We start from the raw sequence: 237,689 nt of genomic DNA, 5'->3' as shown, positions 1-237,689 counted from the left end.
GGTCGGTAAAATGAGGACCCAGCTTGCTGATGGGGGGTAAAATGGTAATGACTGGGGAAGGCACTGGCAAACCACTCCGTATTGAGTCTGCCATGAAAACGCTGGAGGGTGTCACTCCAAGGGTCAGACATGACCCGGTGCTTGCCCAGGGGATACCTTTAAAGGGGTCACTTCTGCAGTTGTACCCAGGGGGGAGGGCTGGAGGGGAACGTACCTGGAGCACGGGAGCTCATGGCCGGTCAGACGGGGGTGCGGTGGGCCTGGACCCTGGACAGGCAGCCATAGCAGTGAGATTCAAGGGGGGGGGGTTGAGTGCCTTGAGAACCCCAAGCAAAGGGGTAGGGAGGAGCGAGGCGCAATCCGCAAGCCCACCTCCCTTGCCCCCTCCAAGGGCCAGCAAGGGAGTTCGCTCCATGAACAGCAGCCTCAGCAGGCACCTCACAGCACCCGGAAGAAGGAAGAGGAAAGAAGCCCTGCTGAGGCACGGGGCTTCCTTCAATGGAGGCTGCACAGCCAGGGGGGAGGAGACTCTAGTTTAAGGAGTGGGAGAGGAGCAAACGGGGGGGAGATAAAGGGACACTGAGGAAGCAGCGGGGTGGGGTCGCGTTGTAAGGGAACGGGGGTCTTCCAGACAAGTGTTACAGGAGAGGGAAACACAAATAACAGAATTGAATGACGAAGTGTGAAGACTTCTTGATAGGCAACCAAGATGGCAGAAGGTGGCAGAGTTTTGGTGTCACCACAGTCTGGGGGAGACCACAGAGCCAAAACCTCCGGTGTGAAAAGGGGAGGGCAGCTAGGAGTCCTGGGTGTAAACTGCACGGAGCTTTTATTCCCATCCCAGGTCGATTCAGTCCCTGCCCTCTACACAGAATGTGATTTCCGTTTTGATTTTGGGGGATTTAAATTTTCCTTCTGCAGCAAGAAGGATTGATAGGGAATGACCCTACCTTTATTGTGCAATATCTCAGAGTGCTTTTAATGCTCAATATCTCAAGATTCGGATTAGAGAAAGCAGGCTGTTTTGAATCAGGGCTCTCTTCCGTGGTAGAGAGGCTCTGATTGGCCAAAACTGCTCATGTGACAAGCTTGCCTTAAAGGAAAAGCCCCTAATTTCTCTCAATTTCCGTCGGTCTTGGATTTTTTCTCCCTTCTCTGCCTTCTTCGATCCTCTCTCCCCCCCTTCCAAGAAAAAAAAGAAAGAGGCTTGGCTCCACCCCCTTCTGAACTACCCTAATCACATGCAGAACACTTTCCTGTTTCAATGTGGGGGGCGGGGGGGGAGAGGAAGACCCAAGTTCAAATTGATCTAAATTCAACAGGATTGACATTGGAATAAACAAGCTTGCAACCTTCATTTTAACCAGGTGGTGGCAGTGAAGTTACCTAGACAGTCCCATTTGCCACCCACCTGGAGTCACTGCTGTAGAGGAATTACACATTGTGATGTTCATATTAGTAGACCCCTACAAATTTGGATATTAGGCGACCATTTTGGGATTGAACTACAGAAACCAAGGCATTGGTGAAGTTATTTTCTGTAATTTCATCACCCATAAGAACACAATTAGAGAAGATCATTAACAATCTTGAGCATATCACTGATGAAGATATCGAAAATGGAATCCGTTCTGAAATTGTTTTGAATATTGGAATGAATCATTCGCCATCGCCAGCGTGAGACTTTTTTCTTCTGCTTAATTACGGCTGATGGGACTTCACCTGTTACCCACCTGGAGTTGGGAGCCCGCCAGAACGGGGTGGGTGGCCAAGGCAGACCTGGGCCCTGCAAGGTGAACATGGGGCAGTTTGGTCACACCAAACAATTTTTTTCTTCCCACCAGGAGTCAGAATCTTGCAATGCTCTGATACATCGCTATACATCACCATGATGAAGGGGAGAGAACCTCCTTCTAATTTGGCTAAAGGTAAAGGTATCCCCTGTGCAAGCACCGAGTCATGTCTGACCCTTGGGGTGACGCCCTCTAGCGCTTTCATGGCAGACTCAATACGGGGTGGATTGCCAGTGCCTTCACCAGTCATTACCGTTTACCCCCCAGCAGCAAGCTGGGGACTCATTTTACCGACCTCGGAAGGATGGAAAGCTGAGTCAACCTCGAGCCGGCTGCTGGGATCGAGCTCCCAGCCTCATGGGCAGAGCTTTCAGACTGCATGTCTGCTGCCTTACCACTCTGCGCCACAAGAGGCTCTCTAATTTGGCTACTGGATAGTAAATGCAGCAGAAAGAATCTCATCTAACAATCTGAAAAAACACACCCAGCCCAAAACTGATTCCTAGGGAGAGACCAACCATGCCAACTCTCCCCCCCTCCAATAAAGCCCTTAATGTTGCAAGAATATCTGCTTTTTTCCATTGGTATGCAGAACACAGACTCTGCGATTCCAAAAGAGAAAGCCCACATGTTAACAAAGGTACAGAGTACAAGCACAGGGTTCAAATTAAACGCATACCAACACCAAGCCAGTGAAAATCAAAAGTAAACTGTGTGTGCAGAAAGGGCCAAAGTCTTCAACAGATGGCAACAGAAAGGGACACGCAAATTTCCCAGGGGAAAGAGCTCCAGAGCTTTGGTGCCACAACCAAGAAGACCCTCTCCCAGTTGACGACTCAGAGGGTGGGGGCATCCAAAGCAGACCAGAGTGGCCATAGGTTTCCATCTGCGCATTAGAACACACCATGGAACTTAGCACGTTTTTTTCTGCCTGCCCTGAATCTGCCACTAATAAAGCTCAATCGACCGTTCAGTGCAGAATCAGGAGGCTACTTAGCAGCTCTTGGAAGGATCCTGTTGGCTCCTCTTACAGACACACACCCCTTAAAATGTGGGTGAAAAGGGAAGTAGGGCCAAGGCTCCAAAGGGCAAGGTACTGTCATGTCTTGCTTGCTGGGTGAATTATTAGAGGACACCGGCGTGCCATGGATGGCCCTTCTTTATGCATACTTTCAGCTGAGGGCCTCACTCTACCAGGGCAGGAGAGCGGGTGCAGAAAGTCCAGCATTTCCTGAACCGCAGCAGCAAGCCGCTTTCTCGGGAAGCCGGAATAATCCTTGGAGAGGATTGGGGCCAACAGGTCAGTAACGCCATGCCCTCTAGGACCTCACGGAAGAAAAGAGGGGCAGAGGGCACCCCCAGTCTTGGTGGGTTACTAATATGTAGACAGCTAGCGTCGTCTCTTAAGATTAGAACAGCAGGGATCATGGGTTCTTCTTGCCTGTCGTTGATTGACATTCCCTGTGAAGTGAGGTCACCATGAGGGTGCATTTCACACTCCCCGTGCAAGGCCCTTCCCATAAAACTGGGGCATTTACCAAGCAGGCACATGCATTCACTCTAGATGTGCTGAGTTTGAGAAGCTGCATGTGCAGCTCTTAAGCTGGCCTGTAGATTGCTCCTTATAAAACAGAAAGATGATGGAGTTCTGTGTGCAGTTCTGGAGGCCTCACTTCAAGAAGGACGTGGATAAAATTGAAAGGGTACAGAGGAGAGCGACAAAGATGATCTGGGGCCAAGGGACCAAGCCCTATGAAGATCGGTTGAGGGACTTGGGAATGTTCAGCCTGGAGAAAAGGAGGTTGAGAGGGGACATGATAGCCCTCTTTAAGTATTTGAAAGGTTGTCACTTGGAGGAGGGCAGGAGGCTGTTTCTGCTGGCTGCAGAGGAGAGGACACGCAGTAATGGGTTTAAACTTCAAGTACTACGATATAGGCTAGATATCAGGAAAAAGTTTTTCACAGTCAGATTAGTTCAGCAGTGGAATAGGCTGCCTAAGGAGGTGGTGAGCTCCCCCTCACTGGCAGTCTTCAAGCAAAGGTTGGATGCACACTTTTCTTGGATGCTTTAGGATGCTTAGGGCTGATCCTGCGTTGAGCAGGGGGTTGGACTAGATGGCCTCTATAGACCCTTCCAACTCTATGATTCTATGGAATACAGAATGAGGCTACTTTAAGATGAATCAGATCACTGGCCCATCGAAGTCGATACTGCCAACTCTGCCCAGCATGAACTCCACAGTATCGCAAGATTCATTCTAAATAAAGATTCATTCGTTCCACAGTATCTCAGGTCACTTACGACCAGATCTTTTAACTGGAGACTGAAGGGCCTGAAACAGGGACCTTCTGTAGGCAAAGCAGAGGCTCGACCACTGGGCCAAAGACGGACAGAATGCCTGCAACTCTGCTGTCACAACAATGTTGGCGGGTGGGATGCTGGAAGAAAGTGTGGGAAAGAAGCCATTTTAAAAAGAAACCGCTAAATATTGCCTAAAAGCAAAACAGGGACATGGGTTTAAACAAATAAATTCTCGTGGGGTCTACTGGTCTCCTGGCAGACGTAGGACAAAACAATTTCTGCTTCCTTTCATCGTGTTTTCCTAGACTGTTTTCTAACTTTGCTGCCCAGGTCTAATTTTTTGGCCATGAAGACTTTACTGAGATCGCAGATCCTCACCTCCTTCTGGAGGCTTCAGTCACCTCCCGGGTCCTTCTGCAGACATAACCGGCTGCTTATCGTGCCGCTTTCTGCAAAATATGGAGTCCTGAGCCACGAGGATCAGCAGCTGCCAGAGTACTTTAACTACGCAAGTGATGTGCTGGACAAATGGTCCCAAATGGAAAAGGTAGACGTGCTCTTCTTCTACAGCTTAGCCAGGCAGTGGGGAGCTCCCCCTCACTGGTGGTCTTCAAGCAGCAGCCGGACAGATCCTTATCCTGGATGCTTGGGGATGATCCTGCACTGAGCAGGGGGTGGGAACTAGATGACCTGTATGGCCCTTTCCCACTTTATGGTTTTATGATTCTATGAATGAATACCTGGTCACCCACTCACACCTGGAGTCCATTTAGGTTTGCACCGACTGCTTCAGTGACCCCATCCAGCCACCTCGTTTTCTGTCGTCCCCTTCTTCTTTTGCCCTCGATCGCTCCCAGCATCAGGCTCTTCTCCAGGGAGTCCTTCCTTCTCATGAGGTGGCCAAAGTCTTTGAGTTTCACCTTCAGGATCTGGCCTTCTGAGAAGCAGTCAGGGCTGATCTCCTCTAGGACTGACCGGTTTGTTCGCCCTGCGGTCCAAGGGACTCGCAAGAGTCTTCTCCAGCAAGAGTCTTCTCCTAAAGAGGAGTCCCCCTCTGAATGGGTTCTGGAGGCTGGGTGCATGACAGGGCACATTATATGGACACACAGAAATGTTCATCTGCAAAGGGGCTCCATTAAGAAGCAAGTGAACCATTTCCCACCCGCATTTGTGTCCATTGCACAGGATGGAAAGAGACCTTCCAACCCAGCGTTCTGGTGGATCGACGGCAGAGGAGGGGAAGTAAGGTGGAGTTTCGAGGAGCTGGGAGCCCTGTCCCGGAAAGCGGCCCGTGTCCTCTCAGACCACTGTGGGCTGCAGAGAGGAGACAGGATCATCATCCTTCTTCCCCGGATCCCAGAATGGTGGTTGGTGAATGTGGCTTGCATAAGGACAGGTCAATAAACAAACAAAAAAAAAGATTGCAGAATCTAGGAGGACATAATAGAACATCAGTTTGCTGGACAGCTTGGCGGGGGCGGTTCTAGAAGTCACATGTAAATTCTGACCACCAACGAGGACGTTGAGTGCTGCTCAATATGTACATGAGTGGCTTCAAACCACAAATATGGCAACCCCAATGGCAACATTGCCGTCCTCTGCACAGTCTTCCTTGGTGGCCTCTCATCCAGCAAGCTGTCCAGCAGGAAACAGAGGGAGCTTGCTGTTGAGTCCCACTGCACAGTCTTCCTTGGTGGTCACTCATTCTGACCTGGCTGTGCTTTCGAGATCTGATAAAAAGGGGATGTACCATTATTGCCTTCTCACTCAGCTGCTCGGTAGGGGTGTACAAATTGTGGTGTGTGTGTGTGTGTTTGTGTGTGATTTTCATGCACAGCAATTTCCTTTTTTGAATCTGTTTTTGGCAAACACACGCATCGATTTAAATTATATTTGTGTCAAACAATACAATTGAGTGGGTTGGGGCAGGGGTAGTCAACCTGATGTTCATGGACTACAATTCCCATGAGCCCCTGCCAGCAACCCCCTGGGGTTGGGGGACAGAAGGATGAGAGCCATTTTGTCCTGAGCCATAAAGGGAAGGTGAGCTTTCACACTGATCTGGGGATCTCCCGAAATTAACCTGCATTCCATTCTGCTCAGTGGCCAATGGTTCCCCCACAAGGAATCGGGCAAACTGAGAGGCCCACGGAGCAAGCTGTCTTCTGCCTTTCTCTCTTGCTCTGGTAGGAATCGTGGCCATCCCCGGGATTTCCAAATTAACCGCCAAAGACATCCAGTACAGGCTCCAGGCTTCCAAGGCCCGAGGCATCATCACCACGGAAGCTGTCGCTCCGGCCGTGGATTCTGTGGCGGCCGAGTGCCCTCTCCTAAAAACCAAACTGATGGTATCTGAAGGCAAGAGAGAGGGCTGGTGGAACTTCAGGGACCTCTGCACGTAAGTAGCCCTCACTGACCACGTGGGAGACGCTGCACCATGCCACATCAAGTTTTGGGCTACGGGCACGTTGCCCCGCCTCTTCCCGATACCTCTTCCAAGCACAGATTTGGTTCGTTCTCCGCCGTCCGCCCTGGGTGTGTTATTCTGTCATAATGCCATAGTATGTTCTTTCAAATAAAAATAAATGCCCCGGGTGACTCTGTCATAATGCACAGCACAGTGGAGCTATCTAGAGCAGGGGTAGTCAACCTGTGGTCCTCCAGATGTCCATGGACTACCATCCCCATGAGCCCCTGACAGCGTTTGCTGGAGAGCAGGGCTAGTCAACCTGTGGTCCTCCAGATGTCCATGGACTACCATTCCCATGAGCCCCTGACAGCGTTTGCTGGAGAGCAGGGGTAGTCAACCTGTGGTCCTCCAGATGTCCATGGACTACCATTCCCATGAGCCCCTGACAGCGTTTGCTGGAGAGCAGGGGTAGTCAACCTGTGGTCCTCCAGATGTCCATGGACTACCATTCCCATGAGCCCCTGACAGCGTTTGCTGGAGAGCAGGGGTAGTCAACCTGTGGTCCTCCAGATGTCCATGGACTACCATTCCCATGAGCCCCTGACAGCGTTTGCTGGAGAGCAGGGGTAGTCAACCTGTGGTCCTCCAGATGTCCATGGACTACCATTCCCATGAGCCCCTGACAGCGTTTGCTGGAGAGTAGGGGTAGTCAACCTGTGGTCCTCCAGATGTCCATGGACTACCATTCCCATGAGCCCCTGCCAGCAAAAGCTGGCAGGGGCTCATGGGAATGGTAGTCCATGGACATCTGGAGGACCACAGGTTGACTACCCCTGATCTAGAGCATTTGTTTCTATTTTAAAGAATGCAGTATTACGGCAAAAGGTGGGGAGAAGCTGGGCCAGGATGGCCCAACCTTTCCCCTTCCAGGCAGGCCTGGCCCAACACAGGCTCACAGCAAGAAAGGCCAACCAAGTCACACCAGGCCTGGGACCACCCCGGACCAGCGCCAAAGTACAACGATATAGGCTAGATATCAGGGGGGAAAAATTCGCAGTCAGAGTAGTTCAGCAGTGGAATAGGCTGCCTAAGGAGGTGGTGAGCTCCCCCTCACTGGCCGTCTTGAAGCAAAGGTTGGATACACACTTTTCTTGGATGCTTTAGGATGCTTAGGGCTGATCCTGCGTTGAGCAGGGGGTTGGACTAGATGGCCTGTATGGCCCTTCCAACTCTATGATTCTATGATTCATCAGGGAGCAGGAATTTGGCCTGATCCGAGACAAGCGGGTGGGTCAGGCCTAATTCCTGGTGTGGAAAAAGCCACTGTGTATCTGCTGAAGTCACAGCTTCGTGATACATGGCGGTCCATGTACTCTCATGGGACCTACCAGGGATCTATTTTTGCCCTTTTCCCAAGGAGGCCACGGCAGCATCAGCAGTTCTCCACTCCTCTGCTTTATCCTCACAACACACCAGTGGGGTTGTTTAAGTGAGGAAAGACTGACTGGTTAAAGGTTGCCCTACAAGGCCAGTGGCTGAGCGGGATCTCCCTCTCACAGACACCCCCCCCAACTTTGTGCCAGAATTTGCCCATTACATGAACTGTCCCCAAATAGAAAAACAGCATCACTTGACGGGCTTTTTAGGCCAGCAAAACAGCATGGAGGGTCAGAGGGCGAACTCTCCCCCACCCCGTAGATGTGGTCCCGATTCCTGTGCACTTGAACAAAGAATTCCCTCACACCCTCTGTGCCAAAGCTCAATTTGGGGAGCCAGGACACTGCATGGTCAAAACTGCAAAGTCCACTTGGTGTCATGGTTAAGGGTGCTGGCTTCTAATCCAGCGAGCTGGGTCTGGTTCTACATGCAGCCAGCAAGGTGATCTTGGGCTAGTCACAGTCCACATAAAGCTGTTCTCACAGAGCGATTCTGTCAGAGCTCTCTCAGCCCCGCCTCCCTCACAGGGTGCCTGTTGTGGGGAGAGGAAAGGGAAGGCGACTGGAAGTCGCTTTGAGACTCCTTCGGGTAGAGAAAAGCGGCATATAAGAACCAACTCTTCTTCTTCTCCTTCTTCAGTAATCTCAGGGCTCTCTCAGCCTCACCCACCTCGCAGGGTGCCTGTTGTTGGGAGAGGAAAGGGAAGGCAACTGTAAGCCCCTTTGAGCCTCCTTCGGGTAGAGAAAAGCGGCATATAAGAACCAACTCTTCTTCTCCTTCTTCAGTAATCTCAGGGCTCTCTCAGCCTCACCCACCTCACAGGGTGTCTGTTGTGGGGAGAGGAAAGGGAAGGCGACTGTAAGCCCCTTTGAGCCTCCTTCGGGTAGGGAAAAGTGGCATATAAGAACCAACTCTTCTTCTTCAGTAATCTCAGGGCTCTCTCAGCCCCACCTCCCTCACAGGGTGTCTGTTGTGGGGAGAGGAAGGGGAAGGCGACTGTAAGCCCCTTTGAGCCTCCTTCGGGTAGGGAAAAGCAGCATATAAGAACCAACTCTTCTTCTTCAGTAATCTCAGGGCTCTCTCAGCCCCACCTCCCTCACAGGGTGTCTGTTGTGGGGAGAGGAAAGGGAAGGCGACTGTAAGCCCCTTTGAGCCTCCTTCGGGTAGGGAAAAGCAGCATATAAGAACCAACTCTTCTTCTTCAGTAATCTCAGGGCTCTCTCAGCCTCCCCTCCCTCACAGGGTGTCTGTTGTGGGGAGAGGAAAGGGAAGGCGACTGGAAGTCGCTTTGAGACTCCTTCGGGTAGAGAAAAGTGGGGGTATATAAACATAAACTCTCCTCCTTCTTCTAAGTGTGGCTTGGAGTTCAGTCTTGAAGCTGGCCCAGGACATTTTCCCTCACTCTGGAGGGCAAAATGAAAGAGGGGAAACGATGCACACCCCTCTCATCTCTGTCCAAAGACAGGTACTTTAAGCTCCCCGATGCCGTTTCTTCCACAGAGAGGCGTCTGCTGACCACACCTGTGTGAAAACGAAACTGCGAGACCCTATGATGACTTTTTTCACCAGTGGAACGACCGGCCCGCCCAAGATGGCAGAACATTCTCAAGGAAGCCTGGGCTTCAGGCCAGTCTGGAAGGACAGGTAAGGACCGCAAGCCTTCCTGGACACGTGCTCAGGACTCAAAGGTCCTTCCACACTAATGCTCTTTCCCTCTGCCCTTCCAGATACTGGCTGGACTTAACGCCTTCAGATACATTATGGTGCACATCAGATACCGGCTGGGTGGTAGCTCTGATAGGGTCCCTTTTCGACCCCTGGGCCCATGGGTCTTGTGTCTTTGCCCACCACTTGCCAGAAGTGGAACCAACCACCATCCTGAACGTAAGATGTCTGCCTGTATCCCTATATTTCTGTCAGTGGCCTGTCAGGATCAGTCCCTGCTCTCTTTTGTTCTATGAACCTGTCTGACTCCATATTGAATACTGTCCTTCTGAAATGTTCCCATGTAACCATGCTGCTTGCTTGTAGCCTCCTTTGATTCCCCCCCCTTCTTTGATCCTTGCATTTTCACACTGCATAGTCTCCCCGCTGTGAAACAATGTTGCCTAGTTCCTGTAAACATCTTATCAGCTAGCCCGAGGCGCCGGCCTGACCAAGGCCGTGCTAACTTCAACACCTTGGCAGGAAGCCTGGGATGGCACCTGGGTGAGGGGCTCCTCCCCCTCCCTTGGGAACTCTCAGGTTTTGGGTGGGAGAATTGTATTGATAAGTGCTGACTGTTCCTGTATTGAACAGTCTTGACTTCAAATGCTTTAGCGACCCGAGCTACTTCCAATTAAAGCTTTCTTATTATAGAGCCTCTTGTGGCGCAGAGTGGTAAGGCAGCCGTCTGAAAGCTTTGCCCATGAGGCTGGGAGTTCAATCCCAGCAGCCGGCTCAAGGTTGACTCAGCCTTCCATCCTTCCGAGGTAAAATGAGTACCCAGCTTGCTGGGGGGTAAACGGTAATGACTGGGGAAGGCACTGGCAAACCACCCCGTATTGAGTCTGCCATGAAAACGCTGGAGGGCGTCACCCCAAGGGTCAGACATGACCCGGTGCTTGCACAGGGGACACCTTGACCTTTCACCTTATTATAGAAGTTTGTTTGTGAGTTTTGTCGGTGCTTGACATGGCCTGGATTAAATGGGGAAAGGGATGCTAATACTGTGGATTGAGGGGAATTGTAAAGGGGCGGGTAGACGGACATCATCTGAGCATGGAACTGGGGTCACTGTGGGGGAGCATGTAGTTGTGAATTCCTGCATTGTGCAGGGGGTTGGACTAGATGACCCTGGAGGTCCCTTATAACTCTAGATTCTATGATTCTAACTATGTTGTATTTTAATGTCCGTTTGTAAGTCTCTCTGAGCCTCCAAAGAGTCTCCTAGACTGCAGACCCATCTTTCAAACCCATTTTCTTCCTTTACCTGTTTTTATGCCCTGGTTTGTTATTTTGATTCACTAAGCTTATTTTTATTGTCTTCGTTGGGTTTGCTCCACTTTTTCAGCTGTCCGCGGACTCAAGCAAGTCTGGAGAGGCTGTATACAGGTCTTTTTTTAACCCAGCGATAAACCAACTAGTATAAAACACTGGCCATCTAGGTCAGAAAACTGGGATGTCAAAATATTTAATGATAACTCACCAGAATCATAGAATCATAGCGTTGGAAGGGACCTCCTGGGTCATCTAGTCCAACCCCCTGCACTATGCAGGACACTCACAGCCAAATCGCTCATCCACTGTCACCTGCCACCCCCTTGAGCCTTCCCAGAATCAGCCTCTCCGTCAGATGGCTCTCCAGCCTCTGTTTAAAAATCCCCAAAGATAGAGAACCCACCACCTCCCGAGGAAGCCTGTTCCACTGACGGATCTTTCTCCCTAGATCCAACACCTGTATGCATCATTTTGTAACTTTAACGTCCTTAGCATGATTCTCTGTTGATTCAGCCTCTGGGTTAGATCTCCGCACGTAGCTCATGTGCCAAATTTGCTTCTCTTTCTAGACTCTCTCTCGATTTCCCGTTACTACCTTGTTGAGTGTTCCAACCTTGTTCCGCATGTTGGTGCAACAGGATCTTACCAGGTACCTTAAGGGAACAAGCCCATCCCACACCCCATGGCTGCACACCCCAAACAGGCCCACAGACTCACTCACCCTTTCTCTCAGGCTGGCATACCCAGTTCACCTCTATGTTGTGCTCACTACGAAGGAGGATTGGCTGAACAACAGTGACTGGTGCACAATCACCCTCTGAAATTTGGGGCTGGCTGAATGGGGGAATTGAAACTGGGTTTTCCTACCCCTAGTAGGAAAACTAGTAGCCACTACACCATACTAGCTTGCTCTTTCAAAATGATAGCTAGGCATTTCTGTGTCAATGAAGAGGATCTCCCTTAAATTGCCCAGAAACTGCAAAGATCTAGAAATGTCAGAAGCAGGCTACCCAGCCTGATTTTGCCTTGCAGGCCAGTTCCGTCCTTGCCCATCCCCTGTTCTGGTTGGGTGCCAACTCCAGGTGGGTGGCAAAAGGAACTCTCTGAGTAACCACCACCTGGCTACAGTATAGGGCTGCAGCTGAGAGAGCCAAGACCTATCACACCTGTGAGGCCTTGCCTCTGTGGTCTCCCACAGACCTAGCCCCTGGCCATGTGGGGGATGAGATACTGCAAGGACACACCCTGCTCTTTGCCTTCCCTTTACACTGGGCTAACATTTCTGAGACGGGAGAGTGCTACGTAGATCAGAGAACCATAACTCGCTTCCAATTTATAAAAGATTTACTAGAATTAAAGCCCGTTGTAGCTGATACAACGGGAGCTAGCAGGGGTGGGGGGGGGATAGCAAAGAGAGAGGGAGGTAGAAAGGAAGAGATGGATTAAGATAGAGAGAGCTTGACATTGGGAAGAGGAAGGAGTTGTCCAGTCTGTAAGGGCATGAGGCTGAATATGTGCGTTGTGTGAGGGGTTGTGGTAGTGTGGTGACAAATGAGGGCGTAGGTGTGGAGAGATGGGTGTCAAGAACCTGTGGTGTGGAATGTTCGTTGAGTGTGGGAGAGGACCGACCTTTGGGAATTGTGGCCTAGTGGTTACAGATGAGCTTTCCAGAGCCATGTCCTCAGATATGTGGAGGGAAAATCAGACTGGAGACTCTTCTTAGGGGGAGATTACATGGCAACCAATTCCTCCGAGTACTGTTGATATAATGTTAGGTGCCCACATGCTTCTTTCACTGTTGCCCCTTAGAAGATGGATTTTTGTACACTGCTGTTTACTACTGTTACTACCCAAAGGAATCACAAAGCAGTTTACAAAAACATTTTCCCTTCATCTCCCCGCAATAGACAACCTGTGAGGGATGTGAGAGAACTGGGCAGGGCCCTGAGTCTTCAGACGTTTCTAAATGGTTTAAGAGCTCTGTGAGAACTGGGAGGGCCCACAGTCACCCAGTCGCTAGCCAATTAGGAGGGATGTATGAAATAGGGAGGAATTTTGTCACACCCTGCAACTCTCCCCTACTAGAGATCATGCAGCCAGATGTCAACCAAAAGAGTGGTTTTAGCATATGTCAAGATTGCAGCTTCAAGATTACTGGGGGGATTTCCGCACCCTTTAAACGTAGTGAAATGCTAACCTTACGTAGGCATTATATTCCGGCCCCTCCATACGACATCACCAGCATGCAGCATCTAGGCAGCAAACTGCTTGCTACATCCTCCATTTTAAAGCGCTAGTTGGGGAATCGCATAAAGTGGAAGCAAGCTAAGGGAGAGCAACCAGCAGAGGGAAAATATGGAGGCTCAAACGCGCTGCCTTGTCCTGCCCTTGCACCCGCCTCCCTCTCCCTTGTTCCTGGGGACAGGAATGTCTTTTTTAAAATGGCTAAAATGGCTAACATCCTGGAGCAACAGATAGGCAGACAAGTGTGCGGGCGATGCCAGAAATAATTTTTTTCCAGAGTTGTAACACAAAGCATGCCTCTCTAATGTTCACCCCCCCCCCCAAAAAAAATCAGGAATGAATTTAATTTTAAAAAATATCAAGACGCATAATTCCATAAGGGGTAGCATTCAAAAATCACTATGTGTCTATAATTAGATGCCTAGTCGTTTAAATGGTGAAGTATGAATTTTAAAAAAATTAGAGGGCATAGCGGGAGCTTTAAAGTATGGAGAAAAGGGATTGGTTGCCTGGATTGATTGACAGGCGGAAGACAGTCACATATAAAGCGCACTGCTCTCTTCCGCCATTTCCAGCAACCCTGGTGGAGGGTGAAAAGTGCAAAAAAGCATCAGATAAGAGTGAGACAGCAAAAAGGTGAGGAGGGGCCAGGAGGCGCAATATTGAGTGCTACGCCATTCAGCTGGCGTAACGCTATTTTTACCAATGTGCGGAAATGCGCTGGCTCTTTCCTGACTAAGCACAGTCTTTCCGTCTTGAGGGCACTGTTGGAAAACTCCTAGATTGTCTTAAACTCACTATTTCTCCACACAATACATGACTATCCTCTTTTACCTTCACAACAACCCTATCAGGTATGTGAAATGAACCCAGAGAGCAATTATTGCAGGGTCACCTGGGAAGCTTTGTGGCCAAGCAGAGATTTAAAAGTCTGGTCCCAGTCACTGTTATTTGCTGCTCCAGCCGCTGCGCCGATGCTGTGGTTCCTACAAACCCCGAGAATTAGCCTTAAGTGGCCTACGCATCCTCTTTCAGTTACAAGTTCATGAGTCTGAAGTACTGCGTAAGTGGAGGGGAGCCGCTGAACCCTGAAGTGATGGAGAAGTGGAAAAGCCAGACAGGACTGGACATCTACGAAATGTACGGACAGACAGAAACAGTAGGTGCCCAGATATTAAAAGTCTTATTTGTATCCCTTGGGTGGGGGGCATTTTAAACCATCAGATGCACCTGATTCTAGCACAGGGGTAGCCATCCTGGATCTCCAGATGACCATGAACAGGGGCTCATGGGAACTGTAGTTCGTGGTCCTCTGGAGAGCCCCTGTTTGGCCACCCCTTTATGACAGCCCACTGCTGCCTACCATTGAAACTGGAGATGTCCAGGACTGAATAGGGGACTTTGTGCATACCAGGCAGGTGCAATTGTGCAATGGCTCTTCAATCTTGTACACACAATTGCAACCTTCACAGGAATACAGGGTCCTTGCTTCCTCCACGTCCACCTATCTGTGACTGTTGGCTGTAGACCCCATTCTCTTGGCTACTCCTCCGTCAACGTTGCTTCCAGGAGGAGAACCCCTCCTTGGTGAACATCTGGATCCAAGATAAGAACTTCCAGTTGAGTCACAGCCAGTTCAATTGCTGTCAATTTGGAGGAGCTCCGTGAATATGAGAAAAAACTAAATTTCTCAGGTTGGCCAAACATCTGACAGCTATGGGCCCTTGCTCCAGACTCAGGGGTGAGCCCTGTTGAAATAAGAATAAATGTGCGTTGAGTTTCTCTTGTCCTCAGGGCCACTGAGAGAAACACGCTCCTCTCCGACAGGGTATGATCTGCGCGACTGTCAGAGGGATGAAGATCAATCCTGGTTCAATGGGGAAACCATGCGCACCGTATGATGTCCAGGTTGGTCAGACACGTTTACTTCTTTTAAGTGTTCACTTAGAGCTGTTCTTCTTTTTCTTTTTCAGAAAAACAGGCTGGATTAACCACTGATTTGGCTCAGTGATGTATTTCTCTTCTTCTAGATCGTAGATGAAAACACAAACATTCTGCCCCCGGGAGCGGAAGGGAATATCGCCATCAACGTGCAGCCTCAGAGGCCCCTTGGCCTTTTCTCTCAATACATTGTAAGGAATCCAGCTACGCCCTGGAGAATGGCAGAGGCCTCGTGTGTGTATTTGTGTGTTTGTGTGTGCGTGCGTGCGCATACACTTTTGGAAACTTAAGTCATAGCATCTCTGGACGGGCCAAGAGGAAGAATATGATTGTATGATTGTTACGGTTACATATATGTTATGGATTGTTTCATGTATTGTTTATACGTTTCATGTAAATTACCCTGAGCCTCCTGGGAGGGCGGTACACGAATGAATGAATGAATGAATGAATGAATGAATGAATGAATGAATGAAGCAAGCATCCATGGCTAATTTTGTTTCTGAAATGTCTCACTAGGATAACCCAGCGAAGACGGCTGCAACAGAACGGGGTTCTTTTTACATTACAGGAGACAGAGGAAAGAAGGACGATGATGGGTATATTTGGTTTGTTGGACGAGACGATGATATCATCAACACTGCAGGGTTGGTTTTATTTGTTTGGAAGGATGGGTTTCCTTTGGAGGGTTTGCATACCCAGCCTAACGGTACTTTCATTTAAAACATTTCCATACCACATTTCTTCACCTAGAATGAATGAAGGCAGGATAAGAAGGAAACGGCATGTCCTTAAGTACCATACCAATAATACAACCCCAAATAAATTTCAAGATAATGAAACCTATTGAAAACAAGCAATACTGCCATTATTTTTAAAACGCATGCATATCCTTATCCATCCATGTTTCCTCTATATAGAGCCAGTTTGGTGTTGTGGTTAGGAGTGAGGGCTTCTAATCTGGCATACCGGGTTCGATTCTGCACTCCCCCACATGCAGCCAGCTGGGTGACCTTGGGCTAGTCACAGCACTGATAAAGCTGTTCTGACCGGGCAGTGATATCAGGGCTCTCTCAGCCTCACCCACCTCACAGGGTGTCTGTTGTGGGGAGAGGAATGGGAAGGAGACTGTAAGCCGCTTTGAGACTCCTTCGGGTAGGGAAAAGCAGCATATAAGAACCAACTCTTCTTCTTCTATATTTGTGAAACGCCCCTGTGGGAGGAGCGTGTCCAGGGTGTCCGAGCTTGAATCCGAGCCAAAGGTCAGTCCTCTCCCACACTCAGCTAACATTCCAAACCACAGGTTCTTGACACCCATCTCTCCACACCCACACCCTAATTTGTCACTACACCACCACAACCTGCCACACAACACACATATTCAACCCCATGCCCCTACAGACTGGACAACCTCTCCCCTTCCTCTTCCCACTGCGAAGCGCTCTCTATCTTAATCACTCTCTTCCTTTCTACCTCTTTCTTTGCTATTTCCCCCCCCGCTAGCGCCCGTTGTATCAGCTACAACGGGCTTTAATTCTAGTTATAATGATAATATATTAGCTGTAGCTATTTCCTTAATGACTAGTTGATATTGTTATTTATTATTATTATTATTCGCTATCTTTATGCCCTATTTTTCCCCCAAAGGGGATTCAAAAGTGGCTTACTTTGTTTCCCTCCTCCACTTCATCCTTACAATTCCCCTACGAGGGAGGACACATGACACCCCTCAAGATGTCCATGGTAGAGTAGGGATTTGAGCCTCAGTCCTCGATATCTTAATCCAGGGGTGGCCAGACTGTGGCTCTCCAGATGTTCATGGACTACAGTTCTCATGAGCCCCTGACAATTGGCCATGCTGGCAGGGGCTCATGGGCATTGTAGTCCACGGACATTTGGAGAGCTACAGTTTGGCCACCCCTGTATCTTGTCTGACACTCTAGCTCAGGAGTAGTCAAACTGCGGCCCTCCAGATGTCCATGGACTACAATTCCCAGGAGCCCCCTGCCAGCGAATGCTGGCAGGGGGCTCCTGGGAATTGTAGTCCATGGACATCTGGAGGGCCGCAGTTTGACTACCCCTGCTCTAGCTGCTACACACTGGAATGGGTTCAAGTGAATCATTGGTTTTTCACTCCCCATAGGTACCCTGGGAGTAATGTGGATGGATCTCCTACCTCTCACTTCAAAAAAGTGTGTAAAACTCTATTCAGCAAGGAGAGAACAGACATTTCCTTGAATTACAGAAATGTACTTGCAAATAGACTGCAAATAGAACCCAACTGGCTCATCTCCTAATTATTTCCCTGGGGAAATATTATTGGGGAAATCTTGGGTCTTCCCCAGATTTCCTCAAGGCTTTTCCTTGCCCCTCCACCTCACCTGACCCCTCCCTTTTTGCCATCAAACATTCTTGTGAGGAAGAAGAGGAGCAAAAGCAACAGAGAAAAGTCACTGCAAATCCACGTAGGCCAACCTAGAAGCATCCAGTCCGGCGAACCCCAAAATTGTCCTCTGCTACACTGGTCTGCAAATTCAGCCACAATTCCCTTCAGACATAATTCTGTGGGACAAATGTAACCAATACATTCTTCCCTTTTCGTCTTCCTCTGATTTCCCCCTCTCCTTCCTTAGGTATCGCATTGGACCGTTTGAGGTCGAAAGCGCTCTCCTAGAGCACCCAGCAGTCGCGGAAGCTGCCGCCGTCAGCAGCCCGGACCCAATCCGAGGAGAGGTAATGAGAACGCGCAGGGGCCCCTGTCTCTTTCCGCTCCGTCCTTTAGCACTGGGCTCAGAAATGCGGGAAGATCCAGGGTGACAATTGTACTTGGTCCAAGCTGACCCATGAGAGATGAGTTTCTGAAGGGCCACGGTCGGAGGTATGTCTGACACACCCCTGACGGATGCTGTGTAGCTGCCCGGGGCCCACGAGGTGAATCTGGGAGAGAGGGCATCATGCGCCAGTCACGACATCCATTCAGGAGTGCTCAGTAGGAGGAGCTGGAATCCCCCCTGCAATCCGACACATGTACGGCCCCTTCCAACTCTATGATTCTATGATTCTATGATCCTGCGTTGAGCAGGGGGTTGGACTAGATGGCCTGTGTGGCCCCTTCCAACTCTATGATTCTATGATTCTATGATCCTGCGTTGAGCAGGGGGTTGGACTAGATGGCCTGTGTGGCCCCTTCCAACTCTATGATTCTATGATTCTATGATCCTGCGTTGAGCAGGGGGTTGGACTAGATGGCCTGTGTGGCCCCTTCCAACTCTATGATTCTATGATTCTATGATCCTGCGTTGAGCAGGGGGTTGGACTAGATGGCCTGTGTGGCCCCTTCCAACTCTATGATTCTATGATTCTATGATCCTGCGTTGAGCAGGGGGTTGGACTAGATGGCCTCTATGGCCCCTTCCGACTCTATGATTCTATGATTCTATGATCCTGCGTTGAGCAGGGGGTTGGACTAGATGGCCTGTGTGGCCCCTTCCAACTCTATGATTCTATGATCTATGATCCTGCGTTGAGCAGGGGGTTGGACTAGATGGCCTGTGTGGCCCCTTCCAACTCTATGATTCTATGATTCTATGATCCTGCGTTGAGCAGGGGGTTGGACTAGATGGCCTGTGTGGCCCCTTCCAACTCTATGATTCTATGATTCTATGATCCTGCGTTGAGCAGGGGGTTGGACTAGATGGCCTCTATGGCCCCTTCCGACTCTATGATTCTATGATCTATGATCCTGCGTTGAGCAGGGGGTTGGACTAGATGGCCTGTGTGGCCCCTTCCAACTCTATGATTCTATGATTCTATGATCCTGCGTTGAGCAGGGGGTTGGACTAGATGGCCTGTGTGGCCCCTTCCAACTCTATGATTCTATGATCCTGCGTTGAGCAGGGGGTTGGACTAGATGGCCTGTGTGGCGCCTTCCAACTCTATGATTCTATGATCCTGCGTTGAGCAGGGGGTTGGACTAGATGGCCTGTATGGCCCCTTCCAACTCTATGATTCTATGATTCTATGATCCTGCGTTGAGCAGGGGGTTGGACTAGATGGCCTGTGTGGCCCTTTCCAACTCTATGATTCTATGATCCTGCGTTGAGCAGGGGGTTGGACTAGATGGCCTGTGTGGCCCCTTCCAACTCTATGATTCCATGACTCTATGATTCTATGAGCCGCTGTAGCTCTATAACATGCGTTGATTTGCTGATGTCCTAACGTATTTACAAAACCACCTTTCTCAGAGGACACTCAAGGAGGCCTACAAAACCCAATGCCAGGAACACAGTCAGTGCTGCCTGACCTATGCTGAAATATTCCAGGAACCTGAAAACAGAGTCTATTTGCAATCCCTACCCACCCCGAAAAAGAAACCCAGACTGGCAGAGGGGAAATCCATGCCTCCAATGAAATGCTCTGGGATCACCCTCACTGTACTGGGTGAAATTGTCCGAAGGGACCTTGAGCCCTTCCCAGGAGACCCCACATTCCAAGCCCTGAACTGAACCAGGTCTTTTAGGCTTCTGCCCATCCCTTAATCTTAAGATTAGAGAAGTAATCGGCTGATTGGTTCTCTCTCACCCTCCGTTACCCTGAGCTTTTAGTGTTCCCTCCCACCTTTCCCTCTTGCAGAATTCAATGGCTCCCACCGAATTCTATGGCAGACCTTGAGAAGAAAGAGGAAACACTTTCCTGATGTCTCTGACCCAGAGCCAACACCACTCAGGGCCGGCCACTCCACTGGGGCACCCTGGATCGCCTGTCATTCATAATTCATTTAATTCATTTAAAGTCACACAATGCAAAGTCTCCGGAAATTACACAGTGCTTGCTGTTGAAACTCATCTGTTAATGGATGGGCGGAGGTTGGGAAACCACATTTCGGCTGCAACGGCATTTGAAAGGCCAGCACTAGGACATGGCGATATTCCTTCCCTCCAAAGAAAGGGGTCTGGATCCCCAGCCAAACTGGCTCTCCAGATGTCCATGGGCTGGCAGGGGCTCATGGGGATTGTAGTCCATGGACATCTGGAGAGCCAGTTTGGCCACTTCCTGGGATGGAAAGTGGTCATTCCAATGGCGGTTGGATTATTCAGAGTCAAATACCTTTATTGGCATAATAACATGTATATAAAAGACAGGGCAATTCAGATCCCCGATCACTTGCAGAAAACCCCATGGAGGAATGATTAAAACCCTCAGGAGGCAAGTCTCCTGTTGTGAATGGCCTCCTACAGAGACAAATTCAAGCAATTTAAATTTTAAAGATTTCTGGAATGTTTCAGAACTATACAAGGGCCTCAGTAGGAAACAAAGCTCACCGCCTTCCGTTCTGAGTAGCCTTCTTGTGCCAACTTTGTCTTGCAGGTGGTGAAGGCTTTTGTGGTCTTGTCCCTGAACTCTACAGCCCAAGATAAGGAAAAATTAACCCGCGAGCTTCAAGAACATGTCAAGAAGGTTACTGCTCCATACAAATATCCAAGGAAAGTAAGTAAGCTCAAGGAATGGAGGCCTATCCAGGGTGAAAACCCTGGAAAACGTCCGTCAGAACTGCCTTATCAAATCTCAGTGGCGTTCCTTTCACCCTGGAGGCAGGCATCCCTTTCATGAAGTGCCGAAAACAAAAAAGGATTCTTAGTTTCAGCAGTAGAAACTCCTGTTGACCTGGGCCCATTCCGCACACATAGGATAATGCACTTTCAATGTGCTTTGGCAGCTGGATTTTCCTGTGCGGAACAGGAAAATCTACTTCTAAAGTGCGTTGAATGTGCATTATCTTTTGTGTGCAGACTAGGTCCTACGCTAAAAGAACACAGTCGCACCTTAAAGACCAACAAGATTTCCAGGGGGTTAGCGCCCTTCGTCGAAAATCTGATCAAGGGGACTTTGAGTCTCTAGGCCAGGAAATCTTCTTGGCCTTTAAGGTGCGACTACACTCAGATCTCGCCCCCACAGGAATCTTGTGATATTTCAACAATGCCCAGATTTATTGCCGCATTAGCTTTCGTGCGCCAGCTTCATCTTGGACCCTAAGAGGACATCTGAGAGCCAGCGTGGTGTAGTAGATAGGAGCGGCAGCTTCTAATCTGGTGACCCGGATTTGATTCCCTGCTCTTCCACATGTAGTCAGCTGGGTGACCGCAGACAAGTCACAGTGCTGATAGTGATGTTCTCCCTGAGCAGTAATATCAGGGCTCTATCAGCCCTACCTGCCTCACTGGGTGTCTGTTGTGTGGGGAGGAAGGTGGATTGTTAGCCGCTTTGAGACTCCTTAGGACAGTGAAAAGTGGGGTATAAAACCCAAGTTTTCTTCTTCTTCTTCTTCTTCTTCTTCTTCTTCTTCTTCTTCTTCTTCTTCTTCTTCTTCTTCTTCTTGATTATGCAATAAAGCATTGCAAACTGGCATCCCTGCTTCACACACACTCACACCTTGAAGTTAGCTCCATCCATCTTCTCTATTAAAAATACTTGTAACCTGCTTTTGTCAAAGCAGCTCTACCACTCTGCTCCCTCAGGATCTGACCACCTAATGTGAAACTGGGACCACTCTGGACAGGCATTATGAAGCATAAGTTGCTCAACAGAAATAGTCCATGGTTGTTTTGGATGCGATGAAAAGTCATAATGTCTTGCTCCTTTGTCTTCCTAGATGGAATTTGTCCAGGAGTTGCCAAAGACAACCACAGGGAAAATCAGAAGAAACGAGTTAAGGAAGAAAGAATGGGGAGACCATTGAAGTTTGGGCAACCCTGTATAGCCAAGAAAATTATCCGCATCGTGATGATACCAGGAGCACCTGTTTCTTTCTCTGCTGGGTCGAGTCTGCATGTTGCTTCTTATCCTCTCCCAGCCCAAATAATTCCCTCCCCTCTGTACTGTTAATTCGATTTCCATTTTGATTTGGGGCGCTTTCAATTTTCCCTCTGCAACAAGCATGATTGATCAGTGGTGACCCTACCTTTCCCCCACAATATCCAGGAGTGGATATAAGTCGGCATATTTGAAAAAGCATCTTTGAAATCCCCCCAGTATAATGTAGATGTTCTGCGTTTTGCGGATTAACTTCCTGCAAAGCAGTCTGTCCCTGATTGGCTGGGCGTCAGTTCAAAGACTTCCTGGTTCCTGTTTGCAAGACTTCCCTCCCAAGACTTATTTTTGCCCTATTGGAAATGTGGTAAGGAATGCCACGTACGAAAAGAAGAATAATTATTATATCTTCTATCTCCCCTCCTAAGGGACTTGGCATCACATTCCTCTTGTCCTTTGTCTCTACCAGGATTTTGGCTGCAGTGCCAGTGCCCTGGAATTAAATATTGCTGAAAATGAAGAGGCTTTGGCTGAAAATGGTTCCATCTCAAATGTCTTTTTCAGGGCAAATTCAGTTTTTTTGTCCATGGGATCCTTCACAGTCCCCTGCCCCTCTTCTGAAAGTAAACCAAATGTTTGCAAATCAATCACAGGGCAGTCAACAATTGGCACTCTGAATAATTGTTCAGCGTGATTAATCATGTCATAGTCCCATTGTATGCGGCACTGGTCAGACCACCCCTGGAGTACTGTGTGCAGTTCTGGAGGCCTCACTTCAACAAGGACGTAGATAAAATTGAAAGGGTACAGAGGAAAGCGACGAGGATGATCTGGGGCCAAGAGACCAAGCCCTATGAAGATAGGTTGAGGGACTTGGGAATGTTCAGCCTGGAGAAAAGGAGGTTGAGAGGGGACATGATAGCCCTCTTTAAGTATTTGAAAGGCTGTCACTTGGAGGAGGGCAGGAGGCTGTTCCCATTGGCTGCAGAGGAGAGGACACGCAGTAATGGGTTTAAATTTCAAGTACAACGATATAGGCTAGATATCAGGAAAAAATGTTCACAGTCAGTGTAGTTCAGCAGTGGAATAGGCTGCCTAAGGAGGTGGTGAGCTCCCCCTCACTGGCAGTCTTCAAGCAAAGGTTGGATGCACACTTTTCTTGGATGCTTTAGGATGCTTAGGGCTGATCCTGCGTTGAGCAGGGGGTTGGAATAGATGGTCTCTATGGCCCCTTCCAACTCTATGATTCTATGATTCTATGATCATAGAATATATTTTCTTGGCCAAGGCTGGGAGCTGTTTATTAGACATAGGTTTGCTCCATTCAGCCCTATACTGCTTTTCCAAATATGGGGGCAAGGAGAACTTTTTAGGAAGATCATCCTCTGGGTAGAAAAATTCTTGAAGATGGGTCTGGCTCAGAGGACCCTGCTCCTGGTTTGGGCCTCAAATCCAACGCAGGTAGACAAGTCCCCAGCAGGTACTGATAATCATCAGGATTAAAACATCTTTTAGATGCTTCCGGGAGTTGCATTTCGTCACCCCTTTCTTCGTCTGAAAGAAATTCCACCTTGCCCTTTGAGGACTCATCCCCTGAATGTACCGAAGAGCTGCAATAATGTTTCTTTTGGGCAGTCTTTGTTCTCCAGGAGCTCCTAGGCTCCCTATCGGATTCCCCTTGGCTTCTCCCCCACTTCACCTTTCATCCCTTTCATTAAGCATTTGCCAAAATGTCTCTTGCATACAGTTCTCAAGTTGAGGGGATATAGCAGAATGCCCAGAGGCTCTCACCGTGCTGGAACCTTGGCTGGTCTCCTCGTGTGCAAGCAGCTCCCATGTCGGGGCATCTTGTTTGGCAATATGCTTTTTGCTCTGAAAATGGCCGCCCCCAAACTGGAGCCTGCGGCCTCCCCCTTTCTTCTTCTGTGCTTTCCAGGGGGGCCCACCTCGTTGGTCGGGTTAGGGACGGTCCCCAAGAACGCGCCTACCGACTTCGTTGGTGCCTGGTCCTCCGGCACAATCAGAGCCTCCAGCTCACTTTCCGAAAGGAAAACGTCGTCCTCTCGATCCCTTGTGCCGATTGAAACAAAAGGAGCCGAAAAGCAACCCTTAAAATGGCCGCCGCGGGTGAAACAAAGCATGCACGCTTTTAGCAGCTGCGCTGGTCGGCCCACACTGGCAAGCAGCAAAGACACAACAGCCACACTCTCCACAAACATGGCCAGACACCAAACAAACACAATCATGCCACAAAATGCCAAATTCAAAGCTCAGGTCTGCAGCGCTGCTACTCCATAACCTCCCTGGCCAAAGGAAGGAAATCTAGGGTGACTCCCATCTGATGATGTCAGGAAGGTCTTTTGACTAAGCCCCGCCTCCCTGGCGGATTGGTGGTAATCACCCAGAGGATGCCTCGCCCCCTAGAGGGAGACAAACTTATTTACAATATATTACAAAGAGTCATTCAGCCAAGAGGCTGACCTGCCCGTCCTCCTCGTCAGCCACCTCTGGATGCTACAGAAGCCCCGCTGCAGCCTGGCCCTCACCCCTGCCCAGCATCCTCGGGCTGGTGGAGGTTCCTGCCGGGAGACCCTCACGTTGGGAGGGGGAGGGCTGGCTGCAGGGGGCTCCGCTGGGCTGTTCTGCTCCCTGTTGACGTTGTATTCCCTATAGAAATTCATTCACAATGTTGCTTGCTGGCTGCACCTGAGCTCAAGAGAGGCCCCCAAATCAGCTTGGGCTAACTCTCATGGTTTTGCAGCAAGGAATTAGAGGAAGGGGACTTCTCTGCAGAAAAGGGGGATCTTTCGGGCTCCAGCCAGGCCTCTCTGAAGGTGGGAGGGGGCTAGGGGGTCCCTGGTAGGGCCAGCCAATCAACGCTCTGGAGAGCTGAGGGGGCGTGGCCTGATGAGGTTTCCTCAAGCCAGCCAATCAGCATTTGCACAGCCTGCTGGGAAAGGGGGTGGGATTCCCTCATGGGCCAACGAATCCGCTCCTTGCAGCAGTAGGTCCTTTGGGAAGGGAGGGGAGCGCTTGCTGCAGGTCTTGGATCCCTTTGGATCCTGTTTCCAAAGCAGGGGGATCCCTGGGAGACTGCCCCCCTCAAAAGAAGCCCCAGGGGCTTGGCAAGCCGGCTTCAGTTGCATCTGGAGTCCTCTTTTCACTCCTCAGAAAGTCCCAAATGCTTTCGCCTTCTCCTGTCTGGAAGGAGTTCCAGCATTCGGAATTGTTGGGGGTCCCTTCTGATCGTTCCCCTTCTCTAAGGGCTCCTTTGGGGAGTGGGGAGGCCAGAATTAGGGGCAGGGTCCTTAAGGAAGCGGACCAGCTCTCCATATCTCCAAGCCTATTCCAACATAGGTGGACACGATTCACCCAGCCAGGGCCCAAGGAACGTGCCCTGCTGTTTGTGCACAGACTACATGGGTCACTTTGGCCCTGAGGAGGAGGGACTCACTGGGTGACATATTTTGTCCGTCCCACCCAGGACAAAGGCCCTCTGGCAGCAATGTCAAGAAAGGAAGCCACTTGGAGACTCCCTAGAGGCCTTGATTTTGGCTGGAGACCAAACGGGTGGCCCTTCTGGGCCTGGGTGAAGGGAGTCTGCCACCCTTAGTCATGACGTGGCTTAGGGATTCAAGGGCTTTGTGGAAGGCTGAGCTCTCTGGAGGGCTAAAGGGAGGAAAGGAATCTGGGGGCAAACAACCAAGGAGGGGAGATTCCCAGCCTCTAGGCCTCCTTGCCCTCACTGGCAGGACGGGTGTCTGGGGGCTGGGCAAGACATTCAGCCCCCACCCCACGGACACTCATGTCTCCTTCGGCCGCTGGACCCTGGGGTCTCCTGGGAACACTGAGGGCTGCTGCACGACCCCAAGAACATGTGCAGAAGGTCCGTGATTTAGTCCCCGGCCTCTCTGCCTTCCAGGATCTCTGTTCATGGGAGAAACGTTTCATCTCCAGTGACCCAGGAGAACCAATGGCAGAAACTGGCATGACTGTGCAGAAGCCAATCCCAGAGGCTAATCGGGTTCTGCAGTGGATATTTGGGGGCCAGTCGGGTGCAATAGTTAGAGCCCCCCATTTGCATGCTGAAGGGCCCAGCTGAGCCTCACTTCAAGAAATCCCAGGCAGGGGCCAGCTAAAGCGAAGAGTCAGGCCAAGTGTGTGACTCTAAAAGACACATTTCAGGAAGGTCCCCTCAGTCACTGGTGGGACACAGGAGGTTCTGTTCAGGTGGCCACCCCAAAAAGACCCTCTGCCCCAGACTCCAGAGAGCTGCTCCCAGTCAGAGGAGACGAGACTATGGGATCGCGGAGGGGCAGAGGTCTAGGGGGTCTCTTCCCAGCAGCCAGTTTGTCCTCTCGGTCGTCTTGCGCTTGGGATGATGTGCCCCCTGCTTTTCTACAAGGGTTCTCTGTAACTCTTGAGCTCTGCAGCTTGTTCTGAGGACCCCAATTTTCTGGGAGAAGAAAGGCCCCCAAAGGAGTCTTTCCGCTGGCCTCCCAGTCATTCTTCTGCATTCTCCTAGATCTCTCCTGTTTCGTCGGGTTTCTCAGTGGCCCCTCCCCAGGCCCCCTTTCCAGGTTCTGGCTGCCCGCCTGGGGGCCTGTTCCTTGGATTCTCCTCTCCATCCCTCCAACCCATAACCCTAACTGTGCCCCTGGGTCTCTGCCCAAAGTACTCCCGTGGAAATCTGACTTCGCTCCAGAGTGATGACTTGATGGAACGGCTGTCCCCATCTAGAACAGGAGGGTAGTCGGAAATCTGCAGGAGGAGATGGGAGCCGGTATTGGGAGCCCTCTTTAAGCCCTCTTTAAGTATTTGAAAGGTTGTCCCTTGGAGGAGGGCAGGAGGCTGTTCCGGTTGGCTGCAGAGGAGAGGACATGCAGTAATGGGTTTAAACTTCAAGTACAACGATATAAGCTAGATATCAGGGGGGGAAATTTCACAGTCAGAGTAGTTCAGCAGTGGAATAGGCTGCCTAAGGAGGTGGTGAGCTCCCCCTCACTGGCAGTCTTCAAGCAAAGGTTGGAGACACACTTTTCTTGGATGCTTTAGGATGCTTAGGGCTGATCCTGCGTTGAGCAGGGGGTTGGACTAGATGGCCTCTATGGCCCCTTCCAACTCTATGATTCTGTGATTCTATGAATATTCTGTCATTCCTCTCCCCTTCTTTCTGTGCAATGGTTTTTACACACAGACACACACGCACACACACACACACCCAGGTCTCCCCAATGCTAGAAAGATCAACGAAGTCCTTCTTACCAGTTTCCTCTCCAGTTCCAGCACTTGGATCCAGATATAGGTCCTTTTGCAAGAAGGCTCTGGCATCAAATGACCATTTGGCCCTGGGCTCTCAGCGGAAAAGCCCGGTTCTGACCCGCATCACAATGGGTTCCGGAGCTTTCCTCTGGCGGAGAATCTGTCCCTCGGGGGGGGGGGGGGGTTGCTCTGGTGACCTGTCCAGCCACTGATTCTGGAAAGGATGCAAACCGGCCGTTCTGTGGTTTCATGTTGACCAGAAATCACTTCCCAATAGTCAAATAACGTACTCCCGTATTCCTTGGACCTAGACCCTGCCCAGGATTCAGCCCTTCCCCTGCCCCCAGCCACAGATGGGAACCCCAGAGGTGCTGTAGAGGCCCCTCCTCTCTGCCGGTTCGAGCTGAGCCCAGGACCCCTCCGAAGAACAGTGGACCTCCTGGGGAACCGACCGGCCTCTGCAGATGGAGGGGAGACAGAGAGAGGTCTCCATTTCTCCTCCTGGCTGCAAACTGGGAGGAATCGTGTCCATCACTCCCTCATTCACAGATGTGCTTAGCCAATGGCAGATGGGAGGGCCTGTTTCATTTGTTCTCAATGGGCAAGCCCCATAACAGTAGCATGTTTATTTGAATAAATGATACATCTGCAGAAAGCTATATTAATAGTAGAAGTTAATAAACGTGTGTGTCATGAAAAAACACAAAGATCTTGCGGCATGAAAATATTAAGATAGCAAAACAATGTCAAAGCATCGGATTGTCGGGAACAAAAATAACGTTATTATGAGCAGGGGGGAAAAGGGGTTTATAACATGTAAAGAAGAAGGGGGAAGAAATCTCAGAGGAAGTAACTACAGGGAGAAGGAATCAAGGAGTCTTCTTGAACTGCCCCTTGGCCCAAGTGACATGATGGCATTGACCTATCCATTACTGGAGCAACCCGAGATTTTTAAGCAAGTTGGAATTGCTGGCAGGGGCTCATGGGAATTGTAGTCCATGGGCATCTGGAGGGCCGCAGGTTGACTACCCCTGTTCTAAATGAATTTGTGTGGGGGGGAGTTGTGTTGTGTAGCCGGACTTGTGGCAGGGAGGAGAAACAGCAAGTCTCAGACTGAGGACAGTTTCCCTTGTGCCAAATACTTCATTGGAGGTCCGGGAAGCCCCACACTGTCCCTGGGGGTCCCATGAAGATGCCAAGGCCTTTCCTGTTGGCCAGTCTCTTTGCTGTCCACAAGCCTCCAAAACGAACTGCTCCTCTTGGGTTTCCTCCACTTCACCCATGGAGGGAGTGCTGCAGAAGACCCCAGAATAGCCTTTTCCAACCTTCTGTCCATGGAGGAAACAAATGTTCGGGCTTTGAGGAGAAGTGATGTCAGCTGACCACGCCCTTGGAAGTGCCATGTCACAGGAAGTGACATCACCACCCAACACCCATAGCCTTCCCTTTGCACCCTCTCCCTCTAGGGCAGCTTCGCCTCATGGAGGCCAGAAAGAAGGGGGGAAGCTGAGAAGACGGTCCAGACCCCTCATACTGCAGCACAACCCACTCTCCCCCCCCCCTTGATTTTTACACCCATAACCTACCCACCTAGCCCTCTAGACCAGGGGTAGTCAAACTGCGGTCCTCCAGATGTCCATGGACTACAGTTGTAGTTTGACTACCCCTGCTCTAGACAGAGGCATCCAGTCCCCCAGCTTGTGGCCAAGGCAGGAGGAGAAAGGCTGTGGACCGCCCCCTTGGGGCTCCCACAGATTCCTGGGGGTCTGTGGACCCCTGGTTGGGAATCCCTCTCCAGAAGGTCCAACGGGAAGATGCTTGGGTTCTGCCATGATGTTTCAAAGTGCTTTAGCCTGTCTGTAACCATTTTGGAATTGTAACCATTTGCTTGTGCGCTCATTCTGTCTAGCCTTCTTCAAGGTCAGTCTGTACTGGCTGAATGCCCAGACTCTGCCCCTGGGTCTCATAGTATTACATCTCGCTGCTGTGTATCTAACGGCCGCTGGGGGACGGGAAACTGAGGGTCTTTCTGAGCTTCCTTGATCTGAATTTGCCAGAACTGAGTCCTAAGTGAAAGAGCTTGAATAAACTTCCATCTTGGAACACCGTGGAGTCTTACTTACAAGTCTGAGGTCTTGACTCGGCCCTCCCAGCACTCATTTTTGGTGGTGCCCCCTCCCCGTCCTCCGAATTCCCAACGTGTCCACAGGCTCAATACGGCTTCTGACCCCTAGGATGTAGGTCATCATGTCGAACCAACTCAAAGAGACCCCAAAGAAGTCAAAACACAATCAGGTGGCCAGTTCTGCACTGGGAAAGTCCTGGAAATTCGGGAGGGGAGCCCGGGGGGGGCAGAGTGTGGGGAGAGGACAGAGCTCTGCCAGGTATGAGGCTAACGCGTGCTGTGTGGGGCTACCCTTGACCCTGTCCCAGAAACTGCGACTGGCACAAAATGTGACTACTTGAGTCGTCATGAGGATCCCTTGGGTGGCACACAAGTGACCTGCCCTTCAGTAGCTCTGTTGGTTGCTGGTTGAATTCTGGATCAGTTCAAGGTTTGGGTGTTGACCTTCAAAGCCCTATGTGGTCTGGGGCCTGAATATCTCTCTGAGAGTGCTGCATTCCTCAAGTGCAAATCGGTTGGTACTCCCTGGCCCCAAAGAGATCCACTTGATCCTGGCCCCGGCCTGGTGGAATGAGTTGCCCTCCAAGATCAGGGCCCTGATGGAACTACCACAAGGCCTGTACTATGGTGGAGGCCTCCTTTCATGTGGGTCCAGGTCTACCGCCTGCTTTTTCTTCTGGGCTGGACAGCTGGCCAATAGCCAGTCTGTAGGCCAGATGGACCATGGGTCCATGGTCCATCTGGCCATGCACAGGGAGTCTGGGATTAGGAGCTTCAATTGTAGGATGTTTCAAATGAAGAAGAAGAAGAGTTGGTTCTTATATGCCGCTTTTCCCTACCCGAAGGAGGCTCAAAGTGGCTTACATTCGCCTTCCCATTCCTCCCCCCACAACAGACACCCTGTGAGGTGGGTGAGGCTGAGAGAGCCCTGATATCACTGCCTGGTCAGAACAGTTTTATCAGTGCCGTGATGAGCCCAAGGTCACCCAGCTGGTTGCATGTGGGGGAGCGCAGAATCGAACCTGGCATGCCAGATTAGAAGTCCGCACTCCTAACCACTACACCAAACTGGCTCTATGAATGTTTACGCTATTTCTGTAATCTGCCTCGAGCCCATTTGTGGAGAGCGGCACTCTATAAATGAATGTAAATGAATATAAATAAATGAAAGAGTATACCCTCCTAAGACACCATTTTCAGCATGAAGGTCATCATGAAATCACCTGTGATGCCAACAGACCTTCAGGTGTTTGCTTCCGCCATTTTGAATGACTCTATCAGGCCAAAGACGTTCTCCTCTTCCTCCTTCACGCCATACAGACTAAAAATGTCATGAGATCATTACGTGCGCCACTGTTTAATAACATAACGCGTAATCAAAACAGTAACCCGTTGGGCCCACGGAAACAGATAACTCCCAGCATATTTAGATCATCCCCACGGCAGAGAGAAAAATCTTTCAAGGACCGTTGGAAGAAAACACATTATCCCTTTGGTGAGAGGAATTAGAGTCAGAAATAAGATGGAGACTTCCTCTACGGATCAGTCAGTAGCAAAAATATATATATTCCAAGCAGCAAGAGGCTGCAGTTCTTTTGAGGTTTCACAGCTTTGATGGACGTCCCCTGGCCTGGGACCGCTTCCGATGCTGGGTCACGAGATCTAACTAACCTTCCCCTCAGCTCAGCTTCAGATCCAATGAGCAGGCATAAGCAAGTTTTCAGGGATGTGGAAAACTTCGTGATTCGGCTGGACAGTCAGCCAGAAGTCAACAAAAGACAACCAACAATCACGACGCTTGCAGATTAATCTGGCAATTGTACCAGGGTGTCAATATTTTGTGAGCATGAGATGATATCCATCTCTTTGAGGGGATGGGTGGGAAATGGTGTCCACAGAGAAAAAAAGATCATTTGAACCAGGGTTCCTTACTGGGGCGGCCACGGAAGAGGCCCTGCTCCTGATCTATTCGTCTGCTGTACATTGGTGGTCGTATTCGGAGCATGGCCGCATCCTCACTGGCTTCTGGGAACAGATATGGCCCAAGTCCAGGAGAAACGTCCACGCAAGCCCTCTTGAAACAAACTGGAGTTGAGCGACATTCAGGTCCACGAGGGAGATGGGAGGAAAGGTCGAAAGCTCGTGAAAGAAACTACAAGCTTAAAGGAATGATCACAGGTATGCTCAAGAGTCATGAAGCATTATTCACTTCTGCCTCTAAGCGGAGACCGAATCAGAAGGGTTGCTGGCAGGTTCTGCAGGTCACCTGCTCCATCACCGACTCATTTTAGGGTTTGGAAGAGGTGCAGGAAGGACAGGGCACGGGACGTCCAACAGGTATCCGTGAAAGCAATTAGCAAGGGAGAAGAGGCCAGGAAGAAAGTGGGTTCTGATTCTACCTGCTTAACTTTATTTGGAATAGACCTCTCTGTCCATACCTTCAAGAGGCAGGTCAGCCAATGATGCCAGCTCCTTTTTAAAATATAAAGAACCAAGGAGTAACACTTGGGATTCAATGTGTATAATTAACATGGGGAATTCCCTGCTGGCAGAAGTGGGCGTGGCTACAAGCACAGGCAGCGTCAAGAGGTGGGTAGAGAAACAGAGCCCCGTCAATGGCTCTTAGCCAGAAGGTAGAGCTGGAGAACTCTGTCTGGTTCAGTGATACGCTGTATTCGATCTTAGAATCATAGAATCATAGAATCATAGAGTTGGAAGGGGCCATAGAGGCCATCTAGTCCAACCCCCTGCTCAACGCAGGATCAGCCCACAGCATCCTAAAGCATCCAAGAAAGTGTGTATCCAAAGACTGCCAGTGAGGGGGAGCTCACCACCTCCTTAGGCAGCCTATTCCACTGCTGAACTACTCTGACTGTGAAAAGCTTTTTCCTGATATCTAGCCTATATCCTTGTACTTGAAGTTTAAACCCATTACTGTGCGTCCTTTCCTCTGCAGCCAATGGGAACAGCATCCTGCCCTCCTCCAAGTGACAACCTTTCAAATACTTAAAGAGGGCTATCATGTCCCCTCTCAACCTCCTTTTCTCCAGGCTGAACATTCCCAAGTCCCTCAACCTATCTTCATAGGGCTTGGTCCTCTAAATCTTCTCTAAATTTACTTGGCAACCATATTTGAAAGGTAACTAAATCCTTTACTTTCAGCAGAGGCTTCTTTTTATTATTATTATTATTATATATTTTTTTATTTTCAGAATAAACATACATTTTTGTATTTCACATTTACATTACATTATAAGCGAGGTTCGTCCCTGGCAGTCATTGATTCGGTCCAATATAGTTCGCGTACGTTCATTTATTTTATCCAGCTAGGTTCGTGTCTAATAAAGATTGCTCTAGACTTTTCTGGTATGTTTGTCTGAGTCCCCTTCTTCTTTTCCCCTTGTTTCTTTAAAGAAAGTTGTCCGGATGCTCGTGTTGCCATTGGCCGTATTAGAAATTTACCACTCGTGCGAAACCCCAACGATCTAGAAGAGAGAACGAGAGATGACAAGCCAGATTTTGTTCGTATTAATCGTTATAGCCCCCCCTGTTTGTAGGGAGGCCCATAATTCAGAGTTTAGACAGTGAATTACAACTGCCTCGTTGTGGGATAACAAGTTTTATTGGGTTTTTTAATTGTTTTAATTAATGTTCTATATTAGTTATTAATGCCATAATAGATGCGCAAACAGTTAAGAGGACATAGAGAAAGTGTGTGTTATTAGAAAGATTCGCTTTAACATTAACACCTCCTTCTTGCAGTTTGTTTCTTATTCTGCTACAACCCTCAGACGTTATGATTTTCCTTTGTAAGTGCTGAGGCATTCCCGCCATTGCCAAAAGTCTTTGGGTGATTCCCTGTGGAGGAAGCTTGATAATTTGGCCATCAATTTGGCATGTAGTGGGAATTTATAGTTCACTATATCCTGTATCTCAGAGTGCACTTTGACCCAATTTTTTTGTATGATTCCGCAGGTTTTTGGCATCTCCAACATTTGCCATCCGTTTTTAGAGAGATTTTCCTTATATTTTTTGGAGTGATGTACCGTCTGCAGAATACTTTGTACCATCCTTCTTTTAATTGCTGAGATTTGGTTAGTTTTAGGGGGTTTGACCACAATTGTTGCCACTCTTCATATTGAATTGTGCCCAAAGTTCTGCATCCATTTGATCATGCATTTCTTCACTTGTTCTTCTTCCGTATCCATCCATAAAAGGCATTAGAAGATGTGGCTTGTTTGTTTTGGTTTGAATTTCAAAATCAGTATTAGCTCGTAATTGTTTGCCTCGTTGAACTGTTCTTCCATCATTCTTGAGACTAGTTGTCTATGCATTTGCCAGTCTAAGGGCCGTTCCGCATTCATCCAAAATAGCACAATGGTTACTAATTGAAATCGCTACAGTTTTGCCGTTATGCACAACGTCGTTGACAATCTGCAACACTCCTGAAACCGATCCGCAAAAAGCACTTCGTTGTAGCGCTTTCAGGGAAATCCCAAAAAGTGGATTCACCCTCCGGAAAGCGCTACACTCCTGCAACCAATCTGCAACACTAGCGGGAAAGTTTTGTGCGTTACCATTCTTGCGGTTTCTGCAAAGTCCCTCCCCCTGGCTCTCTCCTCTGATCTTGCTGGTTTATTTTCACTTTATTTTTCACACTGTTTTTGGCTGAAAATCGCGCCCGTGAGGGGGGGGGGACTTTTTTTTTCACTCGGGGGGGGAGCGTGGTAATGATGAAACGGCAGCTCAAACATCACCTGCTAGCTGGATGGGTCTCTCCGTTGCAACGAATCAATGCATATTCCTTACAACAGGTGTTTTTTTTTTTTAAACCTTCCTTAAAGGGAAAGGGGCTGTTTGGGAGCATGATAACGGCTGCCCATTGGCTGGTTGACGGCCAGGGGCGGGACACAGCTCAGCAATAGCGCTTCCTTTCTAGCGATTTTTGCCGAAACCGGAAGCCTGTGGGAAACGATAGAACTGGATTCCACTACAAAGGCAGGTATGCATAACGACGAATTCCACTATTTAAAATGGCGATTTTTCGTTCAGCAAACAATTTGCTACATGGATCCTGGTGCAGAATGGCCCTATGTTTTTGTTTTCTTTGGCTAGTAGATTGTAGTCTTTGAGATCTCCTTTTGAGATTATCAGGTCTTGATAACTCAGCAAGCCAATTCTGAGCATTTGTGCCTGATCCATAAATGCTTCGACAGGTGATTTCCATAGGGCTTGTAAAACAGAGGTTTTCCGCCAGGTCTACAGTCGGGGCCAGGGCTACAGTAAATGGTATGGGTCCCCTTTGGTACTTTGAGCCAGGCAGCTTAGCACAGCTTGGTTTTCCTCCATGCCGCCCACATAAGGGCCTTCCTGTTAGGAGGGTTGTTTTTGCCATCTTTGTGTTGTTGTAATTGTAATTATTGGGGTTTTAATAGGTATTTTATGGGGTTTTATTGTCTGGATTGTTTTTTTGCAACCCACCGTGAGCTGGTCTCCAAGAACGGCAGGATATAAACCCATTGAATGAATGAATGAATGAATGAATGAATGAATGAATGAATGAATGAATGAATGAATGAATGAATGAATGAATGAATGAATGAATGAGTGGGGCTGTTTCCAGGCTGATTCTTTCTCGGTATTTTCTTCAGATTTTGATCAGTGGACCCCTTACAAGGTGAGCATCTTTTGTTAGTCTTCCTTTACCTTGAGGCCAGAGTATGTTATGCAGACCCTAAGTCCAGCTTTTTCGATCTCTCTCTTTATCGGGTTGTTGATCCAATCTGCCACCCAGGTGAGTGCTGCTGCATGATAGTATAATATCAAATTTGGGACTCCCAGGCCCCCTCTTGTTTTCTTATCTTGCAAGGCCTTAAATGCAATTCTTGGTCTTTTGTAATTCCTAATGAATTGTGATTCCTAATGATCCCACTTTGCCACTTCTGTATTGTTTGTTCTTTGATGTCAAAATCTGGAAAATGAAATTATTTTTGGGAGGACCGTCATTTTTATTACCCTCATCGTGGCAGTCCACGAAAATTGCTGCCTACTCCATCTTTCAAAGCCAGATTTTACCTGAGACCAAATATTATTGTAGTTATTTAACATTAGCTTATCTAAGTTTTTGTCCAGAGAGATGCCTAGGTATTTCATTTTTACCGTATAGCCTGTTGAGGATTTTATTTCTTTTATTTTTGTACCGTCATTTGAATAGAGAAAAATCTACATTTTGGTTCTGCTGATTATGTAACCAGAAACCCTTCCATAAGCTAAAATGCTGTCCATAATTTTTCAACAGTTAATGCCACGTCATCAGCATAACACTTTGTTTTATATTCCTAGTTCTTCCACCCACACCCCAAGAGAGGATGAAGGAGAACAAAGGAGTTGTAAGGCGGAGTGAGTTCCTTCCTATGTTAACAATGATGGTCAGCAGTCGTCCGGGTTCACGGCGTTGGTGGGTGGAGGGTTGGTTGCCGCCATCTTTGTTTGAGTTGCTCTGAATTGTTATGTTTTAATGGGGTTTTTAGGGGATTATTTTATTCATTCATTTGTAACCAGCTCTGCTGGGAGTGGTGGGCAATAAATCCAAATAGTAGTAGTAGTAGTAGTAGTAGTAGTAGTAGTAGTAGTAGTAGTAGTAATGGCAGTAGTAGTAGTAGTAGTAGTAGTAGTAGTAGTAGTAGTAGTAATGGCAGTAGTAGTAGTAGTAGTAATGGCAGCAGCAGCAGCAGTAGTAGTAATGCTAGTAGTAGTAGTAATGGTAGTAGTAAAGGTAATAGTAGTAGAAATAATGGTAATGGTGGTAGTAGTAGTAGTAGAGGTAGAAGTAATGGTAATGGTGGTAGTAGTAGTAGTAGAAGTAATGGTAATGGTAATAGTAGTAGTAGTAGTAATGGTAATGGTGGTAGTAGTAGTAGAAGTAATGGTAATAGTAGTAGTAGTAGTAGTAGTAGAAGAAGTAATGGTAATAGTAGTAGTAGTAGTAGAAGTCATAGTAGTAGTAATGGTAATGGTGGTAGTAGTAGTAGAAGTAATGGTAATGGTAATAGTAGTAGTAGTAATGGTAATGGTGGTGGTAGTAGTAATGATAATGACAATAGTAATAGTAATAATAATTCTCAACTTTTATGCCTGCAGAGATTTCTTTTTATCCTACCTTTAGGCTGCTGAATTAGGAGGACTGCTCCTTCTGATCTAAATTCTTTCTTTCCAACAGCGATCTAATGGGAGGGGAGAGGGAGACACAGCAATTATATGAATATTATTACTATTCTTCTCTGGCGTCAACACGAGTAGTTCATATCAGCCGTGGGATTTCATCAGATTCTGAAAGCACGCTAGTGTTCAACAGCAAGACTCTCCCCCTCTAGTTGGTTTTATCGCTTTATGTGAATGAACCAGGCAAATGTTGTAGCTTGCGATGCAAACTGAATGATTCCCCCAGTATACTTTTGTCAACATGGTCCCTCCTTCCTGGTCGTTCCTCCAGAAAGAAGGCAAACAAAACCCCCCACTGGGTTGGATCCCGCAGGCCTATTCTGCTGGGAGTGATGTTTCATTTCAGCAGAGGCAAGAGCTACCCCAAGGGAAAGAGATCCTGAGAACCAACCCTCTCTCCAAATATCAACATGGCCTTTCTCATCCTTCTTACCCTTGAGAACCCCCTGAAACATTCTTCGGGCTTCGAGAAACCCCAGAATCAGGTTGGGAAGCAGAACTTCACCTCTGTTCCCCATCATTGGCCCTATAGCCAATTGGGGGCGGGAGGCGAGAAACCCCGCCAAGGCCGTCAAGAAACCCCAGCGTTTCACAAAACCCCGGTTGAGAGAGCCTGCTCCAAGCAAAGAGCAAAACAGCACCAAAACTGTGAGTAATGGCAACACAGCCCCACCAAACACAGACGCCAGCCCCACTGGCTAGCTGTCCAACCATTCAGCTATCTAAGACACCCACCTTAAATGCCTGGCCTGGGCTAAGTAGCTCCTGGCTTTGGCTACTTCCTCAGCAAGCGCCTTTAAATCGTCTCCTTCAAACGCAGGGAAAACCGGATCCTAAAAGAAAACACGTCCGTGAATCTGCACGCGTTGACCTCAAAAGAGCAGGGGCGGCCAAATTGTGGCTCTCCAGAGAGCCACGGACTACAATCCCCATGAGCCCCTGCCACAGAGAAACAAACCAAACCGCCGCTGACCCAAATCTCGTGATCTCGTCATATTTGCCAGTGTCAGAATGTTGCAGACGTACATTTCTCTCCAAATAGATCTTTGTCAAGACTTCCCCCCCCCAAAAAAAATTCTCTTTTTTTTCCTAGCACCTATTTCTGTGCGCCTCAACAAACGGAAGCGTGGGGGACAGATCAGAACCGATTCTAAACAAGGGATGGGATTTTCAGCGTCATTATTGTCATCTTTAATTAAAAAACCAGAACGCGGTTGTGATTTAAAGGGGAAGAAGGGGTTTTTTTTCAAAAAAACGGCTTTAAAAAGAAACGCAGCGGGCAGGAACGTGACGACTGAGCATACGTCTTCGTCCTTGAAGCCTCCCGTCAGCATCCGATGGGCTGCCAGCTGTCCGTCCGCGTCCGCGTGGCAGCGATGGTAGCGTCCCCCCGTCTGGCATGCCAGCTTCTTGAGAAAGTCGTTTGCTCCTCTGTGGAAGGCCAAAAGAGAGCAAGGAAGGGCTGGGAACGGTCTCCCCAAAGGCATTCTAAGGCTATGTCGAGCCAGCAGCTCTGACGGAGTTCTCTGCCTGGTCAGCTCTTGTCTTAAGTCATTTTGGGCCCCCGGGGGCACAGAAAGGAGAGAGATTATCCACTAAATTTTTCTCCTGCCCTTTTCTCCAAGGAGCTCACCCTCGTATCTTCACAACCGCCCTGTGAGGTAGGCTCATAGTCATAGGAGAGTGTGGCTGAGCAGGAATTTGAATTCAGGTGTATGTTATGCTGTTCTACTGTTACCCGGTAATATATCAGTTAATAATATGAATGTTATAGTCATTAAATGTATGGTTCCATGTATAGTATCAGCTATATGTAAACCGCCCGGAGCCTTTGGGGAGGGTGGTATATAAATATGAATGAATTAATGAATGAATGAATGAATGAATGAATGAATGAATGAATGAATGAATGAATGGAGGGATGGGATGGGATGGGATGGGATGGGATGGGATGGGATGGGATGGATGGATGGGTGGGTGGGTGGGTGGGTGGAAGGATGGATGGGATGGATGGATGGGATGGATGGATGGGATGGATGGATGGGATGGATGGATGGATAGATGGATGGATGGATGGATGGATGGGATGGGATGGGATGGGATGGATGGATGGATGGATGGATGGATGAATGAATGAATGAATGAATGAATGAATGAATGAATGAATGAATGAAATCGTACTCTGCCCTCTCAAGCCATTGCACCAAACTAGTTTTTCTGTTGTTGTTTTTTCGCCATCATGTCACAGTTGACTTACAGCAACCCTGTAGGGTAGGGGTGGCCAAATGGTCATTCTCCAGATGTCCACGGACTACAGTTCCCATAAGCCCCTGCCAGCTTATGGGGACTGAAGTCCAGGGACATCTGGAGAGCCACCATTTAGCCATCCCTGCTGTAGGATTTTGAAACTGAGAGATGTTCAGAGGTGGCTTGCCACTCCATGCCTTTGGGCAGGAACCCTGGGCTTCCCATCTAAGTACCAACAAGGGCCAACCTGGATCACCTTCCTAGCTCTGAGGAGTTCAGGCTAGCCTTAGCCATCCAGGTCAGGGACACGAAACGGACCAAGCTGAATGGCCGATTTAACATAAATCAATCCTGGATTAATATTTATTGTTCAATTTTTTATTTAATCTCTGACTCTGCCTTCTCTCAGCTCACAACACTATTAAAATCCCATTAAATCCTAAGTCACAATATAAAATCAAATTGGAATTAAAATTTCAAGGTAAATTAAATTCTTATATTGACCATCAGGAGTATATTTCGGCAAATGCAGGCAGAGAGATCTGTGAGTTCAGAGGTCTAAGCAAACATCAGGAGTGTCATGTTTTATTTCCCTATATCAAAAAAAATCTATTTATAACAAGAAGTTTGACTTATTGTCATGTTTTATTATGTCTAGCTCTGTAGTCTAGTCTTGGACTAAGCTAAACAGAGTGCTGTTGTTTTTCTGGGGAGGGGGTGGTTTGGTCATCAGTAGCAATAAGGCCAGGTAATATTTCAATTTACAAGAGAGTTCTTGAAAAATAGCCCTTTAGAAACCTTTCAGAGCCCTTTGAGGATCTTGTGTGCAGAGGGGTGGGTGGCAGGAGGGAAAGAGGCCCTGACAACCAAGCCCCCCCCCATTCTCTATCGCCTGGGTAGGTGGGAGTAGATTGTGATTGGCTGCCGCCATGTTATGTTACGATTTTTAATGTCTTTTAATGGGGTTTTCATTGGGGTTTTTAAGACAACTGAGACCCGCCACGAGCCTACCCAGGGAGTGGCGGGAAATAAATCTAAAAATAAAAATAAAAATAAAAATAAAAATAAAAATAAAAATAAAAATAAAAATAAAAATAAAAATAAAAATAAAAATAAAAATAAAAATAAAAATAAAAATAAAAATTAAAATTAAAATTAAAATTAAAATTAAAATTAAAATTAAAATTAAAATTAAAATTATAAAAGCCTCATTTGTTAAACGGGAAGGAAGGAAGCGCACACCTTGCCCTGAACCCCCAGAGGAAGGAGAAGAGGAAACTGTGAGTGAGAAATACAGAAGTATTTTTACAGATATTCCTACCGCCCCCAGCCCGGTCAAGCGTGATTTCTTCACTTTAAGTGTCACTTTTCTCAGCGAAGCAAATATTCACCTGTCGGAGCAGTTCAAGGAGATGGTGTGGATGGGGACTGCGTGGTGCTTCCTCAGCATTTTGATTTCTTGTAGAATCAGAGCGCAGCTGCTGTCCGGTTTCCCATCCGTCAGCACGTACAGAGCTTCGACGCCCTGAAGATGGAGAGCTCTCTGGAAAAGCAGAATGACAGGGCCTCAGCATCCGTCGATGAAACAGAGCGTGCTCAGCACCAACTGGCCCATGGTTGAGACGCCAATCGGGGAAGGAAAAAAGAAAAACACCTCCCCCCCCAAATGCCTTTACCTTTGGCAGGGTCGGCGTGCTACACTCCCAGAACAATTGTTTTATGCCAATAAAGGGTTCAGGGATTCTAATTCCCTGAACAATTGTTTGCCATCGAACATTCGGTTCAGCCCTGCTACAAACTAACTATCCCAATCCGTTATCTTCTGCACCGTCTTGGCAGGCATACATGAAGGAAACACTTATCTCTCCCCTCCACCCCACTAACATAATGCAGGAGGGGAGTTGCAGCAAAACCATGCAGAGATTGCAGAGCTAAACACCTTTCCCACTCAAAACAGGACCTCCTACGAGCCTATGTTTCTAGCCGTTACCCCGCAAATCCTTACGAAGGCAGAGAGAATGAGAGAGAAAGGTAGTGCCAAGAGAATACAGAATCTGCAAGACCTGCCTCTCCCAGTTCATTTCTTACGTCCTCTTAGAATCATAGAAACATAGAATCATAGAAACATAGAATCATAGAATCAGAATCATAGAATCAGAATCATAGAATCATAGAATCATAGAATCAGAATCATAGAAACATAGAAACATAGAAACAGAATCAGAATCAGAATCATAGAATCATAGAATCAGAATCATAGAAACATAGAATCATAGAATCAGAATCATAGAATCAGAATCATAGAATCATAGAATCATAGAAACAGAATCAGAATCATAGAATCAGAATCATAGAAACATAGAATCATAGAATCAGAATCATAGAAACATAGAATCATAGAATCAGAATCATAGAAACATAGAAACATAGAAACATAGAAACAGAATCAGAATCATAGAATCATAGAATCAGAATCATAGAAACATAGAATCATAGAATCAGAATCATAGAATCAGAATCATAGAATCAGAATCATAGAATCATAGAATCATAGAATCAGAATCATAGAATCATAGAATCAGAATCATAGAAACATAGAATCATAGAATCAGAATCATAGAATCAGAATCATAGAAACAGAATCATAGAATCAGAATCATAGAAACATAGAATCATAGAATCAGAATCATAGAAACATAGAAACATAGAAACAGAATCAGAATCAGAATCATAGAATCATAGAATCAGAATCATAGAAACATAGAATCATAGAATCAGAATCATAGAATCAGAATCATAGAATCATAGAATCATAGAAACAGAATCAGAATCATAGAATCAGAATAATAGAAACATAGAATCATAGAATCAGAATCATAGAAACATAGAATCATAGAATCAGAATCATAGAAACATAGAAACATAGAAACAGAATCAGAATCATAGAATCATAGAATCAGAATCATAGAAACATAGAATCATAGAATCAGAATCATAGAATCAGAATCATAGAATCAGAATCATAGAATCAGAATCATAGAATCATAGAATCATAGAATCAGAATCATAGAATCATAGAATCAGAATCATAGAAACATAGAATCATAGAATCAGAATCATAGAATCAGAATAATAGAATCATAGAATCAGAATCATAGAATCATAGAATCACAGAGTTGGAAGGGGCCATACAGGCCATCTAGTCCAACCCCCTGCTCAACGCAGGATCTTCCTGTGGTCTGTAGCTTAACCATGTGAGAAAAGCCCTCTGGATGAGTGTAATGGTGTATATACAATCCTGCATCCTGTTTCTCGCAGTGGCCAGTTGGAAGGTCAACAGACAGGGTGTGGATGCCACCCCTTCCCCACAGCAAATGTGATTCAAAGACACACTGCCCCTGAACATGGAGGCTCCACATTGCCACCCCAGGCGTCATCATGCCAATCTATGAAACAGGTCCGGAAGCGAGAGGGTTGTCTGCCACACGGATGCCCCTGCCAGCTCTGAGGCAATACCTTTGCCCAGCCTCACCCACCTGCAAGGCCCTGAGGATGGATGTATTCCCGTGTGCCCGAAACGTGGAGACCCACTGCACGGCATCGTGGCACGCTTCATCCGTGGCCTCCGCCAGGCACTCTTGCCATGCGACCACCTCTTCCGCAAAGCTGATCAAATTGAACCTGGAAAGGGAGACGCGTTTCTTCCAGCCAGCCAAGTCCGGTTCTCAGGTTGCCCCGAAGCAGGAAGCGTCTCACCTACGGCCTCGTTTCCAGCATCACGTTTCTGAGACTGCTGGTTTCCAGTGGGTAGGTGGGGGAGTCACTTGGGCATGAAATTGGGGTCACTGGGTGTGGGCAGGTAGTTGTGGATTCCTGCATAGTGCAGGGGGTTGGACTAGATGACCTTGGAGGTCCCTTCCAACTCTAGGATTCTAGGATTCTTTCACCCACAGGGGTCCACAGAGCTCTGGTTGGGGATCCCTGATTTATTTGCTCGGGAGACTTGCCTGGCTGGTCTCAGCACAGCTAGACACACTGGCACCTCAACACAGAATGAAGTGCAGGCTGTAGAATGGCCAGCCCTGGAGATTTGGGGGCTGGAGCCTGAGGGGTGTGGGGTTTGGGGAGGGGAAGGACTTCAAGGAGGCAGAATGCCACTTTGTCCACCTTCCCAAGCAGCCATTTTCTCCTGGTGAAATAATCTTGGTCACATGGGGACCATTTGCAATCCCAGGAGATCTCCTGCTACCGCCTGGAGGTTGGCAACCCTAGCAGGCAGCATTCATTTCCCCCCCCACCCGCCCCCGTCCCTCTTTGTTTCAGAGCTCTGCCATTCGCCACCCCCTTTTCCTCAGCTGCCTCCTGCACCCAGCCAGCCAAAAGGAAGCCAAAATTTGAAACAAGTGGGTTTCTTTCCCCATTGCAGCCTCCTTACTTGGCCTGGTTCTGTCTCAGCTGTTCCCAGATCAGGGAGGCCAGCTCTCGGGTGACTTGCTCCAAAGACGGCTCCATGGATCCCGAGGTATCGATCAGGATGCAGACGCTGGCTTCCAAGATCACCCCGAACAATCTGCGGCTTCCTGTTCGTGTCGTCCCCCCCCAAAAAAAATAAAGATCAAACACATCATGTTCCAACATGGCTTGACTTTAACAAGCGTTCAGGACCAAGCCTGTCCGAAAAGTCAGCATGCAGGAAAGAGAAGAAAGAATCAGCAGAAGGCAGGAATGGATCCGGAAGTTCTCCCTTGGAGGTAGCCCTTTACAAGGAGAGGTTTTTACACCCTGGAGTGCCTTGCAGAGGTTCACACCTGCAGAGCGATGGGGCAGTGACAAGGAAGGCCCTCTTTTTGATTGTCAGCGGCACCAAGCCAGCAGAGCTTTTCCCCTGCTCTTCCGGCCGCCAGGAATAGGCTCGGGGCTGGCCAGTAGCTCCTAGCCCAAAGCTCTTGGGTTGCCAGGCTCCAGACGGCGGCTGGAGGAATCCTGGAATTAAGACTAGACTCATAGAATCACAGAGTTGGAAGGGACCTCCTGGGTCATCTAGTCCAACCCCCTGCACTATGCAGGACACTCACATCCCTCTCGCTCCTCCACTGTCACCTGCCACCCCCTTGAGCCTTCCCAGAATCAGCCTCTCCGTCAGATGGCTCTCCAGCCTCTGGTTAAAAATCTCCAAAGATGGAGAACCCTCCACCTCCCGAGGAAGCCTGGCAGTTCACCTGGAGAACGTGGTTGCTTCGGAGGGCGGACTCCATAGCGTTATACTCCGCTGAGGTCCCTCCCCGCCCCCCTGGACTCCCAGACAGCCCACCCATCTCGTCAGATCATGGAAGCTCAGCAGGGTCAGCCCTGGATTGTATTTGCATGGGAGACCTCGAAAGACCATGGAGGGCATGATGTGCAGGCAGGCGATGGCAAACCCACTTCCAGCATCTCTTGCCTGGCTGCCCGACCATCCCACGATCTTCTGGCTAAACCACACTGATCCATTCGGTGAATAATAATCCACCCTAAAAATCTCCAGGCATTTCTCAACCCAGAACCTCCAACCCCATGTCCTCTGGAGTTTGTATGGTTTCAATCACATTTTTTTCCTGTTCTGTTTTCGCTGCATTTATCGATGTGGTCAGCCCCTTTGGGGAGAAAAGCAGAGTATAAATCCATTCGGCAAGCGAGACCAGCAGAACGTTTCACGTTGGTTTAAGCAGAGTCGCCATCCTCCGAGTGGGATCCCGCGACTGGGGCCAAACGTACCTGACAAAAGCCACTGCATCCTTTTAACGTAGCACTGCAAGACTTTCTCCATTTGCTCAATATACTCCTCGAGATCTCTGGGCTGAACGTGCAGGTGCTTCACCCTGCCCTGCGAACACAATTTGTGAAAAATCGCTCTATCACAGGGGTGGCTAGGGACTACAATTCCCAAGGACTGGACTACAATTCCCACAAGCCCCTGCCAGCACAGATCATGGGGTGGCCCAACTTGATAATGACCATCAAGTAATAGAGCAGAGGTGGCCCGGCTGTGGTTCTCCAGATGTCTGTGGACTACAGTTCCCATGAGCCCCTGCAGGGGGGCAGGGTTATACGATCTGTCTATCTATCTATCTATCTATCTATCTATCTATCTATCTATCTATCTATCTATCTATCTATCTATCTGATGCAAAATAGAAACCTATCTAATACAAAATAGAAATCTATCTCTATCTAATACAAAATAGAAATCTATCTCTCTAATGCAAAACAGAAATCTATCTAATGCAAAACAGAAATCTATCTATCTAATGCAAAATAGAAATCTATCTCTATCTAATGCAAAATAGAAATCTATCTAACTATCTATCTAATGCAAAATAGAAATCTATCTATCTAATGCAAAATAGAAATCTATCTATCTAATGCAAAATAGAATCTAATGCAAAATAGAAATCTATCTATCTAACTCTAATGCAAAATAGAAATCTATCTATCCATCCATCCATCCATCCATCCATCCATCCATCCATCCATCCATCCATTCAGAAAATTCTACACATCAAACAAAACATAACCTATCCAGGGGCCTGGAAAAGTTTCCAGAATGGGCAGAAGTTAATTAATTTTTCATATATTCCTTAAATTGGTTAAACCTTTATCAGGTGATATAACCAAGTATGGTCATGTTGACCTGCCCTCCCTTCCCAAAATGGCCAATGATGCACCTGGAGGGGAAGTGGGCGTGTCCACAGCTCTGCTTCCCAACCATATTTTGTATGATTGCGCCACTTCTGGGCTTTCTCAAAGCCTGAAGAATGATTCAGGCATTTCTCAACAGTAAGAATGTTGAGGAAAGCTACATTAACGTCAGTATTTTGGCCTATTTTGGTTACAACTACTGGGTTATTGTTTGTAGAACTCAACTTACGGGTGTCCTACCTCGCAGGGTTGACTTCTTGATCAACACCCATAGGTGCTGGAGATTCGACTCCTCAGTCTCTCGGCTTACAGGGGCTGGAGGTTTCATTTCCATGGGTAGTGAGGAACATTCCCCAGTATTGGGCATCGTGCCCTTGACCTTCAGCCCAAAGCCGTCTGGCCGGACCAAGGGGCTTGGACAGGCACCATGTTCTCATACCATGTCATTGGGAGGAGATGGCTGGGCAAGTCACTCACCTGCATTTTGACACTGGGGAAGATGTCACAGTATTTTGCCGACACTTTCTTGCGCAGAGATCCCACCATCTGCTTCTGATGCAAGCACCCGGGCCCGAAAACGATTCTAGGCAAGTCTAACTTTAGTTTCTGGATGCTGTATTTCCTGAGCCACTTTGGGGGAGAGAAGGAGGGAGGGGGGGAAGAGTCGTGCATGGGCGGGCGCATTCCGGCTGCGCAACGTCTGAAGGAGCATCAGCGCTTTGGCGGACGTGTGCAGAAGGAGTCGTTTCCTACCTCTTTGCTGGAGCACCTTTCTTCTTCCTGGGGCAGGACCACAACAGGAATCGCCTTCCTCGTGCCTTTGGGTGGGGGATATCTTTTGCAAACACCGCCTAGGGAAAAGAAGCAGCCATGTTGCCCCTGTGGCAAAAAAACCTACTGCGCATTCAGTGGGATGCCCATTAGGAAAGTTGTAGCACAGTTGCCTTGTTATTTCTCCCCCGCCCTCTCTCTTGTGATCCCCTGCTGTTACAAATGCAAAACATTGTCAGAACAAGGAGAGGTGGCTTGGTGATTTATTATTTATTTATATTATCTATGATTTGGATTTCTTACTCTCCCCAAAGGGTCGAGGCGAGTTACAGCACATTAAAACCACAGTGAAACCACAGAATGAAACCCATCAAAGCGGAATATATGCAATTAGCGAGCACAATAAAACAAGCACAATAACAAAACAAAAAGCTAGCCTATCTATAAAACCCCTCAGTAACCCCTCCTAGGCCCATTCTGCACATGATGGTTAATGCATTCGCAATGCACTTTCAAAGTAGATTTTCCTTTTCTGCACAGGAAAATCCCGCTGCGCTGGCAGGGGCTCATGGGAATTGTAGTCCATGGACATCTGGAGGGCCGCAGTTTGACTACCCCTGGTATATACAATGCAGCACAATAGATCTTCCCGCCAGTGCACGCTCTCTGTCCGTTTGGGTCAAGCTGTGCGTTGGCTGATTGCAGTGCAGGGTTCAGATCCTGCCCCAACTTCAAGCTTGGTGCTCAGCAGAACCACAGACCCTTCCTGAAGATGCCAGAGGTTGAAGCTGGGGTCTTTCTGCATCCTAAGCAGGTGCTCTACGCCTGGGCAACATCGCCACCCCAGGAATAATTTTCAAACTTGAAAAACGGGCAAAGGATTTGAAGGGGAATAATACAGCGGTTCAAAGTATGACGGAGAAAATTAACCTCTAGAATTGGAGGGGTGCTCTGGGTAGGCACATGCCCATCCCCTTCAGGTTGTTTTGGTAAGAAATGCCAGCCTCCAGGTGGGACATGGGGATCCCCTGGAATTACAGCTCATCTCCACACTACAGAGATCACTTCCACCAGGGAAAAGGGACTCTGTGGCATTGGATCCCACTGAGATCCCTGCCCTCCTCGGGCTCCAACGCCCAAGCTGGATCTGCCATCCCTTGACACTGGCTGGGGGGACAGGGACCCGGCAGCCCTCAATGAAGAGAGAAGGGGACTGCCCCGCATTGCCCAGCCTATCCACCCCTAAATCGCCCACAAGATAAATTTCTGCATAGTCTGATTCTCACCATGGGGGACCAACCCACCTTCTTTCTTCCCTTTGTCCGTGTAAAACGACGAAAGTGAACCCTCGGGGCGTTTCTTCCACCTGCCTTTCTTTCTCCCGCCCGTCTGCAAAAACTCCTTTATTGGCTGTGCTGCAGCAGAGAGCAAGGTTTTAGATTTCTCACACTTCGGACGGCAACGAACCTCAGAATTGGAAGGGGCCACACAGGGACCATCTAGTCCCACCCCTGCTCGATGCCGATCTGAAATTTCATTTTGAGGGATCCTGATGTTACAGTGGGGGAGCATCTACGCTGGGGAGTTCATTAAGTTGCACCCACCTGGTGGGATCTCGGCTTTGGTGCTTGGCGGGCGCCATGCAAATATTCTTGCGGAGTGGCTCCTGTCCCCATCCTGCCCGTCTCTTCCACTCTAGAATCATAGAATCACAGAATCACAGAATCACAGAATCACAGGATCACAGGATCACAGGATCACAGAATCACAGAATCACAGGATCATAGAATCATAGGATCATAGAATCACAGAATCACAGAATCACAGAATCATAGAATCACAGAATCACAGGATCATAGAATCACAGAATCACAGAATCACAGAATCACAGAATCAAGAGTTTCTTGGAGATACCACAAAACTGCCTGCTCTCTGGGAATGTCTCATACCATTGCCACTTGTAATTCCAAGAAATTTCCAGACACCACCTGACGTCATCTCCTCTCCAGGCTAAACAGACCAAGCTCCCCCAACCTTTCCTCATACGTCTTGGTCTCCAAACCCCTCACCATCTTTGTTGCCCTCCTCTGGACACGCTCCAGTTTGTCAACATCCCTGTTCAACTGGGGTGCCCAAAACTGAACACAGGACTCCAAGTGAAGAATAAAGTTGTCTCAAGCCTGTGATGGGGACAAAGATGCTGATTCAACCCGATTTCATCTTAAAAGTGGAGCCATCCAATGCAATCCTACCATTCTGGCCAGAGTGAGGGCGGTCGGTTTGGGAAGGAGCCACTTCTGTGGGCTGCTTTTCTCCCTTCTCTCGGATATTCGATCTTCCTCAGCAGTCGACTGAGTTCCTGATCGCTGCTTTAAGGATTCCACTAACAAGGCACCCTGGAATGAAAATGCTGTGCTTGGATGTCTAGTTGCAAGCAAATTCAGTGATGGTTTTATCGTGCTCTTATCCATTCTTGCCACCAGAAGCTACTGAGTAGATCATGAGCATCCAACCGTTTTGAAATTTTGACATCTTGGGAACAGAGTGTGAATGAGCCACTACAAAATGGCTGCTCTGGGAGTTAGGGCTAATCACAAAATGGCCGCCATAAGAGCTAGGTCCCATCACCATGAGCCTGCCATTGGCTGCCATTGGGGGACAGATGGGCTGTTTGTTTTGGGGTTGTTTGGTTTCAGTGTCTAAAATTTGCTTCCTATATGGCCAGAGATTGAAGCTGCTAAAATTTATTTGTTTCATTTCTATACCAGCCTTCCCTGAGGGCTCAGGGGGGGTTACAACATTAAACTCTTCAGAACATTAAAGGAAGAAGAAGAAGAAGAAGAAGAAGAAGAAGAAGAAGAAGAGGAAGAGGAAGAGGAAGAGGAAGAGGAAGAGGAAGAGGAAGAATATTTCAGGGGGTTCTCAGTGGGAAAAAAGTCCAGAAAGGCTGGCCTGTGAGCCTCCACCCTTTCTCAAAAGGAGGGCGGGAATAAATTGCTATACTCTATGGCAGCTGGATGTTATTTATATCTGCTTGTGTGTTTATAAGGGCATCGGGGAGCCAGAACAGCTCTGTCTTTCGGTCTCACTCGGAAGAATGTTCCACCACAGAGATCCCTGGCTCTGTCTGAGGCCAGCTTCACCTCTTTGGCCCGAGGACCTTCAGCAGATTTTGTGTGCTGGAGAGGCACAGGGGAGGCCGAAGAAAGAAATGCATATTTCTAAACACTCGGAAGTAGGAGGTGGAAGAATGCCAGTTCAGAAACACACATTTCTGGTTCACATTTCATGTGTTTATCTCAACGAAACGCTTCTGGAACACTCTTTCCCCCTCTTTCCAAAAAAACAAATTGGGGAGGGGGGGAGAACAATGCCTACCTGATGGGAGTAGCTGACCGCTTTCTCCATTTCAGTCAGGATGCTCCCGATGTCATCGCTTTCGTAGATGCCTGTCCGCCCGAGATATAAGGGGTAGAACGCAATATGAAAGGGGGAAGCTGCCAGCGGATGAATTGGGTTTTTAAAGTCTTTTAATGGGAGTGTTTTAATTGGGGTTTTAAGCCCATGTTACCCGCTACGAGCCCATCGGGGAGTGGTGGGATACAAATCGAAGAAATTAATTGATTGATTGATTGATTAAACTCAGAAACAGATTGATAATCAACCTCCCACAAGAAAACAGCTTGCAGGTTTTTGGTTCATGGCAAACTCTGAGATATTCCCGTCTCAGCACTTCGAGGAACATTCTGGGAATGTTCATCTCTCTTTCGCAAATGCCCAGCTAGGCCTAACAGTGGCGAGTCAAACAGAGAAATTGCTACGAGGAATGGGATTTAAAGGTGGTCGACAGAAGTTTAAAATCCTGCTACCCCACAGAATGAGTAGCCAGAACAAGCAGGGCCTCCCTCGTGCATTAAGAATCTATTTTTATCTACCTCAAGACCTATTAAATTGGGCAAAATCTATTTTTAAATATGTTCCAGGTCAGTTGAGATTTCAATTTTAACTCGCTTTCTTAAATTTCTATTCATAAACCATCAATCAATTTTTGACCAATTTATTTTTCTTTCATATAAGGTGGTGGAGAAGAAGAAGAAGAAGAGTTGGTTCTTATATGCCGCTTTTCTCTACCCAAAGGAGTCTCAAAGTAGCTTCCAGTCACCTTCCCTTCCTCTCCCCACAACAGACACCCTGAGAGGGAGGGGAGGCTGACAGCCCTGAGATTATTGCTTGGTCAGACCAGCTTTATCAGTGCTGTGGCGAGCCCAAGGTCACCCAGCTGGCTGCATGTCGAGGATGAGCAGGATATCAAACGCGGCTCACCAGATTAGAAGCTGGCCTTCCTAACCACCATGGTATTTGTTGTATCCTACTCATGCAAACAGGTATATTTTGCATTTTATATTTATTGCTGTGGTGTAATTCCGTAATAACCTTACTGCTACTACTATTACCACTCTTTGGAGAAAGGACCGGATAAAAGCCAATCAATAGGAAATCGGTTTTTAGAACCGGAGAAACACACTTTAAAAAATGGACAAAAATCTGTTCAGTCATAGAATCATAGAATCAAAGAGTTGGGAGGGGCCATAGAGGCCATCTAGTCCAACCCCCTGCTCAACGCAGGATCAGCCCTAAGCATCCTAAAGCATCCAAGAAAAGTGTGCATCCAACCTTTGCTTGAAGACTGCCAGTGAGGGGGAGCTCACCACCTCCTTAGGCAGCCTAAGGAGGCTGTTCATTCAAGGAATAAAGAGATTCCTCTTTGTGGCTCACTTCTCTGTAGCCCCTCGGTCCAAGAGGCTTCTTCGGGGAGAGGGGTGCTATTTAGATGAGGGGGAAAGGCAAACCTTCCTTCTCCATCAGCAAATCAGCTGTCGTGGGGGCCCATGGGCCAAAAGAGGGATCCGCCACAGGAGCAAACTCCGAGCAAGGTAAGAACTCCCCCTCCCAAAGCTAAGATCACCACCGCACCTGTTTCCTCAAACCAGTGAAACCGGCCGCCGGCAGCCCGCACAATGGTCTTAAAGGCAAGGGCTGTTTCCTCTGGGCTTGCATAGCGTGGTGGGATCTCACCCTCCAGGGGAGAATCGTTGGTGCTGAACAGAGAGACATGAAGCTGCAAGTCGCACCCTATGCAGGCCTCGGCCATATAAGAACTAATCACGTGCTGAAAGGCAGAAAGGAACGGTTAGGGCCAAAATGACGGGTGGGGGACGAATTCCATGACTGGATTATAGGACCTGAAAACTAATTCACTGAGGTTCAGTGACAAGCTGGAGGTGATTTGATGTTCCCTGGCACGGACGGACCTCCATGTCAAGCTCTCCTGCAGTTGCCAAACTAGCCTAGATCAGTTCTGGACCTACGACAAGTAGCTGTCGCTATATCGAAATAGATCCTGGCAGTTGTGCTTACCGTCTCTTGATCAGGGATGCCTGTGGTGAGCAGGTATATCCCCTGGGACTCCTGCTTGTCCTTATCTCTGAAATCCGCCTCCATGACTCTTCGAAAAGCACCCATGACGTTCCGAGTGCCCTCACACCGCAGGGCCAGTACCCATCTAGTGGAAGAATTTCGCAGAAAAAATATGAAAAACAAAACACTGAAGCTTTGCTAGCCTCAGGCACCAGCGATCAGCTGGAAGCAGAGGTTCCAGATCCTGAAAGTAGTTTTCGGTGTTTCTCAAAAGCTGGGAGAAAGGAAGAGCAAGCAAGCTGTACTTCCCATTATCGAGTGGCTGGGTTAAAGGGGAAGAGAGTTTTGCTGGCTCCCTGATGCCAGTGCTTTATCTTCAGCCTTCCCTCCTGCACTGATTTCTCAACATGAAACGACCCCTGAGGCCCGTTCAGGCCAGGAAAATAGCCCAGGCTACAGGGGATACAGGATACATCCCTTTTCCTCCATCACTACAGTCCTGACCCAAACTGGGAGCCAGCCAAGGAACTCAAAGCTACCATGGGGCAAAAGTTGTGATGTGGTGTTTGGGTGTCTATACAGCAGGCTCCTCAAGGCAGTGGCTGTGATGTGCTTTCCTTAAAGGGCCCGGAAATCGTTTCTGCCCAAGCACAGCTGGGAAGAACCAAACCTTCTCTTGGAATAATGGAACCAGCCAAATAAACCAGTCCACTGAGATTCAATGCTCTCTTAGATGGCTCTATAACGCCCTTGAATCAGCCGGTTATGAGTTCAGGACATCGCCCCAAGTGGTTCTCTGAAAATGGTTGCAAGTCATTCTACCCAGGTTCCTTTGGGCAAATCTGGATTTTTCAGCTGGGAAACTCCTATAAAGGTGGAGCTCCTTTCTTGGTCACAAGGGTGGACGTGCCCAGGAAAACCAAAGCATTGAAACTATCCTACACTCCTTGCCTCATCTACCTGGGATCCTTTCCCCTAATCTCCCCCTTTCATTGTTCCTATATTTCGGATGCCAGGCATAGATTCAGGTGGGCAGCTGTGATAGTCTGAAAAAAACAGAACAAAGCGGGGCACCTTTAAGACCAACAAAGTTCAATTCCGGGCAGAAGCTGTCATGCACATTCAGATGACCAGAATTAAACCCTGCTGGTCTTAAAGCTGGACTCACACGTTGTCCTGATGTCAAGCAAGGGTGGCACCCGAGCCTACTGTGCCCGCTGAAGCAGGATACTTCCTTTGTGGTCCCGTTGACCCAAAACCTGGGGCCACCCAAAGATGCTGAATCCTAAGTAAGTAGAAGAGACCAACCCTGGTTTTTTTGCTCCTGAGACTTTGCTTGGGGGGGGGGGGGGGGGAGAGAGGATTAAAATTTATTTTTACTTACCTCCAGGCACGCTCTAAGTTGTCCAGGTGTGAAGGAACCATTTCGGGTTGCCAAGGCTTAACATCTTTCCCAACACTGCAAGGAACAAAGAAAAAAGGAACCAAAGCAAAAAGGAACACGGCATGCAGAGTCTGCCATCTGAGGCTTCTTGGCGATGTTAACATCTATGACCTTCCCCTACAAAACACCCCCCACACAGATAGATCTCATCTGGAGATTTATGGGCAGTGAATATCACAGGAGTGGCCAAACTGTGGCTTTTCAGATGTCCGTGGACTACAATCCCCATGAGCCTCTGTGATGTTGGCATGGGGCTCATGGGAATTGTAGTCCACAGACATCTGGAGAGCCACTCCTGCGAGGCTGCTCTTATTAAATGCTGTTAAATTGTTACTTGTGTTTTTATGATGTTTTTACTGTTAAAGTTGATGTTTATGATGTTGGTTTTAATGCACTGTTAACTGAGCCATTTGGGGAGGGCCGTAGAGAAATTAAACACAATAATAATAATAAAATGGCCGACCCAGATCTAAAGCACTCTAAAGGTAAAGGTATCCCCTGTGCAAGCACCAAGTCATGTCTGACCCTTGGGGTGATGCCCTCCAGCGTTTTCATGGCAGGCTCAGTACGGGGTGGTTTGCCAGTGCCTTCCCCAGTCATGACCGTTTACCCCCCAGCAAGCTGGGGACTCCGTTTACCGAACTCGGAAGAATGGAAGGCTGAGTGTACCTTGAGCCGGCTGCTGGGATCGAACTCCCAGCCTCACGGGCAGAGCTTTCAGACGGCATGTCTGCTGCCTGACCACCCTGTGCTCCAAGAGACTTTTATACTCTACTTCAGCATAAACGATGCCCAGTTTTACTTACGCTATAATATTGAAGCAGTCCTTGCCTGAAATTTGCTCTTCCAGCACAAGCCGCAGGGCATGCTGGAGATGGATGAGGTACAGGGAATTGGTGACGGAGACGTCGATAAGGAGAACGACCCTACAGGGAAAAGGCCAGCACTGAAAAGTCATCCGTTTCCTCCTTCATTTGCCACATTTTTACTGTCTGTTTCTTCATTTGTTTGCTGCGTGCGCAGGGGCCATGCTAATCTCCTCTGTATCTTTCCAGTTTTAGTATATTCCAGAGAGCCAGTTTGGTGTAGTGGTTAGGAGAGCGGACTTCTAATCTGGCATGCCAGGTTCGATTCTGCACTCCCCCACATGCAGCCAGCTGGGTGGCCTTGGGCTCGCCATGGCACTGATAAAACTGTTCTGACCGAGCAGTGATATCAGGGCTCTCTCAGCCTCACCCACCTCACAGGGTGTCTGTTGTGGGGAGAGGAAAGGGAAGGCGACTGTAAGCCGCTTTGAGCCTCCTTCGGGTAGGGAAAAGCGGCATATAAGAACCAACTCTTCTTCTTCTTCTTCTTCTATATGTACTGCCGAAGCAAGAGTCAGACGCACATGTGCTTCTGTTCCGCCCCATTTATGATGCCGTCAGATGTCACTTTATTCAGCCCATTTTGAACGCCTACCCAAGATCTTCCCTAAAGGAGAAAGCCAAGGTGCTGCTTCAAGGCGAAGACAGGCAAATAACTCTCTGCACAGCTAAATTTTGCACTGCCGCCATGAAATTGCGGACTAGGTATGTGGCTCAGAACATTTATCTCTGGTCCAATTTCAGAAGTACAAAGAGCCATTTCTCACTGGCAACTTAAACTATGTTTGAAATATCGAATGTAACATCTTAAAGTTCGTCTCTTGTCAGATCTTTTAAAATTTTTATAGTACTATTACTGGTTTTTCTTAGTTCGTAGTTCTTAATTGCTTGCATTTTAATTTTGGCCTGAATGACCGTAAATAAACATTGATTGATTGTTTGCTGCATGCTTTATTTGCTTTGTTTCTCTTTTTATTTGGTTTTAATTTTCCATTATTATCCTTCTGCTCTGTTTTTTTTTTTTGGCTTTGGTGGACTCTGCGTTATTGACTTTGCTGTTTTTATTTGTTGACTTTGGGGCTTTGAAGGCAGACGGTGGATCAGGGGTAGTCAAACTGCGGCCCTCCAGATGTCCATGGACTACAATTCCCAGGAGCCCCCTGCCAGCATTCGCTGGCAGGGGGCTCCTGGGAATTGTAGTCCATGGACATCTGGAGGGCCGCAGTTTGACTACCCCTGCGGTAGATGCTTACAAATCTAGATCTGGAACACGGTGGGCGGCTTGGCGTCTTGATTAAGAGAAGCGGCCTCTAATCTGGAGAACCGGGTTTGATTCCCCGCTCCTCCTCCACCTGCAGCCAGCTGGGTGACCTCGGGCCAATCGACAGTTCTCTCAGAGCTCTCTCAGCCTCACCCGCCTCACAGGGTGCCAGTTGTGGGGAGAGGAAGGGGAGGCGACTGGAAGCCGCTTTGAGACTCCTCTGGGTAGTGAAAAGCGGGGTAAAAAAACCTACTCTTCTTCTTTGGGGGCTTCCCCCCCTCCCTGCTTCCTCCCCATCCTGGCAGCGAACTCTGCCCATTTCGTTTTGATGGACAGGCTTTGGCAGCCCCACAGCAAACAGTGCTGGGCTCAGCAGCGGGTGGCTGGAAACCAGCATGTCTCTAACCCAGCTCCTCCTGGAAGCCAGTTTGGAATACTCTTCAACGGAGAAGAGCTCGTTTTACCTCCTTTCGCAAACTGTTCCCCAGATCCTCCGGCTGCCGACGGAGAGCCATTCGATACGTCTCTCGTATCGCCGCACCACCCTGGTCAGCTGCTTCTGCAAGCAAAACCCAAGCACAGCTGAGACGGCACGCGGAGGAGCATACACTGGCAGCTAGGTGTACTCGGGGAGTGGGCCCTTCCCCCTGGCCGCTCCTCTGCCCCTCCCGAGATTGGCTTTGGGGGAGCCTGACAGAGAACGGCAACTTCCGCCCTGGACGAGAAGCCGCAGTTTCCTCTCCCTGCTGCATCCTTCCGTAAGGACCAAGATGATCTGGGGCCAAGGGACCAAGCCCTGTGAAGATAGGTTGAGGGACTTGGGAAGGTTCAGCCTGGAGAAAAGGAGGTTGAGAGGGGACATGATAGCCCTCTTTAAGTATTTGAAAGGTTGTCACTTGGAGGAGGGCAGGAGGCTGTTTCTGTTGGCTGCAGAGGAGAGGACACGCAGTAATGGGTTTCAACTTCAAGTACAACGATATAGGCTAGAGATCAGGAAAAAAATGTTCACAGTCAGAGTAGTTCAGCAGTGGAATAGGCTGCCTGAGGAGGTGGTGAGCGCCCCCTCACTGGCAGTCTTCAAGCAAAGGCTGGATGCACACTTTTCTTGGATGCTTTAGGATGCTTAGGGCTGATCCTGCGTTGAGCAGGGGGTTGGACTAGATGGCCTCTAGGGCCCCTTCCAACTCTATGATTCTGTGATTCTATAACTTCCACTTCTGCCGCTGGGACCTTGAGGGGTGAACTTGGGGAGTGATACGGCAGCTGTTCACCTTTGCAGTTTTGAATCAAACCCCTCTTTTTGGCCCAGCGTTTCGTTCAAACGAAGCTGCCACCCAACAAAAAAGCAGACAAGTCAAGTCCTTTTGGGGCCTTGCTATCTGGATCCTAAAACTCTGGCTGCTTGAATGCCAAGACAGTAATAACCAGAGCCAGTAATAACCAGTAACAACCAGAGCCAGCAGAGGGGGTCCCTGCCTTCTTGACTGCTGTCTTTGAAAGAACAAGCTGTGGGAGATTATGTGGCCCTTACTGGTCACCCCACTCTCTCTCGTGGGTTGGAAGCATGGATCAGGCACGGAAGGAGTCAACCGATGAGCAGCCGAAAGACGGGGGGAGGTTGAGCCCCCTGAGAGCATTTCACCCCAGGCCCCCCCCCCTGTCGTCGAGCTCACCTGGTAGTCATACAAAATCGGTGGATCTACGTGGACATTTTTAATGGTTCCATCATGCCATTCGAACTGCAGCATGGCTTTCTGGAAGGAGGGAGGAGAAAGTGTCAGAGCTGATGCTCTCTTGAGCGTGGGAGAAGTCAAGCAGAGGAGGGCAGCTTGGACATTTCTTTTCTTTATATATATATTTTTTATTTCTGACTATTGGTAGAAGACGGAAGAGGAAAGAGCATTTTGAAGATGCATGGGATGTTTCTCCCCAGCAACCTCCTCTGTTATAAATATCCACAGAAGGACGTAGATAAAATAGATAAAATAAGTAGATAAAATAGATAAAATTGAAAGGGTACAGAGGAGAGCGACGAGGATGATCTGGGGCCAAGGGACCAACCCCTATGAAGATAGGTTGAGGGACTTGGGAATGTCCAGCCTGGAGAAAAGGAGGTTGAGAAGGGACATGATAGCCCTCTTTAAGTATTTGAAAGGTTGTCACTTGGAGGAGGGCAGGAGGCTGTTCCCATTGGCTGCAGAGGAGAGGACACGCAGTAATGGGTTTAAACTTCAAGTACAACGATATAGGCTAGATATCAGGAAAAAGTTTTTCACAGTCAGAGTAGTTCAGCAGTGGAATAGGCTGCCTAAGGAGGTGGTGAGCTCCCCCTCACTGGCAGTCTTCAAGCAAAGGTTGGATGCACACTTTTCTTGGGTGCTTTAGGATGCCTAGGGCTGATCCTGTGTTGAGCAGGGGGTTGGACTAGATGGCCTCTATGGCCCCTTCCAACTCTATGATTCTGTGATTCTATGATCATCGCAGTCCCTGTAATGTGGCAAGTGGGAAAAAAGCGTCTATTTACCAACAAATTATTTTAAAAGATCCGGTGCTCATTAAATTCCTCCAACAGCCTTCTGTTTACCAAGTTAATCCGTTTAGAATCAGGGGATCATAGAGTCGGAAGGGACCTCCAGGGTCATCTAGTCCAACCCCCTGCTCAATGCAGGACACAACTACCTGCCCGCCCACCCACAGGGACCCCCATTTCAGCCCCAATTGATTCGCCCACCAAAAAGAAAGCTTTTAAGCCAGATTCTCCCACTCACTTCATGCAGAGTGGATGACACGGTTTTCTGAAGAATTGGGACAAATTCTTCCACTGGGGAATAGGCGTTTGGCGCCAGGACTTGGTACAAGCTTAGCTTCTTGGCTGCAGCAAAAAAGAAAGAGAGTAGAAATCGCCCTTGTTAGATCCCAGCCAGCCCCTTAATGGTGCCCAAAGCTGACGTGCTGGTTGGTCCTTGGATGGAAGACACCTCTCCGCCCACTTATGTCACCTTCATTTCCACGGGGAGAAGAAAAGTGAGATACAAATAGAAATCAACAAGCAATAAAAGCATTGAGGAAAGTCGGTTTCATTCCCCACCAGCCCCCTCTAGCTTACCTTACCTTTCAGCCCATTGGTTTTTAACCATTCTGCTGAAGATTTGGCCAGGAAATCCGGGATTTGCATCACAAGAGGCCCTTCGTGGTTCGGTGGTTTTGGCAGGGAGGTGGCTGGGGTAAATGGCACCACCTCCGTGGAGATCTAGACAGAGATCATCGAAATTGAGGCCACCTGAGCCAGCGGGGTTTTAAAAAAACCCACACAGCCAACCAGTCCCTGTCAACCCCCCTGGCCCACAAAAAGATAGCATGGCGCTAGGAAAGGTGTAGAGAAGAAGAAGAGTTGGTTTTTATACTTAGCTTAGGGCTGATCCTGCGTTGAGCAGGGGGTTGGACTAGATGGCCTGTATGGCCCCTTCCAACTCTATGATTCTATGATTCTATACCCTGTTTTTCATTACCGGGCGTCTCAAAGCCTTCTCTTCCTCTATCTACAACAGACACTTCGTGAGGTAGGCGGGGGCGAGAGAGCTCTGTGAGAACAGAGCTATCAGGACTGCGACTAGCCCAAGGTCGCCTCGTTGGCTGCGTGCGGAAGAGCAGGGAATCAAATCTGGCCAGCCAGGTCAGATGCCGTCGCTCCTAAACGAATCATCTGTCTACGGAGGTGGGGAGCTCTCCCTCACTGGTGGTCTTGAAGCAGCGGCTGGACAAATCCTTATCCTGGATGGTTGGAGGCTGATCCTGCACTGAGCAGGGGGTGGGACTAGGCGGCCTGTCTGGCCCCTTCCAACGCTATGATTCTTTGAGTCTGACATAGAAATCAAAATGGCCTAGGGGTTGAAAAGCCTTTGTTTAGAGCAGGGGTAGTCAAACTGCGGCCCTCCAGATGTCCATGGACTACAATTCCCAGGAGCCCCCTGCCAGCGTTCGCTGGCAGGGGGCTCCTGGGAATTGTAGTCCATGGACATCTGGAGGGCCGCAGTTTGACTACCCCTGGTTTAGAGGAAAGGCTGTAGGATATGGACCTTTTCAATTCACAAAGAGACATCTTGGATGAAATGCGATAACGTTTTTAAAAGCATTAATGGGGTAGGAAAAGCAGACAGGAAACTTTCCTTCTCCAAACAACAGCAACGGCAGCAAGAATCCAGTCACCTAAATCGAGCTGTTGGAAGTTCAGGCAAAAATTAAGCATTTCTTCACTATGCATAATTAACCTGCTCCCCAAACTTAGGTGGTCTTAACAGGATCGATTAGCCCAGCTTTACTCAACTTTTTTACCATGAAGAAATCTCTGAAACGTTCTACAGGCTTCATGAAACCCCCATATATGGTCATATCAGCCAATAAATGTTTAACAAAAATTAATTAACTCCCACTCATGGAGGAAACCCTTCCATGGTCATCAAGAAACCCCAGGGGTTCAAGCCTGGATTAGACACACACACAGAGAATAGTAGCTATTCCCCATGAAGGATAAAGAGAACTTCCCTCTACAGGAGCAGTATACCTTTGAATATCAGCTGCTGTTGAAGGGTAGCAACAGGGGTAGGCTTCAACCAGGCACTTACCTCTGGCAAAAGAGTAAAACACGCATGTCCCGCCCTTGCCTTGTAGATTTTATTTATGACTTTGAGCAAGTCCTCGGCTCTTCTGCGCTCACAAAGGATCATGTCCAGATCACTGCTGTCGTAAGTCTGAGTGTCACCGGAACCAGAAAAGGGAACCAAAAAGCCAATCAGATTTATTTTTGACGGCTTCCTACCCTTGTCACATCAACACAGGGGAATCATGGGGAGAGGGTCAAGCCCGCCCAGAGCACAAACGGACATGTTTCAGACCATGACTTTTTTTATTCTGGAAATTAAATGGATTTTATTTTGTGACTCATGAGAATGCCCGTAGGAATCGGCAGTGTCACGACCCACAGATGCACTCCCAAGAGTTTATTCGGTCCAGAGAGCAAAAGTGGACTTCCAGCCCTGACAAGGAAACATGACTTGGTGGCAAAGTCAGGCTACATATAGGTATGATCTCACACCTCCCTTCACTTAGGTTTTTGAGAGCCAAAAACCATTCTCAGGGGAAAGCCTCCGTAGCACCAAAGCGAAAGCAAAGCGAAAGAAATTCAGACGCTTAGCACCTTCAGTGGGCATAGCCCAGGCATAAAGATAATCTAAATCATAGAATCATAGAATCCTAGAGTTGGAAGGGGCCATAGAGGCCATCTAGTCCAACCCCCTGCTCAACGCAGGATCAGCCCTAAGCATCCTGTCCAAGTGGTCACCCTAAATAAAACTGCCAAGGGATCAGAGAACCCAGGATGCAGGGAGAGGTGGAGGGAGACAATGGGCTATAGGGGAAAGGATCCGAAAAGCCGTCCTCATCCGACTCCCTGAGGGATGGCATAGATCCAGGGAAGGTGACAGGTGAAGGTGATGTACTGCAAGCTTGCCTAAGGTCCAGAGAAAATTATGCTAAACCTTGTATCTCAGATGACATGTGATTCGAAGAATCCATTCCCAAGACCCCCACCCGGTTTGCTAACTCCTCAAGGGATGGCATCCCAGGAACTATTCCAAAAAGGGCAGCGTCGTGGATGGGGCAGAATCGGGACCCCCCCCCCCCATGTCAGACCGGCCTACCTCGCTTTTTGTAGAGCAGGAGTGGTAATGGCCGCCCACAGCTTCCGCAACGCTTTTTAAAACGGCCTGTGGGTTAATGGGAAGAAACTCAGTTACTGGACTCAGATGCGGGAAGGCAGACAGATGGGGCTGCCCATCTCCAGGTAGTAAGCAGACGGGCTGCACAAGTAAAGCCAATAAACGGAGGCCTCTTGTATTCCAGAAATAAAGTACCATATGCCAGCATGCAGGCCGGTTAGTAAGCGTTTTCAAACCTATTTTCTTCAGTGGGAAAGCAACTATAAAGATTAGAAGTTATCCAGATTTCATACAAGACTGGGACGGTTTTAAAGTCTTTTAATGGGTATTTTAATGGGGACAAGAGTACCGTGACCCGCCACGAGCCTATGGGGAGTGGCGGGAAATAAATCTAACTAATAATAATAATAATAATAATAATAATAATAATAAGTAGTAGTAGTAGTAGTAGTAGTAGTGGTGGTGGTGGTGGTGGTGGTGGTGGTGGTGGTGGTGGTGGTAGTAGTAGTGGTAGTGGTAGTGGTAGTGGTGGTGGTGGTGGTGGTGGTAGTAGTGGTAGTGATGGTAGTAGTGGTAGTAGTGGTACTGGTGGTAGTAGTGGTGGTAGTGGTACTGGTGGTAGTAGTGGTGGTAGTGGTAGTGGTGGTGGTGGTGGTGGTGGTGGTAGTAGTAGTAGTAGCAAGAACTGCTCCCTCCCTGAGCAGGCCTGTAAAAGCCAGCCAGGGCACACTCTCTGAAGCTGCCCCCTGGAGAATTGGCTGCTATTGGATATGGGTCGGGGTGGGGTGGGTGTAGGGGGTTATCCTGTAGCGGTGATTTTACTGCCGTCTTGCTTTTGAATGGGTATTGTTGTATTGTTTTATGGGATTTTAGATTTCATGTCAACCGCCATGAGCCGGTTGGCGCTGGGAGTGGCAGCCTAAAAATTTAAATATAAATAAGGGAGAAGAAGAAGAAGAAGAAGAAGAAGGGAGAAGGGAGAAGGGAGAAGGAGAGAAGAAGAAGAAGAAGAAGAAGAAGAAGAAGAAGAAGAAGAAGAAGAAGAAGAAGAAGAAGAAGAAGAAGAAGAAGAAGAAGAAGAAGAGTTGGTTCTTATATGCCGCTTTTCCCTACCCGAAGGAGTCTCAAAGCGGCTTCCAGTCGCCTTCCCTTTCCTCTCCCCACAACAGACACCCTGTGGGGTGGGTGAGGCTGAGAGAGCCCTGAGATTACTGAAGAAGAAGAAGAGTTGGTCCTTATATGCTGCGTTTCCCTACCCGAAGGAGGCTCAAAGCGGCTTACAGTCGCCTTCCCTTTCCCTGGAAATAAGATCCTATCATATTTTTTTGAAAAATTGTTTTTTGAACTATGGCGTTAAGAGCCAGTTTGGTGTAGTGGTTAGGAGTGCGGACTTCTAATCTGGCATGCCGGGTTCGATTCTGCACTCCCTCCTCTACATGCAGCCAGCTGGGTGACCTTGGGCTAGTCACAGCACTGATAAAACTGTCCTGGCAGTGATATCAGGGCTCTCTCAGCCTCACCCACCCCACAGGGTGTCTGTTGTGGAGAGAGGAATGGGAAGGCGACTGGAAGCCGCTTTGAGCCTCCTTCGGGTAGGGAAAAGCGGCATATAAGAACTATTCTTCTTCTTCTTCTCCTCTCCCCACAACAGACACCCTGATATCACTGCCTGGTCAGAGCAGTTTTATCAGTGCCGTGGCGAGCCCAAGGTCACCCAGCTGGCTGCATGTGGGGGAGAGCAGAATCGAACCTGGCATGCCAGATTAGAAGTCAGCTCTCCTAAACTCTACACCAAAATTGCTCTTAACGCCATAGTTCAAGAAATAATTTTTCCAAAAAATATGGTAGAATCTTATTTCCAGTAGTTTGGGGGACAAGCAGGTGTGGCAACAGCCTGCTAAAGGGCGGAGAAACCCAAGAAGCAGGGGCTCATGGGAAGTGTAGTCCATGGACACCTGGAGAGCCACCCTTTGGCCACCTCTGCTATACAGAAACACGGTAAACACGCTCTGAGCCGCAGTCTAGATCTGCTTCCATAAGAATCTAGTGGGAGGGAGTATAAAAGGCCAACTTACGGGGGCCACCTGGCTGCTGCATTCGTAGGCCACGGTCTGGACCAGCAGATCTCTCCCCAGCGTACATTGTTGGATGTAATCCGACAAGATCTCCGAGGACTGATCTGGGCTGGTTGAAAACACACACACGTTGACACCAGTTTAAGGAAAAGAAAGGCAGAAATGGATAGAGAGAAGGCCAAATTCGTCCCTCCAAGCCGAAGGTTCGAAACCGGAACACTCTCCTGTGCTGATCTCAAAGAGCAGTCAGGCTCTTGTCCGGTGACTGACGGAGAGACTGTCTCCCAGAAATGAGTGTGGGACATTGTCTGCATATCCCTTAAGAATAACAGCTCTCTGCTGTCAAGGGGCAGCCAGGACACGGCAAGCCTCTCCGGAGGTTTTCAAGGCAGGAGATGAGCAAAGGGGCTTCACCTCCAGGCAGGAAGACTCTCTCTCTTTTTAAGCTTATAGGCCATCCCTGTCTTGAAGTGCTCTTGAAGTGGCTTACAACATTTTGACAACTGAAAGGTAAAGGTATCCCCTGTGCAAGCACCGAGTCATGTCTGACCCTTGGGGTGACGCCCTCCAGCATTTTCATGGCAGACTCAATACGGGGTGGTTTGCCAGTGCCTTCCCCAGTCATTCCCGTTTACCCCCCAGCAAGCTGGGGACTCATTTTACCGACCTCGGAAGGAGGGAAGGCTGAGTCCACCTTGAGCCAGCTGCTGGGATTGAACCCCCAGCCTCATGGGCAGAGCTTTCAGACAGCATGTCTGCTGCCTTACCACCCTGCGCCACAAGAGGCTCTTAATGGAAATTAAAACAGCAAGGTTTGGGAACCTGTGAACCTGTCAACTACCTGTAGAGTTGGAAGAATGGAGCCAGGTTTGCTGCCGTGTGGACACGTCTGGAGACTCCTTGTGCTTGGACCCCCCCCCCCTCAATGACCAAATGAAATCCTGACTTCATCATTGCAAACCTCCTCTTTGCATTTTCCTCTTCAAACCAGGATTAAACCACAGTTTGGAATCCGGACTGAGCGCAAACCAGAGTTTGTGATTCTGAGCGGAGCGCCAAACCAGGGTTCGTGCTTTTGTGTGCAATAGCGAACTGCGGTTTTTCCTGGAGAGTGGATGTCTTAGCATTCCTAATGAGCCAGGGCTAGCAGGGCTATTCAAACTTCTACAAACTGTGGACATTTATTTATTGCTTTAGGATGCTCTGGGCTGATCCTGCGTTGAGCAGAGGGCTGGACTAGATGGCCTGTATGGCCCCTCCAACTCTATGATTCTATGATTTTCCTTGGGTCAAGCATGTCTATATCTATATCCATCCCCTGACATCTTTTGGGGCTGGTTGTGGGTTAATTAAAAGGCCATAGGCGGCCTGGGCCCAGTGTACCCCACTATCTATTCCCCTTCACCCTTGCGAGATGCTCCGTCTTGCCTTCAGCTCTCGTAGAGGGCCGCTACAAGAACATTCCCCTCACATTGAGACAATGTTTTTGCGGGAGTGTTGAAACTGATACAAGAGAGCATATCTTGTTCCACTTTATGGAGCTAGATGAGAAATCAATAAATACATTTCCGCTCCTCTGCCGTTCCCGGATAAACCTGTGGCCTGATCCTGCTTGTTCTTAAGCTGAAGAATTTTTACAATAAAATCAGAGTCCAGGAGCACTCGAAAGCTCCCGTCTTGAATCAGCCTTGGTTGGTCTTAAAGGTGCTCCTGGACTCTGGTTTTATTGTGCTCCTTCAGGCCAACACGGCGACCCATTTGAATCTATCCTTGCAGAAATGTTAAAACTCTTACACGGATGCCCTCTCAAGCGTGTCCGTTTCTCTCTTCTAAAAGTCACCTGTGATTTCCCAGACACACCTGATGCTGAACAACTGATCTCAGTGTTATTTCTCCCCGTCCCCAATGAAACCGGAGCCGTTCCTTCCGCCGGGCACCTACCAGCTCCCTGCGATGATGAGCAGGGCATCTAGTTCCTTCAGCAAGAGGGCCTTTTTCAAAGCTTTCAGGAGGTTGCAACCCCCACTGGGCCTCAGCTCCTTCACCCACTCCTTTGCTTCACATAAACTAGGAGGAGGGAAAGAGAGGACAAAGTTATCGGAAGGGGATAGAGAGGCCATCTAGTCCAGCCCCCTGCTCAGTGCAGGATCAGCCTGAAGCAGGGGCGGCCAAACTGTGGTTCTTCAGATGTCCTAACCTCTGTTCCCAACCGGAACTGCCCCCTACCCTCCTCCAATTTATTTATTTATACCCCGCCTTTCTCCCCAGTGGGGATTCAAAAGTCGCCTGCGTCATTTTCCCCACCTCCGGCTCATCCTCACAACAGCCCTGTGAGGTAGGCTCAGTCAAGAGGATAAGACCGGCCCAAGGCCACCCAGGAAGCTGGCCCCAGCGGGGATTTGAACGGTGGCCTCCAAGACTTTAGGTGAACATCTCGGGTTTCTGGATGGGTGGGAGTTAATTAATTTTAAATGTTTATCAGGTGATATGACCATGTATGGTCATGTTGAAGCCTTCCCCCCCACCACCATGGCCAATCATAGGCCTGGAGGAGGAAGGAAGGGGAGGGGCCCCAGGTGGGCGTGTCCACAGCTCTGCTTCCCAACCAAATTCTGCCCAATCGCACCTCTTCTTGGGTTTCTCCAAGCCTGAAGGATGTTTCAGGGGGTTCTCAGTGGGAAAAAAAGTGGGAGAAGGCTGGGACCAAAACCCTGAGACAAAATAACGTGGCAAGATTAGCAATTAATGGAATGTTGAAAGGAATACTTTACCAATTGTTATAACTGAGATAATGGATTTTGGGGGCATAATGGTAATAGGGTTGACCATCTGTTATTTTCTGCTAATAAAGGCTACGGACTGACCGACCATTACCTCTTGCTGGATTCATGTACTGCGCAGTCAGAACAAAATGCCAACGAGGACCCGGTGGACAGAGCCCCAAAATTGGGGGGTCGGGGTGACTAAGATGAGTTAGACTTCTCCTTCAAAACAGCCAATCTTCCAGATCAGGGGTAGTCAACCTGTGGTCCTCCAGATGTCAATGGACTACAATTCCCATGAGCCCCTGCCAGCGTTCGCTGGCAGGGGCTCATGGGAATTGTAGCCCATGGACATCTGGAGGACCACAGGTTGACTACCCTGATCTAGACCCATTTCCCAGTCCTCCCCACCGCCACTTGACACCCTGGTTACAGAGGTTTCATGGAAGATTATTTGGGGTCCTCAGACTACCCCTTTGGGTTTTGTTGTTCTCCGATAAACCAGGCCCGCCTTTTTCCAACCTTTGGCCCACGGAGGAGCTCCTGGGATGTCTTTTTCAGGCTCGAGGAGACCCAGAAGTGACGTCAGGTGGCTACGCCTCCCTGCCACGCCCCCGGAAGTGCCACGTGGAGGAAATGACATCACGATCTGTGTTAACGGGCAGGCTTGAGGAGGACTGAGGAGGGGAGAGGCAGAAGGCAGCTTAAGGTGGGAGGCAGGCAGGTAGGCTCGCCCCCTCCCAGGTGCAGAGACCACGAGAGAACTCACTCATGCTCGAGGGAGTGAGGATGCAATGCGAGTGGCCGTTTTCATAGCTTGGGCCGAGTCCATTAAGGCAGGAAGTGAAAGGCTACAGACCCCCCTCCAGGGCCTATTCCGCACACAATAGATAATGCACTTTCAATGCACTTTAGAAGTAGATTTTCCTGTTCCGCACAGCAAGAAACAGCTGCCAAAGCACACTGAAAGCGCATTATCCTATTGTGCGGAATAGGCCCAGAGCTCTCAAGGATCCCCAGGGTGGAACGAGGTGGAAGCTGTGACCCCATTAAGCGTCCAGTGGCCTAACGCTTACGCCTCCGCATTGATGTGTCTGGAGTCCTCCCAAAGACACGAGACCTCGGTGCCGAAGGAAAGTAAATACAGGCGCTTCATGTAGCACAGCTGCTCATCCACTAAATACTGGGAGGGAAAAAAATTAAGACTTTGGGTCAATAAATAAAGCAGGGTCTAATTAGAAGCAATGACATGCACCAAGCCGTGTCCTCTGCAGGCAGAACCTCAGGGAGATGTCCCAAGCAGGCCCAAATTGAGTTCTGCAAAGAAAGAGCCGCATCCCCCCCACACGTGGACCCCCTGCACCATCTATTGGTGCTCACTAAGCACCAGAACTTCCGTGCACTCCGGGGGTCTTACCAGGAGGTCTTTTTGGAAATCAAGGAGTCTCGGGCCACAGGCGATATCAGAGCTGTCAACCAGAATTCCAATTCTGCTCCCTTGTACGATGCCGAACATCTAAAGGGAGGGTCAAGGAAGAGAAAACCACATCTTGGAACAATCACATTCTGAGCCCTGGGAAATACCAGGCTGGCAGACTCAACCGTAGCTACAAGCAAGTTGGCATCCAGTGGCACCTTCAAAACCAACCGAGTTTAATTCTGGGGATGATCTTTCATGTCCACATCAACTCCTGCCCGGTCCGAGATGCCGGGGATTGAACCGGGAACCTTCTGCATGCCAAGCAGATTCCTACAGAAACTTACATCCAGAATCCGTTCTTCCTAAAAGTGCCGCCAGACTAAAAACTTGCCCTATTGCTTCAGATCCGCACAGCCTGTTCCCAACCAGGTTTACAGAGGTTGCTGCATCCAGGAGAATAGCGGGGAAATTTCAGATCAGGAGGACAGCATCAGTGGGGAGACATTCCCTGGCCCCACTGCAAATCGGGTCTCCTGGGAATTAAGTCCCAACCCAAGAGAGCCAGTTTGGTGTAGTGGTTAGGAGTGCCGACTTCTAATCTGGCATGCCAGGTTCGATTCTGCGCTCCCCCACATGCAGCCGGCTGGGTGACCTTGGGCTCGCCACGGCTCTGATAAAACTGTTCTGACTGGGCAGTGATATCAGGGCTCTCCCAGCCTCACCCACCCCACAGGGTGTCTGTTGTGGGGAGAGGAATGGGAAGGCGACTGTAAGCCGCTTTGAGCCTCCTTCGGGTAGGGAAAAGCAGCATATAAGAACCAACTCATCTTCTTCTTCTTCTTCAACCCCAGAACTATCCCAGCCCCTTTTGTTGCAGGGATTTCGTAGCGCTCAGACACCTGCAGAGTGTCTTTCGATCAACCCCCCTGTGAACACGCGTAAAGTTGCCTTTCAGTGAATCAGGCCCTTCATCCATCAAGGTCGGTACACTATCAAGCATGGTGCGATGTTTAAGGTTAAGGCTTTTTAATCTGGCGATCCGAGGTTGGTTCCCCGCTCTTCCACGGGCAGGCAGCTGGGTGACTGTGGACTAGTCGCAGTCCTGATAGTTCTGTTCTCACAGAGCTGTAATATCAGGGGTTTCTCAGCGCTAAACCATTTTGAGACTCCTTCGGGTAGAGAAAAGCAGCCTATAAGGACCATCTCTTCTTCTTCTTCTTCTTCTTCTTCTTCTTCTTCTTCTTCTTCTTCTTCTTCTTCTTCTTCTTCTTCTTCTTCTTCAGTAATCTCAGGGCTCTCTCAACCTCACCTCCCTCACAGGGTGTCTGTTGTGGGGAGAGGAAAGGGAAGGCGACTCTAAGCCACTTTGAGACTCCTTCGGGTAGAGAAAAGCGGCATATAAGAACCAACTCTTCTTCTTCAGTAATCTCAGGGCTCTCTCAGCCTCCCTCCCTCACAGGGTGTCTGTTGTGGGGAGAGGAAAGGGAAGGCGACTGGAAGCCGCTTTGAGACTCCTTCGGGTAGGGAAAAGCGGCATATAAGAACCAACTCTTCTTCTTCTTCAGTAATCTCAGGGCTCTCTCAGCCTCCTCTCCCTCACAGGGTGTCTGTTGTGGGGAGAGGAAGGGAAGGTGAATGTAAGCCGCTTGGAGACTCCGTCTGGCAGATAAAAGCAGGGCAGTCTTCTTCTTCATGTGGCAGGGCATGAATTTTAGTGAGTTCCTACTCACTTCTTATCTGAAGTGAGGGGCTCACAAAGGCTCGTGCCCTGACACCAATTTTGCTTCTGTTGGGAACCCTGTTCCCACCCTCCCCTGGAGAAAAGCTGGCCGTCAGGAGGAGAGACAGGCAGAGGGAGGCAGGGCTGGGAGAGGGCTATGAAGGGGGAAGGCTAAAGCTTAAACGGAAGGTTGTACAAAGGCCAGGGAGGAATTTGGTGTGGGGCTCATGACTGTAAACAAGGCCTCACCGCCGATGATGCTCAGCCCATGGGCAAGTTACCTATTTGGAGGCCTTGGGAATATCCCTGCAGTGAGCAGCAAGATGGCGGAAGATGTCATCAAGACAGGGGTGGCTGAAGATCCTGACATAGTCTCAGGTGCTTCGGGACAATTGCTCTTTTCTCCCCAGGGGTGGCCAAACTGTAGCTCCCCAGAGGTCCAGCATGCATCTTTAAATGGAGAGGCTGGGGATTGAACCTGGAATCTTCTGCGTGCCTAGCAGATGCTCTGTCACTGAGCCATGGTCCCTCCTGTCATCCCAGCAAGCAGGATGCAACACTGGCACATGCCTACGCCACCCCAAGCTTCAAGTCTTCAAGTCTTCAAGCAAAGGTTGGATACACACTTTTCTTGGATGCTTTAGGATGCTTAGGGCTGATCCTGCGTTGAGCAGGGGGTGGGACTAGATGGCCTCTATGGACCCTTCCAACTCTATGATTCTATGATTCTATGATCCTGCGTAGAGCAGGGGGTTGGACTAGATGGCCTGTATGGCCCCATCCAACTCTATGATTCTATGATTCTATGATTCTATGATTCTATGATTCTATGATTCTAAGCTGGCAGCAGGACTGTGAAAGAGGAGCTGCACTCTCTAACCGCCAACAGGCGTCACATATATCGGTCAGAATGACACGGCATAATCTTGTGGCAGTGAGTCCCACAGGTTAATGATGGGCTACCCAGAGCAGCACATCTGAAAGCAGTTTCTACTCTGGTTCAAGTGCACAGCCCCCCGGCAATGGAGGTTCTTAATGTTATGAAAAGACCTCATTTTTCGGTTTCCTTTTTTTGCGATTTTGACGTTTTTCTTTTCTTTTTCAGTCCGGACAGACTGAGCCGTGTTACCTTTCTGTTGCCTTGTAAGAGCCACTGGATCCGTTTGTCGTAAAGATCGATCGCTCTGGAAGAGGCAAACAGGGAGCAGCTCAGATTAAGTGGCTTGTTGTGGCACAGGGAGAGGAGGGTGAACAGCGATTTATTCTGCATCACAATTCAGCTGGGAAATATCCTGTCCAGGGCAGAGTCTGCACTTATTTTGTTTATTCCATTGTCAATCCTGTTGAATTCAGATTGATTTGAACTCAGATCTTCCTCTCCCCCCTCCCCATTGAAACAGGAAAGTGTTCTGCATGTGGTTAGGGTACTTCAGAAGGGGGGGGAACCCTCTTTCTATCTTTTCTTGAAGAGGGGGGGGTCAAGCAGGGAGCCTCTTTCTTTTCTTGGAGGATGGGGAGAGGATCAAAGAAGGCAGAGGAGGGAGAAAAAAATCCAAGACCAACATAAGTTGAGAGAAATTAGTGGCTTCTCCTTTAAGGCAAGCTTGTCACAGGGCCACCTTTGGCCAATCAGGGCGTCTCGACCACGGAGGTTCAAAACAGCCTGCTTTCTCAATCCGAACCTTTAAATATTGAGCATTAAAAGCACTCTAAGATACCGCACAATAAAGGTAGGGTCACTCCGGATCAATCCTTCTTGCTGCAGAAGGAAAATTTAAATCGCCCCAAATCCAAACGGAAATCGCATTCTGTGTAGAGGGCAGGGACTGAATCGACCTGGGATTGGAATAAAAGCTCCGTGCAGTTTACACCCAGGTCTGTCTCATTCTGACAGTGAGGGAAAGATGACCTGAGATTTTGTAAGTTTTAGATATTATAGATATTTCTATAAAGAATACTTTTGGACCTTTTTTTGCACTTTTTCGACTTGTAAACTTTTACTGTACTGGCTATGATAAATTTTGTAAGCGTATATGAGCCATTCATTAGTTGAAGGACTGGAGCTTAGGGGTAGTCAAACTGCGGCCCTCCAGATGTCCATGGACTACAATTCCCATGAGCCCCTGCCAGCGAACGCCAGTTGATGCTCCCATGGCTGCTGGATACTCACGCCTGCAGTTGTGATTCAAAGTCGCCAACAGCCTCCGCGGTAAACTCCATCTGCTCTGCATCGTTCGCATCCCTAAAAGCAGAGCATTGGAAAGATGAAGAGGGAAGCCAAGGCAGCCAGCCAGCCGGAAAGGGAGCGGACCCCAGACGTACAGTTTGACGGTGCCCCTCCTCATCAGATCGTCCAGGGTAAGGTTCAGGCTTTCTAAGCAGTAACTCTGAATCCAGTCATTGGTAGCCTTCAATCCACAACAGATGATTGCTGCACTGTTCACTCTCTGGAGGCCACGAGGAGACAAAAGAAAGTAAAAAAGAGTTATATGAAAAAATACTTCCTTCCTCCCTCCCTCCCCCCTTCCTCCCTCCCTATCCTCCCTCCCTCCTTCCTTCCTTCCTTCCTCCCTCCCTCCCTCCCCCCTCCCTCCCTCCTCCCTCCCTCCCTCCCTTCCTTCCTTCCTTCCTTCCTGTGTTTATTTCTCCCTCCTCCCTCCCTCCCTTTCTGCATATCTTTCTCCTTCCCTCCCTCCCTCCCTCCATCTCTCCCTCCCCTTCCTTCTATACCTCAATCCCTCCCTCCCTTCCTTCCTTTCTTCCTTCCTTCCTCCCTCCCTCCCCCCTCCCTCCCTCCCTCCCTTCCTTCCTTCCTTCCTTCCTGTGTTTATTTCTCCCTCCTCCCTCCCTCCCTTTCTGCATATCTTTCTCCCTCCCTCCCTCCCTCCCTCCATCTCTCCCTCCCCTTCCTTCTATACCTCAATCCCTCCCTCCCTCCCTCCCTCCCTCCCTTCCTTCCTCCCTTCCTCCCTCCCTCCCTCCCTCCCTCCCTCCTTCCCTCCCTCCCTCCTTCCCTTCCTTCCTTCCTTCCTGTGTTTATTTCTCCCTCCTCCCTCCCTCCCTTTCTGCATATCTTTCTCCCTCCCTCCCTCCCTCCCTCCATCTCTCCCTCCCCTTCCTTCTATACCTCAATCCCTTCCTCCCTCCCTCCCTTCCTCCTTCCCTCCCTCCCTCCCTCCCTCCTTCTTCCCTCCCTCCCTCCTTCCTCCCTCCCTCCCTCCCTTCCTTCCTTCCTTCCTTCCTTCCTTCCTTCCTGTGTTTATTTCTCCCTCCTCCCTCCCTCCCTTTCTGCATGTCTTTCTACCTCCCTCCGTCCCTGCTCTCTACCCCACAGATCTTGAGTACTGATCTATTCCTGCTAAGAATACAAGGAAGGAAGAAGCAAGAGGAGCGAGAGATTCATGGGATTGACTTACTGGACAATTGGTCCCTGTGTTGTAGTTAATTAATTTTCTAAAGCCTGGACTTTTCCCATTCAATGTGTGATCTACGTCTCAGGGTCTGTTTTGTGTGCCCCCATTTTCAAGTGAGTGACCCACAGGAAGCAGGGCCTTTTGTCTTGTGGCCCCTCAACTGCAGAATTCCCCCCACAGGGAGATTTAAAGTCCTTGCTTTAGGATGCTTTGGCCTGATCCTGCGTAGAGCAGGGGGTTGGACTAGATGGCCTCTATGGCCCCTTCCAACTCTATGATTCTGTGATTCTATGATTTCACTGGGCATGACGTTCCTTGAGTTTTAGGCCACAGGCCAAAGCATTTTTATATCCCTGTCTTTTTTCTTATTTCTGCTGGGATTCTGGTTAATCTTACAAAACTGGGATTATTGAAATTAGAACTGAATGGAGCTGGGTGGTATTATTGATCTTAGCACTGGCTGGTTTTGCTACTTTGTCTTTGTGGGTTGACTGCTGAAAATCAAATAAATACGTTTCTTCCACTGAAACGCATTGCCTTACCAAAAGATCGTGTGTCTGGTTGATATGAGTAACCAATAAACTGTAGTCAGATTCACAAGTGGTTTGGGAAACCTTTTGAGATGCTTTCCGGCCTTCTGGCAAAGCGAGCTTTGAGCCTGCATTTACCCTGCAAAAAAAGAAAAGGGGGGGGGGAGAAAAAAATTCATAATGCATCATTATAAAAGTCCAGATCAGATTTGCTAGCTGGAGGCTGGGAGATACCTGGATATTTAGAAGAAGAAGAAGAAGAAGAGTTGGTTCTTATATGCCGCTTTTCCCTACCCGAAGGAGGCTCAAAGCGGCTTACAGTCGCCTTCCCATTCCTCTCCCCACAACAGACACCCTGTGGGGTGGGTGAGGCTGAGAGAGCCCTGATATCACTGCTCGGTCAGAACAATTTTATCAATGCCATGGCGAGCCCAAGGTCACCCAGCTGGTTGCATGTGGAGGAGTGCAGAATCGAACCTGGATTGCCAGATTAGAAGTCCGCACTCCTAACCACTACACCAAACTGGCTCTCAGGAGTTTAGGAGTGGAGCCTGCGGGGTTTGGGAAAGGGAGGACTTCAGTAGCAGTTATAATACTTTACAGCTTCCAAAGTGGCCATTTTCTTCAGATGTCCTTATCTCTGTTGCCTGGAGATCTATTGCAATCCCAGGAGATCCCCAGCCGCTACCTTGGTGTAGTGGTTCAGAGCGGCTGCTTCTTCTAATCTGGCAAGCCGAGTTTGATTCCCTGTTCCTCCACTTGCAGGCCAGCTGGGCGACCTGGGGCTTGTTACAGCCCTGATAGTGCTGTTCTCACAGAGCTTGCTGTCTCATGGCTCTTTCAGCCTCACCTACCTCACAGGGTGTCTGTTGTGGGGAGAGGAAAGGAAGGTCAGCTGCTTTGAGACTCCTTTGGGCAGTGAAAAGTAGGGTATAGAATCATCTTTAAATAGGACAGGGTCCTATTAAATAAAAGAGTAAGGCCACCTGGGGAGGAGTTAGGGCGGGCCCTGTCCAGGATAAAAACTCAGAGGGCCCAATCAGGAGCCGCTTTCCGGCTCCTGATTGGACCCTCTGAGTGTCCATCCAGGGCCAAGCAGCCAATGGGGAGGCGCACAAAGTGCCTTCCTATTGGCCCCTCACCAGGACAGACCAAAATTCCATTCACCCAGCCCAGTCTGGCTGCCAGTCTGCTCCTGACCACCAAAGTGAGAGGAGGTCAGTAGGGCTGCCAAGGGGGATGAGAACAGAGGCTTGGATAGGCTGCGCCAGCCCTTTTCGCCCCAAGGCTGTCCTAACTGCCAACTGCAAATTGCCTCAGAACCCTGGCAGAGCTGGCAGGAGGCTGCAGAGTGCTCCCCCTCCCCCCCTTCAGGCCTGCTGTGAAGGAGCCTCTGACAGGCCCTGACTGAGGGGAGGGAGGCCTTTCCAAGAGCAACGCAGGGGAGCCTGAGGGCCTTCCTTTTGAGGGGGGGGGGACTTTCCCCTTCTGCCAAACAGTTGCCTGACAGGGAGGCCACAGAAAAGCCCCTTCTCACTTAAAATACTGCTCTGGCCGGGGGTTAGACACAGCCAAGCCATGCGTCTTTCTTCTTTGCAACTCTCTGCAAATTTGAGGCCACTGCACAGCGTTATTCTGCAGAGGAAGCTGGCTCTTTTGTCTCCTGTTTCATCTGCACAACAACCCTGTGCAGTAGGCCTCAAGTCTTTCAATTCAACAACAACCTGTGTGGGAAGCCTTAAATGTTTCTTCTCTACCACAACCCTGTCCAAAGAGGAATGGGAAGGCGACTGTAAGCCGCTTTGAGCCTCCTTCGGGTAGGGAAAAGCGGAATATAAGAACCAACTCTTCTTCTTCTTCTTCAAAGTAGCCCTTTCTGCCTGGGGAGCTGATCTTTATACTCTGCAGGTGAGCTGTAATTCCAGGAGCTCTCCAGGCCACACCTGTAGGTTGCCTCATTTGGCCTCATTTGCCACCAGGCCACCACAACCTCCCACACAACACACATGACAACCCCATGCCCTTACAGACTGGACAACTCCTCCCCTTCCTCTTCCCACTGCCAAGCTCTAGCGCCCGTTGTATTCTTGGAGACAACGGGCTTTGCCCCTAGTAGAATCATAGAGTTGGAAGGGGCCACACAGGCCATCTAGTCCAACCCCCTGCTCAACGCAGGATTAGCCCTAAGCATCCTAAAGCAATATAACAACCAACTCTTCTTCTTCTTCTAGCTGAAGGCTGGCAACCCCATTCCAGAGGTCTTATGTGGATGCATCAGATTCCCTTTCCCTTTCCCCTCAGACCCTATCTGCATTGTCAAGGGTTTACCGCCATTCTCCCAGATCTCCCAGAATTACCACAGATCTCCAGAGAACAGAGATGAGTTCCCCTGGATAAAATGACTGCTTTGGACGACTGAAACTGTGGTTGCATCCCCAGCTGAAGACCCCCCCTTCCCTAAACCCCACCCTCTCTAGGCTGCACCCCAAACTTCCAGGCATGTCCCAAACTAGACCCAGCAATTCTCAAGGGAAGGCCAAGGGAACTTGAGGCCGGCCCCCAAAGGACTGCTACTTTTTCAGCCAGTTGAGGCAGGAATCCTGCCCGCCGTGTCACAAGGAGGGAGGGAGCGTTATCATGGAAAGATGCCCTCTGCAAGCGACGGTGAGGCCTTCTGAGGGTCCGCCTGGCTGGTTTGAACGCCAAAGTGCCCCTGAGGCTCCAGGGGGCAGAGACCCTTTGGGCAGGAGCTCCAGCTGGAGAGAGACCCCCCCCTTCCAGTCCCCGTCTCCTGGGGGGACTCTTACCCCATTTTCTTCAGGAACTGCTTGTCGTCCAGTAATCTGCTGCTCATGTCTGTGCGGACAAAAGAGAAGGGGGGGAAAGAAGCAACTTGGAAAAACAAGTTCCCTGAGCAAACGACCCCCACAAATCCTCTTGTCAAAACCCTCTGCACTTAGAATCATAGAATCATAGAATTGGAAGGGGGTCCACACAGGCCATCTAGTCCAACCCCCTGCTCAACGCAGGATGAGCCCTAAGCATCCTAAAGTACTTCCATGTCCATATTGGAGAGTGGCCTCCTGGGTAAAACTGCCTGCTGGATGATTCCCCCCCACACACACACTTTTAATTTTCTTTTAGGTACCCTACGAAAGAGGACATCTTGGGTTTTAGGGGGGAAGGGTGGAATAGATTCCAACCCCCTTTCCCTTCCCATCTTGCTTTTTAAAAAATCCGCTTAAGGCTTTGCTAATGTTCATTTTACATTATTATTATTATTATTATTATTATTATTATTATTATTATTATTATTATTATTATTATTATTATTATTATCATTATCATTATCATTATCATTATCATTATCATTATCATTATCATCATTATCATTATTATCATTATCATTATTATTATTATCATCATCATCATCATCATCATTATCATTATCATCATTATCATTATCATTATTATTATTATCATCATCATCATCATCATTATCATTATCATTATCATTATCATTATCATTATCATTATCATTATATTTATTTCCCGCCACTCCGTGACCGGCTCGTGGAGGGTTACAGTGTCTTATAAAAACTCCCCATTAAAACCCCATTAAAAGACATCACAAAAAGCTCAACATGGCGGAAAACCCACCCCCACCCAACCCCCACTACTAGAGGGGTGAAGAAGGATGTCTGATGATGTACTACTCAACCCCAGGGGGGGGTGGCGTTGATCTACCTTGCTGACCTCAGCCTCAACCATAGACCTGACGGAAGAGCTCCGTTTTACAGGCCCTGCGGAACGCTGAAAGATCCCGCAGGGCCCGCAGCTCTCCCGGGAGCTCACTCCACCAGGTAGGGGCCAGGACCGAAAAGGCCCTGGCCCTGGTCGAGGCCAGGCGTGCTTCCCTAGGGCCGGGAACATGCTAAACTCTCCGGTCTATTTGTTTACCCGTATTAATCATTACGGTTTTTAGGGTGGCAGAAAGGCTTGGGAAAAAATAAATAAATAAATAAATCCTGAAGTTTTCTTGCAAACTATCGGTGCTCGATTGGACATTTTAACTGCTCTATTTTAAAACTGCACAAATTTTAAAGTTTTATCGTAATCACTGTTTTTATCTGTCCCGAGATGGTCTTCCAAGAGGGGCGGTATAAAAATCTAAGTATGAAATCAATAAATGTAAGCAAGGCTCAAAACAAACGTATGGATTTAGCTACGTATTGTTAACTACCGAAAACAAAATGATCTTTGCGTGCTGTTTAAATGTTAGCTGGTCATATCTTGGTCACTGGCTCTTCCATGTAGTTCCACGTAATTCAGGGGAGGCCAATGTGGCTCTCCAGATGTCCATGGACTACGTTTCCCATGGGCCCCTGCCAGCCTGTTTGCAGGGGCTCATGGGAATTGTAGTCCATGGTCATCTGAAGAGCCCCAGTCGGGCCACCCCAATTAATAAAATGGTACAGACTGGGAGGGACTCGACAGTACAAGATTCTGGGCCCAAGATCAAGATCGACACTCTCTCGTTTAGTGAAGCCACTGCTGTCTGTTGGGAAAAAGGGATAATTCCACATGTATCTTCCTTCCCTCCAAAGTGAAATTTCAACCACCAGAATCTCCACTTTGGCTTTCCCTTGCCTAAATCGATGATGCAATTCTCTATTTTTTGATTCCCGTGCACTCGAGTTCCCTCTGCAAACACAGGATATACCTCCCAAGGTTTTCTGCCTCTCCCCGAATCGGCTGGGATCGCTGCCTATAATAAACGTATGATCTATGACATTTTAATGTCTAAATTCCACAGGAAAACGGTACGACACGAATAGGCTGCTCCAAAAACCTACAAACGAAAAGCAAAAGTCAGAGAACTAGAAACCACTGGGGATGGTGGGGGGTGAATAAAGCAATATACAAAAAGCAAACAAAACTGGAGATCTAAGGCAGAGCTGAGCCTACCGGCTTTTTCTTGATCCTCCCAGGCAGGGAGATCCCATGGCCCTAAATCCAGAGGAATCTTGGGCAAAAGGACTCACCAGTTCTTTTCGAGGCAGCTCCCGGCGCTGTAGGGCTGGCCCTTTCTCCGGAGCACACTGCATTTCTGTTGCCAATAGCAACGGAAGCAACCAACCATCCTGCCCAGGGGAGGGATGGAGCTCAGCCTTGGCTCCGGGATGGAGATGCACGAGGAGCATTTCCCACTGGGGAGCCCTGAGCAGGATGCTGAGAAGATCTCAGTTTTGGGGTGTGGGGAGGGGAAGGTGTGCTGCGGAAGAAGGAACACCTCTGCACAAACCTGTGCCAGGCAGCCTTGGAGGAAGGTGGCCGAATCTGGATTAATTCCAAGGAGTAGCCGTGTTGGTCTGAAGTAGCAGAATAAAATCGGAGTCCAGTTGCGCCTTTAAGACCAACCAAGATTCATTCAAGGCGTGAGCTTTCGAGTGCGAGCACTCGAAAGCTCACGCCTTGAATGAATCTTGGTTGGTCTTAAAGGTGCGGCTGGACTCTGATTTTATTAAATCTGGATTAAGGAATGCCTGGACATTTGGAGATCGACCCGAAGGAGGCTAGGGAAAGAGAGGCAGCTCAGTGGGGTATAATGTCATTTCCGTAGTCCGGAAATCAGTTTTGATTCCGGGAGATCTCCAGCCCCGACCAACCCCACAGCTGGGCCTGCAAGTTTCAGGAACCGCCTTCTTTGTCCAGCTGGTTAAGGAAGACATGAAGTATGAAGAGTATTTGAGTTTTCAAAAGCCTCTTGCTGAATTCATGGTGGAATCAAGTCCCATTGGATTATTTGGAATTAAAATTAGTATTTTATTTTAAATCAAAGGGAAGGGGCTCGATACGGGGCTTCAGCAGCAGCAGGGCAGGCACAGCACGACGATAATGAGGCTGATTCTGTGAAGGCAAAGAGGTGGCAGGTGACAGTGGATGAGCGATTGGGATGGGAGTGTCCTGCATGGTGCGGTGCAGGGGGTTGGACTAGATGACCCAGGAGGTCCCTTCCAACTCTAGGATTCTATGATTCTATGATAATCTTTGTGGGATGTCAACTGCCCCAGCCCTTATGCTGGGGTCTGGCAATGAAATCCCCTCTCCCCATTCCCAACCCCGCTGCCTCCGTGAGCTGCTGGAGGGGAGGAAAACAAAATGGCTGACCCAGGCAAGAACCGGCCTTCCCGCTCAGATGTGCTGGCCCGACTGCAGTCAAACAGTCCTCTCCCCCCTGCCAGTTGTCTCTTTTCTTCTGGAGCAGCAACGCCTCAGAGAAAAAGTCTCTTTTTGTGGCTTTGAGGGATGGGGGAAGAAAGCTCTCCCCCAATCTATAAAAGCAACCTTGTGGTTGGCGCCATTCCTTCTGGCAGCCATTTTATGGTCGGCCCCGCCTCTTCTGGCAGCCATTTTGTTTTCACGCCCACCATTCCTTGTCAAAAACCCAAAGGTGCTCACAGGCTCAAAAAGGTTGGGGACCTGTCCTATGATCTCACCCGCTGAGGTGTCATCCCAGTTCAAAGGTCGGCACCTGACTCTTCTCTTTCGTCATCACTTCCTGTCAGCAAAATTCAAATTCCCCACCTCTCCTCTTGTGTAGACTTTTGCAGGTAAGTGTTCTGAATGTCCTACTAACCCTTCAATTCTAAAGTCTGCTGCTGTGATAACTGCTACAGATCTTCCACTCACCCAAAAACTGTTCTTCAGGGTTTTCTCCCCAGAATTAAGGAGAAAAATTCACTCTGAAGGCCCCCACAAATGGCACCTGTTGACAACCGTCCCCTCCTACTCTCAAGTCACTTCTGGCATCGTGGGTCTCTCCAGGTGCCAGTTCATCAGCTCCTCTTTGCCTCCGTTCTCTTCCAGAAGAAAATCACTCCAGATGTTCAAGAGGTGATCAATGGGCAACCCCAGCCCTGCGAGGTTTCTCCCATCAGCCTTCAGGACCTGTTCGAAGGCAGCCTGTGAGGAGAAACAAGCCCCCTGGCAAACATGATCCAGGATCCGGGAATAATTTCCTGAAAGGGAGGCGACATTGTGATCCATTCAAGCAGTTTCGCTCTCATTACAACTCTCTTATTCCCACAGTACTAAAGAGGAAGACCGAGGGCATTTCCGCACCCTTCAAACGTAGTGAAATGCTTACCTGAAGTAGTCGCTATATTCCAGCCCCTCCATATGACGTCGCCAACATCCAGCGTCTGGGCAGGAACCACCCGGCTACATCCTCCATTTTAAAGCGCGAGTTGGGGAATCGCATAAAGTGGGTTCCCCAACCTATTTAGCGCTAGCTAAGGGAGAGCAAAGAGCCTCTTGTGGCACAGAGTGGTAAGGCAGCCGCCTGAAAGCTTTGCCCATGAGGCTGGGAGTTCAATCCCAGCAGCCGGCTTAAGGTTGACTCAGCCTTCCCTCCTTCTGAGGTCGGTAAAATGAGTACCCAGCTTCCTGGGGGGCAAACGGTAATGACTGGGGAAGGCACTGGCAAACCACCCCGTATTGAGTCTGCCATGAAAACGCTGGAGGGCGTCACCCCAAGGGTCAGACATGACTCGGTGCTTGCACAGGGGATACCTTTACCTTTAAGGGAGAGCAACCAGCAGAGGGAAGGTATGGAGGCTCAAATGCGCTAAAAGCGCCTTCCTTGTCTTGCCCTCACACCCGCCTCCCTCTCCCTTGTTCCTGGGGAAGAGAATGTAATTTTTTAAAGGTCCTGGAGCAACAAATAGGTGGACAAGGGTGCGGGCAATGCCAGAAATAAACCCCCTACACACATTGTAACACAAGGCATACCTCTTTAAAGTCCCCCACATCCCCAAAAATATCAGGAACGAGATTAATGTTTAAAAGTTATATGCATGTAGGTGTTTAAATGGAGAACTATTAATTAAAAAAAAATAGCAGGCATTACAGGACCTTTAAATCATGGAGAAAGGGGATTGGTTGCCTGGCTTGATTGACAGGCAGAAGAGTTGCGTGTAAAGTGCATTGCTCTCTTCCGCCATTTCCAGCAGCACTTGTGGAGGGTGGGAAGCGCCAAAAGGCAGCAGACGAAAGTGACACGGCAAAAAGGTGAGGCGGGGCTTGGCAGCGCGATGTTTAGCATTATGCCGTTCGGCTGGCGTAATGCTACATTCCCTGATGTGCGGAAATGCCCTAAAACATCAAAAAAGCCCTTAAATCTAGCAAGTTGTGGCTTTTGCCTGGAATTGGAACCGACAGACTCCCAGACCCGACTCTTTCCCTGCCTTATTCCTTCCTCTGCTTAGAGCAAAGGTGGCCAAACTGTGGCTCTCCAGCTGTCCGTGAACTACCATTCCCATGATTCAGTCATGCTGGCGGGGGCTCATGGGAATTGTAGTCGACGAACATCTGGAGAGTCACAGTTTGTTCACCGTGGTTTAGAGGGAGAGGCAACCCTTGAGCATCTATGTTTCTATGCCCAGGGTGATGTCGATCCCCACTTTGGAGTCAGGAAGGAAATTTCCTCCAGGGCAGATTGGAGATTGTTTGCCTTCCTGTGGGCGTAGAGCAAGGGGGTGCAGGGATTGGGGGTTGTGCAGGAGACAGAGATGTTCGACGAGATCTGGAAAAGTGGGCAAATGAGCAGAGGATGCAGTTCAACAAGATGTGCAGAGTTCTACCTCTGGGTCAGACAAACAAGAAGCCTGCATACTCGATGGGAGATACGCTTCTGGGTAGCCATTGGTGTGAATGAGATCTTGGGGTACTCGTGGACTGTAAGCTGAATATGAGCCGACAGCGTGATGTGGTGGTAAAGAAGGCAAGTGCAGTCAGGCATTACAGGACCTTTAAATCATGGAGAAAGGGGATTGGTTGCCTGGCTTGATTGACAGCCTGGCTTGATTGACAGGCATCATGTCCTAGTCCCCCTGCATTGCTCAGACAGCACCCAGAATAAAGTGTGCAGTTCTTGGAGGCCTCACTTCAAAAAGGGCAGGGACAAAATTCAGAGGGGAGCGAAGATCCGGGGCCTTGGGACCAAGCCCTACGAGGAAAGGCTGCGGGACTTGGGAGTGTTCAGCCTGGGAAAGAAGAGGTGGAAAGGGGACATTTGCAGTCCTTTAAGTATTTGGAAGGTGGTCCCTTGGAGGAGGGCAGGGAAAGGTTCCTGTTGGGAGCAGAGGAAGGGACCCACAGTCAGAACAGTTCAGCAGTGGGATGGGCTGCCTAAGGAGGTGGTGAGCTCCCCCTCACAGAGAGTCTTCAAGCAAAGGTTGGGCAGATCCTTCTCCTGGATGCTTGAGGCTGATCCTGCATTGCGCAGGGGGTTGGACTAGATGGCCTGTCTGGCCCCTTCCAACTCTAGGATTCTAGGTTAGACTAGATCAGGGGTAGTCAACCTGTGGTCCTCCAGATGTCCATGGGCTACAATTCCCATGAGCCCCTGCCAGCGAACGCTGGCAGGGGCTCATGGGAATTGTAGTCCATGGACATCTGGAGGACCACAGGTTGACTACCCCTGGACTAGATGACCACTGAAGCCACCCTCAGCTGTTTCTGTCTCTGCCCTTGCCCTCCACAGTGGACTCTGTCTTTATGACAGAGGTGCAGACCTTCAATGGCCTCTTCTTTCACTGACATAACCCGCCCCCCCCAAGCGGGCAGTTCGAACCCAGCTGCACCTCTGACCCTGTGTCTTTGCGTCTTGCTGTTAACACCAAGCCATTGTTTTAAGTAGACAATTTATTTTATTACTTTTTTTGATAAACTTGCTCAATAACAAAAATACAATTGAAGAAAATTATGTCTGATTTATACAGTTTGTATTAACAATTTTTTTTTTTTGGAAATTAATTGGACATGAGTGGGGGGGGAGTCCTAACCAATTAGAACAGAAATTCTCATAACAATCGCTGGCAGGGGCGGGGGAGCATAGAAAGAAAGAAAAAACCCACATACACACAATATTTTTGAGCACAGACCGCAGGTCTCTCGAGCAGGGATACAAGTAGCAACCCCCGGAGAAGGGGAATCTTTTGTTTGTTTTTAAAAAAGGTATTTTCCTTCATCTTCTGTATTCCTTCCTTCACACGTTTTTAATTGTTAAGAAAAAAAGACAATTTAAAGGCATTCTTGCAGGGTGGGGGCAGAGCTCGACCGTGGACTTGCAAAGAATGAATGCAAAATTATTCTGGTACTTACATCTTACGAAGACACTTACATGATCTCTACGTCTGACTTTCATGGGAGTTAACGGGCACAATTAGGCCTAACCCCGACCTGCTTGCACCAAAAAGGGAGGCTTGCACGACAAGAGGCGAGTGAAAATACAAAGTCGATTTGCACTCAGAGAGAAGTCCCAATGCCAACTCCTTTGACGGGGAAAGGGAGCTGATGCTGCCGCTCAAAATTAAAAATGCTCCCGGAGGGAAGGAGCATTCGCCGTTTGCCAAAATCATGGGCGAGAACAAAAAGGAGGAGAACATTACACAGTCGGGCACCCACGATCTCCAAAACGTCCGGGTGTGACCGAAATAGCAGCAGAGTAGAAATTTTGCCCACAAGACAATAACACTGGCAAGATTTCCAGAGGCCTCCTGTGAATTTCCTCGGGCAAACAATTCCGCACACGGACACGCAGAAACAAATGCCGGCAAGTGAAGAATCGCGCCGTAAAAAGAAAACGGCCTTTATATACAGTTTGCAAGATATGCTCTTTCCGCTTACGAATTAATACTGCACTTTTGGGGGCCTTGTTTCCAAAGCAAACCGTTCACCTTCCCTTCTGCCTCGTTTGACTGGGAGGGATTTGTCTCCCCACGCCGAGGTTCTCGTTTGGAGAACATACAATGTTGAAAGCACCAAATGTCGACGTGTTTTGCGAGCTGCAGAGACGCATCCCCCACAAAAAAAAAAAAGTTTTGTGGACAGGTTAAACTTTTATTAATAGATTGGCTGTACCCAGAACTACTTCTTTCACATGTCCCAACTTAGCTTTAGGGGATCACTGGGAAAAGGTCACCATACGGTGCCCCCCCTTTTCTCACCCGCTTGTGGGGAAGTTTCGGGGTCCCCATCCCTGGTAATACAATGTCCACATGACATGGAAGCCTCTTATTCCTTGGCTGACTTGGGTTTCTTGGTGGCTCTTCCTGTAAACAATTCTACAAGCCATTGGGGTGGGTCTCCAGCCCTGCTCCTTCTCCATTTCTTTGGGCTCCTTGCTCAGCAAATCCAGGAATTGCTCGGTTTTGTTCTCTAGGGCAGGGGCAGTCAACCTGTGGTCCTCCAGATGTTCATGGACTACAATTCCCATGAGCCCCTGCCAGCAAACGCTGGCAGGGGCTCATGGGAATTGTAGTCCATGAACATCTGGAGGACCACAGGTTGACTACCCCTGCCCTAGAGACTTTCCATGTTGCTATTTAAAAAATTTGGCCCATCATTTGCAAGTCAGCCCCAGTGGCTCTTCAGATGCCTGTGGACTACAATGGCCATGAGCCACTGCCAGCACAAGCTGACAGGGGCTTGTGTTATTTGACGTCCGTGGACACCTGGAGAGCCATGACTTGGCCACCCCTGGTCGAAAAGTTGGGAAGCATTATATGCCCAAACCGGTGGGTATTTATCGAGGCTCCGCAGGTAGCCCAGGATCCCTCTTCCATTTCTAAAAAAAATCTCACTTTGTAGTTCAAACACGCAAGAGTGTCTGTGCACTTTCAGATCTGTCCTTTGGGTAAGGGGGTCATCAGCTATGTCAAGAGAAGCCCCGCCGTCCCTCAACTCTCAAGGGAGCTGGCCTCTGCAGGCCTCCCACCCCAGGGGACGGACTGGGAGCGTCTACTTATTTAGTGTTTTCGAAAGCTACAAACAATTATACTCTGGCGATGAGGTCCAGGAAAGTATCATGGACTCCTCTATACCAGGGGTAGTCAACCTGTGGTCCTCCAGATGTTCATGGACTACAATTCCCATGTGCCCCTGCCAGCAAACGCTGGCAGGAGCTCATGGGAATTGCAGTCCATGAACATCTGGAGGACCACAGGTTGACTACCCCTGCTCTATGCCATTCCCCCATAAATCTGAACAATAATAAGGTAGTGTTTGGATTTTTTTAATGGTGATTTAATGCAGCAGGAGAGATCTTCTGTGTCATCTGAAGGGGGAAAGAAAGAGAATCGGCACCCCTAACGCATTTGAGGACCGGGAGGCAACCCCTCTGCTACCGTCCCCATTGGAGCCAGCAACTACTTGGCCCCTGGCAGCCCCACACAATCTGAGTGGGTGAACTTCAGCAGGGAGCACAAGACACAACCCCTTTGCAGCAATGAAATGTGCTTGTAACCAGATGCAGGCAGGGCATGTAGGGGGAGGAAGGAAGGAAGGAAGGAAGGGAGGGAGGGAGGGAGGGAGGGAGGGAGGGAGGAAGGAAGGAAGGAAGGAAGGAAGGAAGGAAGGAAAGCAAGGGAGAGCGGAGAACAAGGGAGGGAGGAAGGGAGGGAGGGAGGGAAGGAAGGAAGGAGGGAGGGAGGGAGGGAGGGAGGGAAGGAAGGAGGGAGGGAGGGAGGAAAGGAAGGATAGGGAGGGAAGGAAGGGTAGGGAGGGAGGGATTGAGGTATAGAAGGAAGGGGAGGAAGGGAGGGAGGTAGAAAGACACGCAGAAAGGGAGGGAGGAGGGATAAATTAACACAGGAAGGGAGGGAGGGAGGAAGGGAGGCAGGGAGGGAGAGATTGAGGTATAGAAGGAAGGGGATGGAGAGATGGAGGGAGGGAGGGGCTAGAAAGATACGCAGAAAGGGAGGGAGGGAAGAGGGAGAAGGAAGGAGAGGGTTGGGGCAAAAAGAGACAGACTTGAGCTTTAGGGCGATCAGCCAAAACTCGTAAATGTTCTGAATCCTAACTGCCAAGAGCACCTGGGCTATATCAGAAATTGGGGCAAAAGGCCTGGAGTTGCCAAATTCTCTTGCCAGGCCCTTCTCCTCCGCTTTCCGCAGCAGGCCGGCCGGCAAAAATCAAGGGAGCCATGCGGGCGAAGTGATTATGCTTCATCAGCCTCGTTTCTGCAGGCCGAGCAGCTGGAAGCAACGCACACCCTGGCAACCACTGAGCCAGGCTGGCCAGCAGAACCAGAAGGGAAGCTTCCTTGCGACAGCCCCAGCTCCAGAATCACCCCACAGAACTATTTACAAGGAGACTTTTGAAAGAGGAGTCGTCTTTCCCGATCCCAGTCGGTTAAAGCTACGGTCCATTCGCAGAGAGCACCCAAACTGAGAACTGAGTCACGTTGATCAGCGTGAAGCGTCACTCAACCCCAAGGACCTTCTGCAGAGCAGCGGGAGGAAATCCCATCCAAGGCCCAATCTCCCCACCCTGGCAGGACACCAATTTGGAAACCACTCGGGCCTAAATCAGAAAGTCCAGAGGACGAGATTTTCAGAAAGCTAGGAGGATACGTACGTTTGTGGCTTCTTGCTCGGACAAAGAGAAAACAAAAAGAAAATGACGACCGTCAGTTTGAGAGAAGAAAAAATGTGATCGCCTTGTCAAGGTAGCCCCCTCGCAATAATACTGTGGTGGGGAAATTAGGGTGATTTGCAGAATACTCTCAAACGGGACCCTGTTCGTCCACGCCGAGAATCCCAAACCTCAGAACCAAGGGAGAGGGGTGGAGCGAGGAAAACCCACACCAGTGGCCTGTGGGGTCAAGAACCCCTCTGCTTTGTGCTGACCGCGGCGTTGGCCATGGGCAGCTGGTAGCCCGCCTCACACGACTCCTATGACACCTGAAAATCGGTGGCCTTGGTGCTGCAGGTGGCCGGATTGCCTCTGTTATGTCGAAACGCACCCAGTAGTGACCCTCAACCCGTGTTCAATTAATTCTCAAAAGAATTCCAGCCCCTGCTCCTCATGGCCTCAAGCTTCTAACTACCCCACTGAGATTCTTTGTTTCGTAGTAGCATCAAAGTCCAGGCCACCACCATTCAGCCACGTCAAACTCAGTAATACTGGGCTCCAGGTGAAAGCAAGAGGGGCATTTGGTGCTGCAAACCACAAATACCCCCTTGATAGCTCTATCTGCTGGGGCAAGACATGGGGAGGGGGGGCCCCGGATGACCACGTTGGCCCCCCTTTTAATACCAGTGAAGGATTTCACTTAACACTTTCCCACCTCCCCAAGCTCAAGTTAACAGTTGCGTAGAGTTCTCTCTCCATGGTACAAACTCACAGTAATGTAAAGCAGCCAAGACAAAAGCAGGCCAAGGGAGTGCGTCAAGGGGGCGTGACCTTCGAGGACGATGACACAAAGTCGCCTTCTGTCCCGCCCCCCCCTGCAATGTACAAATAAATTACCATACACAGAAAAAGTCGAGCTTAACTTAACATTGCACCGAGAAAGGCATGGGTTTGTACCTTAGCACGAGGGAGGAAAAGAAACGAAACAAAACAGATCCGTTAAAATCAAGGTGTGCTACAAAGATTGAGGTAAACCGAAGACCTGTCAGACCGGCAGCCTTCAGAAGAAATGGCTTTGTGTGTTTGTGTGTGTGTGTTTTCCTTTCCTTCTCTTTTTTTTCCTATTGAGTTTTGCACACCACAGGGTTTGGCTAGCAAAGCGCATGGGGTTCTCGTCCAGAAGCTGTCCGAGGGTGCGTGTTCGTATATATATACATATATGTGTACACATTTGGTATACCACATCAGCAAAATATGTATATATATATATATATATTTATATTTATATAAATATAAAGGAAGGACCCCCTTTTTCCACCCACCTCCAATGTGTTTTCCTACAGCCCATGGGGTGAGCAGAGGGAAGAACCATCGGCATACATTTTGACGTAACAGATATCCAAGAATCTCTTTTGATCGCTTGGCTTTGGGGTTTCATTCCGTTGAAAATGACCCTTTTCTTTCTTTCTTTCTTTCTTTCTTTCTTTCTTTCTTTCTTTCTTTCTTTCTTTCTTTCTTTCTTTCTTTCTTTCTTTTCTTTCTGGTTTTTCCGCTGGCAAACCCTCCTTTTACGCCTGTCGCGGAAGGAAGCTGCTAATCTACTAAGCCGTGGGGCCAGCCCCACTTCAACGCCCTTGGCAAACCTCTGGTCGGCCAAAGTTCATAAATACTTTTGTTTTTTTTTTGTGTGTGTGTGTTTCTTTTTTCTTTTGAGACTTTCAAAACTGTCCAAACCTTTAAAAACCGGCACGCAGTACAGTGGTGGCGGTGGCGGTGGGGGGGGGGGCAAGGGAGACGTGGCCCGGCGGTCGAGAATCCTCCTCGGCTCGGCGGTTGAGAAGACTTCTCCGCTTGCTCCGTATCCCAGTTCGCGCCTGACGTCTTCCAGGTGCCCAGGAGATTGGGCGAAAGTTGGCTGTGTTTGGTTTATGGGGAAGGCTCTCTGCATCTCTCTCTCCCTCTCCCTCTCTCTCTCTCTCTGTGTCTCTTTAAATAAAAAAATATTCAAAGTGCATCGCGAGACCAACATCAGAGACCTCCTCGCGGACGCTAAGCCCGCGACAGCCCGACGTAGGGACCCTCCCTGGGCACGTGCCGGGCGCTCTGCTCTCCTTCATGACCGAGTGAAGCTGCCGTGGGCCGTCGTCAGCCGGGTAAGCAGACTTTTCCCGCAAATAGAAGTCCGACTATCGTGAAGAAGATGGATAAAACGAAGAGCACGTAAGACGAGCCGACCACGGTGTTGTTCGGCAGCTTGTACGGCTGGCCGCCCACTTCGCTGATGTAAAAGCCTATGGGGAAGATGAGGGCCGCCATGCAGAAAAGGATCACTAGAAGGAAAGAGAAGTCTGGTTAGTGACGTGACATGGGCAGATAGACCCGGCTGGGTCCCTCTAGCACAGGGGGAGTCGACCTGCGGTCCTCCAGATGTCCGTGGACTACCATCCCCTAGTTTTGATGGCAGATGATCCACCACTAGATTTCGTGCAGGTTTTTCATGTTCTTCCAGGGTCGTTGGCTAGCTAGGTAGGAGGAGGGGGACATCTAGATCAGGGGTAGTCAACCTGTGGTCCTCCAGATGTCCATGGACTACCATTCCCATGAGCGTTGCTGGCAGGGGCTCATGGGAATGGTAGTCCATGGACATCTGGAGGACCACAGGTTGACTACTCCTGCTCTAGCAGATAGGCCTGGACTGTCCCGTTGACTGAAAAGGAAGTTCAAGCCACCAGGGGGCGCTTACGGATTCCCAGTAAATATTCCAGAATTTCTATCAATTCCAGGATCAGCTGTGACTGAAGAGGCATGCACCGTTAAAATTGCAAGGGCTGCCTTCCTATTTCCCCTCACCAGGTCAATGTTTAGCTACGGTTGACCCCACAGGTAGGGTTTTCGAGAGGGGAGACAAAGAGAAGTGCTTGCGTCCTGGGAAGGCTTGCGGCCTCGGAAGTTTTTTACTGCGGGGGGGTGGGGGTGGGGAGAGGGTTGGGGACCACTGATCTACATCATCACTCCTAGCACCAAATCGCCTTACCCCCTGGAAAGTACAATTCAGGCGGGGAAAAGTAGGCACCCCTTTGCTCCAGCCCCCAGGGCAGCCTCAGGGTCCCACCCCCACAGCTGGCATCCCCCTCCAAACTGGTGATGGGCCCCCAAGTGAATGAATAGGAACTCAGAGTGACTTTCTGGAGGAAGACAACATTCACACCGTCACGGTGCTTCGGGCAATTGGCAGAAACCGGACCTGGTTTTGGATTCGCCGCGACAGGGAATCACCAGCGAGGTCCGTGCTTTTGCCGGGGTGAGTTTCTTTCTCCTCTCCTGCGCCAGGGACGGGGGAGAGCAGGCAGGCTTCCCGTGGGCAGAGGAAAACCTCCTCCCCGCAGGAGATGCTCGGAGGCCAGGCCAGGCCAACAGGAGAAGATACAGGAGGATCGTTCTCACAGGTCCACCTGGTCCAGCACCTTGTTCCCCCCAAGAGCCCCGCAGGGCACACGGGAAAGGCCCGCCAGAAGCATGCAAGCTCTGGACACAGCTCTACTTAGCCGTCAGGACGACGAGCTGCCGACAGAGCCAAGGAGTCCACGAATCCAACTAAGCCCCTTTTAAAGATCTCCATGGTAATGGCCACTGATGTATCTGGCAGCAGGTTGCATAAAAGCAGTGATCGAAAAGCACTGTCACGTCACAGCTGATTTATGGCAACCCAATGAGGGGCCTGCGGATCCCCAGGGATCCTCAGACACCCCAAAGGGGGTCCACAGCCTTTCCCCTCCTGCCTTAATGGGCTCAGCCACAAGCTAGGGAAGCAACCACTTTCATTGGTCTCCCCTCGGCTCCATCCTCCTCGAGCCTGCCTGTTAACATGCGTGGTGAGGTCACTTTCGATGACATCACTTCCGAGAGAGTGGCGGGGAGGCGTGGCCGGCTGAGATCACTTCCAGGGCTCCTTGAAGTCTGAAAATTTATTCCAGGAGCTCCTCCGTGGCCAAAAGTTTGAACGAGGCTGCTGCAGGAATTCAAGGCGAGACGTTCAAAGGTGCTTGGCCAATGCTTGCCGCTGTTTTCCCGGGTGGTCTCCGATCGAAGCGCTAGCCATGGCTGATCCTGCTTGGCTTCTGAGAGCTGACCAGATCAGACTAGCCTGGGCTACCCAGATCAGGGCCAAGGGAGTATAAAAAGTGGACTCCTCCTTTTGCCTCAACTGCACCGAGATGTAGAATTACGGGATCAAGAGTCTCTCTCTCTCTCCATAACGGGCATAATTCTACCAACCTCCCTTGTCCTTTTGGGGGGAGCCCCTGTGGTACTGTGGTTGCAAGAGAAGCCGGGAGGCCTGGGTTCAGACCTCTACTGTGCCACGAAGTCAGCTGGGTCTGCCTCACCCTCGGGCTAAACTCCCTCGCAGGGCTGCTGGGGAGACAAGGTGGAGAAGGTCTAATCGGTGAGACGGAAGGGAAACAAACCGTGACCGACACTGCCACCAGCCCCTGTTGGGCATGGCCCACCGACACATTAATAGCCACTGCAGGCTTCTCAGCCTCCTCAAAAGGACCCAAGAGAGATGGCTTAGGGTCATGGTTCAGAGCGGCAGCTTCTAATCTGGCGAGAGAGGTTGGATTCCTTGCTCCTCCACATGCAGCCAGATCTTCTGGGGTTCTCTGAAAGCCCTGGAAGGGTTTCCTGCATGGGGGGGGGGGGAAGTAAATCAACTTATATATATTTTTAAAACTTGTTAAACATTTGTTGGGTGATATGACAAGCCATGGGCGTGGCAACCCACCCTCCCTTCCAAAATGGCCAATGAAGGGCCTGGAGGAGGTAGGAAGGGGAGGGGCCGGGGGGGGGGTCAATGACGCAGCTATACTTTCCCAAACATATTTTTTTGCACAATCGCGCCAATTCTGGGGTTTCTCACAGCCTGAAGCATGTTTCCAGGGTTTCTCAACAGCAAAAAACGTTGAGAAAGGCTGGGTTAGTCACAGTCCTGATAATACCTGAGAGCCAGCTTGGTGGTTAGGGGCACGGACTTCTAATCTGGCGAGCCAGGTTTGATTCCCGGCTCCTTTCCCACAGGCTAGCTGGGTGACCTAGTCACAGCACTGATAACACTGTTCTGACCGAGCAGTGATATCAAGGCTCTCTCAGCCTCATCGACCCCACAGGGTGTCTGTTGTGGGGAGAGGAAAGGGAAGGCGACTGTAAGCCGCTTTGAGGCTCCTTTGGGTAGAGAAAAGCGGCATATAAGAACCAACTCTTCTTCTTCTTCAGTAATCTCAGGGCTCTCTCAGCCTCCCCTCCCTCACAGGGTGTCTGTTGTGGGGAGAGGAAAGGGAAGGTGATTGTAAGCTGCTTTGAGCCTCCTTTGGGTAGAGAAAAGCGGCATATAAGAACCAACTCTTCTTCTTCTTCTCCAGTAATCTCAGGGCTCTCTCAGCCTCACCCACCTCACAGGGTGTCTGTTGTGGGGAGAGGAATGGGAAGGCGAATGTAAGCCGCTTCGAGCCTCCTTTGGGTAGGGAAAAGTGGCATATAAGAACCAACTCTTCTTCTTCTTCAGTAATCTCAGGGCTCTCTCAGCTTCCCCTCCCTCACAGGGTGTCTGTTGTGGGGAGAGGAAAGGGAAGGAGACTGTAAGCCACTTTGAGACTCCGAGTAGAGAAAAGCGGCCTATAAGGACCAACTCTTCTCCTTCTTCAGTAATCTCAGGGCTCTCTCAGCCTCCCCTCCCTCCCAGGGTGTCTGTTGTGGGGAGAGGAAGGGAAGGCGACTGGAAGCCGCTTTGAGACCCCTTCGGGTAGGGAAAAGCGACATATAAGACCCAACTCTTCTTCTTCTCCTTCAGTAATCTCAGGGCTCTCTCAGCCTCCCCTCCCTCACAAGGTGTCTGTTGTGGGGAGAGGAAAGGGAAGGTGATTGTAAGCCGCTTCGAGCCTCCTTTGGGTAGAGAAAAGTGGCATATAAGAACCAACTCTTCTTCTTCTTCAGTAATCTCAGGGCTCTCTCAGCCTCCCCTCCCTCTCAGGGTGTCTGTTGTGAGGAGAGGAAAGGGAAGGTGATTGTAAGCCGCTTTGAGACTCTTTCAAGTAGTGAAAAGCGAAGAATAAAAGCCAACTCTTCTTCTTCCATTAACTGCAAGGCTGCAGAGGCAGGTGCGCAGTGGAAGGGTCCGGTACTCAACAGAAAACTGTAAACAAAGTCGCCCAGGCTCTCGAACGCTCGTACCCGGAAAATCTTGCTAGTCTCGAAGGGGCTACTGGACGCAAATCAAAAAGCCTCGCCTCTCCTCTGTTTGGGAAACAAGAAAAGAAGATGGGAAGGGAGAACGACACATTCCAGCCCGAACTCCTTGAAGGAGCACCAGGGATCATTTGTTTCTTTGCTAAAACAGACAAAACCTAAACGTTTCCTTGTAGGGAAGGAGCTCCAAGCCCTTGAGATCATCCTGGCTGCTCCCAAGGAGGCTGCCCACCTGCCGGCCCACCCAGCGGCCCCGCCTGCACGCGGCCAGGAAGGCACACTTACTTCCAGTAAACGCGATCCATCGGGCGTACTTGGTCGCCTCTCTTCGCCAGTGGGAAGCCACCAACAAGCCGCAAGTGACCGTCAGGGAAATGATGCCCATGATGATGAAAAACAAGGTGGTGATCCACTCCGGGGGCAAGCGGGGAGGGATGCAGGTCCTGTCACGTCCGTGGATGGTTTGACACTGCCGCACAAGGCCGACGGTGAGGGCACCTGCAATTAACCACGCAACACAACCGTCAGCGAGCGGGGCCGCGTCCTCGCCCCCCGCTGAGAAAGGAGAAGGACGCAGCTGGTGGCCACAAGATCGGAAGCCGGGACCTCACAAAGAGAGAACGTTAAGAGGCCTGCACCAGGTTCCCCTGCAGCTACTGGCCTCCAGGGAGTGCCTCAGAGCCAGAGATGGCATTAATGGGGATGCTGAAAGTGATCTGTCGCCCGTGCCAACTTACCTGGGCCTGCCTTGCGACGGGGGCCTGCCTTGCTGGGAATCTAAGGCAAAGCAATGCTTCTTTTGCTGCCTTGAGGCTGCCTGCAGGAAATCTGGCCAGGCAAAGCAAGAGGGAAGGCTAGGATTTTTGCTGCGGACGTCCCTAAGAGCGGGAGGGGAAACCTCGTGCACGGTTTGAAAGGAAGCATGCCCGAGTTAACTTCAGACTCCGTCCACGGCACAAGACCTGCAGCGGAGTGCTACAGAAAAACGGACAAACGGGGGAAAAGGCTGGGAACGCCAAAAATGCGGGGGCAGATGCTAAGGCATCCTGGCCATTTGCCTTTGTTTCCCAGAAAATTGGGATCAAGTTATTGATTACATGTTGATTCTCTGACTTATCTTGAAGGGAGAGGCACGGGAAGAGCACTGTGCAGGGGGGGGGGGGGAGAGCCAACCTCCAACGTGCGGGCAGCGCAAGGGGAGACCGAAAAAAGGAAGTTTCAGACGTCTCTTGTGAGCTAAGCAAAGCGTCCTAGCGCCGAAGGGACTCCGGTCAGGCCTTCCAAGCAGCAAACGGTTCTATAACTCGTCACCGATTTCAGGAGAAGACCAGCTTCCCTCCTAAACGTGAACCAACAAATATTAACACACGGCTGCTATTCCTGTGGTTGGAAAACTCCTACCGCCTTCCCTCTAAAGCTGTTTTGTTCCGATCCATGACCCAAGGAGGCTTTGCCCAGGAAGAGAGGCATCAACAACTAAAATACAAGTGACCTGGAGGCGAACAAAATATTGGGGGGGGGGGGGGAGAGCTGGGATAAGCATAAATAGATGAGAAAATGACCTTCGGAGTGAGCGGCCATTTTATCTGGGTAGAGACACGGCTGGCTTTGAAGAGACAGGCTGGATGTTCATAGAATTATAGAGTTGGAAGGGGCCACACAGGCCATCTAGTCCAACCCCCTGCTCAACGCAGGATCAGCCCAGAGCATCCTAAAGCATCCAAGAAAAGTGCGTATCCAACCTTTGCTTGAAGACTGCCAGTGAGGGGGAGCTCCCCACCTCCTTAGGCAGCCTATTCCACTGCTGAACTACTCTGACTGTGAAAAACTTCTTCCTGATATCTAGCCTATATCGTTGTACTTGAAGTTTAAACCCATTAGTGCGTGTCCTCTCCTCTGCAGCCAGCAGAAACAGCATCCTGCCCTCCTCCACGTGACAACCTTTCAAATACTTAAAGAGGGCTATCATGTCCCCTCTCAACCTCCTTTTCTCCAGGCTGAGCCTTCCCAAGTCCCTCAACCTATCTTCATAGGGCTTGGTCCCTTGGCCCCAGATCATCTTCCTCGCTCTCCTCTGTACCCTTTCAATTTTATCTACATCCTTCTTGAAGTGAGGCCTCCAGAACTGCACACAGTACTCCAAGTGTGGTCTGACCAGTGCCGTATACAATGGGACTATGACATCTTGTGATTTTGATGTTGGCCTCACTTTTCACACTGCAACTTAATGTCTGCAAGTTCACGGGGGGATCCAGGTTGGAACACAGGACTGCTTCATTTCAGACTGCAGCGTTCCCCCCCCCTCCCGGAAATATCGTGCATTTAATACAGCGGGGAGAAGGAGAGGCTAGAACAGAGGTCCCTGAAGGCACCTTTGGAATTCTGACAGAGAGCAGTAGGCGTGGCCACAAAATGGCGGCCACAAGAGGCGGAGCCACTCCCATGATGGTGGCTGCAGCTTACTTTCGAATCAAATTAATTTTAACACAGCACTGCGGCCAGATAAAACAGATAGCAGGAAAAAAACCATTTCATAGCGGAAAATTGCATAATCAGGGAGCCAATGCAACATTTAAAATATATAAAATCGTATAATTGAAAGGTACACAGCTTACTTTCAGTCACACTGTGAAGGCTCAAGGGGGTGGCAGGGGACAGTGGGTGAGCGAGAGGGATGCGAGTGTCCTGCATAGTGCAGGGGGTTGGACTAGATGACCCAGGAGGTCCCTTCCGACTCTAGGATTCCGTGATTCTATGAAGCTCCTTGTGACGTGGCAGCGAGTGGCTGTCGAAGCAACGCTTTTAAAAAATCTGCACAGTCGACTGGAGCCCCAATTCCCAAACAGAAGCCTTGATAGGCAAAAGCCCATGGTCTAAATCAGGGGTAGTCAACCTGTGGTCCTCCAGATGTTCATGGACTACAATTCCCATGAGCCCCTGCCAGCGAACGCTGGCGGGGGCTCATGGGAATTGTAGTCCATGAATATCTGGAGGACCACAGGTTGACTACCCCTGGTCTAAATCACCAGGAGGGCGCCAGAAAAGGGGTCCCTGTGGGCTAGAACATTTGCCCTGACAGAACTTGAAGGTATTTTTTAATGGGTGGGTTTTTTAACAGGCGAATCTTTGCCGTTTCAGATGAAATAAGATGCCTAGCTTGGAGGGAAGGCCTAGGTCTGCCAGTTATTGTCTTAACCACTCTGTCTGCTTGATACAGCTCCTTCTGCCCTGCCTTGCTCCAGAACCCCCTCCCTCTTTCCTCCCCAAGCGTATGTGCTGCCATCACAGAAGTGCTCTCCACAATCAGCGCATGGCGGTGCATTTCACCAAAGCGCCTCCAACGGTGACCAAAAGTGCCACGTTTTTCACGTCAATAAACAGAGTTGAGCAGCAGCCGAGATCCACCGGGCGGCATGCAGAGGGGCTGTTGTTGGATCTGGGCCTTCTTACCTCCCACGAACAGTTCCTGCACTCCTTCTGCCCTCGGAATATTTTTGAGGATCTGTAAGAGGGCCGGCCGCGGAAGCGTGCAGACCAGCCCTGACGTCAATGGCAAGGACCGAGGAGGGAGATAAATGAAACCTTTCTCCCCCAAAGCTTGGAGAGGTTATAACACTCGGGCTGTCCGGAAATGAGATATAAACGACGTCACTGGATCAGCTGGGGGGGGGGGGAGACACCCCAAACGGAGTGAATTCCTCTATCTGAAGTCCTCCCATTAGATTTCCAAATTGTTAGGGCTGGTGGCGACCTTATTAACCCCTTAAAACGCACAATCGCGTTTGTCAGCCTGTAGAGTCCTCAATGCAACTGGGAGAGGTTTGCACCGTTTAAAAATGCATGAAAGGAAAAAGGCGGCCATGAAGGTGTGGCTTCCAGGAGCTGCCAAGGAGGGAAACACAGTCCAGCTTTATCCTGCGTGGTTTTCCTGGGAGGAAACTGTGCCCCGTCCCCAGAGCCAAGCCGCTGACCAAAGGGATGCTGGCTGTTGACACTGCTGCGGCCAGGAAGAGAATCCTCCCCCCCCCCACTCCCCAGTGCAATCATGGAGGTCTATCTTGCCCAAGCTACACTCCGCTGCTCACCTCTCCCCATTTTATCCTTACGACAGCCCTGTGGGGGGCAGCGTGTCTGGTTGCACAGCTAGCCTGGGCTAATCAAACATGGTCTCGGCCTTGACTCTGCAAGCTTTGGAAAGTTCATCGGGCGCAGAAATAGGTCATGGATTCCCACCTTGCCCAAAAACGGGACCCGGATTCCGACCTTGCCTGGCTTCGCTTTGATATGTAGATTTAACTGAACAGTTCAAATCAAAGGGGGTGAAAAGGGAAACACGCTTGGGCAATGTGCCGATTTGGCCCAAATGGTGGGAGATCCTGAGTGGTCTAAAGCAGGGGTAGTCAACCTGTGGTCCTCCAGATGTCCATGGACTACAATTCCCATGAGCCCCTGCCAGCGTTGGCTGGCAGGGGCTCATGGGAATTGTAGTCCATGGACATCTGGAGGACCACAGGTTGACTAACCCTGGTCTAAAGCAACAGGACAGCCCCCTGCCCTAGTCGAAGCCCAGTCAAATTTCTCACAAGCAGACTCTTTGGTGCAAAGGAAATCTCTTTATTGACGAAATATACGTTCAGGAGCAAAGAACCTCCTTGCTGAAACTGAATTGCAAAATTCTTGCTGAAACTGAATCGCAATTGCCATCTAGCATACCTAGATGTGCACCCATGATCCTTCTCCCCATTTCAAATCCTGGAGTGCAAAGGCGAGGTGCAAAAAACATCCAACAGCATTCCCACATTAAAAGCCCACAGAAGATCACTACTAGGGTTGAGTGCTCCGCCGTGCTCCAGCTGCATCAGTGAGCACTCAAGTGAGCCCTCGGCAAGTGCCGCAGCATGGAGGGGTGGCAGCAGCACCCCAGCCGGTGCCCGCACGCAGGTGCCCGCACGCAGGCAAAGGCTAGCATGCTGCTGCTGGCGCTACCCCTCCCTCCCGCTGGCTGCCTTGGGTGTCGGTGCTTGCTGAAGCATGCTGGAACGCTCAATCCTAGTCAGTACTGTCTATGGAGATTGGCAGTAGTTCTTCAGGATCTTAGCAGGAGGTCTTTCACATAGAATAATAGAGTTGGAAGGGACCTCCTGGGTCATCTAGTCCAACCCCCTGCACTATGCAGGACACTCACAACCCTCTCGCTCATCCACTGTCACCTGCCACCCCCTTGAGCCTTCACAGAATCAGCCTCTCCGTCAGATGGCTCTCCAGCATCTGTTTAAACATATCCAAAGATGGAGAACCCACCACCTCGTGAGGAAGTGAGAGGGTTGTGAGTGTCTAATGCGGAGCAGGGGGTTGGACTAGATGACCCAGGAGGTCATTTCCAACCCTATCATTGTTATTCTATGATTCCTTTCCGCTACATCAGGGGTAGTCAAACTGCGGCCCTCCAGATGTCCATGGACTACAATTCCCAGGAGCCCCTGCCAGCATTCGCTGGCAGGGGGCTTCTGGGAATTGTAGTCCATGGACATCTGGAGGGCCGCAGTTTGACTACCCCTGCGCTACATGGAAGAGCTTCACCAGCGAACTTCTTCTGCTCTGTTACCCGGCCGTCTCCTTTTTCCTACCCAACCTAAACATCCCCAGCAGCAGTGCCAGGGAACCAAAGACGCCGGCCCAGATGCTGACCGAACCAGCGAGGACTCTACACTTTCAACGCCGGCGAGACGAATGAATGCCCGTAAAGAGGGACACGCCACGCAAGCGGGCTGGCGACAAAAGCATTTCCCTGCTGCCTGCAGATAAAGGAGCTCATTCACCACCCTGCCCCAATTCGATGTACGGGAAACCCTATCCGGCTTGCCCTTGTAAGGTGGGGGAACTGACAATTGGGTCTCTGTTTGGGCATGGCCGCTCGCAAAAAAGCCAACATTGTTCTGGCGAGGGTGGCAGGGAGCGCCTGGGCGAGGGAGCGGCTCCTTCTCCCTAGGAGAGGCTGTTTTCTTTGGGTGCCGGATGAATTCGCAGGGGAGGGGGGACGGGAGGGGGCTGCTCTCCATTTCCCATTCAACCAGCGAAGAACGGAGACTCTGAGGGAATCTCTTGTGTCACGGGTATCGAAAGGGAGGGCTGGTCTGTTTCCACCCAGTTAACCACGCAGAGACCCCTCACAGGGAACGGGGGTCCCAAAGGACCTCCGAGGGCAGGCCGAGCAGGTGCTACTCACGGGGAGGGACCCGGAGAAAAGGCTCCAGCGTGACTTTCAGGACTCGGGCCTGTGAAATCCACACAAAATTGGCCCGAGATTCCCCATGCTGAGCCAGGAGGTCCACTGGGACCCAATCAGGCCCCACCCACTGGACACCTTGGTCAGCTACCTGTGAAGGTGCACTGGGACCCAATCAAGCCCCACCCACTGAACACCTTGGTTAGCTACCTGTGAAGGTGCACTGGGACCCAATCAAGCCCCACCCACTGAACACCTGGTCAGCTACCTGTGAAGGTGCACTGGGACCCAATCAAGCCCCACCCACTGAACACCTGGTCAGCTACCTGTGAAGGTGCACTGGGACCCAATCAAGCCCCACCCACTGAACACCTGGTCAGCTACCTGTGAAGGTGCACTGGGACCCAATCAAGCCCCACCCACTGAACACCTGGTCAGCTACCTGTGAAGGTGCACTGGGACCCAATCAAGCCCCACCCACTGAACACCTGGTCAGCTACCTGTGAAGGTGCACTGGGACCCAATCAAGCCCCACCCACTGAACACCTGGTCAGCTACCTGTGAAGGTGCACTGGGACCCAATCAAGCCCCACCCACTGGACACCTTGGTCAGCTACCTGTGAAGGTGCACTGGGACCCAATCAAGTCCCACCCACTGAACACCTGGTCAGCTACCTGTGAAGGTGCACTGGGACCCAATCAAGTCCCACCCACTGAACACCTGGTCAGCTACCTGTGAAGGTGCCACCAACCCTTTACAGAGGGCAAAGCTCCGACTTGTTGGATTATAGCAGCCCTTCTCAACCTTTTTGCCACTGAGAGGCCCCTGAGACATTCTCCAGGCTTCGAGAAACCCCGGAAGTGATGTCAGCAGGCCACACCTCCCGGAAGTCACGTTCCCACCTTGCTCCATCACCCCTGGCCATCCCCCGTCAACGTAGTTAAGCTCCATCTCTGGACTCCAGTTGCTCCCATGAGCCTCAGTTCACAGGTATTCTTCCCATCCCACCCACCCCAGACTCATCTTTGGCCATTTGGGGAGGGGGTGGGTGGGTAGATGTTACCATATATGGTCATACCACCCAATAATTTTAATTTGCAGGGGGCCTGCTGCTGAAAAGGCCTCTCCCTGGTTGCCACCCATGGAAGGGGTGCCTGCAGCAGACCTTGGGAGGAAGATCTTAGGTGGTGGGGCAGGACGGTGGGGGAGAAGACGGCCCTTCAAGCCCCCTCAGCCTTTGGAAAGAACCAGCATTTTGAACTGGGAACACGCAGGCAGCTGAAGAAATTCTTTCAATGGAAGGGGATTTGCGCAGGGTTAAGTGCTAAGAAAAGGCCTTTGTCTTGGAAGCACAGAAGCTTCAGGCCGTATCCCTGACCTTCCACGTTTCCTGGCTTAGAGAAAGATGCTATTCAAATGACAAAGATGATCTGACAGCAACGGTCACAAGGAAAGAAATTTTACTTACAAAAGCAGAAGCACGTCTTGCAGCAGGCTTTCTCAGCAGGGATTACATAAAACCCTAGGGTTTCTCGACAGCCTTGGAAGGGTTTCACTGATTGGGTGGGAGCTAATTTTAAAATATATTTTAATTATATACAGAGAGAGGGTGATCATGACCATAGATGGTTGTCAACCTGCCCTCCCAGTGGCTAAGAATGGTCCTGGAGGGGGTGGAAAGGCCCAGCCATAAAATTCCTTGCTGGCTGAGGCTCATCGTACATGGTAGCAACTGGAGAAGTCTGCTGGGTTGTTTCTGGCAGGGGGTCAGCTGACCGGGCATTATGTCACATCCGGGGAGAGTGTCTGGGTGATGTCACATCTGGTGACATGTGACTTCCTGGGGCGTGGCAGGGAGGCGTGGCTCGATGACATCACTTCCGGGGTTTCTAGAAGCCAGTAGACAGTTTTAGCGGTTTCTCGACGGTAAAAAGACTGAGAAAGCCTGTCTTACAAGCCAAATCCATGCAGAGACAATGAACTTATTGTGAACAGATTAACTTTAAAAAAAAGGTTAACTTGCTACAGCTCCAAACCCGGAAAAAAGATTTAAAAAAAAGAAACGCCCTATATAAGAGAAAGCAGAAGGCAAGCATTTTAAAATCTTAATGTCAATTTCCAAATTTATTTGTTTTTGATGATATTTTCACTTTAATGTTAATCGGTTTTAATGTTTTACCTCACCACAAGTCCCTTTGGGTGAGTGGCAACCCAACCATCCAACCATAGATCCCCTAAATCAGGAGGGGCCAAACTGTGGCTCTCCAGATGTCAATGGACTACAATTCCCATGAGCCCCTGCCAGCATGCGCTGGCAGGGGCTCATGGGAATTGTAGTCCATGGACATCTGGAGAGTCGCGGTTTGGCCACCCCTGCTTAAATCGAAGTCTGAGTCATAACCTGAATGCAGCATTTTGTACTAGCTGTAGCTTCTGCCGGTTTTCAAAAGGCGACAGAATGCAGTGGGTTACAGAGGTTTATTTGATTGTGATCAGAGCCTGGATTACTGTGGACGGATCTCATTTCTTGAGGAATGATCTCATCTAGTGAACAAACGAAAGCCGATAAAAGAGGCCCAGAGCCACCGAGGAAAACCAGAGCTTCCACCCTGATGCCCTTTTGAGGGAAGCATAACCCACCCACCCCTCAGCAGACCAACCTCTTGTTTCATGATGGGCTTTATCTCTGACCAGCAGCTCTTCAAGTCCTACCGAGGCTGAGATTCCTTTTATTGGGCTCATCATTCCCATGATTTCCTCCGAGAGTCGGTCTAGGTCAGTCTTTCTCAACTTTTTTTACTGTCAAGAAACATTCTTCAGACTTTGAGAAATCACAGAATCACAGAGTTGGAAGGGGCCACACAGGCCATCTAGTCCAACCCCCTGCTCAACGCAGGATCAGCCCTAAGCAAACTAAAGCATCCAAGAAAAGTGTGTCTCCAACCTTTGCTTGAAGACTTCCAGTGAGGGGGAGCTCACCACCTCCTTAGGCAGCCTATTCCACTGCTGAACTACTCTGACTGTGAAAGTTTTTTCCTGATATCTAGCCTATATCGTTGTACTTGAAGTTTAAACCCATTACTGCGTGTCCTCTCCTCTGCAGCCAACAGAAATGGCATCCTGCCCTCCTCCAAGTGACAACCTTTCAAATACTTAAAGAGGGCTATTATGTCCCCTCTCAACCTCCTTTTCTCCAGGCTGAACCTTCCCAAGTCCCTCAACCTATCTTCATAGGGCTTGGTCCCTTGGCCCCAGATCATCCTTGTCGCTCTCCTCTGTACCCTTTCAATTTTATCCACGTCCTTCTTGAAGCCCCAAAGGTGGAACGATCCTGCCGAATATGGTAGGGAAGCATAGCTGTGTACAAGCCTACCCAGGGCCCCTCCCCTTCCCATCCCCTCCAGGCCCATTATTAGCCATTTGGGGAGGGGGGGGAGTGAGGTCAGGTCAACATGATCACATATGACTTCCATCCATATGGGAAACCCTTCCAGGGCAAGCAAGAAACTCCGGGGTATTTGACAGACCCTCCTGAACCAAAACACACCTTGGTGTTACCGGCATACCCACAGCACCCTGCTCCAAATTCCCACTTCAGTCTCTCCCAGTGGTTTCATGCAGATGCTCAGGGGAACAGGGAACTGAAAAGAACCATGCGGGATGGAATCAGCTCCATGGGACCTAGAAATGGTCTCCCAACAGTGAGAGAGGCTCCACTGGAGTGCAGTGCCCCCCAAATGCCCCCCAACTCCCTAGTTCCTGCCAAGTTTGGGGCCTGCTTCAGAGGAAAGTCTGTAGGTGAAAACATGGGCAACCTTGGCCATTCTGCTGTTCTGCAAATCCAGGAAGAAGAGGTCCTTCTCGGCGGTTAACTAAGGACTGGACCACGTGTGCACTCTGAAGCATGATCTTGCATGTTCCAGAAAGACGCACTAGCGACTGGGTGGTTCTCTGAAGCGCCGCATGGCCAAAACGCTTTGCCAATCTCCCCCCTGAGAGCTCTGCCATTTCCAAGCCCTGCAGGTTGTGTGAAAAGGTCCAGCGTTATTTTTGTGCCAGACAAGCAACATCCGAGCCTGGAACTGGGATAAGGAGGAGTCGACGCCCGCGGGTTTCGTATAGGCGGAAAGACTTTGACGGCCAAACTACTTCGGACTCCACCCGGTCCTCAAAACGCCCGCAAACTCTGGTGTCCCAGGCAACAAAAGTGTGAACTGGCATCCGATGGAGGGGCGAAAGAGACCTGCTCTGTAAGGCCCCCTCCCCTTCCTAACACCTGTGAATTATTTAAAAGTCTCGCAGGGATGAAGGCGGCATTAAGTGCGTCACTCCCTCCCCTCCCTCAAGACGAGCCTGATAAATAATTGGTAAGGCACCTAGAGGGCCACAGCTGTCCTCCACAGGAGATATAACAGGGGGAAAGGCAAGCCCCACGGGAGCGTGAGGAGGCTCCCAGGCAAAAGCTAATTGCCTCACACAGGTTCCCCTGAGCTCAGGGAGGACAGAAAGCAGACTGCCAGACCTGTTCTCTGCGGTAGGCCACAGGTGCCAGCAAATAAGGGCTTCCCAATTAAAATACAATAAGAAAGGTGTTTGAAATCAACCGGTTGCACCTGGGAAATTAACCTCAAGTCAGTCCAAAGGGGTTCATTTAGTTTCTAGATGGGATGCATGAAGAAATGCATTTTTGTGAGTATGTGGTTTGAAGGAGCATGACAACCACCCCCCCACACAGCCATGGGGGGGGGCGAGGAAGAGTCAATTGCTCAGCTTTATACAAATGCAAATGGACTCAGCTGAAGGCAATGAAATGGTCAAGCCCCCTCTCCAAGCAGGGATCAGAGATTGAGAGGTTTGAAATGCTAGGCAAACTTCAGGAAGGAGATTTCTAGAGCCTCTCCAGGGTCTGCTTCTTTGACCCAGCATGACCAGGTGAGTGGGTGGGGAAAAGACAGGTGATAAAACTCAGGGGAAGAAGGAAGAAGATTTCTTTGGTGTGGCGTCCATGAGAGCAGCAAGATCTCTCATCTGATGCAGACAACCATGGACCATTTGCTTGCCAAGATAACTCCATCAACCTTCAAGAGAAGGCCTGTAACTTCTTAAGTTAAAGGCGCCTGTCCTATTTTGTAATGTCTAGTAGGGTATGAGAGCAAGAGTTCTATTGGATTCTTGCTCAATCACGTGCTGTGCTAAACCTACGCTTGTAAACATTTTCTTTTTTCAAAACCTGAGCCTCTGGGGAGGGCGGCATATAAATATCATTAATAAATAAAAAAGTTTGTAACTTTGGGGACTGGTAGTGGCTCTCTGTACCAAGACCCACACCACCTCATAAAACCTTGAGAAAAGAACAAGACATATGAAGAAAGGTTGGGGGAGCTTGATTTGTTTAGCTTAGCGAGGAGACAACTGAGAGAGGATCTGATAACCATCTTCAAGGATTTAAAAAGCTGCCATATGGAGGATGGAGCAGAATTGTTCTCTCTTGCCCCAGAGGGACAGACCAATATGAATGGGATGAAATTAATTCAAAAGAAATTCCGTCTAAACATCCGGAAGTAGTTCCTGACAGTTAGAGGAGTTCCTCAGGGGAACAGGCTTCCTCGGGAGGTGGTGGGTTCCCCATATTCGGAAATTTTTAAACAGAGGCTGGAGAGCCATCTGACGGAGAGGCTAATTCTGTGAAGGCAAAGGGGTGGCAGGTTACTGTAGATGAGCGATTGGGATGTGAGTGTCCTGCATAGGGCAGGGGGTTGGACTAGATGACCCAAGAGGTCCCTTCCAACTCTATGATTCTATGATTCTATGAAAGGAGAGTCCTAGGAAGGGAAGGGGGCTGGCAATCACCACACCACTATTCCTCAAGGGGTGCAAATGAAGGTCCCTGTAGTAGCCAGTTGCTGGGTACCGGGAGATGCTGAGGACTCAGAATTGGGAAAGGGATGCCGTCACTTCTGACCTTCTCAAAGGAAACCGCTTTGTTCGGACAGGGAGGAATAGGGGTTCCCCTACAGTATTTACCAATATCGTGGAAGGTGTATGTTTTGTAGTCCTGCCATCGGCAAATTTCACAAGTACTTATTTTATGCTTAAGAAATACAGTTCTTAAGAAGCCTGGGTAGATTTTAAAGGGGAAAAATAGATCAGTCAGCCAAAGGGTTTCTGAAAACAGTTTCAGTTTTGAAGGGAGGAGCAAACTGTCGGTGAAACCTCCAACCTGTCAGGTGATGACAGTGTCCCTCCGCCGCTGCCCAGTTCTGGGACTGGTTTTTGCTGGGAATCCTTTGATTCAATGCTCTTTTGTGTATGGATGATCGATGGTGTTTGTGCACCTGGGCCTGAGCTTCCCCGGGGAAGCTCCCACCTGGACTACTGTTTTGTTAAGCTATTATCAGTATGCGGTATGTGCAAGGCCATCTTGCACTGTGGGAACCTTGGCAATGTTCTGGCATGCGCTCCTGATGTGTTTCCACTGCCATATGGATCTCCAGATTTCCCCTGGAGATCTCTAGGACTGGACATTGTCTTTTATCTCTCAAGGGTGGGCATTTCCGCACCCTTTAAATGTAGTGAAACATTTCCCTTACATAGTCGTTATATTCTGGCCCCTCCATATAACGTCGCCAACATCCAGCGTCTGGCCAGTAACCAGCCGGCTACATTCTCTATTTTAAAGCGTGAGTTGGAGAACTGCATAAAGTGGATTCCCCAACCTATTTAGCACAAGCTAAGGGAGAGCAACCAACAGGCAACTAGCAGAGGGAAGGGATGGAGGCGCAAACGTGCTAAAGTCCTGCCTCGCCCCACCCTCGCACCCATCTCTCTTGTTCCCAGGGATGGGAATTTCTTTTTTAAAGGATCTAACATCCTGGAGCAACAAATAGGCAGACAAGCGTGCAGGCGATACCAGAAATAATTTCGTGGAACCTTTAAAGCAAGGAGAAAGGCTGTCTGGCTTGACTGACAGGCGGAAGAGAGTTGCGTGTAAAACGCATTGCTCTCTTCCGCCATTTCCAGCAGCACTTGTGGAGGGTGAGAAGCGCCAAAAGGCGGCAGCCGAAAGCGACACAGCAAAAAGGTGAGGCGGGGCTTGGAGGCGCGATAATGTTTAGCGCTACGCCATTCAGCTGGCGTAACGCTATTTTTAACGATGTGCGGAAATGCCGTTTTTCAAATTGGGAGAATGCTTTGATGCCAGGATGCTCTGGCCATATACATCTGCATAATTGGCGGGAAAGTCTTTTGCTCCCCTCCATCCCTGACATACCTCTGACATGTTCTCTGGCCAATTGACCCTGATCCTGGGCGGAGCTTCCGATGGTATAAAAAACAGTGTAACAGCTTTGCTCTTTGTTTTTGACATAATATCTGCTCCTGTTTAACCCTTCTAAAGCACTCGTATGGATTTGTAATAAACGCTTCGATTTGGATCCCCGGATCACCTTGGCATGTTTTTCTTATCCACCCCAATGCACTAGTCATGGGACATGGCATAACCATGACCTGATACAAAACACTCAGGACACGAGTTCACCCCCCATCTGCTGACTGGGAGAAACTGGCCCCATACGGAAATACAACCAACCAATTTCCCCATTTCCTCCTTATTTTACATCAGCCCCCCCCCCCTCCGAATGTCACAGCAGAGAAGCACAGGGATCTGTCAATAATGACAATATTCTTTGACAAAGAAAATCTTGTCCCTATTCAAAAATCAAAATCCCCGCCCGTCTGAAAATGTGAGAATACCTTTTCCCTACGTGCGTGTGCTCTGCAACCAGGGATCGTTGTGATTCAGTGCGCTGAAAACAAACCTCAACCATGCATTAATAATTTTGTGTGTGTGTTAAATATCGGTATAAAAAATGGACACGCGAGCCATTCCCAGAGAGGTTCTCTGCAGAGGGGATCGCGCACCAGCTACGTTCCGAATGGAACCGATTCCCGGCTGCCCTTCGTAAGCTGTTATTTGAGAGTGCGCGCATGCAAAATTGGGCCCTAGGGACAGATGCTTTAGTGCTTCCTGGCGCTTCTGGCAGGTTGTTCAGGGTACAGACTGAGAGGCTGATATGTTCAGACTTCTACCCTAAGTTCATCCATATGAATGCTGCATTGTTCAACATTTAGACATAAGTGCATTCATGTTTATTTCATGTTCAGGGGAAGGCTGGAACAAAAGGCATCGGTCCCAGAGGAATCGCCTCCCCATCCAGAGGGAACGATGACTAAAATCAGGCCCCCCCAACACACGTCTTTCTAGAACCCCGGGGTCTCTTCCAATGTAATACCCATGGAGGTCACAATCACTGGTAAGGCAGCAGACATGCAGTCTCAAGCTCCGCCCATGAGGCTGGGAGTTCGATCCCAGTAGCCAGCTCAGGGTTGACTCAGCCTTCCCTCCTTCCGAGGTTGGTAAAATGAGGACCCAGCTTGCTTGCTGGGGGGTAAACGGTAATGACTGGGGAAGGCACTGGCAAACCACCCCGTATTGAGTCTGCCATGAAAACGCTGGAGGGCGTCACCCCAAGGGTCAGACATGACCCGGTGCTTGCACAATGCTGTGGGCCCAGCCAGGGCCAGGATAGGCGGTGGTGGAAGGTACCACCAGTCCCAGCTGACTTCTGGCCACCCCATGGGGGCTTTCCAAGGCACCTTTCAGAGGTGGCTGGCCGGTGCCTGTCCCTGCATCCCGACCCTGAGGCATTGCCAGGTTTTGCAATAGGGAAATTATTTTAGGGTGGGGGGGATTAAAACACGCAGAAAACTGGAAGCACATCTGTGTGCGCACAAACATTACAAAATGAAACAACAGGGCTTCTGGCCGACACGAACACCCTGCTGAGACCTCAGTCTGCATTTTAGGTTGCTCGGACAGCCTCTCTCCGAGACAAGGCCCCCCCTCCCCCCGGCACCCCCTGCCCCCTGCTGCTCGGGCATCAGCGGTAGGTTTGAGGTGCCAAAGGTCACTGCATTATTCGGCACAGCGTGAAGAGGCAAATTTGCCAACTGGGGGGGGGGGATTATGTCAAACCACCAGAGCCTGGTTTCAGTCTCGAGTCTGTCCTGAGTCTTTGACGATGGCTCAGTCATCTGCGCCATCATCGGTTTCCTCCTGCTCTCGAGGAGTGCCTGATGCCCCCCCCCCCTCCCCAGGAGTCAACAACTGCCGGGTGCACAAAAAGCCACGGGAGAAAAGACAAAGCAAGGAAGGGCAGCCCAAGGATCTGCCGTTCTTCTGCGTGCGGCAGGGCGCTTTCCGTGGGCAGTCTCCGGAGCGGCAGCCCCGTCCCGCACGCCAGGGCAGGCAGAAGCGAGGGTAAGCGGGCAGCTGTTCCGTTCTGCGTAGCGCGGCTATATTTGGCGGCCGGCAGGCGTGTAAAGTGATCCTGGGGGCTGGCGAGCATCAAAAGCCAGAGAGAGAGAGAGAGAGAGCTCTCAAAGCAGGGAGAAGATTCACCCCAAGAAGACAAGGAGGAAGGGGAGCGGCCTTAGGTGAGATGCCCACTGGCTTGTAACGCTCCATCCCAACTGACCTGGGCATGCCAAAAATCTCTCGCGCTCCTTTTGGCCACGAGGGCGACAGGAGCACGTTTTCACATTCCCTGGATCGAGCGTGGCACCTTCCCCCTCCTTCGCTCCTGCCGACCCTCCAAATGCACACAACCTCTCCGTTTAAGGGACCCTCTCCTGGCTCCCCGTCCCTTCCCACCTGTCTGCTCCGAGGACAGAAACGGAAGCGCCAGCCGGGCACAGCACACAAATCCGCCTCGGCTGGAGAAACTCCACACATGCCCACTTCCACCCTCTCACACCTCGGTACTCCCGCACTGACCCCTTCCCCTTCGGTTTAGGGCGAAATTGGGAGGGAGGGGCCATCCAGGCCATCTAGTCCCGCCCCCTGCTCAATGCAGGATCAGACTAAAGCAGGGGTGGTCCAACTGCGGCCCTCCAGATGTCCATGGACTACAATTCCCATGAGCCCCTGCCAGCGGACGCTGGCAGGGGCTCATGGGAATTGTTGTCCATGGACATCTGGAGGGCCGCAGTTGGACCACCCCTGGCCTAAAGCATCCAGCGTTCCCGTCTGTCCAGCCGCTTCTTAGGCAGATGATACCACTGCTGAACTACTCTGACTGTGAAATTTCCCCCATTATATCTAGCTGGGATCGTTCTGCAGGTGCTTTGCAGTCCCATTAATGCAGGCCCTGCCCTCTGCTGCCAAAAGGAACCGGCCCCTGCCCTCCTCTAAGTGAAAACCTTTTAACTACTTAAAGAGAGCCAGCCGCTTGCAACCTCCTCTTCTCCAGACTGAATACTCTTAGGAGAGTTCTGGGCAGAGGTAGCCTAGGGAGCCTGTCCCAATCCTCGTCTGACCTTCGCCAGGACCCCCACCCTCATGCTTTCCTTCCAGCCATCCCCAAGACCCCCACCCGCCTGTGTGGCCTTCATTTCCCCTCTCTGTTTGTAAGCCTCTGCGCTGACGTTATGTCTCTTGGAAGGGACCTCCTGGGTCATCTAGTCCAACCCCCTGCACTAGGCAGGACACTCACATCCCTATCGCTCATCTACTGTCACCTGCCACCCCTTTGCCTTCACAGCCTCTCTGTCAGATGGCTCTCCAGCCTCTGCTTAAAAATTTCCAAAGATGGAGAACCCACCACCTCCCGAGGAAGCCTGTTCCACTGAGAAACTGCTCTAACTGTCAGGAACTTCTTCCGGATGTTTAGATGGAATTTCTTTTTAATTAATTTCATCCCATTTGTTCTGGTCTGTCCCTCCAGGGCAAGAGAGAACAACTCTGCTCCATCCTCCATATGGCACCCTGTGGTTATCAGATCCCCTCTCAGTCGTCTCCTCTCCAGGCTAAACAGACCAAGCTCCCCCAACCTCTCCTCATACGTCTTGGTCTCCAAACCCCTCACCCTCTTTGTTGCCCTCCTCTAGACACGCTCCAGTTTGTCAACATCCCTCTTCAACTGGGGTGCCCAAAACTGAACACAGGACTCCAAGAGAGGCCGAACCAGAGCAGAGTAAAGCGGTACCATCACCTCCCGTGATCTGGACACGACACTCCCTTTGATACAGCCCCAAATCCCATTTGCCTTTTTAGCCACCGAGTCCCACTGCTGACTCATGTTCAACGTGTGGTCTACCAAGACTCCTAGATCCTTTTCGCACATGCTACTGCCAAGACAAGTCTCCCCCATCCTATATTGGTGTATTTGGTTTTTCCTACCTAAATACAGAACTTTACATTTGTCCCTATTGAACCTCATTTTATTCAGTTTAGCCCACCTCTCGAGCCTATCAAGATCATCCTGTATTCTGTTGCTGTCTTCGGTTGTGTTTGCAACCCCTCCCAGTTTAGTATCACCTGCAAATTTAATATCCCCTCTAATCCCTCATCCAAATCATTTATAGATATGTTGAACAACACAGGCCCCAGGACAGGAGTTCCCTCCATGAGATCTAAACGATCCAGACATTTTGAAGCCACCGGGGGGGGGGGGATCCCCCACATGGTTTATTCCCTAAACAGACTTTTTGGGGAAATGGAAATATATGCAATATGTACTTTCCTCTCAAACCTGACCTTTTTACCGGCTGAACAATACAAAATAAATAGTTATAAAATATAACATGGTGGAATTAAAAATATATATTCATTGTCTAGAACAGGGGTAGTCAAACTGCGGCCCTCCAGATGTCCATGGACTACAATTCCCAGAAGCCCCTGCCAGCGAATGCTGGCAGGGGCTCCTGGGAATTGTAGTTCATGGACATCTGGAGGGCCGCAGTTTGACTACCCCTGGTCTAGAAGAAAAATTTCAGATATACCCAACACAAGAATAGAAGAATTGAAAACTTCTGCACCGTCTCTGAGGACAGAAAATGTATCTTTAATATTTGCCATCTGGGAGGGAGGAAAAATAAAAGTCGGAAGGCAAAGAAAAATTCTGTAACAAAGACAAGAAAACCCATTATTTGGACAGAAGTATTCTCGTAGATTCCAGCTTTTTGATATTTATGAAAGCACCAAATGCTTTCGTAATGCCACATTATTAAACACAGCGTATTGTTCCCAAAATTATTGCACTTTTTAAAAAATGAAAATATTGTGTATAACTACAGTACTGTTATTTTAGCGTTCTCTCAGTGGAAAAATTGTAAAAATTCCTCAGGACTTTTTTCTTGCAATAAATGATGGAATGAATTAAATACTTTGCTACACAGGGTTCTCCTTCCATAAGAAGAAAAAATATTTCCTAGGCGTCGTCCCCGTCCCCCCACTGCCTCTCCTAAACATTTCCCAGTCTTTCCCACTGGAAATACTGATTTTTAAAAAATACTATACATTCACATCATGACAAGGTTCTGCCTTAAGAAGTCTTTTGCTCTTTCTCAAAGGGAAATAATCTCATAGAAATACCCTTTTATTGCCCCCCTCCTGCAATATCTCCCTAATGAATGAGGGACTCAGGGTCCAATAAGACACCCTATTTCAGGGGTAGTCAACCTGTGGTCCTCCAGAGGTCCATGGACTACAATTCCCATGAGCCCCTGCCAGCATTGTAGTCCATGGACATCTGGAGGACCACAGGTTGACTACCCCTGCCCTATTTGATCAAGAGGAAGAAGACCGTGAATGTAAGGGCTGCATACAACTATCGCATTGAGGTACCATCGTAGCCCAATAAAACTATCGTAGCCCTTTCCTATGATTTGTCCATGAGTTGCACGTGACCTACTCTTTTCCTGATGGCATGCCTAGGCCTTCCTTGCAGGAAAATACAGTAGCTGCTCAAGGAGCACAGTACCTAGACAAGGAACCTTGGCTCCTGCCCTATCATGGCCCAGCTAGGTCCCCTTTCAAACAGGTTCAAGAGTTTGAAAGTCCTCAATAAACACCAACACCAGGAGAAATGCGATGTGCTTTTTCTCTCCTTTTTCTACGTTATCCCACCAGTACGCATATATGGAAATTAAATGGGATCTAAGTTTGGTAAAGAAAGCTGGCTAGAAATCCAGATCCAGGCAGGGTTACTTTTTAACCATCATAATAAAGGTGCCTTGGAAAGATTTGTGACACCAAAAATTAGGAGAGGAAGCTTTGGGGGGACTTTTTCGGGGAGGGGGAGAAGTGCGTGACCTAGTATAGCAAATTTAAACTCTTTTTTTTTACACATTTTGTAACTGGGTCCCAGTCATGGCTTCTGAAAAACACTATCGGGATACCGTGAAAACATATGCACACACACGCTCTCAGATCAAGGCATCAGGAGGGAAAGCCAGATTATACGATGAAGAGAACAAGAAGGGAGCAGACTGGTATGGTTTTAAGCACCCCACCATTTGATTATCGGGCGCAGTGGACGTTCCCTACAAGCAGTGCTTGAGCCCAGCACCGCCTTTCTGTGGGTCCATCCAACTGAGTTATCTTACAAACAAAGATTTTTATACGGTGTGTAGCAGAGATGGCCAAACTGCCAGGGGCTCATGGGAGTTGTAGTCCAGGGACATCTGAAGAACCACAGTTTGATTATCCCAGTGCAGGAGTAACCAAACGGTGGCTCTTCAGATGGCTTTCAAGAGAGCCATCCTGTCCTCTTCTCCTGGCTGAACATCCCCAGGTCCCTCCACCTTTCCTCACAGAGCTTGGTCCCCAGGGCCCGGATCATCCTCAACGCTCTCCTCTGTACCCTTTCCATTATATCCACGTCCTTCTTGAAGTGAGGCCTCCAGAATTGCACACAGTACTCCAGGGGTGGTCTGACAAGTGCCGTATACAACGGGACTATGACATCTTGTGATTTTGATGTGATGCCTCTGTTGATACAGCCCAAAATGGCATTCGCCTTATTTACCTCCGCTTCACACTTTCACAAGATGTCATAGTCCTGTTGTATAGGGCACTGGTCAGACCACCCCTGGAGTGCTGTGTGCAGTTCTGGAGGCCTCACTTCAAGAAGGACGTAGATAAAATTGAAAGGGTACAGAGGAGAGCGACGAAGATGATCTGGGGCCAAGGGACCAAGCCCTATGAAGATCGGTTGAGGGACTTGGGAATGTTCAGCCTGGAGAAAAGGAGGTTGAGAGGGGACACGATAGCCCTCTTTAAGTATTTGAAAGGTTGTCACTTGGAGGAGGGCAGGATGCTGTTTCTGCTGGCTGCAGAGGAGAGGACACGCAGTAATGGGTTTAAACTTCAAGTACAACGATATAGGCTAGATATCAGGAAAAAATTTTCACAGTCAGAGTAGTTCAGCAGTGGAATAGGCTGCTTGGATGCTTTAGGATGCTTAGGGCTGATCCTGCGTTGAGCAGGGGGTTGGACTAGATGGCCTCTATGGCCCCTTCCAACTCTATGATTGTGTGATTCTGTCTGCTCATATTTAGCTTACAGTCCACGAGCACCCCAAGATCTCGTTCACATACACTGCCACCCAGAAGTGTATCCCCCACCCAGTGTGCACGCTTCTCATTTTTGTGACCAGATGCAAAACTCTACACTTCTCCTTAAGGTAAAGGTAAAGGTATCCCCTGTGCAAGCACCGGGTCATGTCTGACCCTTGGGGTGACGCCCTCCAGCGTTTTCATGGCAGACTCAATACGGGGTGGTTTGCCAGTGCCTTCCCCAGTCATGACCGTTTACCCCCCAGCAATCTGGAGACTCATTTTACCGACCTCGGAAGGAGGGAAGGCTGATTCAACCTTGAGCCGGCTGCTGGGATCGAACTCCCAGCCCCATGGGCAGAGCTTCAGACTGCATGTCTGCTGCCTTACCACCCTGTGCCACAAGAGTCTCTTTCTTCAGGGGTAACTCAATGGCAAAAAAGTTGAGAAAAGTTGATTTAGACACACGAAGAACCCCTAAGCCCCGTAGAAAATGCTTCTTTGTTATTTGGGAGACGGGCGGTAAGACCGGTTCTTTTAAAAAATCTTCACCTGCAACTTTAAGAACAAATCAGGATTATAGGCTTAGGTCTGGGCAGGTGGGGACGTTTCTTCTCGGGCCTCCAGGTACCAGCATGGGTCGGGCAAAGATGCCGCACCAAGAGTTCACGGAACTGTTGACACGGAGGAAACAAAGGACTGCGGTTGCCAAGGAATTCCCTCAAGGACACATGGACGGGATTATCTTCCCTTATTGGTTCAATCGGGTCTTGGCATTCAAGTGCTCAATCGTTACGGGTTTTTTTCATCTGCTGTCTTAGACCACCGCTCTTGAAATCCCCCGTTCCGAATCAAGACCACCGCTGGTCCCAGGCACATGCCGGAAACCAACACCCTCGCCTCAAATGCTCCAGCACAAGTGGGCAAGTCCTACCGATTGCAGGAGGCGAGAATCCGGTCCTTGGCGTTTTACTACGGAGCCGACAAAAGGGAGCAATCAAAGGAGGCCGAACAACTGGAGCTGCTCTTCCAATGCCCGTTAAAGAAAAAGGAGGTCAAGCTGAGACAGAGGGACCAAACGGGCAAGTGGAGATTTATACCAGCCCATTCACGAGCAAGCCTGGACGGCTAGGGAACCGGAGCAAAAACCCTTTTAATAAGTTACTGAAGAGGAGCATTTTGCTGATTTGCAGGGAGAAGAGCAGACATCCAAGTCCACTTTGGCCAAGGGACCCTGCCTTTCGAGTATCTCTTGGCAGTGGCCACAAACAGAACTGTAGAAGCTTTTTTGAGTTTGTGACGGGTGTATGGGAGCACGGGGCCTAGAAAGAGGGGGGTGGTGGTCCTGTGCCCTCACCAGACGCCCCAACACAAAACTCACTGATTCTGCACAGGACGTGCGAGCCCCAGCCACGATTCTCAGGGCCGGCCTGAAAGCTCACGGATTCTACGCGGAGTGGGATGATTTTAGGAGGACTGAAGAGCACTCCCAGTTCTTTGGGAAAGGTCAGAACAAGTGTCCTTGGGGTGGCCATCGGGGTTCCCCAACACGGGCGCCATGGTGCCCACCAGCACTCCTCCTGGCCCCTGTTGGGCTTTCCCGAAAGCGAGCCAGGCCATTGTAAAAGGAGGCGGCCTTCATTCAAAAGAAAGTCCTTTTCACAGAGGCAAGAAGAGCCAATGGACAATCCAGAGCAGTACATATTTAGGCTGGTACTTCCTTTCCTCCCTTTTACTCCCCCTTCTCTTTCCCCCCCTCCCCCCGGGCTTCCCTTCGTTTATTTATTTTTTTTAAATCCCCTTTCTGCAGCCCCTTTTGCAAAGTTTGGATGTACCTCAAGACGCCAAAGCGGCCCACGGGCTCAAGAAGACCCTGGCTAAGAGCACACTGCAGTAGGGCTCTTGGGTTAGAGCAGGGGTAGTCAAACTGCGGCCCTCCAGATGTCCATGGACTACAATTCCCAGGAGCCCCCTGCCAGCATATGCTGGCAGGGGGCTCCTGGGAATTGTAGTCCATGGACATCTGGAGGGCCGCAGTTTGACTACCCCTGGGTTAGAGACTGCCTTAAGACTTGTTGCACGTCTGCCAGTCACCTACAGCGCTTGGGGTGAAAACAGGAGCCGTCTTTCTTAGACTCAAAACGGCAGGAACGGAGACCACTTTTTTATGGGGGGCGGGAGACACACCAAGAACTTGCTCATCTTCCACATTAATCAAACCTTCCAAGATGGCGGTCCTATGGCTGGGTGGGAGGGGGGAGGCTCAGGAAGCGCATTTACCAATCCTGGCCGGGACGCAACTGGTCATCGCGTCCCAGGCCAGGAATTTGGGAGTGAGCTTCGATGCTTCGTTATCTTCGGAGGCTCAGGTCAAGAAGGTAGCCGGCCGGGCATTTTTCCATCTACGCCAGGTTCGGCTACTAGCGCCCTACCTGTCCCCTGAACATCTGGCCACAGTGATCCATGCGACGGGCACCTCCAGGATAGATTTCTGTAACTCGCTCTACGCGGGCCTGCCCTTGGGCTTGGCCCGGAAGTTACAGCTGGTGGCTGCTAGGGTCCTCACTTGGACACCTTGGAGGGCCCACATCCAGCCTGTGCTGAGCCAGCTGTATTGTTGTTGTTGTTGTTAGGTGTGAAGTCGTGTCCAACCCATCGCGACCCCCTGGACAATGATCCTCCAGGCCTTCCTGTCCTCTCCCATTCCCCGGAGTCCATTTAAGTTTGCACCGACTGCTTCAGTGACTCCATCCAGCCACCTCATTCTCTGTCATCCCCTTCTCCAGCTGCATTGGCTACCGGTTACTGCCCATATCCGGTTCAAGGTTCTGGTAAGAACCTTTAAGGCCCTGCGCAGTCTGGGACCCACATCCTCGCCCTATGGCCCCCGCTCTGTGGGTTTGAATTTGTTGGTCACACCCGGCCCCAGAGAAGCACGTCTGGCCTCAACCAGGGCCAGGGCTTTTTCGGTCCTGGCCCCTACCTGGCGGAAGGAGCTCCCGGAAGAGCCCTGCCAGCAGCCATGACGGCCAAAGGATGCCAGCATCTGGCTCCCGACTTGTGACTATTCAGCAGGAACAGGTGATCACTCTGCATATCAAGGGTGGCCCAACGGTGGCTCTCCAGATGTCCAGGGACTACAATGCCCATGAGCCCCTGCCAGCTGGGAACTGCAGTCTATATGGCATTAAAAATCAAGAGACGCAGAAACAGAGCGGGAGGCCTCGCAATTAAAAACAGAACCAGCGTGCTGATAGACACGGCTAACGGAGCCCGCCCCTCTTCCTTGCAAATGGAGCACTAGTCTCCGGGGCCTGTTAACAAAACAGAGCACGACTCACCTTTGAGGCGGGACCGCGAGGCCTTCGGCCCAGGCTGAGCCAAAAAGAAGAAGCCTGAATCATTTGCCGTGCCAGCCGACTTCCTGCTTCACCATCGCTCAGGCAGGAGGGTCCAATAGGACCGGCGCCTGCAAGTGAAGTCACCCCGAGGACAATTTTGTGGTACGTCCCACAATCGCTCCGGTGCATCACCGTTTAGATCGGTAGTGCTGCTGTTTGCTTTACTGCCTTCCTCACGCTGGATCCCGGAGCATCTCTGGAGGCCTGGCGAAGGGCACCTTTCCGCACAGCCCCATCACTCCCAAAGGAAGGCGCAAAATTAAGTTTCCCCCCCAAGCATCGGCCTGACCTAATTAGCAGACAACATCTGTCTCGCATTCTTCATTCCGCGCCCATCTTCTTCGGAGGCAAAGGAGCGGATGCCTTCAACGTCATGCCTTCTGCTTATGGGTCCGATATATTCTGCAGTTCCTCCTAAGTGCTCAGAACAAATTGGATTAGAGCCACAATCGGTGAACGAAGAGTCGGAAGCTGCCGGGTGGGTTGCAGGAATTGTAAAAGTGGGTCACCAGAAGGCAAGCAGGATATAAAGAACGGGGGGGGGGGGGAGAGACAAGACCATGGAGGCTTTGCTAGGTGGAGAGGACACCAATCCTAGACAGGGCGGCATCCTTCCTATAATTAAGGTGTTCTTCTTTCTTTAAAAAAGAATCATAGAATCATAGAGTTGGAAAGGGCCATACAGGCCATCTAGTCCAACCCCCTGCTCAACGCAGGATCAGCCCTAAGCATCCTAAAGCATCCAAGAAAAGTGTGTATCCAACCTTTGCTTGAAGACTGCCAGTGAGGGGGAGCTCACCACCTCCTTAGGCAGCCTATTCCACTGCTGAACTACTCTGACTGTGAAAATCTTTTTCCTGATATCTAGCCTATATCGTTGTACTTGAAGTTTAAACCCATTACTGCGTGTCCTCTCCTCTGCAGCCAGCAGAAACAGCATCCTGCCCTCCTCCAAGTGACAACCTTTCAAATACTTAAAGAGGGCTATCCTGTCCCCTCTCAACCTCCTTTTCTCCAGGCTGAACATTCCCAAGTCCCTCAATCTATCTTCATAGGGCTTGGTCCCTTGGCCCCAGATCATCTTCGTCGCTCTCCTCTGTACCCTTTCAATTTCAAAAGCCTGAGAAAGATCATTGCCTGAAGCCTCAGAAAGCCATGCCGGCTTGATAGACCAAGGTTCATCATGGCGACCCACAGTTGGCTGCCATGGAGGAAACTCAATCCCTACAGGATGCCCAGGCTAATGGATTCCCTCCTTAGCATGCAGCCCGGAGAGACATCCACTCTCCAGGAAAAACCGCAGTTCGCTATTGCACACAAAAGCACGAACCCTGGTTTGGCGCTCCGCTCAGAATCACAAACTCTGGTTTGCGCTCAGTCCGGATTCCAAACTGTGGTTTCATCCTGGTGTGAAGAGGAAAGTGCGAAGAGGAGGTTTGCAATGATGAAGTCAGGCTTTCATTTGGTCATTGAGGGGGTGGGGGTCCAAGCACAAGTTTTCCAGACGTGTCCACACAGCAGCAAACCAGGCTCTATTCTTCCATCTCTACAGGTAGTTGACAGGTTCACAGGTTCCCAAACCTTGCTGTTTTAATTTCCATTAAGAGCCTCTTGTGGCGCAGGGTGGTAAGGCAGCAGACATGCAGTCTGAAGCTCTGCCCATGAGGCTGGGAGTTCGATCCCCAGAAGCCAGCTCAAGGTTGACTCAGCCTTCTCTCCTTCCGAGGTCTGTCAAATGAGGACCCAGCTTGCTGGGAGGTAAACGGTAATGACTGGGGAAGGCACTGGCAAACCAGCATTCGCTGGCAGGGGCTTCTGGGAATTGTAGTCCATGGACATCTGGAGGGCCGCAGTTTGACTACCCCTGTGCTAGAGGGTGTCACCCCAAGGGTCAGACATGACCAGGTGCTTGCACAGGGGATACCTTTACCTTTTACCGAACATGCTGAGCCCAAGCTACTGTAAGGTACCATTTCTGACACTGGTTCCCTCTTACACCAATGTATTTGGTCAAGGTCAACTGAAGCGAAACCATGTCGACTGGGCCCCGAACCTCCTTCCCTTGAACCCATATGCTGACCAACCGTGGGTCTGTTAGACTCTTTACTGTTAGACCGTTATTTCTCTGTTTATCGCTATTATTATTACTGCTGTCTTTATCCGACAGAGTCACAGAGTTCCGAGCATTGCTCTTTGACGATGTTCCTTGTGAACCAACCTGAACCTTAAGGGAGGGCGGTACACAAATGGAATAAATAAATAAATATACTGGGGAAGGGGGAGAAATCTGCAGGTCCTAGCAAGTGGAGCGACCCCTAGCAAAGGCCATTTTTAAACTGGCAAACAGCAAATGCTATTTGGGTTTTACTTTAAAATGCTGGATTTTATGGGTAAATAGCCACTGCGACGATATGCTTGTTTTTACTAGACGGGCTGCATTATCGTATTTTACGTGATGCATTTGAGAGCAGCGGCTAATAAACCCAATAAACTGCCATGATAGACACAGCTGAGGCCAGCCTCATCTCACTAGAACATGGAAGTAAAGCGGGATCATTGTAGAAGAAGAAGAAGAAGAAGAAGAAGAAGAAGAAGAAGAAGAAGAAGAAGAGGAAGAGGAAGAGGAAGAGGAAGAGGAAGAGGAAGAGGAAGAAGAAGAAGAAGAAGAGGAAGAAGAAGAGGAAGAAGAAGAGGAAGAAGCAGAAGAAGAGTTGGTTCTTATATGCCGCTTTTCTCTACCCAAAGAAGTCTCCAAGCGGCTTCCAGTCGCCTTCCCATTCCTCTCCCCACAACAGACACCCTGTGAGGTGGGTAAGGCTGAGAGAGCCCTGATATCACTGCTCAGTCAGAACAGCTTTATCAGTGCTGTGGGGAGCCCAAGGCCACCCAGCTGGTTGCATGTGGGGGAGCGGGGAACCGAACCTGGCATGCCAGATTAGAAGTCCGCACTCCTAACCACTACGCCAAACTACCAAAAGTTCCTAGCAACCCACAAGGAAAACGCTTTGGAAATGCTAAAAGGGGCCAGCCTATGGAGGCTGGACTAGATTGGCAGCTTAAAAAAAAAAACCTCATTAAAATTTCAGACCTTGTTACTGTCACAGCAGAGCAGCTTGTAGGGCTATTTAAATATTGGGGGGGGGGAACCACGAGAACAAGGTCACTCGTGAAAAGTACTACCTTCCGCTGGCGTGCCGTAGATGGAGTTGACTATTGAGCAGGGAAGGCGAGAAAGTCAACAGGGTGAAAAGCCGGAATGCCGATGCCAAACAACGGAGGCCTTAGGCGAGAAAGGAGCATCAACATGAGTGGCTGTGAGCGATGCTCGTTTTCATAGAGTTGGAAGGGTCCACAGAGGCCATTGGAGGCTGGACTAGACAGCCTTTAAGAGCCATCCTATGAGTCTGAACATCCAGAAGCTCACAGGGACTTGAAGGACAGTGATCACCACCTGTGAAAGGCCAAGGGGGCAGCCTGACTATAAATATCACGTAGGCGATTTCCCATTCGCTCCAGTGGAGAAGTCTGTGGAAGAGGAACTATTTTTATGCTTCACACCAAGCTGGCCAGAGAAATCTGTCTAGGGAAAACCTACAGGACAGTGTAAGAGTCCTTTGAGGCACAGAACAATTTGAGCTGCCCTGTACTGATTCAAACCACCCATCTATCAAGGTCAGCCTGGTCTCTTCTAACTAGCGGCAGCTCGAGGTCTGGCCGAGGTGTAGTGGTGTGGTGGTTAAGAGCGGCACCTTCTAATCTGGCAAGCAGGGTTTGATTCCCTGCTCCTCAACCAAATACAGCCAGCTGGGTGACCGTGGGCTTGTCACAGTCCTCATAAAGCTGTTCTGACCAAGCAGTAATCTCAGGGCTCTCTCAGCTTCACCCACCACACAGGGTGTCTGTTGTGGGGAGAGGAAAGGGAAGGCGACTGGAAGCCGCTTTGAGACTCCTTCGGGTAGAGAAAAGCGGCATATAAGAACCAACTCTTCTTCTTCTTCAGTAATCTCAGGGCTCTCTCAGCCTCCCCTCCCTCACAGGGTGTCTGTTGTGGGGAGAGGAAAGGGAAGGCGACTGGAAGCCGCTTTGAGACTCCTTCGGGTAGAGAAAAGCGGCATATAAGAACCAACTCTGCTTCTTCTTCAGTAATCTCAGGGCTCTCTCAGCCTCCCCTCCCTCACTGGGTGTCTGTCGTGGGGAGAGGAAAGGAAAGGAGATTGGAAGCCATTTTGAGACTCCTTTGGGTAGAGAAAGTGGCCTATAAGGCCAACTCTTCTCCTTCAGTAATATCAGGGCTCTCTCAGCCTCATCTCCCTCACAGGGTGTCTGTTGTGGGGAGAGGAAAGGAAAGGAGATTGGAAGCCACTTTGAGACTCCTTTGGGTAGAGAAAGTGGCCTATAAGGCCAACTCTTCTCCTTCAGTAATATCAGGGCTCTCCCAGCCTCCCCTCCCTCACAGGGTGTCTGTTGTGGGGAGACGAAAGGGAAGGCGACTGGAAGCCACTTTGAGCCTCCTTCGGGTAGAGAAAAGCAGCATATAAGAACCAACTCTTCTTCTTCTTCAGGAATCTCAGGGCTCTCTCAGCCTCCCCTCCCTCACAGGGTGTCTGTCTTGGGGAGAGGAAGGGAAGGCGACTGGAAGCCGCTTTGAGACTCCTCCTGGTAGAGAAAAGTGGCCTATAAGAACCAACTCCTCTTCTTCTTCTTCCACCAACACAAAAGGTTCTTCCAGATGAGGCTCCTCACGCTGGAGAAAGGGGCTGCTGCCAGCCCAGTGGATCAGCAGGATCCCAGACATTGCTTCCCCGCTGCATGCACAAGTAACTGTAGGTTGCATAGGCACCCTGGCTGGCTCATTCTGCGTCTGCAGCAGCAGCAGACGGCACTGCCCAATTCCTAAGGAGTCTTCCAGGTAGGCTTATTTTTAGAATACTGAGAGGCCTTTGACAAGAATGCTGTGAAATTCGCTTTTTTGGGTAGCAGAGGGCTTTTAATACTCTTAGGTTCTATACAACAGGGGTAGTCAACCTGTGGTCCTCCAGATGTCCATGGACTACAATTCCCGTGAGCCCCTGCCAGAAAATGCTGTTCACAGGCATTTGATCGCCAGCTTTAGATACGATGGACTTGCGGATAACTCTAATGGTCATGGTAGCCCATGGACTTCTATCGAACCACTGTTTGACCACCCCTGCCCTAGAGGGACAATGTAGAAATCAATAGATAATGTATTAAGATAAAAGTGTTTTTCATAGAATCAGAATTGGAAGGGTCCATACAGGCCATCTAGTCCAACCCCCTGCTCAACGCAGGATCAGCCCTAAGCATCCTAAAGCATCCAAGAAAAGTGTGTATCCAACCTTTGCTTGAAGACTGCCAGTGAGGGGGAGCTCACCACCTCCTTAGGCAGCCTATTCCACTGCTGAACTACTCTGACTGTGAAAGTTTTTTCCTGATATCTAGCCTATATCGTTGTACTTGAAGTTTAAACCCATTACTGCGTGTCCTCTCCTCTGCAGCCAACGGAAACAGCATCCTGCCCTCCTCCAAGTGACAACCTTTCAAATACTTAAAGAGGGCTATCATGTCCCCTCTCAACCTCCTTTTCTCCAGGCTGAACATTCCCAAGTCCCGCAACCTATCTTCATAGGGCTTGGTCCCTTGGCCCCAGATAATCCTCATCGCTCTCCTCTGAACCCTTTCAATTTTATCTACGTCCTTCTTGAAGTGAGGCCTCCAGAACTGCACACAGTACTCCAGGGGTGGTCTGACCAGTGCCATATACAATGGGACTATGACTTCTTGTGATTTTGATGTGATGACCCTGTTCATACAGCCCAAAATGGCATTTGCCTTTTTTACCGCTGCATCACACTGCCTGCTCATGTTTAGCTTACAATCCACAAGTACCCCAACAAAGTTTTTCTCTTAGTGGCAACACCTCGATCATCACACTATAGCATTTTGTGAACAACATACCGTAAGACAAAACAAGTAATTCAAAATATATTGCTTACTAATTAGCAGCTATGAAAAGACAATTCCAACAGCTAGGCAGTTAAAGCTCTCCGGAACAGCAAAGGAGTCTATATGAAGATACCCCCTAAGTCGGGTTTCCTAAGGCAAGGAGTCCCAAAGGAGTCCCACTAAAATTAAACAGTCCACCACATGCTATCGATTATAAAGCCACTGGTAAACTGAAAAAGGCTCCTGTGTTTAAACTCAACCCCCTCCCCCTTCTATCGATTTTCACAGTAAATTCACTAGAAACACCTATAAGTAGTAATATCAGGAGTCTCATTGATTGAGAAGTGCAATGATTTATATTGACAATATTATACTCTACCCCAGGGGTAGTCAAACTGCTGCCCTCCAGATATCCATGGACTACAATTCCCATGAGCCAGGGGCTCATGGGAACTGTAGTCCACGGACATCTGGAGGGCCGCAGTTTGACAACCCCTGCTCTACCCCTTCCCTGGTGAATTTCATTTTTTCCTCTCTGATGGTGGCAGCAGTGAGTAAGGCGAAAATCGTCCAGGTCAGAAAACACGTACCGGCAGTAAGATTTTCATGGCCTCCCATCCTTTCTTGGGCCACGGCCAAATCAAGGCAGGCTTGGACTTTGCAGAGAGGAGCATTTTAGACACCCCCTCCATAAAATTCATGACGCCTTTGTCGTTAGGAAGAGTCTGAGACACCTCCACGTTGGAAGAGATCACATGTACATGGTCCATCGACCTGCCGGTAGAGTAATTCACTCACAGTACTCCCCTCCACATGTGAGCAGCCTGGACTAAGCTAAAGGATACATTCGAGCACATCAACACACTGTGCAAGAACTGGACGTTCACCAGAACCTGGCAGTGATCTTCACTGAGGGCAGCAGCTGGGGAAACTGCCACCGGGACCTCAGACTGACTTGACGCACGTAAGATTCACACATTACTTTCTCTCACGCATAGAAAGAGTCCCGCTCCCCCCCAGGGAAGGCTAACGGCTCCTAACAGTTGTGAACTGCACGCTCAGAGTCACTGACATTCAGGGTAGATGTGCAAGACATCCCTTGGTCGCTGGCCGGGTTTGCATCCGACGCTAAAAGCTTTCTCCTTTCTCCACCAAGTCTTTCTGGGAAGTGTTCTCTGGTTCCAAGAGAGCTGGTGCAATTGCATGTTTACGGTCAGATTCGGAAGCTCCAACCCACCCAGTAAGCCAAGTGCCCATGGAGTACAATTCCCATGAGTCCCTGGAGCTCATGGAAATCGTAGCCCATGGACATCTGGAGAGCCACACTTTGGTCAACCCTGCACTAAGTGATGGAGCTCCCTGGGCAAGCCTTGGGCTAGCCCTTCTCTCTAGGACTGACCTTCCTTACAGGGTTGTTGCTCTCAGGGGGAAAGTGAAGATCAAAATTATATACACGATGGGTCCCTATGGTCCCTTTTTGCTTGTAAGAGTATCTCCTGGCTAGCGGCACTTTCTGGATACCCTCAATGGCTCTGTGAACAGCCCTATCGCTAAAGCTGCTGCAAAATTTATTACGCTTGCTCGTAGGGCCTTCTCCAGTTTCTGGAATGGCATTCTCTACCTGCCTGGAAACAAAGCACATCTTTGAAAGCAACATGCTGTCATGCCCCACACAAAGTGCATCAACAAACACCACCAACTTGGTATAGTGGCTAGGAGTGTGGATTTCTAATCTAGTGAGACAGGTTTGATTCCCCGCTCCTCTTCCATGTGCAGCCAGCTGGGTGACCTTGGGCTCAACACAGCCCTGATAAAGCTGTTCTGACCAGGCAGTGATATCAGGGCTCTCTCAGCCTCACCCACCTCACAGGGTGTCTGTACAGGGAAGGCGACTGTAAACCACTTTGAGATGCCTTTGGGTAGAGAAAAGCTGCATATAAGAACCAACTCTTCTTCTTCTTCAGTGATATCAGGGCTCTCTCAGCCTCTCCCCCCTCACAGGGTGTCTGTTGTGGGGAGAGGAAAGGGAAGGCGATTGGAAGCCGCTCTGAGACTCCTTCGGGGAGAGAAAAGCTGCATATAAGAACCAACTCTTCCTCTTCTTCAGTAATATCAGGGCTCTCTCAGCCACACCTCCCTCACAGGGTGTCTGTTGTGGGGAGAGGAAAGGGAAGGCGATTGGAAGCCGCTCTGAGACTCCTTCGGGGAGAGAAAAGCTGCATATAAGTATTAACTCTGCAACCTATCGCACACTGGCAGGAAGGATTGTCCCACAATCCAACGAGCAGTCGAGTTTTCCTCAGGAAAAATTATGCTGGCTTAATTATGGCAGCGTTGCTGGCTGCCCAATGCTATCATTGTTGAATGGTTTATTGACTCCACACCCTCCCGAGCAAGCGAATCGACAACAGTAGAAAACGAAGCCTTGAAGAAAACAGCCGAAACTAACCATTGCTGCATGACAAAACTGGGAATGTTTTTAAGAGGCAATTACAAGAAGTTCTTAGATGCGACATGACCGCTAAAGCCAGGAGCACTTACAAAAGTACACAATTTTTTTAAAAAGGACATCTTTCCAGAATGAAAGAGAAAGAGTAACCTGGACCTTGCAGGGAATGAACTGATCTGCCTGCCCCCACAGGAATTGCCAGGCACCATGGTTTGATACTCCTCCATCTAAAGATCTGCAGAAGGCACCCAGGGATTTTATTCTCTCCCACTTGATGGTGCCCACAGACCTTTAAGGGCTACAGCATCCATGGAGGTTTTGATCAGTTTCTTGATTAACTTTGTTGGAACACATCCCATGTGGGAAAAGATAAGAGAACAGCATAGGTGGGAGAAGAAAGGGGGAAGAGCGAACACTGAAAAATAAAACCATCAGCATAAATGTACATAAAACTGTTGTAGACTTCACTGGACCCTTTGTCCAGAGCATTGCCTATACTGACTGGCAGCAGCTCCCAAGGGTCTCCAGCAGTGGTCATTAATATTACATTGCCTGCTCTTTTATTCCAGGAGATGCAAGGGACTGAACCTAGGACCTTCTATATACAAAGCAGAGGCTCTTCCAATGAACCATAACCCCTCCCTGATGGATTGTCCATAGTATGGGATATCAAGTAGCTAACAGAACCATGCTGGTTGCTTTTCGGAAGCAGAGGCTGAAGAAAACTGAGACCCAACACAGGAAAACGGCAACAATAATTCCTAGAGGTTAACGCTGGAGTTCAGTACTGACTCACCCCCTCTGACCAGGCCGACATCTCTTTTGAGGAAAGTCAACTGGGGACACCAGACACAAAGTCATGGCAAGGCCTTAAGGCTCGTAATCTGAGATAGGCTGGATTGTCAACGAGGTTGTTATCTTAAAGGAAATGGTGAAGAACGATCCCCTCTATTCTGAGCAAAAAAAGAGGTCCCATTTTTTTAAACCCGCCATTCCTCGAAACCAACTGTCCTGTGCAATTCTCAAGCGCAATAAATACCAGCAGCATGAACAGATCTGGGGCATCGTCGCAAGATTAAGGACTGTTAGAAAGGAATCAAATGTTTTAGCCGAGCGTGTTTGGCCTGGGCTCTCTTGCAGGATATAGAACACGTCAGGATATATGCAGGATATAGAACACTCCAGAACACGTCAACACGCTGAACTCGGTGACATTAATTCAAAGCTTAGTCTTTGGTGATGCACCCGCAGGCGTTGCAATTTCAGGCCTTCCTTCACATGGGCTCACCCACACAAAACAGTTGCTGCTTCCAGTTGCATCACGTAAACAAAACAGACAACGCCAGCACTAAAGATGTCTGACATCCCGGCAGAATGCATGTAGAAAGCAAACAGCGATTCAGTTTGGAATTCATTCCATTAGGAGGAGAAATCAATTCCCTTAAGCAGCATCTCTCTCCTACAATGTACCTTTATATTATGGGGTGGCAATAATTAGGTCCCTGTCCCTTCGGTTCCTTCTGCCAATACATGCCCAAGTTTGTCCTAGGTGTTCACTGACCAAGAGAGCGGACACAATCTCCTTCAAAACAAGAAACCAGTTAACATGCATGCACAACATGCATCCCCGGTGCTCAAATTTTCTCTCTTCGAAGTGATGCCCTTCCTGCCACCCTCCCCTTCTGGGCACTGCACTGCCCCACCATGACAGCATTCTGGAGAACTTGCAGAGAGACCTTTCTGAGTCCGGCATCCTCGTGGTCGTTTCACTCCGGCTTTTGTTTTCGGCTCAATATTTCCAGCTCTGCTGGCTGCTGCCAGCAGCTTGGACAGCACTTTGCTGACAAATCAGGAATCCCTTCCTTACCTGGAGTGACCCCAGCCTGCAAAAAAAGAAACACAAAAAGCTGCCCCTCTCCCTCCCATCTATATTGGATGAGTGGAGTTATGGGTCCTCTTCTTTTTCTGTTCACAAGATCACACAGCAAACCCAAACACAATCCACAACTCATCTGCTCACCCACGTAATCAACACAAAAGTCATCTTCCTTTTTTTTTTCTTCACGGTTTGCAACATATCCACTCACTCCAGCCCAGCTGACCAAAATAACTCTGCTTCTGCTACTTGCCCGTAAAACTCTGCCACAGAAGCCACAGTGGGGCTTCACGTTCATCTCCGCAACCGGCACGCTTGTGAGGCAGTGCTTCCATTAACGTCCATTGCTAGAACATTATATTTCTCAATGCACACTGAGTGGCCTGTTATTTTTTTTCCTCCTGGCACCACACACTCTGAAGAACCTCCTGCCCACAAAGCACCTGCAATCTAATGGGGCCTGTGGGGCAGCTTGGGGTATTTTTATCCCAACCCTTCCAAGAAGACATTCAAGGCAATTTACGAGTTTGCCCCTTCCCCTAGGCCAGGGGTAGTCAACCTGTGGTCCTCCAGATGTTCATGGGCTACAATTCCCATGAGCCCCTGCCAGCAAACGCTGGCAGGGGTTCATAGGAATTGTAGTCCATGGACATCTGGAGGACCACAGGTTGACTACCCCTGCTCTAGTTTAGCTTACCCCTGTGTGGACAGTTCTGCAATAAGGGATCGGCCCAAGGTCACCTAGTCAGTGACCATAGAACCTCGAGTCTTGAAAACCACAAAGCTTCCTCTGATGTTTGTATTTTTGCTGGAGACACTTCAATGCTTGGTAGAGTGTTAAAGCAGGAGTAGTCCACCTGTGGTCCTCCAGAAGTCCATTGACTACAATTCCCATGAGCCCCTGCCAGCGTTCGCTCCGGAGGACCACAGATGGACTACCCCTGCTCTAGTCCAACCCCCTGCAGGAACTCACAACTACCTGCTTCCTCTAATGCAGGGGTAGTCCGCCTGTGGTCCTCCAGATGTCCATGGACTACAATTCCCATGAGCCCCTGCCAGCAGTTCCATGGACATCTGGAGGACCACAGGTTGACTACCCCTACTCTAATGTTCATATTCTGCAGGAGACACTCAAACGCTTGGCAAAGCGTCGCCACCCTGTGGTCCTCCGTATGTCCACGGACTACAATTCCCATGAGCCCCTGCCAGCAATGAGCTCATGGGAATTGTAGTCCACGGACCACAGGCTGCCTGCCCATTTCTGGACGGGCTGTACCTGATGCCATTAATAAAGAAAAACAAACCCCAAAAACCAGCAGCACCACGGCCAGCTCGCCAGCACGCCCCAAAAGGGCCTTCCCCGCCTGCGCAACAACAACAACCCTGCAGGGCAGGCCCAAGGTCACCCACCCGCGGACTCGCCGGTGTTGATCCAGTCGGGGTTGGCGAGGCTGGCGATGGCGAAGATGTCGGCGGCCAGGAAGAGGCATCCTGAGATGATGGTCAGTTTGTCCATGGCCTCCCTCCGGCCTCGGCCTCGGCCCGGCGGCTGCCCACAGGCGGGGCCCCGGCCGGGAAGCGCCTCACCGCCGCGCCGCCATGCCTCGGCGCCCCTCCTCAGGCGGCCGCCACACAGGAGCGGGCCCGCCCCGCCCCGCCCCGCCCCGGGACGGCGTCGGAAGCACAACCCGGCCGCGACCCGGAAGCGAAGGCCCCGGCCCGTGTCCTCATCTCGCCGCTCGCGCCCGGGGGGGGGGCAGACGGGGCGGGGCTTCGGGGGAGACGGCGGGCGCGGGGGAGGGGCTTGCCGGCGGAAGGGGTGGGGCTCGGGTCGCGCGCGGCGGGGAGCGGTTGCCGTGGCAACAAGGCGGCGAGGGGATGGGGATGAAGTTCTTTTCCTAATCGATATTGTTTCCTTTGAGATGCACGTTGATGGGATCGATATCCTCGGAGGAACAGAGTAGGCGGTGGCCAAATTGTGGCTCTCCAGATGTCCGTGGACTACAATTCCCATGAGCCCCCGCAAGCGGGGGCTCATGGGAATTGTAGTCCACGGACGTCTGGAGAGCCACAGTTTGGCCATGGCTGGAGAGGAATCCCAACCAGATATGGGTTTCCTTCCCCAGTGTGATAAATAGCCTCAGAATAACAGAATAGGGAGTGGGATGTGCAGGGGCTCATGGGAATTGTAGTCCACGGACATCTGGAGAGCCACACTTTGGCCATTGCTGGAGAGGCATCCCGGCCAGATATGGGTTTCCTCCCTCAGTGTGATAAATAGCCTCAGAATTACAGAATAGGGGGTGGGATGTGCAGGGGCTCATGGGAACTGTAGTCCACGGACATCTGGAGAGCCACACTTTGGCCATTGCTGGAGGGGAATCCGTGCCAGATATGGGTTTCCTCCCTCCGTGTGATAAATAGCCTCAGAATTACAGAATAGGGGGTGGGATTTGCAGGGGCTCATGGGAACAGTAGTCCACGGACGTCTGGAGAGCCACACTTTGGCCATTGCTGGAGGGGAATCCGTGCCAGATATGGGTTTCCTCCCTCCGTGTGATAAATAGCCTCAGAATTACAGAATAGGGGGTGGGATTTGCAGGGGCTCATGGGAACAGTAGTCCACGGACGTCTGGAGACTCACACTTTGGCCATTGCTGGAGGGGAATCCGTGCCAGATATGGGTTTCCTCCCTCCGTGTGATAAATAGCCTCAGAATTACAGAATAGGGGGTGGGATGTGCAGGGGCTCATGGGAACTGTAGTCCACGGACATCTGGAGAGCCACAGTTTGGCCATGGCTGGAGAGGAATCCGTGCCAGATATGGGTTTCCTTCCTCAGTGTGATAAATAGCCTCAGAATTACAGAATAGGGGGTGGGATGTGCAGGGGCTCATGGGAACTGTAGTCCATGGACATCTGGAGGGCCGCAGTTTGACTACTCCTGGCCTAGATACATGTTTCCTCCCTCAGTGTGATAAATATCCTCAGAGTTACAAAATATGGAGTGGGATGTGCAGGGGCTCATGGGAATTGTAGTCCACAGACATCTGGAGAGCCAGTGTGGCCCCCCCCCCCGGGCAGGCTTTCCAAATAATCACCCTCACAACTCCTCCTTACGCCGCAAACACCAGTTACCACCAATCTAAATCGGTACCAGCCAGCGCCATGCCGAGCACGTCCAAACCCACAGAGTTGTCAGGAGTCTAAAAATACGCCAGACTCCGGCTCCACCCTTTCCTTTCAGTGGGCATTCTGAAATACCCGGTTGGCACACGCGGCACCTGAAATGCAAGCTTCTTCTGTCTGCCCCGGTTATTTTTAGACCATCCTACACAAACTGCAAAGCCCGGACTCTGCCACATAGCAAATGGCAAGACATGGACACAACTGCAGGCAGGCTTGCTCGGGAGAAAGCCTTGCTGAACACATTTGGCTTGCACTGGTCAAGTTTTGATGGCAGCAGGTGATCCACCACTCGATTTCCTGCAGGTTTTTCATGTTCTTCCAGGGTCGTTGGCTAGCTAGGAGGAGGGGGACATCTAGATCAGGGGTAGTCAACCTGTGGTCCTCCAGATGCCCATGGACTACCATTCCCATGAGCCCCTGCCCGCGTTTGCGGGCAGGGGCTCATGGGAATTGTAGTCCATGGGCATCTGGAGGACTACAGGTTGACTACCCCTGATCTAGAAGAAGGCCATAGCAAGGAGGAGTTCGACAAACTGGACTACATACAGCAAAGGTGTCAAACTCATTTGTTACGAGGGCCAGTTCTGACCTCAGTGTCACTTGTCTGGGCCGGGCCATGTTTGCAGTAAAACTCAATGCCGGTCCAGGATATACAAACTTTATAAACTGAATGGATGGTATTATATTTTACTCAAAATGCAAACATGCTTCAAACATTCATGCTCTCACAGGATTTCCTTGAAATATCTTGATGCCTAAGTTCACACTGCCACCCCCCATTACTCATTAGAAGAAGCGTTGGTTCTTATAGGACACTTTTCTCTACCCGAAGGAGGCTCAAAGCGGCTTCCAGTCGCCTTCCCTTTCCTCTCCCCACAACAGACACCCTGTGAGGTGGGTGAGGCTGAGAGAGCCCTGAGATTACGGAAGAAGAAGAGGAAGAGCTGGTTCTTATATGCCACTTTTCTCTACCCGAAGGAGGCTCAAAGCGGCTTCCAGTCGCCTTCCCCTTCCTCTCCCCACAACAGACACCCTGTGAGGTGGGTGAGGCTGAGAGAGCCCTGAGATTACGGAAGAAGAAGAGGAAGAGCTGGTTCTTATATGCCACTTTTCTCTACCCAAAGGAGGCTCAAAGGGGCTTCCAGTCGCCTTCCCTTTCCTCTCCCCACAACAGACACCCTGTGAGGGAGGGGAGGCTGAGAGAGCCCTGAGAGTACTGAAGAAGAGGAAGAGCTGGTTCTTATATGCCACTTTTCTCTACCCGAAGGAGGCTCAAAGCGGCTTCCAGTCGCCTTCCCTTTCCTCTCCCCACAACAGGCATCCTGTGGGGTGGGTGAGGCTGAGAGAGCCCTGATATCGCTGCTTGGTCAGAACAGGTTTATCAGTGCTGTCATGAGCTCAAGGTCACCCAGCTGGTTGCATGTGGGGGAGCGCAGAATCGAACCCGGCATGCCAGATTAGAAGTCCGCACTCCGATAACCACTACACCAAACTGGCTCTCATTAAGCATTGGGACAGTATATGGGGGCAGCCTCTGTCATCTGGCACTAAAGGTTGCTTGTGGATCAGATAAGAGCCCTGGATCAGATAATAGCTGTGTACATGCCTTCCCTGGCCATTTTGGGAGGTGGTGGGTGGGTCAACATAACTATATGTGGTCATATTACATGATAAACATTTAACACGTTTTGAAAAATATACTAAAAGTAATTTCCCACTCATTCAGGAAACCCTTCCAGGGCCATCACAAAACCCTGGGGGAGAAAGCCTGGCCTAGATATAGGCCACAGCAAAAAAAACCCTCACACGCTCACAATTTTGTCGTAAAGAGGCATAACAATTCGTTTGATTGACCCATATAAATAAGGCATCAATAGAAACTGTAATCAACGATAAAAGTTAATTGATATGTGTAGTAAAAAAACACAAAAGTATTGCTACATAAAAATATTAAGCTAACAAAACAATGTTAAAAGCAATGTATTGATGGAAACAAATAATATGTTATTGTAGGTAGGGGGGAACTTGTAAAGAAGAAGGGTGGAGAAACCTCAAGGAAGTTCACGGCAGGGACAAGGAATCAGTACATCTTCTAGATTTCGGCATTTTTTGCTCTGGCCCTAACAGTCTCCTGTATGATCTGCTCAGTGATCCTTTTGTTTCTAAATGGTACCAGCAGATCCAACATAAAATCCATACTCTGGGTATCAACTTAGGGTCTTTGATTAATTATGAGGCGTCTCAAATATATGGCGTCATTAGACAGAGAATTTATGATTCTTGAGAGACACTCCATCGAAGAGGGAATTAATTGGACTTGATCCCCACTCCCGTTTTTTTGGGTTGACTTCTAATACAGGGCCTGGAGCCCCTTATATGCAAAATCTTATGAATCCACTTCACCAGCGTGCCTTTATGCTTGCTTGATTGAACATCTTCCCCTCAACTGAACTATCGGGTAGATATAGTAATGTACAGATGGAGAACAGATTATGTAAATTCTGTCAATTAGAGTCTGACTCAGTAACGCATATTTTACTTTACTGCCCATCCCACTAAATGCCCAGGCAACGATTTATTGTCCCCATCCCTGTAAACCTCTCTGGCCCTATGGATAGAATCACTCAATATTTACTAGCTGATAAATCCCCAGAAATAACAGAACTAGGAGCCAAATTCTTGGCTGCGGTGATACAAACGGATAATCAGCTAAGCAAGACTTAATTCTAATCCATGGGCATTTATCGTTGGTGTGAATTACTGATCGGAAGGCCGAGCGTCAAAGAATTGAGGCTTTTGAACTCTGGTGCTGGAGAAGACTCTTGCGGGTCCCTTGGACTGCAAAGCGAACAAACCGGTCAGTCCTAGAGGAGATCAGCCCTGACTGCTCCTTAGAAGGCCAGATCCTGAAGATGAAACTCAAATACTTTGGCCCCCTCATGAGAAGGAAGGACTCCCTGGAGAAGAGCCTAATGCTGGGAGCGATCGAGGGCAAAAGAAGAAGGGGACGACAGAGAATGAGGTGGCTGGATGGAGTCCCTGAAGCAGTCGGTGCAAACTTAAATGGTCTCCGGGGAATGGTAGAGGACAGGAAGGCCTGGGGGATCATTGTCCAGGGGGTCGCGATGGGTTGGACACGACTTCACACCTAACAACAACAATTGATGATTGAGCATTCGATGGAGGAATGTATAATTGGTTCTCTTTATTTTACTTCATCTGTACGTTTTATCTTAAAACGATGTAATCATTATGAACAACTACTTACTTTCATATTGGCCTTTTTTTATACGCCATTAAAGGGTTTCTGAATTTGAATTTGAGCACAAGCTTCACGCATACGGCCGGTGGACGCAAATTCCGCTCTTTTCCCATAATTGGACGTTCCAAGAAGCCTGGAACTCTGTGACCCCAGGGTTCTAGACCGTTACCGCCGCGTTGTCTTCCGCTGTCTTCCACGTTGTCAACCCCACTCTCGAAATACACGCCCGAGCTGTCCCCACGCCCCGGTTTGTTTTCGCAGAGCATCTCTTGAGGTTCTGTGTCCATGGATGGTACAAACTTGCCTTTCAGAAGGAGGCCATCCATAAGGCCTCCACTGGACGGAAGGCCCTCAGTAAGAAGACCATCGGACAACAGGCGGTCGTCGGTGAGGAGACCGTCGGAACAGAGGCGCCCGTCGGTGAGGAGGCCGTCGGACTACAGGCGACCTTCAGTGAGGAGGTCGTCCGACTACAAGCAAGTGAGATGGCTGTCAGACCAACGGCGACCGTCGGTGAGAAGGTCATCAGATAGACGGCCATCCTACAGATCTTCAGGTAGTTACAATACCAGGATTACATCATAGGGACAGAGCAAATGGGGTTTAGGAAGGGATATACTACCTTAGATCATTGTACTGTTTTAGCTTTTTTTAAAGCCAGAAATACACCAAATCTAAGAGGGGCAGATTATTTGTTGCCTTTATTGATTTAAAAGCAGCCTTTGACTCAGTTTCCAGAGAGAAAGTCTGGATAAAATTAAACAATCTAGACATAGACCAGTGCAGGGGTAGTCAAACTGCGGCCCTCCAGATGTCCACGGACTACAATTCCCAGAAGCTGGCAGGGGATCCTGGGAATTGTAGTCCGTGGACATCTGGAGGGCCGCAGTTTGACTACCCCTGGACCAGTGTCTACTCTTTCTATTAAAACAGCTCCATCATAACAACCACTGCCAAGTCAAATATTCTGCTGAGGGAAATCTAACACCAAAAATCCAAATAAACATAGGAGTGAAACAAGGTTGCATCCTTGCCCCTCAGTTATTTAACCTTTTCTTAAGTGACTTACCCTTCTATTTTGACAAAGGGACGGCGACTGGAAGCCGCTTTGAGCCTCCTTCGGGTAGAGAAAAAGTGGCATATAAGAACCAACTCTTCTTCTTCTTCTTCTCCAGTAATCTCAGGGCTCTCTCAGCCTCCCCTCCCTCACAGGGCGTCTGTTGTGGGGAGAGGAAAGGGAAGGCGAATGGAAGCCGCTTTGAGACTCCTTCGGGTAGAGAAAAGTGGCCTATAAGAACCAACTCTTCTTCTTCTTCAGTAATCTCAGGGCTCTCTCAGCCTCACCCACCCCACAGGGTGTCTGTTGTGGGGAGAGGAAAGGGAAGCCGACTGTAAGCCACTTTGAGACTCCTTCGGGTAGAGAAAAGCGGCATATAAGAACCGACTCTTCCTCTTCTTCAGTAATCTCAGGGCTCTCTCAGCCTCCCCTCCCTCACAGGGTGTCTGTTGTGGGGAGAGGAAAGGGAAGGCGACTGGAAGCCGCTTTGAGACTCCTTTGGGTAGACAAAAGCGGCATATAAAAACCAACTCTTCTTTGTTTATAACAGTAACCTAAATACAAGATTTGGGGAGAGGGGACTGTCTCCTCTGTGAAATCGGGACAAAAGGAACCGTAAGTTTAGATGGCTGGCTGAGATCAGCTTTATGACATGTCTTAAATTCTTCCCTAGCTTCCTCTTCGGAAACCAGTTCCACAACTTATACTTCCGAGTACTACGGTTCAGACGAAGGTAAGATCGGAACCAAGCACAATTGGGAATATCCCTGTGGGGAACTCACAGAGCAATTGGGGACAACCACCAGGATCCCTGTGTTAACCTCAGCTGGTCCAAGAAACCCATCTAAAGCCAGGAACTTCCAGATGTCCACAGTGGGAAAGAGATCCTAGAGTCAGCGGTGGCCAAACTGCGACACTCTAGTCTAGATGTCCATGGACTACAATTCCCATGAGCCCCTGCCAGGTGGCAAGGTCTCATGGGCATTGTAGTCCATGGACATCTTAAGCGACGCAGTTTGGACACCCTTGTATAGCCTAACTTTTGACAAATATTTATCGAATAGTTCCCAAGCATACTGTTTCCTCTGATACCAACCAAGCTTTTCAGCCATGAGAGGTTTACACAGACTAATAAACCTCTGCATTTCCCTAAGCCAGCCTGTTTCACCTCCAGATTTTCCAGATTTTCCTTCTTTTTATTCCCTTTATTTCTTCTTCCCACCTCTCAGGCTTTCCTTCATTTTTTAAAATTCTTCTCCCGCCATTTGAAGAGAGGAGGAAGGGATCGCACTGGGCTTTGCTTCCTGGGGGAGCCTTCTTTTGGGTGGCGCTCAGCTGCCCTTCGCAAAATCCCCAAAATGCTCACGGGCTGAAAGAGGCTGGGGACGTCCGGGTGACCGGAATGACCCATCCCTTACCAAAGAAGGTCAACCAGGAGGGGCTGGCCTCTCTTAACACCCGCTATCTTGAATATGGATCTCAGGGATCAGACCAGGGTCCTTGAACATGGAAAGTAGATCCTCGAGCTCCAAGCCACGGCCCCACAAAATGACCCTGGCTGAAGTGCCCCAAACCGGAATTTGGAGCTGACCCAAATGGCTGGGGGCAAAGAAGCAGGCGACAAAACGGGAGATTTGTGTTTCTCCTGTAGACGAGGAATCCGAGCACGGTTTGAGCACGACGATAAAGACCAACATTCAAATGGAAAAGGACGGTCTGGGCTTCATCATCGTTCAGAACGGGCCTTATCTCCAGCTCACGGGCCTGGTGGACAACAGCCCAGCAGCCAGAGACGGAAAACTGCAAGCTGGTAAGGAGAAAAATGCAGAACCTCGGAAGGGTTACAAGGCAGAAAACTGCTGACATCTTATCCTGCCTGACAAGCAGGGGTGGGGGACAAACTGTGGCTCTCCAGAGGTCCATGGGCTACGATTCCCATGAGCCCCTGCTGGCAGGGGCTCATGGGAATTGTAGTCCATGGACCTATGGAGAGTCACCGTTTGGCCACCTCTGCACCAAGGAAGTGTGGTGACCGCAGCCGTTGGAACATCACACGGAGTTTCAATTCTGCTATTGAAGTTCGCAGGCTGGATGCTCTCTGCCTCGCTCTACCTCGCAAGGTTGTTGCTAGGAATATAAAATGCAGGGAGAATGACACGTTCGGTTTGGGTGGGTTTTCTCAGGGGGATTAGGGATTGGGAAGCAAAGTGGACTATGCCTAACTAAACAAACATCTGATTCTAACCCTGGGGCAGCAAACCTGGGTTCTTTCCTCTTCCATTTTGCCTTCACAAACGTCCTGTGAGTTGGGCTGCGCTTGGAAGGTTCATCTGGCCCAGGCCAGGTCCGTGACGGAGTGAGCATTCCTCCCACATGCCGGTCTGACGCTGTAATCCACTGAAAACCTCTTGCATTGATACCCAACCCCATTCTCTCCCCAATAACGGCTTTGCAAGGGAGCAGGCCCTATAGCCTCCAGTGAGCATGACAGCCCAAAGGAGGAATTTGAATCCAGGCCTTCCCTTGGAAACAGGCTAGTCTCTAACCTGTACTGTTGAAGTTCAGTAGGTTACCGTCCTGTGCAACTGATGTGTGTTTGATGTTCAAGCCAGCGGTACTTTTGTTTATCTAGCACTAGGGGCCAAGCCTGCTGCAATCAGGAATTGGAGGGGTGGGGTGGAAGAACTCTGCAGATGGCCTCTCCCTTCCCCCAGGACCTGGAAAGGCTGCAGGCAGCTGTTGGGGAATTCACCAGCAGGGGGAGCTCTCATGCAGCAGGGATCTGCAGCCTCCGAGCCTCGGAGGGAAGTGGAAGGAGGAGGGGGTGGTCAGGGGTGGGGGACAGAAGGCGATTGGCTGGCAGCTGGACAGACAGGCAAACTGGTTGGTGGAGGCACTCAGGGGCGGGACAGCCGCCCTGAGTGGCACATAAGCCAGGAGACCAGCTCCTCCTCCAAGGCCTTACCAGAAATATATGATGTGGAACAGATGAGCTAATCTTCCCAGCCCCTTTCCCTCTGGACAACCAAATTTGAAGCGCACTCTTTATCCATAGAAAGTGCGTTGGATGCGGGTCTCCTCTCCCTGATTTTGCCCCCACCTCAACCATGAGAGGTTGCCGAGTCTAAGACAAAGGGACGCTTTTGGAGATTATCAAAGGCCAACAGTTAACCAGAAGGGTCTTTCTTCCTCCTGTTTTGAGGTAGACCAATGACACCGCTGTAGCCGTAACTGCTGCTTGACAGTAGCATGGAAAGGCCCTCCTATTGGGCCAGAAGATTCCCAAGGTGGGACTATTTGAAGGCTGATTGTATATCAGGAGTATTTAATTCACTCCAATAAATTGGTTTGATTATCTTGCTGGATCTAGTGATTTATTACCCCTTTTTACAATGTGGGTTTGATAGGGTTGTGTTAATTATGGTCAAAAGCTACTGGGGAGGGCTTTGCGCTAAAATGCATTTGGAATTCCACTTCATTGTTTTTGGCAGTGTGAGTTTTATTATCCGTGCTGCTGGGGATTTATGGATACATTAAATTACTGGCGTTCCATTATGTGCACTAATTAAATTTGTTCATTTATCATATTATTATTCCCCACCAACCACCAGTTTATTATAGTCAACCTTGGACTATTTCTTTCTTTGATTGGGTATTTCTCCATTTCTTGTGGTGTACAGCCTGTCCAGAAGACTTCTGTAAGGGACAGTAACAACCCCCTCCCCCACTTCCCCATGGCCAGTAAGAAGAAGAGTTTGTTCTTATATGCCGCTTTTCTCTACCCGAAGGAGTCTCAAAGCAGCTTCCAGTCGCCTTCCCTTTCCTCTCCCCACAACAGACACCCTGTGAGGGAGGTGGGGCTGAGAGAGCCCTGAGATTACTGAAGAAGAAGAAGAGTTGGTTCTTATATGCCGCTTTTCCCTACTTGAAGGAGTCTCAAAGCGGCTTCCAGTCACCTTCCCTTTCCTCTCCCCACAACAGATACCCTGTGAGGGAGGGAGGCTGAGAGAGCCCTGAGATTCCTGAAGAAGAAGAAGAAGAGTTGGTTCTTATAGGCCCCTTTTCTCTACCCGAAGGAGGTTCAAAGTGGCTTCCAATCTCTCTCCCTTTCCTCTCCCCACAACAGGCACCCTGTGAGGGAGGGGAGGCTGAGAGAGCCCTGAGATTACTGAAGAAGAAGAAGAAGAGTTGGTTCTTATATGCCGCTTTTCCCTACTTGAAGGAGTCTCAAAGCGGCTTCCAGTCACCTTCCCTTTCCTCTCCCCACAACAGACACCCTGTGAGGGAGGGAGGCTGAGAGAGCCCTGAGATTCCTGAAGAAGAAGAATTGGTTCTTATATGGCGCTTTTCTCTACCCGAAGGAGTCTCAAAGCGGCTTACAATCCCCTTCCCTTTCCTCTCTCCATACAGGGCCGGATTTACACAAAAAGAGGCCCTAGGCTATTCCACTTATGTGGCCCTTTCACCTCCCATTTTTAAGTTTGTAATTTACATGAGAGATAATAAATTACATCATTACTGTGATATATATCAATATGTTGTGATTGGCACTAACCTTTATAAAAAATGTGGAATATAGGCCCCTCTTGATCTTGAGGCCCTAGGCCGAAGCCTAGGTAGCTTATAGGAAAATCCGGCCCCACAACGGACACCCTGTGAGGGAGGTGAGGCTGAGAGAGCCCTGAGATTACTGAAGAAGAAGAAGAAGAAGAAGAAGAAGAAGAAGAAGAAGAAGAAGAAGAAGAAGAAGAAGAAGAAGAAGAAGAAGAAGAGTTGGTTCTTATATGCCGCTTTCCCCTACCCGAAGGAGTCTCAAAGCGGCTTCCAGTCGCCTTCCCTTTCCTCTCCCCACAACAGACACCCTGTGAGGGAGGGGAGGCTGAGAGAGCCCTGAGATTACTGAAGAAGAAGAAGAAGAGTTGGTTCTTATATGCCGCTTTTCTCTACCCGAAGGAGCCTCAAAACGGCTTCCATTCGCCTTCCCTTTCCTCTCCCCACAACAGACACCCTGTGGGGTGGGTGAGGCTGAGAGAGCCCTGAGATTACTGAAGAAGAAGAAGAAGAAGAAGAAGAAGAAGAAGAAGAAGAAGAAGAAGAAGAAGAAGAAGAAGAAGAAGAGTTGGTTCTTATATGCCGCTTTCCCCTACCCGAAGGAGTCTCAAAGCGGCTTCCAGTCGCCTTCCCTTTCCTCTCCCCACAACAGACACCCTGTGAGGGAGGGGAGGCTGAGAGAGCCCTGAGATTACTGAAGAAGAAGAAGAAGAGTTGGTTCTTATATGCCGCTTTTCTCTACCCGAAGGAGTCTCAAAGCGGCTTCCAGTCGCCTTCCCTTTCCTCTCCCCACAACAGACACCCTGTGGGGTAGGTGAGGCTGAGAGAGCCCTGATATTCCTGCTCGGTCAGAACAGCTTTATCAGTGCCATGGCGAGCCCAAGGTCACCCAACTGGCTGCATGTGGGGGAGGGCAGAATCGAACCCGGCATGCCAGATTAGAAGTCCGCACTCCTAACCACTACACCAAACTACTTAAGGGTTAACAGAACTTGTTTCCTTACAAAATAGTAACAGCTGGGGACCTTTAGGCCTGTCTTAGGTGGATTCAAGTGGGAAATTTTCATATTAGCTGAGTGCTAAAGAAAGGGACACCCTGAATGGGTGCAATGTGGGGTGAGGGGGCCTTAGCCCCTATAACTTTAAGGATCTTTGCCTGGCAGTGCAGCAGAAGGATGAATGTGTTTCCATTATCAGGCCAAAGTATCCATGTAATTTTTTTTTTTGGGGGGGGGGTTGTGCAGAGCCTGACAACTGTATCCCAAGTGAACTTTGATGCTTTTTAATTCAGTTTTAATAAATATGAGGTATATTTTAACACTTTTGTGTGATGTGTGTCTGGCTGCTGCTTGTTACCTGTGAGATGAATTTCAGGGAGCTCTGAGGGCTGGGGTCTATCTTGTGGGCTTGGACCGTCCTGGCTGTGGGGCAGGGTGCTGCAATGCTTTACCGCCTCTTGCTTGTCTTTCCTCACAGGGGATGTGTTCCTTAAGATCGGCCACGCAAACGTCTTGGGGTGGACGCTGCGTGAACTCCGGCAACTCCTGCAGGGCACTCCCAGCGGGACCGTTCTGCAAACCCAGGTCTATCGGGATTTTCTTCCGTTGCCCAGCAGGTGGACCTCCGTGATGGACGACATCCCGGAAAAGAATGGGACCGAGTAAGGAACACTGAGCATTTTTACTTTGCACTGACGTTCTCTGGTTGCCGTCTCTTCACAGAATAGAATCCTAGAGTTGGAAGGGACCTCCTGGGTCATCTAGTCCAACCCCCTGCACTATGCAGGACACTCACAACCCTCTCGCTCCTCCACTGTCACCTGCCACCCCCTTGAACCTTCACAGAATCAGCCTCTCTGTCAGATGGCTATCCAGCCTCTGTTTAAAAATTTCCAAATATGGGGAACCCACCACCTCCCGAGGAAGCCTGTTCCACTGAGGAACCGCTCTGACTGTGAGGAACTTCTTCCGGAGGTTTAGACAGAATTTCTTTTGAATTAATTTCATCCCATTCATTCTGGTCTGTCCCTCTGGGGCAAGAGAGAACAATTCTACTCCATCCTCCATATGTCACCCTTTTAAATACTTGAAGATGGCTATCAGATTCTCTCTCAGTCGTCTCCTCTCCAGGCTAAACAGACCAAGCTCCCCCAACCTTTCCTCATACGTCTTGGTCTCCGAACCCCTCACCATCTTGGTTGCCCTCCTTTGTTGCCCTCCTTCAGCAGCCTACATTATTATGGGGGGAGAGGGGGGGACACACAACAACCTGGCCCCAGTCACTTAGAGACACAGGGGAGACTTGGATCCCCAGGCACAGAATGCTCTTTTAGGCAAGATCCTGCACCAGTCCCAAGGATTCCAACTGGACGTGAAAAGCCACTTTGAAGCATCATTTCGGAAAGAGAGCCCTAACTCAGAAGACAGCCCCCCTATCCCCATTCCTGCTAGAACTCTGTTCTGCCACTGAACTGCCCTCTCCCCCACCTCTCCCCTTGGCAGCTCGAAGGCACTCTTATCCAAATTTGCAGCAGGGGTAAACTCTCAATCTCACACTTTAAGGCCCTGTGGTGACCTGTTCGGTTTCAATTACCTCGAGAAGACGTTTCCACGAACCTGAAGATCCGGGCCACTAGCAGGGGCACTCTCCTCTGGTCAAGGAGCCTACTCTTGACACGAGATGCCTTCTGTTTTGTGTTAGTGGAAAGCTTCTTCCAGAATAAGGGGGGGGGGGGGGAGAAATGCATCGGTAGATCTAGAGGAAAATCCACTAAACCCATCAAGCTTTGAGCTCTGCCAATTCGAACTGGCTGGTGATCCCTGCCCCCCTCCCCCAAGCTGAAAGTTTGGCCTCAACCGGGGGGCCAGGGCCTTTTCAGTCCTGGCCCTAACCTGGTAGAACCCGGCCCTAACCTGGCCCTAACCTGGTAGATTAACCTGGGCTAATCCTGTGTTGAGCAGGGGGTTGGACTAGATGGCCTGTATGGCCCCTTCCAACTCTATGATTCTATGAGAATAAGCACCCAGAAGAACTGCTTCAGGGATTTCCAAAAGCCCTGCAAAATGGCGCTCTTCCGCCAGGCCTTTGGGTGGGCCCGATGAACCACAGGACAAGCTGGACCCCTCCTGCGAGAACCAAGAAGCGCCCACCCCCTGGAATGAAAGCGGTATCTGCAAGTAAGCCGAGATTGGTGATCGCAGAATCCTAAGCGCTTTATATTTCTAAACCGTTAAGCTGCTTCGACTACCAAAGTTTTAATTGTGAAGCCGGTATGTTGTGAGCCGCCCTTGAGCCGGTGTCTGGGAGGGGCGGCCAGACAGATCTTCTTCTAAATATAAATCAGCCGTTATTTCCAAACCTTGAATTAGCCGTCTAACTATTGTACTGCTCTTTACGACTCTCTCTCTTTCTCCTTGGTACCCGTCCCCCACTTCATCCCCCCCACGGTTGTATTCTGTCAAATTAACGCTCAAGAGGGGTTTATCGCAGTAGAAAAGAACACCTTAACGATGAATATAATTTGTAGTAGGGCAGGGGTTCTCAACCACAACCCTTCGATACTGTTCCTCAACCATAAAATTATGCAAGTGTTCTATCGCGGAAATCAAACCGAAACCGACCAATGACGTGAAGACCCATGGTTCATGCTGGTATATAAATTGTTTTTTTCCCCGGGGTTTCTCGGTTCCGTTCTGCCTGTTGCCCCGCCTACAGGAGTAACGGCACCAGTGGCGGTAAACCCCCCCCCCAGCCAAGCTGCTTGCCTTCCACGACCCCTGTGAGAGGGTCATTCGACCCACAAAGTGGTCCCGACCCCCTGGCTGAGAACCCCTGTAGTGGGGGATAAGCTTTCGTGCCCCAAATTCTGTTAGTCCGTAAGTTGCTACTGGACTCCTGCCCTTCCCTGCTTTAAGACTCGTGTGCCAACGGGAATTATAGGTAGAATCATAGAATCATAGAGTGGGAAGGGGCCATAGAGGCCATCTAGTCCAACCCCCTGCTCAACGCAGGATCAGCCCTAAGCATCCTAAAGCATCCAAGAAAAGTGTGTATCCAACCTTTGCTTGAAGACTGCCAGTGAGGGGGAGCTCACCACCTCCCTAGGCAGCCTATTCCACTGCTGAACTACTCTGACTGTGAAAAACTTTTTCCTGATATCTAGCCTATATCGTTGTACTTGTAGTTTAAACCCATTACTGCGCGTCCTTTCCTCTGCAGCCAACAGAAATGGCATCCTGCCCTCCTCCAAGTGACAGCCTTTCAAATACTTAAAGAGGGCTATCATGTCCCCTCTCAACCTCCTTTTCTCCAGGCTGAACATTCCCAAGTCCCTCAACCTATCTTCCTAGGGCTTGGTCCCTTGGCCCCAGATCATCCTCATCACTCTCCTCTGTACCCTTTCAATTTTATCTACGTCCTTCTTGATGTAGCTTTAGCCCTTTTTGCTAAGACCCTACGGCAGGGGTAGTCAAACTGCGGCTCTCCAGATGTCCGTGGACTACAATTCCCAAGAGCCCCTGCCAGCAATTCCCACGAGCCCCTGCATTTGCAGGCAGGGGCTCCTGGGAATTGCCGTGCATGGACATCTGGAGGGCCGCAGTTTGACTGCCCCTGCCGTAGGGTTCCAGCATCCATCCGTCCTTGTTGTGAAACAGTCAGGAAGGCGACTAAAGTTCCAGAGGGGAGAAGAAACGCCACGGATGCCTTCGTAGCCCGCTTGAGTCCCGACCTTTCCACTTTTACGTTTCAGCACATTGAGTGACGCCAGCGAAGAAAGCTGGACGAGCAGCGAGGGCACCGACGAATACGAGGAGTACGGCGAGGAGACGGACAGCGAAGGCGACAGCCAGACCATCACTGACCATCGGGCCGCGGAGGAAGACGACACGGCCCCCATCCGGGTCCATCATGACAAAACGGTGCACTACGAAGAAGTGTGCAAGGAGCCCGAAGGCGACCAAGCCTCCCTGCAGGCCCCGGCGGCAGAAGCGCCTCCCCCCGAGCTTCAGTGGATCTCCCGGGACTGGCACTTCTTCGAACGGAAGAGACACACGTTTACCGTGGGCTCCGACATCGGCTGTGATATCATGATCCACAAAGACAACAGGGGGGAGACGGAGACGCCGAGCGTCCGCCGGTCCCTCAGCGACTGCCACGCCGATGGCTGGAACGCGGAAAGGGACACGGATGACGCGGCTCTGTACGTACGATGGCCTTCCCCGTATTGGACTTTGCCGAAAGCCAACGTGGCCTCGTCCTCCTCGTCCTCTTCCTTGTCAGAGGTGTTCTGGCTCACGGACTCCGGTGAGGACGTGGAGTAGGTGAGCAGGCAGCTTCTGCCTCCAGGAACCGGGACTCCGGAATGGGACTCACGTTGGCCGGAGCTTCAGTCTCTCGATCCGGCAATCGGACGGTGCCTTCCTGTCGGAAAACGCAAGGAGGGAGGATGCCCCACCTCCTTAAGCCGTGTCTCTGGCAGGGGAGGGGAAGGTGACCTCAGGGACTCCCCCACACGCTTCCAGAAGGTGAGAAATCAACCCCAACTGCCTTTAGGCGGTCAGAGGTAAACGATGGCTTTTGCTTCCAACAAAGTACACAAGTTTAGCCACATCAGAAGAAGAAGAGTTGGTTCTTATAGGCCGCTTTTCTCTACCTGAAGGAGTCTCAAAGCAGCTTACATTCACCTTCCCTTTCCTCTCCCCACAACAGACACCCTGTGAGGGAAGGGAGGCTGAGAGAGCCCTGAGATTACTGAAGAAGAAGAAGAGTTGGTTCTTATATGCCACTTTTCCCTACCCAAAGGAGTCTCAAAGCGGCTTACAGTCACCTTCCCTTTCCTCTCCCCACAACAGACACCCTGTGAGGGAGGGGAGGCTGAGAGAGCCCTGAGATTACTGAAGAAGAAGAAGAGTTGGTTCTTATAGGCCACTTTTCCCTACCCGAAGGATTCTCAAAGTGGCTTCCAGTCGCCTTCCCTTTCCTCTCCCCACAACAGACACCCTATGAGGGAGGGGTGGCTGAGGGAGCCCTGAGATTACTGAAGAAGACGAAGAAGAAGAGTTGGTTCTTATATCCTGCTTTTCTTTACCCGAAGGAGGCTCAAAGCGGCTTACAGTCGCCTTCCCATTCCTCTCCCCACAACAGATACCCTGCGAGGTGGGTGAGGCTGAGAGAGCCCTGATATTATTGCTTGGTCAGAACAGTTTTATCAGCACCGTGGTGAGCCCAAGGTCACCCAGCTGGCTGCACGTAGGGGAGCGCAGAATTGGACCTGTGGCCAGTTTTTTGTCATGCACGCATTTGTTTGGCTTTCATAGTTGGGGGGAGGGACCCAGGAATCCACCATACAAATGGATTTGAACATTCCTGCCTTTAAAGAAAAGGAGGGTCCCGCTGGGCTTCGGAGGCAGCTAACTGGACAGGTTAATTGAGACTGCGAAGGGACAAAATTGGGTTTCCGGGGAGAAATCAGCAGTCCCTCGGTTCACAGAAGCCTTCCCCAAAACCTCCCTAATCCTTACTGCAAGGCTGTAGCTTTCTCAATGAATCCATGATGGGAGTGAGGCTGAAGCCAAGAGAGGGGGGGATTTATGGCTGAACCAATGAGCGTGTGCTGGGCTTGTGGAAGGTCCCATGTGCCGTCCTCAGCATCTCCAGTTCTGGGATTTCAGGCAGGTATATGGAAAGAAGCCATGTTCCACTTAAGACCTCGGGCTCCACATGAAACCCATTGGTATATTTGTGTCTTCCCTGATGAACATATAAAGTCCCCTTATTGGCAGCACATTGGCCTCGATAAGGTCAAAACTACCTACTTAGAATGACAGGCATTCTCCCAGGTAGAGGGTCTCTCGTGTCACCTACCACCTGAGCTGTTTTGCTGGAGGTGCTACGGGATCGAACCTGGGGTGAGCCAGCTCATTTGGCGAGCCGGGTTTGATTCCCTGCTCCTCCTCCACATGCAGCCAGCTGGGTGAGCCTGAGCTAGTTACAGCACTGATAAAGCTGTTCTGACCGAGCAGGAATATCAGAGCTCTCTCAGCCACACCTACCTCACAGGGCGTCTGTTGTGGGGAGAGGAAAGGGAAGGCGACTGAAAGCCACTCTGAGACTCGTTAAGGCAGTGAGAAGTGGGGTATAAAAAACAATTCTTCTTCTTCCTTGGCATGCCAGGCAGAGACTCTGCCACTGGGCCCCAGCCCGCCCCAAGTCCTGCTTGCTATGGGCAAGGGATTAAGTGCCCTTCTTAGCGAAAGAGTCCCCATCTCTTAACACAGCAATCCTCACCTGTGCTCTTGACATCTACTGTTCCCCTTTTCTCTATTGACATGCTGACATCCAGGAGCTTCCCCTGTAAGCCGAAGCATTTATCAAACCAATGCATTTCTGAGGCTGTGTTGAAGCCACTGTATCCTATGTTTGGCACCTCATTCCACCCTCGGGGGTGGGATAAAGAATACTTGCGGTGCAGAAGAGGTTAAAGACGCGGGTGGCTTCCAAGAGAGTACAAACTCTGCGCTTTATTCAGTGTGTGCACGTTGACAAGGGGCTCAAAGCATCAGAACCATAAATAAGAGACTGAAGACGATTTGACGAGGCAACAGCCTCGGAGGCGACTCTGGCCTGCTTCTGGGTGCCCCAGCAAACCAGCCTCCCTACAACTCATCCACAAAGGGGGTGTTTGCCAGGTCCCCGCTGGCGGCCATCGACTTCTTCCCCGTCACAAACTTCTTGGCGGCCTGGAAAAAAAAGCAGGGAGAGATGGCGGATGAGGTGGCCGTCAAGACAGGAGCACAGGCATCATCACAGCAGTGAGGAAGGGTCATGGTTTGGGCTGGCCGCAGGCAGAAAGCAACACTCTCCCTTGGGGCTTGCCTGAAGGGCAAAAAGCCCACCAGGGGACACTGGGACACCTCAACGGCCACACAAGACCGCGAAATCCAGTGTAGCAAGTACACACACAAGGAGTCTTGCAGCTTCAAAACTTCCTTAACGAGATGATTCCCAGCGTGTTTCGCTAAGCAGCGCTTTACGGAGGGATTCCGAAATCGGATCTGTATTAGCGAACAACCTCGAAGATTTCCACAGCCAAACCAAGGCCTTGGAAACCAGTTTCACAAGCGGCTACAAAGTGTCCCAGTCTCCTCTGGTGTGCTTGCTCTGTAGATCTCACGGGGCCCCACCCGGAAACAGCGTGGGGCGAGCGAAAAGCAGTTTTTGGGGCGGTGGCAAGCCCTGTAGAACCATTTCCCTCCCCTACTATTGTTCTCCGCAGCTGCTGCGACACTAACAAACACAACCGCCTGGAGCGTGACTCACGTTCACGACGTCCGCCGTGGTCACTGCGTCGATCTTTGCCGCCGCAGCCGCAGGCGAGGCGTACGTGCCGGACGACAGGGCCTGCGAGCCGATCTCCTCGAGCAAGCCGCCCGAGGGCTCCACAGACATCAGGAGCGCGGCCTTCAGCTGGGACCTGCCCGATCGCAGAGGGAGGAGACGGTGAGGACAGCCGAGGCTGAGTTCTGTTTGGTTTTGCTCCACCATCAGAATCTTAATCTCGCCTCTAGTGCCCGTTTTCGGGAATGAGGAAAAGAAAATGCCGATTTGGCGGTGATTTTATCCTGGAGGAGAACTGCGGGTTGCCGAACTAAGCTCGGGAGCCCCAGGTAGCCGGCCGTAAAGATTTCTCAATCAGGGGGTGTGAAGAAAAATACCGCCACACACACACACACACACACACACACACACTAGAGCAGGGGTAGTCAACCTGTGGTCCTCCAGATGTTCATGGACGACAATTCCCATGAGCCCCTGCCAGCAAACGCTGGCAGGGGCTCATGGGAATTGTAGTCCATGAACATCTGGAGGACCACAGGTTGACTACCCCTGCACTAGGGGATATGTGGCCCTCTGTGACACGGAAAGAGCGGCAGGATTCCAGGCGTCTGCAGTCCAAACGGACTTGCGAGAACTGGCGTCCAGCCGGAACTCATGTGACAAGTGGTGCAAAGGAAAACCTCTCCCTCGGCCAGATCTTTTTTTGGCTCTTCTCAGCAGCAGCGGGGGGAGAACCAGGAAGACAGAAGCCAACTTTGTTTCTGGCCCAGCAGACCACCACGGGGCTGGAAGCAACCATCTAACAGGGGAGGGTTTCCTTGATCCAAGAACTGTTGGTTCCCCTCCAAAGCCCCTTTTGACCCCACAACCTAGGCAGGCACAGGAGCTAAACCAGACGCTAGGATGCTCACAGGTCAGACCCACGACTACCGTAATGTCTAGTTTTGTCCCTCAGCCACAAAACCCCAAGGGACGTGATTTCTACCTAAGCAGAAATGCAGCATCTTTTCCATGGGAATCAAGGCAAACGGCCCATGGAAGGAATTAAAAACATCTGATGAAGCTACTAGGATCCCGGGAGAAGATGACAAGGGAAAGCCATCCGAAAAATTCCTTTCCAAAAATAGAATCACAGAATCATAGAGTTGGAAGGGGCCGCACAGGCCATCTAGTCCAACCCCCTGCTCAACGCAGGATCAGCCCAGAGCATCCTCAATGCAGCGGGCCTTTAGAGAGGCAGTTTTAAGCGGGGTGGAAGTTCTACTGAAACTAGTGGGAAATTGCTAGGTGGTCGTGAGAGTCAAACCGGGTGCTGGGGTCTTTCAGCAAGGTCCCTCAAAAGATCCGAAGTTTGACTTTGCATGGCCACCTTTCAAATTATTTTCCTTTGCAAGCTCTTTCTTATTAGCTGTTTCTCACTGAGGGTAAAATGCAATCTAATGGAATGCCATGTGAATCAGGGGCGGCCCAACGGTGGCTCTCCAGATGTCCGCGGACTACAATTCCCACGAGCCCCTGCCAGTGGCAGGGGCTCGTGGGAATTGTAGTCCGCGGACATCTGGAGAGCCACCGTTAGGCCGCCCCTGAATGAACAAGGAAAGATTACGTACAATCCATGTAAACACAGAGATGTGGCATGGTTTTTGTTATTAACCGCCTTTCCCCCCTTTTTACGTGTTTTTAAAAGGTTGTGCTGCTCGGGAAGCTGGTAACTTTAAAACAGCCGCCTAAGGCGACCCAGGGAAAGCCGTGCCATGGGCCCTGCGGGAGGCAATGTGAAGAAAGCCACGTGAAAGGGCGAGGGGGACAACAGCAGAAAGAGAACACGCTTCATGTACGTGCTGGAGCCCACGCAAAATTTTAGTTTAAAAAGGACTACGGAATCATGCGCAGAATCTTGTAACGTTTAGCTGCTTGAAGTGAAATGGTTTGAGAGATGCTTTCAGACGTTACACTGCTTTACTTTTAAAAAAGAGATTAAAACATACGCTATTTACTTCTCCAGGCTGGTCCTAATTGGTTTTGCAGGTGTTTAGCACCCTACCTGTCCTCTGAGCACCTGGCCATGGTGATCCATGTGACGGTCACCTCCAGAATAGACTTCTGTGACTTGCTCTACGCAGGCCGGCCCTTGTCCTTGACCGGGAAATTACAGCTGGTGAAGAATGTGGCTGCGAGGGACATCTTGGAGGGTCCATACCCAGCCTGTGCTGAGGCAGCTGCATCAGCTGCCAGTTGTGGCCCAGATCCGGTTCAAGGTTGTTTTTGACCTTTAAGGCCCTTTGCGGTCTGAGACCCATATATCTGAGGGACCGTCTATTGCCCTACGCCCCCCGCAGGGCCTTGAGCTCTGCAGGTACCAACTTGTTGGACATTCCTGGTCCTAGGGACGTTCACTTGGCCTCAACCAGGGCCAGGGCTTTTGTCAGTCCTGGCCCCTACCTGGTGGAATGAGCTCCCAGGAGAGTGACGGGCCCAGTGGGAGATGTCAGCTTTCCGCAAGACATGCAAGACACAGCTCTTCCGCTAGGTCTATGGCGGAAGATCTGGTTGGGCCCCCCCACCCTTAAAAAGTTTGCCACCCTTGGACCACCTGGGTGTTAATTGCTGACATAGCCCTCTGCTGTCCGGTGGCAGATGTCCCGTTATGGGGAAGGGCTGTTCTCTGCTACGCTGGGCTTTTGTATTATTCTATTTTGTTTGTATTCTGTTTTGTTTTCCTGTTTTGGGAATCTTATGCTCTAACCCAGGGGTAGTCAACCTGTGGTCCTCCAGATGTCCATGGACTACAATTCCCATGAGCCCCTGCCAGCATTTGCTGGCAGGGGCTCCTGGGAATTGTAGTCCATGGACATCTGGAGGACCACAGGTTGACTACCTCTGCTGTAAGCCACCATGAGCCAGCATATCGAGAGTGGCGGGTAAGAAATACAATAAGTAATAATAATTATTATTACGGGGAACAGCACAGTTTGCACCATTCCCTCAGAAGTGGCAAGGGGATGGCGGCTTCACAGCGACCGTCCCGCACCTGAATAAGCCAGACCCAGAAGCAGGAGCCCTTAAGCACGTCTCTGGCAGACCAGGATTCCAGGAGGAGGACAAGTTTCGGCAGGAGTTTAACCTTCAGTCACTTACTTGGCTCTTGCGACTTCTTCCTCGGGGAGCCCTCCCTGGGCAACCGTCTTCACTTGGTTCACAGCGGCTTTGATGACCTTGATCAAAGGACCAAGAGGTTTTAGTTTTGGCTGCAGCAGAGCAAACCCATTTCCCACCTTCCCTCTGGCCCCCGTTTGGCTAGGGCAGGGGTAGTCAAACTGCGGCCCTCCAGATGTCCATGGACTACAATTCCCATGAGCCCCTGCCAGCGAATGCTGGCAGGGGCTCATGGGGATTGTAGTCCATGGACATCTGGAGGGCCGCAGTTTGCCTACCCCTGGGCTAGGGTGTCCAGCCCACATTGCCGAATGCCCGCACCGAAGGGGTGAACCTGTTCAACGTTCCAGATCAGCAGCTTCAGCTCAGCCCCCAGGGGACTCTTAAAAAGACAGGACACTGAGTCTTCCTCTGTGCTAGGCAAACCTTCATCCGTGCTACCCGATTTTGTTAGCCGTCCTTCCCAAATGGAAAAATAACTCTCTTTTATGGGCCCTTACAAGGCTGAGATCAAACTTGGGTTGTCAGACTTATGTGACAACAACAAGAAGGCCAAAGGCGCAAATTTAATCCTCACGTTCATCTTCCATTTTGGATTTTGATGCTTTGCTCAGTTTTCGATTCCCAAAGCAATGAGTTACTTACCTCTCCGGCCGTTGAGGGCTGGGCTATGGTGTAGAAGCCAAACAGACCCGAATCACTGTAATTCACGTTGAACGCTGATGCCTGCAAGAGAAAGGAAGGTTTTTAGTGAACAGGAGCCAACAATAAACATCCTTCCCCATTCCTCAATATAGGTGCATACACAAAGCCCCAAGATTAAAACGTCTAAGCAGAAATGAGTGAGACAACCTTGGGGGAATTTCTCACTTGCAGAAGCTTTGTTAACCCTTCATCTCCTGCATCTCCCCCCCCCCCCTCCACTGTAAGAATGTACAAACCGCCATTCCGGATCACGCCCAAAGCCCAGCTAATCCAGCGCTCTGTTTGCACAGGGGCCGACCAGCTTCCTCTACGAAGCCCACAGACAGGAAAGTTGCACCTGTGTCACCCCGCCTGAACTCTGCAGCAACTGATCTAAGGATACATGCTGCTTCTGGCACTGTACAGCAGGGGTAGTCAACCTGTGGTCCTCCAGATGTTCATGGACTACAATTCCCATGAGCCCCTGCTGTACAGCATAGACATCAGTCATTATTATTATTATTATTATTATTATTATTATTATTATTATTATTATTTAATTTCTAGACCGCCCTTCTCCCAATAGGTCTCAGGGCGGTTTACAACATAAATAGTTAAAACACAATAAAATCCCCATAAAAACCCCAATTAAAAGTTACATATAACATAACATATAGCGGCGGTGGTCACAATTCTGATCTTAGTTCAGCCTGGTGGAGAGAATAATGTCCAGAAGAGGGTGGCACCAATACAATAGATCTAACCATGATCTCGGTGTTAGAGATCTCAATATTGGAGGGGATCCTCTGATGGGTTAGTGGGAGAGCATGATTAGGGACCACCAACAACCCCGTCCTCCAGGAATTTGCCCCCTTCCCTTTTAAAGCCTTCCAAAGCGGTTGACCTCCTGGGTCATCTAGTCCAACCCCCTGCACTGTGCAGGACACTCCCAACCCTCTTGCTCATCCACTGTCCCCTGCCACCCCCTTGAGCCTTCACAGAATCAGCCTCTCCGTCAGATGGCTACGCAGCCTCTGTTTAAAAATCCCCAAAGATGGAGAACCCACCACCTCCCGAGGAAGCCTGTTCCACTGAGGAACCGCTCTGACTGTCAGGAACTTCTTCCGGAGGTTTAGACAGAATTTCTTTTGAATTAATTTCATCCCATTTGTTCTGGTCCGTCCCTCCGGGGCAAGAGAGAACCACTCTGCTCCATCCTCCAATTCGTCATAAACCCCAGTTTGTGAGCTGGTTTCCCCTGGCTGGCTAGCTAAGGAAGGGGGGGGCCTAGGTACTTACATCAAATGGTTGAGTCGTCACCTTCGCAGCACTCTGGACGAGCCTGCTGGTCACGCTGCTCCCCCTCTTAATGAGAGGTCCGGCCCCCAGAATGTGCTGCAGGACACTGAAGGCATCGGCTTCTGCACTCCCAACAGCCGCTCCCTCCGCCACTACGGCAGCGTGGACCAGCATGTTGCCGTTCTGCTCCCGGATTTCACCTGAGCCAATGGGAAAGGGAGGTCTTAGAAACCAGCCAATCACGGGGCAATGGACCGTAAGCTTCCTGCCGGGAGGAGCCCTTTCTGCACTGACCCAGCATAGCCCACGTAGGATTTTACTACCCAAAGAAGTCATGGGAGCAGTTAGGGAATTGTCGTTCAAGAAGTGTGACCCCGAGATCAAGAACAGCCTCTGAGATCATCCAGGTGTCAAACTTCTTATGTAAGAGGAGGCAGATCTGCTCACAAGTACGTGCAATCTGGGAAAGGCACAGGGGGCTCCTGGGAATTGTAGTCCATGGACATCTGGAGGGCCGCAGTTTGACTACCCCTGGTCTAACGTCACTGAGGACGCCCGGATGGAAATCCCGGAACAACCAAGGACTTCTCTGGGTGATCCTGGGCTTTCCACAATAGTCCTCTTGCAATTTAGGCTCCGATCCCAAAAACATGTTTAATAGTAAGCTGAGAAGTGCCCCACAGCCTTCCTGGTGAAGCCTTCCGTTCTGCCACCCCTTCTGAAGACAAAGACGGACCAACTTCGGCTTCTTGCTATTTCCGATCATATGCAGATCCCTTCTTCTGCAAAGGGTGATATAATCTATGACTGTGAATCAGAATCAAGCATAATGTGGGCCTAGCTAGGATGTCACAGGAGGACAGGGGACACTCGTATCCAGTCACAAAACGTGCCGGGTGACCATGGTACATGGTTTCCATGAAAACCGCCCTGAGCCTCCGGGGAGGGCGGTATATAAATATAATAATAAAATGGGCCAGTCGATTTCCTCTTGGCCTATCTCAAAGGATTAATGCAAGGGTAAGGCAGAGGAAAAGACGCCTACATCAGTTGCCTCAAGCTCTCTGGAGGGCAGGTGGGAGGACCGTGGGATAGACAAGACGGACCGACAGACCTCGCAATCCAAAAGCCCCGACCTGTAAGAGCTACTCCGTTCAGCCCTGAAGTGTCAAGGTGCCAGCCACTGCCTGAGTGTCCACCCAGTCTACCAGGAGGGCCTTGCTCTTTGGGTACTGCTGCCACCATGTGGCCGTTTTAAGAATTCCCCCTTGAGCAGGCGGGTGGTCCTGGCTTCCTTTACCTGTCGCCATTCTAAGACTCTGCCCAGTTCCTGCGCCTCCCACAACCCAGAAACTACTTCCCCACATTTCCATGCGCCTGGGAAAATAGAAATTCATCAGCTGACGCTCCCCCCCCCCGTTCCCCTGGCACACACTTTGCAGTCCGTGGACATCTGGTGGACCCCTGGACCCCTGCTTTAAACAGTGTTTTAATGGTGGCGGTCTATGCAGTCCGGAGCGCAACTACTAGCATTCAAAACAGTAAAGAATTTATTAAACGTTTAGCCGAGACGTTACAGTGTTCTAGAACAGGGGTAGTCAAACTGCGGCCCTCCAGATGTCCATGGACTACAATTCCCAGGAGCCCCTGCCAGCATTCGCTTTGACTACCCCTGTTCTAGAAGCTTCCCCCTGCTTTGGTGCCTTTGTTCAGGCATGCAGTCCGTTGACTGCTCCATGCAGGAATGGCAGCCATCGAAATGCAGCGCTGGGGCAAGAGCTTCCTTCCTTCCTACAGCTGTCATCATCCAAGATGGACCGGCCAAAACGGACTCCTCTCCCTCCACGTGCCGGGGGATTTTATGACCCGTTTGCTGTCCTTTGCTGGTCCGAGAATCTTTCCCTGAAATCTCCAGTAAGCCGTGACTTCTTCGGGTAGTGAAAAGTTCCAGCTCTTCGAGACTCTCCCGGAAGATGTGCTCTAGTTCCCCGCACCCACCCAGTCTCTGTATCAGATTTGCAGTGAAAATATGAGCCGGCCCTTTCATTGTCTCCAGCCGAGAAAACGATTCACAGTTCAAAGGTTGGGCGCTCTCTGGAAGCAACTAACCTCCCCTTTCCTGCCCTCTCTTCAGCTACTCAGAGGGAAACCTTTAAAAACGCAACGTGGAGGTTTCGTCAAGTCAAAGCCAGGTTGATGTCGTAGTTAGGAGTGCGGACTTCTAATCTGGCATGCCAGGTTCGATTTTGCACTCCCACACAGGCAGCCAGCTGGGTGACCTTGGGCTCACCATGGCACTGATAGAGCTGATCTGACCAGGCAGTGATATCAGGGCTCTCTCAGCCTCCCCTCCCTCACAGGGTGTCTGTTGTGGGGAGAGGAAGGGAAGGCGACTGGAAGCCGCTTTGAGCCTCCTTCGGGTAGAGAAAAGCGGCATATAAGAACCAACTCTTCTTCTTCTTCAGTAATCTCAAGGCTCTCTCAGCCTCACCCACCTCACAGGGTGTCTGTTGTGGGGAGAGGAAAGGGAAGGCGACTGGAAGCCGCTTTGAGACTCCTTCGGGTAGAGAAAAGCGGCATATAAGAACCAACTCTTCTTCTTCTTCAGTAATCTCAGGGCTCTCTCAGCCTCCCCTCCCTCACAGGGTGTCTGTTGTGGGGAGAGGAAAGGGAAGGCGACTGTAAGCCACTTTGAGACTCCTTCGGGTAGGGGAAAGCGGCATATAAGAACCAACTCTTCTTCTTCTTTAGTAATCTCAGGGCTCTCTCAGCCTCACCCACCTCACAGGGTGTCTGTTGTGGGGAGAGGAAAGGGAAGGCGACTGGAAGCCGCTTTGAGACTCCTTCGGGTAGAGAAAAGCGGCATATAAGAACCAACTCTTCTTCTTCTTCAGTAATCTCAGGGCTCTCTCAGCCTCCCCTCCCTCACAGGGTGTCTGTTGTGGGGAGAGGAAAGGGAAGGCGACTGTAAGCCACTTTGAGACTCCTTCGGGTAGGGGAAAGCGGCATATAAGAACCAACTCTTCTTCTTCTTCAGTAATATCAGGGCTCTCTCAGCCTCACCCACCTCACAGGGTGTCTGTTGTGGGGAGAGGAAAGGGAAGGCGAATGGAAGCCGCTTTGAGACTCGTTCTGGTAGGGAAAAGCGGCATATAAGGACCAACTCCTCTTCTTCTTCTTCAATGCATTTCTTCACAGACTCATAGCACGAAGCAAGTGGGTCGATCTGGCTTGCCCAGGTCAGCAGTTCAATCCCACTGCTGCTCGATACCGAGAGGAAAGAAGCACACTCACCTCCTCGGTAGCTTGCCTTCACGCCTGCAGAGCCGGCCCCACTTCGGATGTTGAAAAACTGCTCCCCGACTTGCTTAAGGTCAGAGTGGCCAATGCCTGTGACGCGAAACAGCGCTCACTTGAGGATCAATCGATCAATCATTCAATCAAACTTTATTAGTCGTTCAGACCAAGTTGTATGAAGTTTATGCATAGAAGACCCAAAGAATATGGCCATTTAATGTAATACAGTTTAAAACAGATCATAAAATAAGACTTAAAACTTTCTCAAGCAGTGTTTCCCAAAACCCTGGTGTTCCTTAATGGCCCTGGAAGGGTTTCCTGAATGGGTGGAAGTTAATTCATATATATATATCAATATATATATATCAATATCAGAATACCTTTATTGGCATAAAATTGCAAAGCGTAAAATGAAAATTTCAAACAATTCCAGATGTAGATTCCATCATAAAAAGATTTTCATTTAAAATTCACAACAAGAACTTGGCTACTTTTACAATAATTGCTGCGTCATTTTAATCCGATGTCTCTCATCAACACAGCTGGTATATATATATATTTGTTAAACATTTCTTGAGTGATATGGCCATATATGGTCGTGTCAACCTGCCCCCCCCCCTCCCAAAAAGACCATTGATGGGCCTGGAAGCAGTGAGGAGGGGAGGGGAGGGGTCCCAGGTAGGCGTGTCCACGGTGAGGCTCCCCGACCATTTTCTGCGAGATCGTGACACTTCTGGGTTTTCTCAGAGCACAAAGAATGTTTTTCAAGGGTTTCTCAAGGGTAAAAAAGCGGAGAAAGGCTGTGCTGGCAGGAGCAATCCCTCCGGCGGAGGGAGCCTTCCGCTGACACAAGACACAAAAAAACCCAACAATAAACACACACAGCTAGAAGACACCAAAAGGGTACCTGCATACCTAGGCCTACCAGAGCCATCCTGGCACTTGTGAAGTTGTTCTGAACGAAGTTGTGCAGCTGGAAAAGAACAAGGGCAGATGCTGAAAGCAGCAGCAAGGCGGCGTGACCGTCGCCGTGGCTGAAACACGCTTTGAGAAGAAGTAGGCGCCCCCAGAGTTCATCCAGTTCCACCCACCTGAGCTTTTCTTTGTCATGGAGCACCAGATAAACTTTCTCTACAGCGTCAGAATGAAGGGGGTGGGAAGGAGGGGGCCTTGGAAGAGACGGGCACGAGAGACAGGCTCAGAAAGAAATTCGGAAGGCCAAAATAATGCGCCTCTCATTCACTCTTATTAAGTAATATATATTAGGTATATTAATCATTCCACTTCTTGGCCATCAGAACGGGCTCCCAGGTACATTTCTCCCATTTCCTGATTCTTCCTCCATGATTGCCACTCCATTGCCAAGAAGTGGAATGATTAATATACCTAATATATATATAAATAAGAATTGACTCATTATTTTGGCCTTTTCATTTCTGTCTACAACATTCGGAAATCAACAGTGCAGTTTCTTTGCCCTGAATTAGAAAGAAACTCATCTGTTGAAGGACTCCCACCTTCCCTCCCTCCCAAAAAATCTTCCAAGGTTCCCATTTTTGAAAGATGACACTTTGCAAGGCTAAATTATTGCTTTGGGAAGGACAAATCTGAACATCTACATACGCTACATACAATTGGCTTCTGAGCACAAAGGACCAGTCACTATGCTAAAAGCCTGAAGTGGTTTGATTGTGTGTGTGATTGTGTGTTTGTGTGTGTGTGGGGAAACCAGGGATCTCTGACAACTACTTGCTCCCCTGTCATCCTGTCCTTAGCAAGTAGAAGCGTCTGAGGCTCTGCTCAATGGGGCCTTCTCTGCAGTAGCATTTTGGCTGTTCAACCTTCTTCCCATAGCATTCCACTTAGCACCAAAGCTTAGCATATTTCTGGCACCAGACCAGCCCTTTGCTGACTTCTGAGTTTGATTAAATGGACTTTTAGACATATTTTATTTATTTACTAGCAAGGAGCCCATTGCAAGCAGGAATGCAATGGGCGCTAGGACCCAGGGACACCGGGAGGTGTAGATCTTTCTCTGTGTCTCTCTCTCCCTCTTGCTGCATGTCTCGGTGTGCCTTGCAGCAGAAGACATAGCACGTAATCAGGACTGATTTGTAGGAGGGAAGGAGGGCTGGTGTGCAGTTTGGGGCAGCTCTCTCTTGTCTGTCTCTCTCTCCATCCGTCGCAGCAGGGGTGACTCTCTCTGTGTCTCTGTCAGCAGCTTGGGGTGGCTCTCTGTGTGTCTCTCTCGGCCTCCCTCGCAGCAGGAGCATTAGGAGGGAATGAGGGCTCATGTTCGGTCTGGCAGGGCTGTGTGTGTCTCTGTCTCTGGTGCGGCTGAGAGGAACGTGGCTAGCATCCAGGAAGGGAGGTTGGGAGCTGTAGGGGCAGGGCCAATCAGGGTGCAGCTAGTGTTGCTGGCTGCACCCTGATTGGCCCTATTCCAACTCGGATAGCCGGACACGTTCCACCTCCCCAGGCTGTTTCACAAATATATAGAGGAACCATGGATAAGGATTCAGGGATTTATAAACTGCCCCACTCGGGCATACCCACAACTCCTGAGTCGGCAATTTGCTGCCTTACCCCTGCCCTGCGTGGCTGCTCCTGCTGACTCCCCCCAGCCCCACTGAGAACTGCCTGCCTGCCGCTGCAAGCCGGACAGTCATCTCAGGAAACTTTTCTATTGGCAGCACGAGATACCTTCTGAATCAACACATAAATGTTCCTTCAGTGTGATACCACACCCTCCCCAGAAGGGACTAAGTATACCGCTGCTAGGAGAGAGTCCTACCTGTTCAGGCGTAATTTTCCCAACCATGTAATCAGGACAGTACAAGGAATTAGCAAGGGCATTCCGATAAGCCACCGCGTGCAAGTTTTCGAGAACACCTGCCCAAGGAATGATGGATTTTTACTACAAAGAGAAGATAACAACGGCCTTTTCATAGGTCGGCCTGCCGAAACACAACTCTCACCGCTCACGTGGAGCTCTGCCCAAGCCCTGAATGGGAAGGCCCCTGATTACATGAAGCTCCATGAACACAAGGACAGTTTTCTCTCTTTCCTGGGAGTTAAATCAACGGACCCCTCGGGCAGAATATTACAGTAAAGGTAAAAGGTAAAGGTATCCCCTGTGCAAGCACCGAGTCATGTCTGACCCTTGGGGTGACGCCCTCCAGCGTTTTCATGGCAGACTCAATACGGGGTGGTTTGCCAGTGCCTTCCCCAGTCATGACCGTTTACCCCCCAGCAAGCTGGGTCCTCGTTTTACCGACCTCTGAAGGAGGGAAGGCTGAGTCAACCTTGAGCCGGCTGCTGGGATCGAACTCCCAGCCTCATGGGCAGAGCTTTCAAACTGCATGTCTGCTGCCTTACCACTCTGCGCCACAAAGAGGCTCAGATAATATTACAGTACAGATATTAGGAACCAAAGTGTGACTACAGTTGGCATCCCAAAGCCATTCTGCAGGCCAACTGGCTTTTAGCCACATACTGTGGAAAAGGCAAATCTTCTGGCCAAACAACAAATCGCTTTTAAAACTCTCTTCGACACCAAGGGCTGCTTCTCCAGAGAAACAAGAACATCCTCTTGGCTCACGTGAGCACAAACCTTCACCGGTACGGAAGCAGCTTAAATCTTTCAGGGGACCCAAAGATTTCTAGCTCTAGAAAGCACTGCAGGTTCCCCCGAAGGGCCACTCTTTTAAGAGCACAAAAATGCTAAAAAACCAACAGCTTAGAGATGCTTACCGACTTGCGGGTTCTGAAAGGCAATCGCCTTGTCAACACTCAGCCGGGGCTGAACCTCCGACACTTCCCAAGGCCTGAATTCGGGTGCCGTGGTGACGTTTATTAAATACTCCATTACAGTATCGCTGAATAACAAAGACAGGGGGGGGAAATCAGGAAAGGCTAAACTAGACTAGATAACAAAGGCTTTCCAAAGCACTATGGCTTCGTTCTTCCAATAGAGCCAGTTGTTGGATGTTTTAACAAAATTCCTCCAAAAGCACAGGCCTCCCACTGCAGGTTAGCGATTACATAACCCTTACAGAGTTTCATCCCAACGAATGGGATGAAATTAATGCAAAAGAAATTCCGTCTAAACATCCGGAAGAAGTTCCTGACAGTTAGAGCGGTTCCTCAGTGGAACAGGCTTCCTCAGGAGGTGGTGGGTTCTCCATCTTTGGAGATTTGTAAACAGAGGCTGGAGAGCCATCAGAGAGGCTGATTCTGGGAAGGCTCAAGGGGGTGGCAGGTGACAGTGGATGAGCAATAGGGATGTGAATGTCCTGCATAGTGCAGGGGGTTGGACTAGATGGCCCAGGAGGTCCCTTCCAACTCTAGGATTCAAAATTCAATCTAAACCTCCAGAAGAAGTTCCTGACAGTCAGAGCGGTTCCTCAGTGGAACAGGCTTCCTCGGGAGGTGGTGGGTTCTCCATCTTTGGAGATTTGTAAACAGAGGCTAAATAGCCATCTGACGGAGAGGCTGATTCTGGGAAGGCTCAAGGGGGTGGCAGGTGACAGTGGATGAGCGCGAGGGTTGTGAGTGTCCTGCATAGTGCAGGGGGTTGGACTAGATGACACAGGAGGTCCCAACTCTATGATTCTATCATTCTAACCCCAATTTCTGGAACGTTTCATAGAATAAAGCAAGCCAAAAGCAAAGAGTTTAACCTTTAGACAAGGCGAAGGACAAATGCTGCTTGTTTTTAAGAACCAGCCCACAGGCCAGTTGTGAGCAGATATTCGTAGCTTGAAATATAAGACAAACTGTGTAGCTTGAAGGCTTAAGCAATAACCATTCCGCAGCTTTCGTAATACAAAACGGGGCTGGAAATGAAATCCAGGGACTTACACATAATCACGCAGGCATTCAACCGAATAGACCATGTTCTCTCTGGTAGAAGCCACACTAAAGAAGAAAACAGAAATATCGTTTTCAGAAGGCTGGGTTTTAAAGCGCGATTCTTGTTTCAATCTTAGTGCAGGTTTATAGAAGTCATTAGCAGTGGCTTTTCTTTATCGCTAACCCAATTTGTGTTAAGAAACCTAACATGTTCTAATAACAGGGAATTCTCACACCCGCCTAAGACCACAGCAGAGTCACAAAAGTCCGGCTCTTCTTAGGATTGCGCTGCAAACCCGGCATAAGCAGCCAAACGTCAAACCCAAATCCTTGTCATTTTAACACGCGGCAGTTCACAGTGGAACGGCAACAGCACGGGCAGGCCTGTGCCCTGACGCAGTCCCCCCTTTCTCTGGCGCTGAATAAAGAGATCACAGACGTGAATTGACACATCAGACACGAGGGGATTTTTCAATGAAACAATCGGTAGGAATACTTCCTCTCCGAGTCAAAAAGACCCCAGCTGTTTACAACCGATTGCTGCTCCCCAAAAGAGATGCCTTTCACTCTCCACTGTAGCTTCCCTCCTCTAGGCATTTGGTTTGAGGAATAAGAGCAGCCATGAGGTAAGCCAGGGGGCTTTGAGCGGCTGTTCTCCGGGGCACTGGGGTAGGATGGGGAAGGCTAGCCGGGCATGCTGCATGCTGCATGCCAGCCCCACTGTGGTGGCCTGCGTCTTGGGTGCGGGGTCTTCTGCCCATATTTAGAATGGACTCCTCTACTAGTGCTTGAGACAGTAGCGCTCAGAGGGGGCCACCCTCTAGATAAGCTGTGTTTCGGCCTCCCAGATCCACCAGGGGAGGCACCCTTCTGCTGACGCTCTTTTCCTCTGCAGGGAGTCAAAATGTGCACAAAGTAAATGGAGCATAGCCTTTTTTCCCCAGGAAGGATTGTTTGGAGACTAAGGAGGTGGGGAGCTCCCCCTCACTGGCAGTCTTCAAGCAAAGGTTGGAGACACACTTTTCTTGGATGCTTTAGGATGCTTAGGGCTGATCCTGCGTTGAGCAGGGGGTTGGACTAGATGGCCTCTATGGCCCCTTCCAACTCTATGATTCTGTGATTCTGTGATTCGGAGACACGTTTACAGAATTTGTTTGTAAAGCGTGTGTGAAACAGGAGGGCCCAGTGTCTGCTGGGGAGTTTTTCCTGGCATCTCCTGAGTGTCCCGACCGGTAGGTTCCTGGACTGTATTTGAAGATTTAACAGACACGACGTGGAGACCTGGAAGTTAGAAGATCGTGCTCATTTTTTATGGGACTCATTATGTGATAAGGTAAAGGTATCCCCTGTGCAAGCACCGGGTCATGTCTGACCCTTGGGGTGACGCCTTCTAGCATTTTCATGGCAGACTCAATACGGGGTGGTTTGCCAGTGCCTTCCCCAGTCATGACCGTTTACCCCCAGCAAGCTGAAGCATCACACTCGGATGACAGGACTCCAAGGGAGCCTCCGTCAGCTACAGTCTCTTTCCTAAAATGCACTGGCAAAGCCTGCTCCTGGCTGTGCCCTTGAATTCATATCACTTACTGTACAAAAGAATTGCGACTCCTGAGCTGGACTGCATTGGGTCGGTTGCTGCAGGAGATCTCTCTGACCCCGCAAGGCTGTGGAGCAGTTGAAAGGGGAGGAACGGGGTGGGGGCGTCAGAGAAGCCCTGCTCACAGAAGACCACAGAACAGCCCAGCTGGGACGGTCGGTTTTGTGTCCAGCAAAGAGACGAGCAGCCATCTTGTGTGACTCTCCCCATAACTGGGCCAAGATCCGTTCAGCCCTTATTGCAGTAACACCCAACCATCACTCTCTGGTGTGTACTTTGGCGGATTATGGCTTGGGCACCTGCCAAGGCTCTTGTGCAACAGCCCTTTCTGAAACGCCGGAAATGCTGCACATTTAAAAGACTGGCGTGTTGACATTAAACTGTTTCAAGCTGGAGAAAGCAAATGTTAAAGGCCCGGCCAGGTTAATCCGACAGGCACCCATTTCACTTTGGTTTTTAAGGACACATCTCATGTCATTTCCTCAGGGACGTAGATTTATGCAGCGGCAGAAGGTTGGGTTGCTCAGACAGGCTGTTTCCTGACTTGGTTTTCGTACGCCAGGTTGCTGGTCAGCTTTGGCCGACTTTGTTTATTGTGAACGGCTTCAGGAGACGAGGAAAAGGTTTCGAAGGGAGGGCAGCACCTGCATCCCACGATATAGAAATAAATAAACACAGACGTCTAGCAAGGAAGGCAATCATCTGAGCTTTAAGTCGGTACAAACCTTAGGCTGCCCCCGACGGCATCTATGCCCCGAGTGATCTTGAAGGCTGAAGCTCCTTTTGTGGTCTGCAGAAAACCAGAGTGACACTTTCAACATCAAGCGGTGACTGAAGTCCAAAAGAACCCTGCCTCTTTGTGCCTCAAGAAACTAACCAATGTTGGCATTCCTCATAAACTCTAAGAAGTCAGGTGCATTAAACCAGGGGTAGTCAACCTGTGGTCCTCCAGATGTTCATGGACTACAATTCCCATGAGCTTCACCATCAAAATCTTAATCTCTCCTCTAGTGCCCGTTTTCTTGCAAGGAAAAGAGAATGCCGATTTGGTGGTGTTTTTATCCTGAAGGAGAATTGCAGCTTGCAGAACTAAGCTTGCTAGCTTCAGGCAGCCAGCTAGAAAGATTTCTCAGTCAGAGAGTGTGAAGAAAAATACCGCCACACATACACACTAGAGCAGGGGTAGTCAACCTGGGGTCCTCCAGATGTTCATGGCTCTGCTCACCAGGGCAAACGCTGGCAGGGGCTCGTGGGAATTGTAGTCCATGAACATCTGGAGGATCATGGGTTGACTACCCCTGCATTAAACCAATTATCTGAGCTATAAAGTAAAAAAAAAAAGCTGAAAAAACTAAGAGATCAGGTTGCAGGAGCTTTTGCTGAGGTCAAAGAGGCACCCTGTTATGGGGAAGGGAATAGAGCAGGGGTAGTCAAACTGCGGCCCTCCAGATGTCCATGGACTACAATTCCCAGGAGCCCCTGCCAGCGAATGCTGGCAGGAGCTCATGGGAATTGTAGTCCATGGACATCTGGAGGGCCTCAGTTTGACTACCCCTGGAATAGAGCCAGGGCAGGGTACAGGGTACATCTAACGCTTTGCAATGAAATATTACACCACGTTGTCAAAGGATCCAGTTACAGCAATAGGCACAGGCAATGTAGGGCTCATCATCTGCTGTGTAAAGATCTTTTCAAGTTCCAGGACTGAGTCTTGCAGATACGGTCAGACAGAAGCCCTTCAGCTCTACTGAACATTCACTGCTGACAATCAGAATTTATCGCCTAGCTCTGCTGGGGGACCGTGGATAAGCAGTGGTTACGGAGCCTCATTGTCCCTGTTCGTTTAAAGAAGAAGAGTTGGTTCTTATAGGCCACTTTTCGCTACCCGAAGGAGTCTCAAAGTGGCTTACAGTCTCCTTCCCTTCCTCTCCTCACAACAGACACCCTGTGAGGTGGGGGAGGCTGAGAGAGCCCGGAGATTACTGAAGAAGAAGTGTTGGTTCTTTCTCTACCAGAAGGAGTCTCAAAGCAGCTTATATTCACCTTCCCTTTCCCCTTCCGACAACAAACACCCTGTGAGGTGGGTGAGGCTGAGAGAGCCCTGGTATTACTGCTCAGTCAGGACAGCTTTATCAGTGCTGTGTCAAGCCCAAGGTCACCCAGCTGGCTGCATGCAGGGGAGCAGGGAATCAAACCCAGCTCGCCAGATTAGAAATCTGCACTCCTAACCACTACACCAAGCTGGCACTAACTGCTACGAATCTTTTCTTCTTATTGACTATCTGCAAATCTGATGAAATCTGTGCAAAATAGTCCCCCTCCATTCTTGCTTCCAGATAACGTGGTGGGAAATACAGCAAGGGACATCATCTCAGCAATCCTAAGAAGAATTTCATGCTTCCAAGGCCACTGGGCTTAGATGACTGCAACCCTTCCTAAGAACGCACAGCACATTCCCTGTTCCCTGCATGTAGCAGCCCACAAAGTGGAAGGAAGGAGAGAAGCCTGTAATGTGAATATATTTCATGCACTGCCAATTCCTACACATTGCAGGAGACCAAGCCAGGGAGGGTGAGAAGAGGTGGGGTTTCTCGTTCTATATGGTTTAAACCAGGGGTAGTCAAACTGCGGCCCTCCAGATGTCCATGGACTACAATTCCCAGAAGCCCCTGCCAGCATTCGCTGGCAGGGGCTCCTGGGAATTGTAGTCCATGGACATCTGGAGGGCCGCAGTTTGACTACCCCTGGTTTAAACCGTGCAGTGGAGACGGTTTCAGCTCCTGCCGTTCCAGCTGATCTTTGGTACAGCTGAATATACCCAAACAAAAGTCACACACTCACACACAATTGCAATAGGCTTTATTCAGGCTCAGCTATACTAGTAGCCAATCAGATTTCCTGATGTGTATTCCGCTTAATTAATACCCATTCAGGCTGAATGCACACCCCAAGCTGCATGGGTGGGTGGTTTTGGGCAGCTCTGTTTTCACACTATACCCCTTTCTCTCTGATTTTAACATTGCTGAGACCAAAAAAATATCACAGGTCAATGGCAAGGATGAAACCCAGAAAATGTGCCCCTTTGTAAAACTCTTTAAAAAAAAACAGCATAAGTGTCAAGACCCTCAGAATTCTGACTCTAGGGTGGCCAAACGGTGGCTCTCCAGAGATCATAGAATCATAGAGTTGGAAGGGGCCACACAGGCCATCTAGTCCAACCCCCTGCTCAACGCAGGATCAGCCCAAATGCTGGCAGGGGCTCATGAGAACTGTAGCCGATGGATCTCTGGAGAGTCACAATGGGGCCACCCCTGCTCTATATCCACATAGCATGCCGGCGTCCCTGTTAGCCCCAAGTGTACAGCTGTAACAGCCCTAAATAACAACAAAAAACAGCCCTAAATAAACGCCAAAGAATGAAGCAAAATAGAAGTACTCACCAAGTTGGAGGCGAGACGAAGCAGATGAGTTATTCCCAAATTGGCCGAGGTCTCATACCTGCTGCCTGCTTTGATGAAGACCCCAATTTTCGAGGCAGGAGAGTAATTTTCCAGAGAAGCGATCACCAAGCCATTCGGTAGTTTTGTGATCTGCATTCAGAAGAGGAGACAGCAGTTCATATTAAGCAGCGCTTCTTCGCTGCCACCTCCCCACAATTAGCACAAATGCTCAGGTGCAAAGGGATTTCGGCTTCATACTGACCTCAAGTTCCTGAGGATGCAGCTGAATTTTGGCATCCACTTTCGGTGCGCTTTTGACAGAATAGAACCTCTTCTAAGAGGAGAACACAAAAGAAATCACACGACAAATCAGCGTCTGATTCGCAAGCTTAGTGAAAAGTGATCATGAATCAAAGCTAGAGAAACTGGAGCGTGTCCAGAGGAGGGCAACAAAGATGGTGAGGGGTTTGGAGACCAAGACGTAGGAGGAAAGGTTGGGGGAGCTTGGTCCGTTTAGCCTAGAGAGGAGACGGCTGAGAGGGGATTTGAGAACCATCTTCAAGGATTTAAAAGGCTGCCATATGGAGCAGAGTTGATCTCTCTTGCCCCAGAGGGACAGACCAGAACGAATGGGATGAAATTAATTCAAAAGAAATTCCATCTAAACACCCGGAAGAAATTCCATCTAAACATCCGGAAGAAGTTCCTGACAGTCAGAGCGGTTCCTCAGTGGAACAGGCTTCCTCGGGAAGTGATGGGTTCTCCATCTTTGGGGATTTTGAAACAGAGGCTGGAGAGCCGTCTGACGGAGAGGCTGATTCTGTGAAGGCTCAAGGGGGTGGCAGGTGACAGTAGATGAGCCGTAGGTGTGTGAGTGTCCTGCATTGTGCAGCAGGTTGGACAAGGTGACCCAGGAGGCCCCTTCCAACTCTTTGATTCCATTATTCTAAAAATCTTTTTGCTTCCTTCTCCTATTAAAGCGACAAATCTGCCGCTCTGTTAGGGGTCTTTGTAACACACAGAATTAAAATAACAAGGCAATGTTTTTACGCAACGGCTGTTGCTGGTTTCTTTCCTCCTGCAAGTTCCGCCCAGCTTCCACCGATCTCTGCAGCCCATCCGGACAGGCATCGAGGCGGGGAAATTAAACAGCTTAGCCATGTCCTGGGCCCTGCCACCCTTCCCTTCAGTAAATGCAGCACGAAGAAGGGGAAGGGAGGGAGTTCCTAAGGATCAGGGACACCCACAAAGAAGGCCTTTGAACAGTTCCCCACCCAAAGCTTCCTGGGTGATTTTATTCATTATTTATTATATGTATATACTGCCCTCCCCATGAGCCTCTTGTGGCGCAGAGTGGTAAGGCAGCCATCTGAAAGCTCTGCCCATGAGGCTGGGAGTTCGATCCCAGCAGCCAGCTCAAGGTGGACTCAGCCTTCCCTCCTTCCGAGGTCGGTAAAATGAGGACCCAGCTTGCTGGGGGGTAAACGGTCATGACTGGGGAAGGCCCTGGCAAACCACCCCGTATTGAGTCTGCCATGAAAACGCTAGAGGGCGTCACCCCAAGGGTCAGGCATGACTCGGTGCTTGCACAGGGGATACCTTTACCTTTACTGCCCTCCCCGGAGGCTCAGGGCAGTTTACATAAAACGAATAAGCAATACATGAAACAATCCATAACATATGAATAACCGTAACCTGGATACTCGTAACTGATACTTGTAAGAGTGCAAACATTGCAACAGTGCAAAGGTCCAGAGCGCACTGATGCAGTTCTGGGAGGGAGGGGGCAGGGGCCCTGCTGATGTTGTTGGTTGTGCCTGGTCACAACCAAATGCCTTGGTGGAAGAGCTCCTTTTTGCAGGCCCTGCAGAACTGTTTTAGCTCCGTCAGGGCCCTGATCTTTGGTGCTAGCAAAAGATGTAGACCAGGGGTAGTCAAACTGCGGCCCTCCAGATGTCCATGGACTACAATTCCCAGGAGCCCTTGCCAGCGAATGCTGGCAAGGGCTCCTGGGAATTGTAGTCCATGGACATCTGGAGGGCCGCAGTTTGACTACCCCTGCTGTAGACAGTCATTTACTTTAGCAAAACAAAACAGAAGCCTTGCAGCACCTTGCAGGCTAACGCCACTTATTTCCCTATGAGCTTTTGTGAGCCACCATCGAGAGGGATCACTACAGCTCATGCTGAAATAAATGCTGGCAGTCTTTCAGGTGCCACCAATGCTGTCTTGAACCAGACACATTCTCTCTAGAATCACAGAATTATCTAGTCCAACCCCCTGCACTGTGCAGGACACTCACAACCCTCTCGCTCACCCACTGTCACCTGCCACCCCCTGAAGCCTTCACAGAATCAGCCTCTCTGTCAGATGGCTCTCCAGCCTCTGTTTAAACATCTCCAAAGATGGAGAACCCACCACCTTCCGAGGAAGCCTGTTCCACTGAGGAACCGCTCTAACTGTCAGGAACTTCTTCCGGATGTTTAGACAGAATTTAGAATCTTAGAATCACAGAGTTGGAAGGGACCTCCTGGGTCATCTAGTCCAATCCCTGCACTATGCAGGACACCCACAACCCTATCGCTCATCCACTGTCACCTCAGCCCCCTTGAACCTTCACAGAATCAGCCTCTCTGTCAGACGGTTCTCCAGCCACTGCTTAAAAATCTCCAAAGATGGAGAACCCACCACCTCCCGAGGAAGCCTCTCTCAGTCTAAGGTGCCTCACGGGGCTATCATAAGGATAAAACACAGAGCCAGAAAACTGGCCTCTGGATATGCCACTTCCTCTCCGCTTAACCTGCTCTCAGGTTTGCTGTGAGGATTAAACGGAAAAGGGGAATGAATCACTTATGCCACCCTCAGTGTTTTGCAGGAAGGGAGAAATCAAAACTTACTATACAGAACAACAGGCTGCCACCTCTTGGCCCCACATTGTAGATTGTCATTATTTATTTATCATATAGTGTTTGTAGCCAGGAGATCCCATCTGGCAGCCGGGCAAGGGTCGTCCAGAGGTGGTTTCCCATTGCCTGCCCCGATTTCATGATCTCTAGTGGTCCTAGGAGGGGCCCCACCCAAATCCACAGAGGTCTCCCATCCAAACACGAGCCAGGGACACGTGGAGGTGGTCTGCCATTGCCTGCCTCTGGATTGTGACTGGCCTCTGGGTCATGACCCCTGGTTTTCCGCAGAGGAAATGCTACCCAAATCCATCTAAACGCTAACCAGGGGTGTGCAGATGTGGTTTGCCAATGCCTGCCTCTGTGTCATGCCCCCTAGAATTCCTTTAATGTCTTCCATTCAGATACTAGCTAGAGTCAGCCCTGCTTAGCTTCCAAGATCTGAAGGATTGTCTGGAACCCAAAAGGGAGGGGAGGATAGGGGGAAGGGAAGGGGAGAGGAAAGGGGGGAGAGGAGGGGAGGAAATGAAAGGGGAGAGAGGAGGGGAGGGGAGAAAAGGGGAAAGAGAGAAGAGGGAGAGGAGGGGAGGAGAGGAAAGTGAGGAGAGGAGTAGGGGGAAGGGGGAGAGGAGGGGACGAAATGAGAGGGGAGGGAGGAGGGGCGGGGAGAAAGGGGGAAAGAGAGGAAAGGGGGAGAGGAGAGAAGTGGGGAGATGAGTAGAGGGAAGGGGAGGAAATAAGAGGGGAGGAAAGTGGGGAGAGGAAGGAGGGGAGAAAAGACAAAAGAGAAGAAAGGGGGAGAGGAGGGAAGGGGGAGAGGAAGGGAGGAAAGTGGGGAGAGGAGTAGTGGGAAGGGGGAGAAGAGGGAAGGGCGAGAGGATAGAAGTGGGGAGAGGAGTAGAGGGAAGGGGGAGAGGAGGGGACGAAATGAGAGGGGAGGGAGGAGGGGCGGGGAGAAAGGGGGAAAGAGAGGAAAGGGGGAGAGGAGAGAAGTGGGGAGATGAGTAGAGGGAAGGGGAGGAAATAAGAGGGGAGGAAAGTGGGGAGAGGAAGGAGGGGAGAAAAGGCAAAAGAGAAGAAAGGGGGGAGAGGAGGGAAGGGGGAGAGGAGGGAAGGGGGAGAGGAAGGGAGGAAAGTGGGGAGAGGAGTAGTGGGAAGGTGGAGAAGAGGGAAGGGCGAGAGGATAGAAGTGGGGAGAGGAGTAGAGGGAAGGGGGTGAGGAGGGGAGGAAATAAGAGGGGAGGAAAGTGGGGAGAGGACTAGAGGAAAAGGGGAGAAGAGGGAAGGGGGAGAGGAAGGAGGGGAGAAAAGGGGAAAGAGAGGAAAGGGGGAGAGGAGGGAAGGGGGGAGGGGAGGAAATGAGAGGGGAGAAGAGAGGAAAGGGGGAGGGGGAGCGGCTGCCGGCCTCCTTCCTTCCCTTCCCTTCCCCCCTCCCGGCCAGGCCCCAGTCAAGGTCGGCCCGCCCTCCGCGGCCTCTCCCGCTCGCCCTCCTGCCCAGGCGTCGCCCTCCCGCTCCGCCTCCCCCTCCGCCGCCCTGGCCTCCCCCGCTCCCCTCCCCCGCTCACCGCGAGGCCCCGCGCCGCCGCCGCCGCCCCGGCCTTCATCGCCCCCATGGCCGCCGCCGCCTCCGCCTCCGCCTGCCTCCCGGGGAGGACACCAAGATGGCAGCGGAAGGAGACGGCGCTTTCCCGGCACGCACCGCGCGGAAGGACCAGCGAGAGGCCGGAAGGGCTGGACGGGCCCTCTTCTCCCCGCCAAGGCCGCAGGAGGAGAGCGCCCTCTCCACTTCCTGTCCGCTCCCTCTCCACTTCCGGTCCCGTGGGGCTCACGGGAATTGTAGTCCGTAGGCCGCTGGAGAGCTACATGATCCTTCAGTGAGACAAGCAAGATCAAAGGGTGCAAAGTTATTTACTTCTGCGCACACAGTAGACCAGGGGTAGTCCGACTGCGGCCCTCCAGATGTCCATGGACTACAATTCCCAGGAGCCCCTGCCAGCATTCGCTGGCAGGGGCTCATGGGAATTGTAGTCCATGGACATCTGGAGGGCCGCAGTTGGACTACCCCTGCAGTAGACGTTTTAGCTGGATGGAAATCACCAAATTAATAATGCAAATCTGTCTCGCATGAACTCAGCTGCAGATAGTTTGGGGAGGAAAGTTGATTATTTTGTTGTGTGGGGGGGTGTGTGGGAGGGGGTGTAGTTGGGAATGAAGTTTTAATTGGAAGTTTTTGTGACTAACAGATTTTGGCACTGCAAACTTCCACACAGGGGACTCCCACGAGCACTGGGACACGTTTCCTGGTGTGCACCAATTGCTTTTGGAAGCTGACCACTTTACTCCTGGCTGATCAGTTCTTGGAAAGCCAGTGGGTTGTACTACGTGGAGCGTTGCATTAGGATCTGGGAGAGCCAGGTTCAAATCCCCACTCTACCATGAACACTCGTTGAGTGACCTTGGGACAGTCACACACTAACCTACCTTGCAGGGTTGTTGCAAGCATTATATATATATATATTATATATATAATATATATAATATATATATATATATATATATATATATATATATATATATATATATATATATATATATATATATATATATATATAAAACACGACAGAAGAAGGAAAATGTAAACCCCTTGACTGACTTACACTGTTTTACTGTTTGTAAATGTGTATTTTATATTTTGTATAAACGCCTATGGCTATATACAAATAAATATCTATCTACTTACACTGGGGAGAAAGGTGGCATATAAAGGAAGTAAATGGTCAAAGTTAGTTATGGGGTGTTGGTAGTCCTGCCGGGGACCAAGTTTGAGGTCTGAGGCAGGATCACGATTCTACGCTCATGGCTGACTGGCTTTCCCATGGGAACCGGTAGATTTGTATCGGGTAGTTGCGGCCTGGCCAGTCGGCTCACGGCAGGCTCCTCCGTGGATCCAATCCGCTTAAATCACTGTGTGTCCAATCATCTGCACCACGGGTGGTTTTATTGTCCTCTGTGTATCGGGGGGGGCGTGTTGTTCAGCAGTTTTCTAGTGAAGTCTTGGGACTCTTATACTATTAACTGTCACCAATAAAGAGCTGAAAGATTCGCGTGCCGCCGTGTTCCTTGGCCCATGGATCTAACATGGGCACTGGCGAAATCTGATAGAGAAGGAGAATTCATTCACATGTCCTCCCAGTGTGGCGGGGCCTTTTCTCCCATGCAGCTGGAGCTCAGGATTTCAACTTCTTGAGTCTCCTTGTCTTTTTTTGTTTAACGTAGTTCTGCATCACTTGAAAGAGAAAGTTCTCCCCGATTCCTCCCGTGCTTAAGGGCAAACAAGCTTCATAGGTTTAAGAATGAGGCATCCATTTCTCTCCAGGGACAGCCAGTCTGGATGGTTTCAGTGAATGACCGAAGTTTTCCTTACTGGACTATTGTGACCGGCAGCTCTCTCATTAGCTGCTTTCAAAAAGTGTCCAGAAAGACAACCGGTCTGGAGGGAGAGTCTCTGGCTGTCAGCAGGGCCGGACCATGCTGTGGTTCTCCTCCATATGTTTTTTGTGAATGTTTTCTTGTTCCAATTTAAAGTGTTGGGTTAAAATCTTCAGTGACCGCCTGATTCCCTTCTGGACCTAACTGTGTCTCGATCTGTTGAGAGGAGGGAAGAGGACAACCAAGATGGTCAAAGGGTTGGACCCCCTTTCCTGGGAGCTGGAGAATCTGGGACTTTTCCATCTGCAAAAAGATGGATAAGGGGGACAGGATAGTGGTTTATAAAATGATGCATGAGGTGCAATAGTCAATAAAGTCCCGTCCTCCCCCCCTCCCCCCCTGGATCCAACAAGTGATTAAACTATGGAATTCACTGCCAAAGCAACATTTTTAAAAAACCTGCATGGCTACTCAAACCTCCAGTAGCCAATCAGCAACCCGGCTGGGCAAAAGCTTTTATATATTTGGGCGTAATATATATATGTGCTTAGAAGAAGAAGAGTTGGTTCTTATATGCCGCTTTTCCCTACCCGAAGGAGGCTCAAAGCGGCTTCCAGTCGCCTTCCCTTCCTCTCCCCACAACAGACACCCTGTGAGGAGGGTGAGGCTGAGAGAGCCCTGAGATTACTGAAGAAGAAGAAGAGTTGGTTCTTATATGCCGCTTTTCCCTCCCTTACAATCGCCTTCCCTTTCCTCTCTCCACAACAGGCGCCCTTAAAGAAGAGCACCAAATTTGAGCCCAGGGGGACCTTGAAGGCAGAAGCTTTTGTGCGCCTGAAGGCTTCTACCCAGAACGACCCAGCGACGAGGCGTTCTGCAGAGCTCGGAAGCTTGCGGGCCTCTCGGCTCCGCCTCCTGCCCGGTCCCCACCCCGCGTGGCCGCTGGGCGGCGGCGGGCGCTGGAGAGCCGCGATCGGCTGGGAGGCGGCTCAGCAGGACGGCGACCATCAATCACCATGAGCCGGGGAGCGCGGCCGCCGCTGTTCCTGGGCGCCGAGGCGGTGGATCAGCACTTCCCCGCGGCCGACCGGCTCGTCCCCGCTTTGGAAGCCGCTTTGGCCGACTTCTCCCGCGGCCCCGCCGGAGGCGTCGTGCAGCCGGTGCGCACCGTGGTCCCCATCCAGAAGCACCGCGGGTGAGAAGCGCGGCGAGGGCGGGGTGCCAACTTCTCCCCCCCCTCCCGGCCGGGGTGCCTGTGCTTTCCACGCAGGGCAGTTCTGCAGAGATCCCCCTCTGCCCTTTAGTGGTTGGCACCAGAGCAAGCGAGGGAGAGGTGTGAGTTGGCAACCTGGGGGTTGGGGGGGGTTGGGGGGGGGCTCCCGCTGCTCCGCTTTCCTCTTCTTTTCCCACCTTGCCGGCAGGCTGGAGTTCACCAGGCCACCTCTGCTCAGATCACCTGTTGGATGTCTGGTTCTGGTCAGGGAGCAAGTCCCTTGCTGGAAACAAGCAAGGTTACTCTTTGCAACAAAAGGATAACAACATCCTTTTGTTGTTGTTGCTGTTGTTAGTTGCGAAGTCGTGTCCGACCCATCGCGACCCCGTAGACAATGATCCTCCAGGCCTTCCTGTCCTCCACCATTCCCCGGAGTCCATTTAAGTTTGCACCGACTGCTTCAGTGACTCCATCCATCCACCTCATTCTCTGTCGTCCCCTTCTTCTTTTGCCCTCGATCGCTCCCAGCATTAGGCTCTTCTCCAGGGAGTCCTTCCTTCTCATGAGGAGGCCAAAGTATTTGAGTTTCACCTTCAGGATCTGGCCTTCTGAGGAGCAGTCAGGGCTGATCTCCTCTAGGACTGACCGGTTTGTTCGCCTTGCAGTCCAAGGGACTCGCAAAAGTCTTCTCCAGCACCAGAGTTCAAAAGCCTCAATTCTTCCTTGTGGTCCAACTTTCACCTTCCAAAATACATTGCAACTGGGAAGACCATAGCCTTGAGTAGACACACTTTTTTAAAGCTTTTGTAAAGGGAACAGTAAGATTTTCTCTTTCGATAGTTCTGGAGAGGATGGTCTATTCCAGACTCCGAAAACTGTGAGCTTTGTGTCCTGTGATCCCTTCGTTCTTTTTAGGATTCCTCTTTTGAGAATGGAGGGGGGGGGAGGAAATCCTCGCCAGGATAATATCTTGATTACTATGAATGGAAGGGGTGCCATCTGGGGCTCTTGATATACACAGGATTTTTGGGATTTGTTTGTGAGAACCGCCTGATTTCCCAGTAGCATGCTGTCCTCCCTTCCAAGGTTGTTGTGAAGTCCAACAAAACTTGTGACAAATAATTTGCTAAGCGAAAAGTCAAAACTTAAAGCCAAGGGTCTTTGGGTGTCCTTTCATACCTCCATATGGGAGAGCAGTATTCAAATTCAATAAATAACAATAGTAATAACCTTTTTTTTCCACCCGGTTTTGTGATCTAAAGCCCATTAAAATTTAAATTGCCCTGGGTTTCGAGAGAAATATTGTTTCCCCTGTTTATAGGTTGCCAGCTGGGGAGATAAACTGAAATGGTCAGAGTTTTCCTTTTGTTTACTGAAGGTTCTTAGGGGTGATGCCTGCGTACAGCGAAAGGGACGATGCGCTGACCACCAAGCTGGTGACCTTTTATGAGGACCTCAAGGACCCTTCTGTCCCTTCGCACCAAGCGACGGTCCTCTTGTTTGACCCAGCCAATGGAGCTCTAAAAGCGGTACGTCTCTGAGGTGGTGGTGGCGTTCGCTGCCGGTAGAAATGCATCTCAAATTTGCCGAGCTGAACTGGGGAGCTGAGTTCGAATTCTAGGCCGGAAAGGAACCGGGCGGCTGGTCCGTCAATCTCTCGGGTCCTTATCCTGCCTGCAAGGACACCAGATGTGGTTCTCTCCCTTCTCTTTGCAGCCTCACCACGAACCGAGGGGGTGGGTTAACTTGAGACAGAGTGAATGCGCGGTGAGCTTCATGGCAGGGTGACTTTTGAACTCAAGTCCTTGTTTGACTGTCTGTCCCGGGGCCCCCAGCTGTTTGGAGGCTGCGGGCAACATGGAATTTTGAGAGGGGATAGCGAGCACCGGTGCAGAATGGCTGCCAGAGAAGGCGGAGCCAAACCCAAAATGGCCGCTGCGGGAGGCGGAGCCAAAAAGAATACCTCACATCCTCCTGAGAAGGGTGACTGGGGCCACATGTGGACTAAAGAGAGACCAGGTGCCTACCAGTCCTCTTGAAACCCTTTTGTTCAAATGAGGGCAGCCAATAAAAAACCCTCCTTTACCGTGGCCATACCCTCTTCCTGAAATGCTTCATGGGCTCCAAGAGAAGAGAGGCCGCCATGTTGGAGAACCTTCTCTCTGAAGTTTCATGTGCTGCCTGGAGCCTGCTGGTATCTCACCTGCGCATCGCCTTTGGGCAGATGTATAACTTATTGTCGTTCCTGTGAGTCCCAAGCAATTTCCCCTGCTGCCTCAGCATGTCAGCTGGAGCATTTTGCAACCTGCCACCTCTCTGATCTCCTTTCTTCCCGAAAAGGAGGGGCATAAAGGTGGCAGAGTGCATGGCAAGGCCTGTCCATGTGATGAATCACGCCAAGATTTGTCGTGGGGGCATTTTTTACTCGGGCTGCCCCCCCAATTAAAATCTGATTCACCATGTAGGTTGCAGCGGATGGATCAAATCGTCATAGATTTGCATGTGCGGAAGACATTGTTTCCTCTAGTCTGTCACAGCAGGTGTCTCTCTGACGAAGAGCATTTTTCCCTTTTCACTCCCAGGAGAAAACACCTTTTCAAATCTTGGCAATTTTTTAAAACCACTCTAGAAAAGAATAACAATGACCTGCCACCTAGTTTAATTAGGGCAGCCTTTCCGAACTTTTTGACCACTGAGAAACCCCGGAAAATCCAGCCGCAAACGCACTGCGAAAGTATATGATCCTAGGTCCTTAATTGCTCACTCTCGGCCTGACCCAATAGGAAAGTCGGTTGTAAAGATTAAAAAATGGGAGAGTTTTCTGTCCAGGGACATTCGCGGTGGATCTGGTTTTGCACAAGGAAAAATGTCCTGAATTGTTCTCCTTCTGCTTGATGTCCCCTTTTGGAAAAGGTCATGGACGGCAGCGTGATCACGGCCAGGCGGACAGCCGCTGTGTCTGCGATCGCCACCAAGGTGGGTGTCCTCAGATTTCCTGCTCCTTAATAAAAACGGCGCTGCACAAAGCAGTAAAAGGACTTTCCTGTCTGTTCCGGGTCTTCTTTTCCTTTCTGCCCTTGCTAATTAATTATTTCAGAGCAGGGGTAGTCAAACTGCAGCCCTCCAGATGTCCATGGACTACAATTCCCAGGAGCGCCCTGCCAGCGTTCGCTGGCAGGGGGCTCCTGGGAATTGTAGTCCATGGACATCTGGAGGGCCGCAGTTTGACTACCCCTGTTTCAGAGCGTTGCAAACCCATGGGGCACTAGAGCAGCACTAGAAGAGTTCCTTAGAAAGCAGAAGAAAGCCCGGGGCTGATTCCCGTCGTCTTCCTTGTGCGTGCCCAAACACCTCCTGCAATTTGAATCATGGGCTCAAGGCAGTTTGCTGCCTGCAGTCAGGGTTTGGAGCCTGAAAAGAAATGGGCATTTTCTCTCCTGATCAAGAGACTTGTGCCCAGCCGGCTTGGAGCAGATCCAGGGCAGTTCAGGAGCATGTCAGGAGCAGGGCCAGAGCATGTCTAATGGGTGTTCCTTTGTGTTGTTTTCTGCTGAGAATGTCAGGCGTTTCCCTTCCCTGTTTCATCGCTTTCTAGCAGGCCTGAGACCACGACACAGCTGCTTGGCTAGGAGTTTAAGGAGGAAAAAGCAAACAGCGGGAATTTAAAAAGCCAGCAAGCGCCAGTTTGGTGTCGTGGTTAGGAGTGCAGACTTCTAATCTGGCATGCCGGGTTTGATTCTGCACTCCCCCACATGCAACCAGCTGGGTGACCTTGGGCTCTGAATGGCACTGATAAAACTGTTCTGACCGAGCAGGAATATCAGGGCTCTCTCAGCCTCACCCACCCCACAGGGTGTCTGTTGTGGGGAGAGGAAAGGGAAGGCGACTGTAAGCCGCTTTGAGCCTCCTTTGGGTAGAGAAAAGTGGCATATAAGAACCAACTCTTCTTCTTCTTCTTCAGTAATCTCAGGGCTCTCTCAGCCTCCCCTCCCTCACAGGGAGTCTGTTGTGGGGAGAGGAAAGGGAAGGCGATTGGAAGCCGCTTTGAGCCTCCTTCGGGTAGGGAAAAGCGGCATATAAGAACCGACTCTTCTTCTTCTTCTTCAGTGATATCAGGGCTCTCTCAGCCTCCCCTCCCTCACAGGGTGCCTGTTGTGGGGAGAGGAAAGGGAAGGTGATTGGAAGCTGCTTTGAGACTCCTTTGGGTAGAGAAAAGCAGCATATAAGAACCAACTCTTCTTCTTCTTCAGTAATCTCAGGGCTCTCTCAGCCTCCCCTCCCTCACAGGGTGTCTGTTGTGGGGGAGAGGAAAGGGAAGGCGACTGGAAGCCCCTTTGAGCCTCCTTCGGGTAGGGAAAAGCGGCATATAAGAACCGACTCTTCTTCTTCTTCTAAAAAATTATAATCGCATATATAAATGTTGGTCTCCTGATGCCACACCTCATGGCTCTGACAAAGAGAAGGGTAGTCGGCAAAACTGTGCTGCATTCAGGTCGTGTTAGTTGTAACACGGCTTAGCCACGTCCCTTCATAGTCTTCCCTGCCCTGGAATAGATTCAAGTGGGCAGCCGTGTTGGTCTGAAGCAGCACAAGGAAACAGAATCAGAGTCCAGTGGCACTTTTAAGACCAGCAAAGATTGATTCAAGACATGAGCTTTCGAGTGCAAGCCCTCTTCCTCACGCCTTGAATAAATCTTTGTTGATCTCAAAGGTGTTCTGATTTTGTTTTGTTCTGCCCTGGAATGTGAGCCAGTCTGTCCGGAAGGCTTTTGGGGTTCTCTTCAGCTTATTTTCAAGGCAGCCTTTCCTAACCAATATTTGGTGGCTGGAAATCAAAAGGATCATGCTCTCTCTTGTCCTCCCCCCTGTTCAAAGGCGTTCTTCTCCAAAGCGCTGGGACGTCTTTATTCGGAAAACCTTTGAGTCTTTATCTAGCAATACCCTGCAGCATCTGCGTTTGAGGTCAAAGCCCCTGCAGTTCTGTAGGCTTTTTAAAAATTCTCCTTCGCTGTGGCAGTCACCCTGCTTATTGAAGCTTCGTAGATGACGGATGGTCCATAAAAAAAGGATAGTTAGGGTTTGAATCGGGGCCGGTTCTCCTCTGGGCGACTGGCCCGCAAACGAAGAAACGGCTTTCACCGTAATTGGTTTCTGTGATGTACAGCTGAGCTCTAAAGGCCAGGCTAGATACTCCATCTCGGACATGCAGCAGGCCAACCAAAGCTGAGTTACACCCTCCTGAATCCTCTGACGTCCGCAGGCTGAGAAATATTTACGCATGGATAGAGCTGGCTTTCGAAAGATCTACTGAGGATTTGGAGCACTGATCCCGTGGATCAGTGGATTCCAGGCCACGTCTCCTGTGGCCTGGAAGGAGCATCAAATTATAATGTCGGTTCTCTCGGGATGGGGGGGTGGAGATGTGGGTCTCAAACTGAGCGTCTGTCGAAGCTTTCGCATTGGAAAAGGACCATGTTAACCCCCAGTTCTTTTTCTGGCGGGGGGGCCTCATAGCTGCTGATGCCGGCCCGTTCGGACGTCCTTTGCATCCTCGGGGCTGGCGTGCAGGCCCGGAGTCACTACGAGATTTTCATGGAGCTGTTCTCGTTTAAGGAGGTAAGAGAAGATCCTTGTTCGGTGGGGGGGAGAAACCGTAGCACGGCTGTTCTCGAGGCAGCAGTGCAGTGAGACTGCCTCACTGGCAGTCTTCAAGCAAAGGTTGGATGCACACTTTTCTTGGATGCTTTAGGGTGCTTTGGGCTGATCCTGCGTTGAGCAGGGGGTTGGACTAGATGGCCTCTATGGCCCCTTCCAACTCTAGGATTCTATGATTAAATGGACTGTTATCTTGTCCCTTTATTGACCTCCTTTTTCATAAAATGCTTTTTATAAAGGAGGGGAAAAGATTCTAGGAAAGGTGAAGGCAGTGCCTTAGGTCAGGGGTAGTCAACCTGTGGCCCTCCGGATGCCCATGGACTACAATTCCCATGAGCCCCTGCCAGCGTTTGCTGGCAGGGGCTCATGGGAATTGTAGTCCATGGACATCCGGAGGACCACCGGTTGACTGCCCCTGCCTTAGGTGATCCTTCCCACTGGGGTCCAGATAAGGTCATGAAAATGTTTTAGCACAAAGGAAAACAACTCACCGTCCTTAATGCCCTGACCACAGGCTGTGTCTCACAGGTTCTCATGGGGACATCTTGGAAGGCCCATATTCGGCCTGTGCTCCAACAGCTGCACTGGCTACCAGTTGAATCCTGGATCAAGTTTCAGGTCTTGGCAATCACCTTTACCATGGTCTGGGCCCAGCAAACCTGAGAAACCGCCTCTCTGCCTGTGCCCCTTGGCTATGCTCAGCTATTTCTGCCCTCAACCAGGGCCAGAGCTTTCTCTGTCCTGGCCCCTACTGGGTGGAATTTTATTTTATTTCGTTTTTTTATACCTACGGCTCTGGGTGGTTTACATAAAACATATAGAACATTTACATAGAACAATATCAGTATAACAATAACAATATAACAGATATCAATATGAGCTCCCGGGGGAGATCTGGGCCCTGCCAGAGCTAGCACAGGTCCTCAGGGCCTGCAAAAGAGACCTCTTCTCCCAAGCCTTAGGTTGGGGCCAGCTAGTGGATAACACCCAGGATGGCCCTCCAGAACACCCTGTTACGCCCGCTGGACACATCGTGGGGAAAGCCTCAGTCCAGCCAACCTGTTGGGTTGCAGTCAAATGTTACGTTAAACAGTTAAATAGTTAGTGGTCAAATGTTGAGTTCATGTTGGGTTGCAGTTAAATGTTAAATGGGCGATAGTTATATATTAATGATGTCGAGGCAGTTCACTGGGTCTGATCCTGGAGTATGTTGCGCTGTTTCATACTGGAGCATGTATATGTTATGCAAGCCAGGGTGTCTGTTGTGGGGAGAGGAAAGGGAAGGGGAATGGAAGCCACTTTGAGACTCCTTTGGGTAGAGAAAAGCGGCATATAAGAACCAACCCTTCTACTTCTTCAGTAATCTCAGGGCTCTCTCAGCCTCCCCTCCCTCCCAGGGTGTCTGTTGTGGGGAGAGGAAGGGAAGGAGATTGTAAGCCACTTTGAGACTCTTTTAGGTAGAGAAAAGTGGCATAGAAGAACCAACTCTTCTTCTTCTCCTTCAGTAATCTCAGGGCTCTCTCAGCCTCCCCCACCTCACAGGGTGTCTGTTGTGGGGAGAGGAAAGGGAAGGTGACTGGAAGCCGCTTTGAGACTCCTTCGGGTAGAGAAAAGCGGCATATAAGAACCAGCTCTTCTTCTTCTTCTTCAGCAATCTCAGGGCTCTCTCAGCCTCCCCTCCCTCACAGGGTGTCTGTTGTGGGGAGAGGAAAGGGAAAGGGAAGGCGACTGGAAGCCCCTTTGAGCCTCCTTCGGGTAGAGAAAAGCGGCATATAAGAACCAACTCTTCTTCTTCTTCTTCTTCTTCTTCTTCTTCTTCTTCTTCTTCTTCTTCTTCTTCTTCAGTAATCTCAGGGCTCTCTCAGGCTCACCCACCTCACAGGGTGTCTGTCTGCTGTGGGGAGAATATGTGACCAGGCATGTAAACGAATAAGTATATTAAAAAAAAAAAAAATTGGCCATTGCCGGAAGTGACAGAAGGGGTTTGGTTGCCCAGAATGATTGACAGTGGTAGGCAGGCCAAAGCACAACAAGACTAAAGAACGTTCCTCTCTCTCCTCGCATTTCCGGCAGCGAGTGAGGAGTGCAAGACGCGCAAAAAGCAGCCAGAGACATGCGGGACAGCTCGAGAGGTGTGGAGTGCCAGGGAGTCACGATTAATTCTAGCGGTTTGTCACACAGCGGGCTTCACACGATAATGCCCAATGTGCAGAAAAGCCCTGAGATATCTTTCCTGGCCTGATTCAAATGGGCAGCCGTGTTGCTCTGAAGTAGCACCATAAAATCAGTCCAGGAGCACTTTTAAGAAAGCACCTTTAAGTCCCGGGAGACAGAACTCACCTTCCCATGTGGATGGACCGTTCTCCATCCTTAACGTGCTGAGGAATCCCCCTTTTCTCCGGTTTCCTCCTGGGCTCAGGTAGCAGACTGCGGGCAACATTAGGACGACCACCCTCAAGTCCTGGATCTTACACTTTGTTGTCAAGGGACCGATTATTCATTGCTGCCTTTATTCATCATCTTTATTACGTGTTTGTCTCCCTGATTACACGCCTTGTGCTTTTTTCCATGTGCCCCGGAGGTGAGGGTGTGGAACCGCACGGAGGAGAACGCAGAGAAATTTGCCCGCTCAGTGGATGGGCCCGTCCGGGTCTTCTCCACCGTCCAGGAGGCTGTCACCGGAGCAGATGTGATCGTCACGGTCACGATGGCGACAAAACCCATTTTACACGGAGAATGGGTGAAACCTGGGGCCCACATCAATGGTAAAAGGCGCTCTCTTAAATGTTTTTTATTTCTTTTTTGGCCACTAACTTTTTGTTGACTTTTGTAACAAAGTGGAGATCTGGAGCCAAGTCTCCGGGCCCTTCTGTAGGGGACCCTGCCACAAAATGGCCGACGCGTGGTTGGAGCTAGTGGCAGGATGTGGAAGTGTCGTGAAATGCTTACTTTATATAGGCGTTACATTCCAGCCCCCCCATATGACATCACCAACATCCAGCATCTGGGCTGTAACCGGCTGGCTGTATTCTCCATTTTAAAGCGCGAGTTGGAAAGCCAGTTTGGTGCAGTGGTTAGGAGCGCGGACTTCTAATCTGGTGAGCTGGGTTTGATTCCCCGCTCCCTCACATGCAGCCAGCTGGGTGACCTTGGGCTTGTCACAGCACTGATAAAGCTGTTCTAACTGAGCAGGAATATCAAGGCTCTCTCAGCCTCCCCTCCCTCACAGGGTGTCTGTTGTGGGGAGAGGAAAGGGAAGGCGACTGGAAGCCGCTTTGAGCCTCTTTCGGGTAGAGAAAAGCGGCATATAAGAACCAACTCTTCTTCTTCTTCTTCTTCTTCTTCTTCTTCTTCTTCTTCTTCTTCTTCTTCTTCTTCTTCTTCTTCTTCTTCTTCTTCTTCTTCTTCTTCTTCTTCTTCTTTTTCTTTTTCTTTTTCTTTTTCTTTTTCTTTTTCTTTTTCTTTTTCTTTTTCTTTTTCTTTTTCTTTTTCTTTTTCTTTTTCTTTTTCTTCTTCTTCTTCTTCTTCTTCTTCTTCTTCTTCTTCTTCTTCTTCTTCTTCTTCTTCTTCTTCTTCTTCTTTTTCTTTTTCTTTTTCTTTTTCTTTTTCTTTTTCTTTTTTTTCTTCTTCTTCTTCTTCTTCTTCTTCTTCTTCTTCTTCTTCTTCTTCTTCGTCTTCTTCTCCTTCTCCTTCTCCTTCTCCTTCTCCTTCTCCTTCTCCTTCTCCTTCTCCTTCTCCTTCTCCTTCTCCTTCTGTGAATTCCCCAACCTATTTAGCGCGAGCTACAGGAGAGCAACCAGCAGAGGGAAGTTATGGAGGCTCAAACGCGCTAAAGTCACCTGCCTCATCCCGCCCTCACACACCTCTCCCTTAGCGTGCAGACGATGCCAGAAATAATTTTTTCCACCCCAAAGTTGTAACACAAAGCTTGCCTCTCTAAAGCCCCCCCCCCCAACAAAAAAATCAGGAACGCGATTAATTTTTAGAAGTTATATGCACGGTTCCCAGTGGTTTTTTTTTGCTACCTGTTTTATCTGGCCGTAGTGCTGTATTAAATACATTTGATTTGAAGGAGTTTATGTGCATTTAAACGGAGAACTGTGAATTTTAACAAAATGGGCGAGCATCATGGGACCTTGAAAAGCGGGTTGGCTGCCTGCATGGGAAAAGGGGATTGGCTGCCTGGATTGATTGACAGGTGGAAGAGAGTCACGTATGGATCCATCCTGGAGGCCCGTGAAACCGATGATCAGGAAATAGAAACTTCTATTGTTTTTTTCTTTTTAAATCACACCTGCTGTGCTTTAATTATAGCCGTCTAGGATTAGCTGGTCCAGAGGAACAGGTTTTAAAGCTGGGACCTGTGAGAAGGGGAAATGAATCTGCTTTGGAGAATGACCTCAAGAGAACGCAGACGGAACTAAAGATCATTGCCACGGGGACAATTACAATTATGTCCAAGGCATTTGAGGCTGGGGGCTGGGGGGGGGGCAGCCCCGCAGCTGGGATGTTCCGCTGAGTTAAATGCTTGCCCCGGAGTTTAAAAATAATCGCACGAGCCCCTCCAGAGACTGCCCAAATCCCTTCTTGCTGAACACGTTGAGCCGGAAGGGAATAAAACCAGCGTTCTTCTCGCTGGATCCGGCTTTCCTTGGTTTGACATTTGGATGTTTTCCTGTGCAATGCGGAGCTCGGAGATGAACGTTTCATTAAATCCTGATCCCATTTTCCCCCGTGGCTTAAAGGAGACCGGTTCTGCATTCTTGCTTGTGAGGCCTCATCAATGACAGAAAGATGCTATTTGCTGCTCCCTGTGCCCGTCCCCTTATTACCTTGTTCATTTCTGTTCCACATTTCTCCCCAATGAAGAGCCAAAGCAGCTTCCATCGTTCTCCTCTCTGCCAGTGTTATCCTCACAACAACCCTGTGAGGTGGGCTAGGGTGATAGTGTGTGACTGGCCCAAATTCACCCAGCAAGCTTCCATGGCGGAGTGGGGGTTTGCACTGGCGTTTCCCAAATCTGGCAGGGGCTCATGGGAATTGTAGTCCATGAACATGTGGAGGACCACAGGTTGACTAACCCTGCTCTAGCTTGTGGCTAAGTCCATTATGGCAGGAGGGGAAACGTCACGGACCCCTGCTTGGGAATCCCTGCTCTAATCTCTACACCACACCCACACACAGAGACACACACACACACAACACCCCGCCACAAGCACAGAAGAATGCAGAGAGCTCGGTCTTGCATTTTATTATTATTATTTTATTATTATTATTCGATTTATTACCCGCCACTCCCTTGCGGCATGCATCTGAAAAGCTAACAGCAATTGTGGGTGGGTGGGTGGGAGGGATGCAGAATCCCTGGACCTCTCCTAGTTTTCATCTCCCCTTCCTACTCCCCTGACCCTTTTTGGCTCTGAGGAAGCAGAAAAGGGTTTGTGGCAGGAAACAGTGGCGAGAGAGAGAGAGAACAGTTCATGGCGGTCTCCCTGATTCTCTGGTTCACCCTCAGTCGGCTGCTTTGTCCGAAGGGTTTTCTCCCGGTTACCACAAAGAACCGGGGCGAGGGGGGGGAGAGCAATTAGCGTCTTCCTTCACTGAGGCATCGTTTCTGCAGGAGAGCTGCCTGACTGTCATTGTCTCTCTCCCCCGGTGAACCTTTAGTGGCGCCAGCTCTCCTCTGAGTTGTTTATCAGCCTGAAAGGAGACTGGAGGACTCTTCATCTTCTTCTAATTACCAGACTTTCAATTAAAAAAACGCACGCAATCCCTTGGCAACCGGGAAAGAAGATTAGCAAAAGAACCCATCCCGGGGAGCTTTTGTGGGATAGATATTATTTAGAATAGTGATTATTTTGTTTACTTCGTTTATACCCACCTTTCCCCCCAGTGGGAATCCAAAGCAGCTTACGTTCTCTCCCCTCCGTGCTATCCTCACAACCACCCTGCGAGGTAGGCTAGGCTGAGCGTGTGTGGCTAGCCCAAGGCCATCCAGGAAGCTTCCGTGGCAGGGTGGGGATTCGAACCTGAGCCTCCCAAATCCTAGTCTGACACTCCCCCACAATGGATAGCTGGGCTAGCCTGAAGAACAGCAATACCGAGAACAGAAATAGGCTCGTGTCAGCAACAAGAGTTGTGGATTTTGAACGGTTGGAAAAGCAGTCTTCCTGAAACACTGTGGCAGAAGCACATGAAGTGGTGATAGCAACATTGGCACGCATGTGCTCAGATCACGAGGTCAAGAACAGAGATTTTAGCCAGCCAACTCTCTCTGCGAACTGGGAATGATTACCTCTACCCCCCAGGAGTGTCGTAAGACTGAGCCAAAACATTAAACTTTTATGGTTTATTCATCCATGCGCCCTTTCCCCTCATGGGCCAGAAGCCATTGTTTCTGTTTTGTGGTGGGAGATTTCTGAGGAGTTTGTGGCTGTTGCAGGATTACTCCAGCATCCTGCTACCAGGGATTCAAAGATGCTTTCCCACATTCTTGGAGAATGAAGGGGTCCTTTATCAGATCTGTTTTCTCTTTGGCTCACAGCCGTCGGGGCAAGCAGGCCAGACTGGCGGGAGCTGGACGACGACGTGATGCAGAACTCTGTGCTGTACGTCGATTCCAAGGAGGCTGCTTTGCGCGAATCCGGAGATGTTATTTTATCTGGGGTAAGAAAAGGGAGGATTCTTCCCACACACACCCACATGCCCCTTTTAAAGCAACCTGAAAAGCTGCCAGTCAGTGTAGGCTTCATGAGCTAATCCGACGTAAGGCAGTCTTCTTCGCTTGGGGAGGCATAAAACGCACAGGGGGGGAACATCACAAGAAGAGTGCGGCAGCAGGGGGCAGGTGGGTTTGATATTTGAGATGTCCCCAAATTTGAGAAGTCCCCAAATTTTGAACACCCATCATGCTTCAGTAGCTCTTTTTAATCCTGTGCCTCTGGCCCATCAGCAGGGCCATCGCAGACAAAATTTCAGGCGATTGTCGAAGGTCACCCCGGACTCACAGGCATATGTCGATTGATATAGACCAGAGGTAGTCAAACTGCGGCCCTCCAGATGCCCGTGGACTACAATTCCCAGGAGCCCCTGCCAGCGAATCCTGGGAACTGTAGTCCACGGAAATCTGGAGGGCTGCAGTTTGACTACCCCTGATTTTGACCCTGCTTTTCTTCTCTGAGGGTGGTCTCAAATTGACTGACAGCGTAAGAAAGCAACAGGGAAGAAATGCAGACTTTTAAAGCTGTCAAGTCACAGCTGTGTGGCATCCCTGTGGTTCTCCAGAGGTCCATGGACTACAATTCCCATGAGCCCCTGCCAGCATGCTGAACCACAGTGGCATCTAATCTGGCGAGCCGGGCTTGGTTCCCCACTCCTCTGCATGCTGCCAGCTGGGCGACTTGGGACTAGTCACTGTCCTGTCCTGACGAGCAGTTCTCTCAGAGTTCTCTCAGCACCTGACAGGGTGTCTGTTGCGGAGAGAGGAAGGGAAGCTGGCATGAAGCCGCTTCGAGACTCCTTTGGGCGGTGAAAAGTGGAGCATAAAAGCCAACTCCTCATTATTGTTGTGATTTTTATTTACTGACGACCCTCTCTCCAGCAGTACGCAGAGCCTCTTTCAGATTCTCTGTGTCGGCCGGGCCCCAAAATCTCTCTTTCTGTCGGCAGGCAGAGATCTTTGCCGAGCTGGGCGAGGTGCTGCTGGGAACCAAACCAGCCTTGCGTGAGAAAACGACCGTCTTCAAATCCCTGGGTAAGAATCAGCCCCACCCCCTGAGCGCCAAGGGAGGCAGCGTTGAGAATACAGGAGATGGTCAGGGGTAGTCAACCTGCGGTCCTCCAGATGCCCAAGGACTACAATCCCCATGAGCACCTGCCAGCGTTGCTGGCAGGGGCTCATGGGAATTGTAGTCCATGGACATCTGGGGGACCGCAGGTTGACTACCCCTGGTCTAGATGTAGGGAACCTGCTCCCAAATTACAATCCCCATTCAGCTGTAAATGGCTAGGGAGGGTGTGTGTGTGGGGGGGGGGTTAAGGCTATAGTTGTGTTTTCTTGCTTTTTTTACTGAATTTTATACTTGTGGAAAGCCGCCGCAGGTTGGCTAGACTGGGAGCGGCGGCATAAAAGTGGAGCCAATAAAGAAATAATACAATAGACGCTCCCTAAGGAACCTTGGGCCCCCGTTATATGGCCTACCTCGAAGGGTTGTTGTGGGGATCAAACCCCGGTGAGAGAGAGCCTCATGTGCCCCTCGGAATAAGGGAGGGGGAAAGTGATTGTATGTTTGCTGCCTTCAGCTCTGTTCATGACTCTTCTGTTTCGTGGCCAGCCTGTGGGAGTGATGCCGATAATTGGGGTTTTACCTCTCGCCTCCCTGAGCTTAAAAGGTAGTTTGCAATTTCGCCTCCGGCCCATCTAACCGAAATCTTGAATGAAGAAAAAGAGCCTTCAGGGGTGGCCAAACTGCCGCTCTCCGTAGGTCCGTGGACTACAATTCCCATGAGCCCCTGCCAGCATGCTGGCAGGGGCTCATGGGTATTGTAGTCCACTGACCTCCGGAGAGCCGCAGTTTGGACACCCCTTCCGTAGATGGGCCTCCTTGATTTCCCTCCACTAAATAACAGGTCCATGGGACAGGTCATATCAGGTCATATCAGGTCCTATCAATAACAGGTCATATCAAAAGCTTGGGGAGAGGGAAAGAACGGAAAACCAACTTAACATGGGGAGACCTACAGCTTCCGACTTTGCAGGGATCCAAACCCTTCCGTTTTGGGGAACCGGCTGTGATGTCATCTCCGTTGCTCCTTTCAGGGATGGCGATTGAAGACACGGTAGCTGCCAAGATGGTCTTTGATTCCTGGCTGGCCGGCAGCTGAAAGGGAAAAGGTCTGAAGACACCCAGCCAAGGGGCTGTGTAGGCGGGAAATTTCTTGATCAGAAGGGAGAGCCTCTTGCAGGTGCAGGGGTGGCCCAACGGTGGCTCTCCCAAATCCACAGCACATCTGGCAGGGGCTCATGGGAATCGTAGTCCATAGAGCAGTTGGGCCACCCCTGCTGTAGAAGAAGTCTTCTTGCACATGAAAGCTTATACCCAGAATTAAATTTGTTGGCCTTAAGGGGGCCCCCCGGACTCTAGCTTTGTTCCTTTTTTAAAAAATCTTTGCCTTGACAAGAAGCAATAGTTCTTTTCCTAAAGCAAGAACTGAATATTCTTTGTAGTGACAATAAATGCTTCTTTCTGTATGGTTTGTTAGGGACCCTTCTTTTGCTTTACTGTGACTTAAGACGATCTTAACCCCATTGTGGTACAGCACAAAGGAAATCAGCTGAAGGCCGGGATTCAAATCATCTTTCAACATGAAATATATTTGGGTGTGTTTGAGCCCACGTGTATTCCCTTGTCCTGTTCTACCTTGCAGGGTTGTTGTGAGGATAACCGGGGAAGGACCATGCATATGCATCGCCGTCAGCTTCTGGGATAAATACTGCTGTTGAAAATCAAAAACTCTAATGCATAAAACCAGATTCGTTAACCAGATTCATTAACCTTTTAAATACTTGGAGATGGTTATCAGATCCCCTTCTCAGTCGTCCCCCCTCCAGGCTTCCTCTTCTTCTCCAAGTCTCTTCTTCCACAAGGCGATCAATTGAAGGGTGAGGTTATTTAAGCAGGCTTAAAGGATGCAATATGGGAATAATCCAGTGTGTTTGGGATCTGTCTAGGTCAGGGGTGGCCAAATTGTGGCTCTCCAGATGACCATGGAGTTTTTTTATATTATTATTATTTTATTTTATTTATTACGGTCATTGACCAGCATTAAAGTATCTACAGACATACATTATTACAGCCTTTTAACGGGACATTCGGCATCAGGGAGTTGACAAAGGCACAAAACATTAATGCAGCATTTTGACAGTCAGGTCATTCAGCATCAACAGTAGCCAAAGATTTCCGCACTCTGCTGGCAGGATGACCATGGAGTGCAATTCATCTGGAGAGTCGCAATTTGGCCACCCTTGGTCCAGGAGGTTCTCACTGAAGCATAGGACCATGTTGCTAGGCCTCTTGTCCTGGAGTGATGCTTGGGCCCGATGCCAGCAGCCACAGAAAACACATTTTCTCCAGCACGATCAGAAGCTTCACTTACTGCCTGGAAGCCTGGCCTTGGTTTACACAGGCCCAGGTTGCCTGGTGCCAAAAAAATGCTGCGTCCAAGGTTTGGATATACATTTGAGTTCCAACACTGTCTCAAAGGACACATCTTTGGGAATAAACAACCACCAGGCCGTTGTGCCTTGGCCAAATTACACAGGTGTAGGCTGGACATTTCTGTAAGCGCACCAACACCTCTCCTCCATTTCCTGTGGCCCACAAACCACCACATCTCAGATTCCATGAAAAATGCCATCCTTTCTTGACTCTGATAAGAGAGAAATGATAAGAAATGAGTGGGTGGGTGGGGGGGAGTGACAGGGAGAGCAAAGACAGCCCCAAATGCCGAGTAATTTGACCTCCCCGATGCTGGCCACCTTTAGAGGGAGGGGATTTAAAATGGAGTTTCTATCCTTTCCCCCTTTTACATCACGATACACTTCAGGCCCTGGGGAAGTACCTGCTTCAAGCTGTCTAGTGCTTTTGTAGTACTTTCCTAGTACCTTTGTCGTTCCATGGGAACCGTTGTTCCTGAGTTCGCTCGCAGAAGAAAACTGTCCAAGAGACAACTTCAAAACCGAGGTTTATTGTTCCTGTGTCATGCAGACTTCCGGGTTGCACAGAACTCCTCTTTCGAAGCCGAGGAATTCCATACCACATAAAATGCTTCTGCAGGGGCCTCCTACTGAATCACAGCCTTGCCTAGCAGGGTCAAGTATTGTCTCCTCGGACAGGCAGTGATTCTCCCGGTCAACGTCTTTCATGAGGCTTTCAACTGGGGATGCCCGGGATTGAACCTGGGACCTTTCGCATCCCAAGAAGAGGCAGTTCTGCTAAGGCACAGCCCCTCCTCCCTATTTTCTATCATTGTAATTTTCTGCAATAAATGTTGCTGCTTAAACAAACAAACAAAAATCTCCTGGAGTTCCTTTAAACTGAATATCCAGCTACTCTCTTTTTAACCCCCCTAGCTGGGGCTTAAAACATATCAAAGTGGGCCATTTTGATTCAGAAAATGCCACAGGGCAAGAGGGATTTCTGCCTTCCCGCTACTGCAGTTTCATTCCACACCCTGTGGCTCTTCAGTGTGTCACCGGATGCTCCACCTGAGTAGAGCTTGAAGTAGTTGTAGGAGCCCTACAGAATGGAAGGGGCCATCCAGGGGCCATCTAGTCCACCCCCCCTGCTTAATGCAAAATCAGCTTAGAGCATCCAGGAAAAGTATCTGTCTGGCTGCTGCTTGATGCCGGTTATAGGGAGCTCACCACCTCTTTACGCAGCCAATTCCACTTATATCAAGCTGGTATTGTTCTACACGCAATTTAGACCCATTACTGCGCGTCCTTTGCAGCCAACGGAAACAGCCTCCTGCCCTCCTCCAAGTGACAACCTTTCAAAGACTTAAAGAGGGCTATCATGTCCCCTCTCAACCTCCTTTTCTCCAGGCTGAACATTCCCAAGTCCCTCAGCCTTTTCTCCTAGGGTTTGGTCCCCAGGCCCCAGATCATCCTTGTATAATTGACTGCTGAAAAATGCACACAGGAAAATGATCAAAGCAGCAGTTTGGAAAAGAAATCTTTTTATTTATCTTTAGTTGATACACGATCCCAAAGGAGATGTGAGAGAGAGGAGAAGGGATGCCTCTTCCGAGCAGACACGATGTGTACATTTCCACCTTAATCATGACAACAACAAATTGGGAGGGAGGGAGGGAGAGATGGATGGATTGGGAGGGAGGGAGGGAGGGATGGATTGGGAGGGAGGGAGAGATGGATGGATTGGGAGGGAGGGAGGGAGGGAGGGATGGATTGGGAGGGAGGGAGGGAGGGAGAGATGGATGGATGGATTGGGAGGGAGGGAGGGAGGGAGGGAGGATGGAGGGATGGATTGGGAGGGAGGGAGGGAGGATGGAGGGATGGATTGGGAGGGAGGGAGAGATGGATAGATTGGGAGGGAGGGAGGGAGGGAGGGATTGGGAGGGAGGGAGGGAGGGAGATGGATGGATTGGGAGGGAGGGAGGGAGGGATGGATTGGGAGGGAGGGAGGGAGGGAGGATGGAGGGATGGATTGGGAGGGAGGGAGGGAGAGATGGATGGATTGGGAGGGAGGGAGGGAGGATGGAGGGATGGATTGGGAGGGAGGGAGGGAGGGAGGGAGGGAGGGAGGGAGGGATGGATGGATGGATGGATGGATGGATGGATGGATGGATGGATGGATGGATGGATGGATGGATAGATGGATAGATGGATAGATGGATAGATGGATAGATGGATAGATGGATAGATAGATAGATAGATAGATAGATAGATAGATAGATAGATAGATAGATAGATAGATAGATAGATAGATAGATAGATAGATAGAGGCACTTAGATCTTCCTCACCAACCCTGGCCTCAACCATAGACCTGGCATAAGAGCTGTGTTTTGCAGGCTCTGTGGAACGCTAAAAGCTCCCGCAGGGCCCGCAGCTCTCCCGGGAGCTCATTCCACCAGGTAGGGGCCAGGACCGAAAAGGTCCTGGCCCTGGTCGTGGCCAGGTGAGCTTCCTTGGGGCCGGGAATGCCCAATAAATTATCACCCGCAGAGTGTAAAGCGTACTTGCCTCTCTGGACTCCAATCGCTACCACACGTGACAAGCCTCAATCAGCAAAGATTTTTATGACTGGAGCCCCTTAACTTTCCCCCCCCTCCATCACTGGCCTTGGGGGAGAGGGCAATCGGCATAACCATATATGGACATTATCAAACGTTTTTGAATATACAATAATTTAATTACCCCCCCCCACCCAATTGGCAGAACCCTTCAGGGACCCCCAAGAAAGCTTAAAAAAAATCTTCCTGTAAGTTTCCGTTGATTATCTTTGTGGCAATAACCTTTATGCTGAGCACACTTTACTATTCTGAGAAGAAGTGCATTTTTGAAAAATCTAATAAATACATCTGGAGAAGAGCCTGATGCTGGGAGCGATCGAGGGCAAAAGAAGAAGGGGACGACAGAGAATGAGGTGGCTGGAAGCAGTTGGTGCAAACTTAAATGGACTCCGGGGAATGGGAGAGGACAGGAAGGCCTGGAGGATCATTGTCCAGGGGTTGGACACAACTCCACACCTAACAACAACAACAACAACAAATAAATCCATCTATCCTAAAGGCTGGCTGGTGTCCAGCCCTCCTCTGTCTCTCCGTGGGCTGGGCCCCAAATCCTCTTCGCCAAACTCGAACGCAAGGTCCATCAAGCCACAAAACCCGACGGAATTTGGGAGCTTTGTGTGTTACAGCTGGGTGTCTCCTGCCTGGCCCGGCCTTGCCAGTGCTTGCTGCCTTCTGTCCACCGCGTGGAGAATCTTCTTCCTCGGTCCCAGCTGCATCTGGATGCTGCGGAGATCTTCATCGGAGCACAACAGAAGAGTCTCTAAATCGATATTTTCTCTCATCAGGATCGGCAGGAATTCATTCAGGTCCAGGGAGGCCAGAAAGACTTCGAGGGGTGTGGTCTCCGTGTTGCCGTCGTCCCACCCAATGTCTTCTTCAATCCAAGGCTCCTCAGGAACCCCCTCCAGATCTGGGTCACCTGCCGTCTCGGACCTTTTGAGCTGGAACAATTCCTCAGGTATTTGGAAATTGATCTCCCCTTTCTCAGGGAACGCAGGGCCAGCCGTCACGCCTGTGGCCAGGTGGTTTCTAAAAACAATATTACCGAGACCAGGGCGGTTAAAAATGGACTTTTGTTCGTCTTCAGGAAGAACCGTGTTCTCTAGTTCTTCTTCCTCGTTTTCGCTGAAGATGCCCATCACGGTTGTGCGGCTTCCTGGCGTGTCCTTTTCCTGGTCGTTGTACCCCGTGTCCTGGTCACCTGGATTCTCCTCGTCCTTCTTTGCCCTTCTCCTGAAGGTGTCCTTCAAATGTTTGGGCAGTGCCCCCAAAGAGCTGGAGGTGAAGAAATTTGACACGCGCATCCGCGTGGTGGTTCCTCTCGCCGCATGCGTCCTGTTGTAATTCTTGGCCATTTCATGCTCGTGTCTTTCTTGGCGGCGTTCACATTGTTGGATCTGCTTCTCGGCATCACGCTGGGCCTGGGCCTTCAGGCGGGAGGTCCTTTTGGGGTTCTTGATGTTCATCTCCATGGCAGCCTTGTCGAGGATGTGGACACATTCGTAGTGGTTCCTGCTGGCCGCTGCATCCAGAGGAGAGCGCATGTTGTTGTCCAGGGCAAAGATATTGGCGCCAAAGTTGATCAAGAAGGAAACGCAATGGGCGTGGCCATTGGAGGCCGCGTGGTGGAGGGGGGTGTTCCCCCAAATGTCGCACTTGTCTGGATCCCCTCTGGGAAAGCACAACACAAAAGAGAGAGTCAGGAGGCATACACAGAGTTCCTCCCTAGGTCCCATCGGACCCAACCTATATGCTGGGTCAGTTTGGCTGCAGCACACTCTAGACGCAATTTCCTCTACAGGCTACAGACCCTTTAGCTCCCGGGCCATATCTCTAGAGATAGCCGGTGTGGTGTGGTGTAGTGGTTAAGAGCGACAGCTTCTCATCTGGCGGGCCGGGTTTGATTCCCCATTCCTTGCCATGCAGCCGGCTGGGTGACCTTGGGCTAGTCACAGCCCTAATGGTGCTGTTCTGACCTAGCAGTTTTCTCAGGGTTCTCTCAGCCCCACCCACCTCCCAGGGTGTCTGTTGTGGGGAGAGGAAAGGGAAGGTGACTAAACTGCTTTGAGACTCCTTTGGGGAGAGAAAAGCAACATATAAGAACCAACTCTTCTTCTTCTCCAGTAATATCAGGGCTCTCTCAGCTTCACAGGGTGTCTGTTGTGGGGAGATGAAAGGGAAGGCAATTGTCAGCCACTTTGAGACTCCTTTGGGTAGGGAAAAGCGGCATATAAAACCAACTCTTCTTCTTCAGTGATCTCAGGGCTCTCTCAGTCTCACCCCCCTCACAGGGTGCCTGTTGTGGGGAGAGGAAGGGAAGGCAATTGTAATCTGCTTTAAGACTCCTTTGGGCGGTGAAAAGCAGGGTATAAAAACCATCTCTTCTTCTTCATTTGCCTATGGAAAACAGCACCTGTAAACAGCCAGCGTCATTTACAGGTGATGTCCAGGCATCGTGTTATGTTCCAGCGTCCTTCCAGCTTTGGGGTAAGCTGAAGTCAAGGTCGCTAATCTTTTAATTGACAAATTATGACACTACATGAAAATCATAACCGCACCGTCCTTCCTTGCTTCGACTGATGCCTTCTGGGACAGGATCAGTTCCCCCCCCCCTTTCTTCTCTTTCTAGTTGGGTCATCAAAAGCTGATCATAGCTCTGAAGGAAGCTGCTTCTTGTCTGATTTTCATTAAGCGGCTCAGAGATACCTCCAATCGAGTGGCACCCAGAGCACACGGCAGACCTGCCATGGCCAAGATATGCCACTGCCTACCAACAAGGTCCCATCCTTCTCCGTTCCTCCCCTCTGGCAACCAAATTTGTGGGTGTTTCCTTCAGAACAGGGGTAGTCAAACTGCGGCCCTCCAGATGTCCATGGACTACAATTCCCAGGAGCCCCTGCCAGCGAATGCTGGCAGGGGCTCATGGGAATTGTAGTCCATGGACACCTGGAGGGCCGCGGTTTGACTACCTCTGCTACAGAATAAGGGCAGAGTGCACTTCAGTTGTTTCTAGACACGGTGGCTGTATCCATGGCAGCCTCTTGGGTGTTCGTTAATAAGAAGAGAGCATTGGCTCTATATACTTTACTCCCCTTTTATTCAATTCCGACAAAATTAGCCTCTCCCCCACTCCCACCTGCCAAGTAAGTCCCTTTGCTCTCAGACGGTGCCTTTTTAAAGGCTGAAAAATCTATTGTTGTTGTGCCCCAGGGCTTTTCAAAAGAGTAAAAACACAAATAAGGTGTTTCTTCTTTTCAACAGAGTTTGGGGGGGGGGGGGGAGAGCAATTCCTGTTGGTTAAAAAAATCAGCAAGTTTCTTCAAAAAGGGGGAAATATTCAGATCGATCCGATGCATATTTCCTTGGGAGAAAGCCCTTCTGTATTTCAAAAGAGCTGGAAGTCAACAGAATTTAATTCTGTATCCACTAAAGAGATTCGAGTTCCAAACCCTGAAGCTGGCTGTGTAGTTTTAGATTGTTTGCCGTCTCCCGGAATTCTTCATTTTTTAATATGCAGAGATTATTTCTGTATACCCATCAAATAAAGCCCAAAGTGGCACAGTTTGCACCTTGAGGTTCACTGCTTCTGTGAGAGCTAGGTGACAGTAAGAACTGTAGCCTTGCCTTTCCCTGAAATGCTAATTTGCTACAGGCAGGGATTGTTTTATGCAGGAAGTCAGGTCTCTAGGCTGACGTGATAAAGCTTAGACTCAAAGGAAGCTCCTTTATAAGCTATTTTCCCCCCTTCCTAACGAATAACGAACAGATTCTGTGGAGATCACAGAGGAACAGACCTGTACGTTAGGAAAAGCAATCACACTGTCTAAAGGTCAATGTTACCGGCAATAAAACACAGCAAATAAACCTATGGGCCATACCTGAAAGCCAGATATGAAATATCAGTGATGTCTGCCATTTACGTCCCAGTGCTTCTGGCTTCCTAAATTCTCAGATACAAATAATCCATTTTCAATATTGCTCTTTTGGGAGCAAAAAAAACCAGATCGGCTAGGATTCAAAGCATCACAACGACGGCGTTTCCGCAGTACTTATAGATTTTCAAAGCGCTGGTCATGTATCAGCTTGCCTTGACGTCTCTGAGTGGGTTTTCCTATTTCTAGGAGCTATTTGATGAATTGAAGCTGCAGTAGGTTGGAGCAAAGTTGGCTTAGTACCATTTCTGCCTCACTTTTCTTCCCAAAAGGGACAGAATCATAGAATCACAGAATCATAGAGTTGGAAGGGGCCATAGAGGCCATCTAGTCCAACCCCCTGCTCAACGCAGGATCAGCCCAGAGCATCCCAAAGCATCCAAGAAAAGTGTGTCTCCAACCTTTGCTTGAAGACTGCCAGTGAGAGGGAGCTCACCACCTCCTTAGGCAGCCTATTCCACTGCTGAACTACTCTGACTGTGAAACAATTTTTCCTGATATCTAGCCTATATCATTGTAGTTTAAACCCATTACTGCGTGTCCAGTACTATGTGACTCATGGTATTGTTTGTCCCCCCCCCCTCCCTTTACCCTCACAATGCTGCAAGGTAGATTCGGTCACCAGGCAAGCTTCCCTGGAAGCCCTTCTCAACTGTTTCGTTGTTGAGAAACCCCAAGACCATTCTTCAGGCTTCGAGAAACCCCAGAAGTGGCGCAATCGTGCAGAATATGGTTGGGAAGAATAACAGTGTACACTTCCCAGGCCCCTCATTGGCCATTTTGGGAGGGGTGGGTGGGTCAATATGACCATATATGGTCATATCACCTGACCATCGCTTAATTGCTTAATTACTTCTGGAAAATGGCTTAATCCACCCGTTTGGGAAACCCTTCCAGGGTCGCCGAGAAACCGCAGGGGTTTCAGGAAACCCTGGTTGTGAAAGCCTATTTTATTGCAAACAGGTAATTCGAACAGGTTCCCCAGATTCCAGTCTGTCACACTGTGACCACTATACCAGGGGTAGTCAACCTGTGGTCCTCCAGATGTCCATGGGCTACAATTCCCATGAGCCCCTGCCAGCATTTGCTGGCAGGGGCTCATGGGAATTGTAGTCCATGGACATCTGGAGGACCACAGGTTGACTACCCCTGCACTATACACTTGGCTTACACAGTTGGGGGTGGGAAAACACACAAACATAGATGTCGGGACCCACGGTGGCTTTCTTCTCCATTTTATGTTCGTATCAACAATTCTATAAGGCAAGGGTGGACTCCAGATGTCCGTGGACTATAAATCCCATGAGCCCCAGGAGAGCCACAGTTTGGCCACCCTTGCTATAAGGTTAGCCTGAGAGTATGTGACTGGGTTGAGGTCACCTGTGAGCTTCCATAGCAGAGTGGGGATTCGAACCCGGCTCTTCCAGATCCTAGCCCAGCACTCTAACCCCCCCCACTGCCTAGAATGTGTGGCCTTCTCTTTCACAATATGGGAGACATCATGACATTGGGATGCCTGCCCAATCTCACGCCATCCTTCTTAAAAGGAATATCCCCCCATCACTCAATTAATAAGAGTTAATCTGACCGAAATCTGAAGCTTAAAGAAATGTGGAGTTCCAGAAAGGAGATCAGGCCCAGGGTTTCGTCCTGTCAACACAATATAAATCCATGTCTCTCTAGTGGCACCGTCTTACAAAGATCATTCCCTTCAAAACACTTCTTTTTTGAAAGGAAAGTCTGTTTTTTTCCAGAAATGAGAGCTCCCTTCCAATTTCTCCAGTCCTGTACGGGTCCACTCACCCTCTCCTGCAGATAATCTCCATCGCTTCCACGTATCCGTGGTAAGCAGCCAGCAAGGTGGGGGTCATCCCGTCCACGTCGGAGGTGTTGAGATCCTTCTGGGTGGCTTCCTTCAGCAACTCCAGGTTGCCGTCGGCGGCTGCCTGGTGGTAGCGGGTAGACATCTTCCAGCGCCGACCCACGCAACCGTCTCCCTGCGCCGAGCGACAGCTGGACGCCTGTGTAACACGCAGAGTCAATTAATGATTATAAAAGAGAGGCGTCTGCCGGAGCAGAATGGAGGAATCAAAGGTCACCGGAGACGGCCTCCTTCGAGAACGGCCGACGCTCCACAAAGCAGCATGACTTCACGTGGCGCTGTCTCGGTTTGCAACGTCTGTGGCTTTGAGGAACACCCCACAACAACCTTACACAAAGCAGGCACGTGCACCATCAGTCAGGGTTAAATCCCAAATGGGGACATGGCTCAATGTCCTCTAGCACTTGACCAAAGAAGATCGGTAGCTGTGAGGCGGGCCATGCTGAGGAGGAGTGGCAGGCCAAGGATCACCCAGGGAGTGCCATGTTCTCAAGACCAGGGGTAGTCAACCTATGGTCCTCCAGATGTCCATGGACTACAATTCCCATGAGCCCCTGCCAGCAACGCTGGCAGGGGCTCATGGGAATTGTAATCCATGGATATCTGGAGGACCACAGGTTGACTACCCCTGCTCAAGACAACACTGTGAGGTAGGCCAGGCTGAGGTCGAGTGGCTAACCCAAAACCACCCAGTGTTATGGCAAGGGTTTGAACCCAGGAAGACTTATATTGTGGCACTGCTTCTCCTGAGGGTATCAGGCAAGTGGGGGGCACCTCGGGTTTCCTTGGAGAGAGGTGGGTCGAATCCTGCTCACTAGCTCCAATGCCGGGACGAGCAGGGCAGAATTTCAACCTTGGTTTGCCCTCTTTAGAGCCTCTTGTGGCGCAGAGTGGTAAGGCAGCAGACATGCAGTCTGAAAGCTCTGCCCATGAGGCTGGGAGTTCGATCCCAGCAGCCGGCTCAAGGTGGACTCAGCCTTCCCTCCTTCCGAGGTCGGTAAAATGAGGACCCAACTTGTTTGCTGGGGGGTAAACGGCCATGACTGGGGAAGGCCCTGGCAAACCACCCCGTGTTGAGTCTGCCATGAAAACGCTGGAGGGCGTCACCCCAAGGGTCAGACATGACCCGGTGCTTGCACAGGGAATACCTTTATCTTTACCTTTACCTTGCCCGCTTTAATTGAAGTGGCAACCTTTTGGAGAAGAAATCACAGGCCGTAATGCGCCGTCCCTGCAGGTTTGGACGGGGCTCTTTAGCAACGACCAAACAAATTCACCCGAATTCCCCCTCAAGTGTCTGTCTTCGAAAAGAGAGTTTGCAGCGCCAGAAACAAGCTGTACTTGTATTGAGGGGGAGCCTTTTTCTTCTCTTGAAACATCGAACAGAAACCTGGGAGCTGTTGAGCTTCGCAAATGACGCTTTTCTTCTTTTCCCCCACTCAAAAGATGTTCCGCGACTAAAAGTGCTTCAGACTGAAAAGACTAAGCAGCACAAGCCTCAAGAGGGAACAGCTGTGAGCCCGGCTGGCTGAAATTTGACTTATGTTCCTTGTTTGCTTATTATTAGAGAGCCTGAAGCTGCAGACGCTACCTCAGGAGCTCCCTCAGGAGAGATCTCGGCTATAAAACTTCACCAAATTAAATATTCTAGGACAGGGGTAGTCAGACGGCGGCCCTCCAGAGGTCCATGGGCTACAATTCCCAGGAGCCCTTGCCTTGCCTTGCCATGGACTACAATTCCCATTTCCCAAAAGACCAGATGCCAACGATGAAAGCCTCTCCCACCCTAAAGTCCAGAGTCTGAAATGACTTAACGAATGCTGGCAAGGGCTCCTGGGAATTGTAGTCCATGGACATCTGGAGGGCCACAGTTTGACTACCCCTGCTCTAGTGGGTGATTATGGGCCAATCACATTCCTTCAGTCTAACCCTACCTCACAGGGTTGTTGTGATAAAATGTAGGAAAGGAGAAGGACGAGAGCCGCTTTGGGTCCCTATTGGGGACAAAGCCAGGGTGCCAGCAGGGGCTCATGGGAATTGTAGTCCACGGACATCTGGAGGGCCACAGTTTGGCCACCCCTGCAATAAATGATAAATTCAGAACAGGAAGCTTCGAATATTGCAGGTCGTGGCCATAAAAGCAGCAAAACCGAAATTCCAGATTGGAAGGAGGGTGGGGGTGGGTGCAGATAATTTTAGAAGATAGCAGAAAACGGAGCCCCCCAAAACGGAAACCTCTCGATTCTTAGCAGGGCGCAAGGTGGCTTAGCCTCCGTCGCTACTCAAGAGTAAGTCCCACCCTGAGTCCCTAAATCAGCCGCACAAGGCTACATGGGGAATCTATTCTAGGGGACACTTTCTTCCGAACAAGTAAGCAAATACAAAGGGGAATAGATATTTTTGCTTGCCGCCTGGGTACTGCTTGATATTGCTATTAACTCACCATGGGAATCATGGGATTTTATCGTGATCCGTTTTTATTCTGTAAACCGCCGTGAGCCCAAAGGGAACGGCGGCATATAAATCTAACAAATAAATACAGAAAAAAACAAACATCGGATTGAGCGCAGTGGGGGCTTCCTTCCGAGTAAATGCGCGCAAGATCCACCCGCAGCCCATTGCCCACCGCGCAGCCCGCTCTCCCGCAGCGCGCCTCCTTGCGAGGAAATCGCTGAGCCGGCGATCCTGCTCCGAGGAGATGGATGCAGGCGCAAAAGCGCAAAATTGGCGCGCAACGCAGCTTAATCCTGGGGCTCAGCTATCGGGTGCGCGCTTATTAATTTTGGTTGCTCTTCAGGGTGCCCCTGGCGCATCACAGCCTCAGTGGCGGTGGATCGGCCCGGTGGGTAGTTTAGGATCGCCGCACCTGGCAGGCGCAGCGCGGCCGGGGCGCGCAAGCGGCAATCCGGCGTTAATGGCAGGTGGACAGGAATGCTCTGCGCACGCGCGGCTGGGGAGCACCTGGGAAGGTGTGGTATAAAACTCTCAGGGGATTGCCTTGCTGGGCGTATTGGGGCTGTGTTCTCCCCCCCCCCCCCTTTCCTGTGGCTGTTGCTTTAGCTGTAGGATCTTTGAGGGGCTTTGCAGTATGAGGTAAGCTGGTGTTTTTGGTGGAGCTGGGGTCACTTTGTGGGGCGCCTCTTAAATAACACTTTCTATTTATTTTTAGGAGATTGTTGGTGCTTGGCTGTTGGATAGCTGGCCTTTTTGGTTCCCAGTCTCTCTCCGATTTCCCAGGTAACCGACAGGGGTGAGACCCTCTCCATGTAAATGCACTTAAGGTGACCAGATTGTCCCACTTTTGGAGAGACATCTGGGGGCACCTGGCAAATTGTGCTTGCGTTGAAATTTAAAAAATATATATTACAATACTATTCCGTGTTCTATGCCAGGGGTAGTCAACCTGTGGTCCTCCAAATGCTGGCAGGGGCTCATGGGAATTGTAGTCCATGAACATCTGCTGCTGTTTTTCACTGCCTCACTGGCAATACCCCTCCTCTTTATTGTGTTGATAGGCGCCTACACCTGTGTCAAGCAGCCAAAATGTCATGAGTACAAATAGCTACTTCTAGCCTAAGATGCGGAGAGCTTTCTGAGGTAGAGGCAGAGTAGCCTTAACAGCGAACAATTACGTTCTGTTCTGCCCTTTTAAAAAGCAGAGTTCTCTTAAAATAGTCCTGAGAGGTAATTTATTCAGTGTGATAACACCTTGGAGACAGGACTTGAACTTCCCTGGTCCTAAGATAATGTGCTGATTATTAGCTCCTTCCTTAATTCTACGAAATAACTAATAAATGCTGCTGTCATTTTCTTTTGGACCTGTGCTTCTAGAACAGGGACGGCCAAACTGTGGTGGCGCTGGCAGGGGCTCATGGTAACTGTGATCCATGGACATCTGGAGAACTGCAGTTTGCCCCCCCCCCTTCTACAAGCATAGGTTTGCTCCTGTTTTTAACTTTAGCTCTGCCGGCTAGATGGTAAAAACAGCTGTGACTTCCAAAATGTTATGATACCTGAAACTGGGTGTTTTTTTTTCGGTTGGAGCTATTTTGTCCTTTCAGAAAGGGTGCTCAAACAGCTGGCTTTCATTTTAGGGATTATATTAACTGCAGCAGGTTTACTTAGCAAAACTAAGTTTAATTACTTTAAATGGCTTGCCCAGGCAACATTGAGGATGAAGGTGTAAAAAAGTTTGGTGGAAGTACATGACTACATGTTATATTTTAATTAGATATTATGATTATGATGATGACTATAATACATAGAATCATAGAATAACAGAGTTGGAAGGGACCTTCTGGGTCATCTAGTCCAACCCCCTGCACTATGCAGGACACTCACAAATTTCTTGCTCATCCACTGTCACCTGCCACCCCCTTGAACCTTCACAGAATCAGCCTCTCCGTCAGATGGCTCTCCAGCCTCTCTTTAAAAATCTCCAAAGATGGAGAACCCACCACCTCCCGAGGAAGCCTGTTCCACTGAGGAACCGCTCTGACTGTCAGGAAGTTCTTCCGGATGTTGAGACGGAATTTCTTTTGAATTAATTTCATCCCATTGGTTCTGGTCTGTCCCTCCAGGGCAAGAGAGAACAACTCTGCTCCACCCTCTACAACACCTGCGGTCCTCCAGATGTCCATGGACTACAATTCCCATGAGTCCCTGCTAGCAAATGCTCTACATGGCACCCTTTTAAATACTTGAAGAGGGTTATCAGATCCCCTCTCAGTCGTCTCCTCTCCAGGCTAAACAGACCAAGTTCCCCCAACCTTTCCTCATGCATCTTGGTCTCCAAACCCCTCACCATCTTTCTTGCCCTCCTCTGGACACGCTCCAGTTTGTCAACATCCCTCTTCAACTTGGGTGCCCAAAACTGAACACAGTACTTAGCTGTTGGTTAGCTTCCTGTTGGTACTAATATAATGAGAAGGGAATGCTGTTTCTTCAAAGGAGGAGCTAAACCGGAGAGCACACAATAGCTGAATTACCTGGCCCTGTTCGGTGCCATCTCCCAATCTTCTCTCCTAGGTACGGCCTCTTGCCTTGATGATAAAGTCCAGCTCCACCTTCCGAAGGAACTGGAGACCAACCATTCCTGGCAAGTGAAAACTCTTGGTACGTGTGCCTTCCCTTGTCCAGCTACTTCCTTTTTCCCCAACAAAAGGGGTGAGGCGTATAACACACCTGCCTGTGCCCATTTCTTTTCCTCAGGTGCAGCTGGGGAAGAAGTGGGTCACTGTGCTTATGCTGTGGACGATGAAGCACAGACGCTAACCATTCTGTACATCAACTGCACCAACCCGGAGGTGATGGCCGTGCTGTTTAGTTTCATGCAATGTATTTATTATTTAATTTGTATCCCACCTCAGGGATCAGTCCAGGAATGCCTCAGTCTCCCATCAGGGACGAATGCCTCTTAGCTTGGCCAACTCTGATATTTCTCTTGAAATTTTCTCGAAGATGGGGGCCAATGGCACAGCAGCGGTTCTTGAAAGTAGATTTTGAGTCGGACGTCCTCTTGAGCACACTCCTGGCCTTTTGTCTGCCACAGCTGGTCAAGCGCCATCCACGCCTGAAGGTGACGGGGCCTTCGACGAATCTAACTTACAACGTGGACTGCGACGCTCTCCAGGCGGATGTCACTCCTTTGCCACGGAGCGTGGCCAGTGCTACAAACTGCACCAGGGATTTCATGGCTGTAAGTAGGCCTGTCGTAGTTGGTCCTCTAAAGCAAGGGTAGTCAACCTGTGGCCCTCCAGATGTTCATGGACTACAATTCCCATGAGCCCCTGCCAGCGTTCGCTGGCAGGGGCTCATGGGAATTGTAGTCCATGAACATCTGGAGGGCCACAGGTTGACTACCCCTGCTCTAAAGTATCGGGTGGGGAGAGGATTACAGTTTATGGCATACGTGGCCCCACCAAACCTCTGAGTTACCCGAGAAGCTCAACTTTCTCTCCTTCCTTTGAGGAACCCCTGAAACGTTCTTCAGACTTCGAGAAACCCCAGAAGTGGCGCGATCGTGCGGAATATTTTTGGGAAGGCTCGCTGTGGACACGCCCACCTAAGACCCCTCCCCTTCCCAGCCCCTCCAGGCCCATCATCGGCCATTTGGGGGGGCAGGTCACCCTGAGCACATATATGGTCATCCACCCGATAAATATTTAACAAATTAACAAAAATATATAAAAGATTAATTAACTCCCGCCAATTGGGAAGCCCTTCCAGGGCCATAAGATTCTCCAGGGTTCCCCGAAGCCTGGTTGAGGAAGCTTGGAAGGGCTCCTGACTCACATGTCCTCCTCTGCCTGCAGGTTGTGTTCCCAAGACTCATCCCCGGCTTGCACGACGAACACACGGTATGTAACCAGGGGCGTTTCAGTGCCCTGGTGGGGTCCTGGCAGGTGGAAGTGGCTGCTGGCTATGCTGGGGCCTCAGTGGCGGAAGCAAATTCCGTGGCTCCTCAAATTCTGAGAGGAGGTCGCCATATCATGTACAACAAACAGTTGTAAAGTGAGAGGGGAGTCCTTGGGCAGTGATGGCAAATAGGATCGTTGAAGCAGAAGGCCTTGAATACCTTAACTTAGGCCTTCTCTGAACTTGTAGCCGGGTTTTAGGAAAGTTTGCCTCAAAACATCCCCTCCTCGTATTAGCGGTCGTTTGAGGCAGTATGATGAATCTTCAAGCAAAGGCTGGATGCACACTTTTCTTGGATGCTTTAGGATGCTCTGGGCTGATCCTGCGTTGAGCAGGGGGTTGGACTAGATGGCCTGTGTGGCCCCTTCCAACTCTATGATTCTAGGATTCTATGATTCTATACACACTTTTCTTGGATGCTTTAGGATGCTCTGGGCTAATCCTGCGTTGAGCAGGGGGTTGGACTAGATGGCCTCTATGGACCCTTCCAACTCTAGGATTCTATGATTCTATGAATACAACGGTGTATACAACGGTGTGGTATACAACGGTGTGGCAAGCTCCTGTCCCCTCGCCCTTCTGTGCTCAAAGAGAGCTTGCCTCTCACACCTTGCAATCCTGCGGCCCATAGGATGTACGGCTTCCTATTTCAGAAGAGGCCCGTGTGGCAAGCTGGAGTGAAGTAATCTAAAGGGTAGCCTTTCATGTGTCCCTGTGTAGCAAGAAAAAAGGATCTTTCCTTGCCTCTGGGCTGGAGGCTTTGGGGTTTACTGCACAAAGGGCTTTTCAGATCTCCTGCCAAGCCTTCTTGAAGAAAAGGAGGGCTCCATAGCACAACTGTTTGGTTGCCTTTCCCAATTCAGTTGCCCATTCAGTGAAGCAACTGGGCTTGCCATGTTCCAGGCAGCACAGGCTCCCATGGAGTGGGTCGTATCAATCGAAGACAGGACGAAGACGCACACGCTGAACCTCCAGCAAGCCATGCAGCAGGGGTACACCTTCCTCACCGATGGCAGCCACATAATCTTCCAGGTCTCTTTCGATGCTACCGGGGTCACCGCTTACAAGGTACGAGGGGGCAGGGGGCGTGTGCAATCAACCCTGGGGTCTGTTGGCATTCGACTACACTCCCCCGTCCCTGTGAGCCAAAGGCCACATATATATTATTTAAATCCTGCCAAGAAGTATTGATCCTATTGAAGGACTTCACGAGCAAACATTGAGTTGGAAAACAGCCACTGATGAAAACTCACTTGAAAACGGTTTACCACTGATGAAAACTCACTTGAAAACGATTTACCACTGATGAAAACTCACTTGAAAACGGTTTACCACTGATGAAAACTCACTTGAAAATGGTTTACCACTGATGAAAACTCACTTGAAAACAGTTTTAATCTGGAGGCCGTTTTGGTGGTTCTATTAAAAGAAGAAATAAGACACTTTTAGTTACATCGATCGTGAAATCGTTTATTGTAGCCTAGGGTAAGTTCTTCTGTTAGTATACAGTCGCAGCAGCTGGTATGGGAAATGACCCCTAGGCCGTTCCTCACACCAGCTGATTATCCCACCTTTCTTCATTCTCCTTTTCCCCTTCCACGATTGAATCTTCACGATCTTCCCTGTGAGGTTTGTCAGGCTGAATATGACAGGCCCTGAGCTGCTCGGCTGCAGGGGACGGGCCCAAGCCCGGTCCTTAAACTTAAGCCAGCCCGACATTTACCTGTGGCACCTTCAGCCTGACTCCGGAAGATGCAGATTGCTCCACGCTTCCCAGGACGAAGGGGTCTGTTGCCCATGGCGGCAGGCAGCTAGCTGAGCTGGTCCCTCTTCGGAAGCAGCGGCCCAAGGCCGTTGGCCAAGGCCCAACGCTTACCAGCAAACATGGCTTCTACGGGGTGGCCACCCTCTTTACCAACTCTGCATTCCACAGGAGAGGCACATACGTTGCAGGCTTGGTTTGGCTGGGATTAGTGCGTCTGAGGAGTTTATTATGGTAGCGATTGCCTCAGACATATTTAGGGTTGGGCAGTTCGGTGTCTGAAGCGGCCGTTCGCGCCCGAAGCGGGCGCGAACGGCCGCTTCAGACGCCGAACCGCCCAACCCTAAAACGGTCTGACACGTAGCCACTGTTGAGTTCAATAAGGCAAAGTGGCTCGTAGGGTTAAACATCAGGTCCTTAAGGTCACACCGCAGATCCGAACTCAGCACTGGACCTTAGATATGCAGCCCAGAGTTCCTGCCGAAGCTTGTGATCGGCCCCTTGTGGGTTCCCCGTTTAAAAGATCAGTAGCAGGACGGGTCTTGCGTACAGACCGATGCAATTACGAGTCCCTGATGTGTCATCGCACCGTGGTTCTGCTGTGTCACATACACAACTGCCACTTTCCCGGCTAGAAGTAAAGCAAGCGTCACCCTCTGGTGGTTATTTCTTCACCCTTCGTTCCCGGTGCTCTCTCCCTGACCGAAAGAGAAACGATCAGGGCCTTAACCACTGAAATGCAAGCCGGGTGGGCCTTGGGGTTTGGCAGCTGGCGGTCCCTGGGCTGATGGATGATCGTGTCTTGCAGCAGGGTGATGGCGTGCTGTACACAGTGGCCCTGAAGCTTACCTATGGGCCTCCCGAACGACGGCTGACCGTGGAGTCCAGAATGGTTTGTGCTCCAGGTAGGATCCTGGCCCCTGGTCTCAGGTGTGCTTCCGGGGGGAGCCAGCATGGTGGAGCAGCGAAGCGCGGCAGCTTCGAATCTGGGGAGCCGGGTTTGATTCCCCGCTCCTCCACATGCGGCCAGCTTGGATGACCTAGGGCTAGTCACAGTCCTGGTAGTGCTGTTCTGACGGAGCAGCCCTTTCAGAGCTCTCTCAGCCAGCCTCACAAGGTGTCTGTTAGGGAGAGAGGAAGGGAAGGCGGTTTTAGAGAAAGGGCAGACAAAAGCGGCCTATAAGAACCAACTCTTCTTCTTCTTCTTCAGTAATCTCAGGGCTCTCTCAGCCTCCCTCCCTCACAGGGTGTCTGTTGTGGGGAGAGGAAAGGGAAGGCGACTGGAAGCCGCTTTGAGCCTCCTTTGGGTAGAGAAAAGCGGCATATAAGAACCAACTCTTCTTCTTCTTCTTCAGTAATCTCAGGGCTCTCTCAGCCTCCCTCCCTCACAGGGTGTCTGTTGTGGGGAGAGGAAAGGGAAGGCGACTGGAAGCCGCTTTGAGCCTCCTTTGGGTAGAGAAAAGCGGCATATAAGAACCAACTCTTCTTCTTCTTCTTCAGTAATCTCAGGGCTCTCTCAGCCTCCCTCCCTCACAGGGTGTCTGTTGTGGGGAGAGGAAAGGGAAGGCGACTGGAAGCCGCTTTGAGCCTCCTTTGGGTAGAGAAAAGCGGCATATAAGAACCAACTCTTCTTCTTCTTCTTCAGTAATCTCAGGGCTCTCTCAGCCTCCCTCCCTCACAGGGTGTCTGTTGTGGGGAGAGGAAGGGGAAGGCGACTGGAAGCCTCTTTGAGACTCCTTTGGGCAGTGAAAAGCGGCATATAAGAACCAACTCTTCTTCTTCTTCTTCAGTAATCTCAGGGCTCTCTCAGCCTCCCTCCCTCACAGGGTGTCTGTTGTGGGGAGAGGAAAGGGAAGGCGACTGGAAGCCGCTTTGAGCCTCCTTTGGGTAGAGAAAAGCGGCATATAAGAACCAACTCTTCTTCTTCTTCTTCAGTAATCTCAGGGCTCTCTCAGCCTCCCTCCCTCACAGGGTGTCTGTTGTGGGGAGAGGAAGGGGAAGGCGACTGGAAGCCTCTTTGAGACTCCTTTGGGCAGTGAAAAGCGGGGTAAAAAAAACGACTCTTCTTCTTCTTCTCCCAAGGAGGACTTGGTTTGACCATGACATGAAACCATGGCTTGCCCTGACTGGGGCTTAGGGCCCAAGCACTAAATTATCCAGTAGATTCACTGAGACGTCAGCAGAGCAGGGGACGGAAATGCCTGCCCAGTGCGTGTGAAGCGGTCGTAATGTATTTAGCAGATGCTGGACTGGCCCATTGTTAAGGCAAGAACACATCACTGGTGACTGGCCTGTAGCACCGACCAGTTGCCAGCCATTAGGCTCGTGTGCCGTGTGACTTTCTACTGTGCTCTGTCAGCTCTCAAGTAATGGCATTTAGGAATTCTTGCCCCGTGTTGGCTGCTGGCTGCACATTCTCAAGGACGCTGGCGTAGACAGGGAATTGATGGTTCTCCAGTGGTTGCTCATTGGGGGGACTGCCCCATCCTCCCCACCAAAGTAGCGCCATCTTGGATATGACGGAGGCCTCTTCTTCCTCTTCTTCTTCTTCTTCTTCTTCCTCTTCGTCTTCTTTTCCTCTTCCTCTTCTTCTTCTTCCTCTTCTTCTACTTCCTCTTCTTCTTCTTTTCCTCTTCCTCTTCTTCTTCCTCTTCTTTTTTCCTCTTCCTCCTCTTCTTCCTCTTCTTCTTCTTCCTCCTCCTCTTCTTCTTCTTCTTCCTCTTCTTCTTCCTCTTCTTCTTCCTCTTTTTCTTCCTCTTTTTCTTCCTCTTCTTCTTCCTCTTCTTCTTCCTCTTCTTCTTCCTCTTCTTCCTGCCCTTCCTCCTCCTTCCCCTGTTCAGAGGGTTCGGCAGGGGCGCCCCATAGGGCTCTAGGAGGGAGGGTGTCGACAATTCTGCTGACTGTTGGGCATCTCTGACCTAGTCGGTAGGGTTTGTGTTCACAGAGTTTGCCATAGCTTGCCTCCCTTGGGCCCTGAGACTTAGGCAAAAGGCAGGGCTTTAAAGTGTTGTAGTACTGTAAGAAACGGGGGCTGTTTGTGAAAACCCTCCTCCTCTCTCTCCAGGCCCGGCAACGTGTAATGCCACGCACATGACGATTGCCATCCCGGATTTCCCAGGGACACTGGCCGCCCTCAGCCTGGACAACAAGAACATCCCTGTGAGCCAACGCCAAGCGGATGACGTCAGCGTGGACCTACGAAGGGGCGTGAAGCTGCATATTAACAAGAAGGTCCTGAGATCCAGGGTAAGAGCTTGAGGGGATGGGGTTGTCCCCTGATCAAACAAGAGGTCTGGGGCTGAACGAAGGCAGAGCTGAGGTCCAGTTGAGGGCAGCGGTGGGAGGGGCAGGGCCAGGATCCAGGGGGCCGAGGTTGGAATCTTTGCTCTGCCCACTGGGTGGACGTGGGCCAAGTCACACTCCTTTAACCTTCCTCACAGGGTTGATGCAAGGATAAAGTGGACGACAGGAGAATGGCAAAACTCCTTAGGGTCCCCACAGGGGACAAAGACAGGGGTAGATGTGAAGTGGGTCGTAAATCCGTCAGGCTAATCTGTTCGGTTTGGCGTAGTGGCGAAGAGCGCTGGCTTCTAATCTGGAGACCGCACGCAGCCAGCTCGCGGACCTTCGGCTAGTCGCAGTCCTGGTAGAGCTGTTCTCTCGGAGCTCTCTCAACCCCGCCTCCCTCACGGGGTGTCTGTTGTGGGGGAGAGGAAAGGGGAGGCGACTGTAAGCCGCTTTGAGACTCCTTCGGGTAGAGAAAAGCGGCATAGAAGAACCAGCTCTTCTTCTTCATCCGGAATGCCTGCAGAGTTTGCTGCAGAGGCCTGTGGCTGGAGTCTGCAATTAAGACCTCGTACGTGGCATCGGCACAGTTTGGCTGTGGGCTGTCGCTGTGCATGCAGCAGGGTGGCAGAGGTGGTCTTCTGGACTCACAAGCCCTCTTTCATGGCTGCGGTTGACATTAAATCACACCAGGAAAGCCCTCGGAAACATCCCACAGTCAGTGTTCAAAGGGTCCTTGGTAACCTGAAGTGTTCTGCAAAGGACCACATTCTCCCGCGTGCCGGATCTCTTGATCTAAGCTGTTGGCTGAACCTTTGCGCCCTTCTCAGTTTAGTCTGCTAAGTAGCAGAACTTGCTGTTCGGAAGTGCCACGGCGGTTCAGAACGGAGCAAAATTTCTCCAGGAAAGCAGCCAAATCTGCATGCTTGTTGACTCGGGGGAGCTGGGAAAGCTGTGACAGGGCAAGCGTGGAGGCTGAGAACGGCAGTGGGGGATCCTCTACGCCGAGTCATGGGTTTCGTTTTTGCTGGACTGTTCATTTCCAGGCTGCTTTTCTCAGCCAGATTTCTAAAGCAGCAGTCTCCTAAAGGAGAACTTTTAAGATCTGGGTTATCGAAGTGGGAAGGCAGTAAGACACGGAATTGTCTCCAGGCCTTTGTTGCCGGTGACGCAAACAATGTACAGTGGATAACTTTGTGTGTTACAGGTCTCCAGAGACGACGGCTGTGCAGGCTTCCGGCCATACGCTTCCCCCCTTAAACTGAGCTTCAACTTCCGGGGCGAAATGGCAACCATGATCACCCACCCAGAGTGTCCTTGTGAACAAAATGCACCGCTGGGTAAGGGAGGCGCACGGCCCATGCGACGTGGTCTGTGTCAATCCACCTCTCTGGATGAGGGTGCCATGCCGTGACTATCCAGGAAGGATTCAAGTGGGTAGCCCTGTTGGTCTGAAGTGGCTGTCAGAAGGCCCCGCCCCTTTCTGCCATGATGGATTATATTCGGTGGTGTAGTGTGTTAGAGTTTTATTTAGCCTCCCTTGACAGCCACAATGAAGAAGAAGAAGAAGAGTTGGTTCTAATATGCCGCTTTTCCCTACCCGAAGGAGGGTCAAAGCAGCTTACAGTCGACTTCCCATTCCTCTCCCCACAACCGACACCCTGTGAGGTGCGTGAGGCTGAGAGAGCCCTGATATCACTGCTCAGTCAGAACAGTTTTATCAGTGCTGTGACTAGCCCAAGGTCACCCAGCTGGCTGCATGTGGGGGAGCGCAGAATCGAACCCGGCTTGCCAGATTAGAAGTCGGCACTCCTAACCACGACACCAAACTGGCTCTCAGTGCCATCTTGGTTTGAAGTACAGATTCAAATGAGTAGCCGTGTAGGTCCAAAGTAGCACAATAAAACCAGAGTCCAGGAGCACCTTTAAGACCAACAAAGATTTATTCAGGGCGTGAGCTTTCGAGGGCAAGCACCCTTCGTCAGACTATGATCTTCTTGCACTCGGAAGTTCATGCCTTGAATAAATCTTTGTTGGTCTTAAAGTTGCTACTGGACTCTGATTTTATTGCCTTGAAGTAGATTTTATAGCTTAACTTTCCTCACTCACCACCATTTCCCCTTCCTCTCCCAACACCCTTTGATTTCCCCTGCTTCTCACCCCTGGGTTGTTATCAGACATTATGGCTGCATTTGATGTACGTTCCCATGGGGGGTGGATCTGGCTGGGGACTTATCTTTTCCTTTACTGTTTAAACTTCAGTTCTAAGTATTCCCATGATGAGTTAACTTGCATCGTCTAATCCAGGGGTAGTCAACCTGTGGTCCTCCAGATGTCCATGGACTACAATTCCCATGAGCCCCTGCCAGCGAATGCTGGCAGGGGCTCATGGGGATTGTAGTCCATGGACATCTGGGGGGGCGCGCAGTTTGACTACCCCTGGCCTAATCCAACAAGATTAGAATAAATTCTGAGGGGAGGAAATGGGAGGAGCCAATGGGATAATCAACAAAACTTTTCTTCAGGAACGGTTTCCTTTATTTTGGACTACTGAAGTCCCTCACAGTAGCACAGCACAAATTGAATCCCATGGCACCATTGAGACCAACAAAGATTTATTCGAGCCGGGAGCTTTCATGTGCCGGCACTCTTCCAACGGGAGAAATGGAACAAGGATCGTGAGGAAAAAGTGCCGGCACACGAAAGCTCACACCTTGAATAAACCTTTGTTGGTCTTAAAGGTGCTACAGGACTCCAGGTTTGTTGTCCAGGAAAGGAGATACTTCTACCCGTGTGCTCCACAGAGGTGGCTTTTGCTGAATGCTCTTGCTGAACAGCAGGCGGGAGATGGCTCTGCTTACACCTGAAATAGGAATCTGGCCCAGGCTAGAAATGCAAGCGGCAACCTGTTAAGTGAAGAGCTAGATTAGAGGCAGAAACACCTTAAAGACCCATAAGATTTCGGGATGTGAGCACTGGAGAGTCGAAACTCCCTTCATCAGATGGAAGCAGCGGCTGGATGTTTTCGGCTGATCCTGCATGGAGCAAGCTGGCCTGTGTGTCCCCTTCTGATTCTGTGATTGTGGTCGGTCTTGTGCTGCCCTATATGTCTGTCTGCTGGAACAGCTGAAAATCGGCAGACGGTTCATGGCAAGTCGGGTTTAGGGAGTGCCGAATCCAGAAGAGCGTGGCCTTCCCATGACTGCTCAGAAAGGTGCCCCATCTCAGGTTGCTCCTTCCCTCCATCCCTCCCTTCAAGCCGTGTTTCCCGCCAGTAGTCAGGGGGGACGGGAGAACGCCCTCGAGGACGTCCCGTAGCTGCTGGCATGAACTGTCTCCTGCAGTGATTCCACTCTCTGCTTTGTGACAGCGGCCACCTGCACCCGAGATGGCCACATGGATTTTGAGGTCTCCGGCAGCAGCACCAGGCCTGCACTGAACCTGGCTACCGTCCAGCTCAGAGATCCCGCCTGCAAGCCAGTCTCCAGATCTCCTTCCGGGGACACGGTCCAGTTTCACGTGCCCCTCAGTGGCTGTGGGACCCGGCAAAGGGTGAGTCCCTGAGTCCCCACCTGTAGCCCCAGGCGACTCTCTCCTGGGCCTTTGGAAACTAACCTCTTTCTCCCTGTGTTCAGTTTGACGGTGAGAAGATGGTATATGAGAACGAGGTGAGCGCGCTGTGGATGGACCTTCCGCCCCGCAGGATATCTAGAGACAGTCAGTTCAGGTAAACAATTCCGGTAGAAATCGGGCAGCCAGGCATCTGTTGAGTTAGGTTTCTGCCTCCTCCTGGGCACTGCTCATTATGCCACCTGAAGTGCAGGTGTGCACTTTGTGTCTTATCCTCGTTGGATGAGCAGGTTTGCATTTAGAAGAAGAAGGGTTGGTTCTTATATGCCGCTTTTCTCTACCCGAAGGAGTCTCAAAGTGGTTTACATTTGCCTTCCCTTCCTCTCCCCTGTGAGGGAGGTGAGGCTGAGAGAGCCCTGATATTATTGAAGAAGAAGAAGAGTTGGTTCTTATATGCCGTTTTCCTCTACCCAAAAGAGTCTCAAAGTGGCTTCCAATCGCCTTCCCTTTCCTCTCCCCACAACAGACACCCTGTGAGGTGGGTGAGGCTGAGAGAGCCCTTACTGAAGACAAAGAAGAGTTGGTCCTTATATGCCACTTTCCTCTACCCAAAGGAGTCTCAAAGCGGTTTACATTCACCTTCCCTTTACTCTCCCCATGACAGACACCCTGTGAGGTGGGTGAGGCTGAGAGAGCCCTGATATTCCTGCTCGGTCAGAACAGTTTTATCAGTGCCATGCAGAGCCCAAGGTCACCCAGCTGGCTGCATGTGGGGGAGCGGGGAATCGAGCCCAGCATGCCAGATTAGAAGTCCGTACTCCATTACACCAAACTGGCTCTCAACCTGCTTAGAGGATTCTGGGGGCGAGGGAAAAGCCTAACCTTAAAGGTCAAGTAGTTGTGGGTTCCTGCATTCTGCAGAGGGTAGGACTGGATGACCCTGGAGGTCCCAACTCTGATTCTGTGACCTTTATGGTGAGAACCTTTCCACAGAGGAATCATAGAATCCTAGAATCATAGAGTTGGAAGGGACCTCTTGGGTCATCTAGTCCAACCCCCTGCACTGTGCAGGACAATCACATCCCTCTCACTCACCCACTGTCACCTGCCACCCCCTTGAGCCTTCACAGAATCAGCCTCTCCGTCAGATGGCTCTCCAGCCTCTGTGTAAAGATCTCCAAAGATGGAGAACCCACCACCTCCAGAGGAAGCCTGTTCCACTGAGGAACCGCTCTGACTGTCAGGAACCTCTTCCAGATGTTTAGACAGAATTTCTTTTGAATTAATTTCATCCCATTTGTTCTGGTCTGTCCCTCTGGGGCAAGAGAGAACAACTCTGCTCCATCCTCCATATGGCAGCCTTTTAAATCCTTGAAGGTGGTTCAAACGTAGCATCAATGGAAGGGTATGCATTCTTCTTAAGTGCAGGTGGTCCCCAAGTGGAGATATGAGACGTCGCCAGGTATTCCTTAAACCAGGAATTGAGCTCATGAACTGGCAACACCTCGTACATTTCTCACCATTATCATGGGATGTGGAGTTCCGCACTTTTTGTTTAAATCCGAACGTCTTGAAAACGCCCTCGTGCTTACAGTCTTGTCTTCTAGGCTGACGGTGGTCTGCTTCTACGGCAGCGACGATGCTTCGCTGAATGTCAAGGCGGTCAGCCTGCCTCCTCCGGAAAGGGTCGTAAACCAAGGCCCCCTCTCCTTGATCCTCCTCCTCTACCCAGGTGAGGCTCCTGAGAGGCAGGGGGCAATAATGTTTAATTAGAAGAGCAAGGTCCTTCCCAGCTTGCTTAGGCCAGCTTTGAGCAGCAGCAGGAGAAAACTTGAAAAACCCACTGATTTGGCCGGTGCTGCTTTGTGAATTCCGGGGAAAACCCAGACGTGACATACGGTAGCTCTGGGAAATTCCTAGACGTGTCCGCTTTGGCTTGGTGTGGCCGCCTCGGCAATCACTACAGCTCGAGGCTGCAAGTCCCACCTGAGAGCTGGAATCGCTAGGGAGGGACCATAGGTTTCCAGCAATTCCTAGAGCTCCCCTGTGCCACTTCCGGCTTCCCTAGTAGAGACACAACAGCACCAATGATGTTGCAGCCCCCCCTCCCCCCAAATCTCATGCTGATTGTTAGGCACAGCTTGAGAACCTGTATTCCGGGGGCATTGTATTGGCAATTTATGTTTTCACAGTCAGAGTAGTTCAGCAGTGGAATAGGTCGCCTAAGGAGGTGGTGAGCCCCCCCTCACTGGCAGTCTTCAAGCAAAGGTTGGAGACACATCTTCTCGGATGCTTTAGGATGCTTAGGGCTGATCCTGCGTTGAGCAGGGGGTTGGACTAGATGGCCTGTGTGGCCCCTTCCAACTCTATGATTCTGTGATTCTATGTGTCGGGCAATCCACTTGGGTTGAAACACTCCAAAATAAAAAACCGCAGTAAAATAAGCCAGGGACATGGAAACAGCCCAGTGTTCCTCACCTTCATAAGATGAAAAGGCCCTGCAAACAGGGGATCCCTCTTTCTGCAAAGCATTCGGCTCGGTACCCACTAGGGCAATAAGGTAGGAGCCAGCCGTGCTTCCAGGGAAGGGCTTTCAGGGGCCACACGTTTCTGGCCCGGGCTTGGGAGGCAGCGGCAGAGCTGGCACATGCAGGAGGAGGAGGAGGCTGCCGTCACAGAAGCCTGGTTGCCGCGTTTGCAGACGACTCCTACCGCCAGCCGTACAGCGAGAGCCAGCATCCGGTGGTGAAGTACCTGCGGCAGCCCATCTTCCTGGAAGTCCAAGTCCTGAACCGCAACGATCCGGGAATCCACCTGGCGCTCGACGACTGCTGGGCCACCCTGTCTTTAGATCCTGCCTCCTTCCCACGGTGGAGCATCGTGGTGGATGGGTAAGAAGGGGGAATGCAGGGACCGAGCCCTATGAAGATAGGTTGAGGGACTTGGGAATGTTCAGCCTGGAGAAAAGGAGGTTGAGAGGGGACATGATAGCCCTCTTTAAGTATTTGAAAGGTTGTCACTTGGAGGAGGGCAGGATGCTGTTTCTGCTGGCTGCAGAGGAGAGGACACGCAGTCATGGGTTTAAACTTCAAGTACAACGATATAGGCTAGATATCAGGAAAAAGCTTTTCACAGTCAGAGTAGTTCAGCAGTGGAATAGGCTGCCTAAGGAGGTGGTGAGCTCCCCCTCACTGGCAGTCTTCAAGCAAAGGTTGGAGACACACTTTTCTTGGATGCTTTAGGATGCTTAGGACTGATCCTGCGTTGAGCAGGGGGTTGGACTAGATGGCCTCTGTGGCCCCTTCCAACTCGTATGATTCTATGATGCTTGGCATGTTCCTTGTTGTCCATAGAGCAGAAGGTAGGTAGAATGGAAGGGCTTTCATTGGACGGGCATCAACCACCCCAGAAGGCTTCCTCCCACCATCAAGGTCGGGTCTAGCTTGCATTTTCAAGGCTTTGAAGGATATGGAATGAGCTTCATTCCTGTTGCAGACTTGTTTCCAGGGCTTCTCCTCATAGCTTCTCTCAGAGTAAATACACTGGGCCTTTAGAATCGTAGCCGGAAGGGTCATCTAGCCCCAGCCCCCTGCGGAAAACAGGAAATTCACAACTGCCTGCCCACCCACAATGGCCCCAATCCAACGCCCAGGCGACAACCCCCCAAACCAGAAGCTCTGGCCAGCTTGGCCTGGAGAGAGGTTCCCTCCCAGCCCCAAAGTGGCGATGGGCATTTGGGCCACGTCATCACTTCTGCCCTTCCGCCCACCCACTTATAATCTGCCTAAGTTCGCAGAATCGCTTCTGTGTGCAGAATTCCCTGCAAGTATGAATGGCCCGGGGAGGGCGGGATGTTCGCACAAGGAAAGAATTGGGGCACTTGGAGGCCTATGAAGTCCTTGGCTGAACTTTCTCCTGCGCTATTAAGCCCAGATTGGTCCGTTTAGCCCCCTGCTCCAGGGCCGGTTTCTTGCTCGCACTGGAAAATGCTGGTTACTGGCTGTTTCTGCCATGCCCACAAATGCAGAAGTTGTAAGAGGAGGAAGAAATTGCTGTTTCAGCTCTTTCTTCGCTTGAGGACTCTCCATGGAAAGGAAGTTTTTGTGTATTTTTGCCTCTTTCTTAAGATTCCTGCCACTCGGAAAGGGCTTTCTGGAGAGCATAGCTTGGCTTCCGGTCGAGTCACAGCCTGCAGGGGCTTAAGGGAGCTCCAGATAAAGCCACTAAAGCTTCAAGACCTTGTATTTTTTGGCTTTTGTCGTTTGTTTTCTTTGCCTTTTATCCTGTATAATCTCAGGTGTGAACTGCAGCTGTTTTTAGTAGAGCAGGTACCAGGAATTCCAGCTGTTTGTTTGACGCCTGGATCCCTGTTATTTCTCTCTTTGCCTTTGGGGCTGAAGATGCCAGTGGTGTCTTTCGAGCTGGCTAGAATTTGGGTAATTTTGTACCCCAATGGACAGGCAGGGGGAGCGACGGGGCTGGAAGTTAATACAGAGTAATAGATTCACGGAAATTAGTCTTAGCAAAGATTTTGAGAGGTCAGCATCGTTGTCTTCAATAAAGAGATTTTTATCAACAAATGCTTATTGGGGAGCAATCAGCTGGGCTCCCCCAAAACGTACAGCACTACGTGCCCCCCCTTTCTTTCTTTCTTTTTGGTAGCTGCGATTATGAGCTTGATGCCTACAAAACCGTGTTCCATCCCATGAGCCGGGGGGTTGCATTTCCCAACTTTCGCCAGAGGCTCGAAGTGAAAGCGTTTGCCTTTGTTTCAGGAGGCAAAGCTCTCCCCAGCCTGGTGAGTAGAACACGTTTGTCGTGGCTTGTTATGTGGATGCCCCCACTTCCTTGTCAGAAGCTGCCTATCGGTGGCTGTGGTCAAGTTGGCATCACTGACGTCCTGGATTTTCCTTTCTGGGCAGGAAAGTCCAGGCAAGTCAAGGATGACATTAGTGTATTAACGCCCTGTGGATCCAGCCCTTGAGATACAGAGTTTGGTACAGGGGAATGGCGGAGAAAAACTGTGCATGCGCAAGCCCCAGGTTCCGTCTTCCGCATCTCCAGTGAGAGGTCCTAGAGGTACCCTGGGGTTTCTTGACAGCCCTGGAAGGGTTTCCTGAATGCGTGGGATTTTAAAAATTCATTGAGGGTTTCCTGAATGCGTGGGATTTTAAAAATTCATTGAACATGACCATATATGGTCATGTTGACCTCCCCCCCCCCCCCGCAATGGCCAATGATGGGCCTGGAGGGGGCAGGAAGGGGAGGAGTCCTGGGTGGGGTGTGTCCACAGCTATGGTTCTCAACCGTATTCGGACGGCTTGCGCCACTTCTGGGTTTCTCAAAGTTTGAAGATTGTTTCCCGGGTTTCTCACTGGTAAACTTGAGGACAGGTTATACTAGTAGTTGGAACAGAGCAAGCCAGACGTAAGGTGTCTTCTGTAAGCTCCAGTGGCAGCACAAGGGTCTGCTCTTCTTGGCGTGCAAGGGTTCAGAGACTCTTGAAATGTCGTCTTCGTACTGAGAACAAAGATGCTACTGCGGCACAAAGTAAGAAAGGCCAAAGTTTCCCCCCACTTTTCAGCAGGGAGATGTTTCTTGACCATTTAATAGCTTGAAGGGCATTGGAACATTGGAGAGCCAGCTTGGTGGAGTGGTTAGGAGTGCGGACTTCTAATCTGGCATGCCGGGTTCGATTCCCCGCTCCCCCACATGCAGCCAGCTGGGTGACCTTGGGCTCGCCACGGCACTGATAAAACTGTCCTGACCGAGCAATTATATCAGGGCTCTCTCAACCTCACTCACCTCACAGGGTGTCTGTTGTGGGGAGAGGAAAGGGAAGGCGATTGTAAGCCAATCTGAGACTCCTTCAGGTAGAAAAAAAGCAGCATATAAGAACCAATTCTTCTCCCCCTCCTTCTCCTTCTCCCCCTCCTCCTTCTTCTCCTGCAAACCACAGAGCCAGGGCTGTTGGCTCATGGCAGCAGCAGTAACAAGTGCCCCTGGTTGACCTCGGAGCTGGCTCCAAGGACCTCCTTGGTTGAGGCTGACATGGCCCTATAGGACTCTCCCTGGTCACCTTAATGGCCAGACATCCCAGCTACTGAGATGTTGCCTCCCCCTGTGATAGTTTGACCATCTTGCACTATTAATCGACACCCACGGTTGGCCTGCAGCAAGGGAGAGCGGGGATAACACAAGAAATACTATTAACCAATTTTTTTCTCCCCAGGTCTATTTTCACTGCAGCGCCCTCATCTGTGACAGACTGCACCCAGATTCCCCCCTCTGCTCAGCAAGGTGTCCTCCTTCCCGGAGCAGAAGAGGTAACTGCTGCCCTAGGCACACTTCCCCGGAAGAAGGCCCCGTCACACAAGGTGGCCCTTAACAAGTAGGCACGGACATTGTGCAGAAAGCCTCAGTGGAGAAATCGCATCATCTTGATTTGGGAGTTTCTAAGTTGGGTGGCTCTCCAGATGTCCACGGATTACAGCTCCCATGCACCCCTGCCAACGCATGCAGGGGCTCATGGGAATTGTAGTCCATGGATATCTGGAGAAACACAGTTTGGGTGCCCCTGTTCTAAGTGCGTTCTGCTACCATGGTTAATAGAGTCAAGGGCAGGGGTTCTCAGCCTGGGGTCACAACCCTTTTGGGGGTCGATCGACCGTTTTCCCAGGGGTCGCCAAGGCGATTGCGGTGCTGCGGTTGGCAGCCTTAGCAACCCACAGGGGTCATGGCGCTAGGAAGGCTGAGAACCGCTGTTCAAGTGGGTTGCCATGTTGGTAGCACAACAAGAATTGAGTCCAATGGCACCTTTAAGACCAACAAAGATTTATTCAAGGCGGGAGCTTTCGAGTGCTTGCACACCTTGAAGAAATCTTTGTTGGTCTTAACGGTGCTATTGGACTCTATTTTTATGGTTAATAGAGGCAGAGATGGGGAAGAAATGGAGGTAGTGACAGATTTTATTTTCCTGGGCTCCAAGATCACTGCAGATGGGGACTGCAGCAAAGAAATTAAAAGACGCTTGCTCCTGGGGAGGAAAGCTATGGCAAATCTAGACAGCATCCTAAAAAGCAGAGATGTCACCCGGCCAACAAAAGTGCGTTTAGTCAAGGCTATGGTCTTCCCAGTTGCAATGTATGGCTGTGAAAGTTGGACCATAAGGAAGGCCGAGCGTCAAAGGATTGAGGCTTTTGAACTCTGGTGCTGGAGAAGACTCTTGCGAGTCCCTTGGACTGCAAGGCGAACAAACCGGTCAGTCCTAGAGGAGATCAGCCCTGACTGCTCTTTAGAAGGCCAGATCCTGAAGATGAAACTCAAATACTTTTGTCACCTCATGAGAAGGAAGGACTCCCTGGAGAAGAGCCTGATGCTGGGAGCGATTGAGGGTAAAAGAAGAAGGGGACAACAGAGAACGAGGTGGCTGGATGGAGTCCCTGAAGCAGTCGGTGCAAACTTAAATGGACTCTGGGGAATGGGAGAGGACAGGAAGGCCTGGAGGATCATTGTCCATGGGGTCGCGATGGGTCGGACATGACTTCGCACCTAACAACAACAACAAAAGCACTCTTAAGACCAACAAAGGCTCACGCCTTGAATAAATCTTTGTTGGTCTTAAAGGTGCTATTGCACTCAATTTTTATGGTCAATAGAGACAGAGTCAGTTGGTTGGTTGTCTTCTTCAGCTCAGATCCACGGTTGTGCCCAGGAGTAAATGGCCCACAGTCTTTCGAGATTCACCTTTGGGGTGGTTCAGGGCAGTATAGACTTCCTAAGTCGAAGCTCAGTGTAGCCGAAGCTCAATGTAGAATGTCCTTGAATGTAGACTCCATCACGTGATACCTTCCACGGTCCTTAATTTAAGCCAACGGAGGTAATCTTCTGTTCACAGACTTGGCCCAGAGGAAAAACTCGACGACAGTAACGCTCCCTCATCCAGTCCTTCTGGTACCAGACAAGCAACCTTCGATCAAAGGTAATGGATATGGGTGGTGGGTGGTGGCAGGAATGGCACTGGGGAGACATGTCACAGTCTTGATACCTGGAGCCAGTGAAGCTGGGGAGGAAACACGTCTTGGGATGTGAGACGATGAATTATGAGCCTGGGATCTAAGGCTTTATTTATACTTGCTTTAGGATGCTTAGGGCTGATCCTGCGTTGAGCCAGGGGGTTGGACTAGATGGCCTCTATGGCCCCTTCCAACTCTAGGATTCTATGATTCTATACTTCAAGTTATATACCGCCATTCCCTTTAAAAAGGCTCGAGGAGGTTTACATAACTGTGAAACTCGTAAAACATGATAAAAATCCCGATATTAACCCCCTTGACGGCAAAAAAAGTCCCTCCCTGCTCCAGAGAACATCTAAGACCAGATCTCCAGGGAGATCTTCCCAGGGGGAGACATTACCTCAGTGGAGGGCCCCAGATCTTCCTTCTCCTGGCCTCAACCGGAAACCTGGCGGAAGAGCTCCATCTTGCAGGCCCTGCTCTACTGCTGGTCTAAATCAGGGGTGGACAAACTGTGGCTCTCCAGATGCTGGCAGGGGCTCATGGTAATTGTAGTCCGTGGCCATCTGGAGAGGCTCAGTTTGGCCACTCCAGGGGTAGGAAAGTGGAAAAGAAGAGCCGTGCTCCGAATTTAAAAATTGCCACTCTCAGCATGCTGCTATCGATCCTCAATTGGACCCCGACAAGTCTGATGTTGCTCTCCATGACCCTTATTCTGCCTCTGAGAACTAGATGGTCAGATGATGTCAACAGGCTTGGGTCAGATCAGAATACCTTTATTGGCACGGTTGCTAAATTCAGTAACCACACAATGGGAGTATACATGCGGAAATACAATATGCGAGAGACCAGCTTTTAAGTCAACTTTGCCTCTGACTCAATTGGTCCCTCCTTGTTTCGTATGGAAAAGGTTTTCTGCAGAAACGTCTAACGCAGGGGTAGTCAACCTGTGGTCCTCCACATGTCCATGGACTACAATTCCCATGAGCCCCTGCCAGCAAATGCTGGCAGGGGCTCATGGGGATTGTAGTCCATGGACATCTGGAGGGCCCCAGTTTGACCACCCCTGGTCTAATGCTGGACTTATCCTACCGCAAGTAGAGGGTAGAGAGTGGTTAGGGTAGAGACCAGAGAGGTTATGAGCAGTACCACCCACGTCAAGACTCCGCTCAGATTTGTCTCGCCTGATTTCTTGAGGCTGATCCTGCATCGAGCAGGGGGGGGGGACTAGATGGCCTGGATGGCCCCTTCCAACTCTTTTTAAGATTTAACTTGTAGAGTGGTAGTGAGTGAGAAATGAGGCATAAACCACATACTTCACGATGAACTTCTTAAAGGAAAGATGGGATAAAAATAGGCCTGGTTTCTGGAGTTGGACAATCAATCAATCAATCAATCAATAAACAAATGAGTAAACTTTTCTTCCCCAGGGCAACAGAATTGGAGTGGAGGCCTCTGGGTAGCAGCCCTTTTGATGACCGCCGTGACTCTTGGCCTTGTGGCCGCCGCAGTTGTAACGCTAGCTCTCTTCAAGATCCAAAAGAAGCAGAATCAATAAAATCAGATCAAAACAAGTCTCGCTGCTTTCGACTCTTTCTCTGTTGTGGTGTGGGGCTTACTGCAAGCCCAGGAGCCGGAAATCCTGGCTCAGTGGATCTGGAATAGCCCGAGGAAGCTCAGAAATCAATAGACTCTGTTTGCAGGGAAATCCATTATCTCCCAGCTGAACTCTTTCAGAGCACTCCACTTTATAAAGGGTTGGCTTGGCACCTGATGAAACCGCTTCAGTTATGGCTGGTGCCTCTTGAGAACTTCGGCGTGCTTTTAAGTGTGCGCCCAGCCTGCTTTAATCCACGCCGACTTTGCTACCCTGTCTCCCAGTATTGAGGGGCTCCGTGTTACCTTCCAGCTTTTCATAGAATCATAGAGTTGGAAGGGACCTCATGGGTCATCTAGTCCAACCCCCTGCACTATGCAGGACACTCCCAACCCTCTCGCTCATCCACTGTCCCCTGCCACCCCCTTGAGCCTTCACAGAATCAGCCTCTCCATCAGATGGCTCTCCAGCCTCTGTTTAAAAATCTCCAAAGATGGAGAACCCACCACCTCCCGAGGAAGCCTGTTCCACTGAGGAACCGCTCTGATTGTCAGAAACTTCTTCCGGATGTTTAGATGGAATTGCTTTTGAATTAATTTCATTCCATTTGTTCTGGTCTGTCCCTCCGGGGCAAGAGAGAACAACTCTGCTCTATCCTCCATATGGCACCCTTTTGCTTGGGCAAAAGCCACAATTGCCGGCTTCCAGCCATCCCAGAATTACGGCAGATGTAAAGGTGGCAGAGAGTTGCCGTGGGGGGGAAATAGCTGCTTTGGAGAGTGGGTCTTACCTGGGGGGTGGGGGGGGGGTTACGGTGCCCTAATCTCCAGGCATTTCTGAACCTGGATTTGGCAACCTTTATGGTGCCTAGAATTGCAAACTATAAGCTGGGAAATACCTGGAAATTTTGGGCAAGGTTTCGGGAAGTAGCTCAGCAGGATGTAATGCCAGTACAATCCATCTTCTAAAGCTCTGGTCTCTCTCACCCGTAGATCAGTTTGAATTTGGGGGGAATCTCCAGCTCCTTGCCTTCCCATGTGGAAGAATCAGGGCTGCAGAGTCTCATAACTCAATACATGACTTCCCGCAACCTATTGGCAGGTCCCAGGTTAGCCGGCTAAACATCTAAACGAGGAAGAGTTTTGCACGCTGACCCTTTAAAGTTGTCAAGATGGATCCGTAGGTCCTACATCAAACCTCGATATGGTCTCTGCTCTGTGAAGGTGCAAGGGGGAGGCAGGTGACAGTGGATGAGCGAGAGGGTTGTGAGTGTCCTGCATAGTGCAGGGGGTTGGACTAGATGACCCAGAAGACCCCTTCCAACTCTGATTCTGTAATTTTATGATTCTATGAAAAAATGAACTCCTACCCATTTTGGAAAAACTTCTCTCAAGGCGGTCTTGCAGTCTCTCTCTGTTGTACGCTGCCTGGCACACCGTTCAGTGGAAGTAAAATTTATTGTCACACGAAGTGTTCATCTCCTCCACGGTCACAGTGGTGTTGAGGCTGGCAGATGAAGCCTCCTTCCCTGAAGCATCTGTTAGGACCTGACCCAGCTTACCTAGCAATGGTTCTTCATAGCTGCTTGGAAGCCAAGCTTCAAGGTTTCTTCTTCAATAGCCTTGCAGCTAGCTGTCTTGCATCTGTCCATGGTGACACATGGGGCAAGCAGCCAGTGGTGGGGTGGGAGACTTTGATAACCGACATAGTTCTATTTCTCCTATGTTTTTGTGAACCACAACTGAATTCCAGGGGGATAGATATAGCTTTTTTTCTAACGCACATGAGATACACTCTCAGCACAGAATTATATGATAGCAAAGGCATATGCCATAGGAGGTGATCTCCAAAAAGTAAAAGAAAAATTACATATTGGTTGGAGCCATAATCTACAGATCCCACTCAGCTACACTTTATAATGAGTTTAGATTTTGTATATAGAGTGTATTGTTAGGGTCGAAACGCGTTTGGTCTTGTGTGCAGTTAGTCCTGCATGGTTTTTATGTAGTTTTTATTCTGTTTTTAAATTGTGCACCACAATAAATAATTACCGTTTTTATATTATTTTATTGTACAGCTCAGCTTCCGAATTCGCACTTGTAAAGGTTGGGATGTGTTCCTTTTTCGGTTTTGGTTTTACATTGTATTTGGATGTGTGACACAGTTTACTAATTTAACAGAATTAATTTTTGCTATATATTCTCACGGTCATGTAGAGCAGGGGTAGTCAACCTGTGGTCCTCCAGATGTCCATGGACTACAATTCCCATGAGCCCCTGCCAGCATTTGCTGGCAGGGGCTTATGGGAATTGTAGTCCATGGACATCTGGAGGACTACAGGTTTGATTACCCATGATGTAGGGAGTCCTTATTCTGAGGAAGAGTGCTTGCACTCAAAAGCTCACGCTCTGAATAAATCTTTGTTGGTCTTAAAGGTGCCCCTGGACTTTGTTTTGTTGTGCTACTTCAGACCCACACGGCGACCCATTCACATCTAGAGCTGGATTTTTTGTACCCCGCTTTTCACAGGGAGTCTCAAAGCGGCTTGGGATCATTTCCCCTTCTGGTCCCCCCAACAAACAGCCTGTGAAGTTGGTGAGGCTGAGAGAGCTCTGAGAAAACTGTGATTAGCCTCAATTTCCAGCGTAGAGGAGATGCTTTTCACCATGACACCAAAATGGCTCTTTTGAGGGACAAACTTGGCACAAACTCAGAAAAATGAAAAGCATGCCTACTGGATGGGGGATATGCTTCTAGGTAGCACTGTGTGTGAACGAGACCTTGGGGTACTTGTGGATTGTTAACTAAACATGAGCAGGCAGTGTGATGCAGCGGTAAAAAAGGCAAATGCCATTTTGGGCTGTATCAACAGAGGCATCACATCAAAATCACAAGATGTCATAGTCCCATTGTATGCGGCACTGGTCAGACCACACCTGGAGTACTGTGTGCAGTTCTGGAGGCCTCACTTCAAGAAGGACGTGGATAAAATTGAAAGGGTACAGAGGAGAGCGATGAGGATGATCTGGGGCCAAGGGACCAAGCCCTATGAAGATAGGTTGAGGGACTTGGGAATGTTCAGCCTGGAGAAAAGGAGGTTGAGAGGGGACAGGATAGCCCTCTTTAAGTATTTGAAAGGTTGTCACTTGGAGGAGGGCAGGAGGCTGTTCCCGTTGGCTGCAGAGGAGAGGACACGCAGTAATGGGTTTAAAGTTCAAGTACAACGATATAGGCTAGAGATCAGGGGAAAAATGTTCACAGTCAGAGTAGTTCAGCAGTGGAATAGGCTGCCTAAGGAGGTGGTGAGCTCCCCCTCACTGGCAGTCTTCAAGCAAAGGTTGGATGCCCACTTTTCTTGGATGCTTTAGGATGCTCTGGGCTGATCCTGCGTTGAGCAGGGGGTTGGACTAGATGGCCTCTATGGAACCCTTCCAACTCTATGATTCTATGATTCTAAGTGGAAGGAGGAGGGGTTTCTTCCCTGCATCATGAAAGGTTTTGCTCTTTGCCCCAGCTGGTCATTTTAATAAAGTCCGCTGAGGGATGATCTTTTCGGGAGGACGAGAACGAAGTCCCCTTTGACCCCTGAGCAGGTCTGCTCTGCTGTCTCATGGGAGGCTCTTCATAAGTGGTCATTATAGCCGCTAAGGCAGAAAAAAACACAATATTTCCACGGCTGCTCCTAAGGCATCGTCCCTCATCGTAGCTGTCGGCTTCTTAATTAATGTGACCGGCAAGCCGCCAGAGGGAAAGGCAGAGGTAATTAAGAACTTCAAGGAAGATCGGTATGCGTCTGATCTTGGATATGGTGAAGCCGCAAACAGTTTAATGAGCTGACAGGGTTGATTAAAGAACTCCGAAATCTGTTGCAGCAAAGTCTTGGCAGCTGGAAAGAAAAAGCCGTATTTCCCACTTCGACTTATTCTAGTAGCCAAGTCAGTCTGCGGATACTTAAAACCAGGGACTGGGCCATGAACAGACGAGGCAGATCTTTCTACACACCTGAAAAACGCCCCAGATTTCAAGGCAAATGTGAAGGCTTTTAAGAACTATATACAGTGGGGGTATAAAAAAGCCCAAATGATAAAAAGTGCCTGTAGCTTTAAGAAGCAGGTGCTCTCAGTGGCTGTTACTAGGCAACCACAACAGGTGTGGGGGTCCAACAGGTAGCCGCTGTTTGGTCTTTGAGAGAGGATTCCTTGGGCACCAAGCCAGGCAGCCACCTCAAGGAAGCCAGACTAGGGAGTTTCAGGCAAGGCAGCCAGAGAGGAGGGGAGCAAAGACCCACAGCAGAGAGGAGGAGAGCAAAGACCCACAGCAGGGCAAGGCAGCTGGGGAGAGGAGCTGCTTTTTCCAAAAACCTGTATCTGCATGCTTTTACCATTTGCTCTGTTTGCCTTTGTACCTGTATTATTGATTGGTGCAGGCGTGAATGTTGCACCTGGGGATCCGACCATGAATCGTTTGTTGTTTTGGGAATGGCTATATCTCCTCGGCCTTTTGAGCCCAGTGTCCTAGTTGTCTGATTGTTTTCAGGTCACCTGTGGGGAAATGGCATCTGGATTGTTTTGTACCCAAACAGGTGGTTGGGGGGCGTCGTGGGGGCTGGAGGTTGATAAGGGGCAATAGTTCCAAGCGTCGTTAGTCTTAGCAAACCTTTAGAGATGCTAGCTTCCAATAAAGAGATTTTCTTCAACAAAGTCAGCAATCGGCTGGGCTCTCACAGTTTTAAATATTTAGGACTCTTGTTTTATGATTGTGGTACTTTGTGCAAGTTTGGGTTGAGGTGGATTGGTAAGAATGGTGTTCTATCATCTGTGGGGCCTAATCTTGAGTTAGAATTCCACTCCTGGAGAAACTCAGAATTCTTTACTTAGCTTGTTTTTTATTTCATCTTTCCAGAGATCTGATCGAAGATTACATCCTGGGCACACAAATACAATTTCTGCATGTCATCAGAAAGGTTGCACATTTTGCAGAGACAGATTCCACCTGCACATCTGCAGCCCTTCAGGCTTATGTCATGGTTTCGGTAAAGCTTTCTGCCCAGTGGCCTGTGTCTCTTAGCATTGCGTTTCCAAAAACGTTTGGCATTCTTTTGATAACTGTTGATTCTGTTGACCATTGTTGATAACAGCCTGTCCTAAGGTCATGATGAAAACTGTGGCACTCAAATCAGAGGAACAGGGGAGCCTGCCCCAAACCTGCAATCATGAAAGTGTTCCGATAAAATGTGCTCATTTCTTTTGTGCACTGAAGTGGCAGCAGTCATGTCAGACTTCTGTCAAGGAACCTGATGGAACAGCAGATTTCAGAGGTCAGTAGACATCTGTGCTGACGTGGAGTGGCCAAGGTCTTCTGCTCTAGTAGCTGGCCTCCCCAAAACGTGTTTGTTCTTTCGGCCAAAGATACTGCTGCTGAACAAGATCTGCAACAGAGCATGCTGCAGCAGCCCAAATGTAAATCTGGCCACGGGGTCTTCATGTTCATGCGCACGTGTTCATGTGTTCGCACCTGTTCTCTGCTCAGAGATATCTCTCAGCCCCTGGAAAGCCATCTAAGCCTTGAAGAACTCCACTGAGACCTATTTTAACAAACCATTTCACAAAGGCAGCCTGGGAAGGGTATACCAGCAAATCAGGACTGTTCTTGAACATAATGTGAGTTTCTTTAATAGTTGTCATGATTCAGAGACGGGGAAGTAAGGAATGCCACTCAGTTTATATGGAAGGAGCTGCCTGGAATGGTTGAGTTTCGGCCAACTTGCTGGTTAAGCGTGGCTGGGAAACAGTTTGGGATGTGTTGGAATTTGTTTAACAAAAGAACTCTCTTTGGGGTATACTCGAGAGGCAGGAAGGGAAACATTTTAAATCAAATGTATCCTAATCTATATCAGTGCAGACCTGCAAAGATGCTCGTTCTGCACATGTTGGATAATGCACTTCCAGTGCGGATTTGCAGCTGGATTTTCCCGCGTGAAACAGGGAAATTTACTTCTGAAGGGCACTGACGGTGCGTTGTCCAGTGTGTGCGGAACAGATCCAGCATGGGTGAAAATGTCCCCATTATCTATATCAGCTTTTCTCAACTTTTTTCCATTCAGAAACCCCTCAAACTTCCTTCAGGTTTCAAGAAACCCCTGAAGTGGCAGGATCCTGCAGAATATGGTTGGGAAGCAGAGCTGATCTGGGGCCCCTACCCTACCCCCCCCCAGGCCATCATTGGCAACTTTTTTGGGGGGTCAGCTTTTAAAAATAAATAAAAAATTAATTCCCACCCATTCAGGAAAGTCTTCCAGTGACACCAAGAAAGCTTGGCCTATATCACATAAAAGCTGCTTATTTTATGGTGTGTTTACTTAAGTCCCTACCTAGAGAGGGGTGCTTTATAAATCCAATAAATAAAATAAATTAACATTAATATGTTACTCTCTGGCTGCAGATCATCTTACCTGGAGGACAGCGATTGTCTACAATGCCCCAGGGACTGTAGGTGAAATTATTTTCTTATGTGAGGCTTAAAGGTCGTCATATTTTAAGGCTTCGGGGAGAATTGTATTTTATGATGTTTTTAGGGTTGTATTGTATATTTTAAAGGTAAAGGTAAAGGTATCCCCTGGACAAGCACCGGGTCATGTCTGACCCTTGGGGTGACGCCCTCCAGCGTTTTCGTGGCAGACTCAATACGGGGTGGTTTGCCAGTGCCTTCCCCAGTCATTACCGTTTACCCCCCAGCAAGCTGGGTCCTTGGAAGGATGGAAGGCTGAGTCAACCTTGAGCCAGCTGCTTGGATCGAACGTTAACATGCCAGGGTTCGGACCTGGGGCTGTCTGCTTGCAAAACTGATGCTCTCCCATTGATCCATCTGTGTCCAAGGTGGGGTGAGGAAGGATGATCATTCTGACCGTGAATATGGGAGAAAGATACCATCTGCTCGGCACTGCCCTAATTTGCTTTCTCGCCATTAGGAACCGTTCTTATACCCGGGACAACACAGCTGACTTCAAGAGACATTCTGCACCGACTGCGGGTCTCTCAAGCCAAGTGTGTCATCACTGATCAAGTCCTGGCCCCAGCCGTAGACAGCGTCTCCTCCCAGTGCCCCTCTCTAGCGTTCAGGATCCTAGTGTCAAGGGAGCCTCATACTGCATGTCTGCTGCCTACCATTGTATATTTTACGGAATATTGTATTGTGAACCGCTGTGAGCCAGCTTGCTGGGAGCGGTGGTATATAAATTTAATTATAAATAAATAAATAAATAAATAAATAAATAAATAAATAAATAAATAAATAAATAAATAAATAAATAAATAAATAAATAAATAAAAATATTTTGCTTAAAAGAATGCAAATCTTCCCCACATTGACTAGAATGTTCCTTTGTATTGTAAATGCCTCTCTTCTCCATGGACATAAGCAGAGTCAGCCCTAATCCATGAAGCACAACATTTTGTCTGTTCTGGCTGGGAGCATCTCTCCTTTGAGCCTGAAATCCTAAAAGAACTGCCACATCCTGGGACTCTGCATGCAGCTGTTCTGCGCCTGAGCCTCTTTCCCCGAAGCAGGCCACCACAAATCGAGACTCGTCCTTCAGAAGAAGAAAGGTGTTATACCCCACTTTTACTGCCTGAAGCGGCTTACAATCCCATGGACAGCTATAAAAGGGGATCAGACAGATCTGTGGCAGAGGGGCCCATCATAGAATCGTAGAGTTGGAAGTGACCTCCAGGATCATTTAGACCACGGATAGTCAAGCTGTGGTCCTCCAGATGTTCATGGACTACAATTCCCATGAGCCCCTGCCAGCATTTGCTGGCAGGGGCTCATGGGAATTGTAGTCCATGAACATCTGGAGGACCACAGCTTGACTACCCCTGATTTAGACCAAGAATGCAGGAAATTCACAACTACCCGCCCTCCCACAGTGACTCCAATTCCCTGCCCAATTCCATCAATGGCTCCTGGCCCAGCTGATTTGGTCCAAAGACTGTAAACCAGTGCTAGGAAGCTACATTAGGAAAAACCTTGGCCTCTACACCCTGTTTCTTGGTCCTCCAGGGCGGCTGGTTGACCGAACAAGATTCGGGAATCGATGGCCCACTGGTCTTGACCTAGCGTGATTTCTCTTGCATTCTGCCCATCTCTTTTTGGCTTCTTCCTACCCTTCATTCCTCCCTCCCTCTAAAAATGCCGGTCGGGGGGCCACTGAAGCTCACAACCCTCCAACCAGCATCTGTGAAAGGCCGTGGGGAGAAGAGACGGCCCTCTGGGAGATGAAGATTTAAAGCGGACCACGAATGAGAAGGTGCCTCACCTGGACGCACTGAGCCACCTTATACTGAACCAGGTGCTCAGTCCATTACGGTCTACTCCGACAGGGAGCAAATGGCTCTCCAGTGGGCCAGGTCTTTCCCATCACCTGTGCCCCGGTCCTTTCAACCAAAGACGATGGGGATCAAACCTGGGCCCTTCCGTAGGCCAGGCAGATGCTCCACCACTGAGCCACAGCTGTCCTCTACCTGGCGGAGACGGAGACCATCTGCAGCAGCGGCTGCCCAAACCCGCTGCCTTCTCCCCGTGCGTCCTTGAGCCGGTGGCGAGACGGATCCTCCCCTACTGCTGCGGGCTGCACGGAGACCACGGTCCTCCTACGGAAGTTCTGCCCCAGCAGGATGTAGATGAAAGGGTTCAGGCAGCTGTTGGCGTAGCCCATGCTGATGGCCACGTTGTAGGCGTAGTAGAAGGGCAGGGTGGGCTGGTGGACGGCCAGCTGCACGAGCTGCAGCAGGTGGAAGGGGGCCCAGCACACGAAAAACGCCAAGCAGATGGCGATAGCGATGCGGGTCACCCTCTTCGTCCGCAGCCTGGTGCCCCTCTGTTCCGTCAGCGCCCGGGACGATCTGGCCATCCTGAGCAGGATCCTCCGGTAGGCCGCGGTGATGACGGCGAAAGGGATGGCGAAAGCCAGGAAGAACTGGTAGAGGGTGTACCAGTAGATGTCTCGTCGGGGGTCCGGCAGCTGAATCCCGCAACCCAGCAGCCCGCCGGGCAAGGGGATGAGCTGGGTGTACATCCACACGGGGGTGATGCTGAGGAAGGAGAGGGCCCAGAGCACGCAGATGGTCAGGACGGCCATGGCGGGCTTCCGGAAGCGGGCGGAGGCGAACGGGTAGACGGTGGCCAGGTAGCGGTCGATGGACATGGCCGTCAGGATGTAGGTGCTGCTGAACTGGCTGTTGGCATCCAGGGCGGTGATGAGGGTGCACATGGTCTCCCCAAATCGCCAGGCTCCCTGGCCCAGCAGCTGGTGGATCAGGAAGGGCATGCCCAGGAGGAACAACAGGTCGGCCATCGAAAGGTTGAGGATGAAGATGTCCGGGACGCTGCTGCCGGGGCTGGATTTTTTTAAGACGGTGCAGATAACGAGGCTGTTGCCGACGATACCCAGCAGGCAGATGATGCCGAAGAGGGTCGGCATGATGATGTAGGAATAGCTCACCGGGCTCGGCTCACCTGCCAAGCGGAGATCAGTAAAAAAAAACCCTATTTTTTACATAATTCTTACAGGTAAAATAATCTGAAAAAATATTTATACTCTCCTTGGCCTTTCCCAAGCACGTCACAGCAACTTCCCCAGCCCTGATGCTTCAACTCAGGGGTAGTCAAACTGCGGCCCTCCAGATGTCCATGGACTACAATTCCCAGAAGCCCCTGCCAGCGAATGCTGGCAGGGGCTCCTGGGAATTGTAGTCCATGGACATCTGGAGGGCCGCAGTTTGACTACCCCTGCTTCAACTAAACGAAAAACATACCCATCCTGAAGCATACTTTCCCTAACCCTAACCCTAAGATGAGAACTTAAAGGTAAAGGTATCCCCTGTGCAAGCACTGAGTCATGTCTGACCCTTGGGGTGACGCCCTCCAGCGTTTTCATGGCAGACTCAATACGGGGTGGTTTGCCGGTGCCTTCCCCAGTCATTACCGTTTACCCCCCAGCAAGCAAGCTGGGTCCTCATTTTACCGACCTCGGAAGGAGGGAAGGCTGAGTCAACCTTGAGCCGGCTGCTGGGATCAAACTCCCAGCCTCATGGGCAAAGCTTTCAGACGGCTGCCTTACCACTCTGCGCCACAAGAGGCTCTTAAGATGAGAACTTAACCAGGTGCAAAACCCTATTGTTTACAGGTAAAACATTATGACAAAATATTTATACTCTTCTTGGCCTTTCCCAACCATGTCCCCAGCCCTAAGGCTTCCACTAAACCAAAATCCTACCCATCCTGAAGCATACGTTCCCTTCCTCTAACCCTAACTTGAGTACTTAACCAGAATCACTCGGGATTAGTGGGCGGGGACCACAGCAGTCAGCCGGCTGAAAAGCCGGCAAACCGAAGGTTGCCACAAATTTGGGTTGCCAGCCACCCGCGGTTGGGGGTACGAAGAAAGCAACCAGTCCGCAGATGCAGTGAACAAATCAGTGGGGAAGCAGACAGGCTGGCTCTAACAAAGTAGGAAGAAGAAAAGTCTTACATTCAGATTAATGCGCGATGCCAAAACATGGACCGGTTAAATAGCACGTTTTCACCGCTTTCTTCCACAGCTGAACTACAAAGTGAAAATGTGGGCGTTACCAATAAGAGATCCGTAAATAAACATGTGTAAAGCGACCTTTTCTCCGTATTCTACTCGCTAGGGCCAGGAGGAATTTTAGTTTGCAAAACGGCTCACACAAGGAATCTTAATGTTCAGCCTGGAGAAAAGGAGGTTGAGAGGGGACATGATAGCCCTCTTTAAGTATTTGAAAGGCTGTCACTTGGAGGAGGGCAGGAGGCTGTTTCCGTTGGCTGCAGAGGAGAGGACACGCAGTAATGGGTTTAAACTTCAAGTACAACGATATAGGCTAGAGATCAGGAAAAAAATTCCACAGTCAGAGTAGTTCAGCAGTGGAATAGGCTGCCTAGGGAGGTGGTGAGCTCCCCCTCACTGGCAGTCTTCAAGCAAAGGCTGGAGAAACACTTTTCTTGGATGCTTTAGGATGCTTTGGGCTGATCCTGCGTTGAGCAGGGGGTTGGACTAGATGGCCTCTATGGCCCCTTCCAACTCTACGATTCTATGATTCTATGATAATGTTGGTTGAAATGATGTTTATTATGTGGTCAGATTTAATTTTGTTCCTCTCGCTTTTTTCCTCCGTTTAAGATGCACTGGGTGGGCCCTTTTGCAAACCAGCAGCAAGGTTGCATGCAAAAATTGTCATTCTTCTGGCACAGGCTTTCTCAGCCAGAATTTCGTGAAACCCTGGGGTTTCTTGACAGCCCTGGAAGCGTTTCCCAAATGAGTTAATCTTATATATTTTAAAAACGTGTTAAACATGTATTGGGGAATATGACCCATATACGGCCATGTAGACCGGCCCTCCCATCCCAAAATGGCTAATGATGGGCCTGGAGAGGATGGGTCCCAGGTGGGCGTGTCCACAGCTCTGCTTCCCATATCCTGCAAGATTGTGCCACTTTTGGGGTCTGTTTCAGGGGTCTCTCACTAGTAAAAAGGTTAAGAAAGGCTGTTCTAGGAACTATAGAATACATAGAAAATGTTTCTTTATACAGGTTTCTTTAAGGTTTTCCAACGGATAATTCTCACGTTGTTACCTTGTAGTTCAGCCACTGAGGAAAGCTGGTGAAAACATGTTATTTGATCTGTCCACGTTTGGGCATCGCATATTCATTTGAAGGAAAGATTCTTATTCCTACTTCATCGTAGGCGGTCTGTCAGCCATCCAGAGACCGGGAATTCTTCCAGAATTACTGCAGACCTCCAGACGGTGGGCCCAGTTCCTCTGGTGAAAACAGAAGCTTTGTAGAGGAGGTCGATGACAGGGGTAGGCAAACTGTGGCTCTCCAGATGTCCACGGACTACAGTTCCACAGGCTCATGGGAATTGTAGTCCATGAACATCTGGGGAGCCAGAGTTTGGCTACCCCTGTCAGGACTAAACCAAAAAAGGAGCAAAACCCAACCTTAACAGGTAGGAACTCAAAAGTTGAGCTGAACAATAAAAATAATGTAAAACTTGTTGGTTGTTTATTGTGGTGCACAATTAAAAACAGAATGAAAACTTCTTAAAAACTAGCAAATAGCTTTTTCTGACGCACTTGAGATTACACTCTGAGTGCTGAACTTAATGATAGCGAAGAGTGGTGACTTTAGGAATTTGTCTCCAAAAAGGCAAAAGGATAAAATTTACACATTACAGACCCCACTCAACCATTGAGCTATATAGAGAGTTCTCTATTTCTATATAGAGTGTATTATTTTAATCTTGACTACTGAGGAAGACCCGGAAGGGTCGAAAAGCATTTGGACCTTGGTTCTATGTGCTGTTAGTTCGGTATAGTTTTTAAGAAGGTTTTATTCTGTTTTTAATTGTGCACCATAATAACCAACCAACAAGTTTTATATTATTTTTATTGTATAGCTCAACTTTTGAGTTCCTACCCCTGTCAGGAGCCTGTGGCTCATGGGAATTGTAGTCCGTGGACATCTGGAGAGCCACAGTTTGGCTACCCCTGCCAGGAGCCTGTGGCTCATGGGAATTGTAGTCCGTGGACATCTGTAGAGCCACAGTTTGGCTACCCCTGTCAGGAGCCTGTCGCTCATGGGAATTGTAGTCCATGGACATCTGTAGAGCCAGAATTTGGCTACCCCTGTCAGGAGCCTGTGGCTCATGGGAATTGTAGTCCGTGGACATCTAGAGAGCCACAGTTTGGCTACCCCTGTCAGGAGCCTGTGGTTCATGGGAATTGTAGTCCATGGACATCTGTAGAGCCACAGTTTGGCTACCCCTGTCAGGAGCCTGTCGCTCATGGGAATTGTAGTCCGTGTACATCTGGAGAGCCACAGTTTGGCCCCCCCTGCTCTATGGTGTCACATCCCCCCACCCCCCAAAATAATCTACAGGAATTTCCCAACCTTCAGCTGGCAGCATTACCACAGAGGTGCCCGTCAAAGCGGCACTGCCTGACTCATCGCTCATCTACGGCGAGAAGACTTCTCGCTCGACATAAAATACTTCCAGTCCGCATAAACAGAGACACTTGCTGAATGTGGCACCGTCTCCCCCAGGTCTAAAGAGCTTCTCCAAGTCTGAATCCCCAGCAAATATTTCAGCAGACAGTTCCAACACCGCCTCCCTTGATGCAGAGGGGGTCTTTCCCCACACGCCTGGTCTACAAGCAGGGCACATGCATCTGTTGCTGTGCTTCTTGTTGAAGGAGCCTCAGAGAGGCACAACCAGACCCATGTGCAAGATGCTTGGGGGGGGGGAGAGAGAAGGCGCATGAGGCACGTCCTCGGTGCTTGGAGACCTTTCTAAGAAAACAGCACGGGGGTTATGTTAACAAATGCGTTTCAGGCACGGCATGAATGTGCCGATGCGCACGGGGAAGCCCCCAAACACCTATTGAGCAGCGCATACATTGTGCATACACAGAAGTTCACCCGGCTGTGTTGTTTCCCCACATGTGCGCATAATGCATTCGTGGGGATTTGCCCCCATGCTGTTCATCCAGGAATTCTGCCTTAGAGGTGCACTTGCAGTTCTGCAGGCTTGTAGGTTCATTTCATGTGTCCTATTGTAAACCTTTTGCAGGTTTATTTCATGTGTCCTATTGTAAACCTTTTGCAGGTTTATTTCATGTGTCCTATTGTAAACCTTTTGCAGGTTCATTTCATGTGTCCTATTGTAAACCTTTTGCAGGTTTATTTCATGTGTCCCATTGTAAACCTTTTGCAGGTTTATTTCATGTGTCCTATTTCGTTACATTCCCTGTTGCCCCCGATTCCTTTCGAGAGGGCCAGCTGTGCAATGCATCTAACGCATCCCGGGTTTCGCAACGTGCACAGATCCCTGGACCAGAAACGCCTCTGGAAGAGCTAAAACCTGAGATCCCGGAGGGCAGCTCTTCACTGACGCCCAGAGGCGCAGAGAGGAGCTCAGATCTCCCTGCGTCCTGCAATCCTCGGCCACGTCTCCCAAATCAGCCCTCCCGCTAAGCCTCACCGGAACAACAACCCTGCGAGGTAGGCTGCGGGGCAGGCAGGCGGCGAGCGCGGGATCCTCCCTGCCCACCCGTCCGGCTCCCCACTCACCGCGGTGGGAAAAGTTTTGCTCGGCCCGCGAGAGGTTCAGGGCGCAGGGGTCCGTGGCCAGGCTGTGGTTCGTCCGGGCGGCCATCCTGCGGCAGGCAGGCGGGCGGGCGGGCAGGTAGAGGCTCCAGCGCGGGCGGGAAAACGACCAAGGATCTCCTCTTCCCTTCCTTCCCTCCTTCCTTCCCTCCCGCCGGCAGGAGCTCGGCTGCAGCTGCGGCAGCGTCTGCCTACATCGGGCCGCCCTCCGCAGGGCAAGGCAGCAGGCGAGGCGGGAAGGGGGCGCCGATCGTCTGCAAGGAGGGAGACTCCCCACCCCCAGCCCCTCTTAAGATTGCCTTCTCCCCCCCCCCAAAAAAAGCCCCTTTTGCCCTCACAATGACCCTGCAAGGGAGGCTAGGAGAAGAAGGGTTGGTTCTTATATGCCGCTTTTCTCTCCCTGAAGGAGCCTCAAAGGGGCTTCCAGTCGCCTTCCCTTTCCTCTCCCCTCAACAGACACCCTGTGAGGTGGGTGAGGCTGAGAGAGCCCTGAGATTACTGAAGAAGAAGAAGAAGAGTTGGTTCTTATATGCCGCTTTTCCCTACCCGAAGGAGTCTCAAAGCGGCTTCCAGTCGCCTTCCCTTTCCTCTCCCCACAACAGACACCCTGTGAGGTGGGTGAGGCTGAGAGAGCCCTGAGATTACTGAAGAAGAAGAAGAAGAGTTGGTCCTTATATGCCGCTTTTCCCTACCCGAAGGAGGCTCAAAGCGGCTTACAGTCGCCTTCCCTTTCCTCTCCCCACAACAGACACCCTGTGAGGAAGGGGAGGCTGAGAGAGCCCTGAGATTACTGAAGCAGAAGCAGAAGAAGAAGAAGAAGCAGAAGAAGAAGAAGAAGAAGAAGAAGAAGAAGAAGAAGAGTTGGTTCTTACATGTCACTTTTCTTTACTTGAGGGAGTCTACAATCACCTTCCCTTTCCTCTCCCCACAACAGACACCCTGTGAGGGAGGGAGGCTGAGAGAGCCCTGAGATTACTGAAGCAGAAGAAGAAGAAGAAGAAGAAGAAGAAGAAGAAGAGTTGGTTCTTACATGTCACTTTTCTTTACTTGAGGGAGTCTACAATCACCTTCCCTTTCCTCTCCCCACAACAGACACCCTGTGAGGTGGGTGAGGCTGAGAGAGCCCTGAGATTACTGAAGAAGAAGAAGAAGAGTTGGTCCTTATATGCCGCTTTTCCCTACCCGAAGGAGGCTCAAAGCGGCTTACAGTCGCCTTCCCTTTCCTCTCCCCACAACAGACACCCTGTGAGGTGGGTGAGGCTGAGAGAGCCCTGAGATTACTGAAGAAGAAGAAGAAGAGTTGGTCCTTATATGCCGCTTTTCCCTACCCGAAGGAGGCTCAAAGCGGCTTACAGTCGCCTTCCCTTTCCTCTCCCCACAACAGACACCCTGTGAGGAAGGGGAGGCTGAGAGAGCCCTGAGATTACTGAAGCAGAAGCAGAAGAAGAAGAAGAAGCAGAAGAAGAAGAAGAAGAAGAAGAAGAAGAAGAAGAAGA

General features: G+C 50.0%; 9 protein-coding genes, 1 long non-coding RNA gene and 1 other non-coding gene across 17 annotated transcripts; 5 read left to right on the top strand and 6 right to left on the bottom strand.

The window, feature by feature from the left end:
* The first annotated feature begins 2,943 nt into the window (after positions 1–2,943).
* On the top strand, positions 2,944–22,433 carry LOC143827291 (acyl-coenzyme A synthetase ACSM4, mitochondrial-like). The gene is made up of 14 exons (XM_077316744.1): positions 2,944–3,093; positions 4,426–4,642; positions 5,281–5,491; positions 6,286–6,493; positions 9,443–9,586; positions 9,670–9,826; positions 11,491–11,570; positions 14,201–14,324; positions 14,993–15,073; positions 15,196–15,297; positions 15,626–15,753; positions 17,740–17,839; positions 20,474–20,593; positions 21,756–22,433. The coding sequence occupies exons 2-14, from the start codon at positions 4,442–4,444 to the stop codon at positions 21,840–21,842; spliced, it is 1,743 nt and encodes a 580-aa protein (XP_077172859.1). The 5' UTR covers positions 2,944–3,093; positions 4,426–4,441; the 3' UTR covers positions 21,843–22,433.
* Positions 22,434–32,399: 9,966 nt separating this feature from the next.
* Positions 32,400–77,954, bottom strand: VWA3A (von Willebrand factor A domain containing 3A). 4 transcript variants are annotated; one of them, XM_077316696.1, is made up of 35 exons: positions 77,886–77,938; positions 77,564–77,692; positions 75,648–75,696; positions 72,853–72,979; positions 71,220–71,344; positions 71,068–71,139; positions 70,027–70,081; positions 67,175–67,273; positions 66,834–66,940; positions 64,937–65,062; positions 62,996–63,104; positions 60,903–60,968; positions 59,829–59,954; positions 58,318–58,456; positions 57,975–58,078; positions 56,880–56,960; positions 55,671–55,765; positions 53,886–54,005; positions 53,020–53,094; positions 51,636–51,780; positions 51,192–51,387; positions 49,596–49,666; positions 48,470–48,613; positions 47,822–47,912; positions 47,522–47,632; positions 46,200–46,297; positions 45,924–46,076; positions 44,523–44,631; positions 43,204–43,348; positions 42,305–42,449; positions 40,160–40,311; positions 37,826–37,952; positions 37,257–37,354; positions 36,460–36,523; positions 32,400–32,785 (listed from the first exon to the last, which is right to left on the bottom strand). In XM_077316696.1, exons 3-34 carry the CDS (start codon positions 75,692–75,694, stop codon positions 36,475–36,477), a joined length of 3,507 nt encoding a protein of 1,168 aa, XP_077172811.1. In that variant the 5' UTR covers positions 75,695–75,696; positions 77,564–77,692; positions 77,886–77,938; the 3' UTR covers positions 32,400–32,785; positions 36,460–36,474. The 4 variants fall into 4 exon arrangements, with proteins under 4 accessions (XP_077172811.1, XP_077172813.1, XP_077172812.1 ...); XM_077316698.1 differs by lacking the exon at positions 77,886–77,938 and adding an exon at positions 77,809–77,829; XM_077316697.1 differs by lacking the exon at positions 77,564–77,692 and having other exon boundaries at positions 77,886–77,954.
* On the bottom strand, positions 54,057–54,159 carry LOC143827574 (U6 spliceosomal RNA). The gene has a single exon (XR_013227355.1). It is a non-coding gene; the product is annotated as a U6 spliceosomal RNA (small nuclear RNA).
* A 4,576-nt stretch (positions 77,955–82,530) lies between the features above and the next one.
* Positions 82,531–128,501, bottom strand: MOSMO (modulator of smoothened). 2 transcript variants are annotated; one of them, XR_013227158.1, is made up of 4 exons: positions 128,224–128,501; positions 92,785–92,997; positions 84,860–88,589; positions 82,531–84,742 (listed from the first exon to the last, which is right to left on the bottom strand). XR_013227158.1 is itself a non-coding variant. In XM_077316130.1 (3 exons), the coding sequence occupies exons 1-3, from the start codon at positions 128,327–128,329 to the stop codon at positions 88,405–88,407; spliced, it is 504 nt and encodes a 167-aa protein (XP_077172245.1). In that variant the 5' UTR covers positions 128,330–128,501; the 3' UTR covers positions 82,531–88,404. The 2 variants fall into 2 exon arrangements, 1 of the variants encoding a protein (XP_077172245.1); XM_077316130.1 differs by having other exon boundaries at positions 82,531–88,589.
* A 4,643-nt stretch (positions 128,502–133,144) lies between these two features.
* Positions 133,145–147,268, top strand: PDZD9 (PDZ domain containing 9). Of its 2 annotated transcripts, XR_013227165.1 has the most exons (6): positions 133,145–133,819; positions 134,994–135,053; positions 135,972–136,130; positions 140,348–140,531; positions 143,622–144,396; positions 147,147–147,268. XR_013227165.1 is itself a non-coding variant. In XM_077316140.1 (5 exons), exons 1-5 carry the CDS (start codon positions 133,549–133,551, stop codon positions 144,190–144,192), a joined length of 1,245 nt encoding a protein of 414 aa, XP_077172255.1. In that variant the 5' UTR covers positions 133,145–133,548; the 3' UTR covers positions 144,193–144,688. The 2 variants fall into 2 exon arrangements, 1 of the variants encoding a protein (XP_077172255.1); XM_077316140.1 differs by lacking the exon at positions 147,147–147,268 and having other exon boundaries at positions 143,622–144,688.
* On the bottom strand, positions 146,372–170,168 carry UQCRC2 (ubiquinol-cytochrome c reductase core protein 2). The gene is made up of 14 exons (XM_077316138.1): positions 170,004–170,168; positions 165,798–165,869; positions 165,536–165,685; positions 162,821–162,885; positions 160,508–160,564; positions 159,398–159,522; positions 158,439–158,536; positions 156,560–156,617; positions 155,642–155,737; positions 152,348–152,547; positions 151,010–151,090; positions 150,347–150,423; positions 147,191–147,344; positions 146,372–146,610 (listed from the first exon to the last, which is right to left on the bottom strand). Exons 1-14 carry the CDS (start codon positions 170,049–170,051, stop codon positions 146,527–146,529), a joined length of 1,365 nt encoding a protein of 454 aa, XP_077172253.1. The 5' UTR covers positions 170,052–170,168; the 3' UTR covers positions 146,372–146,526.
* Positions 170,169–172,811: 2,643 nt separating this feature from the next.
* On the top strand, positions 172,812–187,985 carry CRYM (crystallin mu). Its single transcript, XM_077316461.1, has 8 exons — positions 172,812–173,062; positions 174,459–174,609; positions 175,994–176,056; positions 178,595–178,696; positions 181,317–181,500; positions 185,280–185,401; positions 186,404–186,488; positions 187,554–187,985. Exons 1-8 carry the CDS (start codon positions 172,884–172,886, stop codon positions 187,616–187,618), a joined length of 951 nt encoding a protein of 316 aa, XP_077172576.1. The 5' UTR covers positions 172,812–172,883; the 3' UTR covers positions 187,619–187,985.
* Positions 187,986–190,457: 2,472 nt separating this feature from the next.
* Positions 190,458–197,612, bottom strand: ANKS4B (ankyrin repeat and sterile alpha motif domain containing 4B). Its single transcript, XM_077316460.1, has 2 exons — positions 197,285–197,612; positions 190,458–193,220 (listed from the first exon to the last, which is right to left on the bottom strand). The coding sequence occupies exons 1-2, from the start codon at positions 197,446–197,448 to the stop codon at positions 192,170–192,172; spliced, it is 1,215 nt and encodes a 404-aa protein (XP_077172575.1). The 5' UTR covers positions 197,449–197,612; the 3' UTR covers positions 190,458–192,169.
* A 2,734-nt stretch (positions 197,613–200,346) lies between these two features.
* On the top strand, positions 200,347–221,986 carry ZP2 (zona pellucida glycoprotein 2). Of its 2 annotated transcripts, none has more exons than XM_077316798.1 (18): positions 200,347–200,456; positions 200,533–200,600; positions 202,392–202,478; positions 202,575–202,669; positions 202,915–203,061; positions 203,678–203,722; positions 204,684–204,848; positions 206,354–206,447; positions 208,607–208,788; positions 210,035–210,167; positions 212,198–212,379; positions 212,463–212,554; positions 214,005–214,129; positions 215,099–215,288; positions 217,060–217,195; positions 218,630–218,723; positions 220,295–220,378; positions 221,843–221,986. In XM_077316798.1, exons 1-18 carry the CDS (start codon positions 200,452–200,454, stop codon positions 221,968–221,970), a joined length of 2,052 nt encoding a protein of 683 aa, XP_077172913.1. In that variant the 5' UTR covers positions 200,347–200,451; the 3' UTR covers positions 221,971–221,986. The 2 variants fall into 2 exon arrangements, with proteins under 2 accessions (XP_077172913.1, XP_077172912.1); XM_077316797.1 differs by having other exon boundaries at positions 206,351–206,447.
* Positions 221,987–226,920: 4,934 nt separating this feature from the next.
* On the top strand, positions 226,921–229,212 carry LOC143827337 (uncharacterized). Its single transcript, XR_013227262.1, has 3 exons — positions 226,921–227,326; positions 228,451–228,497; positions 228,977–229,212. It is a non-coding gene; the product is annotated as an uncharacterized LOC143827337 (long non-coding RNA).
* A 543-nt stretch (positions 229,213–229,755) lies between these two features.
* Positions 229,756–236,313, bottom strand: MCHR1 (melanin concentrating hormone receptor 1). The gene is made up of 2 exons (XM_077316818.1): positions 236,158–236,313; positions 229,756–231,522 (listed from the first exon to the last, which is right to left on the bottom strand). The coding sequence occupies exons 1-2, from the start codon at positions 236,240–236,242 to the stop codon at positions 230,525–230,527; spliced, it is 1,083 nt and encodes a 360-aa protein (XP_077172933.1). The 5' UTR covers positions 236,243–236,313; the 3' UTR covers positions 229,756–230,524.
* Between the last annotated feature and the right edge of the window lie 1,376 nt (positions 236,314–237,689).

Source organism: Paroedura picta, chromosome 17 (assembly GCF_049243985.1).
Source record: "Paroedura picta isolate Pp20150507F chromosome 17, Ppicta_v3.0, whole genome shotgun sequence".
In the NCBI taxonomy this organism is placed as follows: domain Eukaryota; kingdom Metazoa; phylum Chordata; class Lepidosauria; order Squamata; family Gekkonidae; genus Paroedura; species Paroedura picta.
Note: the sequence above shows the minus strand (reverse complement) of the source record. Positions and strands in the feature narration are given on the sequence as shown.

Bases quoted from the DNA above. Each gene is read 5' to 3' on its own strand.
- ZP2 (XM_077316797.1), top strand. The intron at 203,723-204,683 runs GTATGTAACCAG...GCCATGTTCCAG, and splicing joins GCTTGCACGACGAACACACG to GCAGCACAGGCTCCCATGGA. The intron at 204,849-206,350 runs GTACGAGGGGGC...CGTGTCTTGCAG, and splicing joins CCGGGGTCACCGCTTACAAG to CAGGGTGATGGCGTGCTGTA.
- CRYM (XM_077316461.1), top strand. From the start codon at position 172,884: ATGAGCCGGGGAGCGCGGCCGCCGCTGTTCCTGGGCGCCGAGGCGGTG. The intron at 185,402-186,403 runs GTAAGAAAAGGG...TTCTGTCGGCAG, and splicing joins GAGATGTTATTTTATCTGGG to GCAGAGATCTTTGCCGAGCT. The intron at 186,489-187,553 runs GTAAGAATCAGC...TGCTCCTTTCAG, and splicing joins GACCGTCTTCAAATCCCTGG to GGATGGCGATTGAAGACACG.
- UQCRC2 (XM_077316138.1), bottom strand. From the start codon at position 170,051: ATGGGGGCGATGAAGGCCGGGGCGGCGGCGGCGGCGCGGGGCCTCGCG. The intron at 155,738-156,559 runs GTATGCAGGTAC...TTCGCGTCACAG, and splicing joins GATGGCTCTGGTAGGCCTAG to GCATTGGCCACTCTGACCTT. The intron at 146,611-147,190 runs GTGAGTCACGCT...TTTTTTTTCCAG, and splicing joins CCACGGCGGACGTCGTGAAC to GCCGCCAAGAAGTTTGTGAC.
- PDZD9 (XM_077316140.1), top strand. From the start codon at position 133,549: ATGGATGGTACAAACTTGCCTTTCAGAAGGAGGCCATCCATAAGGCCT. The intron at 133,820-134,993 runs GTAGTTACAATA...ATTCTTCCCTAG, and splicing joins GCCATCCTACAGATCTTCAG to CTTCCTCTTCGGAAACCAGT. The intron at 136,131-140,347 runs GTAAGGAGAAAA...CTTTCCTCACAG, and splicing joins AGACGGAAAACTGCAAGCTG to GGGATGTGTTCCTTAAGATC.
- MCHR1 (XM_077316818.1), bottom strand. From the start codon at position 236,242: ATGGCCGCCCGGACGAACCACAGCCTGGCCACGGACCCCTGCGCCCTG. The intron at 231,523-236,157 runs GTGAGTGGGGAG...TCCGCTTGGCAG, and splicing joins GCAAAACTTTTCCCACCGCG to GTGAGCCGAGCCCGGTGAGC.
- VWA3A (XM_077316697.1), bottom strand. From the start codon at position 75,694: ATGAGCAGCAGATTACTGGACGACAAGCAGTTCCTGAAGAAAATGGG. The intron at 48,614-49,595 runs GTAGGCATTGTT...TTTTCATTCCAG, and splicing joins CGGTCAGCTACTCCCATCAG to GGTGCCTTGTTAGTGGAATC. The intron at 44,632-45,923 runs GTGAGTGACTTG...TTGTGTTCGCAG, and splicing joins TCCCCAGTGTCAAAATGCAG to GGCAGGGTGAAGCACCTGCA.
- ANKS4B (XM_077316460.1), bottom strand. From the start codon at position 197,448: ATGTCTACCCGCTACCACCAGGCAGCCGCCGACGGCAACCTGGAGTTG. The intron at 193,221-197,284 runs GTGAGTGGACCC...GTGCTTTCCCAG, and splicing joins GAGATTATCTGCAGGAGAGG to AGGGGATCCAGACAAGTGCG.
- LOC143827291 (XM_077316744.1), top strand. From the start codon at position 4,442: ATGAAGACTTTACTGAGATCGCAGATCCTCACCTCCTTCTGGAGGCTT. The intron at 5,492-6,285 runs GTCAATAAACAA...TTGCTCTGGTAG, and splicing joins TGTGGCTTGCATAAGGACAG to GAATCGTGGCCATCCCCGGG. The intron at 15,074-15,195 runs GTTGGTCAGACA...CTCTTCTTCTAG, and splicing joins GCGCACCGTATGATGTCCAG to ATCGTAGATGAAAACACAAA.
- MOSMO (XM_077316130.1), bottom strand. From the start codon at position 128,329: ATGGACAAACTGACCATCATCTCAGGATGCCTCTTCCTGGCCGCCGAC. The intron at 92,998-128,223 runs GTGGGTGACCTT...GGTTAATTGCAG, and splicing joins CAACACCGGCGAGTCCGCGG to GTGCCCTCACCGTCGGCCTT. The intron at 88,590-92,784 runs GTAAGTGTGCCT...CTTTCCTTCTAG, and splicing joins ATGGATCGCGTTTACTGGAA to TGATCCTTTTCTGCATGGCG.